Raw genomic sequence first — 282,359 nt, 5'->3', positions numbered from 1 at the left:
CCCCTGAAGAAGGGAGGTTCTTGGAGAGCCCTACCCTGTCATGTGCCATCAATAAAGTATGCAGTACCCAACCAAACAATCAATCAATCAATAAAGGATTCTTGAATCATTGGGAAAAATAGAAGTGTTATAAATTAAAAATATGTTGGAGCACCTGGGTGGCTCAATCATTAAACGTCTGCCTTAGGCTCAGGTCATGATTCCAGGGTCCTGGGATAGAGCCCGCATCAGGCTCCCTGCTCAGCAGGAGAAACATCTGAATGATACGGGTTCCCTGCTCAGCAGGAAGCCTGCTTCTCCCTCTCACACTCCCCCTGCCTATGTTCCCTCTCTCGCTGTCTCTCTCTGTCAAATAAATGAAAAAAATCTTAAAAAAAAAATCTATGAAATGCTTTAAAAAATTAAAAAATAAATAAAAAATATGCATTAATTCTAATACTTTATAGATGATCTGTTTGGTGCATTTTTCACTGAAAATATTTGATCCCAGTGGACATCCCCCATTATCCTGGGTACTTCTTTGCTTCTTTCTGTCACCTGGCAATGTTTGCTCTAAGGAGGAAGGTTAATTTTACCAAGAGATCTTTTTTTTTTTTTTTTTTTAAGGTAATCTCTACATACAACATGAGGCTCAAACCCACAATCCCAAGATCAAGAGTCACTTGCTCCACTGACTAAGCCAACCAGATGCCCTGATTTTACCGAGATCAAAACAAGACACAACTAAAGAGCACTTGGGGTGCCAAAGATAAGATCCTCCCTCCAAGTGTATAATGGCTGTGACATACTTGATGTGTTAACAATCAATTGCAAAGTAAGTCACAATAATAATAATAATAATAATTTGTTAGTAGTAATAAAGTAGCACAATTTGCAAGCAATATATTTAAGAATTAGAGCAGATTCAGGTAGTGCATTTAAATATGTCTTCATATTGTGCATTTCAATATGTGCATAAGTGCATTTCAATATGCCTTCTGGGAGAGGAAAGGGGAGAGTTTATAGGTAGCTACCAGAGACTGACATTATTTTGTGAATGTATCATGAAAATGTCATAGATGTGAACAGCATCTGTCTTCTCTGTAGTGGTGAAGAAAAGTTGAAAATACCTGAGCCAGGGCACCTGGGTGGCTCAGTCAGTTAAACTTCTGCTCTCAGCTCAGGTCACGATCCCGGAGTCCCCAGATGGAGCACTGCCATCAGGCTCCTTACTGAGTGGGGAGTTTGCTTTTCCCTCTGCCCCTTCCCCTGCTCGTGTTCTTGCACACTCTCTTTCAAATAAAGTCTTTAAAAAAAAAAAAGAAAGAAAAAAAAAGAAAATACCCGAGCCAAAGGATTTCTGACAGTGTAAATTATTTTTGCCAATTAGCTTCCATTTTCACTTCTTGTGGCAATAGAAGGGGATTTTAAAATGGGGACCATCCCCCAAAACACACACTCCTGGACTTCAGAAGCAACTTTACTCCTAGTTCCAGGGATGGGTGAATGTTAAGATTAGCCTGTCAAAGGCTGGGAAAAATTTCCCTCTGGCTGGGAAAAGTTTGTGTTTTTTTTTGTTTTTTTATTAGTTGTGGTAACTAGTAGAAGGAACTGAATCGTTTATGGAAACTATGTTGCCCAAGAAACCCAAGCCTAGCAGTCTGTTGCTTGTCTAGGCTTCCAGCTTGTACCACCGCTGAAGTTGAGTAGTTTCCAGAAAGGGTATTTTCCCAATGCCCACCTCTGGCATAGCCGTGAAGAATAAGGACAAGCAAGATCATCTCAGGAAGAACCAGAGGTCATGGTGGAAAATAAGGAAGATCTTTATGGACAACAGACCTAGAGATTCCCAATTGGCTGGCCAAAAAACTCACTCTACCACCAGGCAGAATCTTCCACATTCCTGCCTAGCAGGATATAATATATGGTGTAGGGGTGCCTGGGTGGCTCAGTGGGTTAAACCCTCTGCTTTTGGCTCAGGTCATGATCCCAGGGTCCTGGGATCGAGCCCTGCATCAGGCTCTCTGCTCAGCAGGGAGCCTGCTTCCTCCTCTCTCTCTGCTTACTTGTGATCTCTGTCAAATAAATAAAATATTTAAAAATATATATATATGGTGTAGAACAATGATAGCTTTGTATTATTTTCCATCCATTCTCCCCTTTCCAGAGTTAGACTTTTCATTGTAGTTACCCTGTTCCTTCTTCATCATTTTTTAGATATATTAGATATTAGATAAGTTTTGGGTTGCCAAGCCTCAAGGGGGCATTTCCAAATTGATGAAGACTATATACATCAGCCAAAATATCCTGGTCTTATAGCTGAGCGCAATAACCAGATAAAGCTCTGGGTTTTCTCACTGGGGAGGGGACATTGGTAAGTACTGTTTTATATAGGCATGAACATTTAAAAGAAAATATCTATTAAGTAATCGCTAACCCCCAATGTGGGGCTTAAACTCTTGACCCTGAGATCAAGAGTTCTATGCTCATCTGACTGAGCCAGCCAGGTGTCCCTAGACATGAAAATTTTTTTAACAACCATTTACCCCTTACTTCCTTTTCAACAGAATTCTTATTTTGTTTAGAGAAATACTCTTCACAGGGCCATGGACTGAAACAAAGTTAGAGAGGTGGCCTAAGTCTAGATCATACTTGCAGCCACTTAAGAATTTTGTATTATATTCTAAATTCACTAAAATATAAGCTCTGTGAGGTCATGGATTTTTGTCACTGCTGAATTCCCAGAACAGTGCCTAGCTTCTTAAATGAAAGTGTAGTGGGAGGGCTTTGCATAGGGCAGTGATGTGATCTATTATACATAGAGCAGACTATAGTGTGGGCTACAGTAAAACAGTATTACAATGGGAGTTGGGGGTTAGGGGGTCTACCACAGAAGCCCAGGCAAGAAATGATGGGGGCTTAACCTGGGAGGTCATGGTAGAAGTAAAGGAGTGGCCAGATTCACATATTTTGAAGATGGAGGGAAAGAATCTGCTAATATAGGCCATAAGAAAAGTAGAAAAGACAGGAATAACAACAAACAGTGATAGAGCTATGTTTAGTTCAAAATTATATGGCTAGATAATAAAGTTTTCAGTAGTCACTAGAACTTCTCTGATTCTTTTTAAAAACGTGATAAAATACACATAAAATTTCTCATTTTAATGATTTTTAAGTTTTAAGTCTACAATTTAGTGGCATTAAGAACATTCACAATGTTGTGTAACCATTACCACCATCTATTTCTAAAACTTTTTTAATAGATGATTTTTTAGAGTCCTAAATTCACAGTAAAATTAAGCTGTAAATGTAGAGAATTCCAAAATACTCTTTTTAAAAAAGATTCTATTTATTGAGAGAGAGACAAAGAAAACACAATCGGGAGGAGGGGCACAGGAAGAGGGAGAGGGAGAAGCAGACTTCCTGCTGAGTGGGGAGCCCAATATGGGGCTTGATCCCAAGACCCCAAGATCATAACCTGAGCTGAAGTCAGATGCTTAACGGACTGAGCCACGCCGGCACCCCCCAATACATTCTTTGTCTCCTAAACCCACAACCTCCCCTACTTGGAACCCTTTCATCATTCCAAACAGAAATGTTGCACCCATTAAACAACATCTCACTATTCTACCCCCTCTCTATTCTCTCCAAATAGCTATAGCCCATTCTACTTTGTCTCTAAATTTTCTTATTTTAAATGCCTCATGTAAGTGGAGTAGTTAGTCCTTTTGTGTGTGGCTTATTTCACTTATGTTTTCAGTGTTCTTCCATGCCATAGTATGTATCAGTTATCGTGTTGTAGTATGTAGTATATATCATTTAATTCTTCTTGAAGGCTAAATAATACTCCATGTGGTATGTATATACATTTTCTTTATCCGTTCATCTGTTGCTGGAGACTTGAATTGTTTCTGCTCGTTGGCTACTGTGATTAATGCTGTGAAGAATATTGGTGCACAGATATCTGTTTGAGGCCCCGATTTCAATTCTTTTGGATATATATCTGGAGCGGAATTGCTAGATCATATGATAAATCTGTGTTTGAGAAACCATCATGCTGTTACACAGCAGTTGCACCATTTTACGTTCCCATCAGCAATGTTTCAGAGTTTCAATTTATCAACATGCTTGCGACACTTAGTATTTTGTGTTTGGTAATGGCCATTCTGTTTTGTAATATCCATGTGAAATGACATCTCATGGTTTTTTTTTTTTTTTTTTTTCATCTCATGGTTTTGATTTGCACTTCCCTAATGACTAGTGATGAGCACATTTTCATGTGTTTATCGATCATCTATCTTCTTTTGAGAAATGTCTAGTTAAGTCCTTTGCCTAGTTTTATACTGGGCTATTTTGTTGTTGAGTTGTAGGAATTCTTTATATATTCTGGACATTAATTCTTTATTAGACACCTGATTTGCAAAATTTTCTCCCATTCTGTGGGTTATCTTTCACTCTCTCAAGTGACAATTTGATGCACATTTTTTTTTAAAGATTTTATTTATTTATTTGACAGAGATCACAAGTAGGCAGAGAGGCAGGCCGAGAGAGAGAGGAGAAAGCAGGCTCCCCACTGAGCAGAGAGCCCGATGTGGGGCTCGATCCCGGACGCTGGGATCATGACCTGAGCCGAAGGCAGAGGCTTAAATCCACTGAGTCACCCAGGCGCCCCATGATGCACACTTTTTAATGTTGATGAAATCTATTTATCTGGCTTTTTTGTACCTGCAATTTTGCTGAGCTCATTTATTAGTTCTAATAGTTTTCCCGTAATTCCTTAGAATTTTCTGTATGTACAATCTTGTCATCTGCAAGAGCATAGCATCTTTACCCTGCAAATCTGTACATAGAGTCAGTCTCAGGAAACCAAGCCTTTAGGCTTAGGTTTCACCCAGAAGTGAAAAACTAGGCTCCTGAAGTCCTTGGACAAACTCAGCTTATCAGTATTATGAAGCCTATCAATGATGCATAAAAACTTTTCAAGAGCTGAAGAGCCTGAAGATTCAGTGAAAAGTATATGTACTGTAAAAAGAATAAAACTGCCCAAGATTTCTAGAATATCTGTGCCTCTACAAGTTTAATGGGCTGTCACTTATAAGTTTCCTTTCCTCGTCACGACATCTCTAAAGGACAGTGAGAAACAGGGCATACTGCAGTAATTAAGCACACTAGCCCCTTAGATTCAGAAAGAACAAGCTATCAGCCAAATCTAGAGTATAAGGCATTCTACTGGGCAAATGATCTGCTTTTTCCATGAAATCAATTACAGGAAGATAAAAAAAAGAAAGTATGTGTGTTTGGGGGAGTACATTAGGGATGTGACTATCAAAGACTACAATATGCTTAGTAAGAACCAAGTGCAACATGTAAAACTGTTTGTATACTGATCTGAATAAACTAACAGTAAAAAGATCTTAAAATAACTGGAAAAATTTTTAAATAAACTGAATAGTAAACGATAGTAAGAAACAATTGTTACTTTTGTTTGGCATGCTAATGGAATGGTGATTATTTTTTAAAAATCCTCAGAGATGTAAGGACTATGAGTGAAATGATATCTGGGGTTTGCTTTAAAATACTAAATTTTGTTTTACTTTATTTTATTTTTTAAAGATTTTGTTTATTTATTTGAGAGAGAGAGACAGTGAGAGACAGCATGAGCAAGGAGAAGGTCAGAGGGAGAAGCAGACTCCCCATGGAGCTGGGAGCCTGATGCGGGACTCGATCCTGGGACTCCGGTATCATGACCTGAGCCGAAGGCAGTTGTCCAACCAACTGAGCCACCCAGGCGTCCCTAAAATTCTCAATTTTAAAAAGTGAAAGAGGAATGGATGACATAAGATTGGAAAATGTTGATAATTATTCAAGATGGATAATGGGTACATGAGGCTTTACTCTGCTACTCTCTCTTTTTTTTTTAATTTTAAGATTATTTATTTATTTATTTGACAGAGAGAGATCACAAGTAGGCAGAGAGGCAGGCAGAGAGAGAGGAAGGGAAGCAGGCTCTCTGCTGAGCAGAGAGCCCGACGCGGGACTCGATCCCAGGACCCTGAGATCATGACCTGAGCCGAAGGCAGCGGCCCAACCCACCGAGCCACCCAGGCGCCCCCTCTCTCTCTTTTGTATGTTTAAAATGTTCCATAACATAAAGTTAAAAATAATACTGAAATGTATAAAAGGAGACAGAACAACAAAAGACCTGGGTATGAGTCCTGACTCAGCCATTTAACTAGCTAGCTTATCTTGGGCAAGTTATTTGACATCTATAAAACGCCAATAACAAGGGTACTATGTGTAAGGCATTTAACATAGTATGAGCTGCATAGTAAAGCTCAATAAATGTTAGCTAGTATTGTTTTTATTAAAGGAATAAAAAATTACATAATGACAGATTTAAATGTATGATCACTTTAAAACTTTTTTGTGTTAACATATCAATCATTAATTGCAGTCTTTTTTGTAATTGAGAACACTGGAAATACAAATTCTGACTTATTGGAATTCAGTTAAATTAACTAGAATTTCATGCATCTAAAAAATAATAACATTTTCTAGATAAGGCTCTATCAACTCTAACCATCATTTTGTAAGTTTTACCTAATGCCAGCAGGCTGGAAGAAATTAGAAATAAAAGTCAGAAAGAAAGGTGTAAAATTTACCTCTGTGGGTGATAAACCTGTGTATTCAAAAAAATCCAAAAGCATCAACTATAAAATGTATAAACAAAAAGAGAATTCAAGGTAAGGTATATGGTATAAAAACTAAAATATCAGAAATCAACAGCTTTCAAACGTACATCTAATTAGAAATTATGTTGGGAAAAAAAACCATTTAAACTGCAAACGTTAAAAAAAAAAACCTGCAAAAAAAATAATAATAAAAGGTAAACATCCTGGGTTGCAAAAAAGGTTAGCAAGAAATGAGCAATATCTTTAAGGGCACAAAAGAGTACTTTAAAAAATATAAAGGCATTTCTTATTCTTACATAGGAAGAGTCAGTAGTAAAAGGAGGTCAGTTCTCCCTAATTAAGATATAAATTAAACGTGATCTAAATAAAAATACTAGTGGGATTTTTGAGAGATTGACAAGCTGATTCTATAGAACACATAGAAAAAGTAAAAAGCAAGACTATTCAGGAAGAATTCTGGAAGAGGAGGGTGATAGGGGAAGACTAACCCATTAGATATGAAAACACAGTATAAATGTGTGATACTGGTCAAGTATAGATATATGTATTAACATAGCACAATAGAAAATCTAGGTATATATATTCAAATACATACAGGAACAGAGCACATTTATTGTCTACATATCTGTACAAAGGGAAATTCTGAAGGATGTTCTTTAGGCCTAAGGAAAAAAAAAAATCCCAGATCAAAATAACACAACAGTGTGGATTTGCTCAGTTGGGAGTCAGGTATCTCTCAGGCTCATCTTTAGTACTTTCAAAGCTCAACAAAAACTTCTTGCAGATTGCTGAACGTTCTCTCTCATGCCTACACATTGGAATATGCTATTCTTTGGGCCTGGAAGGGGCCTTTTCCCACCTTCTCATCTGCCAAACTCATACTTAACCTTCAAAGAAGTTCAGGAGTCATTCTTCTGTGCAGTACTTTTTCTTTGAGAAGAAGTAGAATATGTGCAGTGTCTCCTAAATGTTGACTTTTCTTCACAATTTCTTGCATCTCCATTTTGTTCTCCATCTGTTATTTGTTCTTTACACCACTGCCTGCCAGAAGGATATTGCTAGAATACAGATCTGATCATGTCTATCTCCAGCTCAAAAATATTTATTGCCTACTACATGCCTGTGTATTTATATGAAGTTCTTGAGACATGGAAGGCATTCAAGGGCTTCCAGGACTTAACTCCAATCCACTTTGCTCACCTCAGTTCTACTATAGATGCCTTCGCACCTAACTCTTAGGTCACACTAGCCCTCAACATTCCTGCAGCTCTCTAGGCAGCTCTGTTCACCCAAAACTTTCTGCCTGATATTCCCTCCTTCCCTCCACCCTATTCCCCACACCCATCTTTTCTGTCCATTCAGATCTTTCAAAGCTCTGTTCTCATTGAAGCCTTATCTAAAATCCTGTTAACAACTAGTGATTCATTCCTGGGCTTGCATAATTAGTATTTATTTCATTATGGGTGGTGTCAGTTGATTATATGTCTGTTATTAGTCTATAACATTCCTGAGGTCAGAGCCATGTCTTACTAATTTATTTCATCCTCTTACCCTTAAATACACTGCTTACCACAGGGTAATAAATATTTATATACAAAAATAAATAACTTTTGTGTAGAATGGAACAAAATAGTGCCTGACACCTGATAAGTATTGCATAAATGTGCACTCTTTCTAGTGCTGATAATAGGTGCTCAATAAACATTTTGTGAAAAATGGCAAAGCTGGATGCACTGATTTATTATTAGCCACTTTCTCTTAGAGTTAATACTGTTTGGAAACCATTATAAAGAGTTTTAGTTTCTTCTTTTGATGACAGCAAATGTTGAGATTGTAGAACCTCAGAAAAGGCCTTAAGATATTTCTCAAGACCCAGGTTTATATGTCACTTAATCTAGTTCCCCTACAGACAGAACTAAATGCTAAAGTCTCCTTATATCCATGGAATCCCTGAAATTTAGAAAGGTCTTAGTATATAGTAAGCACTTCATAAATGTTGGTTGAAAAAGTGAACAAATAAATGAGTTAGGATGAACTGTTTTTGTGAGAGACTTTCCAAGCAAACTGAGAGCACATCAAATATAAGGAATGTATTTTTTGTTTCGTTTTGTTTTAAAGTTTTATTTATTTAAATAGCCTTTACACCCAACATGGGCTCAAACTCACAACCCCAAGATCAAGAGTTGCATACTCCCCTGAGTCAGCCAGGTGCCTTCGAAATATGTTTTTTTCCCCATCTTTCTGTCTCCAGCACCTAGCAAAGTATCTGACACAAAATGAATGTTTACTAAATAGGTATTTATTAAATTAGAGATAAGAGATAAATACTTGGCTTCCTTTAAAAATGCAAAGAAGGAAAAAGAAAACACATTTCTTTTATCACATAAACTTGTACCAAGGATCTATGAATTGGGGTGGAAAACATAGAAATTTCTATCTTCAGAATATAGAAGAAGTGAACTTGGAGACTGAGAGGTCAGGTCACCTTAGTCTTCTAGGTGGTTAAAGCTAATTACATACTATGAAAGAGAATCTTTCTAGGGAAATTCCTACTGTGGCCACACTGAAAAATAAAGGCCTTGGATGGAGAGAAGGAAAGTAGTAGGGGTGTCCCTTGAAGCACAAATGGAGAAACTGAATGGACAATCTCTATATTGCTACATCTGCTTCAAGAAATGCACACCAACTCCCTTCCAAAGTACATCAGGATGTCGCACCATCGTGGAAGGAACGGGAAAGCAGGATGAGGTTGGCTGGCTGAAGTCACATCTTGGGGAAGCTGGCCAGGTTGGCAATGCCACAAGCGTTGTTCTTATTCCGAGCCATGAGGATATAGCCTTTGTTTCCCCAGTTTTCTCCCCAGCTGTAGGACCAATGAAGGAAAATACTTAGTACCCTCAGTTTATTTATTCATTAAAACACTTATTATTGTGCTAGGTACTGATGGTATAAAAAATGAATAAAACAGTTTTTACCCTTGAAGAGTTTAAAGAAAAGGAATGGAGAGAAGGCATAATGCTATAGGCCTCAAAGGAGAGATTGCTTATAATCAAGAGATCAAAAAAGGCTTAATTCAAGAGGTAGCATTTGAAGTGAGCCCAAAGACTGGGTAGACCTTCACAAATGGGATGCCAGCAGAGGAATATTAAATGAATACTAGAGTCAGGAAAGTATGGGACATGTATTAAGATCATGTGGCTAAAACATAAGGTGTCTGACAGGGTGTAACAGGAGATACATCTGGAAAGGTAGGTTGAGATCGGCCTGAAGAGTTTGGCTCTGTGGCCCATCCTAGTGTAGGAGACACTGGAAGTTTCAGATTGGGAGTATAATATGGTCCAATTTGTGTTTAAGGAAGCGTGATCTTGAAAACACGAGTCTAGAGCATAAGAAAGGGTGATCTTGGTCTTAGTGGGTAAAGCCAATAGGAGAGATGAATGAAACTGTGAGAGTGATTTAGATTGCCAAGGAAAGAAGTGGAGAGAATGGAAGATAAAGGGATGTGGACAGGAGACTGCTCTATGTATCTTCCCAAATTGTTTTCATGAGTTTTCTTTTTCCCCCAACCAGCAAATTCTAGCCCAATACATTTTACTTAAGACCTGTACCCTACTCCTATTCTCTTCTCTAGGGGTCTCCAGTGATGCTGATCCTGCTTAAGTATGTCCCTTCTTCCTCCCAGCAATCTTGGATGAAGGCTCTACCCTTGAAACCGGACCAGGAAAGGACAGAGTAAGTACTTGGGGCTGGGAGTCGAGAAAGAGAGGACATAGGACAGAAGCTGTAGGAGAAGGAGCACCTTCTATCTACACCATCTACCCTGCCAGTCCTCCAGGCAGCACCCCACTTGCTTACAGCACTGTTTTGGCCTATGAACGCCCCAGCATCTAGGACTCTTATCCCCTGGAGGCACCAAGGAAAAAAAGTTTAGTTTGTCGCTGCCGGGCTGGTACTGGCCAGTGAGGAAGCAAAAGTATGATTCTCATTAAGTTTGCCCTCTAAAGTAACAAGTGGCTAAAGAGAAATGGGGAGCTAAAGTATTGTGTAGTTTTATTTATTCCTAATAATAGGAAAGGAAACATTAATTTTTGTTGTTGTTATATCTATTTTCCAAAAAATGTTTCTCTTCACAAACTTCAAAATCTGTGGGCAGATTTATATATATAAACATATAAACACACACACACACACTTATCCTAAGTACACTTGGACAGGCAAAAAATTGCACAAGAAGATACTAAACCTTTACATTGGTTCCCTACTGCTTTCAAACAGACTGAAGATGGAAAGTTTCCTAAGAAATTGATCACATTATAGAAAAAAGAAAGAAAAAAAACTACATAATTCCAAAGCTCCTGCTGGTTTCTTGGTGCTATTGTATGTTCTGCTTAGTTAGGTCTGTCTTTCTTAGGGGGCTGTGAGATCACTGAAAACATTCTGTTCATTTCTGTACAACTAAGCACCCTGCATGTGGAGCAGCCACCCAACACATACTCTAAGTACTACTGTCCAGCCATTAAATGCTAGAATTAATAGCCTCTAACTGGGAAGGGACAACTAAAAAGGCTGAAACAACTTTCTCTTGAAGTGAGAGAAATACTGGGAAGTTGCAGATGAGGTTGAGTGTTATGAGGGTAACTGTGTAACAAACTTAGTATGCCCATCATTACCTGTTTTTAATGATCCAGTGCTTGTTTCCTTTCTGGACGCCATATCCCACTGCCAACACTGCATGGTTTAGGTTATCGCTATTACAGTTTTCATCGTAGTACACACCTAGGAAACAAACTATCAAGGTGAAGCTTTCTGCAGTTCAAGGGCCACCCAGTTGAGTCCTGCCCTGTCAGGAGGACCTGTGACAGAGAGATGTGCTGCACTGTAGCAGCAGTTCCATTTCCCTAGGCCAGACTCAGTCTAAATGTGAAAACCAAGTACTGCAAATGCTCAGTGGCCTTCAAGAAGCTGCCAAGCCACATCATAAGAGAGGGTTGATTGTGCTCTCTAGGAACAGCTCCTTACCTTTGCTGTAAAACTGGAAGGAGGTCAGGCTTGCATCAATGGCCACAGAGATGGGTCCCACTCGGGCCACTGCCCTCTTCAGGGCCTTCTCATTCCCCTCAGGAATCTCTCTGTACCCTTTGCACTTAGCTGCCTTGCCTGTTGGGTTGTACATACAACTTTCATCCTGGAAAAAAATGAGGTTAAAACAGGACTAGGACAAAGCAGCAGGCCAGGAACTGGTGGCTGAGAAACTCCACCAATGCTCTAAGTGATGTCAGTGAACTGACAGCGGTGGCACACCTAGAGTCTTTATAGAAGGTCTGTTCTCTCCTCACCATTTTAGACAGCTATAAAAAAAGAATATGAAGGGACACCTGGGTGGCTCAGTTGGTTAAGCAGCTGCCTTTAACTCAGGTCATGATCCCAGCGTCCTGGATCCCAGCGTCCTTGCTCAAAAGGGAGCCTGCTTCTCCCTCTGCCTCTGCCTGCCACTCTGTCTGCCTTTGCTCACTCTCTCTGACAAATAAATAAAATCTTTAAAAAAAAAAAAAAGAATATGAAAACTGAATACCTTGCACATACACAAAAATTAGCTCTGGGTGGTTTTAAACAAATGTGAAAGGAAACACTGAAAAACTTAATAGAGAGAAAATTTTTATTCCCTCAGGATGGGAGAGGGATTTCTGCAACAAGGTGCTTTTAAAAGCACAGATCATTTTCTGGCCATGTAGTATGTGTAAGCCTCAGATGCGAGGGAGTCAGCAGCTGCTCGGTGGGGAGGAGGCCAAAGCCAAGCTAGAATGAACTTAAATTACTGTATTACCTGACTGTTGCTCTATCAGATCTCTTTTCAAGTTTTATTTTTCTTTACCTCCCCCCATTCATTCATGTGTTCATATGAGAAGTTCTTTTAGTTTTATATAACAACTGCTTTTAAAAAAGTAGATACATGCTATAAAGTAGATAAACACTCAAGATACAGAATATTAAAAAAATAGAATATGGGTGTGCCTGGCTGGCTCAATCAGTAGAACATGTGACTCCTGATCTTGGGGCTGGGAGTTCGAGTCCCATGTTGGGTGTGGAGATTACTTAGAAACAAAATCTTAAATAAATAAATAAATAAATAAATAAAAATGGAATATGTGTCGTATATGGCTCATTCTTCACTTTAATTGATTATGAGACCAAAATCATTCCACATTGCTCTCAAATGCTGAAGAGATCATTTGAAGGGGCAGGAGAATAGAAATTAGAAGTCAGATGCCACTTCTCTTCCAAATTAAGGTTTCAGATATTAAGTAAATTTCATTTAAATTATTCAAACTCTCTGAGCTATTAAACTGTCTCTCAACAGACTGATGAATATAATACCATTTTAATCGATGTAAGCTGTCAATGGATGAGTCATCAACTATTAGTTCTGATGGTGTTTAAATTTTTTTTTCTTTAACATGGTTACATAATCCTTTAAAATGGCTGCCTGGATTAATGAATATGGAAAAAACTATAAATACAGACCTGGTTTGGGGTGGGATTTTTCTGTATATACTATTGGAATTTAATTTTTTTAAAGATTTATTTATTTGAGAGAGAGAGAGCATGAGTGGGATGGGCAGAGGGAGAGAGAGTAAAAGTCTCAAGCAGACTACACGTTAAGTGTGGAGCCTGATACAGGGCTCAATCTCATGACCCTGAGATCATGACCTGAGCCAAAACCAAGAGTTGGACACTCAACTGACTGTGCCACAGGTGCCCTTGGATTTAAATTTTTTATATCAAGTGACAACAAAAAGTTGTCAAAAGAATATTTAATAATTTAAAAAAGAATATTTTGGGGTGCCTGGGTGGCCCAGTGGATTAAAGCCTCTACCTTCGGCTCAGGTCATGATCCCAGAGTCCTGGGATCGAGTCCCGCATCGGGCTCTCTGCTCAGCAGGGAGCCTGCTTCTCCGTCTCTCTCTGCCTGTTTCTCTGCCTACTTGTGATCTCTTGTGATGTCTGTCAAATAAATAAATTTTAAAAAAATAAAAGAATATTTTGGGACACCTATGTGGCTCAGTTGGTTAAGTGTCTGTCTTCACTTCAGGTTATGACCTCAAGGTCCTGGGATTGAGCCCTACATTGAGCTCTCTGTTCTGGAGGAAATCTGCTTCTCCCTCTCCCTCTGTGGTCATGTGTGTGCACTCTTTCTCTCTCAATCTCAAATAAATAAATCTTTAAAAAAAAATAAAATAATAAAAAAGAATATTTTGCCACATTCAGATTATTTCACTGATGTTTGATGTTTGGCCTGATGTTTTCAGAATTTAAAAGCTCATCTGTTAGGGCAGTTTTAGTGTGGTGCCTTATAGTAAGTAGCAGCTCCAGAATTCAAACATGGACTCAGGACCCAGGAGTTCTGAAAATTGTATATGGATTAAAGAAAAAGTTTTTTTAAGGTTCAATCTCCAATTTCTCTGCCTTGTATGCCCAATAGTTAAAAAATCGCAACATGGAATAAAAATGGGATTAAATTTACAAATTAATGTCTGTTTTGGTGTAGCCAATGTCTACAAAAATGTGTTGCAGTAACTTTACTATATAGGTTGTTGAGTATCCAGTGAAATGGATTTGTTCAGTCATTTACATTAATGAGCATTTATTATAACAGACATCATTTGATATGACTAAACATGAATGAATAAAACTTACTGCTCCTGGATTTTTTTAAAGGCACTAATTACAAAGGAAAATAATTTTAGGGTGTCTGGGTGGTTCAGTGCATTAAAGCCTCTGCCTTCAGCTCAGGTCGTGATCCTAGGGTCCTGGGATTGAGTCCTGCATCGGGCTCTCTGCTCAGCAGGGAGTCTGCTTCTCAGTCTCTCTCTGCCTGCCTCTCTGCCTACTTGGGATCTCTGTCAAATAAATGAATAAAATCTTAAAAAAAAAGAAAAGAAAAGAATTTTACTAGCCTGAAATTAAGAACTTTTCTGAGTTGAAAGAATGTTCACCTAAAACACAAACAGTACTTGTATCCAGATATCTTTTTAAAATTCTTAAAAAGTGAGAAAGAGAAAAACAACCTAATTAAAAATGTGCAAAAGATATTAGCGGTCAATTCACTGAAGAAATGCAGATGACCAGATAAACATACTAATGAAGATGGGAATCAGTGGGAATTCTTATATACTCCAGGTGGGAATATAAATGTTTCCAAACACTTGGGTAAAACAGTTAGTTATTATCTAGTAAGGCTGAAGATGCAGGTACCCCAAGACTCAGACAAATTCTGTTCCAAGGTATTATATTTTACTAAAGAAAATTTTGCACATTTACATAGAAGACATGCTAGAAATGTTTGTAGGGGTGAACAGTAGATAAATCTTGGGAGCTATTACATCTTGGAGCTGTTACATAGCAGTGAATTTGCACATGCTATTTTATCTCCTCACCTATAAAGTGAGGATAAGTTTACCTTACATGCCTGTTATGAAAATTAAGTGAGAAAATGAACTAAGCACATGGCTTAGTACATAGGAGCCATCAAACTTTTTTTTTTTTTTTTAAGATTTTTATCTATTTACTTGAGAGAGGGAGAGTGAGTGAGAAGGAATGAGAGGGTGGTAGAAGGACAAGTAGACCCCTCTGAGCACAGAGCCTGACAAAGGCTTGACCCCAGAACCCCAAGATCATGACCTGAGCAGAAGTCAGATGCCTGGGCAACTGAGCCACCCAGGTGCTCCATAACCATCATTCTTATTACTCAAACTTGCTATCTCTGCTTCAAAAACTTCTGTTGCAAAAGCCCTATGTAATCCTATTATCTATCAACCCCATGTATATAAAAGTCCTTAAACCTTCCTTTTAGATAACAAGGATCTCCTTCCTATTACTAAAGGAGGAAGTGAATTTATCTCTAAAGTTAAAAACAAGGGGCACCTCGGTGGTTCAGTGGGTTAAAGCATCTGACTTCACCTCGGGTCAATGATCCCACAGTCCTGGGATGGAGCCCTGCACTGGGCTCTCTGCTCAGCAGGGAGCCTGCTTCCTCCTCTCTGCATGTCTCTCTGCCTACTTGTGATCTCTGTCAAATTTAAAAAAAAAAATCTTTAAAGTTAAAAACAAGTATGAAGCAACTTATGTTTTCTCTCATTTTGTACATGTCAGAATGTTAACTTACATAATTTACGTAACAGTCCCCAAACCCTTGCTGGGATCATGCAAAATAAAAGCACACGATTCAGTGAATTAGTGTGGCAGGTTTGGGATATGTGATAGGAGTGGAGGAGGCATACTCAGATGTCTGTGGGGTCACCTGTGCTCTGTTTTTTCCAGGGAAAAGAGATGGATAGGGTTATGGTGGCCTAAGCCCCCCAAATCTCCTAGGCTGTGACAATCTTCCTGGCCTTCTATGGGAAATTACCCTGTCAAGAAGGCAAGATAGGGGAACAGAAAACAAGGTTTCTGGAATTGTTTCCAGTATAAAATATCATGTTGGGGGAATAAGGAGGCATTACTGAGCTGTGTAACCGTGTGGTACGGTCTCACCTGTCCCACATATGGGTAAGCATCTTCAGAGTCAATGCCTCGGTTCTTCTGCACATACTGGAAGGCATTGGTCATGTAGCCCCCTCCACAGCCATCATTTTCAGAAACACAGTCCACCAGGTTCTGGGGACTCAGATTTAACAGTTTGCCAGTTTTCTTCTTGAGTTGGCCCTCCAGGGCACCCACAGAGCTAAAAGCCCAACAGGAACCACACTGACCCTGAGAGGCATAACAGAACAACCATCAGTCACTGCTGTTCACCTTTTTGGTTCTTCCCTCTAAACTACCTGATGAAATTCCAGCATACATGTCCTCCTTTCTGTTCCTATTTCCCTTTGTTTAGTATTTGCTACATTTTTCTATTGTTTTTATTTGCATTGATAACTGTTGTTACCATTGTTACCATTAGCTGTAGTGGAGCAGGATTCTGCAACCCACAAGATATATGACCTCCGGGAAGTTCTAAACTTCTCTGTGCCTTATCTGTAAAATGTGGATAATTGCTCAATTATGGATTATGGAGATTTAAAAAGTCAATTCATGTAGAGGATTTAGAAATTTCTGACACACAACAATCTCTCAAAAAGTGCTGTTACGATTAGTAATAGTTCAGCTAGATTATATATTTTTCTTCCCTCCCTGTTCTATTTTTTAGGACTGAGGATTTCTTGAGGACACGGGTTATGTCTTAGTCATCTTGAGTCTCCATGCCTAGCACTATATCTGGTAGGTTCTGAAACAGATTTGTTTGTTGGATGAATGTTAAATTAGCTGATGATCTGGTTAATATAATTAGCATTGTTAAGGCTGAGGGAAAAGCAGCATTCTCCTGCTGGTGAGAGTGTGAAGATCATAAAAATTTTTTTTGGAAATGATTGCCTGTGACCTAGCAGCTCCAATGTTAGGGTTTATTTTGCATAAATATTTGCACATGTACATGTAAACATATGCACAAGGGTGCTTACAGCAATACTACTTGTAAAAAAGAAAAAAATAGGAACAACATATATGTACAAAAATAGGTGATGACTTGAACAGGTTATATTCTCTTGGCACTGGGAGAGATCCTTTAATTCCTTGCCTTCTCTTCCTAGTTCCTTCCTACTTAAAGAAGAAAAAAGCAGAAAGAGGTCATGCCAGGAGAAAGGAGGGTACCTGGTTCTTGACAGGAGTAACATATCCTTTCTTTCGATAATCAATGGAGTCTGGAGCTCTGCTTTCCCAGTCTGGGATATAGAGGCTATCATTACTGCGGGAATGAGAGGGAGGTACTTTGAGTCCAGTCATCTTCTGAACCACCTCTTCACTGGTCTGGGACAAAGAACAAAAAGGCAAAGCATTAGCAGAGAACTAAGGCAAACAGGGCAAGTAGTCTGGGAGCTGAGGTTCAACTCACCATGTCCCCCAAGTGGTTCATGGCCAGTTCATATGTATGGACACCAAGAGAGGCCTCAAGATTATGGATGGAAATATGCTTCAAGTTTTTTTCCCAAATTAAACGCCGAGAGATTTCATCCACCTAAACAGAAAATAGTATTTGCACAGACAGTATCTTGTGTATAAAGTTACATAATACTGCAGAGATTTTTAGGAGAAAAGATGAAACTTAGAATCCTGCAGAATTTATAGTCTAGTTGAGGAACTCACCATGGGATTATTAAGAGCATACAGAAAGAAATATGCAAACAAATATAAAAAATAGAATGCAAAGCTCTGGAGAGATGTATAGGAAATTGCTTAAAGGGATACCGGGGTGGCTCAACCAGTTAAGCTTCTGCCTTTGGCTCAGGTCATGATCCTGGGGTCCTGGAATCAAGATCCGTAACTGGGCTTCTTACTCAGCAGAGTCTGCTTCTCCCTCTGCTACTCTCTCTCCCTCCCTCCCTTCCTATCAAATAAATAAATATTTTTAAAAATTGCTTATGGATAAATAGCATTAATCTTAGAAGTCTTCCCCAAAGAGAAATGTGACAGTTATAAAAGCCAGAACTCGAGGGAGGGTGAATCAAGGAGTAGGAATGAAACTATATGTTGAGTTAGAGAACAGGAGCAGGTTTGCTTGGTTGGAGAGGTTAAGGTATTCAGACTGAAAAATGGAGTCTGGAAGCTAAGATTGGAGGTCTCAAGTTCCAGCTCCCGACCATGCTCCCCTCCAGACCCAGAAATCACCTTGTTGTTATACTGCTTGCCATAGGTCTTCTTCCATAGCTCCCACTGGGTGTCCAGTATCTCCTCAGGATATAGAGCAATGCTTGCCATGGGCAGCAGCAGAAGAAACTTGAGCCCCCACATCCTGAGGAAGGGGATAGTTAGGGGAGATTTTGTTTGCCAAGGGGTTCATAGCCTGGCTTGGGATGAGGAAATAGCTGGAGCTATATTCCCAGACAGGTGGTTCTTAACCTTTGGGAGTCACAAACTCTTTTGAGAAGCAAATAAAATTTTGTAATCCATCATAGTCCCACTCATCTGAAAAATGCACACACTCACAGTAATTATGGGGAATTCATGAACCTAAAGATAAGAATGCCTTCCTTGGGACCATGATGCAAAGGAAAACAAGGATTTATAAAGAAGGAATACAAAGAATTGAGGGTGATTTGGATATGATAAAACAACGATAGAAGGATCTGGGTTTGGACTGGGTGCTGATACATCTGGTTCCAAGTATTTTGACCTAGAGAGATCTCTCTCTCTCTCTCTCTCACACACACACACACACAGAAAACCACAAATGGGGTAGAAAATGGATAATCAGAATGGACTCAGCACCTGTCTCCTCTAATGTCCCCTGCAGACTTGAAGGAGAGGTACAAGGTTGGAGGTTAGAGGGGGATTGGAAAATACACAAAGGAGAGACTTCCAGCTAAGTTTTGCTACCTAACCATTTCTTCAATGCATTTACTCCCTACCCCAAATTCTGATACTTCCCAGATCTTGCCAGGAGAGGACTGGGAACAGCTGACAGTATTTCTTATTCTCTAGATGTTTACTGTCTCCTTAGTCTTACGCATTTCTTCCTCCTCTTTCTGCTCGCTCCTCAGGCAGGAAACTGCCCCTAATCTCAACCAGATGCTGTGGGCAGGAAAGTTTTTCTTTCTTTTCCTGACAACAAAAAACCTCTGTAATTGCCTCACGGGATGGAAAGCTTCAGAATTAAAGTTTGTTAGAATGTTAAGATAAAAAAGCAGGTTCTATGATCATTAAATGCACAGCTTTTCAGAAGTTTACTCTAGTTTCACTCATTTCTTACAGCGGCTTGCTTAATTCTGTGTTTTCCATTTTAAGAACAATTTACAGTCTGAAGTAAGTTATACAGCTTGCATTTTTGAATTTACAGTCCCATTTTTGTATAAGCTTTGTAGACTGGCAAAACATTCAACAAGACATTTAATATCTGGAGTTGTTAAGGGCTTTGAGACAGTAGAAAAACACCTCCGGGCACCAGTTCTCCTCCCTGCTAGTAAGTTAACCCTTCAGTAACTTTGGCCAAAACAGAAAACCCTGCAAGGAGAGGCTACTCTGTAAGGGATGGGCAAAGGAATCCCTATATCCTTAGCTTTCACTAACAACTATGTATACATAAATAAAAATCGTAGCAGGAATCCTGAAGATTTCCAGGCAAATTTGGCCAGGAAATGACCTAAGATGGGCATATTGTTTTCACTTACAAAACCTACAAATCTCAACCATATCCCCAAGTCATTACATTCCTAATACCCCTAAAATGGAGAAAGGGAGGGAAGAGAAACTAAATGATCTAGCAAGTAGAAAATGTTACCTGCTGATAGGAATCTGCTCTGGGCTCCGTTCGCTGGGGAGTGTAGTAGATATGTGGGCGGATGACTAGGGGTGCTGGATTTATTCCATCAGGATTGCGGAAGTCAGTTTCAGCTGTGGGCTGGAAAATTTTAATAGAGGAGGGAGGCGGGGAAAGAAATGCTGAGAGGAGCAGGGTTGGGGAGGGAAGGAGGCAGTGGATTTGCAATGTTTCTGTGTCCGTGTAGTGTGAGTGTGCCAGGGTGGAAAGTTGCTAGGTATTTAGTTTTACAGGACTGTCCTTGAGAGCAAACAAAAAAAGACTTCAATATACATTACACAACTTGGGGCTTACCTTCACTTGGATGGTTAATAAGACACAGTCCTGGTCTCCCCCATCCTTCTTTATTATATAGTATTTATTATATTGGGGATTACATCTTCTCCTGTCCTTTTCCTGTTATCACCCATCCCTCCAACTTTGAAACCTTAGTTTTCAAATTTGTGTCTGACCCTCACAGCAAGGATGAGGGAATAAATAAAAAAGACTAGAAAAGAATATGTAGGAAGCCAAAGGCTCCAAAATGACTTGTAGTTTATAAGCTTTTGGCTAAAAATTGTCAGTAGCTTTCCCAGCCTAATATGATGCTGCTGAGGAAGGATATGCCTAAGAAGTCCAGATGAAACTGGTTCTGAAAGTAACAAAAAAACTAGCACTCCTAATGACTTTACTTGAATCAGTGCCATTAAATGCTGACAAACTCACATGTGACTTCTTTGTTGCTAAAATTCTCAGATGGTGGGATGCCTGATGAACATTATCTGTTTCAATTATTAAAATCCCTGATCCAAGACCAGTCATGTGAGCTTCTCCAAATAATTCCCCCAACATCCAAGCATGTGACAGATCATAAGAGTCTAGTTCAGTACCTAAACCACATCCCCAAACTCCCATTTTCTTCCATAAACGGAGATGGGGGAAGAGGAAAAGATAGTCCTTGGAATAGAAAAGATAATACATAGGACAGATTCAGTTTCTAGCTGGACTGCATATACAAACCCTCAAGAACACAGGTTTATGCCTGTAAGTTTTAAGACTTGCTAATGAACCATATGCTCCTGGAGGGAAACCGAGTCCAGACCTGAATAGTTTAAATTTCCCCATCCCTAATTCCTTTTAATCCAGGAGAGCAAGGCATACTGGAGAGAAGGAATCCGATGTGCCAGACAGATCTCAAGTGTGCTCTGGAGGACTTGGGCAATTCCCCAACCCCCATCTCATGGTCAGATGTCCCTGCTGATTTTACTCAGAATGAGTCAGGATCAGGAGGACACTCAAGGAGTGCTGAGTGATCAGAGCCCTATGATTTCTGAATCCTGAAATTACAAACACACTGTGCTTTATGTTTGCATATTTGGAGTTCAAGCTATGGATTCAACTAGTTGTGGGTATTTGTTGTTTATAAGCTGGAAAGGAATAATAAAGCCGCAATCAAGATCACACGACACAAGAAAGTTTACAAAAGGAAAAAATATTTTGTTTTAAAATCTTTGCTACATGTCATTATTTTCGCCACTGTAAAGCTCAGCAGATGCCAGCAGTACAGAAATGGCCAACAAGAAAAAAACAAAACAATCAAAAAATAAAACCCTGAAGGAAAAGCAGAAACAAAACCCCCAGAGCGTCTTCTCCCTCCCCTCTCCTTCCCCAAAAGCCCTATAATAACTGTACAATATCATAGTCCTGATCACATTTAAAAACAGTCAATTATTAAAAAACAAGGATTCCATTGGAAACTCAACTTTTTGGTTTCTTAACTTGTGATATAAATATATATGTATATGGTATGTGTGCACATAGAATAAAAAAATAAACTGTCTCCTTTTCAACTCCACTACCTGGCACCAGACTGGAGACAAAAGGGAGAAAAACCCAGTAATGATGCTTTCTTAGCCTCTCTAAGGCCATCTGTGCTCCTCAGTCTCCTATGGCTATGTTTAATATGTCTTCTTATTTAATTCAGTCTTGCACTTAAGATACTGGCCTGAGCCAATCAAAAAAAAAGGCTGATACACGTAACTGTTACCTGAGGAAGGTAAAGAATGAGAATAATAACTGGTATCTGCATTTTATATGGCTATAGTTAACTCAGTGACCCTGTCTGAATGGGAGTCCAGGCCCCATCTATCCCATGGATTTAATGATAAAGCAAAATCCAATCTTAAGATTGGAGGGAGCAAAAAGGAAGAACGTATATACATCCAGAAAAGACTTAAGTCTCAGTTTCTAGCCAGACTGAATTGAGAATGGGATGAAAGAGGCTACTTTGCAAGAAGGCTTGGTATTTGGTTTGAACTCCAGCAGTGAAGATATCACTGGGACTGCTAATCCAAGAAGTTGAGTTTCCATGCAGAAATAACCTCTACAGAACACACATCATATGTGATTCTGACAGAAAAATGCAGCAAGTATGGCCAAGTATGGGGTTTTTTGAAAGGGGTTTATCTTCCCACCCTAAACACCTGTAATGTTTGCCGATCTTCCATATAAGGTGAGAGCACCAAAAGTCGGAATGACCCAGCTTTATCACTAAATATGTTCGATGAGAGACCAACCATATCAACAGAAAACTTTATATATTTGCTTACAGTTGCATACTGGCTGGGCATAGATATAAGTGCAGCAAAGACATTTATTTAAATACTCTTTGGCTGCAATACTAAGTGGATAATACCTAGGAGATTTAACTCCTTAGGACTCTTTGAAGAATACACAGAAAAACAAAGATAAAATCTGGGACAAATTTTGCATAACTCCCTAATAGGGAGAAACAAACAGAGAAACATATGTGTGCACATACATGCACACACACACACACACACACACACACAAACACTCTTTCTCTCTCTCTCTCCCTCTTTTTCTCCCTCTCTCACTTCATCACTCACCAGGCAGCAGAAAGAGTCTATACTCACTTCCTGAAGCCCTATATATACCTACCATGCTTCATTGTCCTCAAATATGAGGACATTCCTCCTTTCCCCCACCTTATTCAGAATTTCTTTCCAAAAACAAGCCACAGTATTCAAGGCAAATAGTGGATGTCAGGTTCTCTAACCTGCCTCTTGACCCTAGCACAATAATTTCTGCACAAATCTCTGGTCAGGAGACATAAGGAAAGGCATTCTTAACTTCACCCAGCCTCAGTTTTTCGAAGGATCCCCAAAGCCTTCAGGATTCACCCCATTTCTTCTATAAATGTTATCTCAGAGGCAGAAGGTCAAGGAAAGACCAGAAGGGGCAGGGGATACACATTAGGGGTGAGGGAAGGGAAGGGAGAGGGACTTTTATTCTCTTTACAGAAAGATTTGCTTTTTAAAAACAAACAGTGATTTTTCTCCCCAACCCCTTATCCTCACCCCAATAGTTCTATTCTGAAAAGGAGGAAAACATAGTTAGGTCAGGAAATTCTTCATTGTTGTAGCTGTTGCTCTGGTCTCCCAGCATGGACAGCATCTCCTGGTAAGAGAAACAGAGCAAATCTAGTCACAACCTTAATCCCTCACATTTATCAAGCTTCTTCCCAACATTCCCCTAAAGCATCACCCCTGACCCAACAGAGCTTCTGCGGGGCTGAGCTCCCTGAACCTTCCCTACTCTCAGGAACGCTCTGACTCCTTTAGATAACAATATTGGTTTCTAGTCCCTTCTCTGGCTTCCTCCTACAGTTCCACATTTTCACTCCTTTCTAGTTTTCCATTATTTTCAAAAGGAGAAAAACCTGCTTGCCCCTATGAACATGTATGGAGTATCTCTTACCCCATTTGTTTTCCACCAAAACCTGTTTTGCCTTCTTTCAACAAGCTCTTCTTTTGTCCTAAGATTACTCATGTGTTCTTTCAGTCCCCTCAGGACTTAAACAAATGGGCCTTTATAGGTACAAGCAGTATGTTTATACCCAAGCTACTGTGCAGTGCAAATGTGGCTCTCCTTTAATGGGACTGAGTGACTTCCTTTAACTTCTTTGCATGGTGTTTCACATCACTAACAATGGTCTGGTTTCTGATTAAAGACTGTGCGGTGTGCATCACACAGTAAGTTCCAGTTAATGACATCTATCCCTATATATCCCCAATCTGGCTTACTCCCAAATACCTCAGTCCATATGCATACTTCTTTCTCTGTTTCTGCTCCCTGACCCTTTCTCCTCCAGTTTCTGATTTTCTGAAGTCTTTTCACCCTCTCACCTGGAAGACCTCAGGCTGCCCAGGTTGCTGTGCTGATGACTGTTGGACATGTTGTTCATTAGAACTCGATCGATGATGAGGCTGCTGGCCCTGCCACTGTGGCCAGACACCTACACCCTCTGCTGTCCGTGTCTGGAATTGTCCTGTAGTCTGTCCAGTCTCAGGAGCTAGAAATACAGAAAGGACACCCAACCTTAAGCCACTAACTCCACTGGTGAGGACAAACTAGCACATGGATACTTTCTGCTCTTCTGTTAATCAATGCCTCTTCTACTTCAAAACCCAGCCCCGGGGCACCTGGGTGGCTCAGTGGGTTAAGCCGCTGCCTTTGGCTCAGGTCATGATCCCAGGGTCCTGGGATCGAGCCCCACGTTGGGCTCTCTGCTCAGCAGGAGCCTGCTTCCTCCCCTCTCTCTCTGCCTGCCTCTCTGTCTGCTTGTGATCTCTGTCTGTGAAATAAATAAATAAAATCTTAAAAAAAAAAAAACCCAGCCCCCAATTAATTCTTCTCTGAGTAGCCTTTCCAAAAAGAGTCCTTTTATCATTTAGATTAAATTTGCTCATTATTTAATATATAGCTTATATACTTTTACATATGGGCTAAAGTCTTCCTCATGTGGGTACATTTTAAATTCCAAATGGACTGTCACTGCACCCAGGACCCAAGAAAACTGTTTTAACTACCAAATCCTTTCTCTTTAGTGGTGTCATTTTCCAGTTTACCCTCCCTTCTCATCTGAAACTTACCAAAGTTGGATCCACGACTGGTGAGACTAGGGTAGGCAGCAGCACCAGGTGATGCAGTAGAGGCACCAGGAAGGGACATGGAGCTGAAGGAGGACGGAGTCTGAAAGTTGCCCACACCAAACTGGGAAGAACGAGTCTTGGCTGTAGCCTGAGTAGCCACCTGCTGAAAGACAGGAAGGGATAGAGAACAAACGGAACATTAACATTATTGCACATGCCATTCCTATAAGTCAACCTTCTGTCAATGACTGGATTCTTTTGAGCCAAGCTCATCACTTATTTCCTACTCTGTATTTCTTCTAATTAATGCCAATTTCCTTTGACACTACTTTTAGGCAGGTATGACAAAGTGAAAATAGCAAAGAACTATCTCATACACTGAGAGTTGTGAGAATTTTTCCAGTTTTTATTTTCCTATACATTTCTTATGCAACTGAGATCATACTGCATATAACAATTTTGGAGTCTGCTTTTTGGTTTGGGCTTTCTTACTGAAAATATTGCTGTGCAATATAAGCATATATTAATATATGAAAGAATATTAGCTTTAAGCTTATCATATATAATATATATTATATGAGGCTCTTAACCACTTTTTAAAAAGAAATAGACATCACTGTGTATAAATTATAATTAATTTTCTCCTTTATTCCTTTACTTTCTAGTACAAAATGGAAACTCAGAACTGACTCCTAAATAAATCTATAAATAAAATCTGTTTAATATGTTCTGTGTGAGCAATTCTGAATAAAAGTGAGTATGTGAAAACCACAGACTCTGCGATTTGGGGATGATCTATATTTTTAATTATCTAGCTACTTCCAACAAAAAGAAAATTTGGAAGGTAGGGGGTGGGGGTTGGGAAGAAGTTATCTAAGATAGATGACAATAATTTTACATATGGAAAAAAGCCTAACTAACCAAAGAAAAACTAGTACACAGGGGACAGATAGAGGAGATGCTTTTACCTGAGCAGAGAAGCCTGGGCGGGTGCTAGGAGTCCAAGCTGGGGCTGCTCCCTGTGGGGCATTGGAGTGGCGGGAAATCTGAGCCAACATCTGCCCTGCAGAAGCTGATGGCTGGATGATGGTTACAGGAGGGGCCAGACCACTACTTCTAGGAGTGAACAAATAGTGCAGTAAAAGATTAAAAGGATGGGTTTACTACAAAATCTAGGAATCACAGGACAATCTACTGCTATTACTAGGTCCCCTTTATTTCCCTGGGGTTAAGGAAAAGTTGATAACAAAATTTGGAAAAGATGAGAAAAACTGACAGTCACACACCAATCAGGACACACAAAGATGGAACCTATAACATAGCAACAGGACAGGTGCAAAGAAATAGGAGGAAGAAAAGCAGCTTGCCTCATCTTAAGCCCTACAAATTCTACTGCTTTGTCTAAAATAACCAGAGAAAGCTAGGGAAGAATAAAACTTGGATTTAGCAACTGAATGCCTCAGTTGCCCCATAAAGCAGCACATATATAAGGGGCTCACCTGAAATTCTCTGCCGGCCGGGGGGTAGGAGGGAATGTGTTGCCCTGTGAGAATAGCTGTTGGGTGGCAGGGACAGTGCTGGAGGAGATGCCTTTACTCTGATCTGTGGACCAAAAGGAGTAGGGGGAGGGCCAGTCAAGGGGCTGTAGTACATTAGTTCGGCAAGTTCCTATTTACTCATAAGGTATTATGATTAAGTGGGAAGATGTCAGGCAGCAGCAGGCACATCAGTAAGTGATTGGAATGAGAATTTAAAAGGAAAATGAGGAAGAAACATACCCGTATTGATGTTGGAGTAGATTTCGGAAAATCTTGGATCTCTATCCTGGGCAAACAGACCATCTGTCTTCTCGAGGGGCTTGCTGTGTTCTGGCCCTGTGGTTGTCACAGGCTGAACAGAAGTGTGTGGAATACAATGATAAAAATAACCATGAAAGATTTAACATGGCAATTCAATAACCCTAACATTCACATAAAGATGCACATACAATCTAACTGGCACTGGGGGACATTTCTTAAGGAAATGATCATAGTCTTCTTCAAAGACAACGACACCACTTACCTGGGAATGACTGTAGCCAGCTAGTCCATCTCTTGCTGATACCACATCCAGTTCTGTTTGCTGTTGTTGCTGCCTATATATTAAAGGCCAGTAAGGAGAGAAAGAATTTTTTTTTTTTTTTTAATGTGGGCAAAGGGCTTAAACCAACAAATGCGACTGCAGATGCTCACTCTCTGGACCACTGATCATTAACGAGTCTTCTACCATTTCTTACCTGGATGCCAACTGCCCTGAGCCCATCTCCAAGGGTAAATTAGCTGTGGGACCTAGCTGTGGTCTCTGGATTGTGTTTGACAATGTAGGCCTTGGCTCCTGGCTGGAGTTCCTGAGAAAACGGAGAGCAGACAGAGCAGAGAAAAAAAAAAGGATCCGACACTGCACATACACCTGTACAGATTCACTTATAAGTGAGGCAATAACTAATAAATTCCCTTTTGAATTTTAATCCTTTAAGTAACTTCAATTCAGCAGCTATTTCATACCATGGGCGACAAGGTACAAACAAAAACTATGTCCTGTAGCACAAGGGTTTATCCTCTTTGGGTTCTAATTTCTTTTAGGTATTCGATACCTATGAGTTTATCTGTATATTGTGGTTTTTTAAAAGCTAAGTAAAAAAATTGACAGTATATATACAAACATTAACAAAGACTCTTTTTGGATAGTGAAAAGTTTTTTCCTTCTCTTCATAGTTTTTCATACTTTCCAAGTTTCTGAAAAAAGTGTTTATTTAAAAATTTTAAGAATTAAACTGGTAGGGAAAACAGTATGTAAAAATAGGGAACACCATTATTTCCAAAAACAAGTTCTTTTTTTTTTTTTTTAAAGATTTATTTATTTGAGAGAGAGAGTGAGAGAGCGTGAGCATGAGATGGGGGAGGATCAGAGGGAGAAGCAGATTCCCTGTCAAGCAGGAAGCCCGATGCAGGACTCGATTTTGAGACTCCAGGATCATAACCTGAGACAAAGGCAGTTGCTTAACCAACTGAGCCACCCCAGGTGCCCCCAAAACAAGTTCTTAAAAGTACTTAAAATTTCAAAATTTCAACAAAATGGAAACACAATACTAGTTATTCTGTAATATAAAGATGCAAAAACAAAAAGAAACCCTAGGAAACTACAGTGACCACAACCTTATACCTGAGTCCTAAGTAAATACAATTTCTAACTTAATCTACTCTGCTATACTAATCAGATAAGAATTAAACCTTAAAGTCCTAAGAGAAGGAGGACACAGACTCAATGTTGTCACCAGGTATTATTTATACTTGATAATAATTTCTACGCAGATCTTCAAGAGCTAGGCTCAGGGCCAATTCTATATAGATGGATTAAATGGAAAAGAAGTAACCTGACAAATGACATCCACTGGGATTGTATATTAAAAAAAGTAAGAATATGGAGAAACTGGAACCCTCGTTACACTGCTAATGGAAGTGTAAAAGGATACTGAAGCTTTGGAAAATAGTTTGGCAGTTCCTCAAAGTTACCATGTGACCCAGCAATTCCACTCCTAGCTATATCCAACAGAATAAAAACATATCCACATAAAACTAGTACATAAATGTCCATAGCTGCATTCTAAATAGTCAAAAACTAGAAATAACCCAATGTGTATCAACTAATGAATGGATAAAATGTATCCCTGTACAAAGGAATATTATTTGGCAATTAAAAAAAAAGTACAGATAAATGCTACAACACAGATGACCCTTAAAACATTATACTAAGCAAAAGAGGTCAGTTACAAGGAATCATGTATTGCTATGATTCCATTCATATGAAATGTCCAGAACACACAAATTTAAAGAGACAGAAACTAGATTAGTTGTCATACAGGACTTGGGGAATGAGGAGGATGACTGTTAATGAGTACAGAATTTTTTTAGGGGAAATGATCATGTACTGAGATTAGACTGTACAACTCTGTGACATACTAAAAAATTGTACACTTTAAATGGGTGTACTTCATGGCATGTGCAATCTATTGCAAAAACTGGTTTTTACCAAGTTGAGAAAGAAAATCTCAAACAGAAAGGAATCAAGGAATAAAAACTAACAAGAATGGATGTAGGTATGGTCTACAGTAAACTACGGTCCATGAGCAAAATCCAGTCTACTGCCTGTTTTCATAAATAAAAAGTTTGTTGGAACATAGCCATCTTTGTTCATTTCATTTGCTAGGACTGTTTTCACGCTATAATAGCAGAGCTGGATAATTCAGTAGAGATCATATGCCCCACAAAGCTAAGATAATTACTATCTGGCCTTTTACAAAAAAGAGTCTGCAGACACCTGCTCTAGATGAAAATCCTACCAGAAGAGAGCAATAAACTGGTATTTAAATCAATATCGTTTCTAGAAAGGGTTGAAGCATAAACTAGAAACACACACCGTTCACATCTCAGAACTTACTCTCTGAAGTACTATTTGTTAAAACTTTTATTCTAGCTGGATGAACTATCCCAAATCCTATAGTAAGTTGGAAGATGAGGAACTTCAAACTAATGGCTTACTACCACAAAGGTAGGTAAAGCAGAAAAGTAGGAGACAGGCTTAATAAAGCTAAGCAGACTCGGCCCACGAGATGTCCCAACCTTGGAAAAGGCCTTTATGGTACATACTTCACATTGGTGTTGGTACAGATGATGTACTCAATTTCATCTGAGTAAGGGTTCTGGAAAGTAAAGGAGCTGGTTCTCATCCAGAGCCACTCTCGGTTCTTAGACCGGAACCGGAACATGACAGACAGCACCTGGCCTTTTAATTTCACCACCTGAAAAAATTTTCATGCTATCAGTGAAACCCACAAAAAACTTTCTTTAGAATTTTTTTTTAAATTTCCCATTTCTACAAACCTAAGATTTGTGTGATACTGTCCTTGAAGTATCAGTCTCTTTCAAGGTTACTGATGAAACAACATGTAGAATGAAAGCTAAGTGCTAAATAATAAAGAGGTATACTTATTTTTCTTCCCAGATTCCCAAGCAGCTATCTGACCACTCTAGTCAAAGTCAAACAGGAGTAACAAATTTTTTCCAGGAAAATAAAGACTGTTTCCCCACTTCTTGTGGAAAATCCCTCAAAGATAATGTGGCTTTAGCTTTACAGTCTATTGTAGAAATTTGTAGTTTGATACTGAATAGTTTACATGTTGCTCCTCAATCCTAGGTTTTTCCCCCCAAACCTTGAGAATTTGTTTTCACAGCAGCCATGGAGGTTTCTATAAATAAAAATAAGTTAGCTTTAGCCTTGTTTTGTTTCTATTTTTTAAAATAAAGTAATTTTAGATTATTTAAGTTTCTAGTCTTATGAAACAGAAAATTATCTTTTGAACCTCTCTCCCTAACAATAAATAAGGATTAGTAGCTAACATTTTATAGTTATTATATGTCAATCACTGGGCTACGTTGTTTTTTAATTTTTTTTTAAAGAACATCAATATTTATTTAACATAATAAAAAAGATATGAGATATGAACATTTACATTTAAACAATACTAAATAGCCTTTAATTCTTACATGTGCTCACTGTGAAATATATACAGAATGAATACAATTACATTTGTACATAACTAAGTACTGGATTCGAAACCTGCTTACTAAGGTATATATCTATTCCAGTGAAGTATAAGCCCAGTGCTTCAATATACCTAGCCTTTATAAGGTTTTTTTTTTTTTTTTTTTTTAACAAAAAGTGGTAACATTTGTGTTTAAGTGTGGAAATAACTGTGTGGAAATAACTGCTGACATTAAAGCGGGCTGAGAATTACAGAAGAAAATGGGATATACTTCACTTAGCAATAATAAAATGGCACATTTTACACACACACACACACACACACACACACACTTCTCACAAATCAGGTGTGACACACAGCACTGCAGTAACCAAAATGGAGAAAAAAGGAAAACAAGCTTTGTTGGAAATAACTAAATTTATTACTGAAAAAGAAATATAAATCTAACTAGACTTAAGAAATACCAAAATCAGGAAATCAGCAGCTAAGTAAGTAGTTGGAGACCCTCCATTAAAAAGCACCTTTATTTAAGTACCCTAAAATCATAGCAGCAACTAATGTCAAAATAATAACCTCAAGATTATGTAGAATATACAGGAATCATTAAAGCTGTTTTGCAACAAACATTTTCTAGAAGTGATAAAATGATACTCTGTGACCAGAAATTGTAAGGTTAGGAATTTCAAGAATTTAAAATACACAGTACAGTATCTTCTCCCACTGCTGAAGGTCCATGTCCTTAGTTCTGAATGGATTCAACAGAAGTCAGAATAGTTTTTCAGAACGGTTTTTCTGAGCCTACACAAACACAAAATGGGATTCTTCTGCAAGCTGCAGCTGAGTGCATGGAACTGGTAATGCTGAAGTTCTAGGAGACAGAGAGACATCTTACTGCCATCATCTAATTTTCTCCAGATGTTGGGTTATTTGCTTTAAATGCATTATCTTAATCTTCCCAATAACCCTCTGAATTTAAGTACTGTTATTATACCTATTGTGTAAGAACACTACTGAGGCGCAAAGAGAAATCAGTCTACTACAAAGAACTGCTTCCTAAAGCCAAACCTGTACTGAAATTAAATTCACCACTTATTTTTAGAATCTGGGGCCTGAAAATAACAGTGTTAGTTTATTTTTGGCCTTTTGGCTAAAATCAGGTGCAGTATCTGTTCCTATCATTTTAATATATGACACGTCCTCTATCTGAGGACAATATATTAAATGGATTTTTGGAGCAGGGAGATGGAATAGGAGATTTGCTCCCCATCCACGCCATGCATCAACCTGATATTACAATAACTCCAGGAATGGGGCACTCCCTCGGGGAATACTTAGGTGCCTAAAGCCAGCTCGAGCTGCAGGGGCAACCTGTGTGTATTGGAATGTCTCTGCCTCTGAGTGAGTGCCTGAGCAGATGGCTTGTATCTGGCCTCCTGTAGGGGGAGGTGTGTATATATATATATATATAAATATATGTACCATGGGTGTCTTACGCTGTACTAGAAGCATGAATGAAGTATGATTATGCCAATGGTAGAAATAGTTTTTGTTCATTTCTCCTTTCTTTTTGTTTCTGTCTTCAGTAATTTCCTCTCCAAGGTTTTGCTTTCTTGTACTTAAGTTGACTATTTTCTGAGTTTCTTAGGAAGATTTATTAAAAAAAAAAAAAAAAAAAAAAAAGAGTTTACAATTACTAACTCTTGCCTTTTGGCTTCCGGAGCAGTGCCATGCAGAATGGCAAGAACAAGCACCCAACAAAAGGTAGCAAAAAGGAAGCCAAGAAGTAAGCGATCCATTTTCTAAGAAAAACAGGCACAATGTGAAAGCACCAACTTGTTCAACTTGTTCAATATAAGAAAATATTTGAAAAACACTAATCATGAGAATTCAATGAACCAAAATCACATCTGATGGCCTCAGAATCATGTTTTTGAAGTGAGCCTTGCTGATCTGCAGAATGATGAAGCTGCACTTAGAAAACTCAATCTAATTACTGAGGATGTTCAGGGCAAAAACTGCATAATTTCCATGGCATGGATCTTACCTGTGACAAAATGTGCTCTATGGTCAAAAAATGGCAAACAATGACTGAAACTCATAGTAATGTTAAGACTACCAATGGTTACTTGCTTTGCCTATTTTGTTAACAGAATTTTTTTTCAAGATTTATTTATTTGAGAGACAGAGTGCATGCATGCATGCATGCAGGGTGGCAGGGATGGGGAGCAGCAGAGGGAGAGAGAGAATCTCAAGGAGACTCCCAGCTGAGTGAGGAGCCTGACCTGGGGCTCAATTTCACAACCCTGAGATCATGACCTGAGCTGTAATCAAGAGTCAGGCGCTTAACCAAATAAACCACCCAGACGCCCCTATTTTGTGTTGGTTTTACTAAAAAAGGCAACAATCAGATTCAGAAGACCTCCTATGCTCAACATCAACAGGTCTGCCGAATTTGGAAAATGATGATGGAAATCATGACCTAGGAGGTGAAGACAAATGACTTGAAAGAAGTGGTCAATAAGCTGATTCCAGATAGCATCAGAAAAGACACAGAAAAAGCTTACCAATCTGTTTGTCCACTGCACAATGTCTTTGTAACAAAAGGAAAAATGCTGAAGAAGCCCAAGTTTGAACTAGGAAAACTCATGGAGCTTCGCAGTGAAGGTATTAGTTCTGTAAAAGCCACTGGGGATAAGACTAGTACTAAAGTTGAATAAGCTGATTAAGAGCTACTAGCCCAAGAATCTGATTAAAATTCAACATTTAATAAATAAAAATCTTATTCGTTTAGAGTTAACTCTTAATGATCTATAAAAGAACCATGAAAGGCGCCTGCGTGGCTGAGTTGTTAAGTGTCTGCCTTCGGCTCACGTCATGATCCCAGGGTCCTGGGATCCAGCCCTGTGTCAGGCTCCTTGCTCAGCGGGAAGCCTGATTCTCCCTCTCCCATTCCCCCTGCTTGTGTTCCCTCTCTCGATGTCTCTCTGTCAAATAAATAAAATCTTTTAAAAAAACAACAACAACCATGAAATGATTATTCCTACCACCACCCACAGTTCAGTGAGTCCTAGAATACTTTAAGCACTTTAAAGAGTCTCTTGGATACAGCTAGATGGATACAGGACAGTTGAGTAGCCAAAGCCAAAATACCTTGGATATTATCCATAGTTTCAAAACACTAGCCCTTTTCTGTTCCTTAAAAATACAGGTTTTGTTTTAAAGGACATAAGATTATGATGCCTGTCACAGTACTCAATCAGTGGTCAATAAATGTTTGAGGAATTAATATAACAACTATTAGATTTGATTAGATTAAAATATTATTCAGATCCAAACCATGGGGAAAAGTTACCTGTTGAAAGCTATCTCTTAGAAGCTGCTGGTCTTCAGGATGACAGAATTCTACAATATTCTTTCCTAAGAGTTCCTAAAAGTGAAAAAAGAGGAGTAAGATGGACACTTCTATGATTATCTAACTTTCCTGGCCTATCAGCAAAAGACTTAGATTTTATGTCTCCTGTGTTTAGCCTAGGGTTTATAGTAAGTGTGGGGGGAGAGGAAAAAAAGACAAAACAAAAGAATATAGAATCTGCTAAGCAAATGGCTTCTAAAACATTTCTGTTTTTCAGAATATTATATATTTATTTTAGCTGTATTTTTACACATTTGAGGTCTAATGTACACATAAATTCACTCATTCTAAATCTACAATTTGATGGCCTCTAACATATTTATACATTATATTTATACATTATTACCACAAATCCAGTTTCAGAACATGTCCACTGCTCCCAAAGTTCTCTTTTGCCTGTTTATAGTCAACATCTGCTCCCAACCTCCTAGTCAACCAGTGACCTCCCTTCTGCTTTAGTGTTGTCTTTCTAGAAATGTCATATGGAATCATATAATATGTAGTCTACTGGGTCTGATTTCTTACATGTAACTTAAGATTTTTGGAGCTCATCTATGTTGCTGCACATAGTAATAGTATATTCCTTTTATTACTCAGCAGTAGTCTAACATGGTTATTTCACAGTTGTGTATCCATTCACTAGTTAATGGACATTTCCAATTTTCCCACTTTGGGGTTACTGTGAATAATACAACTATGAACACCTGTATATAAAACTTCATGTGAACAAAGGTTTCATTTCCCTTGAGTAAATGCTTAGACGTAGAAGTGCTAGATTATAGGATTATGTATACATTTAACTTCTTACAATTTACAAAACTCTTCCATTTTTCCAAAATGTTTTTCTGAAGTGGCTATACTATCTTACAGGTCTGCCAACAATGTCTAACAGTTACAATTTCTCCCCATTCTTACAACACTTTTTGATAATAGTGGACATATAGTGGTATCTCACTGTGCACATTCTAGTGGGCATACAACAGTATCTCACTGTGGTTTTAATTTGCACTTTCCTACTGACTGATGATGACAAGCATCTTTTTTTTTTTTTTAAAGATTTTAAATAATCTCTACAACCAACATGGGTTTGAACCTACAACCCCCAAGATCAAGGGTCACATGTTCCATCAACTGAGCCAGCCAGGCGCCCCATGATGAGTATCTTTTTATATGCCATTCATGTTTCCTCTTTGGTGAAATATCTATTCAGATCTTGTGCCCTTTTTATTTTATCTTTTATTTTATCTCAATCAGTTGTAAAAGTTCTTTTGTATATTCTGGTTACAAATCCTTTTTCAGATATATGATTTGCAACATTTTTTCCCCATTTGTGGATGATATTCTCACTTTCTTAATGATGTCCTGTTAAGAGGGTAAATTTTAATTCTCATGAAATCCAACTTATGAGTTTTTTCTTTTGTGAACCATGCTTCTGGTGTCACAGAAGAAAACTTTGTCTAACTCAAGATCACAAAGATAATCTTCTATGGTCTTCTGTAAGTTTTATAACTTTAGCTCTTGTGCATTTATGTTTTTGAATTGATCTCTGTCTGTGGTATAAGAAAGAGTCTACGTCCTTTGTGTGTGGGGAAATAACCAACTTTTCCATCACCATTGTTGAAAAGAATCTTTTCTCCACTGAATTGTCCTGACATCTTTGTTGAAAGTCAGTTGACCATAAATATGAAAAGAGACTATATTCTATTCTATTGATCTGTATATCTATCCCTATACAGATATCACACTACCTTGATGACAAAAGCTTTATAACAGGTGTTTAATCAAATCCTGCAAATCCTCCAACTTTGTTCTTTTTCAAGACCTCTTTTTTGCCAACTTCTTCACAGAGCCATAGCCAGAAGTCTCTCCTGGCCATACAGTTTTGAAGGGTTCTATAATGATTTATTGCTCAACTCTGGTATAGCTACCTGCTCTGCTGCATGAGAAATCTCAATAAAATCATAATAACCAGGGCCAAACTTGTGTATTTTGTGGGTTACTATGTACCTAACCTAAGTGATTACAGAAATCATTTAACGATGGTCATACCATTACAATTAATTAAAATGAACTCTCCTGCATTATTATCTGTATTAATATCAACAACAAAAAATAAATACATATCCACGCCCACTGTTCCTATGTGAGAGCTGCCATATTTTTCTAGACTGGATGAATGACATTGGTAAAAACCTGAGAATAAATTAAGCTACAGGAAGAATAGGTTCATCTCTTTTTCTGATCTGGGCCTGATATGTTTTGGCTCTTCTGGAATACACGATTGAATAATCTCAACAAAACCAAGGGAAAACAGGCTTCAGTATCAATGATTTAACAGCTCCAGCTCTTCACCTGTGGTTGGTAGCCAACAGTAGCTACACAGCGATGATCCACAAAAGTGAAGATTCCCTCAATGTTGTGCCGAGAGATGAACTCTGTTGGTTGACAAACATTACTCATATCTGTACAGTTGGGAGAACTAGTTACCTGAAAGTAAGAGATAAAAACAAGATAAAATGACACCATTCTTTTTTTTTTTTTTTTTTAAGATTTTTATTTATTTGACAAAGAGAGAGCATAAGCAGGGGGAGCAGCAGAGGGAGAGGGAGAAGCAGGCTCCTTGCCGAGCTGGGAGCCTGATGCGGGACTTGATCCTAGGACCCTGGGATCATGGCCTGAGCTGAAAGCAGAGGCTTAACCATGTGAGCCACCCAGGCACCCTGATACCATTCTTTACAGATACATTTCCCATCTCCTCATGGTCATATATATAGACACGACACTTCAATTTTAGGAATTTCTGAGCTTCCATCTCATCCAAACAGGAAAAAAATGACAATCACAATCAGAGAGGGTAAGAGGGCTAGTTCCACTCCCACATATGTATCCTATACCAACTTTGTGAAAAGATTAAAATTCATTCAACTCAAAACTCACCTACTTTCATTTAGCTAGGCTATGTTTGATTAGAAAATTAGTCCCCAGTAACCAAGAAACTTATCTAATTTTATGAAAAGAATAATTCCACTTTTCTAGTCATAAAACAATAAAATAAAAAGGGGTGCCTGGGTGCCTCAGTGGGTTAAGCCTCTGCCTTCGGCTCAGGTCATGATCTCACGGTCCTAGGATCAAGTCCTGCATCAGGCTCTCTGCTGCGCAGGGAGCCTGCTTCCTTGCTCTTTCTCTCTCTGCCTACTGGTGATCTCTCTCTGTCGAATAAATAAATAAAATCTTTTTAAAAAAATGCAACAAATTGTTATAAATAAATAAATAAATAAATAAAATAAAAATATCTCCCTTCTCCTACAATGCCTGGGTAGCTCAACAGAGTTAAGCATTTGCCTTTGGCTTGGGTCGCAATCCCAGATTCCTGGGACCAAGTCCCACATCAGGCTCCTTGCTTGGCAGAGAACTTGCTTCTTCCTCTGCCTACTGCTCCCCCTGCTTGTGCTCTCTCTCTCCCTCCCTCTCTCTAATAATAAGCAAAATCTTTAAAAAACAGATCTCTCTTCTTCTGTGTAGAAGCAGAAGAAATTAATTACAAAGAGAAAATTCAGCACTATGAAGTTCACAGTATGAAAGATAAGAGGGAAAGATCTCCCTCCCTCTCTTATCCTTTTCAGCTTCTGCTATCCAAGAAGAGAAGCACTGTGAATGTTATGTTCTTCCCAAAATCTGGGGTTTCACAGAACTCATTTGTATGTAGAGAGTAAAAGAAAAATAACATCAACAAGTCCTGAAGGAGAGTTCTTCTCGCTGAAAAGGAATGATACAGGACTTCCAGGGAAGATGGTGGAGTAGGTAAACCCTAAACTTATCTCGCCCCATAGATACAACCAGATAACAGCCGCATTGGTGTAAATAACCCAGAAAAGGAACCAAAGACTTAGAGAACAAACTCTCCACAGCTAAATGCAGAGAAGAGGCCACACTGAAGAGAGTAGGAAGACTAAATGGATACACTAAAAGGACCCGTGGACTGTCCACAGGAAGGAAGAACTCAGTGGGCACAGGGAAGGGAGAGAAACAGACTATCACACCAGGGAGACCCCACAGGGAAGACAAATCCCAATAACATTTGGTTTGAAACCAGAGGGGCTGAATTTCAAGAACTGCTTATCAACAGCAGGGCTTAAAACCTGGAACACTTAAGTATCAGCAGGCTCATGGGAAAGCTGGGAGGGCAAGAGGAAACCAAGTCCCCACCCTTAAAGCGAGAGCACAACAAACAGCCCCATGGAGATACGGCACAGAAGCAGCACTCTGAAAAACACCTGGGGTATAAAGGAGAGAGATCTGTTTACTGATTTCAGAACATGTGCTGGAGAGGCAAGGATCACTGGAAAATTCCTCTAGTACTAAAGGAGCTGGCTAGTGCCATTTTCCTCCGTTAGCACAAACACACTGACATCTGCAGGAGCCAGTATGATACCAACACTCAGTACTTCACTTGCTAACAGCATGCCCCACTCATGCATACACCTGTGGGCATATCCCCGCTAGCCAGGCTGCAACACCAGGTCTCCTCCCATAGCTGACTCCTGCAAACCTTGCTAACATCATGCACCCCACTCCTATGCATTCAGAGCTACTTATATCTGGAAAATGCCTGGTCTGACTGAACTTAAGCCCATAGCATCCCAAGACTGGCCCACTACAATGATCCAGTACAAGGACCAAACCCTGCCCACACTAGACAGAGAGCCATTGCAGATGACTGGACTAAAGGCAAAAGCTGCTCAGCCACAATAGCAAGGCACGCATAACATACATATGAGACACCCCTGGAGCACAACATTCTGATGAACAGGGGACATGGCACTATAGGTCATTACTCTCAAGAGCAGGAGCTGTACCTGAATTTCCTAACACAAAGAAACAAAAGAGTTAGACAAAATGAGGACACAGAGGAATATGTTCCAAATGAAGTAACAGGACAAAATCACAGCAAGAGATGGAAACAAAACAGAGATAAGTAATATGCCTGATGTAGACTTTAAAGTACAGAGGACTTGAGAAGAGAATGAAGGACCTCAGTGAGATCCTTAAAAGAGACAGGAAAACATAAAAGAACCAATCAGAGATTTAAAAAAAAAAACCCCAAAACAAAAACTCAGTAACTAAAATTAAAAACACAGGGGTGCCTGGGTGGCTTAGTCATTGGGCATCTGCCTTCAGCTCAGGTCATGGTCCCAGGGTCCTGGGATGGAGCTCCACATCATTGGGCTCCCTGCTCAGCAGGAGGCCTGCTTGTCCCTCTCCCACTCCCTCTGCTAGTCTTCCCACTCTTGCCATTTCTCTCTCAAATAAATGGATAAATCTTAAAAAAGCAAATTAAATTCAAAATACACTAGATGGAATGAATAGTAGACTAGAGGAAACAAAAGAACAGATCAGCAAGCTGGAGGACAGAATGATGGGAAGCAATTAAGCATGCCTGAGAGTGAGGGAGAGAAGGAAAGATATAAAAATGAAAACAGACTTAGGGAACTCAGTGATGCCAGCAAGCATAAGAAAATTCAATTATAGGGATCCCAGGAGAAGAGAGGGGAAAAGGGGGCAGAAAATTTATTTGAATAAGGAATAGCCGACAATTTCCCCAATCTGGGGAAGGAAACAGAAATCCAGATCCAGAAGGCACACAGAGTCCCCAACAAAATCAACCTAGGGAGGTCTACTCCAAGACATACAATAATTAAACTGGTAAAAAGAAGAGATAAAGAGAGAATTTTAAGGGGCGCCTGGGTGACTCAGTGGGTTAAAGCCCCTGCCTTCGAGTCAGGTCATGATCCCAGGGTCCTGGGATCGAGCCCCGCATCGGGCTCTCTGCTCAGCGGGGAGCCTGCTTCCTCCTCTCTCTCTCTGCCTGCCTCTCTGCCTACTTGTAATTTCTGTCTGTCAAATAAATAAATAAATCCTAAAAAAAAAAAAAAGAGAGAGAGAATTTTAGAAGCATAAAGAGGGGTGCCTGTGTGGCTCAGTGATTAAGCATCTGCCTTCGGCTCAGGTCATGATCCCGGGGTCCTGGCATCGAACCCCTAACTGGGCTCCATGCTTCTCTCTCCCCCACTCCCCCTACTTGTGTTCCCTCTCATTGTCTCTCTCTCTGTCAAATAAATAAATAAAATCTTTTTAAAAAAAAATAAATGAAAGCAGAAAGTAGAAAAACAGTTACATACAAGGGAAAACCTTAAGGTAATCAGTAGATTTCTCAGAAGAAACTTCCCAGGACAGAAGGAGTAGCATGATATATTCAAAGTGCTGAAAGAAGAAAGCCTGTGGCCAAGCATGCTCTATCCAGCAAGGCTATTATTCACAACAGAAGGACAGATAAAGTTTCCCATACAAGCAAGAGTTATAGAAATTCATGACCACTAAACCAGTCCTGTAAGAAATGTTAAAGGGAACTCTTTGAGACAGTAAGTAGGAGTAAGAAAAGTAGGAAAAACAAAACCAGCAAAATGAAGTATGTTTATAAAAATCAGTCAAGGAATTCACAAAATAAAAGGCTGCAAAGTATGACACCAATATACCTAAAACGTGAAGAGAAGAGGAATAAAGAATGAGTTCAAACGTAAGTGACCATGAATTTAACATAAACTGCCATATGCTTAACACAAACCTAATGGTAACCACAAATTAAACCAGTAAAAAAGTAAAGAGAAAGATGGGACGCCTCAGTGGCTCAGTCAGTTAAGCATCTGCCTTCAGCTCAGGTTATGATCCCAGGGTCCTAGGACTGAGCCCTGCACTGGACTCCCTGTTCCACAGGGAGTTTGCTTCTCCCTCTCCCTCTGCCCCTGCTTATATTCTCTCTCTTGCATATGACACCTGGAGCTCATCACAAACGCCCTCCTTAACACCCATCACTCATTTGACTCAACCCCCCACCTAAGAGTACACTTCTGATGAGCACTGAGTAATGTGTAGTCATCTTGAATCAACAGGCACCTGGATGACTCAGCTGGTTAAGCATCTCTTGATTTCAGCTCAGGTCATCATCTAGGATGTGAGATCAAGCCCCACACTGGGCTCCGTGCTGGGTGTAGAGCACATAGCTTAAGATTCTCTCTCTCGGGTGCCTGGGTGGCTCAGTGGGTTAAGCCACTGCCTTCGGCTCAGGTCATGATCTCAGGGTCCTGGGATCGAGTCCCGCATTGGGTTCTCTGCTCCGCGGGGAGCCTGCTTCCTCCTCTCTCTCTCTCTGCCTGCCTCTCTGCCTACTTGTGATCTCTCTGTGTCAAATGAATAAATAAAATCTTTAAAAAAAAAAAAAGATTCTCTCTCTCCCTCTGCCCTTTCACCCCACATCTGTCTCTCTCTTAAAAAAAATAAATAAATAAAAAGAATTGCTAAATCACTATATTGTACACCTCATATAACTAATATGCTAATAAATCAATATGACACCATATGTTAACTACACTGGAATTAAAATTTTTAAAAATGTGTAAGAAGATTTTTAAAAAGAAAGGAAGAAAAGAAAGTAGATGATATAGATGTGGAAAATTCATACTTACCTGCAGTCTGCCAATGGCCACTAAGCAAAATTTGCTCCCCTGGCCTGCCTCTGGATCATCATCTGGGAGGGAGACACCTTCAGGAAGGTGAAATTAAAAGGTTTAAGAGGGATCTCAAACTCAACTGCCTTCAATTCAGATAGAAAAAGATTTAAAATACATGTAGGTATGAAGAGACTAGGTATAAAATAACAGAGTGCTGAATTACTCTGCACAGAACAACTGCACAGAACTTACCATATATGCCAGATACTGTTTAAAGTATTTTTACATGTATTAATTCATATATTTTAGCCATATTAATTGTAATAAACTATAGAGTACAAGTCCCACTCAAAGTATTCTAAAAAACTGTACTGGTCAAACCAAACATATGGAGACAGTCATTTATTCTAGGACTAATACCGTAGGCAGGCAACAGATGTCTTGCCCACCTTGTGTTTTAAAATAAGCAAACAACTAAAAATGAAATTAAACCAACATCAAAAGCTAGTTACTTATGTCCTTTGGAAAAGAGAGAAGCCAAAGTTTCAATGTTTTTGTGGAAAAGGAAGAAGGCTGCATTTTCTCTCTAGTCTTTGCATATATAGTCTTTTTACCAAGAAAAATATTATTTGAGAGCAATACAGAAGTATAAAAGACCATGTATAATATGGCAAATGTATGGTTTATTCAGTATATAAACTAAAAGGCTCAAATGTCACTACACTTAAAATTAATTTTTCTGAATTACATTTAATTACCATTTATTGAGTGCATATATATGCCAGGCACTGGGCTAAGTGCTTTTCTTACATTAACTCTAATCTTCAAAATAACTCTATGTGGGATATATTACCTCCAAATTATAGATGAGAAAACTGAGGGGTTCTTTTTATACAGGTCAAATGTCTTACCCTAAGTTATACCATTAGTAAGTAACAATGCCAGAATCAAACCCAGGTTTTTTTTATACAAAGTTTGATTTCTTCCCCAAATATACCACCTTGCCTCCTTCTGTCTTAGTTTCCCTCTCCCTACAATCCCATTTCCCCATTACACCCATCTAGCAGCAAAGTAATAAAGTTGCTAAGATCTGGAAATTCTGACAAAACAGTTTAAAAGGCTGATTCCTGCACTCAACCACCCTTCTCACATTTTCTATTTGACTTCAAGTTCTAGCTAAGCTAATGTGCTCACATCTTGATTTGAGGCCTTTAAAGAGAATATCCCACTTATAAGTTACTACTATTAAGTCATTTCCCTCTTCTCCCTCCAAGTAATGCTTCTACTTTAAAAAGCTTTCCCAAATTAACTGCACTCAATGCCAACTGTTTCTTTGCACAAAAAACTTAGAAAATTGGTATTCAGTATATATTATTATAAGTCTGCATGTTGAAAAATTGCATTCTGTGATACCGCCAACACTGAATCATTTTTAAGTCTGAGTAATCCATCTCCCCAGCTGTAATATACAGGAGGGGCAGGAGCCTGCTTTTTCTTTGTTTTTTTCTTACAGTTTATACCACAGTACATTTCGCATACCAGGTACATGATAAATGTTAGCTAACTCAGACTCTGTGACAAACCTGCTGCACCATGGGAGAAATTCAACTTTCCTACCTGCTGGGGGCCAGGCCTTGATGTAGCCTGTGCAGTGGACCACCACAAAGTGAGGTTCCCCATCCTTCACAGAGCCAAGTCCATTCCTAGAAGAAGTACATGTGTGAGGAGAAAACCCTACCCAGTAACATTTAAAAGGCAATGCTGGCTTAGTACCTTTAACTTTAGGCTCTTGGATGTTTAGAAAACTGGTCACTTTTTGACCTCTCCCACCCAAAAGTGACCACCATATTTCTGACCCTTGCCAAAGTAAAGAAACAGAAAGGTAGTGTAGCAGAAAGAAAGTTGGTAAAGTGGTAGGGCAACTTCTTCAAACAAGATAAGCAAAGGAGGCTGTAAAAGTTTAGGAAAATATTGCCCCCTCTCCCCCCAAAAAAAGTAACTGGAAAGTAAAGGATGAAGGTGAGGGCTGTTGAAAGAAGTACTACAGTAAGATGGCTGAAAAGGTGATGATCTCTACAGGTACTTGGCCATCCCTTTGGTTTTTCACTGTTCAGGACCTCACCTGCATCTGTTCCTCACAAAGCTCAATCTATTCATGGAGACTGGGTCCACTGAGCTACTGCCACACCTGTTTCAAAGAACAGAGAGATTAAAAGCAATTAAGCTGTGCTATTAAAGAACTTTCCATCCACTAAGAGCCAGAAAAAGGGGCTCTGGATTAGACACAGAAGGATAAAGAAGTCGGGCTTGATATTTCTACAACTTGTATTTCTAAAACTGTCCAGAATTTGAAGTTCAAAATATTCCACATAATCTTTAAATGCAGACATTCTCTACACTGTGGTCAGTATACTTTTTGTGTAAAGGACCAGACGCTAAATATTTCAGCTTTTGTGGGTCATACAATCTGTTGCAATGAGCCATCAGAGCATGAAAACAGATATAGGCAACACATAAACAAATGCACATTGCTATGTTCCTATAAAGCTTTATTTACAAATACAAATATTTACAACCACAAACAAAGAGTTGTGGTCTGCAGATTCCTGTTCTATACCACAACCCAATCTATTTGCCACACTTCTTTATTATTTATCTTGCTCTTTTCTATGTCTCTACATAGGTCGTGTCCACATATTGGGACATTCTCCCACCCTCTCTACCTTCCTTATCTCATTTCTTTAAAATAATGGCTAAAACTTACCCAGAGTTTAATATATACTGTATACTATTCTAAGCATCTTTACAAATATTTATTACCTCATGGTTTTAACAACTTTGTGAGGTTCTCAATTCCCAATATTAGACAAAACCACAACACAAAGTAGTCATGTAATCAGCTCAAGGTCTCAGAAGATAGTAGGTATTAGTCCAGGTTCAGAAGTTACTCTAAATCAGTAAGCCATATAATATTAAATTCTGTAACTCTCTCAGGAAACCTTTCTTAATGTCCTACTCATCATTTCTAAAAAACATCCTCTCAGTGCAATGTAGGCAATTTCCACTGTACAACCTGAACTTATTTGTGACTTTAAGAGCTATCTTTCCTGCCTGTGTAGAATGTACCACCATACTTTCTTCAGAATACTAAAAAAGTATAATTTACAATTATAACACTAAATATTAAGTGAAAGATGTAAGAAAGTATCAATACTCTGTGAAAAAAAGAAAAATGCAGAAATGTTCTGAGTAGGTGGATGCTGTCTTGTGAAATACTAGGAAAAAATACAGGTTTTGGAATCCAACTACTCTGGATTAAAATAAAATCCTATGCCAGACATTACCTCTGTAATCCTGGGAAGTTAATTTTGAATCTTTTTTTAACAGCAGAATAGTAACCATGAACTCAACCCCAAAGAACAGATGTGGGAAATGTGATGACAGCCAAGTCTCTTATAATATGTGGCATAGGAGTTGTTCATTAAACTTTAGTTCCCTTATCAAACACTTCATTCTGTTATAATTCATGTGGGTCTTGACAGTTAAATTTAATCCAACTAGAGCTCAGATTTAAAAGATTAACTCCCGGGGTGCCTGGGTGGCTCAGTGGGTTAAAGCCTCTGCTTTCAGCTCAGGTCATGATCCCAGGGTCCTGGGATCGAGCCCCACATGGGGCTCTCTGCTCAGCAGGGAGCCTGCTTCCACCTCTCTCTCTCTCTGCCTGTCTTTCTGCCTGTGATCTGTCAAATAAATAAATAAAATCTTAAAAAAAAAAATGTTAACTCCCCTAACCAGAAATCAAACGCCCTGCTCTTAATTTTTCTTAATTCTTAATTTTAAGTTAAATTAAGTCTTAATTTTTCTTAAGTTTCTTAAGTCCTCAGCCTGACACTCACCTCATACGGCAAATAAATGATCTCCTTGAGCCCATACACATCCTCATGGATGACTGTTGACCTTCCTTTTTCACTGTTCCAGTCTTCAGATCAAGTATACGCCCTGAAAAATGATGTGAAAAACAGTCTGGACTGTGTTCTTGTATGTGGTGAAAAGGGGACAGGAGAGACACTGGAGGCCAAGATAAATAAGTATCCTGTTCATGCCCTTCAATCTCCTTGCTTATAAAAGAACAGGCCAAGTAGGGGAAGGATTTTTTTCAAGTCCAAAAATACCTCAAACTCCATCAATGAATGTTATTCTTAAATTCAAAGGCAGCACTGGAGATAACCTTGTGTAAGGAAGAAAGCTGGGAGTGGAAAGTAGTGTTGGCAAGTAAGAGACCAGGCTATATTCTTGGATCTCATTTTTATACACATGCACATACACATGTGTACACACATGCACACTGAGGGAATGTCATTGTTTAAAAACAAATAATTTCATATGCCATACTAACACAATACCTATCTCCAGCCAAAACTGTTCCTCCTTTTATTATATAGAAACTAATGGCAAGGGCATCTGGGTGGCTCTGAAGCATCTGCCTTCAGCTCAGGTCATGATCCCAGGGTCCTAGGATCAAAGTCCTCATCAGGCTCCCTGCTCCCTCCTCTACCTCCCTCCGCTGTTTGCCCTGCTGTGTGCTCTGTCAAAGAAATAAATAAAATCTTTATTAAAAAAAAAGAAAAAAGAAAGAAAGAAACGAATGGCAACTTTTGAGAAAAGGAACTAGAAACATGAAATCCATAAAGACCTAAAAGAAGGGAAAACTAAAACACAATTAACAAAGGCAAAATCTTGCCATTTGCAATGACATGGATGAAATTAGATGGGGTTATGCTAAGCGAAGTAAGTCAGAGAAAGACAATCATCATATGATCTCACTCATATGTGGAATTTAAGAAACAAAACAGGATCACAAGGAAAGATAGGAAAAAAAAATAAAATGACAAAATCAGAGAGGGAGACAAACCATTAAGACACTTAATCACAGGAAACAAACTGAGGGCTGCTGGAGGCGGGGGAGGGGATGGGGTAACTGGGTGATGGACATTAAGAATGGCAGTGAGGGACGTTTGGGTGGCTCAGTTCTTAAGCGTCTGCCTTCGGCTCCGGTTATGATCGCAGGGTCCTGGGATTGAGCCCTGCCATCAGGCTCTCTGCTTGGTGGGAAGCCTGCTTCTCCCTCTCCCACTCCCCCTGCTTGGGTTCCCTCTCTCACTGTGTCTCTCTGTGTCAAATAAATAAATAAAATCTTTAAAAAAAATAAAGAAGGGCAGTGATATGAGCAATGGGCATTGTATAAGACTGATGAATCATTGACCTAGAGGTAGACCTCTGAAACCAGTAATACATCATGTTAATTAACTGAATTTAATTAATGGACTTTCTTATATTTAATTACAAGTTTTTAGAAGATTTAGCTTATTTATTTGAGAGAGAGGGAGAGAAGGCGTGCACACTGAGTGTGTGTGTGTATACACGTGTACACAGGAAGACGCAGAAGAAGGACACAGAGAATCTCAAATAGATTCTAGCTTAGCATGGAGCCTGACATGGAGCTCAATTCCAAAACTCTAAAATCACAACCAGAGTCAAAACCAAGAGTTGAGACACTCAACCAACTGAATCACCCAGGCCCCCCTTAATTACCAGTTTTTAATACAACTTTTTTTTTTTTTAAAGATTTTATTTATTTATTTGACAGAGAGAGATCACAAGTAGGCAGAGAGGCAGGCAGAGAGAGAGAGAGGAGGAAACAGGCTCCCTGCTGAGCAGAGAGCCCGATGCAGGACTCGATCCCAGGACCCTGAGATCATGACCTGAGCCGAAGGCAGCGGCTTAACCCACTGAGCCACCCAGGCGCCCTTAATTACCAGTTTTGATCTGCTTTCACTTTAAATTTTTTTTCCAGAGTTGCTTAAGAAGCAGACGTGTTTCTTCTAGCCAAACTCTGGCAAAAGTACTGAAGAGCATTAAAATAGGGGGAAGGGAAGAAAAAAAGGAAGAAAGAAAGAAAGAAAAATAAGACAAAAAATAGTATAGATACAAAAAAACCCACAATAGTAACAACAACTTATATACTGATAGAGGTGCCTGGGTGGCTCAGTTGTTAAGCGTCTGCCTTGGGCTCAGGTCATGCTCCCAGGTCCTGCCATGGAGCCCCAAATCATCGGGCTCCCCGCTCAGTGGGAAGCCAGCTTCTCCCTCTCTCACTCTCCTGGCTTTGTGTTCCCTCTCTTGCTATGTCTCTGTCAAATAAATAAATAAAATCGTAAAAAAAAAACCCTTATATACTGATAACCACTCCCCTCTAAAATAAATATCTATTAAATAGAATCCAGTATTAAAGCCAAAGATATGCAGAAACAGGTAGGAAAAAATACCAGGTAATTACCCATACAAATTAGACAGAAACATGGATAATTTAATTCTTTTAGAATGGGAAAAAAATTCATTGTAGATTTGGTTTTTACTGTTTTGTTTACAGTAATAAATTTTTATATGCACGCTGTCATAAAAAAATTTTCTAAGAATAACTACAAATTATATTATCTGCATGTGGATAGAAAAAAATGATTATATCCATTATGGGAGAACATTCTAGAGGCCCTGCCAGAGTTAATGAACAAAGTGAAGAGCTAAAACACCTCTTCTGTTTCAGGGAAAAAAGAAAAGGCTTCCCATTCATTTTCCATCCACATAATTCATACCTGTCAGGGCATTTTCCGAGGTGGAAAGCTGCTCACGAAGTTTGTCCACATCATCTGGATGCACCTGATCATAGAGTGTGCTACCAAACCATTCAGACTGTGGCTGGTTCAAAACTGGGGTCACTGAGTCAGAGACATAAACCACCCGGCCTGTCTCACATGAGACAATAAACAGAAAGCCATCTGCTGCCTCCAAGATCAAATGTTTGAGTTCCTGCCCAAGGAAGAAAAATAAGTTAATACTGAACTCTTAAAAGCCAAGTATTATTCATGGAAACAAGTAAGACATTTCAGGCCTTATGCACATCTCCATAAGCAATTGCTGGCTCCTACCTGATCCACAGCCCCAGCTATGCAGGCTAAACGTAACTGCCTTCACGACAGTTTTTTTTAAATAGATATTTCTTCAATCTCTCTATGTCACTATTTACCTCTTCCCCTTCATCTCAGGACTCAAGATGGGGAATAAAGAAGTTTCCCACTAACAAAATTTAGTCCTTGATCTTACACCCTCTGGTCTCTTTTTAGGATCCTGCTCTACAAATACTCCCATTTTCACTCTCTCTCCCCTCAGATCTATAAATATGATCAGGTTTTCTCACTTGTATACAAATCTTCCCTCCATTTTGCCCAACTCATCCCTATTTCAGTGCCAAGTTTATATTAAGAGTAATGTTATATTCACTGGTTCTATTCTCTTACCTTTCACGTATTCCTCAATCCCACTATAATTGTCATTCTAAACCATTCATATTGTTTTTAGCAGGTTAACAATACTCTCCTGACTGCCAATTCAAGTCCCCTTTCCTGGGTCTTTATTATGTTACTCTATCTCTCTCCAGAATCTGGTAATGTTGTCCATTCCATCCTTTTATTTTCCTCTAGCTTCTATGACACCATCCCCCAATTTCTGCTGCCCTTCTAAATGCCCCTTCTCTGCTTCAGGTACCCTTCCCTTTGTTCAAATCTTAAGCATAGATATTTCCAAGGTTCTATCTTAAGTTCTCTTCTCTATTTATACCATACTCTCTGAGAAATTATATCCACTTCTTCCTGCTATGAAATGATGCCGAAGTCTGTATCTCTAGACTCCCCTAATCTCTTTTTTTAACAGACCTAAATTCCAACCAACTCTTAAACATTTCCAATTTAGACATTCTACCAGCAACTCAATTTCAACATCTCAAAACTGGTCATATTTCCCCCTCCAAAAAACAATCCTTTGTGCTCTTCTAGCATTTCCTTCCTTGATTAACAGTATCACCTTCCTCTCAGGCTACAAGACTCAAAATCTAATTACTCTGTCTCATGCTCCAGTGATAACTGTTTTATCAATTCTATTTCCAATACTAGATCATCGTCCTAGTCATCTTGTGCCAAGACAAAGGAAATGCTTTCCTTGCATTCATTCTCCCAAATCCAGGCTTAAAATGCTCTATACCAACTAACACAATTTTGAGGGAGAGAGATGGGAGAGGGGCAGAAGAGAAGGACAATTCCAAACAGACTCAATGCCCAGCGCAGAGCCCAACTTGGGGCTCAATCTTATGACTCAGAGACCCTGACCTGAGCCAAAATCAAGAGTTGGACACTGATTGAGCCACCCAGGTACACTATTGCCTAAAAATTAATATCTAAATTCTATAACATAACACCTAAGTATTCCATGATCAGGTCCCAGCCTACTTCCCTATTATCATCTCCCAAGGCTTGCTAAACTATTTCATTTGCCTTGAATAATCCAATCATTCTCACTAGGTATTTGCTCAAATTATTCACAATATTTATGACACTAATCCCTTACCTTGTTCATGTTTATACTTCTACAGGACTTTAATACTGCACCTCTATGACAGAACTAATTGTGTGCTCATACTTTATTTATTTACGTGTCTCTTTCCACTAGTGACTCTCTCCTATCTCTGTTCTTCTCATAGCACAAAGCACCTGGTTAGCCCACAAAAGGTGCATAAACTAGAGCCTGTTCAATCAGTATTTCTATGTATATTGTTAGATTAACTGATTAACTATTTAAAGTACATACATATAAAATTTATGCTATGTGTGTTTTCATATAGACACTCCTATCTGGAAAATTCTTACTGCTTTTTTCCGAACCACATCCCTTTCCTTCTACTCCTCTGAATAAAAAGGTGACATTATAGGTTAATTTTTTCTTCCTTATATTGCTTGTATCTTCCGAATTTTTCTGCATTAACCATGTGTTATTGTTAATAATCGAAACAGAACATGTCTTTCTTACTCTTAGAAGTCTTTGCTAACCATCCCCACTCAAACCTGGTCATTCTATTCACATTAGCCATCCCTCCACTATATATTTATCTAGTCCCATATAAATTACTAAGTCTTATTTTTTTAAAGATTTTATTTATTTACTTGACAGAGATCACAAGTAGGCAGAGAGGCAGGCAGAGAGAAAGAGAGAGAGAGAGAGAGAGAGAGAGGAGGAAACAGGCTCCCTGCTGAGCAGAGAGCCTGATGTGGGGCTTGATCCCAGGACCCTGGGATCATGACCTGAGCCAAAGGCAGAGGCTTTAACCCACTGAACCACCCAGGTGCCCCTAAAATTAGTAAGTTTTAAAGAAAGGTTATTTCTCAGGGTACCTGCATGGCTCAGTCAGTTGAATGTACAACTATTGGTTTCAGCTCATGTCATGATTTCAAGGGTCAGGAGATCCAGTTCCACACTGGGCTCCAGCTCAATGGTGAGTCTGCTTGAAATTCTCTCCTTCTCCTTCTGCCCCTCCCCCCACTCATATTTTCTCTCTCTCTCTCTAAATTTAAAAAATCATTTTAAAAAGGTTATTTCTTGGGATGCCTGGGTGGCTCAGTTGGTTAAGCAGCTGCCTTCAGCTCAGGTCATGATCCCAGCGTCCTGGGATCGAGTCCCACATCGGGATCCTTGCTCCACAGGGAGCCTGCTTCTCCCTCTGACTCTGCCTTCCACTCTGTCTGCCTGTGCTCGCTCTCACTCGCTCTCTCTCTGACAAATAAATAAATAAAATCTTTAAAAAAAAAAAAAAGGTTATTTCTTCTCTGTATGCATTTTCCTCTAATTTTTCACTTGTATCAGCCACTCAAAAATACATATTCAGACTGATTTCCACTCACATATTCATATTCAGATTAAGTTCTTGAGAAGCTAGAAATGTTTTTGCCTTCCCTGTTTTTCTCATTACATGTAACAGAACACATCTCTAAGGAACGATGACTGCCTAATGTTAGACTCCTTCTATCACTAAAACTGTAAGCTGCTTCAAGAATAAGAAATCTATTTTTTCCATCTTCTAAAACCCTAAAGGCAACAAAGAGAACTGTTTCCATAGGACACAGTCATCTCTTCTTCCTACAAGTCTACTCTTATTTCACCTTATAGGCTACATTCATGAGTGAAGTTTAAAATACATATAAGCTTTGGGACACCTGGGTGGCTCAGTTGGTTAAATGTCTGACTTCAGCTCAGGTAATGATCCCAAGTCCTGGAATTGAACTGCATTGGGGCTGGGGGGTGGGGGAGAGGTGGGGAGGTAGAATCCCTGCTCAGCAGGGAGTCTACTCTTCCTCGTTTGTGCACACATGGTCTCTCCAAATAAATAAAATAAAATACCTATAAGCTTGCTAAATAATTTGCACAAGTATTCTGCAATTCTCACTGTTTGAATACTAATGAATATTATAGCCAGGAATTGAAACTACTTTCCCATGGTGTGAATTTCTCCTTAACAACTGAATTCTTGTACTTTAAGCAATCTACAGACTCAGCTTGGCTCTGTCTTTCAATATAAGGCACTAGTTAGAATTATGGTCATCTAGGGGCCTGGGTGACTCAGTCAGTTGAGTGTCTGCTTTCAGCTCAGGTCATTATCTTGGGGTCCTGGGACTGAGCCCGGCGTCAGGCTCTCTGCCTGGCAGGAGTCTACTTTTTCTCCCTCTCTGCCTGCCTCTCTGCCTATTTGTGATCTCTGTCAAATAAATAAATTAAAAAGAAAAAAGAATTATGGTCATATACCCCCAAAAGATCAAAATTTTTAACAGATTCTAGACTATCTCAGATTGTACATCCCAGAGACCTGATCAGTGAGGAAAGAAGGCTTGTAGGTGCCATCAGTGGATGTATTCCCAGTTCCTCGCAAGGACTTCATATGAGAAACTGCCATGCGTAAGATGGTTAGCTTGTCTGGTTTTCGAGCCAGGGCACTACAGGTGGGCACCATGTCTGACAGTTCTGTGATGTAGGCTGTCATCTTGTTCCGTCGCCGCCGTTCAATTTCACTATGATTTTCCCTGCGTGGAGAGAGAAGCCCCATCCAGTGGTCACAGCTGGCCATTTGGGAGCAGGGAAGAGTGATATAAATACGGAGAAAGCTGCTGAAGAAATGTAGTTGTTTGATTTAGGAGGGCTTAAGTCTCAGAGGGTAGTGTCAAGTTTGCCAACATTCTCATGCAGAACAAGCATGGAATAGAAACCAACAAGGCAGAGAATAACCAGATACCAGCAATTCTCCCTATGTAAACTGGAAACTTCACTTCCTATGTAAATTACCACTCCCCCAAATAAAAGAAAAGAAAAAGTGTTTTAAGAAGTGATAGTCTTAAAAGATGTTGATTTTATTCACTTTAGTTCCCGAGAGACAAATAATCTTGGCTTGGCTGACTCCATGTTTACTAATTCAACTTTTTAAGGCTGAAAATAAAGTGACTAATTTTTTCCAACCCAAGTATAGTGTTCCACAGCTGATAAAATAACTGATAGTACACTTTCCTTTGGTCTATAAAATGTTGCCTGTTCCAAGCTTCTCTCTTACTCTTAACACTGGAAGGAAGAACTGGAAGATTCTGAAGTTTTACTCATCTCATTAATAAAGTCCTACCTTCTCTATTTGGATGTGGTGCTAGTATACTGAGCTCAAGAGATTTTAAGATATCATCTAGCAGAGGTCACTTCTGGGTCCCCCACTGGAGCAAAATGAATTGGAGAATAAAAGTGGAGTGGGGAGGAAAAGTCCTGAAAACACACAATTTGGATCTCAACAGGGTAAGTGGATCACATCTCCAGTGCTGATTTCCTCAATATCAGAACGAAATCTTATCATTGCTAAAAATAATAATCCAGTAGTTTTCAAGCTGGATTTCTGAAAAGCCCCAGAGTTCCTAAGTGTCTTCCACAGGGATGCACCAAAGAGAGAACCAAACAATGTGCTGCATTTCTGCTTCTCCTTGAGCAGCTTTTGCTTTATCCTTTTTATTTGCTTCCATTACCACTTAAGGGTCCTACCAGAATAAAAGTTATTTGTCAAAACAAAAAAGAAAAGTAAAAACAACTGGTCTAACATAAATCTATGAGAAGAGCAAACAAAGGTTAAGAAGTTAACTAAATGACTTTCCCAAAGGCAGCACTCACTCCCAATTAATGAAATGGTTTTCCCACCATACCATACAATATCAGCTTTCTGAAAAGTTAAAGAGTTAGCGGGAAATGACAACAAAATGAGCTTGTGGTCCTGCTGAAAAAGGTAATGAGGTAGGGGAGAAAGTAGTAAAAACACATATTGGTATCAATGATCTATCTCTGAGTGGTCCCAAATCACAGAAGCCAGAAAACAGAAAAATTTAGGTATATCATTACTATCCCAATATTTCTACCTTAGTGATGACAGTCTCCAAAGAGAGCTCTAGAGTCTCCTTTCCAAAGGCAAAAAGGTCTTACCACATAAGTCCGTATTTTAACATTCTACTTTCAAACTTAAAGCACCCATCTTCCTAGTATCTAACAGACTTCTGACACTAAAATCCAGAAGGCTGCTTTTTTAAAAAGCCGTATCATGGGTGCTAAAACTTTTCTGGGAAACCACAAAAGATTCAATCACCAAAGCAAGACCAGTACTGCTATGACACAGTAATCAAGCCTATGAGTCTACACAGGAAGATAAAAGGTATGCTTTCTAGAGAGGTATGGAATAAATGCTAAGGCCTAAATAGTGGGAACCAACTGCAAACATAGATATACTTATTAGTCTTCTGATAAAAAAGTATGCCCCTGTTAAAGCACCAACTGGCACCACTGCCCTGCTTCTAAAGCCTTTTATTCTGTGAAACAGTGCTGAGATAAAGAAAGAAAGAGAAACTATAAAACTAATAGCAATTTCTTAAATTCCTTAGTAAATCCCTCAACTCACCCACTTTCTGATGGGGGAGGCCAAAGTTCCTGTTACACACAAACTTCTAAAAAATCTTGTCCTCTCTTGCCACAGATAAGGAAAAACACAAAGAGAAGGGGGAAGAAAAGAGCAGAGTAAGAAAAAGGAAAAAGCAGTATCATCTGCTTCATCATGCTTAAAGACACTGTTCTCCTACCTGGCGAGTCTCTCTTTATCCGCAGAGCTCTGCTCATCATCCGACCTAAAAATAGAATTAATGAACTAAGCTAAAATTAAAATAAAAAGAAAGAAAAAAATAAAGATGGATGGATGGATAGACTGATGGAAGGAAGTAGAGAGGAGAAAGGAACGAAAAAAGGAGATAGAACAAAACAGATGCAGAGAAGGGAAAATTAAAACATGGACAGAAATCTTGCTTATAACTTTACAAAGCCATTTGTTAGGATAAAGAAAAAGTAACTTACAGGACAAAGGTTGACATAAAAGCAAGGCCAATATTCATTATAAATTAATGTAGTCTGAACACAGAAAGTATTTTGCCAATCAATCTCTGTAGAGACCAACAATAAATAGTTTGAACAAGAACCCAACAAGAGAATATATTCTCACACATTGCTCCCAATCTGGAAATATAGTGATACCCACATATGTTATTCTTTTTTTATTTTTTTAAGATTTATTTATTTGAGGTGGGGGGAAGATGCAGGAGGGAGAAGGAGAATAGCACAGAGCCTGACACAGGGCTCGATCCCATAACCCCGAGATCATGAATGAAGAGTCAGCCATTTAGCCAACTGAACCACCCAGGTGCCCCCACATATGCTATCCTATAATGAAAAAAAAATCAAAGAGTAAATCATGATAAGAATGTCAAATTATCACAAATACAATCTCTCTGTAACATGCAGACACACACATGCACTCACAGACAACATAACTGAAATTACATAAATAAAACTTAAGAATTAGATTTCTGGCACATCCCCTATCATTGGTTTGATACTGAAGTAGTAAATTTCTATTTATTCACTCTCCCATTTCTTTGCAGTAAAGCCCTAAAACTACTGAATCCCCAGTGCCAACTCCCCCTCCCCTGGAGGGGGCTACAAAGGATTACCACTAAATTTTTCTGGAAGACTGAAAATTGTAAGAGTGGGTGGCAACTAAAGAAACATCAAGGTGTTGGTAGGCCAGTATATCAGTATCAATTCCATGAAAAACAATATATATATAGATATAAATATAGATTAAGAAGCCTCAAATGAAACATCTAAGTATGACATATGAACAGCCTAAAACACTAATATAACATCTAAGTATGACATATGAACAGCCTAAACACTAATACTTCATTATTAAAAGTGATATGTACAGGGGCACCCGAGTGGCGCAGTCAGTTAAGGGTCCGAATCTTGGTTTTGGCTCTGGTCACAATCTCAGGATGGTGAGATGGAGCCCAACAACAGGCTCTGTGCTTGATGTGGAGACTGCTTAGAATTCATTCATATTCTCTCTCTCTCTCCACCTCTTTCCCCCCGCCCAGCTACCCTTCATCTCCTACAGGAATAAGTTGTTTAAGAAACTTAAATATCTAAAATTCCTATTATTACTACTCCTACTATTACAAATCCATAATCCTTTAACCATTCTAGTATCTCTAAGTGAAATACGTGAATGTCTAAATATTTATATTAAGTAGGACAAATGAAAACTAAAATAATTCAGGTCATGTCTTCATAGAGACTTTTGGAATTTTAATCAAGAAACTGTTAACCTGCATGACCAGTACTATCTGATGACTTGACTGTCATTCTTTTTTTCATTTTTTAAAAAATTGATTTATTTAAGTAATCTCAAAACCCAATGTGGGGCCTGAATTCAGGACCCTAAGAATAGGAGCTAGATGTTCTACTGACTGAGCCAGCCAGATGCCCATGATGGCTTGACTTTACAGGGCAGCTTGAAAAACTATTCCCCAAATATCTATAATTAACTTCTCATTTTAGAGATGGTATATACCCTAAAGTATTTATAAGTATCTATTTCAATAAATAAATTATTTGAAAATCTCTTAAATCCATTCCTTTCCTATTGCCACTGCCTCCACTCTATCCCAGGCACTCATGATTTGATAGCTATCTTATTATTCACCCTTGCATCTATTTCCCTGACTATAGTGCTTCTCTTTAATCCATCTTATACACTGCTATTAGAGAAGATCCCATATGCATTTTATTTATCAAAATCTGTTATTCAGGGGCACCTTGCTGGCTCAGTCATTGGGCATCTGCCTTTGGCTCAGGTCATGGTCCCAGGGTACTGGGCTCAAGCCCCACATTGGGCTCCCTGCTCTGTGGGAAGCCTGCTTCTCCCTCCCCCACTCCCCTGCTTGTATTCCCTCTCTCGCTGTCTCTCTGTCAAATAAATAAATAAAATCTTTAAAAAATAAAATAAAATAAATCTTTTATTCGAAGCCCATGATGGCTTCAGACAGTTATAAGCTACTATGACTGGAATTTCTTAGCCTTCTACATCAGTGGTTCTCAAGGTATAGTCCCCAGACTAGCAACATCCACAATAAATATAAGTACTCAGTTAAGCTCTGGATTTTTGATTATTCATTTTTCTAAGGTGGCTACAAACTCCATTTTTAAAAAACAAACTAACTTACTATTTAAAATATACAGAATGAACTTTCTAAAAAAAAATACTTTGCTTTTTATTTATAAATCCTCAACTTTGTACATCTGAGTTGAGAAGGACTTATAAATAAAAAGCAAAGCATTTTTCAAAATCTTAATAAAATTTAAATACATTTATTGCAATCAAAATTCATCTCCACAAAAATTGTTCCTGTTGCAATTTTTTTAAAAAGATTTTATTTATTTATTTGACAGAGATCACAAGTAGGCATAGAGACAGGCAGAGAGAGAACATGGCAGGGGGGGCAGGCTCCCTGCAGAGCAGAGAGCCCGATGCGGAGCTCGATCCCAGGACCCTGGGATCATGACCTGAGCTGAAGACAGAGGCTTTAACCCACTGAGCCACCCAGGCGCCCCCCTGTTGCAATTTTTAAAGGAAAACTATTATCTGTACAGAGTTTGTGGAACCATTTAATAATGAATGCAACCATTAAATCTGTAACTTGTGTTCCTGTGGACACCCAGCAAGCGTAATGTATAGCTGCTTATCATATACATAAAAACATTGTGTAAATTGTGCCATTAGTTTGAAGCCATGTTACCTGAACATAAACAGTAACTTTCATACAAAATTTTGTCAGCTTTCAGAGTGTGAGAAAGACTGGACAGAGTAATTAACTCCTAATGAGATCAAATTAAACTCCATACGCCTGAGCTGCCTGGTCCCACAACATGGCCCAAGATGTTCTATTACATTACCTGGCAAACCGCTCCTTATCATTAGACATCTGATCATCGTCACACCTAAAAAGAAAAATAAGGTTAGCCCAAAGCATTATACTTGTTATATCTACTTCATCTGAAATGAAAACTAGAAAGGAGTAAAAATATTCAACAGGGGGGAAAAAAATCCAATGGAAAAGCATCGCAAAGCAAAAGAGATAGTAATACCATACAAAAGAACTTAAGAAACCCATGACTATTATTTGTCAGGATTCTGATATTCTCCTTTACCCTTACTTATCAGACACTCCAAAAAAAAAGATGATGATCTCATGAGGGCACAGCTGACTGCCTGGTCAACACTACTCTGAGGTTAGGGATAGTTGTGTTTTAATTATGGCAAAAAAACATGGAACACAAAATTTACCATCTTAACCAATTTTTAGAGTACTATTCAGTAGTGCTAACTGTATTTACATTGTTGTGCAAGAGATGTATAGAACTTTCTAATCTTGCAAAACTGAAACTCTATATACACTAAACATCATCTTCCCACCTGCTCCCCACCTGACCCTCAGTTGCTAGTAACCATTACTGTACTCTCTAATTTTGACTACTTCAGATATCTCATGTAAGTGAGATTACATATAGTCATTCTGTGACTGGCTTATTTTACTTAGTATAATGTCCTCAACATTCATCCATGTTGTAGCACATGTCAGGATTTCCTTCCTTTTTAAGTCTGAACAATATTCCACTGGACATATATGCCACATTTTCTTTATGCATTCATCTGTCAATAGATATTTGGTTGCTTCCACCTCTTGGCTATTGTGAAAATGGGAAGTGCACATGAGTGTGCAAATATCTAAGACCCTGTTTGAATTATTTTGGGTATTTATAACCAGAAGCGGGGTTGTTGAATCATATGGTGATTCTGTTTTTGATTTTTTGAGGAATCTTCATACTGTTTTCCAGAGTGGTTAAATTTACAATTTACATTCCAACCAATAGTGCACAAGGGTTCCCACTTTTTCACATCCTTACCCAACACTTATCTTCTATTTCTATGATGGTGCCCATCATCATGGATGTGAAGTGGTATCTCATTGTTGTTTCAATTTGCATTTCTCTAATGATTAGTGATGCTGAACATCTTTTCATATGTTTGTTGGCCTTCTGCATATCTTCTTTGAAAAAAATGTTGATTCAAGTGGTTTGCCAATTTTTAATCAGGTTTTTTTTTATTGAGTTGTGGTAGTTCTTAATATTATTATAGAGATTAATCTCTTATCAGATACATGATTTGCAAATATTTTCTCCCTTACATGGGCTATCTTTTCACTGTTTTCTTTGATGCACAGAAAGTTTTAAGAGATAGCTTGAAATTATGACATAAACAATGTTTTTTATCTCTCTGATCAAGGAAACACAATCCATTCATCCCAACAACTTGTACTTAATAAGCCAATAAATCGTATCTGCTAAATACGGAAACTATAGGAATTACTGAGGGAGGAAAATCTTAAAGAAAAAAAAAAACTACTCTCTGGATGATCTAAATTTTCTTCTTACTGCCACAGGATATAGCAAAGATCTATCAACTTTGGGCAGAAAGTGCTTTTGGGAAATAATAAGTCTCACAAAAAGTCTCACAAAATTTGCAGTTAAACCAGATATTACATTAGAGTCAAAATTTATACTGCTCCTTTACCGGCTGTAAATCCTCAACTAATCCAACCCCAAGAATTTTCAGATTTTGAAAATAACAGGAAAGCAGAGAAGAATGGGCAAATCCATGGAAATGTAAATGAATTCCAGCTCAAGAACAAATGGTTTGTTCCTAGGACACGAAATATGCTTTAAATCAGATGCTACTAACTCCTAGTGAAACATGTAACCTAAAGTGAAAAGAGAGACCTTAATTTACATATTAACTTTGAATCTCAAGAATGAGTCTTCTAGATCCTTGGCTGGAAGCAGGTTCCAGAAATCAATCAGAACACAGGGCCCTGGGCCCTATCCCTGGCCTACCGAATTACCTTTTTTTAACATAATCTCTAAACCCAATGTGGGGCCTGAATTCACAACCCCAAGATCAAGAGACACGTGCTTTATCAACTGAGCCAGTCCATACCTACTGAATTGGAATCTTGACCTTAACAAGAAACCCCATATGGCTTTGTATACACATTAAGGTTGAGAAGCACTACTGTGAACACTAGTAACTCTCACAATGCATCTGGAGTTTCTAAGCCTTTATATTATTAAAAATGATTTTTTAGGGGCGCCTGGGTGGCTCAGTGGATTAAGTCTCTGCCTTCAGCTCAGGTCATGATCCCAGGGTCCTGGGATTGAGCCCTGCATCAGGCTCTCTGCTCAGCAGGGAGCCCACTTTCTCCTCTTTCTCTGCCTGCTTCTCTGTCTACTTGTTATCTCTGTCAAATAAATTAAAAAAAATTTTTTTTAAAAATGATTTTGTAGGTGTCTGGAGAATATAACAAAATGACATTTGAACAAATCAATGAAAACATATGATAAATTACAACTTTCAAAAGTAGCATCCACCAAAGAAATTTAGTGCTGACTTATGGACACAGTGCAAATAAGGTTTTCACACACTGACCAGAGAGGAAAAATTCCAACTGTTTAAAAAATAAATAAATTTTAGGGCGCCTGGGTGGCTCAGTGGGTTAAGCCGCTGCCTTCGGCTCAGGTCATGATCTCAGGGTCCTGGGATCGAGTCCCACACCGGGCTCTCTGCTCAGCAGGGAGTCGGCTTCCTCCTCTCTCTCTCTCTGCCAGCCTCTCTGCCTACTTGTGATCTCTCTCTGTCAAATAAATAAATAAAATCTTAAAAATAAATAAATAAATAAATAAATTTTAAAAGAAGATAAATTTTGTGATGTCTCTCTCAGGTATCATGACCCACTAGGTAAAATGATTGTGACAGTCTTTTTTTGTGGCTGGGGAAAGAACAAATGAACTGATCTGTATATAGTTTGTGACTACTAGATTTTGTGGAAATGAAGACAGTGACTCAGGGCCAGAGCTAAGTGAGAAGTATAAATAAGACTAGTGGTGGGGCACCTGGCTGGCTCAGTTAAGCATCTGCCTTTGGCTGAGGTCAGTTAAGCATCTGCCTTTGGCTGAGGTCAGACTCCCAGGGTCCTGGATCCGCAGGGAGCCTGCGTTTCCCTTTCCCACTCCCTCTGCTTATGTTCCCTCTCTCATTGTCTCTCTCTCTCTAATAAATAAAGTCTTCAAAAAAAAAAAAAGGAAAATAAAGACGAGTGGTTACCTATATGCCATGCATATGCACAATTCGGTCCCACCAATAGCATTTATCATTATAATTAGGGATTCCAAATTGGAAGAATTTCCATAACTGTTTTTATTTTATTTTATTTTTTAAAAGATTTTATTTATTTATTTATTTGAGAGAGAGAGAGATCTATCACAAGTAGGCAGAGAGGCAGGCAGAGAGAGAAGAGGAAACAGACTCCCTGCTGAGCAGAGATCCTGATGCAAGCCTCGACCCCAGGACACTGGAATCATGACCTGAGCTGAAGGCAGAGACTTAACCCACAGAGCCACCCATGCGCCCCTCCCAGAACTGTTTTAAAAAGTGGGACACCTGGATGGCTCATTTGGTTGGGTATCTGACTTCAGCTCAGGTCATGATCCCAATATCCTGGGATGGAGTCCAAAATCAGGCTCCGCAGGGAGCCTACTTCTCCTTCTGCCTGATGCTCCCCCTGCTTGGGTGCATTCTCTCTCTCTGACAAATAAAAAAATAAAATCTTAAAAAAATATATCTATCCTTCCTCCCAAATTGAAATATCTTTCCCTCTTCACATTTATTAATACTCACTAAGTCTCAAGAGCTCTCTTGGAGAATTATTTTCTCCAGTGCTCTGCAACTACTTCTTTATGGTAGCCAAGTTACAGTTGTTTTCAAGAGTATCTGGTAGGGTTCAGCAACGAGTTAGTAGTGAGAAATATAAGCCTAAATAAAAATACTAAAATGAGAAAAAACCCAGATGTCCTTGACAGAACTTAAGCATTGTAAAACTAAACAACGGCAAGGAATTTACAATATAGACATCCTCCATGCAAAAACAAAAACCGAGGACATTATGAATGTATGTAACACATATACATTTTAATATACTTATCTATGTACTGAATATTTCTGAAGGATACTCAATAAACTGGAAACTGTAGTTGTCTAAGGGGAAGGGTCTAAAGTAGAAAGGAAAACAGGCCTGAACTACACATAACTTCGCACTATTTAAAAACTTATAAAATATATTACTTTTTTTTTTAAAAAGATATTTATTTATTTGAGAGAGAGGCAGTGAGAAAGAGCATGAGAGGGGAGAAGGTCAGAGGGAGAAGAAGACTCCCCATGGAGCTGGGAGCCTGATGTGGGACTCGATCCCGGGACTCTGGGATCATGACCTGAGCCGAAAGCAGTTGTCCTACCAACTGAGCCACCCAGGCGTCCCAAAATATATTACTTTTTAAGATCTAGTTAATAAGACAAATCAAATCTGGACATTCATATAATAAAATAATGGCTTTTTTTAAATAGGGCTTCTTTATTAAATATTTGTTACTCAACAACGTAGACCCACCTAGGTAATATTTTCAACTTTGCAAAGGAAAAATGGCAGGTTCCAGTCAACATTATCTTCCTTTCTTTGACTCTTACTGTTTTCCTTACTTAGAAACAAAGCCAAATAATGGGTCTTTAACAGGAATAAATATTTCCCTTCTCTGAAAGAACTCCTCCATCAATGTATCAAAAAGTCCATTTTCAGTACTCCAGAAGATTCATCATTCAAGGATACAATTTCTAATTCTTGCTCTGTAGAAGTCAACAGGTATGAGAAAGTATGAAAAGTACATTAATGACCCCCCAATGAATTACACCTTAGCTTCCTAACACAGTGACTCAGGACTTGGACATAAAATTTGCTTTAGCCAATGGAAACTAGCAAATGTCAATACAAAGCAGAGGCTTGATAAGCATTTAGAATGGGACTTGCCCTTCAGATTGTAGACACTGGCATATAAAGAAACTCAGTCTGGGGAGCCTGAGTGGATCAGTGGGTTAAGGCCTCTGCCTTCAGCTCAGGTCATGATCCTGGGGTTCTGGGATCGAGCCTCGCATCGAGCTCTCTGCTCAGCGGGAAGTCGGCTTCCCTTCCTTTCTCTCTGCCTGCCTCTCTGCCTACTTGTGATCTCTGTCAAATAAACAAATAAATAAAATCTTTAAAAAAAAAATAAATAATAAAGAAACTCAGTCTGACCTCCTTAAGGATAAAAGACCACGAAGAAAACAAAATAACCATCCAGTCAATCCACAGCATTTTGAGAAATAATAAATTGTTGTTTTTAAACCACACAGCAATTAACTGTAACAGAGGGTTTTGGAAATTCTCTGCCCTCTCTTCACTAGAACCATTAAAAAAATGTTTGAAAACTTTAGGAAGTATAATATAATAGGAAACTTTAGTTTTGGATAAAGCACTTACCTCAGGCCTAAGGACAAAAATATTGCAAGTCAGAAATATAAAGATCATGAACTAATTCTTAATATCAGAAATCTAGAGAAAAAAATTTAAAATCTTACCTCAAAAATTTACTGTTCCCTTCTCCTTCATCATCAAAATCCAACCTGGGTAAAGCCAACAATAAATATTATAAGCTCATTGACACAGAACAGTAAGACATTAAAAATTCTCAACCCACAAGTTATCTGAACACCCACCCAAATGGAAGAAGGAAAACAGGAAGTGGACAGAAGTCAAATGAAGATATGTGACTTCCCCCTTTTACCAAACTGGGCAATCAAGAGTCTGTGCTACCTAACATTTTCCTAAGTTGGCAGTCCACCTTTGGCAAAATTTTATATCAGAGTACAACCTCTACCAAAGAAACAGGAATCCACTCAAAAATGAAAATAAAAAAATTATTAAGTCAGGTCCATTTTTCAATTCTATAGTCTAAGCTATGTTACTAGACTTCTGAAACATATTCCAAAACAGTGATGTTACAAAAAAGACCAATGTAAGATCTCATAAGGTTACTAATCAATGATTCTTTACATCACACATCTAATAAACATGTAGCATATGCTACATTAAAGACTTGCTAGATGAGAGGAAAAATAAGAGACTTACTCTCGGGACTCTCTACGCAGACAAATACAAAATAAATACAAAACAAATGAGAATAGGAAAGCACCATGTGAGGAGCATAAGCAATATGCTATAAGACATTTAGCATATTCAGGGGATTAGGGAATATTAGGGAAGATTATAGGTAACAAGGTAGGCCAACCTCCTATTAATCTCTACTCTACTGAACCAAAATATTACCACCTCATCCCAGTGATCACTCTTGGCATCTCTACTAGCCTTATAACCTAACATTATGAGTCTCTAAATGGATTACATATGAAGTACACAGCGTCAATCCTGAAAATGTTCATTCCTCTTCCTCCCTGTAGCCCCCTAATTACTAGTCAAAATTCACCTGGTAACTCCATTTCTAAGAAACTACCCTAAAAAAAAAGACTAAAAAGAGAAAAAAAATTTATGTACAAAGATATTCACTGAGCATTACATATAACAGCAAAATCTTTAAAACAACTTAAATATCCCAAAATAGAAACTGAGTACATCCCTTTATGTAACTTAAAAATCATGCTTTTATAAAATATTTAACAATATGAAAAAAAGGTTACAGATGGTTAGGTGGAAAGACCAGGCTATAAAAAACTGTATAATTACAGATTACAACTACTAAGAAGATCTACATATAAAGAATGAAGAAATTATACTAAAAAACGTATAGGAGATGATGGGGTAGTAAGATTATCGCTATTCTTCTTTCTTTCTATTTTCCAGTCTTTATTTAAAAGAATGTGTATTCTTGGGTGCCTGGGTGGCTCAGTGGGTTAAAGCTTCTGCCTTCGGCTCAGGTCCTGATTCTAGTGTCCTGGGATTGAGCCCCACATCAGGCTCTTTGCTTGGCAGGGAGCCTGCTTCCTCCTCTCTCTCTCTCTTTCTCTCTCTGCCTGCCTCTCTGCCTAATTGTGATCTCTGCCTGTCAAATAAATAAATAAATAAATAAAATCTTTTTAAAAAATAAATAAAATAAAAAAATAAAAGAATGTATATTCTTTTAAGGAGCCAATCCCACTTAGAGTTGCACCCAAACTATAAAATACCTGGGAATAAAACTAACCTAAGAGGCAAGTGATCTGTACTCAGAAAACTATAGAACACTCATAAAAGAAACTGAGAAAGACACAAAGAAATGGAAAAATGTTCCATTCTCAGGGACTGGAAGAAAAAAATTGTTAAAATGTCGATGCTACCTAGAGCAATCTATACATTCAATGCAATCCCTATCAAAATACCATCAACTTTCTTCACAGACCTGGAAAAAATAATCCTAAAATTTGTATGGAACCAGAAAAGACCCCAAATAGCCAAAGGAATGTTGAAAAAGAAAATCAAACTGTGGCATCACAATTCTGGACCTCAAGCTCTATTGCAAAACTGTAATCATCAAGACAGTATGGTAGTGGTGCAAAACAGACACATAGATCAATGGAACAGAATAAGAGAGCCCAGAAATGGACCCTCAATTCTATGGTCAACTGATCTCTGACAAAACAGGAAAGAATATCCAATGGAAAAAAGACAGTCTCTTCAAGAAATGGTGCTGGGAAAATTGGACAGCCACATGCAGAATGAAACTGGACCGTTCCGTATACCATACACAAAAATGAACTCAAAACAGATGAAAGAGCTAAACGTGAGACAGGAATCCATCAAAATCCCAGAGAAGAATACAGGCCATAGCAAATTGTGACCTTGGCCATAGCAAATTCTTGCTAGACCCATCTCCAAAGGCAAGGGAAACAAATGCAAAAATGAACTATTGGGACTTCATCAAAATAAAAAGCTTTTGCACAGCAAAGAAACAGTGGACAAAACCAAAAGACAGACAACAAATGGGAGAAAATATCTGCAAATGACATACCAGATAAAGGGATAGTGTTCATAATCTATAAAGAACTTATCAAACTTAACACCCAAAGAACAAATAATCCAATCAAGAAATGGGCAGAAGACATGAACAGATATTTCTTCAAAGACATACAAATGGCCAACTGACACATGAAAAAATGCTCAACACCGCTCAGCATCGGGACAACACAAATCAAAAACCACAATGAGAGAACCACCTCACACCAGTCAGAATGGCTACAATCAATGAGTCAGGAGATGACAGATGTTGGCGAGGACATGGAGAAGAGGGAATCCTCTTAAACTGTTTGTGGGACTGCAAGCTGGTGCAGCCACTCTGGAACACAGTATGGAGGTTCCTCAAAAAGGTGAAAATAGAGCTACCCTACGACTACCCAGCAATTGCATTACTGGGTGCTAAGATACAAATGTAGTGATCCAAAGGGGCACTTGCACCCCAATGTTTATAGCAGCAATGTCCACAACAGCCAAACTATGGAAAGAACCCAGATGTCCGTCGACAGATGAATGAATAAAGATGTGGTATATATGTACAATAGAGTATTATGCAGCCACCAAAAAAAAAAAAAAAAAAAAAGCAAGCATTTGCAATGATGTAAATGGAACTAGACGGTATTAAGCTAAGTCAAATAAGTCAATCAGAAAAAGATAATTATCATATGATCTCACTGATATGTGGAATTTAAGAAACAAAACAGGATCATTGGGGAAGGGAGGAAAAAATAAAACAAGATGAAATCACAGAGGGAGACAAGCCATAAGATACTCTTAAACATAGGAAACAAACTGAGGGTTGCTGGAGGGTTGAGGAGTGGGAGAATGGGGTAACTGGGTGATGGACACTAAGGAGGACATGTGATGTAATGAACACTGGGTATAAGACTGATGAATGACTGACTTCTCCCTCTGAAACCAGTAATACATTACATGTTAATTAACAGGTTTAAATTAAAAAATAAATGAAATTAAAAATAAATAAAAGGGGACGCCTGGGTGGCTCAGTTGGTTAAGCAGCTGCCTTTGGCTCAGGTCATGATCCCAGCGTCCTGGGATCGAGTCCCACATCGGGCTCCTTGCTCCGCAGGGAGCCTGCTTCTCCCTCTGACTCTGCCTTCCACTCTGTCTGCCTGTGCTCGCTCTCACTCTCTCTCTCTTACAAATAAATAAATAAAATCTTTAAAAAATAAATAAATAAATAAATAAATACATATTACTACTTTTAATATATTTTCCTGATTACCAATAATACCTATTCATTTTAGAAAATCTGAAAATAAAAACAAGTTTCCATAATCTCATCATCCAGAAATTTGGTAAGTTAAGTATCCTTTCAGTTTTGCTACACACACATTACACATATTTATTTCTGACAGAGAAGTATGTTACAAAAACTGTAACCTCCCAACATACTGAGAACATTTTTCTGTACTGATATATACTTGTCACTTCCAATAGCTGTATAGAATTCCATTTCAAATAACTATAATTTACTCAACCAATCTTCTAATTTTGAAATTTATAGTGCTTCTAATTGTTTGCTATTATACATAACCATAACATTGTTGTTTAAGAGAGTGAACTCTAAAACCAACCTCCCCAAATTCATATCAAACAATGAATTAAAATGTGTAAAACTCTTGGACACATAGCAAGTCTTAGTATGTTACTCATGTTACCAAATAAACCCAAGGATGGCTCCTGCATTATTATTAGCTGGTGAAATTAAAGATTAGCTATATTAGCTACAGAATTTTTCTTTTTGAGAGAGAGAGAGAAAGCTAGCATGAATGTGTGAGCAGGGGAAGGAGAGAGAGAAAAACAACAGAGAATCTCAAGCAGGCTCAGGCCCATTGCGGAGCCCCATCTCATGACCATAAGATCACGACTCAAGATGAAATCAATCTGGACACTCAACCAACTGAGTCATGCAGGTACCCCTTAACTACGTAATTTTTAAAAAAGAAAACAAAAGGGTGCCTGGGTGTCTCAATGGGTTAAAGCCTCTGCCTTTGGCTCACGTCAGGATCCCAGGGTCCTGGGATCGAGCCCCACTTTGGGGGCTCTGCTCAGCGGGAAGCCTGCTTTCTCCTCTCTCTCAGCCTGCCTCTCTACCTACTTGTGATCTCTGTCTGTCAAATAAGTAAAATCTTAAAAAAAAAAAAAAACAAAAACAAAATGAGAAATTTAACAACAACAAAAAAAGTGGACAAAATACTACCCATTCTCCCAGGCCTTTTTTTTTTTTTTTTTTTAAGATTTATTTATTTACTTGCGGCATCTCAGTGGCTCAATCACTTGGGCGTCCTACTCTTGGTTTCAGCTCAAGCCATGGGTCATGGGATGGAGCCCAGAATCAGGCTCACAGCTCATCAGAGAAGATTCTCTCCCTCTGCTCTGCCCCCCATGCGCACACACTCCCTCTCTCCCCTAAATAAATCAATCTTTATAAACAAATCTCTTTAAAAAAGAGTAATGCACAAATTATACTAATAAAAAAAATCTTAAAAGCAGCAAGACAAAAGAAGTCCTTAACTTACAAGGGAAAACCTGTAAGGCTACAGAGGATTTCTCAACAGAAACTTCGCAAGCCAAAAGAGAGGCATGATATATTCAAAGTGTTGACTGGAAAAATCTACAGCCAAGAATACTCTCTATCCAGCAAGGCTATCATTCAGAAGAGAAGTGATAAAGAAGAGTTCCCCAAACAAAAATTAAAGGAGGTTGTGACCACTAAACCAGGCCTGCAAGAAATATCAAACTGATGAGTGCAGAGCAGAGACCAAAGGTGACAAAGACAAGAAAGGATCAGGGAAAATCTCCAGAAACAACAAAAGAACTATAACAAAATATAAAATAGTTATAAATACATATTTATCAATGATTATTTCGAATGAAAATCGACTTAACATTCCAATCAGATGATACAGGGTATCAGAATGGATTAAAAAACAAGACCCAGGGGCGCCTGGGTGGCTCAGTGAGTTAAGCCGCTGCCTTCGGCTCAGGTTATGATCTCAGGGTTCTGGGATCGAGTCCCGCATCGGACTCTCTGCTCAGCAGGGAGCCTGCTTCCTCCTCTCTCTCTCTCTCTCTGCCTGCCTCTCTGCCTGCTTGTGGTCTCTCTCTGTCAAGTAAATAAGTGAAATCTTTAAAAAAAAAAAAAAAAAAAAAAAAAAAAAAAAAAAAAAAAAACAAGACCCAGGGATGCCTGGGTGGCTCAGTTGGTTAAGCAGCTGCCTTAGGCTCTGGTCATGATCCCAGCGTCCTGGGATTGAGTCCCACATCGGGCTCCTTGCTCAGCAGGGAGCCTGCTTCTCCCTCTGCCTCTGCCTGCCACTCTGTCTGCCTGTGCGCGCTCACTCTGACAAATAAATAAAAAATCTTAAAAAAAAAAAAACAAGACCCAACTATATGCTGCCTACAAGAGCCTTATTTTAGAACTAAAGACACCTGCAGATTGAAAGTGAGAGGGTGGAGAAACATCAAATAGATGTCAAAGAAAGTTGGAGGAACAATACAGAGACAAAGCAGACTCCTAGGTTCTTGCACTCTTTTAGTTCTGCTTTCTTATCAGGGTAGTACTAGCCTCATGGAATGCCTGTGAATGTGATCTCTCTATTCCATTAATTGTAAGATTCTGATAAAGATCGTCATTATTATTTTTTAAATTTTTGTGGGGTTCGCCAATGAAGCCATGTGCCCGGTTTTTTGTGCTGGGAAATTTTTGATACCTAATTCGGCTTTCATTCATGTATTGGTTTAAGGATATTTTCTACTTCTTAGATTCAAGATTCATGATTGAATCTTGGTAACTTGTGCATTTTTAAGAAGTTACTTTTTTATCGGGTTTGTCAGTACATGATTATGGTAATCTGTTATCACACTATGTATTTCTGTGGTTATCTATTGTATTGTTTCCCTTCCATTTTGGTTCTCATTTTGATTTTTGAGTCTCCTTTTTTTCTTAATTAATTTAAAGCACTGCTAATTTTTTTTTTTTTTTGTAAAAACTGGTCACTACTTTCTTTTTTTTAAGACTTTATTTAGTTATTTGATACAGAGAAAGAGAGATCACAAGTAGGCAGAGAGAAAGGGGGAAGCAGACTCTCTGCTGAGCAGGGAGCCCAAAGCAGGGCTCAATCCCAAGACACTGAGAACATGACTTGAGCCAAAGGCAGAGGCTTAACCCACTGAGCCACCCAGGCAGCCCTCGTCACTACTTTCAATGTTATGTTATTGTTTATTCTGGTCTCTTATTTATTTCTGACTTTTCTTTGTCATTTCCCTCCTCTACTAGATGTCAGCTATTTATTCATTTTCTAGTTCCTTATGCTATAATGTTACCTTGTTTATTTGAGTCCTTTTATAGGCATTTATAGCATAAATTTCATTCTATCATCTGTTTTCATTGTATCCCACAGGTTTTAGAATACTGTTTTGTTTTGAGTCATATTTTGACTTGCTGTTTGATTTCTTATTTGGCCCACTGCTTGTGCAGTAATGTGTTATTTAATTTTCACATATTACATTTTTTTTTATTTTTTATTTTTTATAAACATATATTTTTATCCCCAGGGGTACAGGTCTGTGAATCACCAGGTTTACACACTTCACAGCACTCACCAAATCACATACCCTCCCCAATGTCCATAATCCCACCCCCTTCTCCCAAACCCCCTCCCCCCGGCAACCCTCAGTTTGTTTTGTGAGATTAAGAGTCACTTATGGTTTGTCTCCCTCCCAATCCCATCTTGTTTCATTTATTCTTCTTCTACCCACTTAAGCCTCCATGTTGTATCACCACTTCCTCATATCAGGGAGATCATATGATAGTTGTCTTTCTTCACATATTACATTTTTTTTTTTAAGATCTTATTTATTTGATAGAGAGACAGCCAGAGAGGGAACACAAGCAGGGAAGTATGAGAGGGAGAAGCAGGCTTCCTATCAAGTAGGAAGCCCAATGCCGGGCTTTATCCGAGGGTCCTGGGATCACGACCCGAACTGAAGGCATATGCTTAATGACTGAGCCACCGAGGCACTCTACATAATAAATATTTCATATTTACATTGCACATTCTCCACCTTTATTGTTGATCTTTAGTTTTGTACCATTGTGGTTGGAAAATACACTTGGTATGATTTTGGTCTCTTAAATTTGTAGTATTTGTTATGCTACTTTTTATGTGATTTAACCAGGGGTTTGTTCTGTGTGTACTTGAAGAAAACATGTATTCTATTTTTCTTGGATGGATTGTTTTACATATACCTTTTAGAACCATGTATTCTAAAGCATGCTTCAAATAAGAAATGCTCTTATTGGGAGAAGGGGGGTGGGGTTATGGACATTGGGGAGGGTATGTGCTTTTGAGTGCTGTGAAGTGTGTAAACCTGGCGATTCACAGACCTGTACCCCTGGAAATAAAAATATATGTTTATAAAAAATAAAAAATTGTTTTAAAATGCTCTTATTAAAAGAAAAAAAAACTTTAACTGAGGGTATTCATTTAAAATAAAGCACATCAGGGCACCTGGGTGGCTCAGTGGGTTAAGCCGCTGCCTTCGGCTCAGGTCATGATCTCAGGGTCCTGGGATCGAGTCCCGCATCGGGCTCTCTGCTCAGCAGGGAGCCTGCTTCCATCTCTCTCTCTCTCTCTCTGCCTGCCTTTCCATCTACTTGTGATCTCTCTCTATCAAATAAATAAATAAAATCTTTAAATAAATAAATAAATAAAGCACATCAGAGGGAAGGTGGGGGGGAATGGGTTAAATAGGTAAAGGGGATTAAGAGTATATTTGTCATGATGAGCACCTGAGTAGTAATTATGTATAGAATTGCTGAGTCACTGTATTATACACCTGAAACTAATATAACTCTGTATGTTAATTATACAGTAATTAAAGTAAAAATCTTAATAAAAAATAAAATTTAAAAAAAATTTTTTTAAACCTGCATATAAGAAACTTAGATAAAAACAGTAATTCTGTATAAGGAAAAAAATCCAGGGACTAAAGAGCGGTATCTGACAGCACTGTAGTTAGTAAACAGTTTAAATGAGAGGACTGGGCATAGCAAAGAGGATTCAGCCACTAATTAAATCAGGCTGGCTTGTAGGAAAGCCATTCATGATACAATACCCAAACTCACCCTGGTCGCCGCTTAATAGCCCTGTGGACAATGGCTCCTCCACCTTGAATCCCAGGCCCAGGGTTTCCTGAGGCAATGGCTGGACCCAGTGATGGTACATCTGATGTCATTTCTATCAAAGAAAAATAGAAATATACATGTAAGAAAGACAGTCCTTTCTCCTGATAATGATAATCATCATCATCACCGAGTTTGCTAGAAGACTCAAGGTATAGACGAAGTCCCAGCGGCTTGCTAGAAAACCCAAATGCTCATATCCAGATTGCTCTTCTTGAATTCTTACACTGGTGAAAGCATACATTCCCTGTACTTCAGTTTCCCCTGCTTCACAGAGTTTGGAAGAGAGAGTACTATATTCTATCTGCAGCCTTCACTTTTTTTAAGATTTTATTTATTTATTTGACAGAGAGAGATCACAAGTAGGCAGAGAGGCAGGCAGAGAGAGAGAGGAGGAAGCAGGCCCCCCACCAAGCAAAGAGCCCGATGCAGGACTTGATCCCAGAACCCTGAGATCATGACCTGAGCTGAAGGCAGAGGCTTAACCCACTGAGCCACCCAGGCGCCCCTGCAGCCTTCACTTTTAAAAGCTTGTGATAGTGACATAATGCTGATCTAAAACACACACACACAATCAGTTTTATACATTTTACTCATGCAATATAGAACCCAAAATAAATGGAATTCTAACTCCACCTAGCAATAACAAAGCAATATTCTCCTTTCCTCTCCCAAAGAGGCATCAGTGAAAGCCAGCTAAAACAGGTTTAAATAAGATCCAGGCATCTGGGATGCTTGGATGGCTCAGCTAGTTAAGCATCTGCCTTCAGCTCAGCTCATGATCCTAGGGTCCTTGCTCAGCGGGGAGCCTGCCTCTCCCTCTTGTCTGCAGCCTCACCTGCCTGTGTACACACCTGCTCTCACTCCCACTCTCTCACAAATAAATCATTAAAAAAAAAAAAAAGATCCAATATCACACAGTACAAAAATACTCAAATACAAAAATATTCAAACTTTAATTTTAAGAAAGAAAACCACTCATCATACCAAGAACCAAGAAGATCTCAAACTGAATGAAAAATAACAATGATATGACACAGATGTTAGAATTATCTAACAAAGACTTTAAAAGAAGTCATGATAAAAATGCTTCAGTAATTATTAATACAGTTGAAAGCCTCAGCAAAGAAACAGTCTCAACAAAGAAATAGGGTAAAAAGAAGAATCACACAGAAATTTTAGAAGTGAAAAATAACTGAAATAAAAAGTTAAGGAGATTGATTCAATAGCAGAATGGAGAGAACAAAGAGAAGAACCAGTGAAATGGAAGGCAGAACACTAGAAATTACACATTAGAATACTAGGAAAGAAGAGAAAGAGGGCAAAGCTGAAAAATGATGTCTGAAAATTTCTCAAATTTGGCAAGAGATGTAACCTACAGATTGAAGAATTTGAGTAAACTCCAAAAGCATAACCTAAAGAATTGCATTCCAACACAGATCACAAATGTCTAAAAAACTAAAGATAAGTTTTGGAAGTAGCTAGAGAAAAATGACACCTTACCTACAAAAGAAAAATATTTCAAACAGCAGATGTTTTATCTGAAACCATGGAGGCAAAAAGAATGTGGCATGATAGCTTTTAAGTTTTGGGGAAAAAAGTACTGTCAACCCAGAATCCTGCAACCAGTGAAAAGATCACTTAGGAGTGAAGGGGAAATCAACACACTCTGATGACCTAAAACTATGGAGAACTTGCAACCAGCAAACCTATCCTTAAAAAATGGCTAAACAAAATTCTCTAAACAGGGAAGAAATTATAAAACAAGGAATTTTGGAACACATCAATACATATCAAGAAATAAAAACACAGTATGCAAAAATATGGGTAAAATCATAGGCTTTCCTTTTTTTTTTTTTTAATTTTCTAAATTACATTTGCTGGCAGAGGCAAAAAATACAACACTGTCTGACATGTTTCTGAATGTATACAGAGGAGATATTTATGACAATTAAATTACGAATGGGGATTATAAAGGGAGGTAAGATGTTAACACTTAAAGTGGTAAAATGACACCACCCATACACTGTGATATTATGATATATAATGCAATGTCCACTCCAGCAATTACCTGGAAAGCTATACAAGGGGAGCAATAACCTGGAAAACTATACAAGGAGGTACACCAGCAAACATTACAAATAAATCAAAATGCAATTCTTTTTAAGATTTTACTTTTATTTATTTTACTCTTTTAAGGTTTACATAAATATATTGGTGATCCCTACACCCAACGTGGGGCTCAAACCCACAACCCCAATATCAAGAGTCACATACTCTTCCAGCTGAGCCAGCCAAGCACTCCTCAAAATGGAATTCTAAAAAATGTTCAAGGGGCCCCTGGGTGGCTCAATAGGTTGAGCATCTGCCTTGGGCTGAAGTCATGATCTCAGGGTTCTGGGACTGAGCCCCATAATCAGCTCTCTGCTTATCAGGGAGTCTGCTTCCCCCTCTCTCTTTGCCTGTCTCTCTGCCTACTTGTGATCTCTCTCTCTCTGTCAAATAAATAAATAAATAAATAAATAAATAAATAAAATCTTTTTAAAAAGTTCAAATAACCTACAGGAAGGCAGAGAAAAATATAGAGAAGCAAAAACCAAAACAAACAAATGAAAAAGAAAACAGCAGACTTACGCCCTAACATAAAAAAATTTATTAAATGTAAATGGTCTAAATATACCAATTAATATAAAGAGATTAGCAGAACAAACAAAACAATATGGCCCAGTCTACAAGTTGCTTCATATGTAACAGTAGAGACAGGTTGAAAGTTAAAGGATGAAAAGACATACATCATATAAACACTTACCAAACAAAAGCAAGAGTAGCTATATTAATAATAATCAGATAAATTCCAAAGCAAATAAAATGACCAGAAACAAAGCGCATTATATAATGTGCAAGCCACCAAGAAGACACTTGGCAGCTATGCACTAAACAAGAGAGCTGCAAATATCTGTTAAACAAAAACCGATAAAACAGAAACAAGAAAATGATTGTAGCTGAAGACTTTGACATTCCTCATTCAACTAACAGAACAATTAGAAAATCGGCAAAGACAAAAGATCTCAATGACACCCTCAATCAACTAATTAAGATTTACTGACTCTACCCCATAATAGCAGGTATACCTTCTTTTCAGGTGTCCCCAGAATATAAACCAAGATAGATATATCCTGGACCATCAAGCCTAAACAAATTTACAAGAATGAAATCAAAGCTTATATTCTCCAACTAAAAGGGAATAAAACTAGAACTCAGTAACAGGTAACAGAAAAATCACCAACACTTGGACACTAAACGACACATTTCTAAGTAATCAATGAGTCAAAACAGAAGTCTCAAATGAAATTAAGAAAAAACAGAACTACAATGCAAATTAAAATGCAAGATAGTTAAAATTTGTGAAATGCAGCAAAAACTGTACTCAGAGAAAATTTTATAGCACTAAAATGCTAACACTGGAATAAAGGAAAAGTCAAGTCAATCATCTATGGCTGTTTCAAGCACCTAGATAAAGAACAAAATAAACCCAAAGCAAACAAAATGAAGGAATAGACAACATAAATCAATGAATTTGAAAACAGAAAAATACTTAAAAAAAAATAAAATCAAAAGCTAGTTCTTTAAATAGATCCCCAAAATGGCAAGACAAGGAAAAACATAAACAAAAACAAACACACAAAAAACTACCAATATCAGAAATGAAAAGAGAAAAAATAAAACAAAAAACGAAAAGACAGATATCACTACAGACCTCAAAGAAATGAGAGAGAAGTAATAATACTAGGAATGACTTACAAACATAAATTTGACAACTGAGACAAAATAGGCCAGTTCTTTGAAAAAACACAGACCCAATAAAAATCAGATGATGTAAATAGCCCCATAAATATTAGGAAATTGAATCCATATATTTTTTTAAGATTTTATTTATTTTCTTGACAGAGATAGCAAGAGAGGGAACACAAACAGGGGAAGTGGGAGAGGGAGAAGCAGGCTTCCCACCAAGAAGGGAGCCCAATGTGGGGCTTGATCCCAGAACACTGGGATCATGACCTGAGCCTAAGGCAGACGCTTAACAACAGAGCCACCCAGGTGCTGCTGAATCCATAATTTTAAAACTCTCAAAAAAGATATCTCCAGGTCCAGAAGGAGAATTCTACCAAACATTAAAAAAATTATTATCAGTTCTACACAATCTCCTCCAGAAACTGGTTGAGAAAGAAGACACCAATTTTTACAAGGCCAGAATTACCCTGGTACCGAAACAGACAAAATCACTACAAAAACAAAGCAAACGGACAAAAAAAAACTAGAGATCAATATTCGTCATGAAAACAGATAAAAATTCTTAATATTAGCAAATAAAATTGAGCAATATGCAAAAGAATTATATAACATGACCAAATAAAGCCAACTGGTTCAATATCTAATAATCAACATAATCCACCATATTAATAAGTTAAAGAATAAAAATAACATGATCATATCAACTTAAGCAAGAAAGCATTTGATAAAAACCAACAACCATTCCTAACTTAAAAAAAAAAGATCAGAAAAATAAAAATAGAGGGAAATGTCTTCAACCTGAAAAAAGAATCTACCCCTCCAAAAACCCCAAAACAACAAACAACAACAACAAAAAAAAAAAGAGAGAGAGAGAAAGAAAGAAAGAAAAAAGAGAAAAAAAGGCCTCAAGTTAATACTTAATTGTGAAAGACAATCCTTTTATGATTGGGAAGAAAGCAAGAATGTTCCCTCTTATCACTTATTCAAACATATTGTGGGAAATCCTAGCCAGTGCAAAAAATGCAAGAAAAGGAAACAAAAGGCATAAAGATCAAAAAGGAAGAAATAAAACTATCCCCATTCACAGATGGCATAACTATCTTTGTAGATAATTCTAAGTAATCTATCAAAACAACTCACCAGCAAGTAAGTGATTCCAGTAAAACTGAATGATACAAGATTAAACTGCTTCTATATATATTAGCAACTAGTAGACACCAAAATTTAAAATACCAATCTCCCTACAGGGATGCCTGGGTGGCTCAGCCAGATTAAGCCGCCAACTCTTAGTTTTGACTTCAGTTCACCATCTCAGGGTCCTCGGATCAAGCTCTGCATTAGGCTTCGCACTCACTAGGGAATCTATCTGAGGATTCTCTTTCTCCTCCTTCCCCTGCTCCTGCTCACACTTTCTCTAAAATAAATAAATAAATCATGGGGTGCCTGGGTGGCTCAGTTGGTTAGGCATCTACCATCCGCTCAGGTCATGATCCCTGGTTGCTGGGACTGAGCCTCCTATCAGCCTCTCTGCTATGCAGGGAGTCTGCTTTTCCTTCTGCCCCTCCCCAACTCATGCTCTCCCTTGCTCTCTCTCTCAAATGAATAAAATCTTTAAGGAAATATAAATAAAATAAACCTTTTAGGGTCCCCTGGGTGGCTCAGTCGTTAAATGTCTGCCTTCACTTGGGTCATGATCCCAGGATTCTGGGAATGAGCCCCACATCATCATGCTCCCTACTCAGTGGGAAGCCTGCTTCTCCCTCTCCCACTCCCCCTGCTTGTATTCCATCTCTCACTGTCTCTCTGTCAAATAAATAAATAAATAAATAAAATATTTTTAAAAAATAAAAAAGCTATTTGTAATCACTTAAAAAAGAAAAAAATACAACAAACATCACAGGACTTGTATGCTGAAAACACAACACTGATAAAAGAAATCACAGATCTAATAGATACACCATGCTCATGAATTCGAACTCAACATAAAGATGTCAATTTTCTTCAAATTGATACACAGGCTTAATGTGATTCTTATCAAAATTCTACCAAGATGTTTTTATAAACAAGATAATTCTAAAAATTTTTAAGGAAAGGTAAAGAAACTAATAGCTAAAAACAATTTTGATGAAGAAGAGTGGCAGGAATCAGTCTACCCAATTTCAAGGCTTTATGGTAATCAAAAAGATTTATGGTAATCAAAAGTATGGAGTCTTGGCAGAGGGACAGACACAGAGCAATGGAACCCAGAAACAGACCGATACAAATATGCCCAAATGATTTCTGACAAAAGTGCAAAAACAATTCAACAGAGGAAAGATCATCTTTTCAACAAATGGTGCTAGAGCAACAGGACAACTGTAGATGAAAAAACTGAACCTCAACCTAAGTTCTGCCCTTTATATAAAAATTCATCAGAATGGATCACTATGTCAATGTAAAAACTATGTAACATTGTGGGGCGGGGAGGAGAAAATCTTCAGGATCTAGGCCTAGGCAGAGTACTTAGATTTGGCACCAAAAGAATGATCCATTAACAGTAAAACTGATAGATTGGATTTCATTAAAATTAAAAAACTTTTAGTCTGTGAGTGACTGCAAGAAGATGAAAAGACAAGTAACGGAGTGGCAGAAAACACTGAAGGAAAGGACTTATATCCAGAATATAAAAAAGAAACTCAAAACTCAACATTAAAAAAGCAGTCTCGGGTGCGTGGGTGGCTCAGTCATTAAGTGTCTGCCTTTGGCTCAGGTCATGATCCCAGGGTCCTGGGATCCATCCCTGCGTCCGGCTCCCTGCTCATGGGGAGGCCTGCTTCTCCCTCTCCCACTCCCCCTGATTGTGTTCCCTCTCTCACAGTGTCTGTCTGTCAAAAAAAAAAAGCAGTCGGACTAAAACAGGGGCAAGACATGAAGAGACAGTTCACCAAAGATATAAAAATGGTAAATAAGCATATGAAAACATGGTCAACATCATTAGCCATGAGTGAAATGCAACTTCAAGCTACATTGAGATGTACTACATACCTATCAGAATAGCTAACATTTAATTAATTAATTAATTAATTAAAATAACAAATGCTGGGAAGGATGCAGAAAAAGTAGATCACTTAATACATTGCTGGTAGATGTAATACAGCAAAGACACTTCAAAAAACAGTTTGGAAGTTTTTTTAAAAACTCGGGGCACTTGGGCACCTGACTCTGGCTCAGGTCAAGATCTTGGACTTCTGGGATCAAGACCTGCATCATGCTCTGAGCTTAATGGGAGTCTGCTTCTCTCTCTGCCTCTCCACCCACCACTAAATCAGGAATGTACTTTTTATTTTTTTTTTAAAGATTATTTACTTATTTGACAGAGACAGGGAGATCACGAGCAGGCAAAGAGGCAGGCAGAAGGAGAGGGGGGAAGCAGGCTCCCTGCTGAGCAGAGAGCCCAATGCGGGACTCAACCCCAGGACCCTGAGACCATGACCTGAGCCAGAGGCAGAGGCTTTAACCCACTGAGCCACCCAGGCGCTCCTTAAAATCTGAAACAAATATGTTTGTAAAGCATTTATTAATATAATTATTTTTTTCTTTTAGTTTGTTGATGGCATGAATTATAAGTTTTCTCAGCTGGAACCATCTTTGAGTTCCTGGAATAAACCCTACTCTATAACTGCACTAGACTGAATAATATAATATAAAAATACATGTCCACACAGAATCTCATATTGTGATCTTACTTGGAAATAGGGTCACCGAATATATAATCAGCTAAGACTGAAGTCATAATGGGTTAGGGTGGGTTATAAATCCAATGCCTGCTCTTTTTTTTTTTTTCTTTTTTTGAGATTTGAGAGCGATTGGGCACATGCAGATCAAGAGGAAGGGGAAAGGGAGAGGAGAGACAGTCTCAAGCCAGCTAGCACTCAGCACTGAGATCAGGATCTGAGCAGAAACCAAGAGTGGGACACTCAACCCACTGCACCACCCAGGTATCTCTGTCAGCTTTCTTTGTAAGAGGAAGGAGAGACACATTGGATACAGAGACACAGATACTAGAGTGACATGTACAAGCTAAAGAATAGGGAAACATTTTCTCTCTCAGAACCTCCACAAGGAATTAACGCTGCCAACATCTTCATTTCAGATTCTGAGCCTCCAGAACTGTGAAAGAATACATTTCTGTTGTTTTAAATCACCCAGTTTGTTAATTTGTCACAGCAGGCCTGGGAAACTAATATAATAATGATATATGATTCCTTTAATATATTTTGGATATTAATCACTAATATTAGCTCCTTTCAAATGGAAGTACTTAGAGTAGCACAGTTAGGGAGTATTCTTATTGCACTGAAATCAAGTACCTTCTATTAAAATCACAATTGCATGGCCTTGCCTGAGGAAAGCACCCACATCCCAGAGACTGAATGGAAAGCCAGGGATTTGGGTAAATGCACTAACCTCTGCCTCTAGAGTTCTTCCAGCCTGCTCCTACCTCCAGGTCCTGGGTCCGAGCCGTGGCCTCCAGCCCAGCCATCCCTGATGCAGACCGGCTGCCCCCACAGCCCATTTCTCCTGCATAATAGGGTTTTGTGCAATTAGGGAATTTTTCCATAACCTGACCCTTGTATTAATAGAGCCTTCAGGAAATTTCTGTTAGAAACTAAGGACCTCCCTTCAGCTCTGAACAGCTTTTTCGTCAATTCCAACCCAAATATCTACCTTTCTAATTCTCTCAGATTTGTGGGTGGCTTCTCTCCTTTTCCTATTCTACATTCTCTAATTATTTGTTCACTTTACATCTCAGAAATGGAAAAATGTACATCAGTCAAATAAAAGAAATAACAAAAAAAAATTTCACAGAAATTACAGAAAAGCAGTAAATATAACATATTTCAGTTAGTCAACATAATATCCCAGATTTACGAAAAAGCTACCTCTAAATGTAACTTCCTTTCCTGAAATAGGAGAAATCATACAAAATTAAGTCACTGAAAACACAACGAAGGAAAACAGGAATGATAAAGAAAGCATTAAAAGTTGGACGGGAGGCCTGGTTAGCTCAGTGGTTAAGCATCTAGCTGACTCTTGATTTTGGCTCAGGTCATGATCTCAGGGTCGTGAGTCAGAACAAGCCCTGCACTGCTTAAGATTCTTGTCTCCCTCTGCCCCTCCCCTGATTCACACTTATCCTCTCCCTCTCAAATAAATAAATTAATAAAAATCTTTTTTTTTTTAATTTTGGGTAATAAAATGTTCAAAAAGAAACCTTGAGATGAATTATTCATTATATTCTTAATGTCTAAAATATGAACTTTGGATGTGTTTTTTAATTTTTTTAAGATTTTATTTATTTGAGAGAACTCTACAACAAAAAACATAACCTGATTTTAAAATGTCCAAAAGACTTGAATAGACATTTCTTCAAAGATACACAAATAGCCAATTAGCATATGAAAAGATGTTCAACCACCACAAATCACTGAAGAAATGCAAATCAAAACTAAGAGATATTACCTTACACCCACTATGACAGCAACCATCAAAAATTTTTAAAAATTAATTTAAAAATTTTTTAAATAATGAAAAATAAATGAGTGCCTGGCTGGCTCAGTTGGTAGAACATATGACTCTTGATCTTGAAGTTGTGAGTTCTGGCCCCATGCTGGCCATAGAGCACACTTAAAACTTTAATAAATTAAAAAATAACAAGTATTGGCGTACCTGGATGTTTCAGTTGGTTAAGCAGCTGTTTGCCTTTGGTTAAGGTTATGATCCTGGGGTCCTGGAATGGAACCCTGCAGGAAGCCTGCATCTCCCTCTCCCCACCCACCCCCCAGCAGGTGCTATCTCTCTCTCTCAAATAAACAATCTTAAAAAAAAAAAAAAAAGTATCGTGAGGATGTGGGAAAAATGGAACGCTTGTACTCTGTTGGTGGGAAAATGATTTGGCAGAGCCACTATGGAAAACAGTATAGAGAGTCCTAAAAAAATTAGAAACAGAACTATTTTATGATCTAGCAATTCTAATTCTGGATATATACTCAAAAGAATTGAAAGCAGAGTCTCAAAGAGATACTTAGACAACATCCACAGCAGAATTATTCACAATAATCAAGAGGTAGAAGCAAGCCAAGTGTCCACTGACAGATAAATGGATAAAAAATTGGGGAATATACATCCAGTGGAATACCCTTTGGCCTTTTAAAAAAGGGAATTCTGCAGTAACATACAATACAGATGAACCTCAAAGGTACTAGCTAAGCAAAATAAGCTAGTCACAAAAGGAGAAATACTATATGACTCTACTTAAATGAGGTACCTAGAAAAGTCAAATTGATTGAGACAGAGTATAGAATGGTTGTATCCAGGCACTGGGGGATTTGGAGAATGGGGAGTTATTATTTACTGAGTACAGAGTTTCAGTTTTGCAAGATGAAAAGTTTTGGAGATGTGTGGTGATGATGGCTGCACAACACCGTGAATATCCTAAGGCCACTGAACTGTACACTTAAAAATGTTAAAATGGCAAATTTTATGTATTGTGCATTTTGCCACAATGGAAAAAAATGTATCAGAAAAATTTTGAGGTGAATCTATATCATGGAAATGGAAAGTTATCTATCATATATAATTATGGAACAAGCTACAGAAAAAAAATATAAAATACATTTCTTTTTCAAAGCTTGTATGTGGGATGCCTGGGTGGCTCAGGCAGCTGAGCATCTGCCTTCAACTCAGGTCATGATCCCAGGGTTCTGGGACTGAGTCCACATAGGGCTCCCTGCTCAGTGAAGAGCCTGCTTCTCTTTCTGCCTGCCATTCTCCCTGCTTGTGCTCTGTTTCTGACAAATAAATAAATAAGATTTTTTTAAAAATAAATAAAGTTTATATGCATAACCCAAGTCTGGAAGAATTCATTTAGTATTAATTGCATGCCTACTATATGCTGGCACTACCAGATCCTAGAGATAAAGCAATAAATAGAAAAGACAAAGATCCTAACCTTTACAAACTTTACATGCCAGTGGGAGAGAGAGACCAACAAGAAAAATAACTTAAATATAAACTGGAATAACAATATGAAAGTGACATTTTATAGGTAAAAAATGGATATCAAATTTCAAATGATTCAACCTAATAATACGTTATATAGTAATAAATGTGGAGGGAAAAAAAACTACAGGAAGTCAAATCACAAGTATATAATGGTTAGGGGCGGCTGGGTGGCTCAGTAGGTTAAGTGTCCGACTCTTGTTTTCAGCTCAGATCATGATCTCAGGGTTCTGAGATGGAGCCCTGCATCAGGTCCATGCTCGGCTCTGAGTCTGCTTGAGATTCTCTCTCCCGCTCCTTAGGGGGAAAAGAAAGTATATAAAAGTTGAAGGACAGGAGGATAGCAATTTTAGATAGTGAGGAAAGACATCACTGAAAAGGTAAAAGGAGATAGGAATAGGAGACAAGAGATAAGAAAAGGAGATAAGGCAATAAGCCATGCAGGTATCTGGGGGAAACGCATTCTAGGCACAGTGCAAAGATCCAGAGGTGAGAACATGCCTGTTAAGTTCTAGAAATAGTGTGGATGACATCATGGCTAGAATGGAGTGAGCAAATGTAACACAATAAACTGACAGTAGTTATCTCTCAGATGGCATATAGAGACTTCTACATTTGATTTTCTATATATCCTTATTATTTTGTCTTTTACATTAAGCATGTATCACCTTTATACTGGGAAATGCAAGATCCAAATTTTTAAAAAAGAAAATGTGGGGGGTACATACATTGAAAATTTGAGAGAACAAAGCTTAAGCTTTAAAATTAGATAAAACAGGATTCCAATCCTGGGGTTGCCACTTACCATCTATTTGACTTAATCTCTCTGAGTTTACCTGTAAAATGTAGGTAATAATAGTACCAACTTTTTTGGAAGATTATATTAGATATTGCATGTGAAAAGTACTTACCATAGCACCTGAAATACTGTAAGTACTCCTTAAATAGTAGCTTTACAAAAATAAATCACAAACCAAAATGTTAATTGATTTTACTATTAATTTTTTTCATGAAAAAGCAATATATTAAAATATGGATATACAGAAAAACAAAAATAAAAGTCTCTAAAAATATTCAACAATCTTACAGAAGCAAACAATCAAAAGTAAAATCCTCTACACACAAACTCCAATCTCACCTTCCCCCTAGGGTAACTGCTATTAACATTTTGATAGAACCTTTCCATATCTTTTTCTATACACCATATATCAAAGGTTTTCTGGTAATTTTTACATAAGAAAGGTTTTTTGGTAATTTTTACAGAAGGCAATTTTTACATAAGAAAGTGATCATGTTATATTTATTCTGAATGTTTTGTTTTTTCCATATAACAATAAATTTGGAAGGTATGTCATGTCAAATAGAGTTAGTTCAACCTTTTTAATTGTTATATAGTACTCCATAGTACAAATGTATATATTTATGATATTCAAACAATCAGTATCATAAATAATGTTTCAAAGAACAACATTGTGTATTTTTCTGTATGGTACCAGTATTTCTATAGTAATACATTTCTGAAAATGATAAGGGAACATATTTTTTTTTTAAAGATTTTATTTATTTATTTGACAGAGAGAAATCACAAGTACACTGAGAGGCAGGCAGAGAGAGAGAGAAGGAAGCAGGCTCCCTGCTGAGCAGAGAGCCCGATGCGGGACTCGATCCCAGGATCCTGAGATCATGACCTGAGCCGAAGGCAGCGGCTTAACCCACTGAGCCACCCAGGCACCCAAGGGAACATATTTAAAAGTTTGCCCATTATACTCTAAGAAAGCTATGCCAATTAAGAGGCTCATCAACCATATCAAATATGTCCACCAGCACTGAGAAGTAGCAATCCTTCAAATTTTTGCCAATTTTCTAGGTATAAAATTATCATTAATGTTCATTTATCTGTTATTAGTAAGACTGAATATATTTTTGTTATTGTTAATACTTTTTCTATTTTGTCCTATAAAATTTAAATAGTGATTACATGTAACTTCCCTAAAAAAAGCAAAGTCTACAATTAAAAAAGAAGTTCACGCTTTTAGTAATAGGTTTATATAGAATCTATGAATTAGAGGAATTAAGAGAAAGAAAAGTTGATTCTGAGATGGTTTAAATTAAGATGTGGCATAGTCCATAGCACAGAGAAGGTGCTCAATAAGAAGGAAATAGTAAAGAAAACACAGCCACCAGCCAGAAAAGTTTCAAATTAAGCTGAGCCTCAAAAAAAGTAAAGGAGTGGAAAAAGGCATTCCACACAAAGGACATAAGCAAATCCTAAAGGAAGGTATGAAAATATGCGTGAAGAGCTGTCAGGCCTATATAGAGCACAGAGTCTGTATTTGGGGGAAAAAATAAAATGTCAAGTGTGAGAAGGTCTTCGATGACAAGATGAAATCTTAGATTTGATTCAACAAGCAACCAAAAGATAAGATACATTTTTAAATCAGAATGACAAGACGAAAAGGTAAATTAAAAGATTAATACGACAGATTTAAAGTTTGAAGTAATAGAAGTAGGGAGATGAATTATACTAACCAAAAATGAGGTGATAAAGGCATAGTACAACAGCAGGATGAAAAGGTTAAAAGAACCTCTAAAATTTTAAACTATGCCACTTCTGAAGAAAAATAATGGGGTAAATGCATACCTCTACTTTTACTCCCCATCCCCTGAAATTATATAAAGGAGAAAAACAATTTTATTTAAGACATAAAGTCCATTGACACAAAAAAATGGAAGAAAAGAGCAACAAATTTTTGGAAACTGGGACCACTGCCTTGATAGATCCACAAGAACTGAATCCTAAGCCAGCAGGAGAAAAAGCAGAAAACCACCACAATTTATGTCAGAATCCCCCAAAGTCTCAGGAATTGGTAATTCTAGGTGCAGAGGAGGGGGTATGTGTGAATGAAAGCTAAAATAAAAAGAACTGGTTCAACAACTGTTTAAGCAGCAGGTAGGTTTTCAGATCCTCTCCCTAGTCCTTCTAGCAGGGAAATTGCCTCACTCCCCCATTAAAAGACTGCTTTATTCTTTGGAGAATATAAATCTTCTTTTCTATCTATGTTGCCTGGTCTAGGGAACACCAGGCAAAGCTGAAAGTGAGGCTACCATACTGAAAACAGGGAAACTAACAGCAATGAATGCAAAATGGATGCTTTCCTCTTCCTTTGCTGTACTGCTTTGCCTATATTCCATGTTTTCTCTTTCTTGGATTACTGGTGAAGCACATCCTCTACTAAGTTCTTGAAAAAGAGTGTAAGGGAGACCTTGGATATATGAAAATATCTTTCTTATATTTCACTAACCAATAGTTTGCCTACGTCTGCAATTCTAAGTTGGAAATTATTTTCCTTATGAATTCTGAAGGCATTGCTCCATTGCCTTCTACTTTCCAGTGTGACTAGTAAGAAGCATGATCAGTCTGATTCCAGATTCTTCTGAGGAGTGATCAATTTTTTTCTTTGTAGCTTACAGGATACTCCTTGTATCTGATGCTGAAATCTCATGATATTGTGCCTTGATGTGGGTTGTGTTTTCATTCACTAGTCTGTCCCCTTCAATTTGAAAACTCATGTCTTAAACTTCTCGAACATTTTATTCAAACAAGAACAAAAAAGTTAAAAGAGATAAAAATGGTTGTTACCGAGAAGAAACTGAGAGTACAGAGTGGAGGACTATCGTTTTTGTAAGAAATCATGTAAAATTAACTCTTCAAATAAATATATGTATATACAATTTGATTAAAATAACTTTAAATATATATGTTTAAACATATCTATCTTAAATATACACTTTTACATAATCAAAACATTTTTTATGTTTAAATATATATATGGGGGTTTTTTTGAGGGGGGGGCTATCTGATAACCAATCAGATAAATACATGAAAGAATCCAAACACTTCCAGTTGCTTAGCCTGGGGAACTGAAAAAACTGTGATAATCATGGAAGATACAGAAAAGTTAGGAAGGGTAGAAGATTTGAAGGAAATACTGGTGAGCATATATATAAATTGTATGTTAAAGATTATTCAAATAGAGATGTGTTTTAAATAGATGAAAATAGGGGCACCTGGGTGGCTCAGTCATTAAGCTACTGCCTTCAGCTAGGGTCATGGTCCCAGGTTCCTCAGATCTAGCCCCACACCAGCCTCCCCACTGTGGAGGTGGGAGCCTGCTTTCCCTCGCCCACTGTCCCTGCCTGTGTTCATACTGTCGCTGTCTCTCTCTCTCTGTCAAATAAATAAATAAAATCTTAAAAGAAAATAGATGAAAATATAGGAAAGAAGCTATGAGAGAAGTCAGGAACGATAATTTTAGAGAATTTTTTTTTTGAGAATATTTAATACACGTAAGAAAAATAAGGGAATGGGATATAGTAGTTAGCAAACAAATACTTAAGGTAGGAAAGTAGCTGGGCAAATAGAAATGAAGGAAGCTTAATAGTTATAAGCTCTAGCCCCAGCAATGAGACTAGAAAAGAAGTATAATGGGCAAGAAAAAGAAAATGAGCAGGCAAAAGAAACAAAGAAAGAAGAGTCAGTGAAAAAAAATTAAAAATAAGCAGAGCAGCATCTCCATGAGGCTTATCTAAAAGGCACAATTGTGTGGACGCCTCGGTGGCTCAGTTGGTTGAGTGACTGCCTTCGGCTCAGGTCATGATCCTGGAGTCCAAACAGGATCGAGTCCCACACTGGGCTCCCTGCTCCGTGGGGAGTCTGCTTCTCCCCCTGACCTCTCTCCTTTCACGCGCTCTCTCTCTCTCAAATAAACAAATAAAATTTAAAAAAAAAAAAAAAAGGCACAATTATGGAGTATGGAGAACTGAGAGACAAATTTCAATAAGAAGCCTAAAAAGTATTTAACCAGCTGAGAAACAAGGGCAGCCACCTGGGTAGATTGGTCAGTTAAATGTCTGCCTTCCAGCTCAGGTCATGATCCTGGGGTCCTGGGATTGAGTCCCTCACTGGGCAACCTGTTCTGCTGGCCAGGTCGGGGGTGGGTGGATCTGCTTCTCCCTCTCCCTCTGCCCCCACGCCCCCTTCTCCCCCACCCCCGCCGGCTCATTTTCTCTCTCTCTCTCTCTCTCAGATAAATAAAATCTTAAATAAATAAATAACTGAAAACAGAACACCTGGCTGGCGTTGCCAGGTGTTGGAGCTGGTGGAGTATGCAACTCTTGACCTTGGGATTATGAGGTCGAGCCCCACATTGGGTGTAAAGATTACTTAAAAATAAAGTCTTTAAAAAATAAAGAGCTGAAAAACAACTATGAGTAAAAAACACAGTAGGGACGCCTGGGTGGCTCAGTCAGTTAAGCTGCTGCCTTCAGTTCAGGTCATTATCCTAGGGTCCTGGGATCAAGTCCCACATTGGGCTCCTTGATCGGCAGGGAGCCTGCTTCTCTCTCCACCTCTGCCTGCCACTCTACCTGTTCTTGTGCACGCGCGCGAGTTCTCTCTCTCTCTCTCTGACAAATAAATAAATAAAATCTTGAAAAAAATATATTAAAAAAAAACCCCACAGTAACTCAGAGAAAAGCTTTTAGGGACTGCAACACTCTTCCAGTTCTTTTTTCAACACCTTGCACTCACCGCTCCATCTAAGCCTTTATGCCCTCCTGAGCTGCCCAGATATGGTATTTCACCATATCCCACCCTCCTCCTCCTCAAAAGATATTTGTCATCTTTATCATACTACATTGCAGTAGGCAGTGACTCTAAGAGTGGAAAATCTTATACTTTAATGATTAAGAATATTGACTATGGGAGCAGCTGGGTGGCTCAGTCAGTTGAGCATCAGACTCTTGATTTCAGCTCAGGCTGGTCAGGAGATCCAGCCTCAGGATGAGCTCAGTGCAGAGTCTGCTTGAAATTCTCTCTCCCTCTCTCTGCCCTTCCCCCTACACATGCATGTGAGCATGTACACTCTCTCTTTAAAATAAATAAAGAAAACAGGTGCCTCAGTGCATCAGTTGGTTAAACATTCAACTCTTGATTTCAACTCAGGTCACAATCTCAGGGTCCTGAGATGGAGCCCCAAGTCGGGCTCTGTGCACTGGACATGGAGCCTGCTTGGCAGTTTCTCCTTCTCCCTCTGTCCCGTCCCCATTCTCTCTCAAAAATAAAAATAAAATAAAAAATTTAAAAATGTAAAATAAAAAGTTGACTGTGTAGACAGATTGCCAACAATCAAATTGTCTCTACCCCCTACTAGCCTGGGCCACCACACTCTCTAAATCACACTCTATGTACAATTAACATGATCATAAAGCATTATTATTAACACTGAAGATTACCTTAAATGGAGCTTAGAGAGAAAAGTTAAATAATGATTACAAAAATCTTTTGCAGACATTTGTGAAAATAGAATTAGTAAGAACAATAGGAACTCTAAACCAGCAAAAAAAAAAAACCTCAAAGAATTAGGTATGTCTCTAATCCCTAAAATGGCTCTAAGGAAATGTCTGACAATGCAACAAAGAATTCTGACCTGAAAAGCATTTACCTTCTTTTTTTAAGATTTATTTATTTATTTCAGAGAGAGAGTTTGCAAGCATGCAGCTAGCAGGTGGGGGCTGGGGCAAAGGGAGAGAAAGAGAGGGACTCTCAAGCAGACTCCCACTGAGGGCAGACCCTGCTGGGAGCTTTATCCCAGGACCCTGAGATCATGATCTCAGCAAGAGTCCAAGGCTCAACCAACTGCACTACCCAGGCACGCCAAAAACATTTTCTTTCTTTTCACTGAGCACAGTGTATTTCCATCCCATGACCCTCCATTCATAGTCCACATTTCCCAAAACCCAACAGGCTATAAAAGTCCACAATGCATCTGTGATTGCTTCCATTTTCTATAAAGAGGCAAAAGAAAAAAAATTAAGGGAAAAAGCACCTTTTCTAATTTAATAACCAGATAATTAAATGTTGTATCAGTAACTTGGAAGAGATGTGACAATTTTTCAACATCAAAAAGGAGATCTAAAAATTGCAGGCACAGGATGTCGAAGGATAATAAAATCAAATGCTTCATCAGCAAGGATTCTATACAAATAAACACCATTTTCTGGTTCAGATTTCAGCTGATAGGAATCAAGTAATAAAATGTGGTCAAGAAACTGTCATTCTGGTCACTGTTGTTGAAAAAAACAAAATAAAGCAGCCCCACCCACACTGCTGGAAAAAAGCTTCCGAAACATTCACTAATCTTGTTTACCCAGGCCACCTCTTAATAAGAGAAATGCTTTGCAACTTGACTAGGGTTATGTAACTATTTTGCAATGTGTTATCAGTTTAAAATCATGTTTATTTACTCCCCAGTATTAACACATAGATTATTTTACTACAAGGTCCGGTTTGCCGTACTAATAGCATCTTTCCAATTTTATTCCATCATCAGCACTTCCTGCAATAAAACCTGAGCCATTAATTTTATCTTTTCCTCTAAAAAAGTTTGAAAGATTTTATAATATGTTGACATGTGACTAATTAACTTCCTTAAATAGCTCTGTTACCAGAAACAGGGTAGTAAAGACACTAAATTTCATAGGGATTCAACTGTTATAGCAAAACTTGGGTACCTTAAATTATACTCATTTCAGAGACATGGAAAAAAAATCCAATTTCAGCTTCAATATGGGAACCCCAGTGAGTCCCTTTCACTGCCGTATTTTCAAGTAATTCAGCCCCAACCTCTGGGTTCTTTTTTAAGCCTATCAAAGATAGGGATTTCTGGAAAAGATTTTATTTCGCAAGAACGTAAACTAGGATCTCTAAAATGAACTTCCCAGGGAGAAGTAACTGTAATATAGTGGAAAGAGGACTGGGGCTAGGAATTTGGAGACCTGATCTGTTTAGACCTGCCTCAATACACTCCACTCCATTGCTTAGACATGACTGGCTAGATTTTTTAATAACCAAGCTCCCCCTTTTGAAGAGATGTTCACTGAAAAATGACATGAAACTGACTCTTCTTTCAAAAGAACCCTCAACCCTTTAATTTTTTTAAAGATTTTGTTTATTTATTTATTTATTTGACAGAGAGAACGCACAAGCAGGGGGAGTGGCAGGCACAGGGAGAGGGAGAAGCAGGCTCCCCGCTGAGCAGGGAGCCCGACCAGGGCTGGAACCCAGGACCCTGGGATCACGACCTGACAAGACAGACGTTTAACCCCTTAACCGACTGAGCCACCCAGGCGCCCCCTGAACTTTTCTTAAAGAATGGGAACTGCCTCGATCTACACCCAACAAGATTTAAACCTCGGGTTCTGGATGCTAGCTGTTGGTAAGATCTGCCTTGAACACCAACCATTACATAAACTTCTGTCCTCAGCAGCTGAAGACACTATAGGAACTTAATAAAACGCCAGTTTCAAAGGATAGCGGCAGGGGGGGGGGCAGTCTAGAAAAACTAAGTATATACTCAAAGATTTTTATTTACACGTTTAAACGTTTCGAAGTGCAACACTTCAGCTAAAGAGCAACATGGTTCAGTGTTTATAAATCCAAATTACTTTTAAAGTAAGAGGAGCCATTCTGCCCAGTTATTCTGCAACAAGCAGCTCCAGTGGGCAGAGTTGAAAGAGGACCACATCACACATCAGAAAGCCGCCAGTGGAGTGGAGGCAGGCCAAGCCCAGCTTCGGGAGCCGCTCCAACAGAACTCACCCCAAGGAACTCCCTCCAGCCCTCTCCCTCCCTCCACCTCGGGTCTCCCCAGTTCCCTAGGGTCGGCCCCTCCCCCCAACCGTCCCTCCCCTCCCCCACAACCCTCTGGCCACCCCCGTTCGTCCTAGCGCCCTCAGCCCCAACTACTGCCCAGGAGCCCTGGGTCTCCTCAGCTGCCAACCCTCTCAGCCCCTCCTCCTTTAGAGGCGCCCTAGTCCTTAGTCTACTCACCGGGGTTAGCAGCAGTCGCCGCCATGGCCGTAGATGCCACTGCCGTCGCGCCACCCCCCCAGTGGGAGGAGCCGTCGCCACCGAACCGGGGGAGGGGGAGGGGAGAGCCACTCCCCAGATGCGGCGCCCCGCTGCCGCCGCCGCCACTGCGGAATCAAAGATGGCGGCTGTGGCAACCCCCCCCCCACCGGCCCCAGCCCCTACGGAGGGTTGACCCCGCCCATAGAGTGGGTGGAGTCATTCCCCACCCACACCTCAGCCCTCCTGCTCTGAGAAACTGACCAATGAAAATGCCAAGAGGTTGGGCTAGCCACTGTGCCCGCCGGTCCATTGGAGGAGGGCGGGCAAAAAAGAAGTCCAGCTGTCTCTCTAATCCCGCCTCCTGTGCGTCAAAGGTCAGTGATCGAGTGACGTAAGTGAAAAAAATTTTACTAAAAATCTCGGGTAGGTGGTGGATTCCCCGGGCTAACAACTAACTGTGCGGACGAGTAAATCCTCTTTAGGTGCTCTAATGCTTCAACTTTACACAGTGATTTGTAATCCTTTCTAGAATTTGGTCTTCCTTTCAGGACCTTTGTCCCTGGTGAAAAAAAACTCAATAACTAATTTTTGAGTGCCTGGTATGGAATTCAGTCGTGGAAAACAATCTGGGCGCTTAAGGTGAGGGAGATACCGACAGCCAAAACAGAAGGCAATGTATGAAGCAGGTATTTTGATGAAGAGTGGGATGACTTCCTTTGGTCAATGATAGGGACATAATGATGGGTTTTTAGTAGGAAAGTGATAAGATGAGGACTGAACAGATTTTTTAATAATAGGAAGCACTAAGCATTCGAGCCAGACGCTACCCAAACTGTCTTGTGTGTTTACTCATTTAATCTTCACAACACATAATGTAGATTCTATTACTATTTCCATTTTGCAGATAAGAAAACAAAGAGATTAAGCAAGTGATAACTGGTAAGTAATGGCGTGCGATGCAAACTGAAGAACTCTGACTCTAGGAACAAGTTTTAACACTACAAGATACTGCCACCTTTACATGTATTTCTCAAATTATTTAATATAAATTTAAATCAAATTTTAACAAATTCCATTACACTATTGAGCATATTCACATTCTTATAGGTTACATATGGACTACAAAGATTACATTGATCCTTTTCTCTCATTATTTAACAGTACAATTTATCTCTACTGAGGTATTTTAACATAATTTGTATATTATTGTTTACATTGTTAAAATTATTTTGCACTTTGTTGCTATTTTGTTGTGTTGTATTTCCTGTTCATCAAAAAAGAAAAATTATCCACTCAAAAGAAGTTTGCTGGGACACCTGGGTGGCTCAGTGGGTTAAGCCTCTGCCTTTGGCTCAAGTCATAATCTCAGGGTCCTAGGCAGAGAGCCTGCTTCCCTTCCTCTCTGGCTGCCTGCCTGTACCTACTTGTGATCTCTGTCTGTCAGATGAATAAATAAAATCTTAAAAAAAAAAAAAAAGGAGTAAGCTGACACATAAGGAGTAGTGATGTAACAATTTCAATTCAAAATTGTGTGGTAAAGGTAGCTAGCTATTAAACAAGACTACAGTTCAGATATAGACTGCAAGTTTTGTGCCTTTACATAAGTTCATAAATAAATGAATAAATAAAAATGTAAGTAGAGGGGCGCCTGGGTGGCTCAGTGGTTTAAGCCTCTGCCTTCGGCTCAGGTCATGATCTCAGGGTCCTGGGATCGAGTCCCGCATCGGGCTCTCTGCTCAGCGGGGAGCCTGCTTCCTCCTCTCTCTCTGCCTGTCTCTCTGCCTACTTGTGATTTCTCTCTGTCAAATAAATAAATAAAATCTTTAAAAATATATATATAAGTAGAAAATAGAACTATGACTATCTGTGGGACACCTGGATAACTTCATTGGTTAAGCAGTTAAGCGTCTTCCTTTCTGCTCAGGTCATGATCTCAGGGTCCTGGGATCCAGCCTCATGTTAGGCTCCCTGCTCAGTGGAGAGCCTGCATCTCCTTTTCTCTCTGCCTCTCCCTGGTTCATGCTGCTCTCTTTCTATCTCAGGGAAATAAATAAAATCAAAAAAAAAAAAAAAAAAAGGAAGGGAAGAAGAAAAATACAACTATGGACATCTAAAAATTGGATTTTATTGGACCAGTAATCTATCTGTTCACTGCCCACTACACCTTGGCTGTTAGGAACTTTTGCCAAACAGTGACTCAAAAAGCCATCAAAGCTTACAAGTCATTTTTGAACTAAACATAATAACCTCATTGCCTTGTAAAATGTATTTTTCTAGAATGAATGTAAAATAATGTTTTCCAGTATGAAATGAATGAATTTGTGGATTAAAAAAATATCAAGTAACATCCCTGGTTTAAAAAATGGCAAAACTCATTTTTGTTTCAGTGATGCTTGTATAACTAGCTACAGATGTTTTGCTTGGAGAAAGTATAACAAGCTACTGGCAAAAATCCCTGATCAAATACCACATAAAATCATGCATAGTATGCAACACAAAAAGGCAATATTAGCCCTGTACTTCCGAACAGTTGGACACCACTGAGGCACATAATATGAATCATTTCATAGCATATATGCAGTACATAAGGAAAAATGCCCAGAAACTTCTTGTTTGGCTTATCATTCAAAATTGAAGCTACACTAATTCTAAAAGATATATACACTTCTGTGTTTAATGCAGCATTATTTGCAATAGCCAAGATACAGAAGCAACTCAAATATTCAACAACAGATGAATGGATAAAGATGTGGTATACAATGGAATATTACTCACCTTTAAAAAAGAATGAAATCTTGCCATTTGCATAGGTGGATCTAGAGGGTAAAATTCTAAATGAAATAAAATAAGTCAGTCAAAGACAAATACTATATGATTTCACTCATATGTGGAATTTAAGAAACAAATGAACAATGAAAAAAAGAGACAAAAAAATCAGACTCTTAAAATATACAGAACAAACTGGTGGTTGCCAGAAGGGAGGTTGGGGTGGAAGGTAGAGAAATGAGTGAAATAGGTGAAGAGGATTAAAAGTACACTTACTGTGGTGATCATTACCACAGTGAGATACCAACTCACACCAGTCGGAAGGGCTAAAATTAATATGTCAGGAAATTACAGATGTTGACGAGGATGCAGAAAAAGGGGAACCCTCTTAAACTGTTGGTGGGAATACAAGATGGTGCAGCCACTCTGGAAAACAGCATGGAGGTTCCTCAAAAAGTTGAAAATAGAGTTACCCTATGACCTAGCAATTGCACTACTTGGGTATTTACCCCAAAGATACAAATGTAATCCAAAGGGGCACCTTCCACCCCAATGTTTATAGTAGCAAAGTCCACAATAGCCGAACTATGGAAAGAGCCCAGATGTCCATCAACAGATAAATGGATAAAGAAGATATGGGGTATGCATGTGTGTGTGCGCACATGTGCGCGCATATGAGTATTATGCAGCCACCAAGAAAAATGATAATCTTGCATTTACAATGACGTGCATGGAACTAGAGGGTATTATGCTAAGCGAAATAAGTCAATCAGAGAAAGACAATTATCTTATGATCTCACCGATACGTGGAATTTGAGAAACAAGGCGGAGGATCATAGGGGAAGAGAGGAAAAAATGAAACAAGAAGAAACCAGAGAGGGAGACAACCCATAAGAGACTCTTAATCTCAGGAAACAAACTGAGGGTTGCTGCAGTGGAGGGCGATGGGGGGGTTGAAGGGATGGGGTGGCTGGGTGATGGACATTGGGGAGGATATGTTGTTATGGTGAGTGCTGTGTATTTCGTAAGACTGATGAATCACAGACCTATACCCCTGAAACAAATAATACATTATATGTTAATAAAAATAAAGTTGAAAAAAGACTAAAATATTCTATTAATATGTATATACTTTTTAAAAGGACTGCTTTAGAGGAACTCACTATATAAGATATGCAAAAATTGGAAAATTTTAACTCAACTTGTTTTAACAAAAAATGCAGTTGTGACCAATTCAGAATTGTGATTCATTTTTCCTTTCTTGTGTTACTGTTTAATTGTTCTGATTGTCTATGCTACTTAAGTATTTATTCTTATACTCTTTTTTGCTAGAAAATGGTGTACAATAAAATGATGTGTCAAACCTTAAAAAAAAGAATTGTTGAATTACTATCTTATATACCTGAAATATAGTGGAATTCAAAAATAAATAAAAATTTGTTTAAAAATAAAGTAAAAATCTATTGCTATAGTATGATATATGTCATAATAAAGATAAGAAAAAAAACTTTTGGAAGGATACACAGAAAGCCATTACCTACACTTAGTTCTGAGGCAACAAATTGCAGTCTAAATGGGAAAAACACTTACTTTCCACTAAGATTTTTTTGATATTTCAAAAGGTAAAAATTATATGTAGGTTGGGAGAATGCTAAGAGAAATAAAAATATTGGCACAGTAAAAAAAAAAAATTGAAGTTGCAGAACAGGACATTTTCATTCAGAAAAAAATTCATTTAAAAAATAATTATTTTGAGGGGCGCCTGGGTGGCTCAGTGGGTTAAAGCCTCTGCCTTCAGCTCAGGTCATGATCCCAGAGTCCTGGGATCGAGTCCCACATTGGGCTCTCTGCTCTGCGGGGAACCTGCTTCCTCCTCTCTCTCTGCCTGCCTCTCTGCCTATCTCTGTCAAATAAATAAATAAAATATTTAAAAAATAAAAACATAATAATAATAAATAACTCTTTTGGGGAGGTGCCTGTGTGGCTCAGTGGGTTAAGCCTCTGCCTTCGGCTCAGGTCATGATCTCTGGGTCCTGGGATCAAGCCCCACATCAGGCTGTCTGCTCAGCAGGGAGCCGGCCTCTCCCCTCTCTCAGCCTGCCACTCTGCCTATTTGTGGTCTCTCTCTGTCAAATAAATAAATAAAATCTTTAAAAATAAATAAATAAAAATAAAAAAATTATTTTGTGAGGTATGAGAAAGTCTGAAAAAGATATCTTGGGATCAGCACTGAAGGAGTTGTAACCTTCAGTGTAGAAAGGTCATTATTCCTATAATAAACAAAATGTCAGTCCACTTTCTGTTTTATTCAAAGAACAGTTGGTAGCCAAATAGCATTCCTCCTGATTCTGATAAAGCATAGAACAAGTTAATACAAACTGTAAATATAGTAAAATAATAGCCAATAAGCATAATCTCTGAGAAGAAATAGGTAAATATTAGAAGAGAGCTTTTTCTGTAGTGAAGTGAGATAAGTAATGTGGAAGATGTTTTCACAAATTTTTGAATAATGACTGAAGTAAAAGATGCCCTTTCAGGATGCTCAGGTCATGATCCTAGCATCCTAGGATCAAGTCCTGCATGGGACTCCTTGCTCAGTGGGGAGCCTGCTTCTCCCTCTGCCTACCACTCCCCCTGCTTGTGCCCTCTCTCTTTTTCTCTCTGACAAATACATAAATAAAATCTTTTTTTTTTAAAGAAAATCCCTTTTCTCCCATAAGATAATACTAACAAAAACCATTTTTTCAAGTACATTTATCTGAGCCCTGTTTTCATTATTTTTATTAGCTTGAATTTATTACTTCAAGTCCTAAGTGACCTGATTTTTTTTGTTTCCAAATGAATACTTTATCAGATCGTTTGAACATTAAATTTATCCTCCTTTACAATCCAAAATAGTTTCCTGAAGTTTGCTCTATGTGCTTACTTTGCTTATTTGTTTTCTAAACTCTTTGGCACAATTTCTGGGGGTTCAGACCGCCATGATACAGGTCAGGAGAGAACTTTTCTTTTGGGCTGCCAATTCTGATAAATGCCACAATTTTTAATCTTAAGAACAAAGTATCAGGATTTTCTAAGAAAACCAGACTATTATGCAAATGCCTTGACTGTGAAGAGTTTATTATTTCTCAATACACGATAATTTTGTTTCTTCATCAGAAGAAAAAAAAGGCATGACACGTTATTGAACGTATTTTGAACCACATCAAACTGTTACAGTCGAATGGGGAAAAAATACTTTCAGAGTTGAATGCAACCCTTGCAACAGCATACAATGCCTGCTCTCTCCCACGTTGAAACATTCAACTTTAGAGGTTGCTGTATGCCCTCTGCATAAGATCTAACAAACTACTGAAAGCCACCTTCAATTAAAAACTCTCTATAATTCTAGGTCCATGTTAGATCCAGCTCTTCAGAAATTATCTGAATGAGTGGTAGCCATCACCCACTGCAGTACCTGACAAATTCAGATTTTCTAATTTTAATAGAAATGAAAATTTAAAAGCTGGTTAAGAAATGACCTACTGTGGGTCACCTGGGTGGCTCAGTCGGTTGAGCATCTACCTTCAGCATGACCGCAGGTCATGACCTGAGCTGAAGGTAGATGCTCAACCGACTGAGCCACCCAGGTGGCTCCCTACCAAGGACGGAGCCTGACGCAGGGCTCCATCCCAGGATGATGCTGGGATCACAATCTGAGCTAAAGGCAGACACTTGACGACTGAGCCACCCAGGCGCCCCCCACATCAAGCTTCTTGCCCAGCGAGGCACCTGCTTCTCCTTCTGCCTGCCTCTCTCTCACTTTCTCTATCTCTGACAAATAAATAAATCTTAAAAAAACAAAAACAAAAACAAAACAAAAAAAAACCACACACACACAAAAACAGGCTGGCCAGTCAACTTAAACTTCAGATAAATAACAAATGACTTTTTTAGTATAAGTATGCTCTAAATATTGCATAGGAAATATTTATATTTTTTAAAAAGTCATCTTTTGGGACACCTGAATGGCTTAGTTGGTTAAGCATCTGCCTTGGGCTCAGATCATGATGCCAGAACCCTGGGGTAGAGCCCTGCAGTAGGCTCTCTGCTCAATGGAGAGCCTGTTTCTCCCTCTACCTAATGCTCCCCTGCTTTTGCTCTCTCTCTCTCTCTCTCGCTCTATCTCATAAATAAAATATTTAAAAATTTTTAAAAATTAAAAGATCATCCTTTATCCAGAAACCCTATTCCTGGAGGTTAAAATTTTAAGGAAGAGTAATCCAGATTATTTGGGGGGTGGGCAGAGACTAGAAACAGAAAATCCACTTAGGTAAATAACTACTACAGAAATCCAGGGGAGGGGCCCCTGGGTGGCTCAGTGGGCCTCTGCCTTCGGCTCAGGTTGTGATCTCGGGGTCCTGGGATCGAGCCCTGCTCAGCAGGGAGCCTGCTCCCCCCACCGCCCCCTCCCGCCTCTCTGCCTACTTGTGATCTCTTTCAAATAAATAAATAAAATCTTTAAAAAAAAAAATCCAGGGAAACAATTACAAGGATGAGACATAGGTCAGTGAAGCTGAAAAGATAATGATTGCCATAAATACTGTTGTGACAAAATAAGGTTTGCCATGGGATTCTATGCATAGGGAGTGAAAGGAAGTGGTGATGTCAAAGAAAGCTTTTGGATGATCTCAATATCAGAGACTGGTGATGCAGGAAACAGAGGCAGAAGAAAATTTATTAAATTTTCTTATTGCCTACAGCCCATCGACAAGTCCTTGAAATAGTCAGAGTGACTTTATTCTAGGAACTCAGCTGCCTCCATGCTAATACTTTGCTAATACTTTACTAATAGTTTGCTAAGGGTGAAAGGCCATCTTAGCCCAACCCCCAAGATCCTGTAAGTCTACCTTAACATATAAAAATTACTGTGGAAACTTCCTTTATCTCTACCCGCCAAGATACATATTGGCAATCATCCCCCAAGTATATGACCCACCAATATACATCTGAAGGGTCTCATGACTTGGGTTTTACTAGACAGTAAAAAATGACCTTTTCCAAACAATAGCTAGCCCCCTAAAAGTCCTGGAAACCTTCCTTCCAAAATTCTTTAGAGACTCACATTCTCCCTAACCCCCTCCCAGTGTGAAAGTTTATAATAGGCCACTCCTCATGACCCTGGTGTAGATTTTTCTGCCCACAGGTCCTATCCCCATGGTTTAATAAAATCACCTTTTCCACCAAAGACATCTCAAGAATTCTTTCTTAGCCATCGGCTTTGAACCCTAATGTCTTTTCCTAACTGGAAGTTCAGGCTTCTTTGGTTGAAATTTATTTGTTGGATTGGTTGGTTGGGACTTCCAGGTAAAAATGCTTATTAAGCATATGAAATCATAGGGCATCTTCCCAAAAGAGAGATTGGGATCTAGACCTAAAGTTATGCATTAGTGCAAGAGACTGTAGTTGCAGAAAATGACAGCACCTTAGTTAAAAGAGATAAGCAAAAGGACGCAAAGAATGCTTCATGAAATACCTGTTTCAGGCGTCTGAGAAAAGTCAACTATTCAAGATGGAAGCAGAGATCAATAAGATGGAACTTATGTTCAGAAAGCTGACTCTGATCTGGATTATATTCAGTACAGACTGGAATATGAAATCAAGACTAATCATCCTGATACAACAGGCAAGAAAAATCCCTCTATACTCTTAAAAGAATTGTTAGCAATAAAGTCTCAATATCAAGCTTTGCAAGCACACGTTAAACCAATTGCTGTCAAGCAGAAAGAGACTAAGAGCTGTGTTTGTGCTACTGTTCTTAATGACCATAACACAACACTACAAAGCAACCAGACCTGGGGCTATCACCATGGACTAAAGAAGAGAAAACTGCAGCAGAGCAATTAAAGTCTCACACATCAGACTTATGAAGAATAGACTTGCAAAAGAGAACTCTCATGGAGAAGAGATCCACTCCAGAAAAATTTAGGAAGGTGTCTTGTTAGCACTTAATGACTAGAGGTGGGGGGATGGCAAAGGAGAAGGCGATTTGGCTTGAGTGATTAGGTAGTTGATACCTTTCACAAAAGAGAGCCGTATAGAAAGGGAAGATATTAATTAATAAAGTTCAGCCAAAAAGATGGAATGGGAATCAAGGGATTTTTAAAATATATGCACACATACTTAGTCTTATAATTTCAGGCAAGGAAGTTTCTTTTTTTTTTTTTTTAAGATTTTATTTATTTATTTGTAAGAGAGAGAGAGTGAGAGCGAGCACAGGCAGACAGAGTGGAAGGCAGAGTCAGAGGGAGAAGCAGGCTCCCTGCGGAGCAAGGAGCCCAATGTGGGACTCGATCCCAGGACGCTGGGATCATGACCTGAGCCGAAGGCAGCTGCTTAACCAACTGAGCCACCCAGGCGTCCCGGCAAGGAAGTTTCTTAACGCTATTTTGCATCTGTTTTTGTGTAACTGGGATAGCATAGATGTTCTGACCTATTGTAAAAGAATATTTATGTACTATCAGTCAGTCAAATGTGAATGGACATGCTTCAGAAATTAAAGGATAGAAAAGAGAGAGAAAAATATCTGTTTCAGATGATGGAAGAAAGAAAAGAAGACGGAGTCTGGAAAGAGCAGGACAATATAAGCCAATAGAGTTTCAAGATAAAAGAGTTTGGGCAGCAGCACATGTTCAGAGATGAGAAACAAATCTAAGGAGAGTAGATGGAGTGGAAACCATGGTTCAAGTGAGTGAGGAACGTATAGAAAGTGAGTAAATATAGGCAGATAGTTAGCATATGACACTTTTTCAAGAAACATGGCAATGAAGAAAAACTAATCAAATGGTACCTGGGAGGCGAGGTAGGATGGGGTAGGAATAGAAAATTATGTCTTGTGAAAGTGGCAAATTAAAGATGAAGAAAATATATATGCCCAAGAAAACAAGTAAGACTGGTGCTGGGGGAGACAAGGAAACAAGTTAGGGCTGTGTGTGGAAGTATTACTCTCAGAAAAATCAAGGCACCTTTTTAGAGAAAATGTGTATAGACATTTTGAAGTGGAAGAGGGAGAAGCTGACAACTCACGTGCAGTGGCTTTGATTCTCAAAGAATAATAATAAGTCAAACTGCCACGAACAAGAGGTAGAGATGGTGTTGGTTCTAGCTTTAGAGATGTGCGTAATTTGGGGAAGTGTGTGACTAAAATTGTATGAAGAAAAAGGTATAAATGTTCATGAAACTACGGAGCATTTCTCTGCCAACACCCAGAAGCTAGAGGAAAGAAAGTAAGCAGAGGAATTACCCAGAATTGGAGTACTGATTGACAAATTAGATTAGTATCTTGAGATGGAAGATTCTAGAGCCCCAGAAGAAGGAGATGAGACAGGGAAACAAGAGAAGCTAGAAGGAGTTTGTTGGGCTGAGGAGAGAGGTTAAATTCTGGAAGCTGATGTTGACAGCAGCTTCAAAAGTGAAGGAGTGGGAGTAGCAAAGGATGGGAAATGAGAATATGTATCCAAAAAAATTATAAGTAAAAATATATTGTTAGGACGCCTTTGTGGCTCAGTCAGTTAAGTGTCTGCCTTCCACTCAGGACATGATCTTAGAGTCCTAGGATCAAGTCCCACATTGGGCTCCCTGCTCAGCAGGAAGCCTGTTTCTCCCTTTCCCTCTGTCCCTCCCCCGGCTTGTGCTCTCTCTCAAATAACTAAATAAAATCTTTTTTTTTTTAAAGATTTTATTTATTCATCAGAGAGAGAGAGCACAGGCAGACAGAATGGCAGGCAGAGGCAGAGGGAGAAGCAGGCTCCCTGCCGAGCAAGAAGCCCAATGTGGGACTCAATCCCAGGACGCTGGGATCATGACCTGAGCTGAAGGCAGCTGCTTAACCAACTGAGCCACCCAGGCGTCCCCTAAATAAAATCTTTTAAAAACAAACAAACAAATAAAAGATGAATAGCCCTATGAATAGAAGGCATAGTATAGGTATAGGAAATCTGAGTAAGATATACAAACAATAAAAACTCAAATACCATAGCAATTAGGGAAATGCAAGTTCTTAAAAACTGAGATGTTATTTTTACCTACTAACTGGACCAATACTTTAAAGATTGAGAGTAACGTATTGGCGGCACTATGAAAAAACAGGCACTTTCATACCTAGTTTGCACATTGCAGTAACCTTTTTAATGTGTAATTTGGCAGTACCTATTAAAATTCTACCTGTTTATATCCTACAACCCAGCATTTATATTTTTAATATTCTGAGGCATTTATGTCACAAAAACTTTTTCACAAATGCTCAGAGAAATATGTGCAAGGTTAGCCATTGCAATGTTGGTACACTATTAAGAAATTTTAAACAACCCAAATGCAGCCTAATAGTGAAAATAAATCAGGGATATGTACATAATGGAGAACTTGCATACTTAGCAGCCATTAAAATGAATGAAGCGGATCTAAAGGTATTAAAATGGGATGATGTCCAAGGCATACTATTAAATGAAAAAAGCATAAAATAAGTATTGTCTGGAGCACCTGGGTGGCTCAGTGGGTTAAGCCCCTGCCTTTGGCTCAGGTCATGATCTCAGGGTCCTGGGATCGAGCCCCCGCATCGGGCTCTCTCCTCAGCAGGGAGCCTGCTTCCCCCTCTCTTTCTCTCTGCCTGCCTCTCTGCCTACTTGTGATCTCTCTCTCTCTCTGTGTCAAATAAATAAATAAAATATTTTTTAAAAATAAGTATTATCTTATAAATAATAATAATTATACTAAATATATAAATTAGAGTTGGAGAAATCCACCAAACTGTTAATAGTTTATCTCTGAAGAGTGGGATTAATAGGAGATTTCTACCTTTTCATAGTTCTGTAATTTTAATGTGCTATGACTTTATATTACCTCTATAATTATGTAAAACAGAAGTATAAAACACACACAAAAAAAGAAGTATAAAACAATTTTAAGATTCATCACTAAACAAACAGTAGCTGTTATAATGGGCCCCAAAGCCTGGTTTTGCTTCAGACTTTAGTTTTCCCTACCATGGAATTTGTGATTGTATGCTCAGGGGCAAGAGAAATTTAGAAATTAAGAAACTGAAAATATATTTAAATTGCTACATTTCGTATTATTTGGGAAGATGAAAGTGAGAACTGGAACCATACTTCATTCTCCATTCTGTCCCCAGCATCTAGCACAGTGATATATAACAGGCATGAGGAAAAAATTATTAACTATAGAACCTCTTTTAGGAGAGTTACTTTTTTTTTTTTTAAAGCCCCACAGAACTTTTTTTTTTTTTTTTTTTTTTTTTATTTGCCAGTGATAGAGGGAGAGAAAGCGAGCAAGCACAGGCAGACAGAGAGACAGGCAGAGGGAGAAGCAGGCTCCCTGCCGAGCAAGGAGCCCGATGTGAGACTCGATCCCAGGACGCTGGGATCATGACCTGGGCCGAAGGCAGCCGCTTAACCAACTGAGCCACCCAGGAGTCCCTAGGAGAGTTACTTTTTAAAAGTGTGATAATATTTTGAAAATGTATCTAAATTCAAAAAAAATGTTTTGAGTAGTTAATATGTACATGGTATAGTTTGAGACACTCAATTCCCCATCTTAGAGCCCTGGGTTATATCTCTCCAGAACTATTTTGTATATTTATAAAGCATATTGTACATACAGACAGAAAAGAGTGTGTGTGCACCTACCTTGGCATGCAGGTGTCCCATAGAATTTTTTTTTTTTTTTTTTTTGGAACTGCATAAAACCTTAGAGGATGGGCATCTGGTTGGCTCAGTAGTTAAGCTTCTGCGTTTGGCTCGGATCATGATCTTGGGGTCCTGGGATCAAGCCAGGTGCTTGACTTCGAGCTCTTTGCTCACCAGGAGTCTGCTTCTTCTTCCCACTCTCCCTCTATGCTCTCCCAGTGTCTCTCTCATAATAAATAAATGAAATCCTTTAAAAGCAAAAACAAAAAAACCTTAGAGGAAATGGTGATAAGTTTTGCATTCAAGGTATATGTGAGCATGTATAATACCTAATACTAAGTGAAATAGTTTTGACTTTTCTGATTCAAATGTTCTAAGTAAACTCTTTTTTTTAATTTTTTTTATTTTATTTATTTATTTATTTTTAAAGATTTCATTTATTTATTTGACAGACAGAGATCACAAGTAGGCAGAGAGAGGCAGGCAGAGAGAGAGGAAGGAGGAAGCAGGCTCCCTGCTGAGCAGAGAGCCCAACACAGGGCTCCATCCCAGGATCCTGGGATCCGAGCCGAAGGCAGAGGCTTTAACCCACTGACCCACCCAGGTGCCCCTATTTTTTTTTTATTTTTTTTTAAGTTTTTTATTTAGTTAGTTGGAAGGGAGAAAGAAAAAGCAGGAGAGGGGAGAAGGTCAGAGGAAGATGCAAATTCCCCACGGAGCAGGAGCCCGATGCGGGACTCGATTCCAGAACTCAGGGATCATGACCTGAGCCGAAAGCAGTCACTTAACCAACTGAGCCACCCAGGCACCCCTAAATAAATTTATGATTTTTTCCAGGAAAAGAGATTTTAAAGCTTCACTATCTTGTTGACAAATAGTTCTCAAATTTGAGCATAAATCACAGTCCCCTAGAGGGGCTGGTTAAAGCACAGATACGCGAACACCTCCAAAGTTTCAGATTCATTAAGGCAGGAACCCAAGTCCAAGAAATAGCATTTCTAACAATTTTCCATGTGATGCCACTAATCCAGAGAACCACTGCATAGACCAAAAACTGGCTCGTGACCCATCTTCTCCCACTCACGTGATCCACTTACAGGGTATTACTTAAGCCATTAACCTTGGCTGCCCCAGTCCTGGCAGAGCTGTGGAAATATTCTTCTACTGACCTGGGCTCCAATTTAATCTAGTGGGATCATTTTCTCACTCACTATGGGAGTGTCTGAAACTTGATCTTGTTTTAGCTGAAGTATTCATGAAGCTTCTTAGTTCAGCGTGAGAGTGGGGAAGGGACAGAGCTACCAACCACTTGCCTTTTTGTAAGAGTGGGTTGATAAAAAGGGGAGAGGCTGCCAAGAGATGGGCTTGAGTAGGAGGAGACTCGCCTGCCAACAGCCAGCCTTGGATATCACTCTCTCAAAAGGTAAATAACTGTCCGTATTATCTTTCTGGTGAAGTTTTTCTGGGAATAATTCCAACAATTCTTCTGAGTTTCATAACACTTCTCTACAAGCCTGGGGAGTACTTAGGGAAATGACTGGGGGAAGTAAAGAAATTTTTCTTTCCTCAGAGCTTTTTTGGAAAAGTGAAACTTTAGGTAAGAGGCACAGGGTGGTTTTGAGGCAAACTGGGGGAACCTCTGTTGGTCTCATCGCCTAGAGGATGTCTTTGATTTTAGGAATTATAAGAAGGGAGCTTCATTTTTCTATTTCCTCACAATCATCTCTCCTTTTTTTGTCTTTTAAGATTGTATTTATTTTATTTGATACAGAGATAGAGTGAGAGCACAAGCAGAGGGCAGAGGGAGAAGCAGGCTCCCCATTGAGCAGGGAGCCTGATGTGGGGCTCGATCCCGGGACCCTGGGACCATGACCTGAGCTGAAGGCAGACAGTTCACCAACTGAGCCACCTAGGGATCCCAACCTCTCCCTTTAGAGTAAACTTATGTCAATGAGAGAAAAGCTGTGTCTTTTTAGGTAGTTTTGTTGTTGTCTTCTTTTGTTTTTTTGTTTGTTTGTTTGTTTGTCTTTAAGAAATATAGGGCAACAGATGGGGAAAATGAAGTGATTTGGAAAGGAAGGAAGGATTGGCAGGGGCAAAGGAAAGAAGGAAAGGAATAGAAGAGGGACTGATCTTTCCAGGAAGTGTTAAGTGAAAGGTGACAAACTTCTGCTGCAGATTTATAAATGCTGTTATTCTGCTTCCTACTTGAGCAGTTTCAGATTTTATATAAACCCATAAATTCATGCCCTCCTCCTTTTCCCTATTATAGTTCCAAGCAGTACTCCTGCTCATCTCAAACAAAACAGGAACCCTTTTTCTTAAAATATTTATTTATTTATTTATTTATTTATTTGAGAGAGAGAGTACAAGCAGGGGGAGAGGTAAAAGCAGAGGGAGAAGGAGAAGCAGACTCCCTGCTGAGCTGAGAGCGGGAAGCGGGACTGGATTGCAGGACCTGGAGATCACGACCCGAGTGGAAGGCAGACACTTAACCATCTGAGCCACCCAGGGGCCCCAGGAACCTTTTATTTTTTAAGATCTTATTTATGTATTTGTCAGAAAGAGAGGGAGCATAAGCAGATTCCCCTGCTTGTGAAGGGGCTGAGCAAGCACCCCAGCGCAGGACTTAATCCCAGGACCTTGGGATCATGAACTGAGCTGAAGCCAGATGCCTAACCAACTGAGTCACCCAGGTGTTCCTAAAACAGGAACTTTAAGAACAATTTAAAAAATTCTAGGCCCGGTCTTCACTTTAGAAAACATATTTTAGATTTACCATGGTATCTGTCACTTGAATCTGTCAAGAAAAGTGATTTTGCTTAAGAGGTCTTAGAAGAAAGGAAACTGGATATCCAAGGCTACAATAATTTGTGATTTTTGAAAAGATTTTTATTTATTTATTTGACAGACAGAGATCACAAGTAAGCAGAGAGGCAGGCAGAGAGAGAGGAGGAAGCAGGCTCTCTGCTGAGCAGAAGCCCGATGTGGGGCTCAATCCCAGGATCATGATCTGAGCTGAAGGCAGAGGCTTAACCCACTGAGCCACCCAGGCACCTCTATTTTTTTTCAACAAGAATGTATTTTACTTTTTGAGGTGGAGAGAGGAAAGATACCAGCCTAACCATAGCAAAATTAGCTTACTGGAATTTGGCAGTTATGAGTGAGAGGTTTAAATAAGTAAACTAGAGACCTTTCATTCCAAGTTCAGGAATTCAGATTTAATTAGAAAAGGAGAAGAAGAATCACAAATGACCTGATGTTTTCCAATTTCCAGAAGCTGAAGGTTTCCATCTCTCTATAGCATCTGAGACTGTTGACAATACCCCTCCTTGAAATTCTCTCATCTGTTCAATTTCATGACTCTACACTCTTCAGCTTTTCCTACTTATAACTATTCCATCTGTGGTTTCTTGATCTCTTTCCAATGGCGTAAAAGTAGACATTCCCTTGTTTTGAATTCTCCTTTGGCCACCTCATCTACGTCTACGATTTCAACTACCCTGCACTTAGGTGACTCAGCTCTAAAGATCTTGCTTTTCTTTACTTCTAAACTTCAGTCCCACATTTCTGCCTCCTGAGCATATCATACCAGTACCTTTAAATTCCCTTAAAGGTATTTTAAGTCCCTTAAAATATCTGCTAATTCCTAAAATAAATAATTCTATGAATGACAACATTTCAGCCATCCAAATTCAAACCCCAGAGTTTTATCATTTTCTTCTTCCTACCACTATATGTCCATTTAACTTATATATCATGTAAAATCCTCTTTCTCATCCATTCCTTCCTTCTTGTAACTGTCATCCTAGTTTATACTTTTGTTGCCTTTTACCAAGATGGCTACAACTCCTAATTGTTTTTCACATATGGTGTCTATTTCCTGTATCCAATATTTTTTGTATACTGTCGCTAGTTATCTTCCTAAAGTATGGCTTTGATGATTTACCTTTCTTCAATAAACATGAATTGTGATTGCTTAATATGCCAGGTACTGATCTAGATATTAATTTATTTATGTAGGTAGACTGAACACCTCCAATGTGCCAGCCCTGCACTAAGTGCTGAAGCTATGCCTCCATGGGACACAGACTTAAGGTTTAGAGCTCATATTCCAGTTAGAGTCAGTGGAATGTACAGTAAGATATGGCTGCCACTCTCATTTATCTGCTCAGTGGTTCCCCATGCCTGGAAGAATAAAATTCGAATTCTTTTTTTTTTAAGATTTTATTTATTTATTTGACAGAGAGATCACAAGTAGGCAGAGAGGCAGGCAGAGAGAGAGAGAGAGGGAAGCAGGCTCCCTGCCAAGCAGAGAGCCTGATGTGGGGCTCGATCCCAGGACCCATAGATCATGACCTGAGCTGAAGGCAGAGGCTTTTTTTTTTTTTAAAGATTTTTATTTATTTATTTGACAGACAGAGATCACAAGTAGGCTGAGAGGCAGGCAGAGAGAGAGAGCGAGGAGGAAGCAGGCTCCCCACTGAGCAGAGAGCCCGATGTGGGGCTCGATCCCAGGACTCTGGGATCATGACCTGAGCCGAAGGCAGAGGCTTTAACCCACTGAGCCACCCAGGCGCCCCTGAAGGCAGAGGCTTAACCCACTGAGCCACCCAGGCGCCCCATCGAATTCTTTTTTTTTTAAGATTTTATTTATTTTAGAGAGAGAGAAAGAGAGAGAGAGCATGAGTGGGGTGAGGGGCAGAGGGAGAAGCAGACTCCCAGCTGAGCAGGGAGCCCAATGTGGGGCTCGGTCCTGCGAATCATGACCTGAGCTGAAGGGAGTCACTTAACCAACTAGACACCCCTAAAATTCAAATTCTTTATGCTGACTTTCAAGGATCATTATGATTTTTTTTTCTTCATAGTTTTTAGTTAAATTCCAGTTAGTTAAAAATATGGAATGATTCTGGGCGCCTGGGTGGCTCAGTGGGTTAAGCCGCTGCCTTCGGCTCAGGTCATGATCTCAGGGTCCTGGGATCGAGTCCCGCATCGGGCTCTCTGCTCAGCAGGGAGCCTGCTTCCTTCTCTCTCTCTCTGCCTGCCTCTCAGTGTACTTGTAATTTCTCTCTGTCAAATAAATAAATAAAATCTTAAAAAAAAATATGGAATGATTCATAAATTTGTGTGTAATCTTTGTGCAGGGGTCATAGTAATCTTCTATTATTCCAGTTTTAGCACAAGGCTCATTATGATCTTATCTCAAGCAATAGAAGTATAGTACCTAGATGAATAATCTTGAGTTCACGTGGGTCTTCTATTCTGCATTGGGCACCGCATTTTATTTTATTTTAAATATTTTATTTATTTATTTATTTGACAGACAAGATCACAGGTAGGCAGAGAGGCAGGCAGAGAGAAAGGAGAAGCAGGTTCCCCACTGAGCAGAGAGCCCGATATGGGGCTGCATCCCAGGACCCTGAGATCATGACCTGAGCAGAAGGCAGAAGCTTAACCCACTGAGTCACCCAGGCACCCCTGGGCACCGCATTTTAAAGTGGGATATAAACACACGAGATTATTTTCAGTGGAAAAGGGCTAGAGTGATAGATCATGTCCTCTGAGAAATGATTAAATCATGAAATGATTGAAGAAATGAGTTAACAAGTATTTGAAAGGTGTCTCACATCCTGAAAATCCTGTGTGTGGAAGAGATATGTGTTACCCTATATGGTCCTAAATTAAAAGTGGAGCATGCTAAGGAGACCGATTTGGCTCAATGTAAAGAACTATTTTTATTACTGTATCATTATTTACAATATCCAAGATATGGAAGCAACCCAAGTATTGGATAAATAAAGAATATCTATATATTTATATAGATACATTATATAGATATGAAGAATATAAGTATACACAAATATAGATATATAATCAAATATTACTCAACCATGAACAATAATGAAATCTTGCCATTTGCCACAACATAGATAGACTTAAAAGATGCTATGTGGAGTGAAGTAAGTCACAGAAAGACAAACACCATATCATTTTTATATAGGACCTAAAAAACAAAACAAACAAAAAGCAGAAACAGACCCACAAATACAAGAATAAACTGGTAGTTGCCAGAGGAAAGGGAGGTGAGGAGATGGGCAAAATGGGTGAAGGGGAATGGGAGGTCCAGACTTCCAGTTATGAATGAATAAGTCATGGGGATGAAAGGCACAGCACGGGGAATATGGTCAATGGTATTATAATAGTGTTGGATGGTGACAGATGGCAGATACACTCGTGGTGGGCATAGCATACACAGAGAATTGTTGAATCACACTACATTGTCTACCTAAAACTAATAACCTTGTGTGTCAGCTATATTTCAATTTAAGAAAAAGAAAAGAAAAGAAAAATAAGTACTTTTAAAGAATGGGCCACCTTGGAAGATAGGCACTTCTGACCCCTAAAGGCCCAGGAGGAACTTACTCAATAATTAAAGCACAGACTTTGCAGAAATGATTAGAAGGCTAACGCCACAACATGACTTTTAAAGGTTCCTTCCACTATGAGATTCTATGATTTTATACCTTTCATTTTCATGCATTTTGAGCTTTACCATACTGTATTAAGCAGTACTTCCCCAAAAGTTACCATGCTCTTTTGACTCCATCACTCTTCCTTCATTTAAGTGTTCTTTCCTTATCCCAGATTGAGCTCAGGCATCACTTTTAGAAAGAGTCCTATGATTAATATTACCCCATCTGAGTTTGTTCATCAGACGAAGGTCAAGTTGTACATTCTCTACACCCATGAGAAGCAGAGTGTTCCTTCTGACACTGGTCTCCACATCAACAAACATTTCCTACTGAGTGCAAGCACTATGCTAATCTAAGCTGTGAAAAGTTTAAAAAATCAAAACATGTAGATTTTTGCCCTCTAAAAACTGCAGAGAACAAGAATTCCTGTCTCCTCGAAGGTCCTTCCAGCTAGACTAAGAGTCAAAATGACATGAGACAGTATATAACAGGAGAAAATCAAATTTAGTAAGTGTATATAGGGAACTCCCCATAGACATGGATTTCCAAAGGCAGGCAAGATGAGATATATAGGTCATTCTGAACTACAGAGAAGGGGGTAGGGATCTGGGATTTCCGAGGAAAAGAATGCACTTCAAAGGGTGATAAGAAGAGCGGATGACTCTTATTTTGGGAAAGACCCTCAATTTAGATTTTTCTTCGTGGTTGAGAGAGACAAAAGTTTCTCTTGAGCCCACAGAGTCTCAAGTGCCTTCAGCTCTGAATGATCCACTTGCCAAAGTGACACAGTGGGAGGAGGGAGCTGTCCTGAATCCCTTCAAAGCTTGTATTTATGGAAGAATATCAGGTTAGTTGTTGGCTCATGTATCCTCCACATTCCTACCAGTCTGAAGCCTGGTCCCGGGACCCTGGGATCACGACAGGAGCCAAAGGCAAATGCTTAACCGACTGAGCCATTCACCCACCCTACCATCAACATTAGCATATACCTCTGTGCTCTTTCCTTTAGATCATCTTCCTGCCTCTCTCCCAGAAGTAACCATTACCATGAATTTTTTGCATCACACCTTTGTTTCTCAAAAAATAGATTTGTCACATATGTATGTATCTCTAAATAGTTTACATTGTTTTGAGATTTATAAAAATAATGATGTATACAATTTTCTGTAATTTGCTTTTTTCACTTAATGACATATTTCCAAAGTTCACCCATGTTCTCAGATGCAAACTCTAGTTTGTTCATTCTTTTTCTTTTCTTTTCTTTTCTTTTTTTTTTTTGCTGCTTATAATATTCAGCTGTGGACTATGTCACAATTTATATAATAATTCTCCAGAAAGTAGTCATTTGAGTTGTCTGGTTTTTGCTTGCACATACGATGGTACAATAGCATTGTTTCTTTTTAAAGATGTATTTATTTATTTGAGAGAGAGAGGGAGAGAGAATGTGCACGGAGCACGTGCTGGCAGGGAAGAGGGCAGAGAGAAATGGAGAGAAGCAGACTCAGCTAGGTGTAGAGCCCAATGTGGGGCTCCATCTCATGGCCCTAAGATCATGATCTGAGCCAAAATCAAGAGTCTGATGCTAAACTGGCTGAGCCACTACCCAGGTGCCCTCACAATAGCATTGTTTTACATTTCTCCTGGTATATGTACAGAAGTGGAATTCCTGGGTTACGGAGAATATGTAAATTAAACTTTACCAAGTAATGCTAAAGGGTTTTCCACAGGGGATTTTACCAATTTATACTCCTGTATTGCTGGTAGGCTACATGTAAGAGTTTCAAGGGCACTTGGGTGACTCAGTTGGTTAAGCATCTGCCTTTGCCCCAGGTCATGATCTCAGTGTCCTGGGATCTGGCCTGAGTGCGGCTCCCTACTTCGTGGGGAGTCTGCTTCCCCTTCTCCCTCTGTGGCCCCCACTACACATGCTCTCTCCCTCTCTCAAATAAATAAATAAAATCTTTTTAAAATTTTTAAAAGAATTTCAGATGACTCACATTCTTTTTTTTTTAAGATGTTATTTATTTATTTATTTGAGAAAGAGAGAGAGTAAGCTGAGGGGGAGGGAAAGAGAGAGGGAGAACCCTTAGGCAGAATTCCCACTGAGCATGGAGTTGGAGATGGGGCTCAGTTCCCTGGATCCCAAGATCATGACCTGAGCCAAAATCAAGAGTCACCCACCCAACTGGCTAAGCCACCAAGGCACCCCAATACTCAAATTCTTGCCAACATTTTTTGTTATCAGACTTCATAATGGTTAGCAATCTAGTGGATAAAAAATTGATATCTGTATTTTCATGATTACTAGTGAAATTGAACACCTTTTCATGTATTTATGTACCACTTACAATTCTTTTTTTGTGGAATGCCAGTTCATGTATTTTGCTAATTTTCCTGTTGAGTTATTCATGTTTTTAAAATTAAGTTGAATGAGTTTTCGTCTAATTTTGGATACTAATCCTTTCTTAGAAACATGTTTGGCAAATATCTTCTCCAAGTTAGTGATTTGTATTTTTACTTACTTTACAGTGTCTGTGGTGATCAGTGTGGTGGTGATCAGAAGTTCTTAACTATAAAATTGGTCAACTTTTTTTAATATATGTTGTATTATTTGTGTCTTGTTTAAGAAATCTTTTCCTACATTTTCTTCTAAAGGTTTTTAAGTTTGTTTTTGACATATAACTATAAACTCGCTTTTTTATTTTTAAGGATAGCTATTTTCCAGTATTACTTACAAAATAGTCTGTTCTTTTCCTGTAATCAACAGTGCCCTTTCTGTTATGATTCAAATTTCCTCAAATGTGTGATTGTTTCCAGGCTCTTTCTAGTCTGCCAAATGGCTTATTATGTATGTCTACACATAAACTCCACTGTCAAAAATACTATGGCTCTATAATAAACTTTAATAACTGATATGGGAAATGTCCTCACCCTAAACTTTTTTTTCAGAATGTCTTCTTTATTTTTTGGCCTGTGAGTTCCCATACACACTTCAGAAAATTAGTTTGTCAGTTTTCTCAAAAAAACCCTGATGGGATTTTGGTGAAATTGCATTATATCTGAAGATCAACTTGGGGAGAATTAACAATTTTACCATATTGAATCCATAAACATGGTATATCCCTTCATTGATCTAGGTGATCTCTTAATGCCTTTTAGTAAAGTTTGATAATTTCTTCCACACATGCCCTGTTAAAATTTTCTTAGATTTATTTTTAAGCACTTTGTGTATCCTATGTCATTGTAAATAATGGCTTTTCTGAAACTACATTTTCATATTGTTTGTTGTTGGCATTTATAAGTGCAATTGACTTGTGTGTCTTATCCAGATTCTTGTGCTTATTTTTCATATTTTCCTTGGAGTATCTATAGACAATGATAACTGTGTATAATGGGTTATTTTTTCCTTTTAATTATGCTTTTTAAATTTTTTTAAAACTTTTTTAAAGATTTTATTTATTTATTTGACAGAGAGAGAGGACAAACAGAGGGAGTGGCAGGCATAGGGAAGAGAGAGAAGCAGGCTCCCCACTGAGCAGGGAGTCTGATGCAGGGCTTGATCCCAGGAGCCTGGGAATGTGACCTGAGCAGAAGGCAGATGCTTAAAGAAGTGAGCCACCCAGGCACCCCCTAAATCCTTATGCTTAAAAAAAAAAAACCAAAAAAACAAAAAACTTATTTTACTCTGCTGGCTAGAATGATGTTGAATAAAAGTGAAGAATGTTTTTGTCTTATTACTGATTTTTTTTTTTTGTCTTATTCTTGATTTTAAAAGAAATCTTTCAGGGCACCTGGGTGGCTCAGTCCATTAAGCATCTGACTTCAGCTCAGGTCATGATCTCAAGGTCCTGGGATCAGCCCTGAGTTAGGCTCTCTGCTCAGTAGGGATTCAGTCTTCTTTTCCCTTTGCCCCTCCCCTGACTTGTGCTCTTGCTCTCTCTCTCTCTCTCTCTTTCTCTCTTATAAACAAATAAATGATCGCACCCAGGTGTCTCAATTGGTTATGTGTCTGCCTTCGGCTCAGATCATGATCCCAGGATCTTGGGATTGGGTCCCTCATTGGGCTCCCTGCTCACCTGGGAGTCTGCTTCTCCCTCTTCCTCTGCTGTGCTTGTTCATGTTCTCTCTATCTTAACTTGTGTCAAATAAATCAAATTTTTTTTAAAAAGTAAAAAATTACTCTTTAAGATAAAGAAATGAATGAACGAATGAGTGAATAAATAAATAAATGAAATCTTTCAACATTTGGCCGTTAAGTAGAATGATTGCTATACATTTTTGGTTAATACCCTTTATCTGGTTAAAGGTGTTCCATTTTATCCTTGTTTTGCTAATATTAATATGGGCATTTTACATTAGTATTGAATTTTTACTTCTATCCAATGCTTTTTTACAACCACTGAGATATTTATATGGTTCCTCTATCATATATATATGATATATATGATGTCATTTATAGATTTTCTAACATTAATTACACTTGCGCACCTGTGATAACTCAAACTCAACTTGCTATTTGTATCCAGCAAGGTTTATATCAGATAACAGAAACCATTCTAGGTTTTTCAAGTAGAAATAGATTTAATACACAGAATTAGGATGCCTTTAGTATTACATGACCAAAGGCCCAAAAAAACTCAATTCAAATGGGATTAAGCAATACATGCAAAAATACAGTTTTGGGATGCCTGAGTGATTCAGCCAGTTAAGCAGCTGCTTTCAGCTCACATCATGATCATAAGGTCCTGGTATCTGAGTTTCACTTCAGGCTTCTTGCTCAACGGGGAGCCCACTTTTCCCTCTGCCTGCCATTCCCCCTGCTTGTGCTCACTCTATCTCTCTCTCTTTGATTAAAAAATTTTTTAAAAAATAAAAGGGTCAACTTTAAAAAAGTATAGATTTGCTAAGTGTTGGGTGCAGAGTTCTATAGATGTTCAATAAATCAAGTTTATTATTTGTATTATTCAAATATTCCTTATCTTCACCGATTTTTGCCTGGTTAACCTAGTAATAATTGAGAAAGATGTGTTGATTATTGGGGTGCCTGGGTGGCTCAATGGGTTAAAGCCTCTGCCTTCTGCTCAGGTCATAATCCCAGGGTCCTGGAGGGTCCTTCATTGGGCTCTCTGCCCAGCAGGGAGCCTGCTTCCCCCCCCGCCCCTGCCTGCCCATCTGTCTACTTGTGATCTCTGTCTATCAAATAAATAAATAAAATCTTTAAAAAAAAAAAAGATGTGTTCGTTATTCACTATAATGACATTTTTAAAATATTTTATTTATTTATTTGACAGAGATCACAAGTAGGCAGAAAAGCAGGAAGAGAGAGAGGAGGAAGCAGGCTCCCTGCTGAGCAGAGAGCCTGATGTGGAGCTCGATCCCAGGATCCTGGTATCATGATCTGAGCTGGAGGCAGAGGCTTTAACCCACTGAGCCACCCAGGTGCCCCTATAATGACATTTTTAATCAATTTCTCCCTATACTCTTATTTTTTTAATTTATCTTGAGACTATTTTATTAGGTACTCATAATTTAGAATTGTTACATCTTCCTGCTGAATTTTACCCTTTATCATAACCTATTAATCCTCTCTACCTCTATGAATGCTTTCTTTTCTTTAATGATTATTTATTTATTTGAGGGAGAATGTGTGCAGGCAGGCACGGGGCAAGGGGGTGGGGAGAGGCAGAGGGAAAGGGAGAGAGAGAACTTCAAGCAGATTCCCTGCTGAGCACAGAGCCTGACTCCAGATTGTCACTTGACTCCCAGGACCCAAAGATCATGACCTGAGCTGAAACCAAGAGTCAGACACTTAACTGACTGAGCAACACCTCACCCTCAGAATGTTTTCTATCTTAAGGTCTATTTTGTCTTATATTAATACAAGGTCTCAGCTTTCTTTGGGTTATTATTTACCTAGTATACTTTTTTGTATGCCTTTTACCTTCAATATTCCCATGTCTTTAAATTTTAGATGAGTCTCATATGCAGCATATAGCTGGATTGGGGTCACAATCCAAAAATAGATATTTATCATTTTTTTCTCTACCCAAATCAAAAAATGCTCTTATTTGAAGAAAATCTTCCTTTATGTGAGTCAGTAAGAGACAGAACCTTATTCCCACTATAGACCCTCCCGTGGTGCTTAAGGTGCTGGTACATAACTCAGCCTTGACCAGTCAGATGCACCAGCCAAGGGACTGGAATATTGAGTGATGCAAAGGTGACTCAGTTTATAGTTCAAGCAGGGCAGAAGCAGCGACTTCCAATGACACTAGCAGTGGTGCTCAGCAAAATCGTCCAGTACCAGCAGTGCCCTTAACCAGATTTTTCCTGTGCTGACCTTGGCTGTGGTTTCCAATGCCTCCTCTCTCTTGATTTCTGCCGATAAGACCAGTTCTACTTCATTCTGGATGGGACCTGGTCTCTGCAATAAATACTTTTATGCTTAGGTGAGGGAGATTGTCTCTGTTGCTTGCAAACAAGAATCTTGACTAATACAAAAGTATTCTTTCTTCCTTTGGAATCGGGAGGAAGAGATACTGTGAAGAGGGCATATGAGAGGTCGGGATTTGTTGGAGCCATTCTTGCTACCATAGGGAAGTCAGCCTGTATAGAAAACCAGCACAGAAAAAGGTGAAAGTGGTAGACATATAAAATCAGAACCCTGATAACAACTTGAATCTCTGGATCTAATGATAGCTAAAGTTAGCCTTACTCTGGACTTCTGCCTCATAAGTTAATAAATTCTACATATTGTTTACTATCACTTATGTGGACTTTTCTGTCACTTACAACCAGATGCATCCTACCTGATTCCTTTTCATTCTGCCTTTGAAATGGAATCCTTGGGACGTCTGGGTGACTTCACTGGTTAAGTGGCTCCCTTCTGCTCAGGTCATGATCCTAGGTTCTGGGGGGATCGAGTCCGGCATTGGGAGTCTGGTTCTCTACCTGCCGCTCCCCCTGCTTGTGCTCTCTCTATCTCTCTGACAAATACATAAATACAATCTTTAAAAAAAAAAAAAATGGAATGCGGGGCGCCTGGGTGGCTCAGTGTGTTAAGCCGCTGCCTTTGGCTCAGGTCATGATCTCAGAGTCTTGGGATCAAGCGCCACATCGGGCTCTCTGCTCAGCAGGGAGCCTGCTTCCTCCTCTCTCTCTGCCTGCCTCTGTGATCTCCGTCTGTCAAATAAATAAATAAAATCTTTTTTAAAAATTAAAAAATTAAAAAATGGAATCCTTTGCTAGATTCTGCAATAGGCTCTTAACTGCTCTTTGACTTCTCTTCTTTCTTTCCTAGTTGAACTTCTTATAAATGACTTAAAATTTTAGTGTCTTCGTTTTCTCACTGTCCTTTCCTGCTCTATCCACTGAGAGAGAGAGAGCGCACAAGCAGAGGGAGCGGCAGACAGGCAGGCCGAGGGAGAGGGAGAAGGAGGCTCCCTCTGCTTGTGCTCTCTCTCTCTCTCTCACTCTCTCTCTGTGTCAAATAAATAAATAAAATCTTTTTAAAAAGTAATAAAAAAAGAAAAATAATTTTATGTTTATATAGTCTTTATGTTAAGACTCCAGAACAAGTTAATTATAATAAGTACTCAGAATTTGAAAAAATCATAGAGAGGGATTTGGACTTAACACAGAACTGGGATATTTAAAACAGTTTTACCTGGATCTTACAGGGCCAGGAAGTCCCAGCTGATGTCTGAGTTATATATGTTTGCTCATGTTCTGCTTTGGAGTAATTTTCCAACAAGTTTGTGCTTTATGTGTGTATATATTTTGAAAATCACTCATACTAACTTCATCAGTTTCATAAGCGCTTCTTAAATAAATCTTGCTATTTTGTTTTTGTTTTTCTAAGCCCTCTTTGGTTTTAACATAATGTTATTAAGAAAACACATACATACACATGCAAACCAATAAACTTTGTTTTGACCCCTTTTGTCCAGGAATATGACAAACCTGAAGATATACCTGAGGAGGTAGCTACAGCTGAACCAGGGTAAAGAGGCGTGTGTTCCCATGGATGATTCAAACCTGTCTAGCAGTGTTGATGTAGACAAAGGCTTTGCCATTGCCTTTGTTGTCCTTCTATTTCTGTTCCTAATTGTGATGATTTTCCGGTGTGCCAAGTTGGTGAAGAATCCCTACGAGGCCAGCTCCCCAACCACGGAACCATCTCTGAGCTGAACTATGAAAAAGCCTGATAGACTCTCCATCCCAGGAGATTTGAAATCTACTGTACAGATATTTAGGACCCAGACTTCATATTATTTCACCTCTCTATGTGTCAGCCTTCTCATTCTTGCATTCCACAATAGGCACATGAGGGTGAGTTGAAAATCACAGAAAGGATGAAACACGAGCCAATTTATATTGTTCCTTTTCAGGGAAATAGTTACAAAATAGGATCGAGACAGGCTGAACTCATTGATTAAAATAAGGCCATGGGTTTCAACTCTCCAGTATCAAGTGTCCTTAAGATACAATAGTTGGACATAACTGTATGATGTAGTGTAATACAATGATACTTGGTGAGTCCTACCGAAAGCCAGAACTCCTAAAGGCAGTATTAGGAGATGATCCCTTTAGTTTAGCAAATATAAAGCCAGCAGGAACAAAGAGTCTAAAAAGACCTTTTAAAAAAGGACCTTTAAAAGGACCTTTAAAAAACCTTTAAAGGACCTTTAAAAAAATTTTTTTTTTAATTTATGCATTTCTTTGAGAGAGAAAGAGAGAGAGAGAGATGAGTGGGGCAGGAGCAGACGGGGAAGGAGAAAGAATCCCGAGCAAACTCGTGCTGAGCACGCAGCCCTACTCTGGTCTCAGGCTCCATAAGGGGCTCAATTCCACGACCCTGAGATCATGATCCCAGCCGAAACCAAGAGTCAGAGGCCTACCGACTGATCCACCCAGGTGCCCTTAATAGGAGCTTTTTAGTGTGTATGGTTTTGTAAAATCTGCTGCCTTTCTCAAGTGGGTAGAGCTCTGTGACAGAGGGGGAGTCATTTACCTTTAGTGAATCCCTCATTCTTTTTCACCCCACAACACTTCATCTATAAAATAACATCTAGGAGATTGAAAAGGGGCCCTCCAAAAGATACAACCATGTCCTTACCCTTGAACCTATGAAAGTGACCTTATTTGGTAAAAGGATCTTTTTTTAAATTTTATTTATTTGACAGAGAAAGAGACCACAAATAGGCAGAGAGGTAGGCAGAGAGAGAGGGGGAAGCAGGCTCCCCGCTGAGCAGAGAGCCCAATGAGGGGCTCAGTCCCAGGACCCCGAGATCATGACCTGAGCTGAGTGGAGAGGCTTAACCCACTGAGCCACTCAGGTGCCACTGGTAAAAGGATCTTTACAGATATAATTAAGGATCTCAAAATAAACATCCTGGATTATCTGGGTGAGCCTTAAGACCAAAGACAAATGGCTTTTATAAAAGACAGTAGAGATGATACAGAAAGACAGAGGAAAATGCCATGTGAAGATGGAGGCAGAGACTGGAATCACACAACCACAAACAAAAGAACCGTTGGCTGGAACCACCAGATGCTGGAAGAAACAAGGGAATATTTGCCTCAGAGCCTTTGGAGGGAGCTCAGCCCTGCCAACACCTTGATTTTATTTTTCTTTGAGGTTTTATTTATCTATTTGAGAAAGCGTGAGAGAGAGCATGAGAGGGGAGAAGGTCAGAGGGAGAAGCAGACTCTCTCTGGAGTCTGGAGCTGGGAACCTGATGCGGGACTGGATCCTGGGACTCCGGAATCATGACCTGAGCTAAAGGCAGTCACTTAATCAACTGAGCAGGTGCCCAATACCTTGATTTTAGATTGCTAGCCTCCAGAACTGTGAGAGAATAAATTTCTGTTGTTTTAACCAAATGAGTCTGTTGTAATTCATTATGGGAATCGCAGGCAACATGTACATAACACATGGTGATGATGGTAGTGGTTATCATCATCATCCCAGGGATCTTTTAAAAGAAAAGGAAAGGAAATAATAGTCTGTACTCTCCAAAGTCTGAAGTTAGGGAAATTTGGTATAGTAGACTATAGCCAACTGACAGGAAAGTCCATAAGAGAATTCACTGGAAGAAAGAGGGCAGCGAGGCCACGGACCAAGACCCAACACAGGTCTGGCTGAAGAAGATTGAGTCTGGCCCAGTAAGTAATAGGGATAGTGACTGTAAAAGCTCTCAGGCTCAGCCATGCTGGCCAAATGTTCTGGGCAACAGGGACCTAGCACGTGACTGCAAATTCAGAGAGCCATAATCTTGGAATCTAAGTGTGGGGCATCACTGTGTTTGTGCAAGGACTTGGACTAGCATGCAGTCATTTCAGAGGTGACATGTTTCTCATGGACCATGCTGAACCAGGCTTTAACACCCATACCGAATGGTATGGAGACATAAACCTACCATAAGCACTGTTAGTAGAGACTTGATCATTGACTCTGTTTCTGACTCCTGGAAACAGGATTGCCCACTCCTTGGCCTGAGTAAGTCCCCAGGGTTATTTGAAAATGGAGGCAGGGGAACCGCAGGTTGGCAATGTGGTACTAGACTTTGCCTTCACAAGAACTCTCTTCTGGTGCTATACTGGTTAAACAAGGAAAGAGAGAGAGCAAGGGAGGGGGAGAGAGATGATTTGTACACTGTTTCAATAAAAAGAAATTCAGGACAAAATGCAGAACAGAGTCAAAGGCAAGCAGATTAAGATTGATGTCAGTGCATGAAGGCTCCCATGTATCCCCTCCAGGAGCTCAGGGGGAACTCACCTTTCCCCCACCTTCTAAAATAAAATGCAAGCATGATTAATGAGAGCATCAATATGCAGCTGCAAGAGAATCACAGGTTTTAGTTTCTACAGTAACCTAAGAAAAAAAATGCAGCAGCCAGAAGTGAATTATCTGTGGAAGAAAAGAAAGGAGGACTGACCCAAGGCCAACCCACAGGTCTAATGTGCATGCTCTTCAGGGGAAAGGGCAGATTAGCCACTGGTCAATAGAGTGTTTCCAGTCTCTATGGCTAGATCGTCCTTGCTGTGTGGATTCAGGGAGTTGCAATCCACATACTTTTGGTTTCTGTGGTTTTTTTTTTTTTTTTTTAATTGTTGTTGTTGCTGGTTTTGCGCAGGGGTGGGGGGGCAGGGTTTTTATTGCTCATATTATCTCTGTTAATCTGATGTCCTTAAACATTCCTTTCACTCACTTTAAACTGACAGCTTACAGGTGTAATCAGTCTGGGAAATTTTATTGGCCACTTTCCAGTGTTTAAAACCTATAAAGTGTGTGTCTGTGTGTGTTGGGAGTCCCAGGATCATTCAAGACCCAAATCAGACTCCTTACTCAGTAGGGAGTCTGCTTCCCCCTCTGACCTTCACCCTGCTCATGTTCTCTTTCTTGCTCTCTTTCTTTCAAATGAGTAAGTGAAATATTTAAAAACAACAACAATAACAGCAAAAACATTACTGAAGGGTAAAAAATGCAGGAAGTTCCTAGATGCTGTCATGTTTCCCAATCCTTCTATCCTAAGGTAACTGCTATTAAGGTAGCTTGTTTTTGCACACATGAGGGTGTATCTTTCCAGGCATGTTCCTTTCCTTTTAATTTTTAATGTAATAATATTGAATGAACTATCTATTTTCATGCTTCAAAATTCAAAAGGTATAAAACAGTGTACTGTGAAAACCCTTACTCCCATTTTTGTCTGCCACCTTCCATTTGCCTTCTTCTCAATGAGTATTAATCTCTTATGTATCCTTCCAGGGATCTTTCATGTATACGTAAGAAGAAAATGGTTTTAAAAAAAAATTTATTTATTTATTTGAGAGAGAGAGAAAAAGAGAGAGCATGAGCAGGGGGAAGGGCAGAGGGAGAAAGAAAAGCGGCCTCCCCGCTGAGCCGGGAGCCTATCCCAGGACCCTGAGATCCATGACCTGAGCTGAAGGCAGGTGCTTAATGGACTGAGCCACCCAGGTGCCCCAAGAAAAAAATTGTTTGAAATTTATTATTTACACAAATAACAGCAGCTATATACCATTTTCTACATCTGCTCTTCTCACTTAGCAATTTATTTTTTAAGATTTTATTCATTTATTTGATGGAGAGAGTCAGCATGAGTCCGCAGAGCAGCAGGCAGAGAGACGCTGACTTCCCACTGAGCAGGAAGTCAGTGACTTGGGGCTCCATTCCAGAACCTTGGGATCATGACCTGAGCTGAAGGCAGACCCTTAAACAACAGTGCTACACAGGAACCTGACTTATATATTTTAAAACTAGAAGTTCATGCCTCTTTTTTTTTTTAAGTCTACTTATTTAAGTCATCTCTACACCCAATATGGGGCCCAAACTCACAACCCTGAGATGAAGAGTCACACACTCTCCGCTGAGCCAGTTGGGCACACTGTGAAGATCTTACTTCTAAAACCCCTTCACCTGTTTTGCCCACAGCCCCCCAGTGCCTCCCCTCTGGCAACCATCAGTTTGTTCTCTGTACTTACTAGTCTGCTTCTGTTCTTCATTTGATTTTTAGATTGTACATATAGGTGAGTCCATATAATATGTGTTTCTTAAGTTCTGGTCCCCTTACCAGGAGCACAGGCATTACTAGGAAAATGTTAGTCATGCAAATTCTCAGACTCCACCCAAATCTACTCCAAGGGTGGGGTGGGGATGGCAATCTGTGGTTTAACAAAACCTCCAGGCGATTCTGATACACAATAAAATTTGACAAATGCTGGTCTATTAAAACTTCACAGAGGAGACATTTGAGTTGGACCTTAAAGAATTCATATTACAGCAGACAGGAAGAGAAGGGGCAATTCAGAAGACAGACCACAATGAACGAAGGTATGGAGGTGTAAAAGTGAAATGTGTAATGCTGGGGAAATAGCACTTAACCCGGAGTATAAAGGGAAAAATTGGAAATATGGCCAGAGAGCTAAGTCAGTAACAAATTCTGAAGAGCCTCAAATATTGTACTGGGAAGTTTGAACTTTATTTTATAGATGTAAAGAAAACAGTTTTAAAGCAGGGGAGTGACATGATCAGAACTGTATTTTAAAGCTCTGTGTGGGGGCACCTGGGTGGCTCAGTTGGTTAAGCAACTGCCTTCGGCTCAGGTCATGATCCTGAAGTCCCAGAATCAAGTCCTGCATCAGTATCCCCGCTCAGCAGGGAGTCTGCTTCTCCCTCTGCCCCTTACGCTTCACCGCACATTCTCTCTCTCAAATAAATAAATAAAATCTTTTTAAAAATAAATAAAAAAGCTCTATGGGCAGTCCTACAAGAAGGCTACCAATTAAAAGGCTATTCTGTACTGGGAAGATATGAGAACCAAACAAGAACAGTAAAATTAAAAAAAAAAGGAGGAAAAATATACGATAAACATCTCCAAACTAGGATAAGCAAACTGTATTGCATAATGGTTTAAGACCATAAGCTCTAGGGCCAAACTGCCTAGCTCTGAGACTTACTGTAATTATATGTTTCAGTTTTCTCAGTCATAAAAAAGAGGCAATAATAGTTTTTCCCTTATAGGACTGTTGTGAGGATTAAATAAATTAATAATTGTTAAGTGCTTAGAACGGTGCCTGTTTAGGAAGTAAACATTCAATAAATATAGTATGTGTGTGCATGTGTCTTTTTTTTTAAGATTATATTTATTATTTATTTGACAGACAGAGATCATAAGTAGGCAGAGAGGCAGGCAGAGAGAAAGGGAAGCAGGCTCCCTTTTGAGCAGAGAGCCTGCTGTGGGGCTCGATCCTAGGACCACATGACCTGAGCCGAAGGCAAAGGCGTTAACCCACTGAGCCATCCAGGCACCCCATGCATGTGTCTTTTATAGGGAGTGGTTTATCTAAAATTTCTAGCTCACATTAGAAAATAATACAATAAGATGAGTTAGGAACATGCTGAATTTGTAATATCTAGAGGACACTTTCATGTCTCTGTACCTCAATTCCTAGTGTCTTAACAACTGGAAATAGGGACTTAACAGGAAACTGATGGAAAGGTGAAATGAGCACAGATAAAATGTGGTCACAAGGAGAGGATTTCTAGGCTGCCTGGCCCTGTTTCCATTATTACACAGATGGTTCTGGTTTATACCTTTTAAATGAAGTTAGGTGTGGGTAGTATAAAGATAGTGAACAAATTAAAGCAATAGTGAAATTATGTAGTAGTCAATAGTGCTGGTTCATCAAATACACCCCATTCTCTCCCCTTCCAGATATGAGACATGACTGTTCTTCCTGGCTGACCCCCTTGTGGTTGGGTAGGGCCTTATGACTCAGTCAGAACAACTGAGTTATTAACAAAAGTGTCCCGAATCTCTTTAACTGCCAATGTGAGACCGTTAGCGGTCTCTCCCTCTGGCCTGACTTACTCATCAGCCTGAGTTCCTGAGTAGATAATCTAGCAGAGCTCCAATGGCTTACTAGAGATGATTATGCAGTGTGAACAAGAAATACCTGGTTTTTGTTGTAAGCCTTTGGAATTGTTTGTTTCCACAACAGAACTTAGTCTATCCTGATGCAGCTATTATTTTAAGATCTATCAAATGCTTAAAAATTAAATAGTTAACATCCAATCTTAATGAGGGTGTGGGCAAACATACTTTCAGAGATTTGCTAGTGGGAGTAAAAACTATTTCAACCTTTTTGAATAGTAATTTGACATTGTATAATTTGGATTGTATTAAAATGAAAAAAGTATGTGTATGTATGTGTGTGTATATGTATATGCATTCTTTTTATTTATATTCCATTTGGGGGAATCGTCAACAAAAATAAAACTACTACTTCAAATAGTACAACTTGTTGTACAACTTATTGTTGTACTATTTGTAGTAGCTAAAAACTAAGAACATCTTTCTTTTTTTTTAAGACTTTATTCATTTATTTGACAGAGATCACAAGTAGGCAGAAAGGCAGGCAGAGAAGAGAGGGTGGGGGGGGGGAGCAAGCTCCTGGCTGAGCAGAGAGCCCCATGCGGGGTTAATGTGGGGCTCATGTGGGGCTTGATCCCAAGACCCTGGGATCATGATCTGAGCCGAAAGTAGAAGCTTTACCCCACTGAGCCACCCAGGCGCCCCTGAGAACATCTTTCTAAATATGATTTAGCCACACTATAAGGTATTATCCAATTGTCAAGAAGACAAATATTACAGTTTTTATTGACTTCAAGTGATGTCCACATGTGAAATAAAAGCAAAATAAAACAAAATCCACATTCAGGGATGCCTGACTGGCTCAAGCTGGCAGAGGATGCAACTCTTTTTTTAAGGATTTTATTTATTTGTTTGTTTATTTATTTATTTATTTATTTGACAGTGAGAGAGGGAACACAAGCAGGGGGTAGTGGGAGAAAGAGAAGTAGGCCTCCCCATGAGCACGGAGCCCTGGGATCATGACCTGAGCAGGAGGCAGACATTCAACAACTGAGCCACCCAGGCACACTGAACACGCAACTCTTGATCTCAGGGTTGTGAGTTCAAGCCCCACATGGGGTCAATTACTTAAAAATAAAATCTTTAAAAAACAAAAAATCCATATTCATGATCTTGTGCACACAAGCCTAGAAAACTAAACTATTTTACCTCAGAACCAGGAATAAGTGATGGAGGGAGGAGAGGATATTATCACATTTTTCCTATGACATCTTAATATTCCTCCACTTGTTACAATTTGTAGCACCTGTGTAAGAAAACCAATGGGTGAGAAAAAGAAATCTAAACCTAAGTGTTTGCCTACGGAGTCTTGATACAATAAACTTAATATTGCTGCCATTACTTGGGGGTGGCGGAAGAGGCGGAGCTTCTACAATATACTCCATGCCACGCCTACTTTACCGGGCCAGTTGCCTCCCACGTGCGCCCCGGACGGCTCTGCTTTAACGCATGCGTACTTGGCTGAGTTTTCCTGGCCTTGAGGGGCGTCTGAGGCTTTTGGGTTTGACCCCGTTAGGCTACCGTCTTGGCGACCGGAACAGCACCTGAGGTTTGCTTCCGGGCGTCTGTTTCGCTTCCCTTTCCCTCGCTCCCTCACGCTTCTTCCCCTCCCCCTGCTCCCTTTCGTTTACGGTTTCGTACTCTCCCATCGAGGCCGACCCCTGAGTCTCGAGTGTGGGGTTTGGCTGGTGAAAAAGGATTGTTGTAGCTGGAAGCAGGGAGGTGTGGGAAATACTGTTAATTGAGGTATTTGGAGACCAGGGGCCTGTATGGAATGTTTGTTTGTGGGAGGAGGTTGGGCGAGGGTGGAAGGAAGTCTTCCCCGAGAGGCGAGCGGGGGCGGGGTTGCGCTGGGTTTGCGGGGGTGGGTGGGACGCACCCCCAAAAACGATAGCGCGGGGGTGGGGCGCTGTGCGGGCGAAGGAAAAATGGAGGCGGTGAGAAGTGGCCCTGGGGTCGCACGGCATTCTGGCATCAGTTTTGCTTTAACCGTTTGATTTTAAAAAAAAAAAAAAAGGCAGTTAACTCCAGTTATTTGTATTTTTTAGGTAGCCACGTTTTATTCCCAGATTGCTTTAATTTCCCTTTACTTTGGGGAAACCTCTTCGCTTTTGTATGCCTAAAGTGTTAGTAGACTTTAAAAAAAGTAAATTTCCACTTAGAAGCTAAGTAACGTAAGGCGAACAAGTAGTTAAAGAGGAAACAACCAGTTAATGAGTTATAGACCAACCGCTCCCCTCCAGCTGGAGATAAGTGTTCAAACGGGCATAGCCTGCAAACAAGATTGATCTCTTTAGTGAGTTAAGGAATACAGGTAACAGAAATACCTTCCTCAGTAAATTGGTTCTCTTCCGTTTCCTAAAACATTTTCGGTAGCTCCCTGTTGCATAATATGTGTTCTCCATCTCCTCAAACCTTTAAATCTTAGGCCCATAGTCTATAGGATAAGAATGCTGCAAAATTTTAGCGTCAGATACAGGAGAATGGAGAGAACAGAATCAAACTTAACTGTATTTGAATAACTAGTAATGTAGGAATGAGTTTTATTAGGGTACTGAAATTTGGTGATTATGACTCCAAAGGTAATCTTAGTTTTCTGTTCCATTTAGAGGACAACAGCATGTCCTCCCTTCCTGGGTGCATTGGTTTGGATGCAGCAACAGCTGCAGTGGAGTCTGAAGAGATTGCAGAACTGCAGCAAGCAGTGGTGGAGGAGCTGGGTATCTCAATGGAGGAACTTCGGCAGTTCATTGATGAAGAACTAGAAAAGATGGACTGTGTACAGCAGCGTAAGAAGCAACTAGCAGAGTTGGAAACGTGGGTGATACAGAAGGAATCTGAGGTGGCCCATGTTGACCAGCTCTTTGATGATGCATCCAGGTGAGGACTACATGGGAAATAGGAAATCTCCCTTTGGGCAGACATTTTAGAAGTATAATTGTTCATTTTCTACTTTACAAGGTACAAATGTGTAGAACCTTCCCCTTCCTCATAGGTTAGGGTCCAAAATCTGACCTCACAACCACCCATATATAGAATATTCATCTATCAGATGCTAATGTATGGTCAGCAATAGAGGAGTCCAGATCTTGAGTCCCTTCTTCTTCTTTCTCCTCTACTCTGCTTCCAAACAATTGCTTTGTTTTCTTAGTAGGATGATCTAGGGAGTGAGGATTGTAAAGTGTGGCTGTCTTATGTAACAGTGGAGCATGAGCCCTGTATCTGCTCTTAAATACCCAGAAGATTTGTGTCTGGTACCTTAGTTGTCACTTAGGACACATTTTCAGTTAACAAGGTAAATGGTGAGATGTGGTAGACAGAACTATACTAGGGCTTCTTTTGGATTTTTGAGGAACTACTCCAGAAACCACGATACAAACATTTTTCTATGAGAAAAGCATTTTAAATTCTAAATGGACGGTGTCTGGGTGGCTCCATTGGTTAAGCGTCCGACTCTTGACTTTGGTTCAGGTCTTGATCTTAGGGTGGTGAGTTCAAGGTCCGCATTGGGCGTGGAGCCTACTTAAAAAATAAAAATGAATTCTAAACAGAAACACTTGGCCTATTTAAATTGAGGCTTGTGTATGTTTAAATATATATAAATTCTGTTGACTTTTACACCTATTTCTGCTGGCTTTGACCTTTTCTACATGTGTTCCAATATTAGGGCAGTGACTAACTGTGAGTCTTTGGTGAAGGACTTTTATTCCAAACTGGGCCTACAATACCGGGACAGTAGCTCTGAGGATGAAGCTTCCCGGCCTACAGAAATAATTGAGATTCCTGATGAAGATGATGATGTCCTCAGTATTGATTCAGGTAAGAGATAAGGTTCCAGGTAAAAAGTCTCAGATAGAAATTGAAAGACAAGATGTTAGGCAAATAAAAGAAGAAAGGAGAAACCATTGTCACTGACTACATATTCCAAACTGTTGGACTTGTCTGTAACCAAAAGAAATAGAACATTATTAGTATCATAGATGTCCTCTATATACTACTTCCTGATTGAGTGACCTTCCTTTCCCCATTCTGTGTGACCTCTATTCTGAACTCCCTTCCTTTTCTTTATAGGTGGCTTTAGCACCTATGCATGTGGTAGCATCTATGCAAAATGGTAGATTGTTTGGTTTTGTCTATTTTTGAGGGGTTTTTTTTAAGTATAATTTACATACTATAAAATTCACCCACTTTTAAGTGTATAGTTTGAGTTTTAGTACATTTATACAGTAGTGCAGTCTTCATAGTCCAGTTTTAGAATACTTAGCATTATTCCAAAAACAGTCCTCATACCTGTTTGCTTACATTTTCCATTTTCAGCTCCACTGATCTGCTTGCTTTTTGTCTTTTCTAGAAATTTCATATAAATAGAATCACAATTTATTGTCTTTTGTATCTGGTTTCTGTCACTTAGCATAACATTTTTGAGATTAATCTTACTGGATGTGCACAATAGTTTCCTCCCCCTTTTTTTTCTGAATAATATTCCATTTTATAGATAAACCATAGGTTTTTATCCACTTTTTAACTGATAAATATTTGGGTTGTTTGCACTTTGGGGGCTGTTAGGAATAATGCTGCTATGTACATTTCTGTATAACTATATGGGCATTATGTTTCATGTCTCTTGGATATTCTAACTAGGAGTAGAATTGCTAGGTCTTAGGGTAAGTGTATGTTTGTGTTTTTAGGAAACTGCCTCACTGTTTTAAAAGTGGCTATACCATTTTGCATTCCCACTAGCAAAGTATGGGATTCTACTTTCTTTACATCCTTGTCAGTGCTTGATATTGTCAGTGTTTTAGCCATTATGCTGTGTATGTCGTATCAGATTGTGATTGTAGTTTGCTTTTCCCTAAGGAAGTTTAGCATCTATTCACGTACTTATTTGCCATTTATGTATGTTCTTTGGGGAAACATCTACTCAAATCTTTAGTCTTCTCATTTTTTTAATTGGGTTGTCTTTTTATTATTGACTTAAAGAACTTACGTTCTAGATACAATTCATTTATTAGGTATATTTTACACTTTCAGATGTGGTCTTTTCATATTCTTAATGGTGTCTTTTAAGAGTAAAACTTCTCAAGGTAAGGGTTGAGTGTGGTTTGTTTATTTTGCTTATGGCTATCCAGTTGTTCCACCACCATTTGTTGAAAAGACTATGCTTTTGGTACTCTCATCAAAAATCAACCAGCCATGTATATATGAGGGTCTGTTCCGGATTCTTTTTTGCCACATTGATCTGAATATTTCTCTTTATACCAGTACCACATGCTTGTATTACTGTAACTTTATGGTACATTTTAAAATCACTTAACGAGGGGCGCCTGAGTGGCTCAGTGGTTTAAAGCCTCTGCCTCTGCCTTCAGCTCAGGTCATGATCCTGGGATCCAGCCCCACATCTGCTGAGCAGAGAGCCCGCTTCCCCTTCTCTCTCTCTCTGCCTACTTGTAATCTCTGTCTGTCAAACAAATAAAAAATGTTTAAAATCACTTAACGAGAGTACTTCAGACTTACTTGTATTTCATGTAACTTCCAAATAAATTTTGGAATCAACTTGTCAGTATCTATCAAAAACGGTTTTTTAAATCTGTTAGGATTTAAAAAAAAAAAAAAAAACCTGTTAGGATTTTTAACAGGAACTATATTGAATCTAAAGGTCAATTTGGGGAGTATTACCTTTCAACAAATATTCAGTCTTCTAATGCATTAATATGGTACATCTCTCGTAAGTGTTTCTTTTTTTTTTTTTTTTAAGATTTATTTATTTGACAGAGATGGCAAGTAGACAGAGGCAGGCAGAGAGAGAGGAGGAAGCAGGCTCCCCGCTGAGCAGAGAGCCCAGGGCTCAATCCCAGGACCCTGAGATCATGACCCAAGCTGAAGGCAGAGGCTTTAACACACTGAATCACCCAGGCACCTAAAGTGTTTCATTTTTAATGCTAACGTGAATGAGATGATTAACTTCCCTTCAGGATAGTTTGTTGCTAGGATATGAAGATTTAGTTGATTTTTGTGGATTACTTTTGTAGCCAGTGACCTTATTAAGTTTACTATTAGTTCTAGAAGCTTTTTGTGGACCCTTTGGGATTTTCTATATATTACCTCATGCTGTCTGCAAATAAAGTCAGTTTTACTTCTTCCTTTCTAATCTAGATGTCTTTTATTTCTTTTTCTTGCCTTATTGTACTCTCTAGAACCTCCAGTACAATGTTGAATAAATGTTTTGAGAGCAGACATCTTTTCTTTGCTCCTGATCTCAGGGGGAAAGCATTTGGTCTTTAGGCATTAATTGTAATGTGAGCTGTAGGGTCTTTGTTGGGTTGAAGGAAGGTGATTCTGTTCCTAGTTTGCTGAGAGTTTTTTATCATGGCTCAGTGGGATTTTAGGTTTTGTCAGCTACTTTTTCTGTATCATCCTCAGATAAGCTTACAGGTTTTTGGGGGGCACCTGGGTGACTCAGTCGTTAAGCATCTGCCTTCGGCTCTGGTCCTGGTCCCAGGGTCCTGGGATCAAGCCCCACATCTGGCTCCCTGCTCAGCAGGGAGCCTTCTTCTTTTTTTTTTTTTTTTTTTTTTTTTTTACATTTTTTTTTTTTTTTTAATTTTTTATAAACATATATTTTTATCCCCAGGGGTACAGGTCTGTGAATCACCAGGTTTACACACTTCACAGCACACACCAAATCACATACCCTCCCCAATGTCCATAATCCCACCCCCTTCTCCCAAACCCCCTCCCCCCGGCAACCCTCAGTTTGTTTTGTGAGATTAAGAGTCACTTATGGTTTGTCTCCCTCCCAATCCCATCTTGTTTCATTTATTCTTCTACCCACTTAAGCCTCCATGTTGCATCACCACTTCCTCATATCAGGGAGATCATATGATAGTTGTCTTTCTCTGCTTGACTTATTTCGCTAAGCATGATACGCTCTAGTTCCATCCATGTTGTTGCAAATGGCAAGATTTCATTTCTTTTGATGGCTGCATAGTATTCCATTGTGTATATATACCACATCTTCTTGATCCACTCCCCCTGCTTGTATTCCCTCTCTCATGGTCTCTCTCTGTCAAATAAATAAGCAAAATCTTTAAAAAAAAAATCATTGAGAGTGCCTGGGTGGCTCAGTCGTTAAGCTCCTCCTTCAGCTCGGGTCATGATCCAAGGGTCCTGGGATTGAGCTCTGCATCAGGTTCCCTACTTAGCGGGAAGCTTGCTTCTCCCTCTCACACTTCTCCCTCTTGTGTTTCCTCTCTCACTGTGTCTCTCTGTCAAATAAATAAATAAAAATCTTTTTAAAAATCATCGTTTTTTTACTTTTTCTTATTAATAAGGAGCATAACAATAGTGATTTCTTTGGATGTTAATCCATCTTTATATTTCTGGGATAACCACCCCACCCCACCCCTGCCACTTTGTCTTAGTATATAATCTTTTTTATATGTTTCTGGATTAGATTTGCTAACATTTTGTTAAGAATTTTTGCACCTGTGTTCATGAGAGCTGTTGTACTTTTATTGTGATGTGGGTTTTTTGGGGTTTTTTTTTTTTTTTTTTTTTTTTTTTTTTTTTTTGCTTGGCATTAAAGTATTATAGGCCTTAAGGATGAGTTGGTAAATGTTCCCTTCTCTGAGTTTGTATGAAATAGTATTATTTCTTCCTTAAATGTTTGATAAATTGAGCAGTGAGTCCATCTTAACCTGGATTTTTCTTTGTGGATACTTTTTTTTTTAATAAGCTTATTAGTTTGGAATAGTTTTATATTTTTTTTTTTTAAGATTTTATTTATTTATTTGACAGAGAGAAATCACAAGTAGATGGAGAGGCAGGCAGAGAGAGAGAGAGGGGGAAGCAGGCTCCCTGCTGAGCAGAGAGCCCGATGCGGGACTCGATCCCAGGACCCTGAGATCATGACCTGAGCCGAAGGCAGCAGCTTAACCCACTGAGCCACTCAGGTGCCCCCTAGGAATAGTTTTATATTTTTGTATAAATTACAAAGATAATACAGAGAGTTCTTGCATACTTTTCATCAGTTTTTTCTAGTATTAGTATTTTATGTTACCTTGGTACATTGGTCAAAACTAAGAACCAAATATGGATACTTTACTTTTACCTAATCTCTAGACTTTGATTTCTGGGCTTTTTCCATTATAGGATACCACTTTGAATTTATTGTGGGAAAGTTTTTAATTACTGATTACGTTTTTTACCTAAAAAGTCCATTTGGATTTTCTATTCCTTCTCAAGTCCTTGTTGTTAATTTGTATCTTTATAGAAATTTTTCCATTTCATCTAAGTTGTCTGGATTATTGCCATAAAACTCATAGTATTCCCTTAGGATTCTTTTGAATTTCTTTATGTTCTGTAGTAATGTCTCTTCTTCTTTCATTCCTTATATTGGTTATTTGGATCTCCTCTTTTTTTTTGCTTCGTTAATCTAGCTAACAGATTATCTTTTTGTTTGTTTGTTTGTTTGTTTGTTTCAAGGAACCAATTTTTGGGTTCATTAATTTGTTTTTCTCTACTGTTTTCCTGCTTTCAATTAACTGATTTCTACTCTGACCTTTATTCCTTCCATGTACTTGGGTTTGATTTGTTCTTCTTTTTCTAGTTTCTTAAAATTAACATTTTAGATTATTGATTATTGATTTGATTTTAGAACTCTTTTCTTGCTAATGTAAACATTTAAACCTGTAAATGTCCCTTTATCGTTGCTTTACTGGATCTCATATATTTCTGTGTGTTCTATTTTTTTTTTAAGATTTTATTTATTAATTTGACAGAGAGAGATCACAGATAGGCAGAGAGAGTGAAGGAAGCTGGCTCCCCATTGAGCAGAGAGCCCGATGTGGGGCTCGATCCTAGGACCCCGGGATCCTGACCTGAGCCGAAGGCAGCGGCTTAACCAACGGAGCCATCCAGGCGCCCCTGTGTGTTCTATTTTCATTTAATCATAATTTTTAATTTCCTTTGTGATTTTTCTTTGACCAATTGATTACTCCAAATATTTGGAGATTTCTCAGATTTGTTTCTGCTGTGAGTTTTTTATTTAATTTCTTTGTAGTCAGAAAATATACTTTGTATTATTTTTATCCTTTTAAATTTACTTAAAAAATTTTTTTAAGATTTTATTTATTTGACAGAGAGAGATCACAAGTAGGCAGAGAGAGAGGAAGGAAGCAAGCTCCCCGCTGAGCAGAGAGCCTGATGCGGGGCTCAGTCCCAAAACCCTGAGATCTTGACCTGAGCTGAAGGCAGCGGCTTAACCCACTGAGTCACCCAGGCACCCCCTACTTAAATGTTTTTTAATAGGCCTAGTGTATCGTCTATCTTGGAGAATGATCCATATGTGCTTAAAAAGAATTTGTATTCTACTGCTGTTGGGTGGAGTATTTTATAAATGTTGGTTAGGTTACGTTGGCTGAGAAATTGTTAATTTTCTGTCTAGTTTTAACAGTTACTTGGAAAGGAGTTTTGAAATCTTGAACTAAAATTGTTGAATTATTTGTCCTTTCAATTAACTTTAGTTTTTGCTTCCTGTATTCTGGAGTCTGTTATATATACATTTATAGTTGATTTTTTATTATTAAAAGATATTTCTGTGTTTCAAATGATACTCCTTTTCTTGAATTCTGTTTTATCAAATATTAATCATTTTTATAATGGTTACTGTTTGCATGTTGTGTCTTTTCCTGTCCTTATTTCTTAAAATCTGTTTCTGTCTTTGAATTTCGTGTATCTCTTACAGGCAATATATAGTTAGATCTTGTGTTTTTTTAAAATCCAGTCTCACAGTTTTTGGCTTTTAGTTAGTGTTGAGTCCATTCATAGTTCATGTGAATCCATATGGGTGGATTTACATCGATCATTTTGCTCTTCCCCCCATATTTTTTGTATTTATCTGTTTTTTTACTGCCTTCTTTGTGTCAAATAAATATTTCAGTAAATCATTTTAATTCCACTGATTATTTCTTTTTAGATCTTTAGAAAGTGCTTGCATATTTATCTGATTCTTATCTACTACAAGTTAATACTGACTAAATTCTGGTAAAATATAGCAACTTTGTACCGGATTAGCTCCATTGTCACTCTCTTCTTGGGAGATACTGTTGTCAAATAAATTGCATTTACATATATTTAAAGCCAGCAGTTTAGTGTTGTAATTATTGCAAGGACCAATCTTATTTTTAAAGAAGTTACGGGAAGAAAAGAGAAAAATACATATTTACCTAGATGTTTACATTTCCACTGCTCTTCATCACTGCTAAGGATCTGAGTCTTATCCATTGTCCTCTTTTTTCAGCCAGAAAGCTTTCCTTTAATATTTCTTGTAGTTCTGCTAAAAGTGGATTCTCTGCCTTTGTTTACCTGAAATACAGAATTTTTTAAAAGATTTATTTATATTTACTTTTAGAGTTGGGGGGAGAGAGCCAGCATGAGTGAGCACATGCACAAGTTGGGGGGCAGAGGAGGAAGGAGAGTATCTCAAGCAGACTCTGCATCGAGTATAGAGCCTGACGCACAGCTTGATCTCACAACCCTGTGATCATGACTTGAGCCAAAACTAAGAGTCGGACACTTAACTGACTGTGCCATCCAGGCACCCTTGGGATATAGAATTCTTATTTATTTTTCCTTCAAGATTTTATTATTTACTTGACAGAGGGAACACAAGCAGGAGGAGCAGTAGGCAGACGGAGAGGGAGAAGTAGGCTCCTACGGAGCAAGGATCCCAATGTGGGCCTTGATCCCAGGACCCTGGGATCGTGACCTGACCTGAAGGCAGACGCCCAACCAACTAAGCCACCCTGGCATCCCATGGTATATAGAATTCTTGATTGACTGTTTTCTTTTGACACTTCAAATATGCCATTCCAGTGTCTTCTGGTTTCCATGATTTCTGATGGAAAGTCAGATGAAAATGTTTGTATCCTGGATATGAGTCATTTTTGTCTTAACTGCTTTTAAGATTGTCTCTTTTGATTTTAGTAGGATGTGTCTATGTGCAGTTCTCTCTGTATTTGTCCTACTTGAGAGTCACTGAATTTGGACTGTCGGTTGAAGTTTTTCATCAAATTTAGAAGTATTTCAGTCATTATTTCTTTGAAATATATATATGTATTCTTAAGATTTTATTTTTAAGTAATCCCTATGTACATTGTGGGGCTCGAACTTACGACTCCGAGATCGAGTTGCTCACTCTACCAACTGAGCCACCCAGTTGCGCCAGCCAGTAAGTTTTTCAGAGGTGTGGGGAATGCATTCAGAGTACTTCTAGTTCTCAAGTCTCCATTGACTCTCCTGGGTCTTCTTGGCATGTGGATAGTTTAACAGTTACCCAAGAATGTATAGAGAATTTATTTAAGCCTGTCCATGGCTCTCTCATTTTCAGGATCTCCTTGTTGGACTTAAAACTGGTTTGTGGCTCACACTAAACAAGATCTGCAACCTCAGAGTAACAGCGCTGCTCCTTGTCAGGCTAGCGCCTCAGTGATAAAGCTGTAGTTTCCACTCACCCAGCTAGAGGTGGAATAGGTAGGGATGGGAGCTGCCCCAGGCAAGAGGTCCACAAGCTTAACCTTCCTTGCCAGAATTTTAGCAGTTTTTCAAGAACAAATACTTACCAATTTGTTGTTTGTTTTTGGTCAGTTTCCAGTGCCCTGAATTGATTGTTTCTAACAACTTTTTCTGGTTTTAAACTTGTTTTCTGCGTAGGGGAATCATTCTTTTCATATGACTATTACCAGTGCTACAGTTTTGCCTATTTTTTAACTGTATAAATGGATTCTTAGTATATGCATTTTTCAATAATTTCTTTAACGTCATGCCAATGTGTGATGCTTAGTTCAATAACTACTACAGTATACTATTCCATCTTATGAATATGACACAATATATCTATTCTCCTGCCAGTTGACATTTCATTTGTTTTCATTTCAAATAATGCTCTAAATATTCTTACACATAACTCCCGATCCATTTTCTATTAATTTATTTATTATTTTTTAATTTAAATTATTTTTAGTTAACAGTGCAGTACTGATTTCTGGAGTAGAATTCAGTGCTTCATCACAACACCCAGTGCTCATCACAGGTGCCGCCTTTATTTATTTATTTTTTTTTTTTGAAGATTTTATTCATTTATTTGACAGAGAAAGATCACAAGTAGGCATAGAGGCAGGCAGAGAGAGAGAGAGAGGAGGAAGCAGGCTCCCTGCCGAGCAGAGAGCCCGATGCGGGACTCAATCCCAGGACCCTGAGATCATGACCCGAGCCGAAGGCAGCGGCTTAACCCACTGAGCCACCCAGGCGCCCATAGGTGCCTTCTTTAATACCCATCACCCATCTAGCCCATCCCCTACCCATGTCCCTCCATCAGCCCTTGGTTTGTTCTCTGTCAAGAGTGTCTTGTGGTGGGGTGCCTGGGAGGCCAGTCATTAAGCATCTGCCTTTGGCTCGGATCATGATGCCAGGGTCCTGGGATGGAGCTCCACATTGGGCTTCCTGCTTGGCGGGAAGCCTGCTTCTCCCTCTCCCACTCCCCCTGCTTGTGTTCCTTCTCTCGCTGTGTCTCTCTCTGTCAAATGAATAAATAAAATCTTAAAAATAAAAAAATTTTTAAAAAGTGTCTTATGATGTGAAAAAATCTTTCTATTTTGGCAGTCTTACTAAATTTTTAGGATATATATACTTCTAAGAGAGGAGTTGCTAGTTCTTAGGATACGGAAATTCTAATATTACTGGATAAATAACGAATAGCTTCCCAAAGCAATTGTACCATTTTATGTTTGTAACTGCCCATGGAATAATGTGTCCTGTGCTCCACATCCTTGACAACACTTGGTATTGCGGTTTTTAAATTTTATTTTATTTTTTAGGGCCACCTGGGTGGCTCAGTGGGTTAAAGCCTCTGCCTTCAGCTCAGGTCATGATCTCAGGGTCCTGACTGGGATCAAGCCCCACATCGGGCTCTCTACTCAGCAGGGAGCCTGCTTCCTCCTCTCTCTCTGCCTTCTTCTTTGCCTACTTGTGGTCTCTCTCTGTCAAATAAATAAATAATCTTTTTTAAAAATTTATTTTATTTTTTAAAGATTTTATTTATTTATTAGAGCACGCACCAGCAAGGGGAGCAGCAGGCAGAGGGAGAGGGGAGCCATCCAGGTGCCCCTTGTGCCCCTTGTAGTTTTTCTTTGAAATCTGTTCATATTTCTTGTTTGTTTGCTCAATGATCATTTGTCTTTTTCTTGATTCATAGGAAGTCTTTATACGTAACAAATACTAATCCTTTGTAGTTACGAGTTGGAAATACCATTCCCAGCTTATGGTTTATCTTTACTTTTCATGTTCTTCGTTGATAAACAGAAGTTATAATTTTAGCATTTCCTTTTATGGTGATTGGTTTTTATAGCCCTTCTGCTCTGATGCTTTATTATAAATATTTCTTATGTTGCCTTTGAAAGTTTCATAGTTCTGCCTTTAATCCAACTGAAGTTTATTTTTTATGTAATATTTGAGGTAAAGGTCTGAATTTTGTGTGTGTGTGGTTATTAATGTTCCAGTGCCACTTACTGAAATGAGCCCCTTCTTACTGAAATATCTGCTTGTCATAAATTATTTCCATGTATTTGGGATTTATTTCTGGACTTTCTATTATGTTTCATTGCTCTGTCATTTTTTTCTTAATTCTATATTGTGTATAACTGAGCTTTGCAAGTTTCTACATCTGTTAACTCCAGTAACCTCACTTTGGTTTTCTTCAAGAATGTCTTGGCTCTTTTTACCTGTCATGCTTTTATGTATATTTGAGAATCAGCCTGTCATGTTCCTCACTCACCTCTCCCCCAAAAAACTATTGATAATATTAAAAGAACAATATAGGGATAGCTAATAATTTCATACTATTTAGTGCTTCTACACAAAAACAATTTATTTAGGCCTTAACATTTTTCAGTAAAGTTGTTGCTTACACAATGATATCAATATACTTAATACTATGAACTGTTTGCTTAAAAATGGTTAAGGACTATGCAGCCATCAAAAGAAGTGGAATCTTGCCATTTGCGATGACATGGATGGAATAGAGGGTATTATGCTTAGCGAAATATGTCAGTCGGAGAAAGACAACTATCATATGATCTCCCTGATGTGAGGAAGTGGAGATGCAACGTGGGGGGCTTGGGGGGTAGGAAAAGAATAAATAAAACAAGAAGTGATCAGGAGGGAGACAAACCATAAGAGACTCTTAATCTCACAAAACAAACTGAGGGTTGCTAGGGGGAGGGGGAGGGGGATCGGGAGAGGGTGGTGGGGTTATGGACATTGGGGAGGGTATGTGCTATGGTGAGTGCTGTGAAGTATGCAAACCTGGCGATTCACAGACCTGTACCCCTGGGGCTAATAATACATTATATGTTTATTAAAAATATTTTAAAAAATTAGTAATTAAAGGGTGCTCGGCTGGTTCAGTCAGTAGAACATGTGACTCGATCTCATGGTTGTGAGTTTGAGCCCCATGTTGTGTGTAGACCTTCCTAATAAAATAATAAAGAAAAAGGAGTATTTAAAAATTAGTAATTTAGAGTCAAGGGCAAAAATTTGTCCTAATGTCTCAAAAGATCTCAGCTAACCTATATGTAAAATTAAGTTGGTAGTCAACACGATCTTCCTTTTAATAGTCTTTGGAAAGATTAGGGAAATGGGCCCTCAGATATAAAAGTGAATTAAAACATGTAACTATTCTTCTACATAATGAACAAAACAAATAAAATGCTAATTACATTTTAAGTGTATGAGGTAATTTGAGGTTATGATGTCCAGTTCTTTATCAGAAGAGCTGGTGATCTGAATGATGGTAAGTGTAAAAGACCCAAAGCTGTTATATCCTTAATCTGTATATAGTGTTTCTCTCACTTTAAAAATCTCAAATTATATGTTTATAAATCAGTCTCTAGTAAAAACTTTAATATTCAATTTTCTCATTTTTTCTAACTTTTCTTAAATATGCAAAATCTGGCTGAACCTACCATGTAAATTTTTTTTTTTTTAAGATTTTATTTATTTATTTATTTATTTATTTGACAGAGAGAAATCACAAGTAGATGGATAGGCAGGCAGAGAGAGAGAGAGAGAGGGAAGCAGGCTCCCTGCCGAGCAGAGAGCCCGATGCGGGACTCGATCCCAGGACCCTGAGATCATGACCTGAGCCAAAGGCAGCGGCTCAACCCACTGAGCCACCCAGGCACCCCACCATGTCAATTTTTAATAAACTTTGTACATACCTCTCTAACAAAAAAAGGTTAGGAGATCTATTTTATGTTATATGTATTTTACCACAATAAAAAAAAAATGAGGGAAAAGAAAGATTTATAGATACTGAGAGGGAATACTGGGATAAAAAGCAACATTAAAACTGCATGTTGAATATGAGTAAAAGGATTGAGAGGGGCAAGAGTACATATGTACATTTACAGAATATCTGGCTGCAGAAGAAACTGATATATTGGTTGCTTTTAAGGAGAGTAACTAGAGGCAGGAATATGAGGGAGGTCTGTTTTATTTTGTGTCCTTTTATAATGTTTTAGTTTTTTACCACATGAATATTTTTACTTTTTAAAAGGCACTTTCAGGGGCGCCTGGGTGGCTCAGTCATTAAGCATCTGCCTTCTGCTGTGGTCATGATTCCCGGACCCCGCCCCGCATCAGGCTCCCTGCTTGGTGGGAAGGTTGTTTCTCCCTCTCCCATGCCCCCAGCTTGTGTTCCCTCTTTCACTGTGTCTCTCTCTGTCGAATAAATAAATAAAATCTTTAAAAAAAAAAAAAAGATATGTAAATGCCACTAAGTATATGGAAAAAATGCTTGACATCATTAGTCATTAAGGAAATGCAAATCAGAATCACTTTATATTAGGATGGCTGTAATCAAAAGGAGAGACTAACAAGTATTGATGAGCATATCTATCACAACAGGAAGTTCTGTTGGACAGCGCTACTCAAGAATAAACATTTTTGCTTCATTCACTGACCACATTTTTCAAATCATTCAGATAGTGTCTAGGCAAATTTTTGTTATAAATACTTAAATATACAGGGTGCTTGGGTGGCTGAGTCAGTTAAGTGTCTGACTTCAGCTCAGATCATGATCCTGGGGTCCTTGGATCAAGTCCCATGCTGAGCAGGGAGCATTCTCCCTCTTGTCCCCTTCTGGACCGTTTAGTACTTTTACATACATATTTACATGTGGTTGTCAATAGTTATTAGTAATAGTTCCATGATAATATTTTTAAGTAGTTTATAATATAATACATGTATACAATGTAATATATAATACAATACAATATAATATAATACATGGAAATAGAATGTCTCAATGAAAAAAAAAGTAGCTTAGTTATTGATTTCGTGGAAATTCTTATGTGTAAGGATCTTACACTCATTAGAGCTTCTCTCATCCATAGGTGATGCTGGGAGCAGAACTCCCAAAGACCAGAAGGTGAGTTGGGATGGGGAAGGTAAACTGAAAGATAAGAATATGAAGATGTTGGGGCGCCTGGGTGGCTCAGTGTGTTAAAGCCTCTCTGGCTTTGGCTCAGGTCATGATCCCAGGGTCCTAGGATAGAGACCGGCTTTGGGCTCTCTGCTCAGCAGGGAACCTCCTTCCCCCTCTTTCTCTGCCTGCCTCTCTGTCTACTTGTGATCGCTGTCTATGAAATAAATAAATAAAATCTTTAAAAAACAAAAAAAGAATATGAAGATGGGAGAAACTTCTGGCCTGATCATTCGGTCACTTCAGCCATCACGATAATCAGCCCTGGGCACCTGGGTGGCTCAGTGGGTTAAGCCGCTGCCTTCGGCTCAGGTCATGATCTCAGAGTCCTGGGATTGAGTCCCGCATCAGGCTCTCTGCTCAGCAGGGAGCCTGTTTCCTCCTCTCTCTCTCTCTGCCTGCCTCTCTGCCTACTTGTGATCTCTCTCTGTCAAATAAATGAATAAAATATTAAAAAAAAAAAAAAAAGATAATCAGCCCTGTGGGTTCCAGTCCCCTAATAGGTGTTCTGAGGATGCAGCAAAGGTTCCTTAGAGATGCATGCACTAAGTGCTATATAAATGTAGAATCCACTAGGTGAAATTAATCAAGGAAGGTTTCTAAAGCTGATTTCTTTTTCTTTTTCTAAAGCTGATTTCTGAACCAGATTTATAAGGGCAATTTTGCCTAGTAAAGTAACCATACCTTCTCAACCGTAACTCATTCTATTCAGTTTTTTGAAAGACAAAGTTCTGGGGTGTCTGGATGGCTCAGTCAGTTAAGCATCTGCCTTCGGCTTAGGTTGCAATAATGAGGGTCCTGGGATCAAGCCCCACATCAGGCGCCCTGCTTGGCAGGGATCCTGCTTCTCCCTCTCCTGCTCCCCCTGCTTGTGTGCTCTGTCTTCCTCTCTGTCAAATAAAATATTTGGGGGGAGAAAAAGAATTTTGAAAGATGAGTTCTTACTCTCAGGGCTAAGCCATGCTATTTTAAACCTTGTTTCCCTCATCACCTTTCTTACAGCTCCGTGAAGCTATGGCTGCCTTAAGAAAGTCCGCTCAGGATGTCCAGAAGTTCATGGATGCTGTCAACAAGAAGAGCAGTTCCCAGGATCTACATAAAGGTTAGGGTCTGGAGTTATCTCAGCATAGAGAGTGGGGGTGGAGATGGGAAGTGAATTCCTACAGAGATTTCATGAGTAACTGGCTCTGTTTTAGCATTAGAATTCTCTTCCACCTATGTTGGGTTCTTTAAACACCACAGGTTTTCCTTGTCTTGCTTAAGTCTTGTCTGCTGATTTTCTAATGTGTGGTGGCTTTATCCAAATACCTTCTTAGCTCTGTGCTCATGACCACTTCTAGATGGCATTTAGAAGAGAGGAACTCAAACTCTCTTTTTTAAGATTTTATTTATTTGCCAGAGAGAGAGTGCACATGCACAAGAAGGGGGAGTGGCAGGCAGAGAGAAAGGAAGAAGCAGGCTCACCAGTGAGCAAGGAGCCTGATGCAGGACTCAGTCTGAGGACCATGGGATCATGACCTAAACCGAAGGCAGGCATTTAACCAGTTGAGCCACCCAGGCCTCCCGCAACTCAAGATCTTAAAAAGAGATCTAAGGGAAACTTTGTCCAATAGGGCTGTTGATAGCTCTCCATTGGAAAATTGTTTTATAAATACTACTTAGCACTTAGTGAGTGTAATTAATATTGTTAATAAGGAGTTGGAGATACTTGGTTAAAGTGAGATGTTCTTGAATTACATGTGAATTGCAATTATGCAAGTATTTCCTGTTAGCAAAAATAGTTGAGTCAGCTATGCTTTTTGTCTACTCGAGAGAGCAGCAAAAGTGACTAAGGATCAGTGATTACCTCCATTTTCATCAATTACTATATTACACTATCTTAACTTTCCCATTTACTCCCCATATCTATGTCATATTTTTTTTTAGAACATCTTTGCTTTCTTTTGTAGGGACCTTAAGTCAGATGTCTGGCGAACTGAGCAAAGATGGTGACCTTATAGTTAGCATGCGCATCCTGGGCAAGAAGAGAACTAAGACATGGCACAAAGGCACCCTTATCGCTATCCAGACGGTTGGTATGTTCAAGCTAGAAGAAGCGCTAATGAAAAAGGCAACCTGCAGGTCTCCATTGCTGATCATTTCTTTTCCCCACAGCCTTGCCTTTTGTCTCTCATGTAGAAGTCAGGATTTACACAGAAACTGATGGTTTTTAAAAATTTTTGTTCATTTTTTTCCCTTTACTCAGGACCAGGAAAGAAGTACAAGGTGAAATTTGACAACAAAGGGAAGAGTCTCCTGTCGGGGAACCATATTGCCTATGATTACCACCCTCCTGCTGACAAGCTCTTTGTGGGCAGTCGAGTGGTAGCCAAGTACAAGGATGGGAATCAGGTCTGGCTCTATGCTGGCATTGTAGCTGAGACACCAAACGTCAAAAACAAGCTCAGGTACCTGGACAGAGGATTGTAAAGAGAGTGGAGACCAGTAGCAAAGCACCTGCCCTATTCAAACCATAGTCAATATTTCACAATTAGCTTTTGTGACCAGAAGCCCTTGATTTTTTTTTTTTTTTTTTTTTGCAACAGAGGTCATGTGGGTGATTCTTCCTCGTTTTTTTCTTTTTTTTTCCTCAAGAAAAACTTGGAGGTAAAACTAGGAGGAGAGTCATTAAGATTGTTTAATGGTTGTTAGGGGAATAGGAAGGAAGGGGAAACTAAATGGTTTTAGCAAAATAGGAGTCTGATAGTGAAACAAGAATGAGTAGGTTTTAGAAAAGTGGAGGTAAATTGGTTAGATTGAGGGAGAATTCCTAACTCTTGGAAGAGTAATAGGAAGGAAGTAGTACACCAGAACATTTTCCCAGGAGTATGTCCTATTGTGATCAAGAGGAGAAGCTATGAAATTTCTGTAGGTCATGTTAAATATAACCCCTGATCTTTCTGCCATCGCTCTTTACTTACAGGTTTCTCATTTTCTTTGATGATGGTTATGCTTCCTATGTCACACAGTCTGAACTATATCCCATTTGCCGGCCACGTGAGTGTCCCTCCTTCCTTTCTGAGTTTTATCCATTTCCTCTTCTACCTTATATTTCTTGTTAAGATAATCAGTTGAAAAGCCCTGAAAGGAAAAGAAAAGAAAATGGAGGGAGGAAGGCAGGCCCTGATATATGTGGTGCTTCCATCTCAAAGGGCGTAAGTTTGATTAATGTCTTTTGGGAGATAACAGTTCTATTTGCTTGTCTCTAGTGCTGGATCTTTGTAGTTGAAGAGTGGGATACTAGGAAATCATGACTGACCTTGGGTGGATTCTCATATTGTAGTTGTGTTTTGATTTTGTTTCTGAGTGATTTAGGCTTAAGGAGATGTTGTTTCTTTCCTAGTCTTGTCCTTCATCTAACATTTGTATAAATCTGTAGCTGCATAGTGCTCTCTGCAGAAGCTGAGTTAGATGGAGTTTTCATAGTGCCTTCCATACTTGTGTCTCTGGCTTGGGAACAGACTCTACAAAGCAGTTGTTTTTAATTACAAAAGAGTTAACTAACACTGATCCCTTTCCATATAAAAGGACGGTAAATACATTCTGGGTCCCTTAAAAGTAGCCTGATACAGAATGAGAAGGAAGGACAATTTTTTTTTAATCAATTTCATCATGCCACCTGATCTTTTTTATTTATCTCTAGACTTATATCAGGTTAGCAAGAATTTTCACTTGAATTTTCCTAAACAAAACATCCATTTTTATGAAATAAGTGACTCACCTCTATTTGCATATTGCTTAGTTAGTATTGATTTGGTCTATGTGTGCATTTACACAATAGGTTCAATACTTTCAGGTAGTCTTGGTTTTGCTTCTCAGGTTATGTTTTCTTTCTTTATTTTTCTCTCCCTCCCAACTTGAAAAATGGCCAACATCTCCTTGTCAACCATTTGTTTTTTTCCTATCAAGATAAGCCCTGGGGTGCCTGGCTGGCAAAAATGGTAGAGCATGCAACTCTTAACCTTCGGGTCATGAGTTCAAGCCCCACATTAAGCACAGAGATTACTTTTTTTTTTTTTTAAGATTTTATTTATTTATCAGAGAGAGAGGGAGCTGAGCAAGGAGCCCGATGTGGGACTCGATCCCAGGACCCTGGGATCATGACCTGAGCTGAGCAAGGAGCCCGATGTGGGACTCGATCCCAGGACCCTGGGATCATGACCCGAGCCGAAGGCAGCTGCTTAACCAACTGAGCCACCCAGGCGTCCCGCACAGAGATTACTTTAAACAAAAAAAAAAAAAAAGAGAGAGAGAGAGAAAGAGAGACCTGCTCCACTTGCCCTCTCTCAGCCCTCCTTCTTCCTTGGCACAGTGAAAAAGACTTGGGAGGACATAGAAGACATCTCCTGCCGGGACTTCATAGAAGAGTATATCACGGCTTACCCCAACCGCCCCATGGTACTGCTCAAGAGTGGCCAGCTTATCAAGACTGAATGGGAAGGCACGTGGTGGAAGTCCCGCGTCGAGGAGGTGGATGGCAGCCTAGTCAGGATCCTCTTCCTGGTACTGTTCTTCCCGGAGTTTTGGACACAAGGCTCAGAGTGGGATGGGGGAGCATAAGAGGCAGTAATGAGGATGATTTTGTAGTCCTCCATAATTTTCCCTTTTCTTATGCTATCTGTTTTCACTGTTTGGGAGCAAATTTTACTTTATCTTTTTGTTTCTCTCTGGTGGTTATTGAAAATTCCTGGGGCACCTAGGGTGGCTCAGTCGGTTAAGCTCAGGTCATAATCTTGGGGTCCTGGGAGCAAGCCCCACATAAGGTTCCCTGCTTAGCAGAGTCTGCTGCTTGCTCTTCCTGTGCCTCCCCCCAGCTTCCCTACTCGTGTGCACACATGCTTGCTCTCTTTTAAGAAAATATTAAAAAAAAAAATTCCAAATTTAACTGTGAGCTAATTTGCATATTGGTTTGTTTTTCTCTCTCTCAGGATATTTACATTGCATATAGGCATGGAGAAGACAGTTCCAATTGTCCAGGATCAGGGTTTTGGTAGCATAGTGAGACCAAAAGGAGGTATCAAAGAATTAGAGGTCCTGATGATTTTTTTTTTTTTTTTTTTTTTTTTAGGATTTTATTTATTTGAGAGAGAGCGTACAAGCAGGAGTGGGGGAGGAGTGGAGGGAAAGGGAGAAGCAGACTCCACACTGAGCAGGGACCCTCCCCACCACCCATGCAGGGCTCCATCCTGGGACTTTGCGATCATGACCTGATTGAAAGGCAGATGCTTAATTGACAGCCACCCAGGCTCCCCCTGATGATCATTCAAGGCCCAGTTTAACTCTTGGATCTTCTGTACCTGTCCTCTTCTCCCCTTTCATGCCTTTCTTAGAGTTCCAGTCTTTGAGCTATCCTCAGTCTTTTGTTCCTTAAGGCCTTAATGATCTGTGTCACACCACTTATACTCAATATAAACATCTGTCTCTCCTGTAATTTTTTAAGTGAAGAATATGTGATTTTCTTTTTCATTTTCCTGATGGCTGTCATGGAAACTGGAACATAAGTTTATTGAGTAGATAGGGAATTTGGCATTCATCAGGGAGATTTCCTTCAAGGAGCACATGGAGGCATATTCTGCACAGATGGCAGGATATAGTTTCTAACCTTTGCTTCATTTCCCTCCAACCTTCCTTCCTCCCAATCCCCCAGGATGACAAAAGATGTGAATGGATCTATCGAGGCTCTACGCGGCTAGAGCCCATGTTCAGTATGAAGACGTCCTCAGCCTCTGCACTGGAGAAGAAGCAAGGAGGACAGCTCAGGACACGTCCAAATATGGGTATGTCTTGAAAGACACCGAATGGGAGGAAAGAAACAGGCAAAGCAGCAAAGGAGAGTCTGTACAATAGCTATCCTTTGTTTACCAGGATGACACCACTGACTCACTGGAAACAGGAGGTGTGTCCTGAGTAGTTTCCAGTAGTACGTGGTGCCTCCACTTAGTGCAATGGCTCTGATTCATTCTAAACGACCCCATAAAAATCTGAAACAACTGGCTTAGGGGTGGATGTGGTAGTATAGTTACCTCTGTTATCCATATGAGAACTATCTGCTTTGTATGTGATTCATTGTCAATTTTTTTAAACGCCTGGACAGCTTTTGTTTTTATATGTTCCTGGCCTACTTTTTGGTTGATTTTTCCTGATATCATTAGTTGATCAAAGAATGTTTTTTTAAAATTTTTCACCAAAGAATAACCTAATTACCAGCATAAACTGTGTTTAAGGCAGAAAGATAAAGCCTTACTGGGTTGAAGCCAGCCTGTGCCAGTAAGTGTTTTCACTCATTGGTTTAAATAATGGAACGACAGTCTTGACACTTACTCAAAATGTTTCCATTGCTGCTTATGTATATTATGTAAATTGATGATTGGGTATGTGCATGAGTATACATGACACAGCTGTCATCTTCAGTGGTCAGTTTCCTCTTTTCTCTAGGTGCCGTGAGGAGCAAAGGCCCTGTGGTCCAGTACACCCAGGATCTGACCAGTACTGGGACACAGTTCAAGCCAATGGAGCCCCTGCAGCCTACAGCCCCTCCTACCCCCCCTGTCCCTCCTGTCCCACCTGCCCCACCTGCACCCCCTCTGTCCCCACAGGCAGGTGACAATGAGTGAGTGATATTTTTTCTTATTTACTAGTTTCTTTCACATTGCATTTTCTGTATTCTTTACTGTATGATGTTTAATCTCTTAGCAGCTTAGAAAGTCAGCTTGCCCAATCTCGGAAGCAGGTAGCCAAAAAGAGCACATCCTTCCGGCCAGGATCTGTGGGCTCTGGTCATTCCTCCCCTACATCTCCAGCACTCAGTGAAAATGTCCCTGCTGGGAAGCCTGGTAGCAACCAGACATACAGGTGAGAAACTCCTAGGCTTTCTGTGGGGAGGTGGCAGCATGGACTAAATACTCACTGGGGACATTCTTGGTTCCAAGGGGCTTACTTAAGGCTATGATGGTGAGGAGTTGGACTTGAAAGCTTTCTTGTTTTTAGGGTTTTGTTTTAGCTTTTTTTTTTTTTAAAGATTGATTTATTTGAGGGCACCTGGGTGGCTCAGTGGGTTAAGCCTCTGCCTTCAGCTCACGTCATGATCTCAGGGTCCTGGGATCGAGTCCTGCATCAGGCTCACTGCTCTACAGGGAGCCTGCTTCCTTTCTCTCTCTCTCTCTCTCTCTCTGCCTGCCTCTCTGCCTACTTGTGATCTCTCTCTGTCAAATAAATAAATAAAATCTTTAAAAAGAAAAAAAAAAGATTGATTTATTTGAGAGAGTACACCCATGTAAGTGTGGGGAAGGGCAGAGAGAATCTCAAGCACACTCCACACAGTGTGGAGTCTGATACGGGGCTTGATCTCAGGATGCTGAGATCATGACCAGAGCCAAAATAAAGTCAGACATTTAATACTCACTGAGCCACCCAGGTGATCAGAAAAGAAAGCTTTAACTTGGGAAGTTTCCAACAAACAGGGTGTGAAAATAATTAGAAATGAGGTGCCTGTGGGGCACCTGGGTGGCTCAGTGGGTTAAGCCTCTGCCTTCGGCTCAGGTCATATCCCAGGGTCCTGGGATTGAGCTCTCCATCGGACTCTCTGCTCAGCAGAGAGCTGCTTCCTCCTCTCTCTTTCTCTGCCTGCCTCTCTGCCTACTTGTGATCTCTGTCTGTCAAATAAATAAAATCTTAAAAAAAAAAAAAGTGCCTAGAAATACAGAATCACTAGAAGTCATTTGTTTAAAACTTTTCATTGAATGTGGTGTCATAATTGGTACAGTAGAAAGGGATTACTCCTACCTCTTTCCTTGAATCACAGTCTGTAGGACACATAAAAGGGGGAAAATATTGGTAGTAAACTGGACTGTATGTCTGTAACTCACAGGCAAAAAAAATTTTAGGAAGAGGTATACTGTTGTGACGCCTGGGTGCCTTGGTTGGTTGAGTGTCTTCCTTCAATTCGGGTCATGATCCAGGGTCTTGAGATCAAGCCCCACGTCGGGCTCCCTGCTCAGCGGGAAGCCTGCTTCTCCCTCTCCCACTCCCTTTGCTTGTATTCCCTCTCTCACTCTCTCTCTCTCTGTGTCAGATAAATAAATAAAATCTTAAAAAAATAATAATAATAAGGTATACTGGTGAGGTGGAGATATTTTCATTCAGTGAAGAGTAACCAGGACCTCTTAGTGTCCAAGTTTGGTAAAGCAAGGGAAAACGTGACTTCCTTGTGTCATCTGTGGCTTCCCGGGCACAGCTGTTTGAAAGATGAGTGAGCTAGCCAGCAGCAGGGGCCTTCTGCAGCAGAAGGGTCCTGTTGCCCTCTTACCTGATCTCTCACGTGTCTTTTGCAGACCACCGTTAAGCTCAGCAGCCTCTGCCCCAGCAGCACCCCCAGTACCCCCAGCACCTCCCGCCTTCCACGGCATGCTGGAGCGGGCCCCAGCAGAGCCCTCCTACCGAGCCCCCATGGAGAAGCTCTTCTACTTACCTCATGTGTGCAGCTACACCTGTCTGTCCCGAGTCAGACCTATGAGAAGTGCGCAGTACCGGGGCAAGAATCCTCTGCTGGTCCCACTACTCTATGACTTCCGGCGGATGACAGCCCGCCGCCGAGTTAACCGCAAGATGGGCTTTCATGTTATCTATAAGACACCCTGTGGCCTCTGCCTTCGGACAATGCAGGAGATTGAGCGCTATCTTTTTGAGACTGGCTGTGACTTCCTCTTCCTGGAGATGTTCTGTTTGGATCCATATGTTCTTGTGGACCGCAAGTTTCAGCCCTATAAACCTTTTTACTATATATTGGACATCACTTACGGGAAGGAAGATGTTCCCCTATCCTGTGTCAATGAGATTGACACAACCCCCCCACCCCAGGTGGCCTACAGTAAGGAACGAATCCCGGGCAAGGGTGTTTTCATTAACACGGGCCCAGAATTTCTGGTCGGTTGTGACTGCAAGGATGGGTGCCGTGACAAGTGAGTTGGTAGGGTAATTGCTGGCCCTGCCTCCAACTTTGTTATCCTTGTCTTTGCTTTACCTTCTTTCTCCATTTGTTTCCTATTTACATCCTCCCTCAGCTGGAGCTCCTGCCATTAGGCCTCCATGAAGCAGTGAGAGAGGCTTGGGTCTGACATGGCCCCCACTGCATGACCCTGGGTACACATGCCCTGTGTTTGTTTTTCTCTGATTCTCCCCCTTTTTCCTTTGTGTCCCTCCATTGTGCTTTTAGTTGCCACTTGGTTTCATTCTGTCTTCCTTGTGGTCTGTCATGTTCTTACTGTCTTTTCCCTTTTCCCTTCTCATTTACATGTATGACAAGAAAAATTTCACTGTTCTCCCTATTCTTTTGTAGTACTTCCTACCTCTAAAGAAAGTCTCACAGCTCTGGCCGTCATATCCTTCTGTCTTAATTCAGGTCCAAATGTGCCTGTCATCAACTAACTATCCAGGCCACAGCCTGCACCCCGGGCGGCCAGATCAACCCTAACTCTGGCTACCAGTACAAGAGACTAGAAGAGTGTCTGCCCACAGGGTAAGTAGGGGAAAGTGAAGCACTTCACAGACAGAGTTCTAAAAATTGGAACCAAAAATAGAGTAACCGAAACCAAGTGTTTTATCATTTAAATCTTACTGAATTTCCAGCACATGTTTCTTCCTTGGGCTTTCTTTTAAATGAAGACTTCTAATGATTGAATAGGATCTAGCAGTTGCAGTTAAAAGTGTTCTCCATTTCATAGTTGTATGTACATCTTAACAGACTGCAGTTATGGTGGCAAGGGAGATGTGTTCAGAGCGAAGCATGCAGGGACCTGATTATATAGGACTTAGTAAATGAGAATAAAAATTAGAAACAGGGGCGCCTGGGTGGCTCAGTGGGTTAAAGCCTCTGCCTTCAGCTCAGGTCATGATCCCAGGGTCCTGGGATAGAGCCCCGCATTGGGCCCTCTGATTAGCAGGGAGCCTGCTTCCTCCTCTCTCTCTGCCTGCTTCTCTGCCTACTTGTGGTCTCTGTCCGTCAAATAAATAAATAAAATCTTTAAAAAAAAAAATTAGAAACAAATCATGGTGTGATAGGGAACTGTTAGAGAATTTCAAGCAGGCAAATGATGCCATCTACTTTTTGAAGGTTACCATGGCTTTGTGGAGACTGTGTCTTAGGGCAGCAAAAGTAAAACTGGGAAATCCACTTAGGAGATGAATTACAGGGATATAGGCAAGAGGTGGTGGTTGCTGGGCCTTGTTCTAGAATGCACACAGCAAGTAGAGCTGAAAGAGGGTAGAGTTGGGCTTCATTTGGAGTTAGAGCTGCAGAACTTGATTGATGGAGTGGGAGGGAAGCAGCAGAATCAAGGTCAAGTCCTCTAAATTTTATACTTCAGCGATAAAGTGGGTGTTGGTGCTTTTTACTGAGATGGAGGTCTGGAGGAGTTGCAGGTCTGGAAGAAACTCAGCTTTTTCTCTGGCCATATTATGTTTGAGGTCCTTCCTAGACACTCCTAGGAGAAATATCAAGAAGGCAGTGAGACTTCTGGAGAGAAGTATAAGGACTGGACATGAGGAATTAGGAACCCTGAACATAAGTAAGAGGCAGTATTTAAAGCCTGGATGAGTTTACCTAGAGAGAATATTGATACTAGATAAGAAAAGGAGCCCCAGCAGTCATCCCTGGGTTCTCCAATCAGAGACTGAGCAGAGGAGGTGAAACCAGCATATAAGATTGAAAAAGGCAGGCAGACTCAGACAATGAAAGAGGGGGATATAAAACTTGATAAAATGATTATATATGAACATGGAAACAAACCCTGGTACTCAAGATACATAATTAGCAGAGAGAACAGAAGAAGAGAAAAACATCAATGAAATAATGCAGAAATTTTCCTATAATTGAAGAAGGGTCTGTTTCCAAATGGAAAATGCCAGTCATGTCCCAGCATAGCAGATGAAAATAGATCACCACTAAAAAATATTATAAGAAAATGAAATCATTGTGTCCACAGAACACTGAAGACAAACTAGAAATCCTAAAAGCTTCTAGAGAAGAGAAATAGACCACAAAAATAAAGAATCAATGTCTTCGGCCTTCTCAAAATGACATGGGAAGCTAGATGGAAATTAAGTACCCTATTCAGAATTCTGAGGAGAAATTACTTATAACCCAGAGTTCTAAACCCCAGGCAATGAGTTTTAAGTGTTAAACTAAAGACATTTTTTAGACATGAAACACCTCAAAATTGTCAATTTAGTTTCCTTCCCAGAGAAAGTTAATTGGAGGGGGCACCTGGGTGGCTCAGTTGGTTAAGCACCTGCCTTTGGCTCAGTTCATGATCCCAGGGTCCTGGGATGGAGCCCCATGTTGGGCTCTCTGCTCAGCGGGGAGCTTGCTTCTCCCTCTCCCTGCCGCTCCCCCTGCTTATACTCTCCTCTCTGTCAAATACATAAATAAAATATTTTAAAAAAAAAGAAAAGAAAGTTAACTGGAATTATTTGCCATAAGGGGAAAAGTCAAGAGAGGGGAAGACATTTTGACCCAGGAAATAGCAGCTCCAACACAAAAAGAGGATTGAGGGAGAACCCTGGAGGTGGTGGGGTGAAGGGGACTTGGCTGACAGCCACACACCAGATGGGACAGCCAGTGTGCGAGCAGTGCAGATCCAGCTGCAAGAGAAGCTCTGGAAGAACAGGCTTAGTAGAAAACCTGTATGTCTGAGGATCTTCACAAGAGATGAAGGATGCCAGGGAAGTCAGGAGATGAATTTGTGCTGAATGCAAATTGAAAGCTAAGCAAAGGGAAAGACAGTTACTGGCTTCAGCTGCATCACTGTATCATTTATGTTTTAATTATAATAAAACTTGAGTCTGTAACAACATCCAGATTTGCTAATTCTGGGCAGTAGATGAGTGTCCATTATGTCCTTTTTCGTGTTTGAAATGTTTCATAGAAATATTTTCAAAGAATCACAAATAATATGTCACTTCCTTGCCTAAAACTCTAATTTTGGATTTCATTCTAACTCTTAATCTTGGGCAACAAGAAGACACTGCTTATCTGGACCCTTCCTATCTCTCTCCCTCCAAAACTGTTCTAACCACGCTGATATTCTTCAGTTACTGAATCTAGTTTGCCTGGTGTTAGCCAGTCTACCTCAGGGGCCTGCGTACATGCTGTGCCCTCTGCTTGGCGTCCGTCCACTGTTCGTTGCATGGTTATCTTCTTTAACCTTGAGCTCTCAGCTTTAATCTCACCTCCTCAGAGAGACCTTTCCTGACGCTAAAACTAGGTCATTTTCACTCCCTTAATGCTCTCATTGAGCAGTCCTTTTGTGTTTTTTATAGGATCTGGGGCAGCTTGAATTTATATGTTGACTTGCTTTTGTTCTTGCTTTTGTTTTTGCTTTTCCATTAGCACATAAGCTCCATGGGGATGGGAACCTGTCTTGCTCACGGTGGTATGACCGGCATCTAACTGACCCAGTACCTGGCACATAGGAAGCATTGTTGAATGAATGAGTGATACAGTATACCTACTGTGAAAGGTTCCTTTGGTGGTGATTAGACCTAAATTCAAATTCTGACTTCATCCATTCTAAGCTGATCTTGTATTATTAGCTGTAAACAGGAGAATTGAACAGAACAGCCCCACTGAGGCTTTAGGGGACCTAACGAAGTTGCTTCTTGAGATGGTGCTGGTTACATGGTGTGTTCAGTTTGTGAAAATTCATTGAGCTGTAGACATGTATATGTTCTTTCCTCTGTGTATATTATGCTTTCATTGTTTTATTTTTAAGGAATCTCTACATTCAGTGTAGGGCTCCAACTCAGGACCCCTGTGCCTGAGTCACATGCTCTATCTACCCACTTAGCCAGATGGGCCCCCTAGTTTCCATGGTTTTTGAGGTTTAAAAAAAAATCCTTGTAGGGCTGCTCCGAGGATAGAATAGAGAACGTATATGAAGCATATTGGCATAATGCCAAACACAAAATATATGTTCAGCAGGGAGGAGCTGCTAATAATCTTTGTCCAAAAGGATAGGACCAGTGTCATCAACTCTCTAATTATACTGGTGTCCTCTTTCCAGAAGTAGATGTCTCCCAAATCTCCGTGTCAGGAAACTTTAATTGAAATCCCAACACTGAACAAAGTAGATGGAGCAGAAATATTGATGCCTGAGAAGATGACATTTTCTCCGTAAAACTATTTGCTAGATAACTTTGATAGTTTATTTTTTAAATACTTAATCTGTGCAGTCCTTAAACTTAATAGATCTTTGAGCTCCCTGAAAGGAAAGGTTATGAGTTCCAGTATGTAGAAAGCCCTGGGTGGTTAGTAAATGTTCACAGAGTGAAAGAATGAAAGTCTGCTATGCCAGAACTTTTGTTCCAATTCCTCCTCTTTCCATATCTATTATATTGGCTTCTGCCTGTCCCACTCATCTTTATTTTATATATCTCTTTCTATAAATTGATGTAGTCTGTCTACATATTCTAACAGCTCTTAATCTTTATTCACATCAGTTTGCTCGCTTTCCTCCAGGTGTTCGGCGTTCTGCTATTCACTGTTAACTAGTGTGATAAGTACCTCCATGAATCACTTTTCCCCCTTCTGAGTTATTTCCTTGGGCTCTATTTCCAAATGAATCAAAGAGCATGGACAGTTCAGTACATTCACTCGCTTAGATCACTACCTACTAAATGATGATACCTTAAGAATTGTTACAGTTCTGTGGGCAGAACGGATCTAGTAATCATGTTATGATCGAGTTTATTGTCCCTCCTCCCAGAGTCTATGAGTGTAACAAACGCTGCAAATGTGACCCAAACATGTGCACAAACCGGCTGGTGCAGCACGGACTCCAGGTTCGGCTACAGCTGTTCAAGACACAGAACAAGGGCTGGGGTATCCGCTGCTTGGATGACATTGCCAAAGGCTCCTTTGTCTGTATTTATGCAGGTTGGTGATGAAATGAAAGGGTGGCCTCTGAGGTTAGGACATGATAGGGAATTGAATCAGAGAGAAGCTAAACAGAAGAATAAAATGCTTGACATGTGAACTTGGGAGGAAGAGGAGGCCAGGATGTTCTTATGTAAAGAACAGGACAAGTGATGTGCCTGTCTGGGTAGACTAGGAAGGGACAAAGAGCTTTATAAGAACAAGAAGGAAAAGGGTTGAAAGTGGACATGAGGATTTTTTTATTATTATTAACATATAATGTATTATTTGCCCCAGAGGTACAGGTCTGTGAACCATCAGGCTTACACATTGCACAGCACTTGCCATAGCACAAACCCTTCCCAGTTGGACGTGAGGATTTTTCAGATGAGGGACATGGGAGCAGGGCCTGGTGTGTCATTTCCTCCCACGTCTCTCCACCCAGAGGCTTTTAGCATAGCTGCAGACACCCTTTTGGTAAACCAAGTGAAGAAGAAGACAGGATGGCAGAAAGGGCAAGATTTAAAACTAGAGTTAAGGGGCGCCTGGGTGGCTCAGTGGGTTAAGCCTCGGCCTTAGGCTCGGGTCATGATCCCAGGGTCCTGGGTTTGAGCCCCACGTTGGGCTCTCTGCTCAGCGGGGAGCCTGCTTCCTCCTCTCTCTGCCTACCTGTGGTCTCTGTCTGTCAAATAAATAAATAAAATCTTTAACAAAAAACTAGAGTTAAGACACTGAGGTGACAAGGGAGAGCCCATAAGAGAGGTGTCTTGACTGTGTGTCAGTGGCTGGGTATTGCTGGAAGGAGCCCTGTACTTTCTAAAAGATCCTCATAACCATGGAATATGCCTTTAATTCTCTTCATTCCCAGGCAAGATCCTGACAGATGACTTTGCAGACAAGGAGGGCCTGGAGATGGGTGATGAGTACTTTGCCAATCTGGACCACATCGAGAGTGTGGAGAACTTCAAGGAAGGCTATGAGAGTGATGCTCCCTGTTCCTCTGATAGCAGCGGGGTGGACTTGAAAGACCAGGAGGATGGCAACAGTGGTACAGAGGATCCTGAAGAGTCCAATGATGACAGCTCCGATGATAACTTCTGTAAAGATGAGGACTTCAGCACCAGCTCCGTGTGGCGCAGCTATGCTACCCGGCGGCAGACCCGGGGCCAAAAGGAGAACGGACTTTCTGAGACCGCTTCCAAGGACTCCCGCCCCCCAGACCTCGGCCCCCCACATATTCCTGTCCCTCCAGCAATTCCTGTAGGTGGTTGCAATCCGCCTTCCTCTGAAGAGACACCCAAAAACAAGGTGGCCTCGTGGTTGAGCTGCAATAGTGTCAGTGAAGGTGGCTTTGCTGACTCTGATAGCCGTTCATCCTTCAAGACTAGCGAAGGTGGGGAAGGCCGGGCTGGGGGAGGCAAAGGGGAGGCTGAGAAGGCCTCCACCTCAGGGCTGGGCTTCAAGGATGAGGGAGACATCAAGCAGCCCAAGAAAGAGGTAAGTGGTGGCAGGAGACTCAAGAGCAGTGGCTTTTTTGTAACTGGTATAGTAATGTAATGTGGCTTACTTTCACTCTTCATTCATTTTACTGGGTGGAGATTTCTGTGGCAAACTGGATTATCGCCCCAGCCACCTGACCACTCAGCACATTCCTAGTGCTTAAAGAACCAAATTATTTTATTTTATTTTTTTTTTTTTTTAAGATTTTATTTATTAATTTGACAGAGAGAAATCACAAGTAGACGGAGAGGCAGCCAGAGAGAGAGAGAGGGAAGCAGGCTCTCTGCTGAGCAGAGAGCCCGATGCGGGACTCGATCCCAGGACTCTGAGATCATGACCTGAGCCAAAGGCAGTGGCTTAACCCACTGAGCCACCCAGGCGCCCCAGAACCAAATTATTTTAAAAATCAACTTTGGAAAGAAGCATCTGGTTCTTTCCAAAGTAAAGGATTTATAAGATTAAATGTTACATTTCAGGTTATCTGCAGCATTGATTTCAAATTATCTGCAGCATTGCTGTCTTTTGTTATACTTAAAAACCAAGAATCGAGGGGGTTTTGGTGGCTCAATTAGGCATCCAACTCTTGATTTCGGCTCCGGGCGTGATCTCAGGGTCATGAGATTGCGCCCTATGTTGGGCTCAAGTCAGCTTGAGAGTCTCTCCCTCTCTCCCTCTGCTTGCATGCTCTATCTCCATCCTGCCCCCCCCCCACAATAAATAAATCCTTAAAGGGGAAAAAAAATGTTGATTCTAGATGTATTTTTATTGATGTTGAAACTTAGCACATTATGGGCGGTAAATTATGTCCCTGTCCTTGTAAGATTTACCCTTGAGCATCTTACGTCTATCATTGGAAAGTGTTAGAAACCCCCTTTTAGGTGTTGTGATGAGAATATCACTGTTACTGTCAAGCTGCAGAACAGTCTCTAGCTAGCTTACTTTTTTCTCACTAGCTGAGATCTTTGGGATCAAGTCTGATTGCTGGATTTGTTACCTAGGACCACTGAAAACACTTTTTAACCTTTCACTTGCTCTCTTCCAGGACCCTGATGACCGAAACAAGATGTCAATGTAAGAGCCTCTCTTTCTGACCTGTTTCCAGATCTGCCTTGTTTCAAGCCTATAAAAGACACCGTCATCTGACTCCCTCTCATCTCTCATTCCTTTCCCTTCCATTAGAGTTACTGAAACCTCTCGAAATTATGGTTACAATCCTTCTCCCATGAAGCTTGAAGGACTTCGCCGCCCACCTAGTAAGACTAGTATGCATCAGAGCCGACGACTCATGGCCTCTGCTCAGTCCAATGCTGATGTAAGTGGCCTTCTCCCTCAAGCTGTACCTCACCTCTTCAGGGCCTTACTGATAATTACCAATAAATGCCTTGGTTCTTTGGCTGTGACTTCTTGCTTCCTTTTCCTTCAGCAAGCATCTCATCTTTCTCTTGCTGTACTTAGTTTCTTCCTACCTAACTGTAGAAAGAGCAAGAACTTGAATGGGTCCTCTCCATTTATTCGTCTTTCTTCTCACCTTTGTGTTTCCCAGGATGTGTTAACATTGTCTAGCAGCACAGAAAGTGAGGGGGAAAGTGGGACGAGCCGGAAGCCCACCACTGGTCAGACTTCAGCCACAGCAATGGATAGCGATGATATCCAGACCATCTCCTCTGGCTCCGAAGCGGATGACTTTGAGGACAAGAAGAACATGTCTGGTAGTCTGGAAGAATGTTGGGGGTAGTAGGAAGGAATGGTAGGAAAGCTGGGATAGGGGCTTTTTTAGGGAAGCTAAAGAAGTTAGAAAACATTCAGATCTTAAAAGAGTTGATGTATGTATGTCTGGGAGGGTTCTCTGATTCCCAACTCAACTGCTAATGTTCAGCACATCCCCTTCTCTCTCCTTTCCATTTCCCTACTCTTTTGCCTTAGCTCCTTTACCCAGCAGATCTAATCCAGCTTGAAAAAACTGCCAATTAGAATCTTTGCTTTCAGGGTCACGGCTAATCAGTATTCCTACGTGCAATGAGTGGGATGGAAATGCAAGTAGAGGATCCAGTCGTGACGTGGGATGGTGCCTAACCCTGTTCTCCTTCCTGTCCAGGTCCGACAAAGCGCCAGGTGGCAGTAAAATCAACCAGAGGTTTTGCTCTGAAGTCCACTCATGGGATTGCCATTAAGTCCACCAACATGGCATCTGTGGAAAAGGGGGAGAGTGCACCTGTTCGTAAGAACACACGCCAGTTCTATGATGGGGAAGAGTCTTGCTACATCATTGATGCCAAGCTAGAAGGCAACCTCGGCCGCTACCTCAATGTGAGACCCCTCTCCCTCCACTCTAAATGCTGGGTTATCCCACTGTCCTCATATTTCTAGTTCTTTTAACACAACTATGTAAACCTACCTTTACTTGTTAGAAATTCTTGATCTCTAGGATCTTAAAGATGTAGCTTTCTTTTAGAACTTCTCTGTGATGGGGAGGATCAAAGGGCATTGTTTTTTGTCCAGCTTACCCTCACCCCCACAAAGCTGGGTTCTGTTTTCTCTGTTCTTATGGGTCCTGTCCTTAAACCCACAGCATAGCTGCAGCCCCAACCTGTTTGTCCAGAATGTCTTCGTGGATACTCACGATCTTCGCTTCCCTTGGGTGGCCTTCTTTGCCAGCAAGTAAGAGGGGGTCAGGGAGAGGGGGAAGGTTGGGTAAGAGCACCAGCCAGGGTTCAAGAGGGGGAAGGCCCCCACCTTTTGCCCCAGCTCTGCTCACACCTGGTGGCATGCTGCCTTCACCACCCCCATCCCTGTCTTCCTGTCCAGGAGGATCCGGGCTGGGACAGAGCTCACTTGGGACTACAACTACGAGGTGGGCAGCGTGGAAGGCAAGGAGCTGCTCTGCTGCTGCGGGGCCATCGAATGCAGAGGGCGTCTTCTTTAAAGGATAGCCTTCTTCTGAACTTTCCGAACCCTCCCTGAACTATCCTTTCCTCAGGAACCGGGTCTTCCTGACTGTTAAACTCTGACCCCCACGTCTCCAGTCTAGCTCTTCCCCCAGCTCCTAGTAGATAGAAATGGGAACTCTGGATCAGGAGATCCTTTCCCATGTGGTGCTAGCAGGCAGGGTCCCTCCTCCCACCTCCTAAAGCATGGAGGCAGGGAGAGGTTGCCACGCCGACCTGGGCCTGATATCCCTTGGTCCTCCTGTGACCCCTCCCTCCCAGCCTATATTTGTTCAAGTGTTCATGCTTCTGACAGACTGTATTCCTGGAATGAGGGCTGCATATCTACTGTCCTTGATTTGTATGGCTTCTTGAACATCTTTTTAACAAGATGTTAAAACGAAGATTGTGATTTGATTCATCTTCCTCAGCCCCCATTCTCCCAGTTCTGGGTCTTCAGGGACAGAGCTGTTTCCACCCCTCATCTTTCCCAAGAGGCAGCTGTCATTAATCTCACACCTTCTCTACCTTTGCTTTTTCTTAATTGCCATGTGAAATTTTTAAAAAGAAAACATTACATAACCATGAGGAAGACTAACTTAGTTTATTTAGTTGATCTCCCTTCTCAGTTCCTATTAGTCTCAGACACTTATTGCCATGTTTTACTTAATCTTTAATATATTTTAATTAAAAAAAAAACCCATTAACAGTACATTTTGGTCTGAAGTGGTCCCTCTGCTGAAATGCCAGGTGCTAGCTGTAATTCTGGCTTTAACCCAAAACACCGAATGTTTAATAAATAAAAATTAGAACTAGTTGCCATTCTATTCCAAACCAGCTAGCCTAGGGGATGAGGCCAGAGGAAGGAGGCAGTTAAGATCTTGGACCTGTGACGACAGAGAGCTGGCAAATAACACGTAGACCACCTGAGCAGTCCCAGTATGTGCCCCCCCAACCCTTTTTGGCAGAGGTAGGGGTCATATGTACCCTCCTACACTCAATTCATTTGTGTCTTAGGAGGGGAAAAAGTTAAAGCTCAGCTTTGGTTTCTGGCCCAAGTTAGGGAACCTAGAAAGGTGAGCCTTGGTCCATCTTTGGCAGAATGAGGCCCACAGATGGGATAATAAGGCACAACCCTGGCTCTGGAGGTCAGGGAGTCTGAGGCAAACAGCTAGGGCCAAATTCTGAAGAATAAGGAATGTGAGTTGTAATTGCCACCCCCAGAGCTGAGGCAGGCCTCCAAAGCAATAGAAAGGACAACTTAGAATAACAGAGGGAAAATAAGGCCATCCCCCCTCTAACAAAGGATATACCAACCTCCCCTCTCCCTGGGGATAGGCTGGTTAGAGTTTGGTTAAAGGCAACTGGGTGACAAAGAAGCAGGAGGTTGGGCCGTAGAAGAACTCTCTCCTTGCTTGCTTTCTCCCCAGGGTTTAAGTGGTCCTCTGGGGAGGACAGGCTAGTTCCTTGGCTTTATGCGTTAATCTGAGGGGCAGCAGGGACAATGGTTCAGTCATTCTTACGATGGTTGTTACTGAGGACAGGGTGGCCGTTGGCTAGGGGCCGGCTCTTTGCTCCTCCCCCGGCTACAGCCTCCTCCCCCTCTGAGCTCTCCGTTTCTTCCCGGTCACTGCGTTCATCCTCTACCAGCTGTGGAAAGGGAAAAGAAGGGTTACATGCTATCCTCAAATGCTTAAGGAATGCCTCTCTCAGCAGGCTTGTCTTGCTGTACCCAGGGCCCCACAGTAGTTTCTTAGCAGGATGCCTGCTCATATGGGAGGGAGTCTGGGCTGTTTCTAGAGTTCAAGGGTGTAGGGCCTACAGAGCAGTCACCTTTCCAGTTATGAACTTGTGGGCCATGCGCAGAATGAGGTAGGCCCAGAAGATATGCAGCAGCTGTAGCACTCCCATCATGGAATTGAAGAAGTAGTAGCCGAAGAAAGCAGGATAGAGCTCCAAGGGGTAGACCACCGTGCAGTGCAAGATCCTGCATCAGGAAAGGAGGGACAGAACTGGAAACACACAGAGGAGGTGGAGGAGGCAGCGGGGATGAGAACAGATAAGGGGAGAGGCAAGACTCCTGATTCCTTGAGGACAGGAGTATAGACTGGCTTACTCACCAGAAGGGCAGGATGACCAGTCGGGTAATGATGAAGACGATGGCGAAGACGATGAAGATGTTGTTGCAGGTGTTTTTCCATCCCGCATAGTTAAACATCTTGGCTGACTGTACAGATAGCCCCCATCCATCAAAATGTGCTCCTGACTCTCCCGTATACATTTATATATACACTGGCTCTGTGCCCCCACCGCCTTGGTCCCAGGAAGGTCAGCACCCCCCACACCACCACCACCCCCAAAAAAGGGAGAGGGACAGGAGAACCTGCACCGGAGTCTCTTAGGTTTGAAGAAATGCCCAGCGAGCCTGACCTCTAGCAGGTAGTCAGAAGAGTCATGTAGAGCCATGATCAAAGTCCCTGCTCGGATGTAATTGGCAAACCAGGAGAAGCTGATGAGAATGATGGTTGCCACGTGGTGGATGATCTGTTCCTTAAAATCCTGCAAAGAAGATGCAGGCTCCAGGGGACTTTTTCGTGTTCCCCAGCCCCCACTCTAATCCTACTTCTTTCCCCTTCCACCTAGTTCCCCTTAACTCACAGTTCCATCCAAATACCCAGAAATCAAAGAGAAAGGCTCTCCATCCTGGGGCTTTGTTTTGGCTCCTAGGCTTACGGGCACAGCTCCCTGACCTACCTTTCGCTTGACATCAGAGGCAATGCTGAAGAGCAGCGACCAGTAAAAAGAAAGTTCAATCATGTAGTACCAATACTGGGAAGGGATGGTGCTCTGGGAGAGAGGAGAGAAACAGAAAGGTGAGGGACCCTGAACAACAGGACGCGAGGGTCTCGCCTGTCCAACCCAGCCCTTCTAGCCCTTGTTTAGCACCATGACTACAGTGCCTTCTGCCATGTGTCCCAGAGATGATCTCTTCACACAGGTGTACATGTCCTCGTCCTGTCCTACTTTGATTCTCTTAATCATCCCAGATAAGGAGTCAGGACCCCATCTCATACCTGTATGGGATAGCCCTCCCAAACCTTCTTCATGTCATAGAACCAGGGTTTCTGCAGAGAGACGGCGAGAGGTTAAAAGAGGAGGGGCCCACACTCTATGGCTTCACACCACCTTGACAGAAAACCTACTCCCACCTCCCAGGAACCCGGCACTCACATCCACGATGACAGCCATGCCAGCAATGAAGGCAACCAGGTAAAAGGTGAATCTCCAGCTGGAAGAGGAAGCAGAAAGGATGAGGAGAGTGGCTGGGAGAGTGGCACAGCCCTCCAACCACTCCCAAGTGCTCGGAGATCTCCCTCTCAAGAGTATCATTGATATCCAAATTCGCCTCCTCACCAGGGCACAACCTCTCCCTGCACACAGCCGTGGCCCACCCCTCCAAGCAGGACATCAGACCTTCCTCTGCCACCCAGCTTCTCCGGCCCCAACCTCCCCTACCTGGCTTCTCTGAACTTCTTGAGGAGACTGGGCCGATCCTGGTTGCGGCGGCGGCGGAACCAGCGCTCTACCTGGCGGCCAGAGAGCCCACTCTGCCGTGACAGGAGCTCTACCTCCGCCTGGGTGTTGTGAAGAAGCCCAGTATGTTCAACTGTGGAACTCGACAGCACCCCCATCCTCCCGCCACGGCCTCCCACCAAGAACCTGGATCAGTACCACTGCCCTCTCGTCTCGTCGCCTGCCCACATGGCGTTGCAACCTGCGCCCTCCCCCAGCAGCACCCAGCAACTCCCAGAGCAGGGCCTGCGGCTCACACCTGTTTGGGCTGCTTGCCACTGGTTAGGTAGAAGTGCTCCAAGGTGGGGTTGGCTGGTGCCCGCAGCCGAGTTTTCTCCTTTACGTTCAGGAAGGCGGCCAGTGGTGTAGCCACATAACTGAGGAAGGGAGAGCAGTGAAAAGGGTCTGTCTCCTTTAAAGCACCTCAGTTTCTTGGTAGCCCCTAAGCTGGGAGGGGAAAGGGCTGCAAGCTCAGACAACTTTATCCTGGGCCTCAGTTTCCCGGCAACTCCCTCTTTGGCCTGCTTCGGCTGCCGAAAGCTGACAAAGCTGCCTGTGTTCACGAGTGACCAGGCGGAGTGGAGAGGGAGAACAAATAACCATTGAAGGAAAGGGCCTGGGGATGCTGAGCCCTCAGGAAGACAATGCTGCGTTCAGTGGGGGGCACACAGTAGGCAGGGATCTGGGTGGCCATAACAGCGGGGTCTGGGACCAATTAAACAGCAAGAAACAAACTTGAAGTGTGAGAAACTGTGGCTGGCAGCCAAGGCAGGCATGGGGGAAGGTTGGTATGCTCACAGCTCAAAGTAGTATCGAACGATGAGGAAGAGCAAGGCCAGGGGTAGTGTGATGTAGAGGTCTGAGGCTTTGGCGTAGACCCGTCCATCCCGGTCTTCTAGATCAGCCCAAGTTAAGTTCACAGGCAGCCACAGCCGTTCCCACCAGAAGTAGTCATACAAGGTCTGGAGCATCCTGAGTGAGGAGGGGGGAAGTCAGAGGGCATCACAGGGGGCAGCTATGGGGGAAGAGAAAGATGACAGACTGAAACCCTGGAGTCTGGTCCCAGCCACATGGTGTTGGGCAAATCAGTTTCCTTGTCTGTAATATGGTGGCTTTCCAGTCCTAACATTTACCATTTACTGCAACTGAAAATGCTGCTGATGACCCCCAGGAGTCCCAGTTCTCTAGAACTAAAAACCTTGGGGTCTCCCCATCACTTTGCTACCCCAACAGGGAAGACAGGATCTGGCCCTGGAAGATGTAACAATCTGAGTAAAACCAGAGGCACCTTCTCCTCCCCTGCCCCCACGCTCCAACTACCCCTCTATCCCTCAAGCCAACCCACAGTTAAAAGCCTCCATGCGAAGGAAGCCCAAAAACAGATTGCAGGGCTAAAGCAAACCCTACCTCCTTTCCTACAACCCTTCTGGGCCAGAAGGTCCCTGGGGAAAATTAAGAGGCCAGAGTAAAGCAAAATTATGTCCCTAAAAGATGCTGAGCTCCAGGACAATCTGAACATCAAACTATTCCACCTGAGATTAACACCCCATGCCAAGCCATCCAATTCCTGCACATAAGGTAGAAGAACTATCTGAAGCATCTTTTCAAAAACAAAGTGAAGGCAAGGCTGTAAAGTATTAGGGATGGGGGGGGCGGTGCCTCAGTGGCTCAGTCATTAAGCATCTGCCTTCGGCTCATGTCATGATCCCAAGGTCCTGGGACTGAGCCCTGCATGGGGCTCCCCGCTCAGCGGGAAGCCTGTTCTCCCTCTCCCACTCCTCCTGCTTGTGTTCCCTCTCTTGATGTGTCTGTCTCTGTCAAAAAAATAAAATCTAAAAAAAAAAAAAAAGGATTAGGGATTCATGGACAGACAATGGAATCAGAAGACCAAAACATCTGGTGGAAGTAAGAGCTATTTATTAAGGCTCATCCATAAAATAGTAACTAGTCTGCAGGGGAACACCCATCCCAAGGACTCAGGGAAAAGCTGTTCCTTCCCATCTCCCCCCTCCTCCCCAGGGTCCACTGGGAGGCAGTGACCAACCCCTGGCCACTTGGATACTGGAATGAGGGAGGGTACAGACCTCCTTTGAGGTTCCCTCTAAAGGCATTGTCCAGTGCTCCTGAGGGGGAGAGCAGTTGCTGGGAGCTGAGAGCAGCAGCAAGATGGTCCTATGGAGTCAGTGATGCCAATACTAACAGAATGCCTGGCAGTCCTGGGACTCAGAACGCCAGTGGGATGACAAGGGCAGAAGTTTCTAGGCCACCTAGCCCTCATCCTCTCAGGAGGGAAGAGAGGTGCTGGTATTCAGGCTGGCATGGAACTAAAAGCTGACGCAGAAGGTGGTCTCCTCCCACCCGGAGGGAAGAGAGTGGGAAGACTGTTCTCACCAGGAACTGGAGACCAGTTGGTGCCACTGGCTGAAGGCTGATCAGATCCCAGCTGAGCTGGGCTGGTCCACAGCCTGCTCTTCCCATGGCTCCGCCCACACCCACCACAGTACTTGCGAAATCCCTCTCAGAAATCCCTCTCAGCCTGTCACGGGTCAGTATTCCAGCTCAAGGACTTTACCCTCTTGTCCCCACTCCTGGTCACTGCTCTCAGATGAAGTCAGAGGTCAGCACTGACAATAAAGGAGCTTCAGCTCCACCTTCCCCCAGTAACACTCATTCACACACACACACACACACACTCTAGGCTCAGCTCCCAAGGGCACTGCCCCTTCCCCCTCTACCTTGGCCAGAATAAATATTTAATTAGTTAAAGAGATGGAAGCCTTTTGAAAAGAACAAAATTAAATACACTTCTCCACGGTGGAACTTTCCCCACACAACCAAGTGCACAACACACTTTCATAGAGAAAAGATCAAGAAAGTCTAGCAGAGAAGGAAAATACAGAATGCCTCGATGTGCTAGCATGCCTCCTGCCTCTGGCTCGTCCTTCCCACCTTTCTAGCTTAGCTAGATTGGGGGTGGGGAAAGATATCTGATGTGTCTCCTGGGCTCCACATCTCTTGGAGACCACCTTGTCCTCTACTGAGATCTAAAGCAAAAGTATACAGACAGGCCTGGATGTCGGGCCCCATCCCCACCCTGGTCAGTGGAAACGCAGGAAGCTTCTCTGTCAGGGACATTTTCAGGATTAAAGATTCAGAGGGCTGGCTGGGGTCCCAGAGGGTGTGAGTGGGGCCCCTCTCCCTGACTCCTGGAACCCAGGATTGTCTTCTGCCGGTCTAAACCTACAAAGAAGGTGAGGAGCTGGGGAAGTTAGCAGAAAAAGGGTCAGAGAGTGGTCGAGGGCAAGCACCAGGATAGGGCCATTATCTCAACCCCAAGACAAGATGACACCTGTTTACCCTTCCCATCCCAAGCAGGGAGAGCCAGAGAACATGGTGTGTCTACAGCTCAGAAATGCAGATTAATGGGGGCTCTCTCATACCTGGGTTGCAGGCTTTCTGTGACCACAGCCCTCTCTTGCTGCCCAGTACTTCCATTAGCAGAGCAAAGCTACCCCATCCCTGCCCACTGTACCCCACCCCCAGGGCCTAGCCCAGCAGGGAGAGGCACCCGATTCAGCACAGTCAGGGCTTCTGACTCAACATGGGGGGTGGGGGGGACAGGGGCAGGGAGGACAACAGAGGGTCCCAGCAGCCTCACTTACACAGCCCCACAGAACCAACAGGTTTGCTCCTGAAGCAGCTCTGGTGGCTTCTTGGCACCAGCGCACCAAGCCAAGCATGGGATCCCATAAACAAAAGGCCGGGGCAAGAAGAGGAGATGTGAACTGGGCATAGGGAAGACAACCCTGCTTTTCTGGCCAGTTGGCCCTCAGGGTAGGTATTTGATTTTCTGATGGAGAAATCACACCTACAGATATTTTCCCACTCACAGAATGTACTCACCCCACACATGGAGATACAACAGAGTGTGTGTGTCTTTGTATGTCTCTCCCTCCTCTCTCACACACACACCTGCCTCAGAGACACAGACGCCACTCTCTGAGGCACAGGCTGGACAGGGGCCAAGAGAGCAGGGATTTCATGGGCATTGCATTACCAGGAACTTGACTAGGGCTCTGCCCAGCCCCCACCCCCCCCCAACCCTTCAGAGCAGGATGTAAAGGGGGCAGAGCCCTTTACAAGGCTCTGGGGGCTTGTAAACCCAGAATGCTGAGAGGGCAGAGGTCTGAGTCCGTGAGGAAAGGATCTCACAGACTCAACACGAAAATAGTCCTGCGGGTCTCTGATTTACTGAAGAAATAATTGAGGAAACCAGGATCAGCAAAGGAGGAGAGACGGACAAACACAGGGTCCCACAGGCTTCCAGCCGCCACCCGCCACTGAAGCCTGAGAGACTACAAAAAAAGGGGGAGGATCCGAGTAGTCTTCTTGTTGAAAACTTTCTTTTGGCAACAGCACAGAAGCAACTAGAAGGCTGCAGCACGGTTGAGCCAACAGGAGGTGTGTCATTGCTCCAGGCAGCCGTGTAGGTCCCCAAATTTAGCATGTCTGGGCTGCCCCACTAGAGGCCCCAACACACCCAAATACTGAGTGTGACTAGAGCCTCCAGGGGCAGGGAGAGGCCGGCAGGTTAAAGAGGCAGAGCGGGGACAGTGCTGAAGAGCACAGTAAAGTATCCGCAGGCCTGCAGGCTCCTGGCCAGTGACAGGGAGGCGAGGAGGCCCTGCCTCCAGGGGGAAAGCTGGCCAGAGGCCCCAGTGAAGGGAGTGGGCTATGGGGTACCAAGGGAGACAAGGAATTCCCCTTAGAACAGAGAATCTGTGCAGGTCACTTTATGATTAGGGCCAGAGAGACAAGGCTATGACAAGTCCTTATCCCTAGGAGCCCCATTACAAGTGCAGTCAACCACCCACATTTAGACCCAGTCACCTGGACTTTGGTATTGGGCAGAGACCCCTCCAACACAGACGTGGGAGTGACTGCCTGTTGGAGGCCTTTCCAGATTCATTTCCCTGTGAAGGAGGCATCATTCCTTGGGATCCTCAGAACCCCCTGCGTACTGAGTCTAGGAACTCAGGTAACTAAGCCCAGGTTGTGATGCCAGGAGCTTGGCTCCGGGAGACAGAGAAACCCCCAAGCTGAGGCCAAATATTAGTGCCACACACCTGCAATTAACCTACTTGCCAGAGAGCCTCCGGGCCGGTAATTAACAAGCTGTGGCCCAGAAAACCAGTTTCACCAGCAGCTTCCCCCCTCTTCGCCCCAGCCACACACACCCCATAACGGTATAGGAGCCTTAGCCTTGGGGGGCCGGGGCAGACACTCAGAGCCGCTCCTTCCTGTTTCCCGTTAAGCACATGGACGCTCTGACCTCGCTCTCGGAGTGGCCACAGTGGGCCGGTCCGAAGAAAAAGCGGCAGGACCCTCCCCACCATCCTACTCCAGCCATGGGACCCGTGCAGGCCAGGAGCGACGCCGCGGGCCCACTGCCAGGCTGGGGCTCTCGCGCAAATGGTCACCAAGCTCCTCTCCCCAACAAAGGGGGCGCCTGTGGCTCGGGCCCTCCGCGAGCAGCCCCGGGCCCCTACCTGTTGCCAGCAGGGCTTGCCTCGCCGGGCTGGGACGACGCGCCCCACAATGCCGAGGCGCCCGGCCAGCGTGCCCTCGGGCGGCACTGGGGGCCCGGCCGCTCCCGCGAGGCGCTCCGGCCCGCCCTCCCCCAGGCCCGCCGCCATGAGCGCGCCGGGCACAGGCCCCCGAGCCCGCGGCCGCCGCCGCCCCCCGCCCGGCCGCCCCGAGCCCGCGCCCCGCTCTCTCTGCCCTTGTCACCCCCCACTCGCTCCGCAGCCGGGGCCCTCTCCGCGGAGCCGCGTCGGAGCCGCCCCCACTTCTCCCAACTTTTCCGCTGCCGCTCCCCGCCCCACCCCTGCGCGCAGCGCCCGCGGCTCCCAAGCTGGGGTCCCGACTCACTCGGCGGCGGCGGCGTCGCGGACCTGGCCGGGCCGGGAGCCGCTGCTCCGTCTCTCCTGGCGTCCGCGGAGCTCCGGCTCCCCCCCCACTCCGGACTGGCTAGGCTCGCTCCTCTCCTCCCCCTTCCGCCCGCCCGCCCGCCCGCTCCCTCCCTCCTTCCTCCTCCGCCCGCCGAGCCCAGCCGAGCCGCGTCCTAGCCCAGCCCAGGAGAGCAAGGCCGCGAGCGGGCCAGGAACCGGGAGGCTTGGCGTGGGCCTGCGGCCCGGCGACCGCAAGGGAGAGGAGAGAGAGCAGCGGGGCCCGGGCCTCTGCGCGGGGCAGCCGCGCCCAGCCCCCGCTCCCTGCCGCCGCCCCTTTCCCGGCTCTGGGACCCGAGCCCTCGCTGGCCAGCCCCGCGGCCGCGCCCACTGTAATCTCGGCACCTGGAGAAGCCCCAGAGGAGGGAAGGCAGTGCCGGAGCCCCGCGGCCACTCTGGGCTCTCCGCGGCCCTCGGGGACAGACAGACCCTCGAGATGCCCGGCGAAGAGCAGCCGAGCGCCTGCCTCACTCTCCCGCCCCCAACTGCGGTCGGCGACTTCAGCCCTGCTGCGGCCCCCAGTTCCCCCCGCCCGACCGATTGCCACACTTCCCACCTCTAGCCTCACTGAGCGGCGGAGGGAGGACGGCGCCCAGGCTTCGGACGAGCGAAGCCTGCGGGAGACCTTTCCGAGTGCGGTGCGCCCAGGCCAAGCTCCTCTCCCCGCCTGACCCAGGCAGCGGACCCTCGTGATTCCCTTGCCCTTCCCTGCGCAGAGCCTGCGGTCCCTGCGAGGTCTCCCACTCCATCCCCAACACAAAACCCTCGTTTCCACCCAAGTATGTAAAACCTTCCCGCAGCAGCACTTCTAACCCGCCATAGTTCTATGAAAGAGTGGACTGCCAGCTTTTGTTTTGTAAAATGTATCTGAGTTTGCCATCTACACTGTTTTTCCCTCTTCTAATTCATAGTTTTAAGATGTCTTTTGTAAAACTGGCGTTTCAACAAGATGCGACATTCTCCTAGAAAACCCACCTGGAATCCTAGCACGGACGGAATGCGGCTAGGATGTGTTTGAAAGTTTGTTTAGAAAGAGAGCTGGCGTTTATGCCACTTAGGGGTAACTTCGTTTTTTACCTCGATGAAATGTTGGTATTTTTGTCCTGTCACAGTTAGAATCTTGGACAGTAGCTTCTTTCATGGTTTATCTGGTCAAGTTCAGGCGTTTTGATAGCTCTCAGGAAGGAGAGCGACCTCCCCACTATCCCAATTGAGAGCTTGGCCCTCACCTAAGGCTCTTTCTGGAAAGGTAGAGAAGCAGAAGCTGACTGATATCCAAGCTATTTGTTCGTTTGCTCTCTGTAGCAGAACCCTCACCCCATTCATTACTACCAGTAGAGAAATGAGAACTACTGGCCCAACCCCTGGCCCATCTCCACCCAGACCAGCCACCTTTTTTAGCCTGACCTGCCCGATTTTACAATTCTCTGCAAGCCCTCCAGCTCTGTTTTCATTTGCCCCAGGATGAATTCCTCCCTGATTAGCTCTGCTTATGTGTAACCCTCTTCTGCCTTCCAATCCAAAGTTCCCTCTACCTTTCTTGAGAGTCCTCCCCAGATTCCTCTCTGCTATGTACCCACACATCCTTTTCCAGAAGGGTTGTGTCTCTGCTTAGAGCTCTAGCTAACCTTTGGGTCCCTCTCTAATTCCTCATGCCTCTGTACTGTTTGGTTCTTTTCCTTTAGCTTCGGAGACCTTTTCCCAAGAAGTTTTCCTAGACGCCAAGTTTCTCCAAGGTGCCCACAAGACTTTTTAAATAATTCCTTAGAGGACTGAAGACTGTTCAACTTACTTTTAAGATAGTAGTGGGCAGGGGAAGTTTGGGGACAGAAGTCGGATAGTCAAGGCCTGAGAAATAAAGATAAGAGGGGTTACCCCTCCCCCAGGAGACAAAAGAGAAGGTGGCTGGAGAAAGGGAACTGCCTTTAGGCAGCATTAGAATGATGCTACTAGTTCTGTCAACATACTTAGGACAGTAGCTCGGGCCTGCTCGCCACACACACACACACACACACACACACCCCCACACACACACACACACTCCCCACCTCAGCTGGACCAGGGGATTTTGATCACCACCTTTCTGACCCATCCCCCAGTGCCCTGGGCAGGCATGGCCACGCCCACAGTGCCCCAAGCTGCCTGCCTGGCTGTGACTCACTTCCTCTGTAAGGGCTGCTGAGGTGGCCTGAGGCAGAGGACACCATCAGCCTTCAAGCTGGGATTTAAGTATCTGGGCAGGCTTCTAGGACAGCAAAAGACATGGACCCCAGCTGAGGAAAGTCTGGGTGGCTTGTGCAATGCAGAAGCCTGTTTGGGTAAAGGACTAGAGCATGGCTACTACGTGAGCAGAGGAACTCAGGTGCCAGGAGCTCTGGGGAGAAACGGTTTCATTAAAAGAGAAAAATACCCAGGAGGAATTTCTATGCGTTCAGAAAGCATGCAGTGCGAGATTTTGCAGAAGAGCAATATGGAGTTGGAGTTGAAACCTTATTCAGGAGTCAACAGATGAGGCTGTATTTTTTACGCCTGTCCCCTATATCCTCTACTAAGACAGACCCCAAATCAGCTATGCCCTCATCCAAGTAATGAAGAAAACACAGGAGAAGTTAGGAGACCTGAATCTGGTTCACTCCGCTTCCTGAGTCAGTAATAAGAGGGTGGCAGACCAGTCATCTCCAAGAACCCCTCCTACTCTGAAATTCTAAAATACAGAGTATGGGGGTGAAAGGTGATTAGTAAATTGGAAAACAACCTCAATCTGGCCCTGGAGTTGAACAAAACAAAACACCAGGACAAAAGGAGTGAGATTCCACCAAGTTTCAGTGAAGCAGCTGTAAACGCATCTTACATTCTCCCTTCTCACACTCCTGGACCCCAAGGATTACTCTTCTGCCCTGTAGTTGCGGTTCAGCCTGCCGCCTTCAAACTCGGGATTCGGCCCTGCTGATCTGCCAGGAATCCCTCACAGAAGTTCGGACTGAGAAAATAAGAGCCCTCTCTCCCTTCATTTCCCTCTAAACCTACTTGGAACGTGTGCCCAGACTGGACTCTAAAGGGCAGAGAAGGCCAAAGGCATGGGACTGGGGCTGCGAAGACACTCTGTTGGGGTAACCCAGCCTAGGAAGTCTCCTGCAAGTGTCTTGAGGTCTCGGGGGTGGGAGTGGGGGGGACCCTTGAGTAGGTGTCTCCTTGGGGCTCTTCTGCTGACCATGCCTGCCCGCCTAGAACCTGACGTTCTCCGGAGACTGCACTTTCTAACAAGTGCGCAAAAGGAGCCCGGGGCCATCTGTGGGTGGAGCCAGAGCCTTGAAGACTTCAAGTGGCCACTAGGGGGCTCTCGGCTCTCGGTGGCTTCTAATGCCCTCCTGTGGCCAGATTGAAGATTGGCAAGATAGAAGTTGCAGAACAGAGCCAAAACTGGACTCCACAGGGAGACAAGTTAACAGTAACAGTTATCATTATAAAATAACATACATTATATCAATATTTATTGTTACATATAAGTTAACATTTTGAAATATGGACCTGCTAGTCTGTGCAGAGCACTTTTCTAACTGGTTGCCTGGGTGGCTCAGACCATTAACTGGTTGGTTAACTGGTTGGTTTAACCATCTGCTTTTGGCTCAGGTCATGATTCTGGATCCTGGGTCCTGGGTTCCAGCCCCACATCGGACTCCCCGCTTGGAGGGGAGCCTGCCTTTCTCTCTCCCACTCCCTCTGCTTGTGTTCCTTCTATCGCTGTGTCTCTCTCTGTCAAATAAATAAAAATCTTTTAAAAAATAAAAAAAGTGCTCTACATGTATTAATTTATTTAATTCTCACAATAGCTTATAATATAAACACTATTATTACCTCTGCTTTGAAGATGAGGAAATTGAGCACGGAAAGGTTGAGGGAGGGATAACTGGGTAGCTCAATTGGTTAAGTATCTGCCTTTGGCTCAGGTCATGGTCCCAGGGTCCTGGGATCGAGCCCCACATCAGACTCTTCCTACTCAGTGGGGAGTCAGCTTTGCCCTCTGCTGCTCCCCCTGCTTGTTCTCTCTCTCTGTCTGATCGATAAATAAAATATAAAATAATATATATAATATATAAAATATATTTAAAATTTTTTAAAAGAAGAAAGAAAAGTTGAGATAATTGCTAAGGTCACATAGCAGACCAGAATTCTGAGTTCAAGAAGTCTGGCTCCAGAACCTTTGCTTTTAATCACCATGCTGAAACTGAGTCCCATCTTCCAAGTTGCCAGGTAAATTACAGGATGCTCAGTTAAATCACAGTTTCAGATAAACAACAAATGATTGCTATCCTAAGTATATCCCATGAAAAAGTTGGGTCATACTTAATACCAACAAATCATTAGTTGTTTACCTGAAATTCTAATTTAACTGGGTGTCCTGTATTTTTATTTATTAAATCTAGCAGACTTATTTTCAAAGGCATTTTTCTCTGCCAAATGCAGTCACATATATTACATAATTCAGTCCACCCAGGATGCCCTCTCCACACATTTCAGCCTCTTCAGCCTCTCCCAACAGTCCCATTTTTTTCTCAGGTAAAGAAACAGACACAGAGACCTGAAATGACTAGCTGGGATTACAGAACAGAAAAAGCTGCAGAGCTGGGCCTTGAACCCATATTCTCATGGCAAAAATTGGTGGATGTTTTCCACTTTAACAGGACACAAAGTGAGAAGCAGTGACTGCCACCCAGGAAATTTCCCTTCATGCATTCTGAGGTCTAGTCTGCTCTGAGGAAGAGAGGCAGATCCCTCCTCAGGGATGAAAGAGAACCAACAAGGGCCTTCCTTGGCGGGGAGAGGGACAGAGGAGTGGGAACAGCCCTCCAGCTTCTGTGCCCAGTCCCCACCCGACCTCCCTAGGGAAGCAGGAAGGAGACAGCTTCTAGGTCCCAGGGAGCTGGCTGTGGGGATCAAGTGACTGCCTGCTCAGGGGCTCCCCGGGCTCCCCAGGGCTGTTCAGCTGCTACTCTGTGCACCGACAGCCCCAAGCCTAGCTGCTGCGGTTGCGTCGCAGCCAAAAGGCACCAGAAGGAATCTAAGACACAGGAACCCAGGTAGCCTCTCCCATCTCCCTGTCGCCTTTTGGGACCATGATGCTTCTGTCCACAGGGAACACCCTTTGCATTTTTCTCTCGTGACTCTGCTGATCTGCTCCCACTCTCAAATACCTGCTCTCTTTCTTCCTCACAGATCCAAACAGTCCCCCTGCCCTTCCCACCCAGGCTGGCTGGCTCTGATAAGTTAATAGGGAGTTTGGGGGTTAGGACCCCCTCTGGGGTGTGCAGGCTGGGGTGTCCCGCTGGTATGTGCCCCAACAGGTTTTTCTCTATCAGCCTTCTAAATCAGCCTGGAGCCTGTCTGACCTGTCCCCCCAGGGAGCTGGGGCCAGAGGCAGAGCCAGGTCAGAATCTGGACTCGAAGACTGGGCTTCTGTGGTCCCACCTGGCCTGACGGGGAAAGCGACGCACAAAGCCCCTTGTGTCCCGCTGAGCGCCCAAAGGCTTAGGAAAATTCTCTCCAGGGGCTGAGGCCTGGCTCCTGGGAGGAAAGATGCTTGGGAGGGGTTTGCCTGTGGGACCAGGTATGGCCTGGTCCTCTCCCACATTTGGGAGGGGCCGGCAGCGGGAGGTGACAGCTGGGCGGGGCTGCTAGAGAGGTCATCTGACTGGCTGCCCAGCCCAGGCTGCACACGCCCCCTCTCCTCTAGCAGACCACACAGAAGCTGGTGCCCACACTGGCAACTGCCAGGCTGTGACAGCGGCCACCTCTCCCCCAGCACCTCTGGGTAAGCGTTGGCCCTGGGCCCTCGTGGGGGAAGGGAGGAGGGAAAGCTTGTGGATCCCTTGGGAGAGGGAGAAAGGAGTTTTCTTTTTCTAAGGTGAGGGCTTGCTCCCTTGTCAGGCACCTATGCACCCATAGGAACGAGTACATCAGCCCCGGAGTCCCACCTGCTGAGCTGAAGGTCACTGTCAGAGACTCTGAGGGGGAAAGGCCAGCAACAGGTAGGCAGCCTGGTGGGCAGGGGGACAGAAGCTTACTTACTCCTGGGCTGGGGCTGAAGGGGGGTGGGTGTTTTCGGAGTTATTATCTCCTACCCCACACACTTCATCCAGCCACATCACCTCACCTCCCCTACACCGCCTCAGGAATCCCTAGCCAGACCACCAGAAGGAAGGGATGTGGATCTCAGAAGGGGGTCATCCCCCTGAGATCAAAGTTTGGAAGCCTTGGGACCCACCCTGGAGTCAGGGAGGGTTTGTTTGGTGCTTATTCTAGCAGCATTCCTGATCAATCCTCGCTTCCTGAAGGAGGGGTGAGAGGTAGGGAAGATGGGGACTTTCATTTACCCCTCCATTTGGGCTCCCAAACCTGCCAAACTGGTCGATATTTTCTTTCTGCAACATGGGAAAGGAACAGCGTGGGACATGGGCCTCAGGGCTCTGGGGGTCATAAAGAGGCCCAAAGGGCCAGGAAATTCTCCACAGTTCGCTCCTGTTTCCCTCCTTGGGACAGCCAGTCATACCATGTCTGTAACCAGTGGGAAGACAAGACCATCCCTGACCCAGGAGATCCTCAGCCACCTGGGCCTGGCCAACAAGGTAGGGACTGTGATCATCAGAATCACTGTTACTATATCAACTCCAGGGCTGTGAGAGAATAGGGGATGGGAAAAGGGAGAGCGGGCCCTGAGACCAGGCCAAGGGCCCTGCTGAGGCACTGGGGCAGGCGTGTGCAGACATGTGACTCTCCCCCCAACCCCCCACCTCTCATGTTCTTACAGACTGCAGCTTGGGGAACCCTGGGCACCCTCAGGACCTTCTTGAGCTTCAGCGTGGACAAGGACGTGCAAAGGCTGCTGAGGGCCATTGCAGGCCAAGGTGAGCCCTTTTCCCTCTGCCCCTGGGGATCCACCTTTTAGAAACCAGTCTGCAGACCAAGAAGGAAGGAGGAAGTGATGTTGTTCAGTAAATGTTTGTGGAATGCCTTAATTCTTGTATGTCAAGTACCATGGTAGGTATGTCATTCCCATTCTCAGGACACCCTTGTGAGGTAAGTCTTATTTCCATTTTACAGGTGAGGAGACAGGCTTGGTGAGACAAAGAGGCTGGCCCAAGGTCACACAGCTCATAATGGCAGGGCTGGGGTTCTAATCTAAGTCTATGATCAACAAGACATTTCTCCCCCACCACACCAGGTCAGCTTCACCTAATTTTGGATCAGGTTCACATGCCATTTTGGCATCTTATTTGGGTCTTCTTTTTTAATTCTTTTTTTTTTGAGAGAGAGAGAGAATGCTCAGGAGCGGTGAAGTGAGGGGCAGAGGGGGAGAATCTTAAGCAGACTTCTGCTGAGCACAGAGCCTAAGACTGTGACCTGAGCTGAAATCAAGAGTTCTAGCTGAGACCCCCAGGCAGCCCTGCATCTTCTTTTGAGGCCAAATGGAAGTGGAGGTGTCGCAACCCCTGCTGTTCACAGCCCTTTCCTGGATCGCCTTCTCTCCTCCTCAGGAGGCTTCAAGTCTGGGAAGAAGGAGGTCCCTGCCCTGTATAGACTCTGTTGGCTTCTGCCCAGCTGATAGCCCAGCCCTCATCTCTGTTCAGGTGTGGACCACAGTGCCATCGTGGGCGTACTGACCAACAGGAGCAGAGAGCAAAGGCAGCTCATCTCTCGAGTCTTCCAGGAGCGCACCCAACAGGTGAGGCCACTGGCTTCCCAGGAGCAGCAGACTGGGGTGAGCAGCCCCTTAGAAGACATGGAGTACAGCCAACAGCAGCCCACCAGATCTCCCCAGAGATCCCCACACATCCGGGGCCCTCCCCATGGTTTCCACTCCTCTGCTACGGGGACCATTTATTGTAGGACCTACGGAAGTCCCTGCAGGCGGCACTCTCTGGCAGCCTCGAGAGGATCGTGATGGCTTTGCTGCAGCCTGCTGCTCAGTTCGATGCCCAGGAATTGAGGACAGCCTTGAAGGTACCAGGAGTAGAAGCTCACTAGCCATCAAGGAAGTGAGGACACCAATGAGGGGAGGAGAGGGTTGACCAACTTGCCTTTGCCTGCTCCAGAAGGTCGACTTGGCGGGGGTCCCCTTTACACAGCCCACACTGACAGGTGGTCAGCCTCTGCTCTCTACCATCCTCATGGCATGGCCCAGTGTCAAAGTGGTCTCCCAATTTCTTGTAGAGCTCTGGTTCTCCTGAGGATGTGGCTGTGGAAATTTTTGCCACCCGAAGCCCAGCCCAGCTGCAGGAGTGCCTGATGGTCTACAAACATAGTAAGAGCATATGAGGAGGGGGGAAAGGGATGGCAGGACAGCCCCTGCTCTCCCACCCTCCCTACAGGCAAGCCTTCTGGGGACCTGTTTGCCCCAGCGCTATTCCCTTGGGGTGTCTCCCCCAACTCACCCTTGCCAGTATTCAGTCTCCCAGGGGCAAGAGCCAGATGTGATCATTAAAGAAAGAGAAGCAATGATTAGCCATCTTAGTCGGGGGCTCCGGGGCAGATTCCAAGGTAATGACAACGTTGGGCACTGTGACAGTCCTGAGGGTACCCATGTCATCTTCCCAGCCCCTTCCTGATTTTGCCGTCACACCACATCCCAGGCTGAATGGAACCTTGCTGCATCCCGGGGGGAGGGTGGGGGACCTGCTCTCTAAGTTATCGGTACTCCCCCTCAGGCCCCTGCTTGACTGCCACATGCCTCAGCCACTCATTGCTTACTGGCCTTCTCTCCTCCGCATCTGAACACCCCCCCTCTTTTTTGTCTTTCCCCAGTTTTCCTTTGTGCCCATTCTCAGCCTGTCTTAATCTATCTCCTACCTCTCACTTCTTGCTTCTGGTTTTCTTTTCCTTCTTCTTTTTCTTTCACTTCTTCACATCCTTCCACGTCACTTCTCCTTGCCTCAGTGAGGGGGTCAGACCCTAGCCATCTGGCCTCACAATGGAGGTGTCCCCGTCCCCGCTGACTGCCTCCTTCCCCAAGCAGGTTGTCCCCGCTTGATGCATGACCCTACAGCGCTTGCATTACTCGTGGCTTCGGGCTGTTTTCAGGGTGGCCATGATGGTGCTTCTGCCTTCCATCCTGGGAACTGGCAGCCATCAAGCTCCCCCCAGCCAGAGATGACAGTGTAGGCAGTGGGCTGGGCATATGACAGGGAATAGCTACACTGGGAAAAATCAGACTTCAGAGAGCTCCTAACCCTACCCCAGATTTCCAGGTTGAGGCTGAGGAGGACATCAAATCTGAGACCAGCGGCATCTTGCAGGAACTGCTCCTAGCCCTGGCCAAGGTGAAGAGGACTGGCCTGTGGGGGAGCGGGCAGCATTGCTCGGGTGTAATTAGCAAGAGAAGGTTTTGAGGGGAGGAGTGTGGTTGGTTGTCCTGGAGGTAAAAAGCTCCCCCTCAGAAAGTCCTCCTGAGAGAGTTTCTTCTAGGGGGGTCGCGAGAGCTACTCTGGAATCATCGACTATAACCTGGTGGAACAGGATGTCCAGGTGAGCAGGGGCAAGGAGCTTGCCTGGCCGTGCACGTAAGACACCCTCCTCCAGTGGCTCCTAGAGCCAGGGACAGGTGTACCCGCTTGTCCTGCAAACCTCTCTTTGCCTTGGGGAAGGAGTCCTCAGGGACAGGTGAGGACATGAAGTGTCAATTAGTGACCATCTGAAGCCCGTTCACTTACTTAGCCTCTGATTCCTGAACTCACAGGAAGTGAGCTCCTCAACTGACACAGTATCCTCTCAGGGGCATCTGGGTGGGGGAACCCTCCTCAGACCTTTCCTTGGAGATTATTTAATTCATTGAGTGCCAGGATTTCCCCACATTGGGGAATTGGGCTGTGAGGGCAGAGTCCCTATCTTAGCCCTATTCCTTTTTTGTTTGTCTGTTTTAATCATAAATAGAAGCAATAGCTTCACAGGTCCCATTAAGCTTTTCCACTCTGAATCCCGTTTCCACCACCATGATGATGGATTCTGGGAACATCACAACTGTGGCTCCCTTACCCCCAACCAATGATCCCGGATTACTCCTCCTTCCCAGGCATTAAGGCAGGCTGAAGGGCCCAGCACAGAGGGCACATGGGTCCTAATCTTCACCCAGCGAAATCCTGAACACCTCGTCCGAGGTACACACAAGACTTCTTGTCTTCCCAGTTTACTGTAATGATGAGTTTGGGCCAAGGGCTTATCCTTCTCTGTGATTATCAATCTCCGCACCCATTTATCTTTCTAACTACCTCCCACACCTACCACAAGTGTTCGATCAGTACCAGCAGTGTACTGGGCACGAGCTAGAGAAGACCATCCACCACCTCTTCCACGGAGATGCTCAGGCGGCCCTGCTCAGCCTAGGTAGGGCCTGCTGAGCACATGCGGGGTAGGGCTCTCGCCTGGCTCTTTTTAAGCCAGCTCTCTCCATCTCTCCCTCTCTGCTTCTAGTCTCGGTGATCAGGAACACACCGCTGTACTTTGCCGATAAACTTCATCAAGCCGTCCAGGTGAGAGGGAGGTTTCTTTTCCCTCCCCTTGGAACAAAAACTGGGGGGAGACCTCTTCTAGGCAAGAAAGAGGACGTTTCATGCTGTTGATCATGTGACAACCTTCTATTTAGCTTATAAACATAGTGCAGCTCTCTTTTCCTAGGCTTGCTAACGGTCTTGTGAAGAAGAGAGGCAGGTGTGGACTGTGGTTAAAACTAAGTGAGTTTGACTCAAAAGGGCACTGATGCCAAAATTTGGGCCTAATTGATGGCTAGGTGGCCAGCTATAGGTATGAATTTGCTCTGGAGGACAGCACCATGTCCAATTTCACCAATTATCACCAGAGTAATAATGGTGACAATGCTAGCAAGAATTATGACAAGAGCCAGCATTTCTTGGATGCTCATTGTGTCCCAGGGCCTATGCTGTGTATAACAATATACACATTCCAATTAATAGATGAAAAAACTGAGGTACAGAGGTTAAGTTATTTGCCCAAGGTCATATACAGCTAATAAATAATATAGGCCTCCCATAAAACATATAATGGCTATTATAACATGATATGTTATTTATGCTGGAATTTAAAAATAATTAAAAACCACACACACATAATGGTCCTATAGGACATTGAACTGCCATGTGTCAACTCCTGGTCTGTACCATAGGTGTTGGTCTATACTATAAACTATACCATTAGAGTCCTAGCACCCAGGACCGCCTTCCTCCACAATAGTTGGACTTTGTCCCATATTATCCACACTTAAATTGGTGACATTGGTTTTAAGTAATTCCATACACAGAATCTAGTCATTCTATTCATTGGGCGAGGCCTCCTAACATCTGTCCCCCAACATCTATAAATAAAAAAACTCAGCCAAATTGTAAAGATAAAAGTCGTTATCTTTTTGCTAGGTGGCATAGCTTCTTGTGTACTGAGTGAGAAATCACCATGCCTTATTGGCAATTATTCAAAAGATAGTACATATATGTACGTATTTTATCATCAATGGAGATTTCCATTTTGACAGTAGAAAAATATTTTACTTCCCCAATAATGTCTGTACTGTTACACCAGGCCAACACTAAGACTGGTTTGAAGAGTTGTGGTTATCTGTCTAGATTCCTGTCATCAATAAATTTATCCCAGCAGTAAGTGATTATAATATAATTGGATTGTAGGACCCACGCTCTTGGCTATAAATGCCAGGTTTATCCTAGACATAGGAGTCAAAAAATAATATAGGCCTATTTTTCTGAAAACTTCTTTTAAAAAGGAAAAACTCAATAATATGCTTCAGTTTTATCCTCTCATGAGAAATATGTGAAAACATACGTTGTGACAAATATTTATTCAGAAAAATGACCTTCAGTGAAAGCCTATCTAGGAAAATTTGGACCAGTCTGAACCAGAGAATGAATGCTTATTAAAAGTTCCCAGGGAAGTATAAGATGCCAAGGACATTCTCAAGGAACAAGGCAAGAATTATGTTTAATGTAGGCTTGCTAGAAAGGGTACTTATGCATCAGTAAGAATATTCAGTTAGTGGGGCGCCTGGGTGGCTCAGTGGGTTAAAGCCTCTGCCTTCAGCTCAGGTCATGATCCCAGGGTCCTGGGATCCAGCCCCGCATCGGGCTCTCTGCTCAGCAGGGAGCCTACTTCCTCCTTTCTCTCTGCCTGCCTCTCTGCCTACTTGTAATCTCTGTCAAATAAATAAATAAAATCTTAAAAAAAAAAAAAGTCAGTTAGTGAGGACATTGCCCCAATTCTACGACTTTGAAGTAATAAAAGTTGGAAGAAGGGAAAGAATGGAATATTGGGGAGCCATCAATAATCTTTATCACAATTAAAAATTGATAATACATGAAATTTAAGATAAAGCAGACATCAGCGCAGACAATGAGGTAATGATTCCAAATGAAATACAGCATCCTGTTGTTACTTCCTCATTTTTTTTTTAATGGGAATTTATGATCTGTGTGGATGCCAGAAGTGTGGGTATCAGGCAGTTCTGGGAAGGGTCTCGTGAGTCAAGTAACAGGAAACACTGGGAAAGAAGCTATTAGGAAATTGTGACAGCGCCAGCACCCAGCCCATGACATAAATAGAATTTTTGCAACCAACGTTTTTATTTAGAAATCTCTCATGATAACACATTTATTATGATCCATTAGCATTCATGATTTGATCTAATCAATTATAATTCATGATTTATAATTATATTCACATATTATACCTCTATTATTTCTAAGCCAAACCCTGCATTACCTTCTTTAACCAAAAGGCGGGAGGCTTGGTACAGGTTTAGGAGGAAGACAGTGATGTTGGACCCCAGGGGTCAAACCAGGAGAAACTGGTGTATACAGATGGGGCCATGGGGTGGCCCTGGTAGGTCAGGCTCAGAACCATAAGTCACATGACCCTGCACCCTCTCAGAGCTCCATCAGCTCAGTGTGGGGATAGGCTGGGTATATCGTCCCTGGACTTGGACGTTAATAACTTCCTGGCTTTCATGCTGGAAGTCTTTATAGGTAGCAAGTTTCTCCTATCCTTTTTGTGAGTAGCTGACTTTGGAGCCGCCCAAGATCTGGAGGAATGAGGCTCTAAGCTACTTGCATGGCCAGGAAAGACACGAGGCCAGAGGGAGAGCTACCCCAGCTGCTCCCACAGAGACTGGTCTTTCCCACGGAATCACTTTCCATTAGGGTGGACAAGGATAAATTTTCCTCTTACACTTCTCTTTTGCCAGGACTCACCCCTCACTTCCCCTTTCTAGAGTAATTTACCATGCTGCCCTGTCTCCACTCTGTGAGAATCTAACTACCTATCACCCTTTCCCCCTTCTGTTTCTCCCTCTACCAGAACCTCAAGCCCAATTACCAAGTCCTGATGCGTATCCTTATCTCCCGAAGTGAGACTGACCTTCTAAGCATCCGAGCTGAGTTCAAAAAGAAATTTGGCAAGTCCCTCTACTCTTCTCTCCAGGTGAGACTTGGCTAGTTCTTAACCTATAGCCCCAGAGCTTCACCCATCAACTCCACTCTGCCCTCCGTGCACACCACCTAGCATATTCATGCCTTGGAGAACTCATGAGTCTTTGGTTAATTTCATACACAACTCTTGACTTCAGATAGTTGTGTGGACCAGCACAACGGAGGAAACAGAATGCCTGGGCCATGGTGGTAGTGGGATCTAACACTTGACTCTTTTTTCTGCAGGAAGCAGTGAAAGGGGACTGCCGGTCAGCCCTACTAGCCCTGTGCAGGGCCGAAGACCTCTGAGGCCTCCCTGGGCTCCTGCCCTCCCTACCACGCCATGACATCCAAGGATCTGAGAGCCCTGCAGGAAATCAGCTGGACCTCCAAATAGGATAACCCCTCACTGGGCACCACATGCTCCAGCTTTTTGTTGAGGCTAGAATCTGAAGTTTCTTTTGAATCCCTTAGTTTCCTCATCTCAAAGTGATGCCTGCACCAGGGTACCCCATCTCTGTCTTGGGTATAGACAGCTCTTTGATGGTTTCTTCTCTATTCATCCTTCCCATACCCAGACCAGAACATCTCCTGATTTCTTGAATTCTTTTGGCAAACTTCACTGTTGTTTGTGTTCCCTGATTGAAGTTTGGGTGGAGCAGGACATGGGCTGGGAGGAGACCTTGAAGCTGGAGGTGCTTTGATATGCACTTGGATATTCGGCAGGGATCCTGTTTGAGGTTCTAGGGCTGCAATAAGTGCTCCCCTCAAGGTTCCCCCCACCCCTCAATTATTCTCTCTTCCCCAGGAAATTTCTGGCAAAGTAACTGAGAAACAGGAGCCAGAATAAGGTCAGAAATAGAGGTAGCAAAGGACCATCTGATCAATTTGCCCTCCCCTGCCTGGGAAGTCTTAGATTAGCAGGGAGCACAACCCCTAAACTGCATCTGTCCAAAGCAGGGATTTGGAAACTCCCCTCCCAAACCAGATTACCATTTCCAAGACCTACCAAAAACTAGTAAAAAGAGACATAAAAGACAAGAGGCAGGCTTTGGTTCCCCCTGCTGGCCCTATTAGGAATGACACGCAAAGCCCCCCGGCGGGCCTCTGTAACCTCCCCCACTTTTTTGTATTCCTTAATTGGGTCAAATACTTAACCCCAAGAGCCACAGGGCAAGGCAAACAACAGATCTCAGGAACGAAGTTTTATTTCCAAACCCCTAGGAAAGCATTGCAAATAATGGAGATAGAAACCCAAACCAAACCCTGAAACAACTGGAGTCGGGCCAGCAGGATCGGCAGGAGGGCCTGGCCAGGGGAGGTGCATTCTAGACAAGGACCTCGCCCTGGAGCCTGAGTCCATCTGTGGGTGTGACTGTTTTAGGAAAGGTGAGCTGGCAACCAGAAATCCTCACCCCACCAACCCCAGTGTTGCCCTGGATGACGGAGGCAGAGAAGGCAGCAGCATAGGAGGGCAAGATGTCACCAAATCTGACCTTGGCATTGACCACCTGCTTGGATCCCCCACAGTCCATAAATAAGTTACCCTGCATATCTCAGGGGTGGAGCTGGGGGAAGCAAGCAGCACAACCATGGCCTCTGAGAAAGAGGCAGGGCAGCCCCAGCACTGGGCAAAGCTATAGGAGGACACAGTCTGACTCTTGTTTGGGCCTCTGTCGACGCTCCCCGACTGGGCGACCAGATGTGGCTCCTCTCCCCTGTATGAGATTTAACAGTGGGTCACTTGTCAGCCCAGAAGAGTACAAGGACAGAGGTTCTAGTAGGTCCTGGGGGCCGGATCAGGAGGGTTGGTGGGGAGAGAGAAGATGGGACCCTGGGAGGAGGAACCCCTTAAAGAGACAAGTGCAGGATTTGCAAGGACAAGTGTTGGCACTGCGGGAAGGAGCAGAGTGGGGTTCAGGGCCTTTGGGGGCAGCTGCTCACCTGTGGTGAGGCCCGCACCGGCGTGGGCAGCACGGCTGCTTGCTGCTGGTACTCCTCTTGCTGAAGCTGCTGGGCCAGCTCCAAGTCGCTAAGACTCAGCGTGCCCTGCGGCTGCTGCTGCAGGGACAAGGCGATCAGGTAGTCCTAGAAAGAGGCGGAGAGAACAGGAGCAGTGAGGTGGCCGTGGCTTGGGGGACGTTCAACCTGGTTTTAGGTTTCCAAACCCGTCTTGCTTCTCCTTCACATTCACCAGCTCCCCCTCCAGGGCAAGACCCACAGCCAAGTACATCATCTGTGGGGACGGAGGTGGTCTGGAAGTGACTGTAAGTGGGCATGGGTATCGTGGGTCGTGACATCTACAGGAGGAATCGCATCTTACTCGCCTCCAGCAAAGAGCTCGTGAGCAGACTAGCTCTCCGCGCCCCTTCCCAAAGAGCCCACATACCTGGTCTACCTGGCGCTGCTTTTCAGGGGAGCCCCCACCACCCCCTGCTCCAGGCCCCCTGCCGAGGTAGTGATTCAGGTGGAAGTCAGAGTCGCAGAAGCAGCTGTCTCCGTCGACGGTGTGCAGGCTCTCCCACACCACCTGCTCCTCCTGCAGAAAGCCCTGGTCAGTGACCAGTAGGTACAAGTGACTCTGCAGAGAAAAGGACGAACTGGTTGGTGGGAGAGCCAACCCAGAGGCACTTTACTACCAGGAATCAGCTGAGATGCAAAGACCATTTGACTCGTCTGGTGTGCTAGTTAGAGCATGTCGCTGTGAGCACACGTGTGGCTGCGGGGAGAAGGCCCAGATGTCTATGCATGTGCCATCGACTTGTTGGGGGGGGGCGTGGAGTGTGGCAGTCCCTGTGGTCCAAGTGTGAGACCTCGGTGCTGGGGTCCCACACAAGATGCTGCTGTCTACCCTACTTCCAGTGGCTCTCAGGGCTGGCCTGATGGCTCTGAGGAGAAATCCTTTGCGAGCCAAAGACCTCTCCATCTTCCATGTACTTCCATTCCCTTCCGGGGAGAGGACTTTACTTTGCTGTCCTGTCAAGGGCAGGCTGATTTCTTAGGGCTTGCTGTGGCCAGTGAGAAGGTAGCAGAAACGAAACGTGTCGTCTCTAGACAGAAGGGTTAAAAGTGGGTGCACGGTGTCCCTCCCCCTCTCTTCCCTCCCCTATTCCAGATTAAGGCTGTTTTGTCAGCCTAGGTCCCAGAGCGAAGACAATGTGGGACAGAATGGCAGCCAATCCACAATGGCCATCCAGCATGAAGAATAACTTTGGCTGTGGTAAAGCACAGGGATTTTGGGGGTGATTTGTCACCTGAATTTAATCTACCCTATCCTGTCTGACACACTGACCCGGAAGAAGAAACCAAGAGGCAGTGACAGCACTCTACCCCCACCCCCATCTCCAAAGCCTCATCACCTTGTGCTTAGTCATGGTGCTGAAGTGGTTGTTTCGGAAAAAGACACCAAGTTCACCCTCCTTGGCAGCTGCTGTTAGCTCACACAGTCCGTGGTAGGTCAGCTGTGCTGCAGTGGTCTCCAGGAACTGCTCCGCAATCAGGCCTGTCAGAAGGGCATAAGGTTGGGGGACGAGGAGCTTGGCTTCAATTCAAAGTCCCCAGTAGAAAGAAGGATCACCCAGAGAGTCCCTGTCAGAGCTCTGCGGATAGTCCCACTTTCTGAAATCCCTTGAAGCCTGGCTGTATTCATTCATTCAACAAATAGTTACTGAGTGACCACCTTGCGTTACGTCTTGAACGCAACAGACATTTCCCCAACTCTCTCTCTCTCTTTTTTTTTTAGATTTTATTTATTTATTTGGCAGAGAGAGAGAAAACACACAAGCGGGGGGGTGGGGGAAGCAGGCTTCCTGCTGTGCAGGGAGCCCCAGGCAGGGCTCAATCCCATAATCCTGGGATCCTGACCTGAGCTAAAAGGAGACATCTAACCACTGACCACCCAGGTCCCCCTCCCAAACTCTCTCTCATGGGGTTTCCACTCTAGGGTGAGGCGGTGGGGGGAGACAGATGATAAACAATAAACGTAGGCAGCCATAATTCCCTCCACCTAAGACCCACAGAAGAGAGAGCAGGGCCATCACCTTCTGTCACAAGGTTGGTGTCTCTAGAGTGCTTGCAGGTAATGATCTTCTCCACCAGCTGGTTGTAACTCAGTTTCCCAACTGCGCTCACAGCCTCAGGACTCTGCACCAGTGGTGGCATGGGGTGGTACCAAAACAATGAAGATCTTTTTAGGAAGGAAATGAAGCCCGCCCACAGGATTGCAACCCTACAACCAAAGGTTCCTGAAACTTTCCATTTCTGAAGAACTGATCTACTTGCATACGGTTTGCCTGCATTTGAATGTTCACCCCCCACACACACACACACAAAGGTTAAAATTCAAGGAATTCTGCACTGGGTTCAGCCTCTGAAGCCTATTCCATTCCCAAGCCAATCTAACCCCTAACTCCCTAACACCTACCCCGTAAAATTTTGCTTGTCTATCTCGCTTTGAGCTGGATGTGAGTCTCATTTGAGCCATCTCACCCTCACCTGTGGGTCAACAAGCCAGCCATGGTACAGAGGTATGCCCAGGAGGTCAAAGATGCTGCACTCAGGAGTGTACTCAAAGTCAGAGACCCCTGTGAATCGTACGTTGACATCCAGACCCGTGGCCAGTTTAGGCAACACTGTCATTGCATCGTCCACGTTCTGGGGTTAGAAAAGAAAATGATGCCTGTATCACATCAAAACGTTATATGCACCTTCAGCTTCCACAGTCTTATATGCCAGTTATATCCCAATAAAGCTGGGTGGGGGGAATAAAATGATGGCTACTCTAGCCTCCCCTGTCCTGACTCCTAGCTCCACAAATTAAAAAAATTAATCTTTTTTGCCTCTTTTCCCTGGTTCTCTTACAGGCCATGCCATTCCTCCCTTGCCTCAACTCTTCTTTATCTTATATAAGGGAACATATTTTCTAGGACAGAGATACATCCTCCTCCTCCTGCAGAAAGAAATCATAGTTAAGGGGCCTTCTTGAGAAGCAAAAGAAAGGCTTCTCTTTGTAGCCTACGTGTCCCCTTACAAACCTGCAAATTCCTGTGCCCAGAGACCTTTGCCTCACCTGCTGAAAATTAAGCTGAAGTCCCTCTGACTTCTCCTGGGGCTTGATGGACAGGAGGCAGTCTCCTACAAGATAGGATCCCCTCATCAGCTTTCCCCAATTGGCCCAAAAGCTGCTTCCTTTTCTGGAGAATGGTCATGGACCACAGACTTTCAGAGCTGGAAAGAGCCTTAGAATCTAATCCAGACCATTCACTTCTCAGAGGAAGAAATAGACTGACGAAGGTGAAAGGCCCACCCAAGGTCACATCGAAATCTCAGGGCAGAAGTAGGGTTATAATCCCTGACTCCTGATGCCTTGATTTTTGCTTTTCATTCCCCAGCCTTGCACAGAAGCCCTGTAGACCTTCACCCTCCTTGCCACATAAGAACCCCAAATGGGAAGTCCCTCAATGTTCTGGATTTCTGGCTGAGTGGAAAGGGTAAGCTCTTGAACCTTCTGTGTAATTCCTCTCCAAGACCCAATCACTCACCAAGATGGGCCATGAGCTCATCTGACGTGATCACTTCCTTCTGAGGGGGCAGCTTCACCTAGAGGCAGAAGTGGTGACCAAAGGGTTAGGCATGTGTGTGTTTTCTTTCACAGATCACTGGAGGAGAAACACACAGAAGGACAGGGGGAAGGGGAGGGCGTGGTAGAAAAGAAGGCTTGCAACTGCAGTGAGGGAATGAATGTGAAGGATTGCGAGACATTCCCATTTGCGAGACAGTAGAAGATTCGAGAGTAGGACGGAGAATTGTTTTGTTTTGTCTTGTTTTTATGAATTCTTTTTTTTTTTTTAAAGATTTTATTTATTTATTTAACAGACAGGGATCACAAGTAGGCAGAGAGGCAGGTAGAAAGAGAGAGAGGAGGAAGCAGGCTATCCGCGGAGCGGACAGCCCGGTGCGGGGCTCGATCCCAGGACCCTGGGATCATGACCTGAGCCAAAGGCAGAGGCTTTAACCCACTGAGCCACCCAGGCGCCCCGTTTTTATGAATTCTTATCTCACTTGTTCAAGCTAAAGAAATACAGAGAATAATCTGGAAAGTTTTTCCTGGTCTGAGAACAGCAGAATGATCAAGGAGGTGGGTCACAGAAGAGGACTTTCCTCAGCAATTTCTGAGCCCCCCATCCAAATTCTCTCTTACCTTCCACTGAAGAAAGAGGATGTTCATGATGGCAAGGAGAGGGCAAGGGCCGTTAGTGCTCTGCATGATGATAGGTGTCCGTTCCCCCTTCCAGGGGATCCACTTTACACAGTAGAAATCCAGCTCAGGCTGTCGGGCCCTGAGGGGTAGGGGGAGCTCCTGGGGCCTGGAGCAGGCCCCCACTGTTTCTACCTCGGGCTGTATCCCAGGGGCCGGCTCCAGTTGGCTTGAACTCATATCAGGTGGAGGGAACTCAAGGTTACCCTGGCCCTGGGCCAGCAGTGAAGCTTGGCCTACAGGCTCCTGTTCTTCAGCTGTCCCATCAGCATCTCCAGCATCCTTGTCTTGGGGCCGCTCCTCTGGTTGTGAGAGGACCTCCTGGTTCTCAGAGCTGACTGCTTCTGGAATCTTGGCCTCACCAGAGTCTGGAAGCTCAGCTTGATGGTGTTCCATGGTCAGAAGAGGTCAATTGAGGGGCACCAAAGGACTTTCCTGCCCTCGGGGAGGTGCCTAATGTAGGCTTGGTATGGGAAAAAGAGACTGATCCACTAAGAAGGAAGTCATTGGGCTGGAAAGCAAATGAACCCAGAAAAGTCTTATTAAAGGACTATAGTATGGAAGGCTAGATAGCATCTACACAGTCACTCCTGGTTATAGGGAATGCATGTCTTTCTTAGCTGGGTGAACAGAAGGGCCCCAGCCTGACCTCCCCTCACCTCTCACAGGCTGTGACCACATGGGACCGACGAGGGTACAGGGCTTTCAGGTTGGGAGGGAGGATTCTGGTGGGACTGAAGTCATTGGATGGAGTCAGCTTCCCTGAAATGATAAGGACAAGGAATGGAAAAAAGATGGAGAGAAAGAGGGAAATAAAGTAGAAAGACAGAAAGAAAAAAGAGAAAGAAATGTTAAAACAGTACAGTTGATCCTTAAACAACAGGGGTTTGAACCACGCAGGTTCACTCTACATGGATTTTTTTTTTTTTTTCAGTAAATATATGAAATGTTTTCTTTTGTAAATGTAAATGTATTTTCCTTACGATGTTCTTCTTTTTTCTTTGAAGTATAGTTGACATACAATTTACATTAGTTTCAGGTGTATTCCTTGTGATTTTCTTTTTTTTTTAAGATTTTATTTATTTATTTGACAGAGATCACAAGTAGGCAGAGAGGCAGGCAGAGAGAGAGGAGGAAGCAGGCTTCCTGCTAAGCAGAGAGCCCGACCTGAGCTGAAGGCAGAGGCTTTAACCCACTGAGTCACAAAGGCGCCCCTGATTTTCTTAATAACATTTTCTTTTCTCTAGCTTACTTTATTGGAAGAATATATATGATACGTCTAACACACAAAATGTGTATCAATTGACTGTGTTTTGGGTACGGCTTCCAGTCAACAATAGGTGATTAGTTCAGTTTCGGGGGAGTCAAAAGTTATACATGGATTTTCAACTGTGTGAATGGTCAGCGTCCCTAACCCCTGTGTTGTTCAAGGGTTAGCTGTACAAATCGTTATTAACTCAGTGGTCTTTAGCTCACCCTTTAACAGGCGTCATCTACCATCTTAGCCACGATGGTAGTCACTCCAACTACCCTACACCAAACCACACCCCCCAAGCTGTTCAGGGGCCATCCAGAGCTCAAACTGGTATCCTTAGGGTTCACTTTTCTCCACTCTACCCCAAGGATGAAAAGATTAGCAGTCACTGAGTGCTCAGGGTGAAGAGCGGAGATACAGACAAGACAGATAGTATCATGCCCCGAAACATAAAACACCAGTGAGAAAGAAGTCTTTCTCCTCACAGGTCTCTACTGAACTTTACACAATCCCAAACCACAGCAAAAAGGATTTGGGAGGGATTTCCTCTGGGCCCGAGAGGGGAAATGTAGGCCATGGGGACCTGGGTCAGACACTGGCTCTGGTAAATAACTACGGCACAAAATCCAGTCCTCCAACAAATTCTGTCAGTAAACTTTCCACATCTGGAGTTGAGGCAGCAACTTCTCTTCAGTTCCTCTCTGCTCCCCAAATCAACTAAACCCAGAGATACTCTCTTGCCCACTCTTTATATGGAATGTGATAGTGCTGATTACTGATTTACATAAGAAATACTTACTCACAGGGGTCCCTGGGTGGCTCAGTTGGTTGGGCTGCCCAGTTTTGTTTTGTTTTGTTTTTTTAAGATCTTATTTATTTATTTGTCAGAGAGAGAGAAAGAGAGAGCACAAGCAGGCAGAGCGGCAGGCAGAGGCAGAGAGAGAAGCAGGGTCCTCACGGGGCAATGAGCCTGATGTGGGACTTGATTCCGGGATACTACGATCATGACCTGAGCCAAAGGCATCAGCTTAACCCAACTGAGCCACCCAGGTGTCCCTGGGCTGCCCACTCGTGATGGTGGACTTGACTTCGGCTCAGGTCACCGTCTCAGTGTTGTGAGATCGAGCCTGTGTGTGTCTGTTGGGCTCCATGCTCAGGGGGAGTCTCCTTGGGGATTCTCTCTCTCCCTCTCCCTCTGCCCCTTCCCTCCACTCGCGTTCTCTCTTTCTAAAATAAATAAGAAAACCTTGAAAAAAAAAAAAAGAAAGAAAAAAAGGTATAGAAATACTCCCTCATGATGAGCACTGGGTGATGTATGGAAGTGCTGAACTGCTATACAACACAGCTGAAACTAACATAGTACTGTATGTTAACTAACAGGAATCAAAATAAAAACCTAAAAAAATAAATAAATAAATACTCCCTCTACGGTCATCTCCCTACCTCTTCGTATGTTCTTTCTGTCTAGTCCCACCTAGGTCATCTTAGATGTAACCCTGGACCTGTTTAACCTGCTCTCTATCAGCACTAAGCATCGAGTCCAGCACAGACATTTAATTAAGGCTGTAGATAACAAACAGTAAAAAGCCATAAACTCTGTCCCCTGGGAAATATCCTCCTTCAACCTCCTAGCTCCCCTCCCTGCCTTACTCGGGGTGAGAAAAGGGGAGAAATTAGACGTTAGAAATCTTGTCTTTTCCCCAGCATCCTACTAACCTGATACTATGCTTCCTTCTTATAAAGTGGCAGGAATTCAGGACTAGGTTAAGGCCTGGGAGGTGAAGTTGAAAGATAGAAATTTGGGGTGTCTGGGGAACTCAATTATTTGGGCTTTTGCCTTCAGCTCTGGTCATGATCTCAGGGTCCTGGGATTGGGCTCCCTGTTCAGTGGAGTCTGCTTCTTCCTCTCCCTCTGCCCCTCCTCCTGATTGTGCGAACGCACTCTCTCTCTTTCTCTCACTGTCAATAAATAAATAAAATCTTTAAGGAAAAAGAAAGAAAAGTTACCAAAAGAAGGCTGGTCACCCAAATTGATCCTCTTTTTGCTTCAAATATAACTTATGCTAGCTGTGTCTCATTTACATGTTGTTCACTTAGAATCAGACTAGCCAAAATTGCCTGCACACCTTACACTTTTTTTTTCACTCTCTCATCTCCTTTTCCCCGCCGCTCCCAAATGACAGTTAGGCTGAGCCTTCAAGCAGAGCCTGAGAAAGTTAAAAGAGCTTGGAGAAAAGCAGCATTCATTTCTTATCTTTTCTGTCCAATGCTAGAAATGATCAATAATTAAGTGGGGGTTAGGCAGTTAGCTGGTGAGGGGGTGAGTCAAAAGAAACCAGGGGCTAGAAACCAGAGGGAGTTGGGTGTCAGAGAACCTGGGCAAAGCCCAGTGGGCTAAGTCTTAAGAAATGGAATGGAGGATTTCCACTCTACAAGGTGCACTCCTGGTGGGGTGGGCACGAGTGTGTCAGAGCAAGAAAGGATGAGGGGGAGGGCACTCAAACAAATCAGGATTTCATTATCTTCCTCTTTTTTTCTTAAGTCCCACGCATTCTCTCCTGCCCGAATTATCCTCTGGCGGTGGGCGAGGCAGTTAAAATAACCCTCGCCCCTCCCTCGCATGGGCAGTAAATAGCCAAAAGTTGGAAGAAGCATAGAAAATGGGCAGGTACTTCAATAACACATGCACACCCCCACGAACTTTCCCACCCCAATCTCCTTCTCAGTATGACCCAAATCTTCATGCAACTCCTGGTTTAAAATTTTGCCCCCAAATAAGTCCATCACCTCTACCATGCCCTGTCTATTTGCTTGCAAGCGAGAGAGGGAAGTTTTCATTAAATGAAGGAAATGAAGGGACAAGCTAGTCGCTTTTACATATCCCTCCTGCCTTAGCTCCTCTCAAAATCTAGACTTGTAGGCACCAAAAAAGTGGTGATACATTCCATGACATCTCCCCAGAGCTGCAGAGGAAAACGAACAGGGTCGAGGTTGGGGGAGGGGTGGCATAAAGGAAATGGTTAAAACAAAGTTTTTACCTTAAAGAAGTGGGTGCTGTTCCTGGATAGAGCAAGAGGGTCCAGTAGTGGCAATTCGATGAGGAAGGTGGCCCCAAGGAGGAGTATTTCCACAGTCCCAGCTGCCTTCCAAGCTGTCAAGGCCAGAGCTTATCCAGGTCTACACAGGTTTATGAGCGGCTGTCCAGGCTTGGTGGTGGCCACTTCCGGACTCACGCCCACGACTGGGGTCACCAGAGGAGGGTGCGGGCAGGCAGAAGGGCAGCCCAGGTACTCCCAGATTGCTCAGAGCGTCTTCGGGATTCCTGAGTTGCAGAGTCTAGGGCATACGCTCCAGGCCCCGACTACAAGCTGATTTTCAAAGGAAGTTTGTGGTTTTTCTTTTTTATGTCTCTCTCTCTCTTTTTCCCATCGGGACAAAGAAAAATTAGTCAAGGACAAGCTCCCTGGAGGAGCAGGGGCCCGCCCAGCCCTGGAGAATTTCCATCAGGGCTTTCTGACCTGGTCAGCAGCTTGGTGATCGGCCGTGAGGGAGGGAGAAACAACGAGAGAAAAACAACAGACCCTTTCTCTTCCCTCCGCCTGCCGCTGGAAGGGACGGTGCGCTTGTGCCTCTCTGGTGAAAATAGGGAAGAGCAAGTGCCCTTGCGGAGCGTGGGGAGGAGCAGGGCTGGACAGCAGCGGCTGCGTGGATTTGCGCTTTTTCGGTGGCTATGGCAAGCTTTTGCTCTGGATCCAGAGAAACAGGGCCAAAGAGCATGATATTTACATATTCACCCATTTAAAGTTAAAAAAAAAAAAAAATCCTGCTACTTTCCAAGCCCTTATTGTATCTCCTCCTCCTCCTCCTCCTCTTCCTCCTTCTTCTTCTTCTTCTGGTCTAGAAATGGATCTGGTCAGGCAGAACTGCCCCTTGTGGTGCAGAAAGTTTGGAAGACTCCTCAGGCTCTGGGAAGAGAGGCAGCAGGGAGAGAACTAGCTGAATAAGCAGGAGATCCCAAACCCTTGTGCTCTGGTCCTTATTCCCACCAGCACAGGCCTGCTTCCCATCTGTCACCTCCTTCCAGTTCTTGGGGCAGGAGAGAGGGGAGCCAGAAAAGCTGGCAGTAAGAAATAAAGGGATGGATCAATAAGAGAGGGGGCATTTAATGATGACAGCACACTTCTTTTCACTACTGTGCACTACTGTGGGGCTGGAAGCTGGCAGTTAAGGGAGGTTGGAACCCCGCTCTACATTCTGAAGGGCCCTCCTAACTTGACTTACAGGGCTGCGGCAGGATGAAACTTCAAGCAACTCTGAAGGCTGAAAGGGCAGTTTGAGCAAAAAAACCCAGGTTACAATGGTCCGGGGAAAAGGAAAAGAGATTTGCCGGGGCTATAGACAAACAGGCTACTGAGTTGTAAAGGAAGTAGCAGCAATAATTGGCCAGAGACCGTAAGTATTAGGTAAAGAAGAGGAGTCAAAGATTATTCTAATGTTTTTATAACATGGTCAGCAAAAAATTGGGGGCAAATGGTAAAAGAGAGAATTCGAGAAAGGAAGACTAAGAACTGTTTCTGCCTTTTGTAATTTAAGATGCCAACCAGATGCTCGATGTACTATATGGAAAGATGCTATACTTAACCTAACTCGAGAGTGAAAGTTCAGATGCCACAAACACAGGTTACTGTGACATATATTTCTCTGTCAAATGAGTAATCTCAAAAAATTCTCCTTCCCTCCACTCTTGGGGCCTTTTCGGAACTCCTGGACTACGTTTCCCAGGACGCCCTGCGCCAAGCCCCGCTTCGCGCGTCTGGGAAGGGCGTCCCGTGAGTCTTTGGGCGCAGAGCTCCGCCTCCGCCAATGCGGGCGGGGCGACGTCGCACTCCAGGAGTGCCGGATTACGCACTTCCTCCGGGGGGTTGGGGCAGAATAGCTGTGTGACGGGTTCGAGTCCCGCCTCCTGACTTTCGCCCCTAGCCCCTGAGTCCCCGGGCGGGGCGCATTCGCCTGGTAACCTCTCCACGGCCAGGGGCGGTGGCACACCCGGGACTTCACCATGGAGGACTACCTGCAGGGTTGTCGAGCCGCTCTGCAGGTAACGAATCCCAGTCTGTGATCGTAAGGAATGAAGCATGAGGTCTAGAAAGAAAATACGGAATCTGGGGAGCCCCGATGGTGTGTAGGGAGGGAACACGGCATTGTGGGGTGGGGGCTTGGGATCAGATCAGGCTTGGGGCCGGGGTAGTGAGGCAAGAGAACCTAGCTGAGGGGAATGCTGCTCAGTCTCCCGGTTTTTGGCTTCTGCCTTTGGGGTCTCCCCTAGAGCTGGGAGGAGGAATCGTGGATCTGGGACCTGTGTCTGAGCCTCTGCTCGTGGTCGCCTGGTCAGTTCCGTCAAAAGGTGGAGGGCCGTGCCACCGCCTGTCGTGCCGCGCTAGTTTATTTATCCTTTTCTCCCCGCCCCTCTTTCAGTTCACCGCTTACCCGCCCTCTTTGGCCCATTGGCCTCCAGGTGAGACCCGGGGGTGCGAGAGAACCTTTGCCCACGGCCTTACTACCTCAGAAGAGCTGTTTTCGTCCGGCGGGCCGAACTCCTTCTAGATTAGAAAATCATGTTTTACTTTAAATCTATTTTTAAGCTAAACGTGCTCAGTATTGCAGGCATACTTATTGTTGACCCCAAACTTGCATTCCTTTGCCTCCAGTTTTCTTCCTCGGCCTTAACGCACTTAAATTATGTAAGAATCCCCTGCCTGGAAGGGATAAGCGCGAAGTGTGTTTGGAATCAAAACTATAAGCTTGACTTATTTTGGGTACTTATTTTGGCTTATTTTTGGTACTCTAAGCTAGTTGGAATCTCCCAGCCATGCGGACTGATTAGGCAACATTAGGCTCTTTACAGTTAGCAGCAAAAAGCTGACCAGAGCGAGGTTCTAGGAGGTCACCTGGCCCTCTACTTCAAGTGACACTGCCCATGTGGAGACCTAGACAAATGGTTGACTATGCTTTCCTTTTGAAGTGGCTTTTTTTTTTTTTAAGATTTTATTTATTTATTTGACACACAGAGAGAGATCACAAGTAGGCAGAGAGGCGGGCAGAGAGGGGGAAGCAGACTCCCCACTGAGCAGAGAGCCCGATGCAGGACTCCATCTCAGGACCCTGAGATCATGACCTGAACGAGAGGCAGAGGTTTTAACAACTGAGCCACCCAGGTGCTCCTTTTTTTTTTTTTTTTTAAGATTTTATTTATTTATTTGACACACAGAGAGAGATCACAAATAGGCAGAGAGACAGACAGAGAGAGAGAGATGAGGAGAAGCAGGCTCCCTGCTGAGCAGAGAGCCCCATGCGGGACTGGATCCCAGGCCCCTGGGATCATGACCTGAGCCGAAGGTAGAGGCTTAACCCACTGAGCCACCCAGGCGCCCCCAGGTGCTCCCTTTTGAAGTGTCTTAAACCCTGCAAATTCCCCTGGTGGATAAATTCTGGTCTTTAACAAATCCTAGGGGTGCCTGGGTGGGCAAAGGACCATTTTAATATTACCAGTTGCACCGAATTTTTCCTTATGAGATGCAGTTTTGGGAAACATTGATTTAATGCATAGGGCAATTTGTTTTGTTTTTAAAGGTTTTTTAAAATTTATTTGACATAGAGTGACAGTGAGAGAGGGAATACAAGCAGGAGGAGTGGGAGAGGGAGAGCCAGATGCGGGGATGGATCATGACCTGAGCCGAAGGTGGGGGTTTAACGACTGAGCCACCCAGGCACCCCAGCATAGAGCAATTTGGAGCCAATTTGTTTCATTACCTGTGATTTCCACTGTAGGGAGGTCATTGAAGGTCCAGTGTAGAATCTTTGTGGCAGTCTTCTGAGTGCTAAGCAGTGGAATCCCCCCCCCTCCCAACAGTAACCCAAATGATGGGTGTCCTTTCCACCATTTGGTAAAGAGCCCTTGGACCCAAAACCTCACCAAATAGCCTTTCATTGCATGCATCCATCCTGCAGGATCTACGCTTTTGAGTCCCTCCAGGCTAATAGCATATCTCCTACAGCAGTCTGAAGCTGAAAAATACTGGGTTTTTCCAGTATTGGTGGTATCCTGACCCCCCCCTCTTTTTTTTTTTTTTTTTTTTTTTGCCGAATTCATCTCCTAAGGAACAAAATCTAGATATTTTTTTTTTCCAAATTTGTGAAGGTGAAGTTGTATCTTGGAGATCTTTTCACACAGCCTAGCTAGGGCTGGGAGAAATAAGAAAATCGAACTCTAGGACTGTTAGCAGAGGAACTGGTGGCAAGACATACAGGCGATGGCCAACGATTTAGCTAGCTTTTAATTGTAGAAATGGTAAATACACACAGTGAAAAAACTTAAATACAAAGAAGATCCGAAATTAAAAAGAACAAGATCTTTTTTTTTTTTTTTTTAAAGATTTTATTTATTTATTTGACAGACAGAGATCACAAGCAGGCAGAGAGGCAGGCAGAGAGAGAGGAGGAAGCAGGCTCCCTGCTGAGCAGAGAGCCCGATGCGGGGCTCGATCCCAGGACCCTGAGATCACGACCCGAGCCGAAGGCAGCGGCTTAACCCACTGAGCCACCCAGGCGCCCCGAACAAGATCTTTTTTACTTCTCCTCATCCAGTCCCCAGAGGCTGTACTGTTGTTTCTTGTGTAAAGAAAGACACAATTTAGACTGAGACTCTTTTATAAGTTTGAGTGTTTCCATTAAGCTATGTTAAACTTTTCAGGAAATGTGGGTGCTTGACTTTTTTTTTTTTTAAGACTTTATTTGTTTATTTGACAGACAGAGATCACAAGTAGACAGAGAGGCAGGCAGAGAGAGAGGGAAGCAGGCTCCCTGCTGAGCAGAGAGCCCGATGCCCGATGCCGGACTCGATCCCAGGACCCTGAGATCATGACCTGAGCTGAAGGCAGCGGCTTAACCCACTGAGCCACCCAGGGACCCTGGGTGCTTGACTTTTACACAGGGCAGGAGAGTTTCAGTTTGTTCACGCATAACGGATAATTGCACCCCTTTTCATTCTCAGAGTGTCCCTCTTTGAACAGCAGAGTGTTCAGTCACCAGAGTCATAAACTATGTTTAAAGATTAAGACACATGCCCACGAAAAGATAGCGAGTTCCATATGAGAGCCACAAGTGCTGGCAGCTGGAGGTCTGGAGGAAGAGGATTGCTATGGTGTGGGTGGTCATGGAAGGCAACACAGAGTCAGGGGCTTTAGGTGGCATGCATGAACCAGGAGGGACAGGTAGAGAAAGAAGATGGAAGCCAGTTCATCTTTCCAACCACAGAGTAGGCACTTCTCGGTTATCACATTTAATCCTCAGAACAACTTCATGAAATTGGTTACAGTACGACCATTTTTAAAACCAAAAATGATGGGGTGCCTGGGTGGCTCAGTGGGTTAAGCCTCTGCCTTCGGCTCAGGTCATGATCTCAGGGTCCTGGGATCAAGCCCTGCCTCCGGCTCTCTGCTCAGCGCGGAGCCTGCTTCCCCCCACCCCCACCCCCACCTGCCTCTCTGCCTACTTGTGATCTCTCTCTCTCTTTGTCAAATAAATTTAAAAAAATCTTTAAAAAAAATAAAAAGAATAATAAATTTAAAAATAAAACAAAAAAATGAAGCTTAGAGAGGCCCAAATCCCACAGCAAGTAAGAAGCAGAGCTGGACGTGGGGGGAGCAGTGTGGACCTGGGTGGCTCTGTCATTTGGGTGTCTGCACAGGTCATGATCCCAGTGTTCCGGGATCGAGCCCTGAATTGGGCTCCCTGCTCAATGGGGAGTCTGCTTCTCCCTCCCCCTTTGCCACTCCCCCCTGCTTGTGTTTTCTCTCTCTCTCTCTGTCAAATAAATACGTGAAATCTTTAGAAGCAGCAGCAGCAGCAGAGCCAGGATTCAACCCTAGTCTGTGATCTCTTCAAATGACAGTTCTGCTGCTTTCTGACAGAAGAACAAAGAGCTTGAAGGGCACAGCTGGGGATATGCACAACATGTCTTGTGGGTGATGCATAGACTGGACAGACTGGGGTGATGGTGGACCCTGATGGCGAAAGGAAGGCCACCACAGTCACCTGCTCAGTCCTCTTCCAAGATGTGGCAAAAGTGCCAGAGGATTCCTCTTGTATTCATTCCTTTTGGCTGCTCTCTTGGCTTGCCTGAGCAAGGGGTTAGTTGTTCACCTTCCCATGGATTTCCTTTCTCCTCAGAGTTGGTTGTATGTGGTCCCTTCTTTCTGCTTTTCTGCTTAGCCTTCTCTCTGTGCTGCTCATCTGACTTGTCCTGATTCAGCTGAACCAGCCCTAATGGGAGTGAGTTTTGGAAAGTTCCTTGGGGGTCTAGCACTAGGTCTGTCCCGCTTGCTCGGCCTTCCCGCCGTTCCACATCCCTTTCTTCTCCAGAGTCAGAACCGTATGACCACGTGTGTCTATAATACGGTTCCCTTTCTAGGGACCATGGTGCCCGTCTTACCACTTCAGTGAGCTCCTTATCTCTGCAGCCACTCACCTCGACCGCTTTGTTGTCCCTTGGGTCCATAGACATCTGGGCAGTTCTTGATATCCAAGAAATGGGAGGGGGGGCTGCTTTCTCTTGTACCAGGAGGCGGACTTGTGAGTTAGAAGAGTTACCATAGGACTGAATTCTCATATTATATAGGAAAAGAGTTTAATGTTGGGGAAGAACCTCTGCTCTCCCCTCCTGTTCAGTATGAGTGAGTGTGGGCTACCACTTATGAGGTGCCTTGGAGAAATGGGTGCAGGGAAGAACCAAAGGACACACTTTCCCCAGAGGTCCTTTCAGCAAAACCTCAACAGGTAACCTCTGCGTTTTGTACTTCTCTGGGGTGTTGGGAGTCAGAGATGCGCAAAAGGTAGCTTAAAACAAAAAAACTTGGGGTGCGTGGCTGGCTGAGTTGGAAGTGCCTCTGACTCTTGATCTCTGGGTTGTGAGTTTGAGCACCATGTTGGGTATATAAATTACTTAAATAATTAAAGCTTAAAAAAAAAAACCTATCTAGTCACTAGTTAGGGCAATTTATGTCACCAGAGGTCTTGTAAAATTATCCCTTTCTGGCTGTAGCTTTCTGGGGGAGGGAAAGGAGTGGGTAACAGCCAAATAGGCAAAATGATTCTAGGTTCGCTTAGATTCCCTTTCCTCCTATAGCACATTACTTGATAACCATTCATTGCTGTTTTGCTCCCCTGAACCCCTTTCCTACTTTTTGAAACTCTTGCTTCTAGCAAATCTTTCCTGATTGAAGCAGAGTGTTTGGTTTTTCACCTGTCTGTAACCCAGTAGTGTTTAGCTGGTAGTGATTTTTGCCTGCCCTCCCCCTCCACCCCCGGAATATTTGGCAAATATGAAGACATTTTTTATTGTCATGCCTGAGATTGCTCCTGGCATCTAGTGGGTAGAATCAGGATGCTGCCAAACACCCTCGCTTGCACAGGACAGCCCCCACCCACAGCAAAGGATGATCCAGTCCAAAATGCCAATAGTACTAAAATTAGGAGACTCTGCTATAACTGGTATGTCTCATTTTGTCTTTTACCCCTTCTTTTGTCAGAGGGCAGCTGAAATAGAAGTTCAAAAGTAAGAGAGAATTCTTGTGCCCTAAGCTGAGCCATGGACTTTATGTTCTCATTGTATCTGGCAGAACGCTCATTCCTGGAATGAAATAATAATTCCTTTTTTTAAAAAAGATTTGTATTTATTTCTTTGTCAGAGAGAGTTGAGCACAAGCAGAGGAAGCAACAGGCAGAGGGAGAGGCAGACTCATCACTGAGCAGGGAGCCCAATGTGGGTCTCAATCCCTGAGATCAAGACCTGAGCCGAAGGTAGACGGCCAACCGACTGAACCACCCAGGCATCCCTGAAATAATAATTCATATATATATATATATATATATGTATGTATTTATTTATTTATTTATTTTTGACACAGAGAAAGAGATCACAAGTAGGCAGAGAGGCAGGCAGAGAGATAGGGGGAAGCAGGCTCCCTGCTGAGCAGAGAGCCCTATGTGGGGCTCAATCCCAGGAACCAGATATCACGACCTGAGCCAAAGGTAGAGGCTTAACCCACTGACCCAGGCTTAACCCACCCACCCAGGTGCCCCTAAAGAGATTTTTTTTTTTTAAGATTTCATTTATTTATTTGATAGAGAGAGAAAGAGCAAGAGCAGGAGCACAGCAGGGGAGTGCGAGAGGGAGAAGCAGACTTCCCGCTGAAGAGGGGAGCCTGATGTGGAGCTTGATCCCAGTATCCTGGGATCATAACCTGAGCTGAAGGCAGACGCTTAATGACTGAGCCACCCAGCCGCCCCCTGAAATAATAATTCTTAAAAGTATCTACCTTAGGCCTCTGCCTTCAGCTCAGGTCATGATCTCAGGGTCCTGGGATTGAGCCCCACATGGGGCTCTCTGCTCAACAGGGAGCCTGCTTCCTCCTGACTCTCTGCCTGCCTCTCTGCCTACTAGTGATCTCTTTCTCTGTCAAGTGGATAAATAAAATCTTAAAATAAACAAATAAATAAATAAATAAATGCCCTTTAAAAAATAAATAAATACTACTTGTTGATCTCTGTCTGTCAAATAAAGAAATCTTTTAAAAATAAATAAATAAAAGTTCCAGCAGTAGCAAGTGTTCTTGTTCTGTTTTGTTTGTTTTTGAGATTTTATTTAATCATTCGACAGACAGAGATAGCAAGTAGGCAGAGAGGCAGGCAGAGAGAGAGGAAGGGAAGCAGGCTCCCCATTGAGCAGAGAGCCTGACTGCGAGCCTCTCTCCCAGGACCCTGAGATCATAGACCTGAGCCGAAGGTAGAGGCTTTAACCCACTGAACCACCCAGGTGCCCCAGGTGTTCTTATTTTAATCTGAACCTGCTGGGGAAAAGTGTCTGGGTCCTGGGTAGTGAGAGTGTTGGTTGAATCTGGTTATCAGTGTGGCTTCTCTGGTTTGGGGGAGTTTTCATGGGCTAGATGACTGGAGTAGATTTTATTTTTACCTTTATTTTCAAGAGCTCTTCACCTCTTAGGATTCAGAACTATAAGGATGCTTTTCCATATTTTGAAAATGGCGGGGGTTGGGGAACAAAAACCAAATTGGGTTGATAATGGCTTGAATCCGTCAGCTACCTCAACTGCTCTACCTTTGAGTTCTCCAGTGCCCAAAGAAGCATAAGAAGTTAGAGAATTATTTATTGCTGTTCTTTTTTTAAGTTGACAAGGAGACGGTGTAGTAGAAGAAAGGTCACTCTTCTACTTACGGGGTGCAGGTGGAATGCTTAAACTTAGCTGAACTTGGCTGTCCTCTCAGCTAGTCAATATCCTCATCCATGAAATGAGGACCTGTAAGATTATCTGGTCTACTTCCTCTGTGAGGATCAGTGAGAAGAGGTGTGTGGGGCGCCTGGGTGGCTCAGTGGGTTCAGGTCATGATCCCAGGGTCCTGGGATCGAGCCCTACATCAGGCTCTGTGTTCAGCCGGGAGCCTGCTTCCCCTTCTCTCTCTCTGCCTGCCTTTGCCTACTTGTGATCTCTGTCGGTCAAATAAATAAATTAATTAAGAAAAAAAAAAGAGGTGTGTGAAGCCCTGCTCTCATGTAAGGTAAATGGAAATAGAGATGCTTCTAGTGTCCCATTCTCTTTCCTCACCAGGAGTCCCGGCCGCTACACGTTGTGCTGGGAAATGAAGCCTGTGATTTGGACTCCATGGTGTCAGCTCTTGCCCTGGCTTTTTACCTGGCAAAGGTGAGTCCTTAGTGACAGAGTCCCTTAGAATGAAAAGGTCTGGGTGCAAGACCCAACTCTGCGACTTAACACTATTTAGTCTTGGGTCAGTTAAATTCCTTAACTTTGTGGAGTCTCAGGTTACCATCTGTAGAAACTGAAATGATACTATTTTGCAATGTTGCTGGGAGGATCAAATGAATAGAAGTATTTTGAAGAATTTATAAATCATAAAGCAATATTCAGCAGTTGATTATTGAATTCTTCTGGGTACCAGTGATGTCATGCCCAGGTCAGCTCTTGAAGACTGGTAATCCCTTCTCTGCAACATCTAGAACTAGGTCTTTTCCATGAGTTTTCTTGTTGACCTTCATGTTATGCTAAGAAGGAGAGAGGGCAAGAGTTGTCCTTTTATTTTTATCAACTGGGTAATTGTGGCTTTGAAAAAGGCAGTAACTTACCCAAGATCACATCTCCTTTAGTCCCAATAATCTTGATATTTTTCCCATTTACCCCCAAACATTTTTCCTGTTTATCCCCAAACGTGTTCTTTTCACTTTCCTTATCCAGACGACAGAGGCTGAGGAAGTCTTTGTGCCAGTCTTAAATATAAATCGTGCTGAGCTACCTCTACGTGGTGACAATGTCTTCTTCCTTCAGAAGATTAACATTCCAGAGTCCCTCTTGATTTTCCGGGATGAGATTGACCTCCATGCCTTGCACCAAGCTGGCCGACTTACCCTTGTCCTTGTTGACCATCATGTCTTACCCAAGTAAGTAGAAGGAAGTTAAGCCGATATTTATCATGTGCCATGTCGAGTTCTGATGAGTAAGAAATAAAGAGAGGAAGAAAGAATTTCTTCTCTTGGGGATCTCGCAGGCTACTTGTGATTGCTAGGTCATATCAGATACAGAAAATCAACAGGAAATACTGTTAGTTCTTCAGTTATGTAAGTAAACAAAAAGAAATAGAAACATGGAGAGGTCAAACTGAAGGAGAACTCAAATCATTTAAATGTGCCTTTGGTATCATTATTTTGTGGCAGATTTATTGTAGTAGAAGCCTTTGAATAATGCTTGCAACTCTATTTTTAATTTTTAATTTTTTAATTATTTCCTACATAAGGCAATATCTCAGTTGTATTGTGATGGGTATTAGAGGTGTGTGATAACCGACACTATAGAGGACAAGAAGTGCATGAAGGATGGGGTAGTTAAATGTACTCAAGGGGAGTGGAGGGTGTGAGGAAAGGTTTCCTAAGAGAGTTGACCCTTGATCTCATTCTTGAGTGTTTGCTCCTGGAGTGGGGAGGCAAAGTAGTTAGGAAGAGCAATCCAGGCGGAGAAAGGAATTAATATGAGCAAAGCCAGGCAGGCATGAAATAGCATAGTGAATGGGAGAACTGGAATTTGTTTTGCCTGACTGGAGCATAAAATGTGACAGAGAAGTAGGATAGATGAAGAGGTGAGACTAGTGAGGTCAGTGGAGACCAGATGGTGGAGACCCTGCAGGCCCTGCCAAGGAGACTAGACTTGGTGTTAGGGTAGTGGGGGACTATTGTGAGTTATATTTATTCCAGATCCTAACAGAATCAAATCTGCATTTTTCAAATGATCATTCAGCTGCTTTGTCGCCAAGAGCTGGGGGGGCGGGGGGGGCGGGTGTGTCCAAGATTGGGAGTAGGTCTTTGGTTAGGAAAACTATTGGAATGATTTGGGTGAGAGATATTGAGGGTCTAGAATAAGGCAGTAGCAGAGCCATGGTGGGGGGATGGGGATAGAAGCCATAGAATCTGGTGAACTGTATGGAATTTGGGTATTGAGTGGATTGAGATGACAGAAGAGATTTAAATGAGAGATTTGATGTCAAGGGTGTCAGTCAGAAAGAAAACTGCGAAGGGCATCAGATACATGGATAAGATACTTGTGGCTGATACTTCACCAAATTCACTTACACACTATTTAAAGATGACTTCAGTTACAGCATGAAAGAAAAGAATTGAGAACAGTGAGGCAGAGGTGGAAGTGCCCAAAGTTCCCTGTGGTTTGCCCAAGATGTGCATTTTCCTTCATGGGTGAGGTGGAGATTTGGTTAGAACCGGCTGGAGTGCCCCTACCTATCTTTCTTTCTCTTTCCCCCCCCACAGAAGTGATGCAGCCCTAGAGGAGGCAGTGGTAGAGGTGCTAGACCATCGGCCCATCGAGCAGAAACACTGCCCTCCCTGCCACGTTTGCGTTGAGCTGGTGGGGTCCTGCGCTACCCTGGTGACTGAGAGAATCCTGCAGGGGGCACCAGAGATTTTGGATGGGCAAACTGCAGCCCTTCTGCATGGTGAGGGTGGCTTTTGGTTTAGGAGAGTAGAAAGGCCTTTTTTTTTTTTTTTTGTTAAAGTCTGGATCCTCATTCATTCATTCCTTCTTTCTTTTTAAAGATTTTATTTATTTATTTATTTATTTAATCTCTGCTGAGCAAAGAGCCCAATGCGGGGCTCAATCCCAGGACCCTGGGATCATGACTTGAGCTGAAGGCAGAGGCTTTAACCCACTGAGCCACCCAGGTGCCCCCTTTTAAAAGATTTTATTTGTCAGAGAGAGCACAAGCAAGGGGAGAGGGAGAAGGAGACTCTCCATTGAGCAGGGAGCCTGATGTGAGACTCTATCCCAACTTCTAAGTTTCTTTAATGGAATTTGGCCTACAAAAGGGAGGTCATCTCTCTCTGACTTGGTTTCAAGATCTCCAATTATTGGGATGCTCGGGCACCCTTTCTGCCTTTTCACCGTTTTCCTACTTACATTTTAGTTTGGATTTGGGAAGTCTTACTCAAGACATAGTCCCAGTTTCTTGTTTCATTTTCAGTGAGTTTGCCACATGGTCTTCTCTGTATTATGTCCATCTGGTTCGAGGGTTATGTGTGTTCTAGAGGTCATGAATGGAAGGCCATAGGATTTGAGTTCTGTCTTGTCTCTACAGGAACAATCATCCTGGACTGTGTCAACATGGACGTGAAAGTTGGAAAGGCAACCCCAAAAGACAGCAAATATGTGGAGAAACTGGAGGCCCTCTTCCCAGATCTGCCCAAGAGAAATGACATCTTTGACTCTCTACAAAAGGCAAAGTTTGATGTATCAGGTGTGAAACAGTAAACTGACTTCTCTCCCTTCCACGTGAGAAAACAGATGGGCAAGACTTGTTCATTGTACTTTTTTAAAGATTTTATTTATTTATTTGACAGATATCACAAGTAGGCAGAGAGAGAGGAAGGGAAGCAGGTGCCCTGCTGAGCAGAGAGCCAGATGCGGGCCACTGTCCCAGGACCCTGGGATCATGACCTGAGCCAAAGGCAGAGGCTTTAACCCACTGAGCTACCCAGGCACCCCCATTGTACTTTTTTTTTAGAGAGACAGAGAGCATGCAGAGTTGGCAGGGAGCGGCACAGAGGGAGAGAGAAAATCCTGAGCAGGCTCCATGCTCAGCACAGAGCCCAACATGGGCTCAATCTCATGACCCTGAGATCATGACCCAAGCCAGAATCCAGAGACTGCTGCTTAACCAACTGAGCCACCCAGGCACCCTGATTGTTCATTGTACTCTTGAACACCATTGAAACAATTCCAGAGTATGCATAATGATTTAAGCTTTATGGCAGAGAGAACCAAGGTAGTATGTGAGTCTGATCATGAACTTACTAATCATTTACTAGATTGTTCTATGCTGGCTATTGGGTAGGAATAGGAGGAATATATAAGATCGTCAGGTTTTGGGGCTCCTGGGTGGCTTAGTGGGTTAAAACCTCTGCATTCAGCTCAGGTCATGATCCCAAGGTCCTGGGATAGAGCCCCACATCGGGCTCTCTGCTCAGTGGGGAGCCTGCTTCCCCCTCTCTCTCTGCCTGCCTCTCTGCCTACTTGTGATCTCTGTCTGTTAAATAAATAAAATCTTTTTAAAAAAAATTTAAAAAAAGATTGTCAGGTTTCTAGTCTAATCAGGGAATATAGGTATATAAGTAAAATCTGCTGAAAGAATACTAAATTATCTGAATGAGATCTAGATGATTGTTTAGGGAAGTAGAAGAAACATTAAGGGTGAATATACATAGGACAAAGGAGGAGAACAAAAAACTTTTTTTGCCCAGATACCACCTGTTGACATTAAAAAAAAAAAAAAAGTACCACATGTACTTGTAGAAAGTTAAAACTGTGAAGAAAGGGGAAACAGCAACTATTGTGACTTAGTTATTTAAAATAATTTTTTATTATGTAATTTACATTCTTGGTTATCTCCCTATTGCCTCCAAAAAGGGGCTGTGTTTTTCCTCATCCTTGACCCATCTTGGTGTACTCACCTTCCTGGTCAGGGGACCCTGGGCTCTCTTATTTGACCCCTGGTCTCACATCCATTGTCTAGGACTGACCACTGAGCAGATGCTGAGAAAGGACCAGAAGACCATCTTCCGACAAGGCACCAAGGTGGCCATTAGTGCAATATATATGGATTTGGAGGTAAGAGCAAGGTGGAAGTGTGGGTGGGGAGAGACAGCCCTCAGTTATATGTGCAACGTTGCCCCTCACTCCTGGCTCCCCTCCGTAATGTATCTCGTACCTGTGTACCTTTTGTCATGTCTGCTGTCACTCCAACAGTCCATGACCCCTCACTACACCATCGTGATAGGCTGCATACTGGTTTTTCTGCTTTTGCACCCTGCAAACCATGTTCCCCACAGCAGCCAGAGTGATCTCTATAAGATGTAAGTCCAAAAAAAAAAACCACAAAATAAAAAAGATGTAAGTCAGTCAAATCAGCCCTCTCCCTCTGCTGCCTTTTCATTGCATTCTTTTTTTTTTTTTTTAAGATTATTTATTTATTTATTTATTTATGAGAGAGAGAGAGAAAGAGCACACACAGTTGGGGAGCAGCAGGCAGAGAGAGAGGGAGAAGCAGGCTTCCTGCTGAGCAGGGAGCCCGATGTGGGACTCAATCCCAGGACTCTGGGATCATGACCTGAGCTGAAGGCAGACGCTTAACGACTGAGCCACCTCGGCATCCCTCTTTGCATTCCGAATAGAATCTAAAGGCCCTGGTATGGTTTACAGGGCCCTCCTTGTTCTGGCCTTCATCTCTCTCTCTGTCCTCATCTCCTTCCAGCCCCACTCCTGCACTCACAGTGCTGCAGCCACACTAATTTTCTTTCTGTGCCCTGGAACCGTTAAGCTCATTCCCATCTCAGGGCCTTTGCACTGGCTTTTCCCTTTGCAGAGCTGGCTCTTTCTTATCACTCAGATCTTAATTCAGATGTCCCCTCTTTTAAGAAGTTTTTCCTGACTGCTATTACTGACATAATATCCTCTGTGCTCAAAAATCTCTTAATTTTTGAATATTGTTCATAGCACTTAATGGACTGAAATAACCAATTTTGTGGTTTCCTTGTTTATTACTTATATTCCTGGTAGTTTATCAGCTCCACCAGAGGTGGGACCCTATCTCTTTTGTTTCTGCTGTATCTCTAGCACCTTTGACAGTACCTGGCAACAGTGGGTGCTCAGTAAATTTTGTTGAATGGGTGACTGAATATAACTTTGATAATGGTATTTTATTTATTTATTTATTTATTTATTTATTTTTTAAAGATTTTATTTATTTATTTGACAGAGAGAGATCACAGGTAGGTAGAGAGGCTGGCAGAGAGAGAGAGGGAGGGGAGCAGGCTCCCTGCTGAGCAGAGAGCCCGACGTGGGACTCGATCCCAGGACCCTGAGATCATGACCTGAGCCGAAGGCAGTGGCTTAACCCACTGAGCCACCCAGGCACCCGATAATGGTATTTTATTGCTGGTTCTATGTCATATTGATTTAAATCATTTGACAACCTGATCTGAACACATTCCTTCATCATCTATACAGCTTTCTACTAAAAACTATGTAAAAATACTAAATAAATTCAATAAGACAAGAAAGCCAGGTCTCTTCCCTTGCTGCCTCATTTGAGAAACATAAGAACAGAAAAGGCTTGGGACGCCTGGGGGGCTCAGTTGGTTAAGCAGCTGCCTTCGGCTCAGGTCATGGTCCCGGCGTCATGGGATCGAGTCCCACATCGGGCTCCTTGCTTGTCAGGGAGCCTGCTTCTCCCTCTGCCTCTGCCTCTGCCTCTGCCTGCCATTCTGCCTGCCTGTGCTCACTCTCTCTGACAAATAAATGAAATCTTTAAAAAAAAAAAAAAAAGAACAGAAAAGGCTTGCTAAATAAATTGACACAGTACAAATCAACACAAATCAACACATTAGAAATGTGTCAGCAGGGCACCTGGGTGGCTCAGTGGGTTGAGCCGCTGCCTTCGGCTCAGGTCATGATCTCGGGTCTTGGAATCGAGTCCCGCATCGGGCTCTCTGCTCAGCGGAGAGCCTGCTTCCCTCTCTCTCTCTGTCTGCCTGCCTCTCTACCTACTTGTGATCTCTGTCTGTCAAATAAATAAAATCTTTAAAAAAAAAAAAAATGTGTCAGCAGGGGCGCCTGGGTGGCTCAGTGGATTAAGCCTCTGCCTTCGGCTCAGGTCATGATCTCAGGGTCCTGGGATCAAGCCCCACATTCGGCTCTCAGCTTAGCATGGATCCTGCTTCCCCCTCTCTCTCTGCCTGGCCTCTCTGCCTACTTATGATTTCTCTGTGTCAAATAAATAAGTAAAATCTTAAAAAAAAAAATGTATCAGCAAAGCCCTGTCTGAAATAGCTGATGGTAGTATCCAGTAGAGAAAATACTACCTGAGACTTGAAAGAGTTGAGATTGGCAAAGAAGGAAGAGTCAAGGACACAGCTGGCCGGTCTGTTGTTATTTGTATGCCCCATTGTTCTGTCTTAGAATAAAAATACCTCTGAGACAAAGGCCTTGCTTGTTTGATGGCAAGAGCAGGAGAATCTTGTACATGCTAGCCATGTTCCACACGTGATAGTGCTTTAAGTTTTAAAACAATCACTTTTTTTTAATATTTATATAATTTTTTATTTTTTATTAACATATAATGTATTATTAGCCCCAAGGGTACAGGTCTATGAATCTCCAGGTTTACACACTTCACAGCACTCACCATAGCACATACCTTCCCCCATGTCCATAACCCCACCCCCCTCTCCCAACCCCCCTCCCCTTGGCAATCCTCAGTTTATTTTGTGAGATTAAGAGTCTCTTATGGTTTGTCTCCCTCCCGATCCCGTCTTGTTCCAAATGAATATATTTAAATGTGAAAAATTTTAAGTGGTAAAATTATCAACATTGCCTAGTATCCTTTTGCTGTTCCGAGATCCCATCCAGGATACCATATTAGATTTAATCAACATATCTCCTTAGGTTTCTCTTGGCTAGGAGGGCACGGATTGCATAGAGCACTGGGTGTGGTGAAAAAATAATGAATACTGTTACGCTGAAAACAATCACTTTTTAAAAAATAAATAAAACAATCACTTTTAATAACGGTTTAATCCTCATTTTACAAATGAAGAAACTCAAGGCCGAGGTGCTTAAAGAAACTCCTTGAGCATATAGCTAATAGGTCATAGAACTGAGTTTCAAACCAACTCTATCTGAACCTAAAACCTATATTCTCCCTGTCCTACCTATTGCTTCCCAGCACATAGATAACACAGAGTAAATATGAGACGCCTTTCTTAAGGAGTATAAGCCCTAGGTTAACATGGGAAGAAACCCTTTGTGAGCATAATTCGTTGCTGATGACAAGGAGGGTCCTGCTGTAGCCCTTATCGCTGCCCTGTTTGTTCTCTTTCAGGCCTTTCTGCAGAGGTCTGGCCTCATTGCAGATCTCCATGCTTTCTGCCAGGCTCACAGCTGTGATGTCTTGGTCACCATGACTATCTTTTTCAACACTCATAATGAGCCAGTGCGGCAGCTGGCTATTTTCTGTCCCCATGCAGCACTCCGAATGACGGTGAGTCTGTCTCTTCTCCAGCCTGAGGTCTGTATAGAGAGCTCTGCTTGTAAGCACCACCGTGTGCTATAAAAACCTGTCCTTGGGAAGCGCCTCGGTGGCCAGGTCTGTTGAGTGTGTGTATGACTATTGATTTCCACTCAGGTCATGATCTCATGGGTTGTAGGATGGAGCCCCTCATGGGTTGGTGGGGGGGGGGGGTGGGGTGGGTGGGTTGGTCAGCACTCAGTGGGGGGTCTGCTTGAGATTCTCCCTCCTGCCCCCCTCTACATGCATGTGCACTCACGCGCTCACTTGCTCTCTCTCTCTCTCTAATAAATCTTTAAAAAAAAAAAAAAAAGAAGACCTCCTTGGTTCTTTAATATATATATATATATATATATATATATTTTTTTTTTTTTTAAGATTTTAGTTACTCATTTGAGAGAGAGAACACAAACAGTGGGTGAGGCAGAGGGCGAGGGAGAAGCAGACTCCCTGCTGAGCTGGGAGCCGGACATGGGGTTCAACATGGGGCTGGATCCCAGGACGTGGAGATCATGACCTTACCCGAAGGCAGATGCTTAACCATCTGAGCCAACCAGGTGCCCCTTGATTCTTATATTTACATAGGAGTCCCTTGACCTTTTTCCAGAATCCTCCCTCCTTGCTTATTCCCATTCTCTCTAAATGTGAATAGCCTTAATCTTACTATTGTTGAGAAAGAAAGATTCCAAAGAGACTTAGAGACACAGTTCCTGTCTAGAAGGAACTTGAAATCAGATTAAAAAGCCATGTTATAGAGACTCCTGAATGGCTCAGTCATTTCTGGAAGCAAATGTAATTTCATTCAGTGGAAGGTAGTTTGGCATTGTGGGAAGAACTACAGTTTTATTTATTTATGTGAGAGAGAGAGAGCGCGAGCGAGTACACACAAGCAGGGGGAGTGGCAGGCAGAGGGAGAGGGAGAACCAGACCGCCTGCTGAGAGAGAGCTCAATTCCGGGCTGATCCCAGGGTCCCAGGATCATCACCTGAGCTGAAGACAGATGCTTAACTGACTGAGCCACCCAGGTGCCCCCAAAACTATAGTTTTAAAAGGCTAGACATGTTTTCTGTCCCAGATTTGCCACTTACCTGCTCCTTGGGCTCAAGCAAGTCAGTTGACTTCTGAGTCTGTACATAGCTAGTATCATCCACTGATTAGTCTGATGTCATCATTAAACATAAGGTCGCATGGCAAGCGCATTGCTCAGCTCAGAGTAAGCACTCAGCGAATGGTGGCTCTTACTAATCATGTCATGAAGGAAAGGGCCATGGGAAGGGCCTTCCCCACCTTCTGAAATGTCCTTGCCTTCTCACCATCACACCCCCCCTTTGCTGTTCTCTGAAGCTGTGCAGATAGCTGAAGTCTCCCCCAGTGTACCCCTCTTCTCACAGTGTACCCTACCTTTTCTTCTTCCTCCCATGGTAGAAATTATATAAAAGAGTGGTTTAGAACACTGGCTTCGGTGGTAGTTCTGGGTTCAAGTGTTAGCTCTACTTCATTCAAACTATGACCTTAGGCAAGTGACTTAATCCATCTAAGCCTCTGTTTCCCTACCTGTAAATGAGGGTAATACCAATCTTACAAGGTAGTTGTGACGATTCTATGAGATGATAACTGTAAGTGGTCAGACCCCACACGGTGCCTGGCGTACCTTCTGCCCCCACTTTGATCTTTGATCTATTCATTCTTTATGCCTCTGTCTTGCCCCTGACCTCAATCTAGATATTTGTCCCATTGTAGCTAAGGATCAAGATCCATCCAGTTTTTAAGCACTTGAAACAACACTATGTCAGGAGCTTGGGGTCCTGGGTTGCAATTCAGACTTTCCCATCATCTACATGATTTTGCTCAAGATACTTAATCTTTTCAGGCTTGGGTTTACTTATTAATTAAATGAAATATATGATTTCAAATGTGTCTTGTTTCCAAATATTATTAGCTAAAGGGCCTTTTTTCAAAGCAATAATACTGAACACTGGGTGATTTAATTTAAAAAAAAAGAATGCTTTTCTGTCAAAGAAGTCTCTAACTTGGAAACCACAGCTGTTTACTTCCCCACCTTATGCACCATCTACCCACCCTGTCTCCTCTGTAGATCTGCGGAGTTCTGGAACGCTCCCATTCTCCATCCCTGAAGCTGACCCCTGCCCCCAGCGCCCACCCGCACCTCCAAGCCTATCTTCAGGGCAACACCCAGATCTCTCGGAAGAAACTTCTCCCTCTGCTCCAGGAGGCCCTGTCAGCATATTTTGAGTCCATGCGGATCCCTTCCGGGCAGCCGGATACAGAGGGTGTGTGCCGGGAGCAGGCCGACAAGGAACTGGACAGGGCGGGTAACTCCCTGTTTCCTGGACTGAGTCAAGATGAGGAGGAGCCCCCACTACCCCCGACGCCCATGAACAGCCTGGTGGATGAGTGCCCGCTGGATCAGGGGTTACCCAAACTCTCCGCCGAGGCCATCTTTGAGAAGTGCAGTCAGATCTCGCAGTCACAGTCAACCACAGCCTCCATGTCTACGAAGTGATTGCTGGGAGGGCACAGGATGGAGAGAGGTTTCTTGAACCACTTCAAATGCATGTTTTGAGATGTGTCAGTGGTTCTGTCTTTGTGGCTCCGGGATGTGGTGTACTGTGTTCATGAACTGGGGAGAAGAAAGAAGTGAAAGAAAACAGCTGCTTTAGGGATAGCTTCCTGCTTTTCCCCCAGATCTCTACCAATCAGACAAATCATATTATTTAATTGAATTCTTCAAACCTGCGTTGACTCTCCTGTATTTCCTTTGCCGAGGGTACAGTGTGATACCCACACAGTTCCAGCAAGCAGCTCAAGAAGGCGCCCCCTCCGTAAGGCTCTGTGACAGAACCAGTATCTCTCATGGAACCATTCATTGTCTCCGTGTATTCATTTATGCTCTTATTCATTCAGCTATCGATTGAATACCTACTTTCAGCTAGCTAGAAAATAGGAGTGTGCTTTGCAAACTCCTCTTCCAGTTTTCAGCCTTCAACAGAATCCATCTCCATGACCTCTTTCTGTCCCCAGTTAGGTATGATAGCCGAGGCCGAGATGGCTACTTTTGTATTCTGAGCTGATAATGACTTTTCTAAGATCGGTGGGGAGCAATTGAGAGACCATCATCTTCTGTCCCGGTCAGCTGGCCTGGCTCTCAGTTTCTCTGGATCCCTCGGTCCCAGAGCCACGGGGACCCAAGAAAGACCCAGAAGACCCCTGGTGCTTGAGAGTTCAGGAGACATCCAGGAAAGCCTTAAGACCCCATAGGCACTCTTCCCAAAAGGCAGAAGAACTGCAGTGAGAGCCCCGCTCTGGGCTGTGCCTTGGAGGCCTGGCAATTTCTTGTCCATCCCGTTCTGTTTTTGCTCATATTGAAAGGTAGTATGGAGTTCTCATACCGACTGCCGTGAACTGTGTGTCTCTTGGTGAGACATTTCATTTCTCTAGGCCTCATCTGCCCCCATCTGTAAAACTAAGGATCTGAACTGGATATTCTCTGGTATTCTGTGATCTGCCTCTTGTTGCCATCACCTCTCTCCTGGCTTCTCTGTATTTGTTCATTTCTCTCCTCCCTGGGAATGCTCGGGGTGGCCAAATTGTCTATATTTCTGTGTGATTGTATCAAGGGACTCCGCCTCACGTAGCATGTACAGGGGTATAATTCATCCCATCATGACCCAGCAGAGAACTCCCCCACCGACTTGTTCTGCATGTGTAGAGTCTCCCTTTTCCCTTCAGACCAACTGGTCCCATCTTCGTCCTGCCCCACAGCCCAGCTTCTTGTAAGTCGCCTGTGGTTCCACTGGACAGTGGGGTATGTGAGATAGTTTTGGCATGATGTCTTCAGTATGAGGGGGATGGTGTGATTTCACTTTGAGGGGATGATGTCTGTAGCCATTGGAAGGTAAATATAGTGGTGTGATTACTGAACCAAAGGAATTTATGTTTTGTAACTTGGGTACTTTATTTTGCATTTTGTTAAAGTATTAAATACATTTTTTTTCCTGTTTGGGGTCTTATTGTCTCTTTTTACCTCCGATAATGGTTTCAGCCTCCTCAAGATTCATCTCCCTTCTTCCTGCCATATGGAGTGTCTCCCTTCATTAACTTTTTTGGGGAATGGAGAGCAGCAGCCTTTCCATCTCTCCGTATCCTCCGTCTTTCATTCATTTCTTCTTCCAGAGCGCTCTTAATAATGGTGTTCCCAATCTTGTTTATGCTTTATAAGCAGTCTTAAAACCAAAAATTTTTTACCATTGCCTTCCCCCCCTTTTCTTTCTTTCTTTCTTTCCTTTCTTTCTTTCTTTCTTTCTTTCTTTCTTTCTTTTTTTTTAAAAGAGCAGCTTCCACAAGTTATAAGGAGTCTGGAAGAGAAAACAAATTGCCTTCCTCAACTCCCCTAAGACAAGACACTTTAGAAAATGTCCTCTCTTCCCTAAAACCCGCCCCCACATAGGCAGGGTTTTCTTTTGGGCAAACCTGCTGCTTGGGAAGGGAAAAGAAGGGAGGTGGCAAAACCAGTTTGAAGGTAAGGTTACCTCCCTTCCACACCTCGCTCCTCCTTGGAGGCAAGAGCAACAACAGTGAGACAGAGAAAAAGGACACAGAAGTGCTGGGGAGCTGGGACAAGGAGCTCCCAGACAGCTGCAAAGTGGCTGAGGGAGGCAGGAAGACCCTGAAGATGGGAACCACACAAGAAGCGGGAGAAAAGACGTTAGACCTTGGGTAAGTAAGATCTGGCTCACTTGACTGGAAACGAGCTACGAATAGTCTTGAGGGACTTTGCCACCATCGAGCTCTGACCAAGGCAATTCTCTGCTTCCTGGAAGAGACATGACTGCAAGAGGGCAAATCTGCAGGGAAGGGGTAGTTTGCGGCTCTAGGCAGGAAATGGGGAGCTGGGGGGTTTCAGATTAGTTCCCTATTGTTTTGTTTTTAAAGGAAACTTACCTATTTCATGTCTATAAAACTACCCCTTGTTGTCTGCTTTCTCACACCCACTCCCCAGAATGGCCCTCTGGAACGCTGATCTAGAAAGAAATTTTAGGTCCCAGTACTCCTTCCCAGCAAATCACTCTCACTCTTCCTCCTTACCGTCTTCCCCGACCTGTCTGTCTCTGTCGTGGTTTTCCCTGACCACTCCCAAGCTGGTGGAGGAAAAGGCAGGCTTAATGAGGTACTGTCTTCCCCAACTCTGCCTAGTGACAGCTGGGCAGGTCGGTCAGGTTCCAGCCAGGTGAATTGGGGACTGTCTCTACCCACTCTGTGTAGGTGGAGCAATGCCATAGAGGTTAATAGGCTTAGCTCTATGTGTCCCATCTTTCCTCCCATCTTCCCTTGGCTCCTAAACCCCACTGGAGGGTTCATCTGTCTCCAGGTAGTGGTGGGTGTGGTAGGGGTATCTGTCCAGGAGACAAGAGCCCACGTCTTTTTTTGGGCCTATGCTCTGCTCCGTACCTTCATTACTCTTCATTCCAGTGTCTCCTACCTACAAACCAGCTCCCTTAAGACACGGCCTAGTTTGTCTCATGATCATCCCTTCCCCCGGGGGTCTTGTAGGGCCGGGGAGAATGCCGAGGCAGCGCACCCAGCGGCATCCCTGAGACTTGGGGAACTGGAGCTGAAGGAGGAGTGGCAGGATGAAGAATTCCCCAGGTAAGGACTGGAGGGATGCTCCTGAATGGAAGGTGGGAATGATAAATTAGGACTTGAAGGAAGGATGGGTTAAAAGAAGGCAGAGGCAGTAAGATTGGTAAGATTTTATCAGGGCTGGTGCTGGGTGGCTCAGTCAGTGGAGCGTCTGACTCTTGTTTTTGGCTCAGGTGGTGATCTCAGAGTCAGGGGATCAAGCCCTGCCTTGGGCTCTGCACTCAGCAGGGAGTCTGCTTCCCTTCTTTCTCTCCCTCAGTGCTCCCTGCCCTCCCACCCCCAAACCCCAGTCCCCATGGCTTGTGTACTCTCTCTCTCAAATAAACAAATCTTTAAAAAAAAAAAAAAGTCATATCTTGGTGAAAGGATAAATTGATACCTGGCTTGATTCATTTAACCTGCATTTCTGCCCCCCTTGTAATCTTTCCCCTCTAGATTTCTTCCTGAAGAAGCCGACCCTTCTGAAGGTTCTGATGATCCTGAGAGAGTTTCACAGGCAGGTAGGTAAATTTGAATCTAGGCCACAAGTTCTTGATGCTCGGCCAGTGCAGGGCTGTGCTGCCCTCGCCCCGTTGGGGTTCCACTGCTTCTTTCCCAAATAGCCCCCGTGGAAGTTTGTTTGTTTTTGTTTGTTTGTTTGTTGTTTTTTCATTTATTAGACAGAGATTATAAATAGGCAGAGAGGCAGGCAGAGAGAGAGAGAGGGGAAGCAGGTTCCCTGCCAAGCAGAGAGCCCAATGCGAGACTGATCCCAGGACCCTGGGATCATGACCTGAGCTGAAGGCAGAGGCTTTAACCCACGGAGCCACCCAGGTACTCCCTGCCACCACCACCACCACCACCACCACCACCACCACCCCCCCCCCGCAATGGAAGTTCTTTAAAATTCACCCCATATATCACTATCATATGCAGGAATTCCTAACTCCCCTGCCAACACAGACGTTTCTATTCTTTTCTCCCCTATCCCAACCCCAGGTACACCCAGCACTTTAGCCCTGTGTGGCCCACGCCCCATGCGGAAGCGTCTTTCTGCCCCAGAGTTGCAACTGAATCTGACTAAGGGCATTGGAGGCGATGGAACTTCTCCCACAAACTCTGTACCTTCCTCTCCTGATGGTAGTTCTGACCTGGAGGTAGATGAATTGGAGACACCTTCAGACTCCGAGCAGCTGGACAGTGGACATGAATTTGAATGGGAAGGTGGGCAAGAAACCTGAGGCCTGAGCTGGTAAAACTAGAAGCTAGAGTTAAAGAAGCTCAGGGTGGATTTTATGGGACTAAAGTTAGAAACAATTAGGTGGGGACCAAGTGGTAAGGTCAGCAAAATTAATTTCCTCAGAATGGAAAGGTAGAGTCTGTAGATCCAGTGTGAGAGTAGTCAGTAGAGGGGTGGGAAGGGTCCTTGGTTAAGGAAGCTTTCACTGAGTGACTGTGATCTGCTATTACTGATCGAGAACCGAGTTATAAGGAAGATTGTCCTACCCTCAGGGAGTTCTCTGTTTAATAAGAAATTAACACATATACAAGTAAGTGTAGTTGAAGATTATGGTCTACATACCTATAGGGATGTATGCAGGGGTAAGGACAAGGTCAGTTCTGCCTGAGAGGCATTAGGAAAGACTTCACAAAAGAGGTGATTCTGAGCTGGTCTTTAGGTAGCTGGGGAGGCATTCTAGGTAGAAGCATCAACTTGGGTAGAAGTATGGCTTGTTGGACATGTTGGGGAGTTCAAAGTATTAAGCATGACTATTTTAATATTAAGGGAAACTTTGTTTCTTCTCTATTCACAACGCTTCTGACACCAAATGTATGAGTTTTACCCACACCAACCAATTCTCCACTTTTCTAGATGTCAACAGGGTATCCTAGAGTTCACCTGTGATGCGTGACTGGAGTTAGTACAGACCTCCCAGGTTTGCCACAAGATTGCCCTCGACTTCAGACAGCAATCACATGTCCAAGCTGTTACCTGAGCTTCTGAATGAGCTCAAATGGGCTTCTGAATGGTGGTAGGAGTCAAATCATGGGGATTACCACACTGAGTAGTTTAGATTTTATCCTGTAGGCAATGAAAAAAATCACTGAATAGTTTTATTTATTTATTTACTTACTTATTTAATTTGTTTTTTATTGTTAACATATAAGGTGTTATTTGCTTCAGAGGTACAGGTCTCTGATTCATTACACAATTCACAGTGCTTACCACAACACATACCCTCCCCAGTGTCCATCATTTAGCTACCCTATCCCTCCCCACCCCCACCAGCAGCCCTCAGTTTGTTTCCTGAGATTAAGAGTCTCTTATGGTTTGTCTCCCTTTCTAGTTTCATCTTGTTTCATTTTTTCCTCTCTTTTCCTATGATCCTCTGCCTTGTTTCACAAGTTCCACATATCAGTGAGATCATATGATAATTGTCTTTCTCTGATTGACTTATTTTGCTTAGCGTGATACCCTCTAGTTCCATCCACATCATTGCAAATGGCAGGGTTTCTTTTGTTTTGTTTTTTTGGTTTTTGGTGGCTGGTACATATATACCACATCTTCTTTATCCATTCATCTGTTATTGGACATCTGGACACTTTTCATAGTTTGGCTATTGTGGACATTGCTATTAAAAACACTGGGGTGCAGGTGCCCCTTTGGATCACTACATTTATATTTTTGGGGTAAATACCCAGTAGTGCAGTTGTTGAGTCGTAGGGTAGCCACTGAATGGTTTTGATCAAGGGAGTATCATGATCAGATTTAATGGCTCTAAAGAGGTTGGAAACAACCAAAAGGTCTGTCAGTAGAGTATTAATTCTTACATGGTGTATCCATGTTATAGAATAATTTTTTTTAATTTTTTTTTTTTTAAAGATTTTATTTATTTATTTGTCAGAGAGAGAGTGAATGAGAGCGAGCACAGGCAGACAGAGTGGAAGGAAGAGTCAGAGGGAGAAGCAGGCTCCCTGCGGAGCAAGGAGCCCGATGTGGGACTCGATCCCAGGATGCTGGGATCATGACCTGAGCCGAAGGCAGCCGCTTAACCAACTGAGCCACCCAGGCGTCCCTAATTTTTTTTAAAAATATTTTATTCTGGGGCGCCTGGGTGGCTCAGTGGGTTAAAGCCTCTGCCTTCAGCTCAGGTCATGATCCCAGGGTTCTGGGATCGAGCCCCACATCGGGCTCTCTGCTCAGCAGGGAGCCTGCTTCCTCCTCTCTCTCTACCTGCCTCTCTGCCTGCTTGTGATCTCTGTCTGTCAAATAAATAAATAAAATGTAAAAAAAAATAAAATAAAATAAAATATTTTATTTTTTGACAAACAGTAGTAGGCGAGTAGGCAGAGAGGCCGGCAGAGAGAGAGAGGAGGAAGCAGGCTCCCTGCTGAGCAGAGCCCGATGGGGGGCTCAATCCCAGGACCCTGAGATCATGACCTGAGCCAGAGGCAGAGGCTTTAACCCACTGAGCCACCCAGGCGCCCCAGAATACTTTTTTTTCTTTTTTAAGATTTTTCTTTTTTAAGTGATCTCTACACCCAACATGGGGCTTGAACTCACAACCCCACCATCAATGGTCAGTACTGCATGCTCAACCAACTGAGCCAAACAGACAACCATTTTCTAAGATGAGGCAGCTGTTTCCATTGCTATGGAAGGATCATGCAGAATTAGTGAGTATGGTATATTGCCATTTGAGTAGGAAAGGTAGGGTAGAAAACAAAGCTTGCTCTATCTGTAGGATAGAGGGTGAAATGGAGTAAACAGACTAAAGACATGGAAACCAGTCAGGAGGCTAGCACTAAGGCCAGATGAGAAAGGCTAAGAACCTGAATCAGGACGTAGTAGTAGAGAGAATGATAAGAGAATATAGTGGAGATAATATAGAAGAAGATTTGGAGTCCAGTTGGCTGACAGAGAAGAAAATCTTTGATAATATCAGTTTTCTTTCTCAGCCACCTAGATGGATGGAGTCATTCATCCAGAAAGGAAATATGGGAGAGAGGAGGAAGAGAAGGAGTATGAATTACACTTGGGTCTGGTGGCTTGGAGAGGACAGAAAGACACAAACTAAAGGTGTCCACTCTGAGCATTTAGGGACATGGGTTAGAGGGGCAAATTTGGAATCATCACCTTATTGGTGGTTATTGAAGACATGGGAACAGAGGATTTCACCCAAGGAAAGGCACAAGAAATAAGGAAGAATCTAGAAAAAAACTAATACTGGCAAGGGTCATGGACCTACCATAGTGCAGGGTTACCTCAAGGCCGGTGTCTAGCGAAAAAGTGAGGATTGTGAGTCAGAGGAAAGAGAAACCAGCAAGGCACTGGACAAACTAGCGCTGGAATCCTAGAAAAAAAAAAAAACTGAGGAATGAGAGGTTAGAGCAATCCACTCTAGAAACCTGGGGAAGTCAGAAGATACTGAAGGTCTGTACTATGCCTTACTGACCCTTCCCTCTCTTTCAGATGACCTGCCCCGGGCAGAAGGTCTGGGGGCCAGTGAGGCAGTGGAAAGGCTGGGCCGGGGTTGTGTGTGGGATGTGGCTGGAGAAGATGGTCGTCACTGGAGGGTGTTCCGGACAGGAATGCGGGAGCAAAGAGTGGACATGACTGTCATTGAGCTCTATAAGAAAGTCCTCTCTCATGGAGGTAATTGCTCAGATATGTGGCAGGGAAAGACCTGCGACTTCCTGAATAGAACACTGAAGTTGGAAACTCAGTCCCTGGGTTTAAAATCCTCAGAGTCCTTCAAGCTAAACAGATGTACTGTCTGTCATACCTAGTTGTTGACTGAATGAATTTTCCCTCTGTCCTCTCCAGGTTACCATGGTGATGGCCTCAACGCGGTTATCGTCTTCTCTTCCTGTTACCTACCCAGCAGCAGCATCCCCAACTACACCTATGTCATGGAACACTTGTTCAGGTAAGGTGGAAGTCCTGAAGGGCTCCAGGGGGGATGTTAAGGAGGGAAAAGTGAAAAAGAACCCCCTGGGATGCCTGGATGGCTCAGTTGGTTGAGTGTCTGCCTTTGGCTCGGGTCCTGATCTTGGGGCCCTGGGATCAAGCCTCACCTCATTGGGCTCCCTGCTTGGGGGAGATCCTGCTTCTCCCTCTCCCTCTGCTGCTCCCCCTGCTTGTCCCTCTCGCTCCCCAAACCCCAAGCATGTACCTCCCCTGACAGTTGTTGTGCCTCCCCTCCCGGCCCCCCAGGTATATGGTGGGAACTCTGGAGCTACTGGTCGCTGAAAATTACCTGCTTGTTCACTTGAGTGGAGGCACGAGTAGGGCCCAGGTCCCACCTCTGGGCTGGATGCGCCAGTGTTACCGCGTTCTCGACCGGCGGTGAGCCACGAGGGCAAGAGGGCCACAACTACGCCTTCTCTTTCCCTCTTTCCGTTCTTTCCTCTTCCCTTTAGTCCCTTTCTCTTTTCCTTGTCTCTCTCCAACCCTTTCCAGGCCTCTCCTGTCTTCTGTGCTCTCAGAGTTAGGGAAACCTGGTTTCAGATCTTGTCTCTATCATTTACCTGCTGTATCATTTGCCTTGGACCAGTCACTTAACTTCCCTGGGACTCGGTTTTCTTCTCTGCATAATGGCAATGATGATAGCTTTGCCACTGGCCATGTGTGAAAATCCAATAAATCGAGGTGGCATACCCCTTCCTTTTCTCCCCGTCTTGCCAATTAATTTATTGCCCAGGCCGCCATTTTCTGCTTCTGTCCGCCTTCTATACCTGACCCATATGGCTTTGTTCCCCGAGATGTTCCTTTTCCCTTTTTCTTTCCCCCATCTTCCCTTTGCTCACTTTTCTAGCTCATTTCTTTTTTGTTTTTGGTGTCCCGGTCCTGGGAGCCATGGGAAAAGGGGAGTAGCCAAGAATTTCTGCGAGGGTGGGGCACAGGAGGGAGATGGGACAGAAGGATTCTGACAAGAGGAATGCCTAAAAATGAGGAGCACAAAGGGCTAAACACAATGGGTGGAGCTCAGATTACAGGCCAAGGAGGGGGGACTAGACCCCACTGCCGGAGAAATATAGAAACCGCAGATGTGAAGGAAGTTAAAGCATAGAACGTAGCCCCACCTGCTCTTCCAGCAAAAGGTAGAAGAGTAGAATGATCTCTTTCCTATTCTTCAGGCTCCGGAAGAACCTGCGTGCCCTGGTGGTTGTCCATGCCACCTGGTACGTGAAGACATTCCTGGCACTGCTGTGGCCCTTCATCAGGTACCAGCTCTGAGGACAAGGATGTCTTCTCTCCCATTTTCAAAATCAAGATGAAGAAGATTTTTCCCCAGCCTGGCTCTTTCTAGCCTTAACCACGCTCTGCTTGTTACATTGCCCTTTGTAAGGATCTCCAGGAACCCTCTTCCCAGTACAACACACAACCTGGTTTATCCTCCTCTCTTTTCAGCTCCAAGTTTACAAGAAAGATCCGTTTTCTGAACAGCCTGGGAGAGCTGGCCCAACTCATCTCCTTGGATCAGGTTCACATCCCTGAAGCTGTCAGACAGTGAGTCCCGAGCTTGAGGAGAAAAGTTTGGGGTGGGATGTATAAAGCCAGTTCCAGCTTTCTTAATGCCTTGGGGGAGATGCAGAGGAACGAAAAGATAGGGGCCCTGCTTCTAGATGCTTTCTTCTGTGCCCACCCAGAGAAGAAATTAAGGCCTGCATCCAACAAGAACAAAGGAAAAAAAAATACACACAAAACTATACATATAAGTGCTGAGGCATCAGAGAATAAAGGAATATTCACAGCACAGAACTTAGTCGTAGAAGTTAAGAAGTCAAGAAGGGCAGCAAAGCAGAGAAAATACCCAGTGGGGAGGGCCTAAGGGACAAAGGAGCCTGAGGACCACCAGTTCAAGCACCCAATCTTTTGACTCTTCCAATTCCTGGCTTCTGTCCCCAAACCAGTGACTAAAACCCAGGTCCTACTTTTTTTGTTTTTCTCTCCTAGGCTGGATCGGGAGCTCCATGGCTCACGAGGGACCTAGAGGAAGAAAAGAATCAAGGGCCTTAGAACCAAGCAAAGATTAATCTGCCTATGCTCTAACCCTGAAACATCTGGGCTGTTCCCTAAAACACCTCCTCCTCAACCCCAGTACCACAGGACCTTCACATTTCCCTGGGGTCTCATTCTTCTCATGACGGTGCCTTCAAAGCAAGGCTCCAAAGTCTGGAACCTCATTTGCCCAGTGATCATCAGTTCAGCTATAGGGGTGTATGTAGTGGCATCTTGTAGGGGAATGGGGAAGGCTGCGGGGTTTGGTTCTGCTTCGGCTGCAGAACCTTGGGCAAATATAACCGCATTTCTCTGAGTGTCCTTTTCCTCCCCTGTAAGTGGAGGTGCTGAGACCCTTTCCACCCGGGGCATGCTAGCAGTCTGTTAAGCTCTGTAAGAGGTGGAGGGGAGGCCAGGGCTTAACTCACTGCGCAGCCTACTGGGAACCGGGAGTCAGCTCCCTAAACCTGGAAGAACGGCAGCTCCCTTCTTTGTCACAGCTGTTGCCTGTGGGTTGGGGAAGGAGTGCTTTCAAAACTTGTACTTTTGTCCTCTTTAGTAAATTCCGATCCGTAGCGGCTAATAAACTGCGATGCGAGGTTTAAGCCCGGTTCCGAGAAGTGCCCTACTTGCCCAGGCCCGTAGCATCACAATGCGTCGGTCGGTTCTGGCACGGCGTTCTGGCCGCCGTGGTTCCTCGGTTTTTGATCTCAGCCCTGGGGGCTGCTCCGCTAGGGCGGGGGGGGGGGGGGGAGGGGCGTGGCACGCGCATACGAGGCCCCCTCTTCCCTCCCCATCCGCAGGGCGCGGTTCAAACGACCCAGCGTCGCGAGCGGAAGGGAGGGAGAGAAGGTAGGAGTCCCGGCCTCCCTCGCTGGCCTCCCTCTCAGCCGCACACCGGCCGGCCCCATGGTCCCCGCCGCCGGCGCGCTGCTCTGGGCCCTGCTGCTGAGTCTGGGGCCCCGGGCGGCGGGGGCCCAAGGCCTGACTTCCACCGAGACCCAGCGGGTCAGTTTCCGCCTCGGGGTCCCTATGTCCCGCCACTACCGGACCACCCTCCGGACCGGTGGCCCCAGGAGGATGAAGGTAACAATGGAGGATGAGGATGACGTCGGGGCCACTGTCGAGCGCCTAGCAGGCCCGGCTGCTGCGGAGCTCTTGGCCTCCACGGTGGCCACAGGCGTAAGCAAGTCGATTGTGTCGTCGGCTGAGGAGGATGAGTCTTTGGAAGAGGGGGTTGTGATTAACGCCAGAAAGAATAACATCACTGCAGCGTCTTTCAGCAGGGGTTACAATACAGCGAGGGTGCCCAGCTCGAAGTTTAAAGCAAATACCCAGGAGAAGGAGATCAGGATGTCTACAGACGTGCCAGCCAACACCTGGCAGCCTACTGGGGGGGAAATACAGCACCCTGACAGTACCATGAGCCAGTGGTCCACGGCCGGGTCCACCCCAAACCGGTGGCAGCAGCCCTCCCACACGGCCATGCCCCCTCCCGAGGATCTGCGGTTGGTGCTGATGCCCTGGGGCCCGTGGCATTGCCACTGCCGGTCAGGCACCATGAGTCGGACCCGGTCTGGGAAGCTGCAGGGCCTTTCTGGGCGCCTTCGAGTTGGGGCACTAAACCAACTCCGTACAGAGCATCGGCCGTGTACTTATGAGAAGTGTCCATGCAACCGGCTTCGGGAGGAGTGCCCTCTGGACTCCAGTCTCTGCTCTGACACCAGTTGTACCACTCAGACCACCACCACTCCCACAACCCCTCTCAGCTCTAGAATCAGACCTACGCCCTTCCTCTTCTTTGGCCCCAGCCCCAGCCCCAGCCCAGCCCTTGCTTTTTGGAGACGGGTCAGGATCGGGCTGGAGGATATTTGGAACAGTCTGTCTGCAGTGTTCACAGAGATGGAACCAGTAAGTGTTTGCATGAAGTGTTACTTACCTAGTTTCCCTGCTGATGTGTAATATACTGGTTACTCACATCGTTGGCTGCTGATGCCACCTATTTCTTGAGCAACTGTGGGTTGGTTAATGGGCAACATGTACTGTTGGTCATGGGAGGATTATGGCCCAAATTATGAGAATTATAGCTGTATCAACAATTCTTGATGCTGATCATAGATATGGAAGATATTAATAGTTCTCAGCTTATTAATAGTTTAATAGTAACAACATCCAGTATTTGAGGTCTTACTATGTACTCTTTACCTGGATCAATCCTCACAATGCTGTGAGGTGTAATTATCCCCACTTCACAGAAGGAATGGGGTTTTACAAAGCTAGTAAATGACAGTCACAACAGGATTGTTTGACACTAGTGCTGATGTCCCTGACCACCACTATCCCAAAGGACTCCTGGGATTATTTCCAGCAATTTCAGAATTCTTCAGGAAGGATAGTCCTCTGCCTTTCTCAGTTGACAGGATTTCAGGAACTTTGGGGAGAAGGGAAGGACAATAAAATAGTATATGTGGTCTGTCATTTTGCTAGTTTTTATCTTTCTCCTTGGGTATCCAATACCGTTAATTCAGTATAAAAAGGCAGCATAAACGGGGCAGTGGTGTTGAGGGAATGAGGGCTTCTGGGGAGGGAGATGAAGCAAGGAAGGGAAAAGAATATAGATATAGTTGTAATATTTTCCCTTTTTCTCTATTTTGTTTCCTCACCCAGCTAGAGAAAAACCGCAGGTAATGGCCACTTCATCTGCAAGAGGTTTCAGCATCTCAACCTATCCACCCTTTTTGATCCCAGCACCCACTGGATATTTTTAGTACAGAAAAAACTAGAAAAAAAATTGTTTGGTCTTGTGTCTTTTTACAGAGGTATCTGAGGTGGAGACCAGAAATCTCTTGAACCGTAAAACTGAACTGTGTAACGAGCAGCATTGGGCCTGATCCCTCCCCTTGTCCCCCAGCATATTTTATACCCCCCTCCATAATGTTGATGTTCCTCCTCTGCTTCATTTCCAAAGTCATTTTTAAACAAGTGATTGTTTAAAGACTTGAAAAATCTCAGATAAATGCCAAGAGGAGGGAACAGGAAGAATAAGGAGTTGAGCCCTTGGAAGATATTGGTGGTCTTCTCCTTGCCTTCACAATACTCGGCCTTCTGTCCTTGCAAAGGGCGAAGATGGCACAGAATTCCACATCAGCTACTTTTTAGCAGTTACCTTCATCAACTGTATTTATCCTTTGACCCCAAACATGCCTGTAGTGATTACTCTGTGACTACTTTGCTTAAACATTTTTTATTTGAAAAATGTATTTAAAAGTCCAACACATTTTTAATATAAATTATGACTCTCAAACCCTTTGCCATCACTCTTAAATACAGTTCAAGTGATGGTAGCATACACGTTAGAAAAGGTAGCTAAAGGCAAGAAAATACCAAAGACTATGGCCAAAGAAGAGGCATTAGGATAAGGCGGTAGATCGTGGTGACCAGAGTCCATGAGTCCCCCATCCTCCCCCCCTATGACCCCTTCAGATTGAATATAACCCTCAGGTTATTAAGCTACTTTAGGACAACCTATGAGCTACTTTCAGAACAACTAGCTACACTGGAACAGAGTAAATTGGGAATGTATGACTAATCTTAGACCCTGAAAAGTGGCAGGAAATACACTGAAATTGGAACAAAATCAGAACCTGTCACTACAGGTAGGGCAAACTGGATGGATGGTAGACTCAGCAGAGTGGATCCTAGTTCCCACCTTCCTGACACCCTCACCATCAAATAGGATGCTTCTTGTTGCTGAGCTAATGAGAGACCCCCATCCTCTCAGTCAAGAGCCGGCAGGAGCTCACCGGTCTCGTTCTGCCTTTCTAACCACTCCGAGGTAAGGGGCCAGAAGAAAAAAAACACCTGAGAAAACAAACTGCCTAAAGACCCTCCTCCTGCTCTATTTTCCCACCTAACACAGACTCTTCAGCCAGGTGGGGAGTGGGACCTGGTCTTCAGACAAAACTCCCTGAGTCTTAATTTGTGTCTGGTTCTAGGACTAGAGCACAGAAATGGAGCTTAACGTTTGCAGAGGATAAACTTGGGTGTCTATGGCTCTCCTTTTTTCTCCCTCCCTTCCCCAATCTCCCCATGCTCAGTTCATGCCTCCACACTTCAGGAACCCCTCCTCCAGAGAAGAATGGAGAACAGTACAATCCACCAGAGACATGAACCCATGCAAAGCACAAGCAACACATCAAATAAAGGGCTGTTTTCAACATTGTGTGCGGCCCTAGTAAGCCTACTTTGCAAGAGGGCCTGGTTCCTCATGGCTCAGGCTTAGGGTGAATGATGGGATGAGCGTAGGGTGGGGAAGACACTTTGGAGAGAAATACCTGGACTCTCGAGCAGTGGTTCTCACTTAGGGGTGATTTTGCCTCCTAGGAGACATTTGGCAATACCCGGGGACATTTTTGGCTGTCATAACTAGGACAGACACCCTACTGAACGTCCTATAATGCGCAGGACAGTCCCCCATTACAAAGAATTATCCAACCCAAATGTCAAGAAGAGCCGAGGTTGAGAATCCTTGGAATCTGGAGGTTTCTCTGCTCCCATGCGGTGAGGATCTAACATCCCTAACCTCACAGATTGTTTTCAACCTACCACGCCTCTCATCCTCAATGGTTAGGATATACATTCTCAAACATGCCTCTTAGTTTTGCAGCATTCTGAGTTTCTCTCCAGATCCCTCTTCCTCCTCACCTGAGCCAGCAGGGAGATTGGCAGAAGGCAGGCCAGGTCCCCAAGACTTAAATGGGATCCCATCAGGTTAAGACCCACTTCTTACCTTAGCTTTCATTCAGTGGGAAACAATAAGGTTCCTAATGGGGGTAGGGCTGAAGGCAGAGGTAGTAGAAAGAGGGGGGTAATTAAGAGAACTCAAATTAAACTTTTAATCAATTTAAAAAGATGTTGGAGAACTCACAATGCTGCAGAAACAGGGTCAGAGGCCTCCTGGAGAAAGAGCTGGTAGTGGCAGAGAGAAATCGAGCTTAAGTTTTGGGACCTAAAGAGAAAGAATATATAGACTAGGCAGTGGTCACCCTCCTACCCCCTGCTTGATGTCTGTTTCAGTTCATTCCAGGAGGAAAATGGAGAAGGGCAGGGAGGTAAGGAGCTTCTCGGCAAAGCCGGCTTCAGCTTTGGTAATCTCACCCACCTACCCCATTTAAGGAGTTCCAGGTTAAGAGTTTAAAAACAGATGGCACCTAGACCGTCATTCAGGAGAAGGGAATGCCTTCCAGGTTCCCAGAAAACTCCTATCTCAGATCTGAGAGTGTCCAGGGCTTCAGCTGAGCTCCTCTGGCCAACCAGTAGTCATTTGGTCAGTCCTGCTGCCTTGAGCCCATCTCCAGGAGGGGCTAGAGCCAGAGGGAAGAGAGGGAGTCCAGCCCCCAAGCCTTCTGAGGCACTAATAGGCAAAAAGGGAAAACAGGGGCCCTGGGGTCACTGGTTCGAGGAGGGGGCACCATCTCTTCTGGGCTGGACACAGAGCAGAGGCTTCAGACAGCAGAGCCTGATTAAAAAAGAAATTGAAGGAAGATAAGTCTCAAGGAAAACTGAGGCAGTCAGGGAGAAGGCACCACCTAGCACAGACTCTAGACTATTTCCAGGGTGTTCTTCTCTTGATTTCTGTCTGTACCTCCCTCTCTCTCTGCCTTTCTACATCCGAAATTCTTGACCCCTCCATTCTTATTCATTCTTCCTCCTCTCACCTCCCACTCTGGCAGAGATCAGGGTTCCGAGGTAAGGCATCAGGATGCTGACAGGGGCTGGAGGTACTGAACAGGTTTCTCTACTCACCATTTCTATTGGAGCTACAATCCCCTAGAATTGCTCCATGGCCTGTCTCTGTTTCCCTTGGATCTCATCTGCTCCTGAACTGCACCTGTCTGTGAAAAAGCACATGGGAGACCCTCACCCCAAGTCCAGGTATCACACAAGCAATCTCCCCTGTGCCCTCCATGAAGAGGCTCACCCCATCTCCCTGGCAATAAAGTCAATTTGAAAAGGTTAAAACCGGGCGCCTGGGTGGCTCAGTGGGTTAGGCCGCTGCCTTCAGCTCAGGTCATGATCTCAGGGTCCTGGGATCGAGTCCCGCATCGGGCTCTCTGCTCAGCAGGGAGCCTGCTTCCCTCTCTCTCTCTGCCTGCCTCTCCGACTACTTGTGATTTCTCTCTGTCAAATAAATAAATAAAATCTTTAAAAAAAAAAAAAAAAAAAAAAAAAAAAAAGAAAAGGTTAAAACCAACAGCCATTCTTCCAAGGAAGTCTCCAAGTCTCCCTTCATACTGACTCTCATGAGAGTGAGATAAAATGGGTCTTTGAATACTAAGACCTCTCATGAAGGACTCTCATATTTTTCTGAGTTTTGCAATCAGTGAAAAGCCTCCTTCACTATGTCCGGGCCCATTTCCCTTGTGTTGAGAGCAGAAGAGAGTTATCTGGCGTTATTTAGAACAGGAGTATGCAGCCTTCTTCCTGCCTCAACACACCCAGCCATGATATAACTTACTATGGCACTGGAATAGCAGTTCTTTTTTTTTTTAAAGATTTTATTCATTCACTTGACAGAAATCACAAGTAGGCAGAGAGGCAGGCAGAGAGAGCGAGGAGGAAGCAGGCTCCCCGCTGAGCAGAGAGCCCGATGTGGGGCTCGATCCCAGGACCCTGGGACCATGACCTGAGCTGAAGGCAGAGGCTTTAACCCACTGAGCCACCCAGGCGCCCTGGAATAGCAGTTCTTAATTAACAGAAGGGTTTGGGTTGTTGGCAAAAGCCCTCCAAATAACTCCTGGGTCATATATATTCCCCATCCTGATGATGAACAATCTGCTAAGTGTAAAAATAAGGGAGCCTAGGCCAGAGACCTGAAATGCCAGGTCTCAGGTTTGTGCAGCTGGTGGCCAGGACTAGAATCCTAGCTTCTTACTTCCCCACCGGGTATTTACCATGTCCCCAGCCCACACTTCAGCAAAAGGGAAAGGCTCTAGGCCACAATCCCATATCACTCTCTCCTCATTCTCTCATTACCATGGCAAGTCCATCTCCGGCCCCCATCTCCCCAGAGCCAATGTGAGTCAGGTGGACAAAATTCATTGGTTCCCCAATCATGGTCCGGTCAATTCGTCTCCTTTTCTTCTTCTGTTTAGAGAAGACAGGGGGGAGTTAGGTCTACAACTGGAAGAAGGGAATAGAGTCCTGAAAATCACTATAGGGGTAGAGCTAAGGGCCCAACGGGCAAGGGTACGTGGCATCACAACAAAGAAATCACTAGAGTATGAAAGCCAATAACATATAGACAGAAAGGACATAGGGAGGGTGGTGAGGACAGGGGCCTGCAGAGGGAATACTAGACAAAGAAAGGACATATCCAAGTCACCTCTGGCTGATGAGGAAACAATGGGAAAAACTGACAGGTATTAAGCTCCACCTACAACCCCTGCCCAAGTCAGAATGGACAAAAACAGGAAGTGATAGCTAGGACAATTCACTTCCTCCATCACACAGTCCCCCTTGATTCCAAGTACACACCTGCCTGGCCAGAGAGACTATCCTGACGGAGAGGGAAGCAAGCAGCGTGCCTTCTAGGCACCAGATCGTAGGTGGTGTGTCTGCCTCACAGGCCCGGGTAACTAGATTCTTTGTGCACCAGGGTGGGGGTCGGGGCTGGGGGACTCACCGGCTGGGGTTTCTCTACCACACAGCAACCCAATTTATGCCAAAATTCACTCATGTTCCCTGATGGTTCCAGTTTCACTCCTCTGCCTGAGGCCCCAGAGGGCTCTTGCTCTGGTGCCTTGACTGCCCACTCTTCCGTCCCTTCAGGTGTGACAACAGCCTGAGTCTACTCAGCCGCACGGGTCTGGAGACAGCAGTGTCCAAGGTACCCTTGGCTGGGCAGGGAGGGTCAGCGTCTCAGACTGAGGGTCAGCAGGGCCAGGCCAGGCTGAGCAAGCAGGCACAAGGTTATGTCTTCCTCAGACGCAGAACCCTGGATGAGCAGAAAGTGAAGAGAAAAGAAAGTTAGTGAGAAATCCCACCTCTACCATGTCTCCCTCCTTGCCAAGCTTCCTGATGAGGCCAGATCTTCTCATTCTCCCTTGAAGGCCCAAGTCCTGCACCCAACACTAACCCCTCTAAACAGAAGGACCTCCCAGTTTGACTCCCAGAGAAAGAAAAGAATCAGAAGGGCACCAAGGGCTAGAGGCGCTGCAGCTGCTGGAACCAAGGGAGAGGAAGGGGACAGAAGCATTTAGGGTGAGGATGGGAGAGGCCAAAGGCTAGTGGCAGAAATGAGCACAGTTTGGGGGTGCTACAAGCCCCACGTTCCTTCTCCCTGGGTTTAGGGCAGAAAGGGAGGGGCAATTAAGTGACTTTGAAGAGGAAATGGTGGTTTTTCGTTCTCACAAACAAGACCTCCGCCCTTGTCCCTCCCTTTTTCCTTACCTTACCCTGAACATCTAGATTTTCTTTAAGACTGAGACCTTGACTGCCAGGTTGTGGGTGACTAACTGCAGCAGTTTGGACCTCAAAAAAGACTTTTCCTACACTGAGGAATTTCTTCCCTCTACACTGAGGAATTTCTTCCCTCTCGATTCCCTGACCTTGCTCCTTCTCATTTCCCTCAGCTGAGATCCAACCTCTGTCCCAGAAGTCACCGAACAGTTCCTTGAGATCCTTCCTGAAGGCTGTCTGCAGCTTGTTTATCTGTGTCCTGTGTGTGCACTCTGGTGGCACAGCCATTTCTGTGCATGTGTGTCTGGTACAGACCATTTGCACACTGGTTGTAGGTACGTGTACTTGGTGTCACTGTTCCACGAGGAATCTTTTTCCAGCCTCCCCACCCTCTTCACATGTCCTATCGTGCCACTCTGCTCTGCCCCAGGCCCCATAAGGCCCACGCCTCCCCACCTGCCTCCTCCCCTCATGCTGGAACCTGTTCTTTCCTCCCTTCTCACCACTTCCATTCCCAAGCTTCATCAGCCAACCAGACACAAGGAACTTTATAACAGCATTAGTGTCCAAGGAAGAACTTCCTCCCCTTTTCCTCACTGCCAGCCAGGGGAGGGCCCATCTGGGTTTCCTCTGTGCTCACTGCACTTCCCCAGGCCTATGATATAGGCAACCTCAAAGATTCCCAACAGGGCGGGGCGCCTGGGTGGCTCAGTGGGTTAAAGCCTCTGCCTTTGGCCTAAGTCATGATCCCAGGGTCCTGGGATCGAGCCCTGCATCGGGCTCTCTGCTTAGTGGGGAGCCTGCTTCCTCCTCTCTCTCTCTGCCTGCCTCTCTGCCTACTTGTGATCTCTGTCTGTCAAGTAAGTAACTAAAAATCTTACAAAAAAAAAAAAAAAAAATTCCCAACAGGGCAGTTTCACAATTACACTCCAGCATGAACAGAAATCTCGAGGCCTCCTTTCCAGGCCTGGAACCCCAATGCTCTGACATCCTAAACTCATCTAAGAACTGACAGGACTTTTTTTTAATAACCCTGGGATGAGATCACAGGCACACTAAGATAGAGCCTGAAGGGGAGAGAAGAACCCAGAAGCCTCGGCCTCAGCTTACTCCCCTTCCTACCACTGGAGGGGAGGAGTAATGAGACAGGGCGGAAGTCAGAACACAGCTGTCCAGAGAGGGGAGCTGTGGTCAGTGGGGAAGTCAGTCAGTCAGTCACAGGGTTTGTCGCAAACCCTGTGGCAGCTGGTAAGGGTTGCAGGCAGGGGAATGAAGAAAACAATGAAGAATCAGAGGAAACCCCCAATACCACCAGACAGACTGTACAGACTATGGACTCTCTCCTAACAGCCGTTCTGAACAAAGCTCAGTGGACAGAAGTGGAGGGTGGGAGGGGAGAGGAGAGAAAAGAGGAGAGGAGAGGGGAGAGGAGAGGGAAGGAAAGGGGCAGTGGAGGGAACAAGGACGTTTCTGTTCCCTTTCCAGGGACCTAGCCAGAGCTGGGTGGAGGGAAAGTCTATGTGGGACTTGGCACGAAAGGGCCAGTGATGATGAGAAGTGACCAAGAAATTCCATTCCCTATGACATAGAACATAAGGGTCTCTGAAACTTGGCAGTGGGGTCAGAGCTGGAGAAGACTGGGCAGGGTGAATGTGGGCGGTGGGGGGGAGACAGGGCCAGAAAAGGAAGTAAGAGCCACTCTCCTCTTTACAAATATCTAGAGAAGAGCGGGTTGAGGAAAAATGAAGTCCTGAGCTGGTAAGCGCAGGAAGAAGAGGCACCCAAATTCAATGCCCACTATTTTAGGGCCCCCCACCCCCAGGGGAGGGGAAGGGGCTGCGAAAATAGCAGGAGGAATCAGGATTGGACTACATAAGGCCTTATCCTGACAGACAAGTAGCACTGAGAACTGGGCCAGAGTCCCAAACAGGAAGGGTGAAATAGGGAGCTAGGAGACACCAAGGTCACACTGGGGCTTAGGGAGTGAGCAGGAGGAGGGATGGGAGAAAGGTTCCAGAGAGGAAGGATGTACAGAGGTAGTTCCCGGGTCCTGTCCTAGCCTGAAACCGGTTTTCCCGGTCCCGCTGCCTTCAGCCTCAAGGCCTCCAACCCGCTGCCCGACAAGCCTTCACAAGAAGCAGCTGGAGAAAGAGAAAGAGAAAGAGAAAGAGAATTGAGAGAACAGAGTGGGCAACTCTGGCTCCAAGCCCGGGGCTGCAGCTGGTTCCTTGTAGAGACCTCCAGACGTGGAGGGGTGCTGAGGGGCAACAGAGAAGTAGGCGGAGACGCACTTTTCAGTCAACTGACAGGCATCTGCCCCAGCACCAACTCTGTCCTCCCCCGACAAGAAAGGTCTTGCGGGGTTGGGGGGGGGGGGAGGCACATACGAGCAAACAGGTAGGCCCTAAGCTCCCTCCCCAGCAGATTCAGTCCCACAGACTCCATTTCTACCCACTCCCCAACTCTACCCAGAAATCCTCCGCTCCTCCCAAAGCTGAATCAGGACTGGGATCTCGCTGTGAATTTTTCGGATTCTGTCACAGTCTTCCGTGGTTGCTTCGGGCTCAGACTCAGCCCTTCCAGGACCCAACTGGGCTTGCTCTGTCCGGCCCACGCCACCACGGAGTTCGGTGAGTCTCGAGGAGAACTTCTCCCCCTCTCGCCTCCCCGCGCCCCCCCCCCAGCACCCCGACACCCCAGTCCCTTCCTGCCCTCGACTCTACAGCGGCCTGGGCCTGAGCAGCACACGAACGGTGGAGGGGACGGAGACTGTGTCTCGGGGAGCGCACCCCTTCTCCCACCGACCCAGCATCTCGGCGGCCCCGGCCTCCTTCCTCCCCCACCCCCAGCATCCGGTGCGCCTCCGCCCCGAAGCACAGGCCGGGCACCAGGGCCCGAGTCTCACCTGCGGCGGTCTCACCAGCAGCGCTCCGGCATCGAGGCGTGCAGCTGCGGCGGGTGGGGGGGCTCCGGCGTCGGGCCCTCCAGTGTGGGCTTCCCGGCCTGGCTCCGCAGCGCGGCGGGGGAGCCCAGGGCGGGCCGGCAGAGGTGGGGCTGGCTCAGGGCGGAAACGGCGGCGACGCGATTACGAAACCCGTCCGGACCGGAGCTGGGCGCACTGCTCCCCGCTGGACTGGTGAGGCATTGCACCGCGCGGGGCAGTGGGAGGGCCTGGCAGCCCCCGACGGCCGCCACCCCTGCTGCACGGACTGGGGACTTGGAGCCTACGAGGGGGCTTTCTCCTGAGCCGGACCCCGGAGTTGCGCGGTCCGCAGTAGCACGTCCCCTTTGCGCGCCAGGCCTTGCGGGGCAAAACCAATAGAAGCCCCCCTCCGACCCCCCGGAGCCAGCCAAGTTGAGAGATTCGCGGGGGCACCCCCCAACATACACATACACACACACACACACACACCACCCACCCCACCCCCCCTCCACCCGCCCAGTTCTCTCGTGCTCTACCCAAAGTGGAACGGGGCTAGGTTTACTCATTGTGAGGGTGCGGAGGCGAGCCGCCAGAGGAGGGTAGGGATTGGAGGAAGGGGTGGAGGGTTTTTCTGATTCTCAAAAATAAAACACTTCGTAACTTGAAATCCTTAAATTGGGGAATAAGGGGACACTCCTTTATTGTTATCTAGAGCTAAGCTTTTTAATCCATAATCCTAAAATTAGGGGACAATTAACTGCTCATTCATTGCACCCCAGTCAGCATGGGGATGCTGTAAGAGCTCGGGAATAATTGTGCCGACCAATAAGCCTACGGAGATGCTTTAATCCTTTCTCCCTCCCTAAAGTGTTCTGGAACCTATCATTTGAATTAGCCGAGTCAGGCAAGGAGGGGGCGGGGAGTCCTTCCGCCCTTCTGAGGAGGGGCTGCATTGCAGGGGGAGACTGAACAGATAGACTCAGCCACGGAAGAGGGAGAGGGAGTGAGAAGACAAAGCCGTCAAAGCCCCAACAGCTTTCTTTTTCTCCAGCCCAGAGCAGACGCCGGAGCCCCCCCCCCCGAGGTACTCCGTCCATCTTTGGAACACACTAGTAATTCACTGATAACAGGTAAATTAATTGAGGGAATGGGGGCAAGGGGTTGCAAAGATAGAAGAGTAGCTGCTTCTGGTTAGGTTGAAGACCCTAAATAAGGATAAGGTTGGGACAACTCAAGAGGAGAGAAGGGGGCGCTATGAACAATAAATGGTTTTTTGGTCCCCTTGTTATATCTCTTTGCTAAGATCTCCATCCTTGCCTTCTAATCCACAGACATTAATTTCTAACAATATACATGTAGCTATCATTTCTCAGCATTTATTTCAAGTATCTATTTTCCTATAATCTGTCTTATGTATTTTATTATCCTCGGTTGTTATCTGTATCTTTTTCAAGCTATAATTTTTTGATTGTTTAACGTTTTTTGTGTTTTTTGATGAATCCCTAGTCTTCTGTTTTGCTCTAACCTGTACTTCCCCATATTTACTTTTTTTTTCCCCATCGTGTTCCATTGTGTGTCTACCTTCACCCCAAACTGATTTGTCTCCATAGGAGGGAATTTGCGAGAAGGGATGAGATAATATTGAAAGTAATCCCCACCTCTCTTTTAAGTCTCCCGCTCCCTGTAACAAACCTTTGCTCCAAAGAAAGAGGCAGCTTGAAGTAGGAAGGTGGGGGCCTTTGTGTTGTGTTGGAGAATTGCCTGATCCCATTTTGAAAACAGTACATCCCACAAAAGGTGCATATGGTCCCAGATTCTGGAAAGGATTATTTGCAGCTCATTGGGAGTAGATGAGGGAAGGACATGACCAACAGGAAAATCCAAGACCAGAATGAGGCAAATATAATGAGATGCCAGAGAGCTTCCATCCCCTCCAACCACCATCCCTTGTCCTCCTCCCTACCCCCCCTTAAGGTGGCAGCATGACACAGCAAGGCCCTGTTGGGCAGGCCTTGGATTCCCACAGAGGGTCTAGACAAAGGGTATTTGGGTGTGTCTGTGTGGCTCAGAGTGTGTCTTTTTATACTATACATTTGCTAATCATGTATCTCTAAGAATAGATGGTGATATTTAGAAATCACCTTTGCCTAAAATATCTGGCTAATTTAAAATGAAGGACAGTTAGACGTATTTATTGAGTGTATATTGTGGTCCAAGCCCTTTAAGGGATGTAAAGAAAGATGAGGTATGTATGGGTGGAGAACATTTGGGGAGGGGAAGAGAAAGCTTACTGGAAAGGGACCTCTTGCAAAATTTGGAAATTAAATCCATACTATATTAAATACCAAAAGTTCATTACTAATGAATGTAATGTAATGTAGATGGTGCTTTGTTTAAATTTTCTGTGTAGTCAGTGTTCTTGACTTGATTTTAAATGCCATACATGCTTGTGTGAGTGTCTTTCTAGAATGCATTTGTACCCTCTGTACAGTCTCTGAGTCAAGGCATAGCCAGAGATTTTAGGTCTTGTGACTTAATGCTTCATAGAATTTCCTTTAGCATTTTTAATTTGCAAGATACACTCTGCCAGACATTCAGGGATTGTTCGGACACTTTTTATATATACTCTGTTTTAAGAAAAGGAGTTAGTTTGTCAAAGAGCTTTTTCCCTGTCTCAGATTCTAGCTTGCTCTCTACTGCCTTTTTTGCATTTTCATCATTCAGATCAGAGTCACAGGGAACATTCGACACCTAATCCACTAAATATCTGTTTTTCAGGAACCAAAACAATTCTTGCAAGTTTTGACAATATTGGTATAGGATTATATAAAACTGTGGGTAACTATCTATTCACAGTACAGCAAAAAAAGACCAGATTGGGAATGAGACCTGGGTCCAACTGCCTAGAAGGCTTCAGAAGTCCTACTAGATGATTTCTCACATTCTTTCTTTCTTTCTAAATATACACTATGTTATAGCACAGAATATATTTATTTTATTTATTCCTTTTTGAAAGTAATCTCTACATCCAACATGGGGCTCAAACTCATAACCCCAAGATCAAGAGTCACACAGTTCAACGACTGAGCCAGCCAGGCACTCCTAACACGTTTCCTAGTTTTAAAATTGTATGTTCTTTCCCACCTCCATGATTCTATTTTTTAAAGAATGTACATGCGGGGGCACCTGGGTGGCTCAGTGGGTTAAAGCCTCTGCCTTTGGCTCAGGTCATGATCCCAGGGTCTTGCTCAGCAGGGAGCCTGCTTCTCTTCAGGCCTCTCTGCCTGCTTGTGATCTCTGTCTGTCCAATAAATAAATAAAATCTTTAAAAAAAAAAGAAAAAGAATGTACATGTACCCAGCATTTATACTGAGCTTGCTCTGGAGGGGACTGGTAAGGGAGGGGATATTAAAAAAAAAGCCAGCAAGGTAGGCAAATAACTGGTAATCTTGGGGAGGGGGGAAGAAAGGAAGGAACGAAAGAAAGGAGGGAGGGAAGAAGGAAGGAAAGAAAGAAAAGAAAAAGGAAAAGAAAAGAAATCAGAAAAAACAAGGGGAAAAAAATCCCTGTGGTCAGTCTGTAGTCAGTAACACTGACGATTCCTGAGGTTTGCATCTTGGAATCTCCGTAGTCCCAGACTGAAGCCTGGAGTTGGTAGGCTGAGAGATACAACCATTTTTTGTAGCTCCCTTTCTGTACATGTCTCTGCAAATTACTGTGGAGATGATCAGAGCTGAATAGCATAGAATGATGACCTCACCTTTCTAACATGCTCCCCCACCCTGTTCCAGTCCCCATATAACCCTCCTTCTAAGCAGCTTCTCTGCTGAGTAATGCTCAGTTCCCAGGGTTTATTTTGGAGCCTAAACGTCAGAAGAGAAAGAGCAATTGACAATTGACTTTTAACATTAAAAACATCCTAGTCTGCCTACTCTCCAGTCCTGAAGCCCCTATAATCACACATAACCATGCTCTAGATTAAGGCTTTCTTTTTTGGCCCTAGTTGAGATGGTTCACATTATCTGGGGTTATAGAATTTCTGTAGTATAGTGGTTATCATGTTCACCTAACATTTTATGGAGGCAGTTGGGAACCTATTTAAGGCCACTATTTTTGAGCCTCAAGGTCTGGTAGGAGCCAATGGAGTGCGTTGGGAGGAAGGCCTTTTCAAACGGGGGTTCTATTTTTGGAGGCAATGGAATGTTCTTTCTATTTCTTTGGGAACATTTCAGCTAAGGCTTTGGCCCTTTCCCTTGTAACCAGTAACCAGCAGGGGGAAGGAGATATAATAGTCATATAACACCAGGGTGTGGGTGGAATGAGCAGAAAAGGTGATAGGAGCACTCCTTAAAACACGGAAAAGTATCTAATTCTGAAGAGGGACTTTTCTCCTTCCAATCTAAGCTCTTACTCTCCTCACCTGAGATTTCCAATCCATTTGCTCTCAGGTATAATCTAGCATTGGGATCAGAGAAAAAAAGGTCTTGTTAGAGCATGGGAAAATTCTTTTAGTACCTGGGTTTTGTTTTGAAGGAGAGGTAGGCTAGAGAGAAATAGAGACTATTAGGGCTTATCTGTGGGCTAATAGGTGGGGGGTGGCAAGGTATGGATTGTATAAAATGGAGAAAATTAATCAGCAGCCTTGAATGTCTTATTGTGTGCAAAGCCCAGCACTTGTGAAGAAGGTGTAAAGTCGACTGGTTTTTACGTTTAGGGAAACTCTGTTTCTTGAAGGAGAGAGACTATCCCTATTCAAGACACATAACAGTGATCTGTAGCCCCCAAACTGGTAATAGGTAAAACTATACAGGGTGTTGGTGGAGATGCTGGAAGATACAGAATAGAGAGAGCTGAGTAAGTTTAAGGATGTTCTCCTGGAAAAGTTGAGTTTATAGCAGGGTTTAGAAGGCAGGGAGGAAAACAGAAAGCAGAAATATCATGGAAGCCCTTTTTAGAGGTACCTATTAAGCCAAAATCAGGAAAAAGTCAAGGATTTACTAATATAAGGATTTGGGGGAAAGATTCCTCTAAGGACTTGAATTCCTAGGGAATTCTAGGGACTCTTCCAGTAGTCTTGAAACTTGGGTACTTATTTTAAGACGGAGAGTAGAGGAGCTTCTAAGTTGGTGAAAACATGTGGAGACGTGGGAGAGCAGTGCACCTGGGGAGGGCATGGAAGCTCTGCACCCTTTCCCTATACCCCTGGCCTTGTGCATCTCTTCCATCTGCTGTTCTTGGTTATAGTCTTTTATAATAAATTGGGAATCTAGTAAATTAAAACAACAACAACAAAAAAATGGGAGAATAGAGTAAAAAAGCAGAGAGTAGAGAAAGTTAAGCAAGACAGGAATGAGCATAACTAGTAGAGAATGTGCTACTGCTAGGAAGATTGGGACCAGATTCTAGAAGGCCTTGAGAACCAGACCCAAATTGACTTGAAGAAGTAGGCAGTCTGGGACGCCTGGGTGGCTCAGTTGGTTAAGCAGCTGCCTTCAGCTCAGGTCATGATCCCAGCGTCCTGGGATCGAGTCCCACATCGGGCTCCTTGCTCCGCAGGGAGCCTGCTTCTCCCTCTGACTCTGCCTTCCACTCTGTCTGCCTGTGCTCGCTCTCTCTCTCTCTCTGACAAATAAATAAATAAATAAATAATCTTTAAAAAAAAAAAAAAAAAAAAGAAGTAGGCAGTGAAGCAAGTCATTCCAAGATGGGGAGAAGTTAGGAAATGGTAGAAAATGGTAATAAAGGTAGGGGGTCCCAAAGCTTGTTCTGGGGAACTTGGATCATGTACAGAGGGAATTAGGATGTGAAGTTTTTAATAAGGAAAGGCCATGGAACATGAAGAGGTTGCTGTAGCATGAACACTAACAAGTGGTTTCTTTCTAGGAAGTTATGAGGGATCCTGTGAGTAGCCAGTACAGCTCCTTTCTTTTCTGGAGGATGCCCATTCCAGAATTGGATCTGTCGGAGCTGGAAGGCCTGGGTCTGTCAGATACATCCATCTACAAGATCAAAGACGGCAGCGCTGGCAAAATGACCGGGCAAGCAACTGGAGAACAGGAGAAAAACTCCGAAGGCGATTCCCTCCTTGAATACAGCACCTTCAACTTCTGGAGAGCTCCCATTGCTAGCATCCACTCCTTTGATTTGGACTTGCTTTAAGCCCAAGACTTCTCTTTCCCACCACCTGCTGTCACTGTCTTCCCTTTCAAGCCCCTTCCTTTCTACCCTTTTCTCCTATTAATCTTGCTCTCTCCCCTCTATTGTGTTGAGGTGGTGCTGATTAATCTGCCAGAGTTGTGTTGTATTTATTTATTTAATTAATTATTTATCTATTTATTTATCTATCTCTCTATTTTATCAGTTTCTCTCAAAAGCCCTTAAGCCACAAAGAAAAGGGTTTGAGCAATGGAGTATTGTATCACAGGGATTCCTCCTCCCTCCACCAGGGCCCCAACTAATTCCAGAAAACAAGCCTTGTTCTAGGGAACCAGAGAGGGCACCAGAGAGTAGTACAATGGTACAAAATGGAGGGTGGATTTTTTTTACTTCATTTTAATCAGCTTTAGAGATTGCTTAAACCTAATTTCCTGCTCCAGATCAGTAAACATAAATCTTTCTTCCACCGTTGTTGAAAACCTTAGAAGTTTTCATTTGAGATTATCTGCGATAAGACAGTAGGATTTCTAAATGGCTAAGGTGATAAGTCTCTTGCTATTTGATCCTGCTCCTTGTAATATATGTTTTCTCAGAGAAATTGGGGATAGTTAAAAGTATAAAACAAAGGAAGTAATACATCATGGAAAATTAAAATAGGGGAAAGCACTGAATCATTTCAAAAATAACTACATTCTCATAAGGGTGTTCCTCCTTCAAGCCTACTCACTTTGTAGCTTTGCTCCTAACTGAAAACTCTGAGGAAAATGACTCCAATTTCAATTCTTAAGATGCAATCTTACTGACTACTGTGATAATCTGTAAGGTTTTGATTCGGCTTCTGAAAGGCATAGGGTTTGGCCTTTAGTGTTTTAGTCTTGCCTTGCATCTGCAATGTGTAATACCGATCAGTGGGCCTCAGGCACACTTCTTCAGCTACCTTGAGACCATGAAATAATCACATTTATGACCATACACCTTGTCCCCTCATTCCTTCCAAAATTATTGCTGCTGATTTGTGCTGCCATTTACTCATTTCTTTAATAAAGACATTCAATCCCAGGACTGGATTCTAGTTTTCTCTCACTTCAAAGAAAAGCAGTATAGACCCCCGAAATTAGCCTCTCTTTCCCCTTCCGCTAGGAAGAAAGGGGGCAACCAACCACTTTTCTACTTGCACACTGGCTACCAACATACTGAGGTGGTAAGTCTAGTTGCCTAAGAAACCAATTCACCCAAATGTGTTATCTGTCTCATCTCATTAACAAATAATAAAAAAAAAAAAACCTACTATTTGAACTTTTACAGAGGATGTAAACAGGAATGAAACAAGATTTTGACTCTCAAAAAGGGAAGCCGTAAATATCAAAATGGATCTTAGATGGGGAGTATACCGTAAATACTTGAAAGATGACACTAGCAAGTTAAAAAAAAAAAAAAAAAAAAAAACACGAAAATCTTGGGCTTTGAAAGGCCCACCATAGAACACAAAAGCCAAAATTTAATACAGAGTGGAGCCGTGACATGTCCTTTCCTATGTTCACTTATTTTTGAAGGGCTTCTTTCCCGATTTCTCGCAGCCCTTAGGTAGTGACCATGGGTGGGGTGAAGAGAATCGTTTGGTATGTAAAATCTAAGTGGACCTGCAAACTCAAACGGTATCCCCTTCCAAGCCTCTAAAAAGAAATGAATCTATTATCTGGTCCACTGCTCTGAGGAGACAGATTAGTTCGGGGCTCCCTATATTCATGCTGTAAATTTGGAAATAGGACCGTCAGGGTACTAGCGTTCAATTCGCGCGCAAAGCCGGGGACGTCCCAGGTGCTTCACCTGAGGCTGAAACAGGGAAACAAGGTTTTCCCGTCAACCTTAGGGCCCCCCAGTCAGGGTACCAAAAAAGCTCGGGACCCACACTGGCCCCGAACCATCATCGACACGTCCCCCCGTTCTTGGCGCCAAAAGGAACCATCAGGTCCGTCCCCTACCGGAACTATACGACACGTAAGACACGTAATCAACAATCCTCCGCCTCGTTAAATAGTCCCGCCTGGGTTATCTCGGATACACCCTTTTCCACCTCAGAAACCCTTCGATGGATAGACTATGATCCTCGAGTTGCATTGCTCTTCGGTTCGAATGTAAATTTGGTTTTTCTGATCATTTTCTCTTCATAGATCCCTCCGCCAAAGATTGTATTCGCTTAGTCTTCACTTCCGGGTCCGCCATTTTGTTGCCTCCATTTCTCCACGAGGGGGGGTTAAAGGCCCCCAAAATATACATATATGAAAAGGCCAAAAAGTAACTGTCAGTGACAGGGAGTGTTAACTAGAGAAAGAAACGGGACCAAACTGGCGGGCTCGGTGAAAGCGCGGCCGGCAGCGTCCCGGACGAGGAGGTGAGGGGGAAGAAGACGACGTCTGGACTCTGGGGGGCCTCGGGGCTGGAATGGAGACTGCTGTGAGAAGTTGCAACTATTCCCAGCCCAGCCCCAGACTTCTGGGTGCAGACAGAGCGGCGCCCCTCACGGGAGCGGGGGCAGCTCGGGGAGGGGGGGATGAAGAGGAAGGGGATGTTGCTGGGAGGAAGGGGAGGGGACTGGGAGGTGAAGAAGGGGGTGGGTGTAAGACCTGGGACTGGGGAGCTGGACCCAGGGAAGCGAAGGCCATGGAGGTGACCGCCAGGGGGCAGCCCGGAGTCCGGGTTTGGGGCTGCGGCCTTGGCTCTTTGCCGCCGTTGACTCTTCCAGAAAGACAACGTTGCTGTTTGGAACTGGAAGATTTGTAATGAAGGAAAAAACGGGGACTCTCAATTCTCTGACCTCAGTAGTAGCCTAAAGATTTTGAGTGAGCTCGGTAATCGGAGCAAGAGTAGTACGGGCTCCGCCCCCAGTTGATGCACAGTTGTTTGTACAGCTGGCGGCCGGTGGAGACGTATGCAATAGAAACATGGTGGGGGGGGGGGTATTCGTCAGAACATGGACTCTTCAATTCCATTTCTCCTTCTCGTTAGGTTTCACCTGTCCTCACAGATTTCCTCGAGCCAGCAGAGATTATCCCATTCTTTTTTTTTTTTTTTTTTTAAGATTTTATTTATTTATTTGACAGAGAGAGATCACAAGCAGGCAGAGAGAGAGAGGGGGAAGCAGGCTCCCTGCTGAGCAGAGAGCCCGATGCGGGCCTTGATCCTAGGACCCTGAGATCATGACCTGAGCTGAAGGCAGCGGCTTAACCCACTGAGCCACCCAGGCGCCCAAGATTATCCCATTCTTTTCTCTCTTCCCAAAAGTACTTCTTTCTCTTAAACATATGTAGAAAAAGACATTCTGTGGCTTACCCCCAGCAATTTTAACATTTTTGGCTGTCGGGACCACATCTTCATCGTGCCATTTGACCCACCCATTCCAGTTGACATGCTCTTAAGCATCTATTTTCACACACGCTTTGAAACTGTGAAACAGAACTGCCCCACCCAAATTCTCTGTAATTACTCTGTGATAATAGAGTACTTTGTTGTCGAGAGCTCAAGCACTTCATTAGTTATTAAGACACAGTTATTCAGAGTTCTAGTATGTTTGTTTGGGAAGGGGAGTGGGTGCTTTGTTACTTTATTAATCTCCAAAATCCTAAGAGACAAGTTGAATCAGATTTTGTCTTTTCACCTTATGTATAGGGAAAGTAGAGGTACATCCAGTAAGGGAGAATGTTTTCCCCGTGTTTTTAATAATCAATAATTAAGGTGCCTAGACTGTCCTTCATCTCTTTTCTGGTGTATATTGTCAGTGTTTAGGTAGGCTATGGGAGAATGGCACATAATACCCCCTCCCCCAAATGCTGTTATTTTAAAAATACATTTTGCTTTTACTTTGGAGAGATGCTTCAGGTAAACTCAAAAGAGGGTAGAGGAGAAAAGAGCCTTGAACACAATTCTAGGAGACCTCTTTTATATCAGTTGATAAATACAACACCCTGCTTCTTTTCTTTTCTTTTCTTTTCTTTTCCTTTCTTTTTCTTTCTTTCTTTCCTTCTTTCTTTCTTTTTTTAAGATTTTATTTATTTGACAGAGAGAGAGAGATCACAAGTAGGCAGAGAGGCAGGCAGAGAGAGAGGAGGGGAGGAAGCAGGCTCCCTGCGAGCCCAATGCGATGCAGGGCTTGATCCCAGGACCCTGGGATCATGACCTGAGCCCAAGGCAGAGGATTTAACCCGATGAGCCACCCAGGCGCCCCTCACCCTGCTTATTTTCTAATCCCAGAGTTTAACTGTATCTTTGTATAGTAAGAAATAAGACTTTTCATGGCCTATTTAAAGAATGGGGTTACAAATCTGGGTCAGCTGCCATTTAATGATACTGATACATGGGCTCACAAATATGGTTAAAAGTGGGGGCCCCTGGATGGTTTAGTGGGTTGAGCATCAGACCCTTGATTTTGTCTCAGGTCATGATCTTGGGGTCATGGGATCAAGCACAGTGTCAGGCTCCACACTCAGTGCCGAGTGTATCTGTCCCTCTTCCTCTGCCCCAGCCCACACTTGCTGTCTCTCTCTCTCTCTCTCTCTCAAATAAATAGAATCTTTAAAAAAAAAAAAAAAAAAAGATAAGTGGGATTCCTGGGTGGCTCAGTTGGTTAAACATCTGACTCTTGATTTTGGCTTAAGTCATGATCTCCGGGTTGTGCAATTGACCCAGCCTCAATCTCTGTACTGAGCACAAAGCCTGATTAAGATTCTTCCGCTCAAAAAAAAAAAAAAAAAATTCTTCCACTCTCTCAGGACACCTGGGTGGCTCAGTTGGTTAAGCAGCTGCCTTTGGCTCAGGTCATGATTCCAGCATCCTGGGATCCTTGCTCGGCAGGGAGCCTGCTTCTCCCTCTGCCTCTGCCTGCCATTCTGTCTGCCTGTGTTCGCTCTCTCTCCCTCTCTCACTCTGACAAATAAATAAAATCTTTAAAAAAAAAAAAAATTCTTTCTCTCACTCTCTCTCTGCACCTCCCCTCCCCTGCTCATGTACTCAAGCTCTCTCTTAAATAAATAAATAAATAAATAAATAAATAAATAGTGATACGATTAATGTATGTTTGAAGGCAGACTATGGTGAGACAAATTGACCTCAGAAATACTTGGGTGACTCAGTCTTAAGTGTCTACCTTTGGCTCAAATCATGATCCCAGAATTCTGGGATTGAGGACCGCATTGGGCTCCCTGCTTGGCGGGAAGCCTGCTTCCCCCACTTCCCCTTTCTGTGTTCCCTCTCTCGCTGTGTCTCTCTCTGTCAAATAAATAAATAAAATATTGTTTTTTCTTAAAGAAGTACCTGGCAAGAGTTCAGGTGCTGAAGACAACAGTTGCAATGGGTTTAAAATAAACTTATTTAAAGGCTCTGTTTTGGGTGCCTGAGTGGCTCAGTGGGTTAAAGCCTCTGCCTTGGGCTCAGGTCATGATCCCAGGGTCCTGGGATCGATCCCCACATCAGGCTCTCTGCTCCTCGGGGGATCTGCTTCTTCCTCTCTCTCTGCCTACTTGTGATCTCTGTCTGTCAAATAAATAAATAAAATCTTTAAAATAAATAAACAAAGTCCAAAAAAGTTTAAAAAAAAATAAATGAAGGATCTGTTTTCTGGATGTATCAGCTTCCCCAGAATGTGAAGCAAACCAGATTTCTCCTTAAGCAGATACCTCAACCTTCAACTGACTATTTTTTTACCATAGAGAATAGCTGAAATTTCACTATTAGAATACTTCTGCTTTTTGCCAGCATTTCTAAACATTCCTTTGTAGGGAATTCTTCCCCTTTGTGATCAGTTATGTTGAAAGTGTTTGAGACTTGGTGATACAACTTTTATATATAGTGTAATCTGAGAAAATGTGAGGGAGCCATTTATGACTAATAAACCACAAAAAAATTTGCTCTTTTTTTTTTTAAGATTTTATTTATTTATTTGAGAGACAGTAAGAGAGATCATGAGATGGGAGAAGGTCAGAGGGAGAAGCAGGCTCCCCATGGCTAGGAACCTGATGTGGGACTCAATCCCGGGACTCCAGGATCATGACCTGAGCCGAAGGCAGTCACTCAACCAACTGCCAGGCACCCTTTGCTCTTGTTTTTAACTGTTAGTCAAAAAACAAACAAACAAACAAAAAAACTAGATTGAAATTTTAATTTGATATTTTAAAAGGAAGGCAATCATGGAGAAATGCAAAGTGTCGGTTTTCTGTAATAAGGCTTTACCATCATTTTTTTCTCCAGCATTTTCTTGAGTTGTAAAGCCTGACATAGAGGTTCATACTATTAAAGTCCATCCTCTTCTCTTGAACATACTTATTCAAAGGGTCTGGATTGGAGCCTGACGTGTACTCATTTTGAACAAGCTCTTGGTGTTCTCCCAGACACCCATGTTTGAGGACAATGCTCAATGATATAGACTGGGAAATTAAATCCCATAGTACCTGAATGATTTGCCTAAGCCAGTGATTCTCAAATTTTGTGGTTTCAGTATGTGTGTGTGTGTATCTATCTGTCTATCTATATACACACATTTATATGTATATGTGTATATATATATTATTTTAAGATTTTTTTTTTTTTTTTACGAGAGAGACAGCAAGAGAGGGAACACAAGCAGGGAGAGTGGGAGAGGGAGAAACAGGCTTTCCACTGAGCTGGGAACCCAGTGCGGGGCTGGATCCCAGGACCCTGGGATCCTGACCTGAGCCAAAGGCAAGTGCCTAATAACTGAGCCACCCAGGTGCCCCAGGACTCATTTATATTTCTAAAAATTATTGAGGATTCCAATGTGTTATATCTGTTGGGATTTACTGTTTTAGAAATTAATTTTTAAATGCTTATTAGTTAAAGTACAATTGTAAATCCTGTACCTGTTAACATAAATAACACATGTTTTTTAAAGATTTTATTTATATATTTGACAGAGAGATCACAAGTAGACAGAGAGGCTGGCAGAGAGGAAGGGGGGCAGGAAGGGCTCCCTGATGAGCAGAAAGCCCAATGTGGGGCTCGGTCCCAGGACCCTGAGACCATGACCTGAGCTGAAGGCAGAGGCTCAACCCACTGAGCCACCCAGGTGCCCCTAAATAACACATTTTTATGAAAAATACATCTTCCAAGTTAAATAATAAGAGGAATAGCATTGTTTATTATTTTTGCAAATCTCCAACTTCTAGCTTAATAGAAAACAGCTGCATTCTCATATTTACTATTTCATTTAATCTGTTGCAATATGTACTTGGAGAAAGAAGGAGTAAGTTAAATGGCTTTTTCAGGTAATTATGGGTGTTCTTTGGTGCTACACAAACACTGGACAAAGTGGCAGTTTATTTATTTATTTATTTGACAGAGAGAGAGACATAGTGAGAGAGGAAATACAAGCAGGGGGAGTGGGAGAAGGAGAAGCAGGCTTCCCATGGAGCAAGGAGCCCGGTGCGGGGCTTAATCCCAGAACCCTGGGATCACTACCTAAGCTGAAGGCAGACACTTAACGACTGAGCCACCCAAGCGCCCCAAAGTGGCAGTTTGTTTGTTTGCTTGCTTCTTTCTTACTTACTTTTTTAAGATTTTATTTATGTAGGGACGCCTGGGTGGCTCAGTTGGTTAAGCAGCTGCCTTCGGCTCAGGTCATGATCCCAGCGTCCTGGGATCCAGTCCCACATGGGGCTCCTTGCTCGGCGGGGAGCCTGCTTCTCCCTCTGCCTCTGCCTGCCATTCTGTCTGCCTGTGCTCGCTCTCTCCCTCTCTCTCTCTGATAAATAAAATCTTAAAAAAAAAAAAAAAGATTTTATTTATTTATTTGACAGATCACAAGTAGGCAGAGAGACAGGCAGAGAGAGAGGGGAAAGCAGGCTCCTTGCTGAGCAGAGAGCCCTCGGGGCTTGACCCAGGACCCTGAGATCATGACCTGAGCTGAAGGCAGACTTAACTCACTGAGCCACCCAGGCGCCCCAAAAGTGGCAATTTCTTAAAAGTTAGTTGCAGTGAGGAATCTGAAACCATATCAATGAAATTATTACACTCTGTTACCTTAAAACACCCTGATCTTTCACTTCATTTGTACTTACACATGATTTTATAACATGCATTGGTCATTTGAAAAATATTGGTTAAGCAAATTATGCAGGTGATCCAAATGTTGATGCATTTTATTATACAATATTTAAAAATCATATTCATTAGTATTACCACTAATTTCATCAGAAAAGTCTGTAGTAAGCTGTCAAGTCATAGTGGTAGATTTAAGTTTCCCAAAATTCTACTTTTGCTTGAAAATTCAAATTATAAAAATTAAAATTAATAATTGTTAGTAAACACTGTCAGTTGTTTTCCTTGAAATGGCAGCTCACTCTGTTCATTTTTTTATAAGTATCTGCCATATCCGAGTCTGCATAGCCTCGGTGTTTGTTCATCATTCTTTCATGTGCCGTAACATTTCTAATCACAGTTGTTTCAAAGGGATGAAATGCTGTTTTATTGCTTCCTTAAGCTAGAGAGGTGGTAATGTGTTGCACAGATTTCCAAAGTATTTTTCTGAATATTGAACATTAAAGACCTATTTAGGGCCTGAAACTTTGCCAAGTATCTGATTGTGTTAGGTGAGGTAGAAAGGAAACGCCTTACTGGATAGTCAGCTTGAGAAGTGTCTTGCATATGTTTAAGTACAAGAGGTCTTCTAAAAACATTTACAGGCAGCTTTCCTTATGTTTGAGTTACAGCTTCCCGAAAACATTTGTTCCTATGCATAAAGATGTCTTTGGTGGATTTGGGGAAGAGGTTGCTAGAAGCAGCAAGAAAAGGCCAAGATGATGAAGTGAGAACATTGATGGCAAATGGCGCCCCATTCACCACAGACTGGGTAAGTTCTTTTAACTATTCCCAATGTGCACTGTTATCAATTTCTTCCTTTTTTTTTCCCAAAGATTTTATTTATTTATTTATTTATTTTTTAAAGATTTTATTTATTTGACAGACAGAGATCACAAGTAGGCAGAGAGGCAGGCAGAGAGCGAGGAGGAAGCAGGCTCCCTGCTGAGCAGAGAGCCCGATGCGGGGCTCGATCCCAGGACCCTGGGATCATGACCTGAGCCGAAGGCAGAGGCTTTAACCCACTGAGCCACCCAGGCGCCCCCAAAGATTTTATTTTTAAGTAATCTCTACACCCAGTGTGGGGCTTGAACTTACAACCCTGAGATCAAGAGTTGCACACTCTACTGACTAAACCAGCCAGGCATCCCTCCAACCTTTTCCTTAAAGGCTAAACAGACTTTATTGATTTTTCTTCATTCCCTTTCTGCCTCACTCTCCCTATAAGAGTTTTATTTTCTTTGTTTTATCTAAATATGTAGTCGTCTTCTAGTTTCCTAAATTGCAGGCGTCTCCTGTGGATATATAGGTAGTAATTGTAAGGTATTACAAACTTGTGATTTTCTATAATGCTTTTTAGAGTATTTTCTGAAGGTTTAATTCTCCCTGGAATGTACTTAGGTTCTAGGTTTCTGTAATTAGCTAGAAATTAAACAAAGTCAGTATAATAAGAGTGCATTTCTAAACTAAATGAATTACGTGTTTCATTTTCTCTAAAGTGTCCTGGTTAATCAGAAATAGTCTAGGCATTTTGTTTCCTTTTTACCACTGCTAAAAAAACATTAAGAGGAAGGTATAATTTCACGAGCCCAGGCAGCCATCTTGAAGAGATAGATTTTAAAAGGGTTGCCTAATTTAATTATTTTTATTTTTTTAAGTAATCTCTGCACCACAGACTGGTAAACTCTTTTAATTATTCCTAATGCTTGCCTTACCATTTTTTTCCTTTTTTTTCAAAGATTTTATTTTTAAATTTTATTATTATTATTTTTAAAGATATTATTTATTTATTTGACAGAGAGAGAGAGAGAGATCACAAGCAGGCAGAGAGGCAGGCATAGAGGGGGTAGGGAAAGCAGGCTCCCCTAGAAGAGAGCCCGATGTGGGGCTCTGGGACTCGATCCCAGACCTGGGCTGAAGGCAGAGGCTTAACCCACTGAGCCACCCAGGTGCCCCTCAAAGACTTTATTTTTAAGTAATCTCTACACCCATTGTGGGGCTCAGATTCACAACCCTGAGATCAAGAGTCATGTGCTCTACTGACTGAGCCAGTCAGTTAGCATTGCCTAATTTTAACAATTCAATGAGCTGGTATCCTCTATCCTGGGGTGATTAATTCATAACTTTAGAGGCCAGCAGGTACTTAGCACTTCACAAAAAGGAAGAAAAGGAAACCTATGAGATTAGCATTTCTATTAATAGACCTGAAAAGTGCAATGTGAATTAAAGTCAGTCAGACAGAGAGGCTGAACGTATATGGAATGCAAAATATAAACAGCATAGGCTTAAAATAAAGGACCTAACACAAAGAAAGGAATAAATCTCTGGGTAAGTGGCCAAAGATAGAGAATTCTTACAGATTTACTTTGAGACAATCCAGGCTTCTTATTGCTATTGACACGCCATTGCTAAAATTTTATTGCCTCTTCATCTCTCCAGTCTTTTTGCTTTGCTTTACTGTGTCAACAGACTTCTGTTCAGTCAGTTAAATTTGCACACCAAATCTCAGTGACTTTCTAGTCTCTGCCGTTTTCCTAAGAATTGTTTTGAACCCACCTACCCCTTTCCACTACTCAATGCAGAATATTCTTGTTTATCCATTTTTTTTAACCTTCTTCTAAGCTTTGCTTTAACATCATGTCCTTTAGAGAATCTTTCCTGATATATATGGAATCTTTCCATCTGACTTAAATCCATTATACTTAGCACTCATGTAATTGGTGGTATATTTATTTGCCTTAATTAATATTCTTTATGCCTGTTGCACAACCAGATTGTCACTCCAAGGACAAGAACCATAGACTGTACCTCTTGTTCATTTGTGTCCCTCCGGCAATGATTTAGGACTCTGCATACAGTTGATATTCAATGAGTATTATTTTCCCGCAGCTTGGAACATCACCCCTCCACCTTGCAGCCCAGTATGGTCATTATTCCACAGCAGAAGTGCTCCTTCGAGCAGGCGTTAGCAGGGATGCCCGGACCAAAGTGGACAGGACCCCTTTGCACATGGCTGCAGCTGATGGACATGCACACATCGTGGAACTGCTTGTTAGGGTAATAGTGGCAGATCTGTATTGTAAAAAAGACACTCACCTCCCTGTTTTCTTACTTAAACGGGTGGTAGGAAACTAGGCTGGGAAAGATTAAGTTTAGGACAGTTCATAGCATAGATTTGTGTATCTTTTAAGAGACATCATGGCTATAAGGATTTTGTTTTCTAATCTTTTACCAGCTAAGCAGACTTTATTGATTTTTCTTCATTCTCTTTCTGCAGGTGTTTTCTGTACTTAAGCCTTTTTTTGTAGGCTCTCAGCTCTCTGTTAATAAATGCAGCAAAAATCTGTTCTTTTCCCCTTCCTTTCCCATCTGTTGTAATTTCCCAGTTGTCCTTAAAAGACCCACTCATTGAAGATATTATGTCTGTCATCATTCAGGAGAATTTGAAGAATGTTTTTCCATTTGATATTTCTATGTGATCTAAATTTGAATATGTGTAATCTCCATTGAAATTCTTTTTATTTGACTGATGGGATCTTGCACCTGTGCTACTATAACCAGTGTCTCTTTGAAAAAAATTACATCTCTGTGATAGAATGGTGCAGATGTGAATGCCAAGGACATGCTGAAGATGACAGCTTTACATTGGGCTACAGAACACCACCATCGAGATGTTGTAGAGCTACTTATCAAATATGGAGCTGATGTCCATGCTTTCAGCAAGTTTGATAAATCTGCCTTTGACATAGCCCTGGAGAAAAAGAATGCTGAAATTCTGCTCATCCTTCAGGTCTGTTTCGTTTTATACCCCCAGAATACATTTCAATTGAAGTTGAGAAATTTTTTTTTTATAGGATCTGAATCAAAATTAAATTTGCTCCGTTTATCAAGGTAGTACTTCTAAACTTCTGATATGTCTCAATCTTGTGACTCAGTGTCATTGGTATCTTTAAAAAAAAAAATAGCATTCTAGGGTGCCTGGGTGGCTCAATCAGGTAAGCATTTGCCTTGGGCTCAGGTCATGATCCCAGGGTGCTGGGATCAAGTCCCACATTGGGCTCCTTGCTCAGCTGGGAGCCTGCTGCTCCCTCTGCCTGCCACTCCCCCTGTTTGTACTCTCTCTCTGTCAAATAAATAAATTATTTTTTTTTAAAAAGCACTCCAGGGGTGCCTGGGTGGCTCAGATGATTGGCATTTTCCTTGGGCTCAGGTCATGATCCCAGGGTCTTTGAAGAGCCTGCTTTCTCCTTCTCCTTCTGCTGTTCCCCCTGCTTATGCGCACGCTCTCTCTGTGTCGAATAAATAAATAAAATATTTTTTTTAAAAAACCAAAAAACAGTAACCAGTACATGGATAATCTGTTTCAACTGAGGCTCTTAATCAAAGGGATAATTATATGTAAAAAATGGGTATCCATTTCTGCTGCATTTTCAGGAGTTTGTTTGTTTATTCCTTTTTTTCTGACTGATGGTTCTCCATAGACCAGTTGTCCTCTTTAGCTTTCAATTTCCTTAATTAGAGCTCTTTTGTAATTGGACTTCATAAGTAGATATCATGTTTGTAGAAAACTGCTTCTGAAAGTCAGAAAATAAAAATAAGTATCTTTACACCTAAATTGTACAGAGAGCCCTGGAAGCAAAATGCAGCATATGGAACTAGACTTTAAAATCTGGCACTCATTTATTTGCTTGTTATATATTCTCTTAGGAATTTCTTCAATGGCAAAATGGAACAAGTAGTTGGACAAAACTCTGGAGAATATTGTTCTCTGCAGATTTGCTGCAGGGATCTTCGGCTAGCACATTGACCTGTATATAATTGATAGAATGTTCATGCTGGAAATTACTTCTTAGGCTCCCCCCCCCCATTTTCCAAATAAGAAAAAAACAAGTTCCAGACAGGTTAAGTGAATTGTCTAGAAGTTTTTGCAAATGATACACTTTTTTGGAAATGATAATACTTTTTTTCTTTAAATTAGAAATAAACTTGGGAAAGCAACCTAACATCTCTGTCGCCCTGATCTGGAAAACAAACAATCAAACAAAACAAAAAAGAAAATCAGTAGTCTTGGGGCGCCTGGGTGGCTCAGTGGGTTAAGCCGCTGCCTTCAGCTCAGGTCATGATCTCAGGGTCCTGGGATCGAGTCCCATATCGGGCTCTCTGCTCAGCAGGGAGCCTGCTTCCCTCTCTCTCTCTGCCTGCCTTTCTACCTACTTGTGGTCTCTCTCTGTCAAATAAATAAATAAAATCTTTAAAAAAAAAAAAAAGAAAAAAAAAAGAAAATCAGTAGTCTTTTTTCTTTTTTTTTAAGATTTTTAATTTATGTATTTGACAGAGAGATCACAAGTAGGCAGAGAGGCAGGCAGAGAGAGGGGAAAGCAGGCTTCCCGCTGAGCAGAGAGTCCAATGTGGGGTTAGATCCCAGGACCCTGAGACCATGACCTGAGCAGAGGCTTAACCCACTGAGCCACCCAGGCGCCCTAGAAAAACAGTAGTCTTAATGAGAACTCTGAGCATCCTGGGACATTGTGTTCCACCACTAGTTCTGCTCAACAGAGCATTGGGGTGGGAGTTGCTGTTCAGTAACTGTATAACTAAGGCTAACAAGTTCTGACTTTGAAATATCCTGCCTTGTTTGGTAGGAAGCGATGCAGAATCAGGTGAATGCTAATCCCGAGAGAGCCAACCCCGTGACTGTGGCTGCCCCATTCATCTTCACATCTGGAGAAATTGTCAACCTCGCTAGCCTTGTTTCTTCAACCAACACCAAAACAACCTCAGGTAATAATCTGATAACGTGGCATTTATTTTAGACTTAAAATGAACAGAACCCCAGTTTTTCCTATGAGATGAATTGATACTCTATCTGATACCTACTCGTTTATTAAAATATTCCCCAAATAGAAGATTTATAATAGATTTTATTTTTTTTTATTTTTTTTATTTTTTAAAGATTTTATTTATTTATTTGACAGACAGAGATCACAAGTAGGCAGAGAGGCAGGCAGAGAGAGAGAGAGAGAGGAGGAAGCAGGCTTCCTGTGGAGCAGAGAGCCCGATGCGGGGCTCGATCCCAGGACCCTGAGGTCATGACCCGAGCCAAAGGCAGCAGCCCAAACCACTGAGCCACCCAGGGGCCCCTATAATAGATTTTAAAGCCAATGTATTTATTCTTCCTGGGGGAAGAGGAGATCATACACAGGGATTACACATCAGTGCTTACTGTATTAAAAGTAAAATATTCTACAGATTGATCTGTGGAAGGGTTATATATGACTGCAAAATGAAAACACAAGGGTGCTTCAGTATGGTTACCACTAAAGAAAATAGTTAAATACTCATAATCTAAAACAGTGACAAATAAACCAGAATAAATGTAAATGGATATTGGAGTGCCGATATAAAAGAGATACATATGATCTTTTGAATAAAGTATAAGAGCTTTGATTTATTCTTCGAAACATAAGTAAACAACAAAATGGCAAAGAAAAGCTCATTTTGAGACTTGTATGTTTTTAACAAAAACATCTATCTAAAAAGGAGCAAACTGAGCTATTTTCAACATTTCTTTACAAATATTTGTTTTAGGGGCACCTGGGTGGTTCAGTGGGTTAAGTCTCTGGCTCAGGTCATAATCTCAGGGTCCTGGGATTGAGCCCTATGGTGGGCTCCCTGCTCAGCGGGGTGCCTGCTTTCCCCTCTCTCTCTGCCTGCCTCTCTGCCTACTTGTGATCTCTCTCCCTGTCAAATAAATAAAATCTTTTAAAAAAACACAAATATTTGTTTTACAATGAGGGAGTTTGTGTCCTAATTTACATCAATTTTCTTACTGACTCGGTTTCTTTTTCTGTTTCTAACTTTCACTTAAAAATAAGACACTGTATTCTAGTTAAGTTTGTATAATATCGGGATGCCTGGGTGGCTCAGTTGGTTAAGCGTCGCCTTCAGCTCAGGTCATGATCCTGGGTTTCTGGGATCAAGTCCCGCATCAGGCTTTGCTCAGCAGGGGGCCTGCTTCTCCCTCTCCTCCTGCCCCTGCTCATGTGTGTGCTCGTACTCTCTCTCTCTCTGTCAAATAAATAAACAAAATCTTAAAAAAAAAAAAAAAGGTTTGTGCAATATCAAAGAAAGATCTTGAATGAGGTGTTATAATTGAGGGGCAGTGTGGTTAAATAGAAAGAACATACACAATATACATAGAATTTTACATTCAGAACTGCATTCAAATACTGATTTATTAATTGACTACATGCTTGACCTTGGAAAACTCTTACTTCTCTAAGCCTTCTTTACTTATCTACAAAATTGGGATATAATAATACCTACTTTATGAGGTTATGAAACTTTGTGTTTCCATTTTATAGCAGGACTTCAATAATAGGGTTAAATGTAAATATAACTCCTTAATGAAAGTTCATTCTGTTATGCCCTCAAGGGGGCAGTAGTGACCTTCATTTTTATAAGCCATCAACTATCATTTAAAAATCACTGTGCTTTGCTTTCAGCTTGATAATTCAAAAAAATTAGGTTAAATATACATATACATGTAATCAGAACATTCACAGACTTTTGGATTTCTTGTAGTACATGCCACAGTGATTAGAACAAGTACCTTTAGGATCCAAAATTCTTTAGAAGCCAGTATAGTTATATGTTCATAAACATGTAAAAGGAGCTAGAGTTGGTCATGTAACTATTGAAATTCTTCAGACCAGATCTGAAATGATAATCAAAGCTGAAGATATTTAGGATATAGCTTCGTAGCCTTGGTTCCCATGGGCCTATATCATATTTGTCATGTTCCTTTTGGCAAACCTTTTGTTTCTCTCTTCTGTATGTTGCCACTATGAATTAAGATTGCTAAACCATCACATAATAGAGCTGATCTCTCCAGTGTTGTCTTACCCATGAAACCATTCTACCTGCCTCTCCCACTTCAGGGGAGATAATTAATGCAGATAAAAGAAAGGAGAAAAGTTATAAGAAAAATTCAGGTTGTATTATTCAACTAGGCTCAAGGATTTTCTTTTCCTGAATGGTTGGGAGGGTGGGTGGCTTGCTTTTTTCCCTGTTACCCAATTTTTTTTCCTTTTTTTTTGAGAGAGAGAGAGAATGTGTGCAGTTGCGTGTGCAAGGGGAGGAGAAGAGGGTCAGAGGGAGAGAGAAAATCCCAAGCAGGCTCCATGCCAAGTGCAGAGCCAGACACGGGGCTTGATCTCACCACCCTGAGATCATGACCTAAGCTGAAATCAAGAGTTGGATGCACAACCAACCAAGCCACCCTTCTTTTTTCCCTCCATCATCCAGTAATATTTTTTTGTAATTTTTTAAAAAGATTTTATTTATTGACGGAGAGAGCCAGAGAACACAAGGTGGGGGAATGGCAGAAGGTGAGGGAGAGGCAGGCTCCCTGCCAAGCAGGGAGCCCAATGAGGAGCTCAATCCTAGGGCCCTGGAATCGTGACCTGAGCTGAAGGGAGACACTCAACCGACTAAGTCATCCAGGTGCCTCCATCCAGGAATAGTTTTAAGTATCCTAGGATAATCATTTTGATGGATTTTTTTTTTTTTTTTAGATTTTATTTATTTATTTGACAGACAGAAATCACAAGTAGGCAGAGTGCCTAGAAGAGTGAGAGGGGCAAGCAGGCTCCCTGCCAAGCAGAGAGCCTTATGCGGGGCTCAATCCCAAGACCCTGGGGTCATGACCTGAGCCGAAAGCAGAGGCTTTAACCCACTGAGCCACCCAGGCGCCCTGGTGGATATTTTTTTTGTTGTTAAGATTTTTTTTTTTTTTAAAGATTTTATTTATTTATTTGACAGAGAGACATCACAAGCAGGCAGAGAGACAGGCAGAGAGAGAGAGAGAGAGGAGGAAGCAGGCTCCCTGCAGAGCAGAGAGTCCGATGCGGGGCTCGATCCCAGGACCTTGAGATCATGACCTGAGCCGAAGGCAGCGGCTTAACCCACTGAGCCACCCAGGCGCCCCTGTTGTTAAGATTTTTATTTATTTATTTATCTGACAACAGAGATCACAAGTAGGCAGAGAGGCAGGCAGAGAGAGAGAGAGAGAGGGAAGCTGGCTCCCTGCTTAGCAGAGAGCCTGATGAGGGGCTCGATCCCAGGACCCTGGGATCGTGACCTGAGCTGAAGGCAGAGGCTTTAACCCACTGAGCCATTCAGGCACCCCCGATGGATATTTTTGATAACAAAATTTGTATTATAAAGTTTGCTTTCAGTTTTCCATTTGTGACTAAAGATATCACTGGTCGTCAGTGCTACCATCACAATGCAGCAGTTCAGAAAGGCAGACTAAATTAAACATTAATCAGGGCAAGAAAAGAGTTACAAAGATGAATTTTCTATGTCTGTAGGATCTACAAAGATGAATTTGCTATTTCTGTAGGATCATAAGATGCACTCCGAAGTAAAATATAAATAGCTTTGTATTGGTTCATAAAGAGTACAGGCTTTGAGAAATCTAATGAAGTGCATTCTAGTCTGGCCTCTGACATTTACTACCTATGTGACCTGGGCAAGTTACTTAGTTTTTCACCAACTCACTGAGATTGCCTATCCTACCATAGCACACTCCCCTTAATCCTGATATGATGAGTTTCTCTAAGCCACATTCTGAATAGATACATTATATATATATGCATATACATATGTATATAATAGAGTATATACTCTATTATATATATTATATGTAGAAATAATAGAGTCATCCCTGATAATGCCATTTTAAAATAACACCATCCATGTGCATTTTACTTTGATTGATGTTGGGTCTTATACTGAGAAGAAGGAAAAAATTAATATTGTTTAGCAATAAAGTACCTAATTTTCCTAAAATTCATAGGGATAAGTCTATGGAGGTAATTTGGATCATTGCTTTTTAGTTTCAACTGTGTATATCAGGGTATTAAATCCAATTTTCCACAAATGTTCTTTCTTCCTTTTGCTGTTAAGGGGAAGTTGAGTGAGTCATGTCTGAATCAAAGGGAGAACAGCCTTAGCTTGGTATCATTATGTGCTAAAAAGTATACAATGCCTTTTCAAGAAGCATTACCCAGCTATTCTACTTTAGCTGAGTGACCTACCTGATACCTGGCCTACTTGAACTTTAATTACAACAGCCCTGGTGTGTGCGAGTGTTTTAAGTATGGTAAAATAATAGCAACCTTGTTTTTAGATTGCTAGTGACTTACTGTCAGATATATTCCAACCTCCTCAAGGGCTATATATACAAATATATTTAAAAATTGCTTATTCCTTGTTTGTTTCATTTGTGAGTTCTTATGCCAGTGTTTGGTGTAATAAGCTGTGTGGTGGGAAAATCATGAATTTAGTGGGAACATTAGGGAATAGGCTATAGTTGGATCTTGCTCTGTGTGAAGTTGTTGGATAGACATAGGTTCCTTTCTGGAGGACAGGCACTGTGTTCCACTCAGACTGTTTGGTTTCCTGAGTATTATGTGAGAGAATGAAAGAATAAAACAGAGTTATCATCACTGTCTCCATGGTAATCCCCCACTGCTACCATCATCATCCGGAAGCTAGATTAAGATCATTTGTAGCTGGGGCACCTGGCTGGCTGAGATGGTAGGGCACGTGACTCTTGATATCAGAGTTGTGAGTTCATGCCCCATATTGAGTGTAGAAATTACTAAAAAAAGAATAATAAACGTAAGAGAAGATAGTTCATAGCTATTAGGAATACTATGTAAGTAATCTGCTTTTTGAAATTTAAATTTATAAAGCAGTTAAATTACCTACATTAATCATATCAGAAAAGGATTCTTTGCTCTGTGGATGTATTTATTATAAAGAGTGTTAAAAAGGAATTTCCTTAAGTATTTTAAAGTGTTTTACAGATAGCTGACTTTTTGATAGACGAAACGCTGGAAAGAATCTTTAAGCATAGTGGGAAAACAAAAATTGAGAGTACATTGGGGCACCTAGCTGGCTTAGTCAGTAGAACATGTGACTCTTGATCCTGGGATTATAAATTCAAGTCCCACATTGGGTACAGAGATTAGAATATAATCTTGAAAACATATTTTAAATATAAAAACCTTAAAAATAAAATCTTTAAAAAAAATTAAGGGGCACCTGGGTGGGTCAGTCGGTTAAGCATCCAGCTCCTGCTTTTGGCTCAGTCTCATGGATTGTGGGATTGAGCCCCACATCAGGCTTGTGCTCAGTGTGGAATCTGCTTGAGACTGTCTTTCTCCCTCTGCCCTTCATGTAGGTGTTCATGCTTGCTCTCTCTCAAATGAATAAGTAAATCTTTAAAAAAACTGAGGGACTCCTGGCTGGCTCGGCCAGTGGAGTGTGCAACTCTCAATATTCAGGTTGTGAGTTTGAGCCCCACATTGGGTGTAGAGCTTACTTTAAAAAAATAGAATCTTGGGGGGACGCCTGGGTGGCTCAGTTGGTTAAGCAGCTGCCTTCGGCTCGGGTCATGATCCCAGCGTCCTGGGATCGAGTCCCACATCGGGCTCCTTGCTCCGCAGGGAGCCTGCTTCTCCCTCTGACTCTTCCTTCCACTCTGTCTGCCTGTGCTCGCTCTCACTCACTCTCTCTCTGACAAATAAATAAATAAAATCTTAAAAAAAAAAAAAAATAAATAAAATAAAATAAAATTTAAAAAAAAAAAAAAATAGAATCTTGGGCACCTGGGTGGTTCAGTGGGTTAAGCCTCTGCCTTCAGCTCTGGTCATGATCTCAGGGTCCTGGGATGGAGTCCTGCATCAGGCTCTCTGCTCAGCAGAGAGCCTGCTTCCCCCTCTCTCTCTGCCTACTTGTGATTTCTCTCTCTGTGTGTCAAATAAATAAATAAAATATTTTTTAAAAAATAGAATCTTTTTAAAAAATTAAGAATACACTTAAAAAGAAGGTAAGTGTATTAGTCAGAGTCCAGTCAGGCGACAAAACTACATGGTGATTTGTATAATTTTATTGTAATATATAATATGTATGATTTCTAAAATATCTAAACTTACATGTACAATTCATGAAAAATTACCAGTAATAGTGGATTAACTACTATTAGGAGTTATGAGGAGAACCCTAGAGAATACAGGAATAACCAATATAGGAGCAGCCACGAATTTTGTATGACAAAACTTAATTTCATGCTAACTGTCAAGAAATATTGTTAGGGTCCATGTTAGGGTTTCAGTATGACAAGGCAAGGCAAAGAAGGGTAGATTTGGAATAAATTCACAACTGGCACAAAAGTATCTTTGAAATTATAATGAAAGACATAGGGAAATACAATTCATTTTATAGGGGCACCTGGGTGGCTCAGTGGGTTAAGCCGCTGCCTTCGGCTCAGGTCATGATCTCAGGTCCCGGGATCAAGTCCCGCATCGGGCTCTCTGCTCAGCAGGGAGCCTGCTTCCTCCTCTCTCTCTGCCTGCCTCTCTGCCTACTTGTGATCTCTCTCTGTCAAATAAATAAATAAAATCTTTAAAAAAAAAACAATTCATTTTATAAAAGTTATATTTATGCAAAACTGTCGAGTAATACTTTTGGTTCATAAAGTTAGGCGTGTGCCTGTTGCCAGATCAAATGTATTTTCCTCCTGGAACTTAGCTGTAAGGATAGCACACAGATATAAGAAGAAAAGGTTGTAAACAAAGTTTTTTTTTTTTTTTTTAAAGGATATCATGACAAAATTAAAGTAGATAATTATTTTTTACCATGAATCAGTTGTACTACCCTTTGACATTCAATAAATGAAATGTCCAGGTTTTACTGGTCCTTATGTTAGAGGTCATCCCGAGTCTTCTCACCTGTCTGGCTTATGGATAGATGCAGTATCTGCAGGCCCTCTTCCCTCAGCACCATCTAGTTTAGGGTAAGCCTGCTGCCAGGGAGAGCTCTGTACAGCCAGCCTAGGGAGTAGGCGGCCCTCTGGGTCTATTGGCTCTGAATGCTCAGCACTGGCAGTGCCAAGAAAATGAGCAAATGTGGGCAATGTAGTGGCCCTCTACTAAGCATATTACTTTAATCCACTTTAAAGGAAAACCTTTCTAAACCTTCCAAGAATGTTAACACCATGATCATTGGTTAATACCAGTTTGTAATGGAGAGCAAGAGGAAGACATTAGAATGCAAAGCTGAGGTTTTGATTTAATAAGAGCCATTTTTAGTTAATCTCCCATTTATTCTCTCTGCCAGACCTCATTTGCCTTTTTTACCAAAGTAGGTGACCCCCATGCCTCCTCAGCACCACACTTGTCACATTCCACCACCTCAGTGCTGGCCACCCTTGCAGCTCTTGCTGAGGCATCAGCCCCCTTGTCGAACTCTCACAGAGCCGCAGGTAGGTAAGGGATATCTGCTGGGTGAATCAGCATTTCTTTTGTTTTTACATTTCCAGCAGATTTAGTCTGCATGAAATATTAAAGAATTATGGTTAATTAGAGACATCTAAGAAAGAGGACTGTAGAGTCACTGAACTTCAGAAAGAAAAATCACTTAAGCAATATAATCAGATGGCTGAATAATATTAGAGAATGACTCAGTCATTTCTTTGTATTTTTGCAGTTTCAAGTTTGTTTGCTCCAGTTTCTTCAGATTGAAATGTTTAGTCTTCTATTAGCAGATTATTTGGGAAATACTCTATATTATGTTTTGACTGGTGCTATCATAGAATGATTCAAAATAGCAGCTTAGATATGTTGTATTTAAAGCGTCAAAATAGGGGCACCTGGGTGGCTCAGTGGGTTAAAGCCTCTGCCTTTGGCTCAGGTCATGATCCTAGGATTCTGGGATCAAGCCCCGCATCAGGCTCTCTGATCAGCGGGGCGCCTGCTTCCCCTTCTATCTCTGCCTGCTTGTGATTTCTCTCCCTCTGTCAAATAAATAAATAAAATCTTTAAAAAAAAATAATTTTGACAATATGTAACACTGCTACGTCTCTCATTGTCATATTCTGTGTACTTTAGGGTGGCTTGCTTTTATTTTCACTGGAAATGATATTTTGACATTTCCAGTGGAGTTGGGCAGATATATGCTGTATAGTGGCCTTCTGATATACAGAACAAAAGAGGGTCAAGTGTCTTAGCTAGAGCTGGTAGCCTGTGGGGAGAAGGCTTAGGGCTTCATATAAGTAGGGCCAAATAGTATTAGGTAGAGCTAAGTAGTCATCTAGGAATCTTTCTGGAGCCTTCTGACAGTCTGCTCCATCATAAATGAAAGCAGATTGTTCTGATTTCTTTCTGCCATTGACATTTGGGTGGTGAGAACATTCTGCCAATTCTGTTTTTCCAACTGTCAGCAATCATAAAGATCTCTATCCAGACATGTATGAGTGAGCAGCATGGCAGAGGGAAAAGCAATGTATTAAACTTGTGATTGTTAATTTGATTTGCTTTTGGATTTTGGATAAATTACTTATCCTCTCCAGGTCTCAGTCTCCTCATCTCTGGCTGAGGTTGGATCAGATTATCTTTCGAGGTCTTTTCTGCTAGAACATTTAACTGTTCTTTGTTTTTAAGAGATGTAAATGCTCTGTTTCCATTAAATCACCTGAATGTGTCTCCTATGGATAGTCCATATCACACTTAGTACAAAGTCCTACCTGTGTCTCTTTAGAGAGAGAAATTCTGTAGTGGAATAGTAGGAACTCGTTTTCCTAACAGTTATTGGGGATATTGACTAATCAAACTGAAAATCTTTTTTTTTTTTTAAGTTTTATTTATTTACATAATCTCTACACCCAATGTGGGGCTTGAAGATCAAGAGTCTCATCCTCTTCTGACTGAGCCAGTCAGGCACCTCCCTCCCCTTTTTTGATTTCTAAACTGAAAATTTTGATTCAACATTATATATATATATATATAATATTATTGTTTGTCAGATGGGAGAAGCCACCTACCATTTGTGTCTGTCAGACTTCATCAGTGTTTTGACTCTTAACATGTTATTTTGTTAATACATTTTCTTATAGAAATAGATCTACTCTGTAATTATTTTTCTTTTCTTTCTTTTTTTTTTTTTTAAAGATTTTATTTATTTATTTGACGAGAGAAATCACAAGTAGACGGAGAGGCAGGCAGAGAGAGAGAGAGGGAAGCAGGCTCCCTGCTGAGCAGAGAGCCCGATTCGGGACTCGATCATGACCTGAGCCGAAGGCAGCGGCTTAACCCACTGAGCCACCCAGGCGCCCTGTAATTATTTTTCTAACTCCATAGATTTATTTAGACTTTCAAGATGCTTCTTGAAAAAAGAACTCCAAGATCAAATATGCTAGGGAAACTCAGCATATCTTCTCTCCTTTTGGAGAATCACAGTGCTCATTAGCCTGTTGGGGTTTCTGATACTTTTTAAAAAACAAACAAAAAATTTAAGCATATATAAACTGGCATTTTGGAAGTGTATTTGTGCATAGAACCCATTCTTAGTGAACCCATCTCAGTGAAGACATTTTTGAAAATACTATTTATTGCATTTACTATTTTCTTTTCTCCTCCAACTTAGCATTGTTCGCTAGAACTTGCATTAGAAACTTTAATCTAACTTTTTTTCTCAAGTTTTCCTATCCCTGATACAATCAATTTCAAGAAGGTTGAAATTGTTATACTCCTATTTTTTGAGAAAGCTGAAATTTCCAATTCATTTTCGTCATCCTTAGCTAATTCAGAGGAAGTCATAGAGGGAAATTCTGTTGACTCATCAGTCCAGCAAGTGGTGGGGAGCGGAGGCCAAAGGGTCATCACTATAGTGACTGATGGAGTCCCTCTGGGTAATATTCAAACTGCGATCCCTACTGGAAGCATTGGCCAGCCATTTATTGTAACTATGCAAGATGGACAGCAAGGTAAGTTATCCCATTCAGACAAGTGTGTATGAAAAGATATTTATTTTTATTTTTATTTTTTAAATATTGTATTTATTTATTTGACAGAGAGAGAGATCACAAGTAGGCAGAGAGGCAGGCAGAGATAGAGGGGGAAGCAGGCTTTCTGCTGAGCAGAGAATCCAATGCAGCTCGATCCCAGGACCCTGAGATAATGACCTGAGCCTAAGGCAGAGGCTTAACCCACTGAGCAAACCAGGTGCCCTGAAAAGATATTTTAGACATTCCACAGTCCTCTAAATATGAAGCATTAAAGTAAGTGGGACTAAAGTGGGACTAAAAGAATGCCAGATACCAGGTTGGCTCCAAGAAAAAAAGAAATGGAAACTAGGCTGGCAAAACCTGATTTCCCTAATATATATAAAACGTGTGGGTAAAAGCCAATAGTCTGGTAGATAAAAGAGAAAATAGTATGAACTAGTAGTTCACATAAAATACTGATGCGTTTTGAAAACATGGAAATATGGGGGCGCCTGGGTGGCTCAGTGGGTTAAAGCCTCTGCCTTCGGCTTGGGTCATGATGGCGGGGTCCTGGGAACGAGCCCCGCATCAGGCTCTCTGCTTGGCAGGGAGCCTACTTCCTCCTCTCTCTCTGCCTGCCTCTCTGCCTGTGATCTCTGTCAAATAAATAAATAAAATCTTTAAAAAAATATATATATATATTTAAAAAACAGTGAAATGTGTTCAACCTACTTCATACATAGCAAGAGAAATGCAAGTCAGTTCTGCAGTGAGATACCATTATAACACTGTGTTGTCAGAGGTGTGGGGAAATAGGCACTCATAAATCACTGGCTGGCTCAGTCAGTATAGCTTGTGATCCTTGATGTCAGAATTGTAAGTTCTAGTCCCATGTTGGGTGTAGAGAGTATTTAAAAATAAAATGTAAAAAAAAAAAAAAAATCACTGCTGAGAGTGTAAATTAATGTATCCTCTAAAGAATTGATTGCAATTATCTATCAGCATTTAAAAAAAAAATTTATTTATGGGAGACAGAGTACTTATGTGCTCTCAAGCAGGGAGGAGGGGCAGAGGGAGAAGCAGATTCCCCAGTGAGCAGGGAGCCTGAATTGGGGCTTATTCCCAGAACCTGGAGATCATGACCTGAGCCAAAGGCAGATGCTTAACCGACTGAGCCACCCAGGAGCTCCCAGTACCTATCAGTATTAAAGATACACATACCGTTTGACTAAAAAGTTCTTTTCTAAGAATTTATATTCACACAGAAATGAAATATATACTGAGTTATTCATTATAGCACTATTTATAGTCGTCCAAGATTTAAAATAACCTAAGTAGATGGTAGCTGTATGTGGTGAACATAACATAATGTATAGAGAGCTTGAGTCACTGTGTTGTACACCTGAAACTAGTGTAACACTGTGGATTAACTATACTCCAATAAAAAATGAAAAAAAGAACATAAGTATATGTCAGTAGGGAACTAGATAAAGAAATTATGGTACACCCATACATTGGAGTGCTGTGCAGCTGCTGAAAACAATGAAGAAGTACTTTATATACTAGCATGATATCATCCCAAAACCATATTGTTACGTGACAAAAGTAAGATGCAGAACAGTGTGTAGAATATGTTACACTTGTATTTTTTAAAAGGGGGAAATATATGTATATTTGCTAATATATTCATTGACTTAAACCATTTCTGAAGGAATATTCAAGAATAACATCGATAACATTGGTTACCTCCTTGCTTGTGCTCTCTCTGTCAAATAAATAAATAAAATCTTAAAAAAAAAAAAAGTGGGGCGCCTGGGTGGCTCAGTGGGTTAAGCCGCTGCCTTCGGCTCAGGTCATGATCTCAGGGTCCTGGGATCGAGTCCCGCATCGGGCTCTCTGCTCAGCAGGGAGCCTGCTTCCTCCTCTCTCTCTGCCTGCCTCTCTGCCTACTTGTGATCTCTCTCTGTCAAAGAAATAAATAAAAAATCTTAAAAAAAAAAAAAAAGAATTACTTATTTAAAAAAAAAAAAAAAAAAAAAAAAAGTGGGGGGATGCCTGGGTGGCTCAGCTAAGCATCTGCCTTCGGCTCAGGTCATGATCCCACGTCCAGCATCCTGGTCAGTGGGGAGCCTCCATCTCCCTCTCCTGCTCCCTCTGCTTGTGCCCTTTCTCTGCGTCTTTCTCTGCAAAACAAATAAATAAAATCTTAAAAAACAAAAAAAAATTGGTTGCCTCCTGAGAAGGTACCTGAGTAGCTGGGGATGCTTGGGAGACTTTTCACTACATATGTTTTTATAACTTTTAATATATTTTTAAAGATTTTATTTTTTTGAGAGAGAGAGAGAGAAACTGAAAGCAAAAGAGACAGAGCACGAGCGGGGAAGGAGGCAGAGAGAGAGGGAGAAGCAGACTCCTCTCTGAGCAGGGAGCCTGACTTGGGGGCTTTATTCTGGAACTATAAGTTCATGACCTAAGCTGAAGGCAGGCAGTCAACCAACTGAGCCACTCAGACGCCCCATAACTTTTAATTTTTGAACCATGTGAATGTATTACTTCTTCAAGAAATACATCAATAGTTTCGTTTTTGTTTTTTCAAGAGCAACTAATCATTATAACTTCATTACTTAAAAATACTGGAGTTTGAGGTACTTGGGTGGCTCACTTGGTTAAGTGTCTGACTCTTGATTTTGGCTCAGGTCATGATCTTAGGTTGGTGAGATTGAGGCCCGCTTTGGGCTCCATGCTAGGAATGGAGCCTGCTTAAGTTTCTCTCTCTCCCTCTCCTTCTGTGCTGCCCCTCCTTTGCTTGCACTCTCTCTGTCTCTGTCTTAAAAAAAAAAAAAAATTGGAGTTTGAAAGAGGAGGATTGGTTTATTGCATTTGAGTCACCAAAATTTTGACTTGGCCTCAATAATGATGGGGATTTTATAATTTTCAAACTATTTAACTTGGTGGATCTTTGTAGCATAGAAAGAAAAAACAGATATTAGACCTATATAATTGGGGTGCCTGGGTGGCTCAGTCAGTTAAGCTTCTGCCTTGAGCCCCTTATCTGACTCCCTGCTTGGTGGGGAGTCTGCTTCTCCCTCTGCACCTCCCCCCACTCAGCTCTTATATTCTTGCTTTCTCTCTCTGTCAAAGAAATAAAATCTTAAAAAAAAACCAAACCCTGAATAATTCAAGTTTTAGTATCATAAATTCCTATTTTGGGGGGGGGAATATACTATTGATGTTTTTGTGAACATGGTTTAAAGCTTTGGGGCTTCCTTGGGTAGGTGAGAAACTCTGCTTATAATGGAGTCAAATAAATGAGAGTGGAGTTGTTTTGAGGGGACAAAATATTTGAAGTTTTGCCCGGATGAACTATACCACCTTTTACAAATGTATTTAACCAGGCACAAAGAAGGAAAGCTGAGATTTTATGAATTATCTTCAGGATGTTTTAAAATCCCAACTAAACTGCCTTTTCCACCTAGCAGATATCTAAGCTGCTTTCTATTGCCATCAGTTGATGAGTAACCAAGGAATACAAGCTAAATTTTAAATCAGCCAAACCAAGTAACTAGGTAAATTTTCTGTTTTAAAGAAAAATCATGGGGCGCCTGGGTGGCTCAGTGGGTTAAGCCGCTGCCTTCGGCTCAGGTCATGATCTCAGAGTCCTGGGATCGAGTCCCGCATCGGGCTCTCTGCTCAGCAGAGAGCCTGCTTCCCTCTCTCTCTCTGCCTGCCTCTCCATCTACTTGTGATTTCTCTCTGTCAAATAAATAAATAAAATCTTTAAAAAAAAAAAAAAAAAAAAAAAAAAAGAAAAATCATAATGTAACCTAAAACCTAAATAGAATTTTAAAGTTTTTAATTTTGTGATCATTGTAGATATGTGTATAGTTTGGGTTTTTTTAAAAACTATTTTATTTATTTACTTGATAGAAAGAGGGAGAGTACAAAGGAAGAGTGAGAGAAAGAAGCAGACTCCCCACTTAGCAGAGAGCCCCACAGAGGGCTTGATCCCAGGACCCTGAGATCATGACCCGAGCCAAAGGCAGATGCTTAGCCAACTAAACCACTCAGGCAGCACCCCTCTAGTGTGTTTTTTACATAGGCTCCACATCCAGTATGGAGTCCAGTGTGGGGCTTGAATTCATGACCTATGATCAAGACCTGAGCTGAGATCAAGAGTCAGACATTTAACTGACTGAGGCACCCAGGTGCCCCAGTGTGTACAGTTGTGAGAAATAATACAGAGAGATACAGTGTCCCTATCACCCAGTTTCCCCCATTGGTAACATTTTGCAGTAATACAATATCACAGACAGGAAATTGACATTGATACAATTCGCCAACCTTATTGAAAATTTTCCAATTTTATATGTATTCATGTATGTGCTTGTGTATGCACTTAGTTCTCTGCAGTGAATACAAGTGTAGATTTGTGTGAGCACCACCACAGTTGAGACAGAGAACAGTTCCAAAGCACCTGGATGACTCACATGGTTAAGTATCCAACTCTCGGATTCAGCTCAGGTTATAATCTTAGGATGATTAAATTGAGCCCCATGTGGGCTCCAAAGAGTGTGGAGTCTGCTTGAGATTCTCTCCTCTGGCACACTGCCTCCCTGCCTACTTCCTGTTCACACGTGCTCAGGCGCTCTCTTGCTTGCTCTCTCTAAAAAAAAAGAGAGAGAGAGAGAGAGAGAAAAGTTCCATCTCACTTCCCAACCCATTCCTGACCCCTGGCAACCACTAACTCATTTGTTTTCTAACTCTATACTTTTGTCATTCCAAGAATATTATAATAAATGGAATCATGTAATATGGAACCTTTTGAGATTGGCTTTTCTTCTCTCAGCATAATTCCCTTAAAATCTATCCAAGTTGTTGTTTGTATCAATAGTTCACTCCTTTTTATTGCTGAATAGTATCCATGGTATGGATTACCACAGTTTGTTTAACCATTCATTGAAGGACATTTAACTTGTTTCTAGTTTTTTGCTATCTGTGAATAAAGCTGTTATGTCCAATAGTGTACATGTTTTATGGGAATATAGATTTTGAGTTCTCTGGGATAAATGCCCCAAGGTGCAATTGCTGGGTTGCATGCTAAGTACATGTTTAGTTTTGTAAACATGTCTAATTTTATAAATACTTTGACAGAGCGTGAACTATTTCCTAGAGTGACTGTACCATTTTATAGTCCCACTAACAATTTATGAGTAATCCAGTGTTGCCACATCCATGTCAGTGTCTGGTGTTATCGCCATTTTTTAAAATTTTAGCCATTCTGATAGATGTGCAGTGCATTGAACTGTTTGTTGACCTTTTTCTCATTTATCTACAAAAGAGAAATTTATTAAATTGGATATAGTGAGTGGTAAACTGCTTTCATGTGAAGTTCCTCAAAAATGTTATGTAAAGGGGCGCCTGGGTGGCTCAGTGGGTTAAGCCGCTGCCTTCGGCTCAGGTCATGATCTCAGGGTCCTGGGATCGAGTCCCGCATCGGGCTCTCTACTCGGCGGGGAGCCTGCTTCCCTCTCTCTCTCTCTCTGCCTGCCTCTCCATCTGCTTGTGATTTCTCTCTGTCAAATAAATAAATAAAATCTTTAAAAAAAAAAATGTTATGTAAAGACATTAGGCCTTCATTAGACAGGTTACTCCCAAGGAATTGTAAGCTTATTGGCCAAAGTTAGACTTCTTTATTTTAGAGAGAGAGAGAGAGAGAGAGCAAGCAGGGGTGGGGGTGGGCAGAGAGAGAAACTTAGGCAACCTCCACGCTCAGTGCAGAGCCCAGTGCAGGGCTGGATCTCATGACCCTGAGATCATGACCTGAGCTGAAATCAAGAGTTGGACGCTTAACCGGCTGAGCTACCCAGGTGCTCCTAGAGTTAGTTAGACATTTTTTTTAAAGGTTTTATTTGTTTATTTGAGAGAAAGCACAAGCAGGGGAGTGGCAGAGGGAGAGGGAAAAGCAAACTTCCTGCTGAACAGGGAGCCTGATGTGGAGCTCAATCCCAGGACCCTGGGACCATGACCTGAGCCAAAGACAGATGCTTAACTGACTGAGCCACCCATGTGCCCCCTGAGTTAGACATCTTTATATAAGAGCATCAGACCCGATGTTAACTGCATGGCTTCCAAATTTGATACTCTAATCTTTCCTGTTTCTTTCTGTAGGCCATGATTTACCTGTTGATTTTAAGATCCAAAGAGATATGAATAATAAGATTTCAGCTAATATATTTCAGTTTATGTTCTAATTTAAAGCAAGCAGGGGTACCTGCCTGGCTCAGTTGGCAGAGCTTGTAATTCTTGATTTCAGGATTGTAAATTTGAGCTCCACCTTGGGTGTAGAGGTTACATAAAAATAAAATCTTAAATAATAAAGTAGGTGGGCACCTGGGTGGCTCAGTCGGTTAAGCATCTGCCTTCAGCTCAGTTCATGATCCCAGTGTCCTGGGATCGAGTCCCAGGTTAGGCTTCCCATCCACAGGGAGCCTGCTTCTCTCTCTCCCACTCCCCCTGCTTGTGTTCCCTCTCTCACTATCTCTCTCTGGGTCAAATAAGTAAATATAATCTTAAAAAAAATAATAAAGTAGGCAAAACCTCTTTGTTTCACTATGTATTCATTACCTCCAATTGGTGTCCTTTGGCTTTTAGTTCTAACTGTACCTGCTGGTCAGGTTACAGAGGAAACTGTAATTGAAGAGGAGGAAGAAGCAGAGAAGCTGCCTCTGACTAAGAAACCAAGAATAGAAGAGAGGACAAACAGTGTGGAGGAGAGCAAGGTAATGTTCTTAGCAGCAGTAGATAGAAGAGAAAGGAAAGAATCAAAAGCCAAAAACTTTTAAGGCCTGAACCCTCCTTTACGCTTTTTGTCTACTCTGCGGATAATCTGGGATCAAGAATTCTTAACCTGGTGGTGACATTGTTTACCTTTACAGGAGGGCACTGAAAGAGAGCTACTCCAACAGCAGCTCCAAGAGGCCAATCGAAGAGCCCAGGAATACCGACACCAGCTCCTAAAGAAAGAACAGGAAGCAGAGCAGTACCGCCTCAAGCTAGAGGCTATGGCCAGACAACAGCCCAATGGAGTTGATTTCACCATGGTTGAAGAGGTGGCCGAAGTAGATGCTGTAGTAGTGACAGAGGGGGAGATGGAAGAGAGAGACACGGAAGAGAATGGGGCAGGAGGAACCATAGAGCCTCATTCTGGAGTTCCCTTGGAAACTGTTTCATCTTAATGTGCGAGGGCCACAACTTGTACTATGTCCATCTATTTCCTCTTTCCTCTTTTTAAAAGAAAATACAGAGGACAGACATTGTATAAAAATTAAGAATGTCCTTAAGAAGAAAACTATAGCAGGGTAACAGTGCTTGGGCTCAGGAAGGCTTGCTATGCAACTGGAAAATTCAAAGCCAAATTTAGGAAATACTTCTTTTGAAGGACCAAAAGAATAAGGACCAATTTTCTTAGCTCACATCCCCACTTTAAACTTAGAGGTAAAAGAATGTTGGATGTTGTGGGTTGATTGTTTTTTAAATAACTGACTTTGTATCAGAAGATTTTAAGATAACATTCCTAGTATAGACATGCACAGAGCTTTTTATAATTGCATCGTCAAGTGACCTTAAATTTTGCCTTATATTTATGACATGTACCTGGTAGAGAAGAAAACTAATTAGGAGGTGGGTGAGAAGCAAGGTTTTGGGAAGAGAAAATATATGTTCTGCTTCCAAAGGAGCAGGCATTCCCCCTATCCTGATTTAATTTCACCAAAAAGAAATTGGTAATTGCCATTATGTGTCCATAATTCAGATGCCAGTTTAAGAAACTGAAGTGGAATATTTAAAAACTGGAAAGGAAAGAAACTTGTTTATGTGGGAGAAGTGTATGTAAATCCAAAATCCTCCAGGCTGTGCTTCACAATGCTGGAAAGTGGCCAGGAAGAGGCTTGTGGGGTTATAAAACAATCTGGTCCCGAAATACAAACTTTGCTCTGGCTGGATTTTATAAAATTGAAATCAGGAAGATAGTCTGTTGCTAGAACAACTTGCTTCCACACATTTATTTATATAATATCAAGCTTTAATATCAACTTTTTAATTTTATAAAATTTTATTGAGTTTTCTAAGTGTGCCTTTGTGTGGAGCTTAAAGGGTATCCTTCTCATTGCAAAAAAAGAAGTCGGGGGAGAGGCAATTGCTGAGGGTGTTGGTGGAGTTCTGTTTCCATTTGACCTGGGATGAGCAGATTGTTCTGTTCCTTAAGATCGGCTTTTTTGCAGAGCTTTTGTGCCTTGTAGGTGCTCGGTGTGTGTTGGCAAAAGAATGAAAAACTAGGGGCGCCTGGGTGGCTCAGTGGGTTAAGCCGCTGCCTTCGGCTCAGGTCATGATCCCAGGGTCCTGGGATCGAGTCCCGCATCGGACTCTCTGCTCAGCGGGGAGCCTGCTTCCTCCTCTCTCTCTCTGCCTGCCTCTCAGCCTACTTGTAATCTCTCTCTGTCAAATAAATAAATAAAATCTTTAAAAAAAAAAAAAAAGAAAAAAGAAAAACTAGAAGTGCCATAAAGTAAGGAACCAAAAATTCTGGCTCAATAACTTCATCTGCCTGACTCCGTTCTCTACCACTGTGCCTGCTCCCTTTTCTTAGATGCTTTTGTAAAGTATTTCATTACTGGATTTTCTTTGTGCACCAGTTTGGTGTTTTTTCAGAAGGAGAGGTTATGGATGGAAAGAGAGAGGTTGTGGAGAAGTTACATTACAGAAGTTACTGCCTTTGACATTGAGCCCCCATCATTCTAGACCTGCTCTCTTGCTTTATTGTAAATGAGAAGAAGAAACCAGAGGATGTGCCAAGTAAACATTTGAATGACTGTTTAGAATACGGTTTTCTTAATTAGCAATCATGGGGAAAACATATATTTTTAATTTGGAATAAAACTTGACAGTTCACATGGTTCTATTTATCTTGATTAGTGAAGTAATTTGCTGCAGTTTTCCAGAGGTGCAGAATCACTTGGGGCTCAAAATAGACCTAAAAGATAACTCGCCAAACCAAATTTGACAAACAAAATTGGTTATTAGAGGCTTATAGGCAAAAAATACCAGTTTGAAATTAATCCTGGCCATTGGCCACCACTAGGAGAAAACCACCACTAGGTTTTCTCCGTAGGCTTGAGAGATTTCTCCTGGTTTGGGGGGAAGATGAGAAGCCCAGATAAGGGCTAGGGTGAAATTGTGCCATTTTCTGTCAAGTTGTCCTTTTTCGGCTTGCAATGTTTTTCTTTTTTCTGACCCCCTTTGTGAACCAGATGCTAACAATAAGATGCTATTGTGTGCCATTTCGAAGCTTTAGCCTAACCATAGAGACAGGTGGACCAAGTGTCATTTTAGATGTGTTTGGTTTATTTTCTTTGTTTATATATTGAATTTAATTCCTTTTTTTCCCCTCTTTCCTGCAGAGGATAGCCAGGCCCAGCTACCTGTCTCTCTGGGATAGCTTCTGACTGGGCCCATGAGTTGCCATCCAATACTCCCTGCTGAGCATACAGAGTTCCTACTGTTTGGGCGAACTTCAGAAATACTTATCATTCTCTTTCTGTAGGAGGCTGTTACCCTCACCTAGAAAAATCTCTAATACAGCCCAAGTCATTTTTGATGATGGGGTCTCTGAGATAGGGAGTTGGGACAGGGAAAGAGAAAAGAGAAATGTCTGGAAAGGGAAGAGTAGCAAAAAGGTATTTGTTGTTATTTACTTGAAATACACCTTTTATCATCCCAGAGAAGGGAAATAGGATTTGATCTCCAGTTGTATTGCCATGGAGAAAATGGCAGGTCCAGATCCCTTGAAGTAGGAAGAAATTAAAGATGAAATGCATTAATGGCAAAAACATTTTATGATTTGCATCTTTCAGGATCAGCAATGGAAGTTGGGAAAATGTTGCTAGATCCCAACTGTTGTGTTGGCAAGATTGGATTACAGAGAATCAATTAACAGACAGGTGGTTCAGACTTGGTACTTAAGCAGAAAAAACTTGGAACCTAGGATGATTGCCTACTTTAAAGCTGCTTTAACAATATCAGTATTAATTTATGAATTTTAGATTCTACATTTGCATTTTGGTTTTAAGCCTTCCCTGAGAAAAGAAAAAGAAAGAAGTCTTAATATTTCTGTTCTTATTCCTAGCTTCAGGGAAATTCTTATAAATATATAAATGTACAATTCCCTTCCTATCACTACCTCTGTGGGATCTCTTAATTGTAATGCCAGAGTTGAGGTTTCTTAATGGAGATATGGGAGAACTTGACTTTAGGTTTTTCTATGTTTTGAACTCAGTGCCTTAAAAGATGTTCTTCTTTTCCTGTCAGATCCATGTATAGTTATTTTTGGCTGTGTCTTTCCCCCTTCTTCAGCCTTACCATTGCATTATTAAAATTTTTGTATCTGCTCAGTAATGTTAGAAATATATGGCATACCAAATTTCTTTCTTTCTTTATATTGATATAAAAGAAATGAATTTACCAGAGGGCTCTACAGTCAAAGCTAGGTATTGTGTGACCAGGGCATTTTTAGTACCCATTTGCTGGGTGCATATTGGTTTGTACATTTATAAATACATATGGATCTTCCCACTTTTTGTTTATTTGAGGTTCAGCTTTAAAATACTTGGTATAACCTGGAAATATTTTCATTCGATTAAACACATTGAAGAGGGTTCCTGTAGCTTCACTAAGGGGGCAAAGGAAGAAAAAGCTCTACTCCGGCCCTTCTCTGAGGGGTATGCTTGAACCTGGTGTAATGAGAAACCTGAGGAGTAAACCTCGGGGAGAACCAGTGTCTGGCTTTCTAGAGACTTGTTTAGCATATGGTGTGATGACACCATGTAAGCTGAACAGTTCAGAGCAGGGTCAGGGGTGAAGACAGAGCTGCCCTTCCACAGAGCAAGCCTCCTTTCCACTCCCATGGCAGCTGTTTTCACTGGCACTTGGAAGATCTCTTACACCTCTGAACAGGAAAGAAATCTTAGATAAAAGGGTCATGGCACAAGAAGCGGGCATTCTGTACATCTGCTTTCCCAGTTTAGAAATCTTATACTTTTGAGAAATCATTTTGAAAACGCTTTTATGGCTCTCTCCTAACAAACATCATATGGACTTCCAGAGCTAGAAGATTTCAGGCATATAGTAAACTCTTCCCAGAAGTTGAATATTGAGTAGAAGTCAGTTTTTAATCCAAATTTATTGGAGAATGGCCTCCTTGTGCAGACATCTCTGTATGGCCAGGAAAGGAGCTTTTAAAATGAACTATATGTCAGCACTGCCTGTATCCTGTTCCGGGCTCTTATCTATCTCCATTTTATGTGATGAATATTTTCCGAGTTAGTACTCTATTTCCTATCCCAATATATTTAATATGAGAACAGGAGTAAGAAGGATATGAATTTGAACTAAATAGCTTTGAGCCTCTGGTGCTGCCCTTTTTTTTTTTTTTGGAAACTCTCTAGGCTTAGTGGGTGGGGTGACATTCCTAGACTCCACAGTAGCAATTTGGCTGGCTAATGGCAGGAAATTGTGATTCCCTATCTCTCTCCCTTACTTTCCCATCTAAACTACTTCTGCTTCTGTGACCCCATTGTTCTTATCTCATTGTGTCTTTCCCAGGCACTAGAACTTAATTAGTAGGTCATTTCTAATCTATGGGCCTTGTCTTTCCTCTTTCCACTCCCCTCCTTCCCTATTATATGTATTTTCTGTTTATTCTGAAGTGGTTTGTTTCTGAGAATTAATCTAGGTCATACCCCATATCCTGTGCTTCCTAGTTGGTTTTAGCCATCTCAGCTGACCAACAATAATGACTGCAGCTCCCTTCTCTGGCTTTGCCCTATAGCCTGTCCTCCTACCAAGGCCATTTATGTTGGCGGAGAAAAAGAGGGTGGGTGGGGGTGCCTAGATTCTTCTCAAAATGTCCTCAGTTTTTCAGGTTTTCTGACAGCTTTATGTACAGTATGTTTTAGGAAAACAAATGTACTTCTCTTTTTTTATTTAGGATTTTAATAAGATTTGAGTTTGATGAGGAAGTGTGTGTGTATATGTGTGTGGGGGTGATCATTTGTGTGTATATACACTTAAACAGATCTATATTATATATACAGTTTTTGTACTATCATTTAAAATAAAGATATTTCTTAATAAAAATGTCAAAGTCATACCATTTCAGAATGTCATTGAAAGTTTTTTCCATCTCCTGGGCAAAAATTGTTACCTAGTCCCTGATCACAGGTAAATCTCAATAGGAAGTTTTCTGTCTGGCTGAGTTAATTATGGTGGAGCAGGGGTAGGGTTGCATGTGTGTGGGGGGGTCTTCTTTCCCCTGTTGTGGTCTCTTCTAACCCATTCCCACCCTCTGCATTTTCCTTATCCTAGCTCCTCCTTAGGTAGTATTCATAATAGGCAGAGCAAGTGGAGATAAGGACTGAAGGGAGAATGGAAAGATCTTTTGACTGGTTTGGTAGATTGACATCTTCCTCCCTTTTGTCATCCCCCCACTCCCTTCCCTAAAAGCCGACAATCAGGAGAAGAGCCCAGTAGCTGAAGGAAATGATTCTGTGCCTTGTGTGGGAGTAAAATCAATGCTAAGATATGGGTTGGGGAGAGGGGACGGGATATCAGGCTCAGGGAGGGCTGGAAATTGATTTGCTTTGCGGGCTTCTCAACTATTCTTAGTTAATAAGGTGCCCGTTGCTATCTCAGTCCAATGCAGCATACATTTATTAAGTAAATACGAATAGCAGTGTGGTGGTAGCACAAACACCATTGATACCCAGGACTGAAGAGACCTATCTAGCTGACTAGACGGGATCCCCATCCAAGGTATAGAGTTCTCAAAAACTGCTCCACTGGCAATATGGATGCCTTTCTTAAGTAAAGGACGGTATTACCAAAGTCAAAGACATATAAGCATCTGTGTTCAGCAACTACAATCTCCCAACTCAGTATTTAGGAAATAGAATGCTTACCATGTACCAGGCTGTATATAGATAATTGCTTTTTGGTAAATACATATAATAAAAAAAAATCCAGTATACATATTAATTTTAAGGTACATCTGACAGAGTACCTCATAAATGCATATATGGTCTTTTTGTTCTCCTGAGAGAAAAAGAGCAGGCAAAGAAAAGAGAAAAAGAGGGACACCTGGGTGGCTCAGTGGGTTAAACAACTGCCTTCGGCTGTGGTCATGATCCCAGCGTCCTGGGATTGAGTCCCACATCGGGCTCCTTGCTTGGCAGGGAGCCTACTTCTCCCTCTGCCTCTGCCTGCCATTCTGTCTGCCTGTGCTCTCTCTCTCTGACAAATAAATAAATAAAATCTTTTTAAAAAAAGAAAAAGAAAAGAGAAAAAGAGCAAGGACTTGAGGAGGCTTGAGAAACAACTAAAAGTCTTACTGAATAAAAATCCTAGTGAGGGAAATCATTAGGAATGTGGGGAAGTTGGAAGGGAATGGGGAGATAGGAACTTAGAGTTCTCTGAAGGGTGATCTTCTTAAATGATGGGAAAGAAACATGAATGAGGGCAACTTTCCTAAGATTTCCTCTGTGAAAATGAGCCCTTTACTCCAAAGAAATCAGTAGGTAGAAAATACAAGAGAAGGTTGAAATGGGAGCAACTTAGTGATAACCACAGACTTGTCTAAGGTTTATGTAAGATATCTGATAGGTTATAGATTAAGTCTGTTAAGACTATAGGGGATACTTAAAAAATATGGAAATAGGTAACTGCTAAATTAATAGTAATGTTCAGTAGACACTTTATTTTTTTTTTACAGAGAGATAGAGAGCACAAGTAGACAGAGTGGCAGGCAGAAGGAGAGGGAGAAGCAGGCTCTCTGCTGAGCAGGGAGCCCGATGCAGGGCTCGATCCCAGGACCCTGGGATCATGACCTGACCCGAAGGTAGCCGCTTAACCGACTGAGCCACCCAGGTGCCCCTCCCGTAGACACTTATATGTGTTATAAAAATGTTTTGGAGGAGTACTTGGGTGGCTCAGTCTGTTAAAAGTCTGCCTTCAGCTCAGGTCATGATCCCAGGGTCCTGGGATTGAGCCCCACAACAGGCTGTCCACTCAGCGGTGAGTCTGCTTCTCCATCTCCCTCTATGATCTTTCTCACTTTTGCTCTCTCTCAAATAAATAAAATCTTTTTTTTTAAATGTTTTTTTTTTTAAGATTTTATTTATTTATTTGACAGAGAGAAATTACAAGTACACTGAGAGGCAGGCAGAGAGAGAGAGAGAGAAGGAAGCAGGCTCCCTGCTGAGCAGAGAGCTCGATGTGGGACTCGATCCCTGGACCCTGAGATCATGACCTGAGCCGAAGGCAGCGGCTTAACCCACTGAGCCACCCAGGCGCCCCTAAATGTTTTTTTAAGAAGAAGACTGTAAAGGACCCCTGAACAAGGTATGGAGCTGCACTCTGCTAACATAACCAGTCCTAAAGTTTGAAGAAGTTCTTACTGTAAAGGAAAGTGATATTTGAGAAGCCAATATTATAAATAATAACAGTAGCTTCTATGCCTAAAAGGGTATTTTTGTTTGCTTAAGTAAGCTTTTCACCTAATGTGGGACTTGAACTCATGACCTGAGATCAAGAGTCACATGCTCTACTGACTGAGCCAGCCAGGTACCTCTCTATGCAGTAAAGTTTTGTTACATGTCTGGCATTGAGCTAGGCATTTCAAATATACACTAACATACCTATCTTGCAAGGTATGTATTATCTTCAGACTATAGATTAAAAACAAAAACAAAAACAAAAAACAGGTTGTGACTACCCAGAGCCCCTCATCTTTAAAAAAAAAAAAATTTTTTTTTCTTTCTAAAACTACAGTTTCTACATAGTTTTTGCTGTTCTGCTGTAGTTTGTCCTTTCATTGGAATATGATCTTACTTGACTTTGGGCAGGTTAAGAAACTGCAGTGATGTAACTTCAAGCAGCTTTTTTGCAAACTCCTTAAAGTCAGTTTTGCTCCAAAACTGATTCAGGAGGCATCTCTACAAAGTTGCTGAACAGCAATACTTGAGCAAGGAGAGTCAAAGATAAGCCCTCTTGCAGAAAATGGATGCAGTCTTCAGCTCTAGGTATGTTGGATAGCTTCTGTCTTTCCTTCCAGATCATACTCCTCCCTTTATATCTTTTTCTCTATCCTGGGAACTAACATGCATGAAGTTCATCAATGGGCTCCCTGCACTTTGGCTTCTACTTTGATTCCACCAACAGGGGCCTCTGGAAGGAGAGGAGGGAGAGAAAAAACTGGAATCAGTATATGGATTTCTCAGGTATCCTTTGATTAAAGGTCACTGCTCCTCTCAGGGCAGCCTTTCCTTCCAGTTCCAAATACCCGCTAACTCCCTTTGTCTTTTCAGGCCTAAGGCTCTTACTCGCCTCCAGTTACTGACCTGTCCTTTGCCCACACTTTTTAAAATCAGCCCTTCATTATTTTGAGCATGTTGTCTGTTTTCCTCTTGGGACCTTAATACATGTGGTAAAGTAGGCAGTCTTTTGGATTCCTAGGCTTTTTACTTTATCCATGTATTTCAACCTTACTCTCATATATGTAACCTTAAATTCTTATGAGTCAACATTTCTGAAGGTCAGCTACTGGATTAAGTAGCAGAAAGTGACTCATACCTGTGTGGTTCCCAAGTGTTGGGTAGTGGCATCAAGGAGACATAAATCTGAGAGACAATAATAGCTCTGGCCCCTGTGACTTACCTCCCAAAGAACCCAAGATGCTAAACAGCTTTTCAAGCTTTGTGACTGTGGAACCTTCTGTGTTTCAGATCCCTAAAGTCTTACACAAGCTGATGGACTCTGCCCACTGGGGCCCTGGTTTCTCCATAACCTCCCAGGATGCCTCTGAGAAATCAGCTTAGAAATCCCTAAGGGTGAGGACTTTATCCTCTTGTTGGCACACGCAGGTTTTTCTAAAGACAAAGTTTGAGCTAATACCCTAATTTAAAAAAAAAAAAAAGTATCGACAGTATCCTTAACTATTTAAGTATCCTTAAATTAAGGAGTCATGTTTATCCCTCTGTTGTCAGGGACAATAATTTCTTTGAATTCATTCCCTTAGTTTATTATTCACTACTCTCTACCAGGATGAGATATTTCATGAGTATTATTGAATTGCGTACTTCATAGCAGTCTACTTTATTTTGGGCAAATAACCTTTTCCTACAAAGCGCTTAATTTAAACCTATATATTTATATGGTGCTTTATGACCTCCTGTTGGCATAGATCCTTTACATGCTTTACAAAAGAAATCGAGGCACAGAGAAGTTAGTCCCACACAGAACTATTAAGTGGCAGAGTCCAAGGACTGTTGTTCTCACTGCAACATAGCTGCGTTCACTAGAACTGAGAAGGTTCTGAGTCCAGCTTAGGCTCCCTTGGCTAGAGAAGTCACTATACTTTGTAAATAATCACCCTTCTTGATTAAAATGAAACAAGGACTTTACCCTGTAAATTGCTGTTGCCTGCACCAAGTTAAAAGATTAACTTCTCTTTTGAGTCTATATTTAAACGTAAAGATGGGGCGCCTGGATGGCTCAGTCATTAGGCGTCTGCCTTCCGCTCAGGTCAGGATCCATCAGGATCCCGAGAGTCCTGGCCTGGGATCAAGCCCCACATTGGGCTCCCTGCTCAGCGGGAAGCCTGCTTCTCCCTCGCCCACTCCCCCTGCTTTGTTCCCTTTCTGGCTGTCTCTCTCTGTAAAAAAAAATAAATAAAATCTTTAAAACAACAACAAAACAACGTAAAGATCATTTACCCCTTTGTTGTGACCACCTTCAGGGCAAGAACTGAAGTATTTGTGAGACTTGTCCCTCAGAAGGCCGAGAACAGCAGCAGCCCTAACATTTTTCTTTGTTCTGACTTCAACACCTTGGTTTGAAGAGGATAATGAAATTAGGTGATTGGAGAGTTGCTCCACTCCTTCCCTGCTCTCCTTCACTATCTAGGAAACTAGCGAC

General features: G+C 42.3%; 13 protein-coding genes, 1 non-coding gene and 2 pseudogenes across 40 annotated transcripts; 10 read left to right on the top strand and 6 right to left on the bottom strand.

Annotated features, from left to right (window-relative positions):
- Positions 1–8,948: 8,948 nt before the first annotated feature.
- On the bottom strand, positions 8,949–21,322 carry CTSK (cathepsin K). Its single transcript, XM_004776777.3, has 8 exons — positions 19,981–21,322; positions 18,372–18,495; positions 17,599–17,721; positions 17,358–17,513; positions 16,203–16,421; positions 11,691–11,856; positions 11,342–11,447; positions 8,949–9,534 (listed from the first exon to the last, which is right to left on the bottom strand). Exons 2-8 carry the CDS (start codon positions 18,492–18,494, stop codon positions 9,435–9,437), a joined length of 993 nt encoding a protein of 330 aa, XP_004776834.1. The 5' UTR covers position 18,495; positions 19,981–21,322; the 3' UTR covers positions 8,949–9,434.
- Positions 21,323–21,474: 152 nt separating this feature from the next.
- On the bottom strand, positions 21,475–91,838 carry ARNT (aryl hydrocarbon receptor nuclear translocator). 6 transcript variants are annotated; one of them, XM_045083112.1, is made up of 23 exons: positions 91,649–91,837; positions 80,164–80,277; positions 71,869–71,980; positions 63,290–63,334; positions 57,685–57,729; positions 54,480–54,524; positions 52,196–52,409; positions 48,105–48,318; positions 45,348–45,450; positions 43,574–43,639; positions 43,069–43,154; positions 41,467–41,543; positions 36,299–36,433; positions 33,887–33,961; positions 29,639–29,790; positions 27,229–27,339; positions 27,015–27,087; positions 26,732–26,843; positions 26,453–26,555; positions 25,922–26,069; positions 24,954–25,116; positions 24,207–24,373; positions 21,475–23,478 (listed from the first exon to the last, which is right to left on the bottom strand). In XM_045083112.1, exons 1-23 carry the CDS (start codon positions 91,671–91,673, stop codon positions 23,389–23,391), a joined length of 2,475 nt encoding a protein of 824 aa, XP_044939047.1. In that variant the 5' UTR covers positions 91,674–91,837; the 3' UTR covers positions 21,475–23,388. The 6 variants fall into 6 exon arrangements, with proteins under 6 accessions (XP_044939047.1, XP_044939048.1, XP_044939049.1 ...); XM_045083113.1 differs by having other exon boundaries at positions 24,954–25,113; XM_045083114.1 differs by having other exon boundaries at positions 25,922–26,066.
- LOC123392955 lies at positions 31,662–31,855 on the top strand. The gene has a single exon (XR_006607679.1). It is a non-coding gene; the product is annotated as a U2 spliceosomal RNA (small nuclear RNA).
- An 8,148-nt stretch (positions 91,839–99,986) lies between the features above and the next one.
- On the top strand, positions 99,987–100,344 carry LOC101677378 (annotated as a pseudogene).
- A 4,920-nt stretch (positions 100,345–105,264) lies between these two features.
- On the top strand, positions 105,265–120,286 carry CTXND2 (cortexin domain containing 2). The gene is made up of 2 exons (XM_045083111.1): positions 105,265–105,538; positions 118,538–120,286. The coding sequence occupies exon 2, from the start codon at positions 118,611–118,613 to the stop codon at positions 118,776–118,778; it is 168 nt and encodes a 55-aa protein (XP_044939046.1). The 5' UTR covers positions 105,265–105,538; positions 118,538–118,610; the 3' UTR covers positions 118,779–120,286.
- On the bottom strand, positions 109,215–109,313 carry LOC123392964 (annotated as a pseudogene).
- Positions 120,287–126,442: 6,156 nt separating the features above from the next.
- Positions 126,443–160,360, top strand: SETDB1 (SET domain bifurcated histone lysine methyltransferase 1). 5 transcript variants are annotated; one of them, XM_045083106.1, is made up of 22 exons: positions 126,443–126,593; positions 127,654–127,924; positions 128,712–128,863; positions 141,496–141,530; positions 142,587–142,686; positions 143,534–143,659; positions 143,830–144,031; positions 144,547–144,620; positions 145,936–146,126; positions 147,271–147,400; positions 148,059–148,233; positions 148,317–148,475; positions 149,954–150,580; positions 151,021–151,137; positions 155,384–155,553; positions 156,401–157,029; positions 158,075–158,103; positions 158,212–158,344; positions 158,576–158,741; positions 159,128–159,339; positions 159,602–159,690; positions 159,838–160,360. In XM_045083106.1, the coding sequence occupies exons 2-22, from the start codon at positions 127,665–127,667 to the stop codon at positions 159,953–159,955; spliced, it is 3,894 nt and encodes a 1,297-aa protein (XP_044939041.1). In that variant the 5' UTR covers positions 126,443–126,593; positions 127,654–127,664; the 3' UTR covers positions 159,956–160,360. The 5 variants fall into 5 exon arrangements, with proteins under 5 accessions (XP_044939041.1, XP_044939043.1, XP_044939040.1 ...); XM_045083108.1 differs by lacking the exon at positions 126,443–126,593 and adding an exon at positions 126,601–126,790 and having other exon boundaries at positions 148,320–148,475; XM_045083105.1 differs by lacking the exon at positions 126,443–126,593 and adding an exon at positions 126,601–126,790.
- Positions 160,361–160,541: 181 nt separating this feature from the next.
- CERS2 (ceramide synthase 2) lies at positions 160,542–169,602 on the bottom strand. Of its 2 annotated transcripts, none has more exons than XM_045083110.1 (11): positions 169,461–169,602; positions 164,328–164,501; positions 163,789–163,906; positions 163,473–163,591; positions 163,188–163,245; positions 163,031–163,081; positions 162,711–162,803; positions 162,387–162,515; positions 162,077–162,183; positions 161,790–161,943; positions 160,542–161,606 (listed from the first exon to the last, which is right to left on the bottom strand). In XM_045083110.1, the coding sequence occupies exons 2-11, from the start codon at positions 164,498–164,500 to the stop codon at positions 161,466–161,468; spliced, it is 1,143 nt and encodes a 380-aa protein (XP_044939045.1). In that variant the 5' UTR covers position 164,501; positions 169,461–169,602; the 3' UTR covers positions 160,542–161,465. The 2 variants fall into 2 exon arrangements, with proteins under 2 accessions (XP_044939045.1, XP_004776832.1); XM_004776775.3 differs by lacking the exon at positions 169,461–169,602 and adding an exon at positions 167,433–167,451.
- Positions 169,603–175,242: 5,640 nt separating this feature from the next.
- Positions 175,243–183,634, top strand: ANXA9 (annexin A9). 3 transcript variants are annotated; one of them, XM_004776769.3, is made up of 14 exons: positions 175,243–175,346; positions 175,463–175,563; positions 176,075–176,160; positions 176,343–176,439; positions 177,163–177,257; positions 177,422–177,535; positions 177,746–177,836; positions 178,772–178,851; positions 178,997–179,056; positions 179,601–179,685; positions 179,816–179,911; positions 179,999–180,057; positions 182,903–183,025; positions 183,259–183,634. In XM_004776769.3, the coding sequence occupies exons 3-14, from the start codon at positions 176,086–176,088 to the stop codon at positions 183,319–183,321; spliced, it is 1,038 nt and encodes a 345-aa protein (XP_004776826.1). In that variant the 5' UTR covers positions 175,243–175,346; positions 175,463–175,563; positions 176,075–176,085; the 3' UTR covers positions 183,322–183,634. The 3 variants fall into 3 exon arrangements, with proteins under 3 accessions (XP_004776826.1, XP_044939034.1, XP_044939032.1); XM_045083099.1 differs by having other exon boundaries at positions 176,027–176,160; XM_045083097.1 differs by having other exon boundaries at positions 175,291–175,346; positions 175,440–175,563.
- A 570-nt stretch (positions 183,635–184,204) lies between these two features.
- MINDY1 (MINDY lysine 48 deubiquitinase 1) lies at positions 184,205–195,301 on the bottom strand. 3 transcript variants are annotated; one of them, XM_013047945.2, is made up of 12 exons: positions 194,805–195,301; positions 193,562–194,488; positions 189,928–190,030; positions 189,212–189,779; positions 188,553–188,610; positions 188,081–188,145; positions 187,507–187,665; positions 187,053–187,155; positions 186,372–186,514; positions 185,402–185,593; positions 184,957–185,100; positions 184,205–184,730 (listed from the first exon to the last, which is right to left on the bottom strand). In XM_013047945.2, the coding sequence occupies exons 4-12, from the start codon at positions 189,662–189,664 to the stop codon at positions 184,650–184,652; spliced, it is 1,398 nt and encodes a 465-aa protein (XP_012903399.1). In that variant the 5' UTR covers positions 189,665–189,779; positions 189,928–190,030; positions 193,562–194,488; positions 194,805–195,301; the 3' UTR covers positions 184,205–184,649. The 3 variants fall into 3 exon arrangements, with proteins under 3 accessions (XP_012903399.1, XP_012903398.1, XP_012903400.1); XM_013047944.2 differs by lacking the exon at positions 194,805–195,301 and having other exon boundaries at positions 193,562–194,786; XM_013047946.2 differs by lacking the exons at positions 189,928–190,030; positions 194,805–195,301 and having other exon boundaries at positions 193,562–194,787.
- An 89-nt stretch (positions 195,302–195,390) lies between these two features.
- On the top strand, positions 195,391–215,253 carry PRUNE1 (prune exopolyphosphatase 1). 2 transcript variants are annotated; one of them, XM_004776774.2, is made up of 8 exons: positions 195,391–195,621; positions 203,204–203,296; positions 203,846–204,048; positions 205,423–205,607; positions 206,247–206,405; positions 207,681–207,775; positions 211,047–211,205; positions 213,328–215,253. In XM_004776774.2, the coding sequence occupies exons 1-8, from the start codon at positions 195,583–195,585 to the stop codon at positions 213,754–213,756; spliced, it is 1,362 nt and encodes a 453-aa protein (XP_004776831.1). In that variant the 5' UTR covers positions 195,391–195,582; the 3' UTR covers positions 213,757–215,253. The 2 variants fall into 2 exon arrangements, with proteins under 2 accessions (XP_004776831.1, XP_012903401.1); XM_013047947.2 differs by lacking the exons at positions 195,391–195,621; positions 203,204–203,296; positions 205,423–205,607 and having other exon boundaries at positions 203,912–204,048.
- A 512-nt stretch (positions 215,254–215,765) lies between these two features.
- BNIPL (BCL2 interacting protein like) lies at positions 215,766–224,483 on the top strand. Its single transcript, XM_004776768.3, has 10 exons — positions 215,766–215,969; positions 216,804–216,899; positions 217,329–217,393; positions 217,872–218,096; positions 221,347–221,529; positions 221,701–221,803; positions 222,091–222,222; positions 223,014–223,100; positions 223,288–223,386; positions 223,834–224,483. Exons 1-10 carry the CDS (start codon positions 215,926–215,928, stop codon positions 223,868–223,870), a joined length of 1,071 nt encoding a protein of 356 aa, XP_004776825.1. The 5' UTR covers positions 215,766–215,925; the 3' UTR covers positions 223,871–224,483.
- A 130-nt stretch (positions 224,484–224,613) lies between these two features.
- CUNH1orf56 (chromosome unknown C1orf56 homolog) lies at positions 224,614–226,660 on the top strand. The gene is made up of 2 exons (XM_004776764.3): positions 224,614–225,789; positions 226,546–226,660. The coding sequence occupies exons 1-2, from the start codon at positions 224,788–224,790 to the stop codon at positions 226,564–226,566; spliced, it is 1,023 nt and encodes a 340-aa protein (XP_004776821.1). The 5' UTR covers positions 224,614–224,787; the 3' UTR covers positions 226,567–226,660.
- A 443-nt stretch (positions 226,661–227,103) lies between these two features.
- CDC42SE1 (CDC42 small effector 1) lies at positions 227,104–235,382 on the bottom strand. Its single transcript, XM_004776765.3, has 5 exons — positions 235,244–235,382; positions 231,563–231,874; positions 230,914–231,024; positions 229,684–229,772; positions 227,104–229,396 (listed from the first exon to the last, which is right to left on the bottom strand). The coding sequence occupies exons 2-4, from the start codon at positions 231,614–231,616 to the stop codon at positions 229,698–229,700; spliced, it is 240 nt and encodes a 79-aa protein (XP_004776822.1). The 5' UTR covers positions 231,617–231,874; positions 235,244–235,382; the 3' UTR covers positions 227,104–229,396; positions 229,684–229,697.
- Positions 233,801–242,476, top strand: MLLT11 (MLLT11 transcription factor 7 cofactor). 5 transcript variants are annotated; one of them, XM_045083103.1, is made up of 4 exons: positions 233,801–234,096; positions 234,811–234,968; positions 236,313–236,391; positions 241,145–242,476. In XM_045083103.1, the coding sequence occupies exon 4, from the start codon at positions 241,151–241,153 to the stop codon at positions 241,418–241,420; it is 270 nt and encodes an 89-aa protein (XP_044939038.1). In that variant the 5' UTR covers positions 233,801–234,096; positions 234,811–234,968; positions 236,313–236,391; positions 241,145–241,150; the 3' UTR covers positions 241,421–242,476. The 5 variants fall into 5 exon arrangements, with proteins under 5 accessions (XP_044939038.1, XP_044939037.1, XP_044939036.1 ...); XM_045083102.1 differs by having other exon boundaries at positions 233,801–234,690; XM_045083101.1 differs by having other exon boundaries at positions 233,801–234,968.
- Positions 242,477–243,492: 1,016 nt separating this feature from the next.
- GABPB2 (GA binding protein transcription factor subunit beta 2) lies at positions 243,493–273,459 on the top strand. 8 transcript variants are annotated; one of them, XM_004776761.3, is made up of 9 exons: positions 243,494–243,809; positions 250,135–250,274; positions 252,392–252,559; positions 253,098–253,292; positions 255,145–255,283; positions 262,722–262,838; positions 265,152–265,337; positions 271,989–272,116; positions 272,273–273,459. In XM_004776761.3, the coding sequence occupies exons 2-9, from the start codon at positions 250,167–250,169 to the stop codon at positions 272,570–272,572; spliced, it is 1,341 nt and encodes a 446-aa protein (XP_004776818.1). In that variant the 5' UTR covers positions 243,494–243,809; positions 250,135–250,166; the 3' UTR covers positions 272,573–273,459. The 8 variants fall into 8 exon arrangements, with proteins under 8 accessions (XP_044939029.1, XP_044939028.1, XP_004776818.1 ...); XM_004776760.3 differs by having other exon boundaries at positions 262,719–262,838; XM_045083094.1 differs by lacking the exon at positions 252,392–252,559 and having other exon boundaries at positions 243,493–243,809.
- Positions 273,460–282,359: the final 8,900 nt, after the last annotated feature.

Source organism: Mustela putorius, unplaced genomic scaffold (assembly GCF_011764305.1).
Source record: "Mustela putorius furo isolate JIRA1106 unplaced genomic scaffold, ASM1176430v1.1 tig00000695_pilon_pilon_pilon, whole genome shotgun sequence".
Lineage (NCBI taxonomy): Eukaryota > Metazoa > Chordata > Mammalia > Carnivora > Mustelidae > Mustela > Mustela putorius.
The sequence above is the reverse complement of the archived record's forward strand: the minus strand, read 5'-3'. Positions and strand labels throughout refer to the sequence as shown.

What these genes read in the sequence shown, in the direction of transcription:
- BNIPL (XM_004776768.3), top strand. Translation starts at nt 215,926, where the DNA reads ATGGGAACCACACAAGAAGCGGGAGAAAAGACGTTAGACCTTGG. An exon ending in ACATGAATTTGAATGGGAAG is followed by an intron (nt 218,097 to 221,346) that starts GTGGGCAAGAAA and finishes CCTCTCTTTCAG; the next exon opens with ATGACCTGCCCCGGGCAGAA. An exon ending in TACCGCGTTCTCGACCGGCG is followed by an intron (nt 222,223 to 223,013) that starts GTGAGCCACGAG and finishes CCTATTCTTCAG; the next exon opens with GCTCCGGAAGAACCTGCGTG.
- CDC42SE1 (XM_004776765.3), bottom strand. Translation starts at nt 231,616, where the DNA reads ATGAGTGAATTTTGGCATAAATTGGGTTGCTGTGTGGTAGAGAAACCC. An exon ending in TGGTAGAGAAACCCCAGCCG is followed by an intron (nt 231,025 to 231,562) that starts GTGAGTCCCCCA and finishes TTCTCTAAACAG; the next exon opens with AAGAAGAAAAGGAGACGAAT. An exon ending in CCGGAGATGGACTTGCCATG is followed by an intron (nt 229,773 to 230,913) that starts GTAATGAGAGAA and finishes GCTTTTTCACAG; the next exon opens with ACAGGTGCAGTTCAGGAGCA.
- MLLT11 (XM_045083103.1), top strand. Translation starts at nt 241,151, where the DNA reads ATGAGGGATCCTGTGAGTAGCCAGTACAGCTCCTTTCTTTTCTGGAGG.
- CTXND2 (XM_045083111.1), top strand. Translation starts at nt 118,611, where the DNA reads ATGGATGATTCAAACCTGTCTAGCAGTGTTGATGTAGACAAAGGCTTT.
- SETDB1 (XM_045083106.1), top strand. Translation starts at nt 127,665, where the DNA reads ATGTCCTCCCTTCCTGGGTGCATTGGTTTGGATGCAGCAACAGCTGCA. An exon ending in TTCCCAGGATCTACATAAAG is followed by an intron (nt 142,687 to 143,533) that starts GTTAGGGTCTGG and finishes TTTCTTTTGTAG; the next exon opens with GGACCTTAAGTCAGATGTCT. An exon ending in TCAAGCAGCCCAAGAAAGAG is followed by an intron (nt 157,030 to 158,074) that starts GTAAGTGGTGGC and finishes GCTCTCTTCCAG; the next exon opens with GACCCTGATGACCGAAACAA.
- ANXA9 (XM_004776769.3), top strand. Translation starts at nt 176,086, where the DNA reads ATGTCTGTAACCAGTGGGAAGACAAGACCATCCCTGACCCAGGAGATC. An exon ending in GGCGGCCCTGCTCAGCCTAG is followed by an intron (nt 179,912 to 179,998) that starts GTAGGGCCTGCT and finishes CTCTGCTTCTAG; the next exon opens with TCTCGGTGATCAGGAACACA. An exon ending in CCCTCTACTCTTCTCTCCAG is followed by an intron (nt 183,026 to 183,258) that starts GTGAGACTTGGC and finishes TTTTTTCTGCAG; the next exon opens with GAAGCAGTGAAAGGGGACTG.
- CTSK (XM_004776777.3), bottom strand. Translation starts at nt 18,494, where the DNA reads ATGTGGGGGCTCAAGTTTCTTCTGCTGCTGCCCATGGCAAGCATTGCT. An exon ending in CTTACCCATATGTGGGACAG is followed by an intron (nt 11,857 to 16,202) that starts GTGAGACCGTAC and finishes ATTTTTTTCCAG; the next exon opens with GATGAAAGTTGTATGTACAA. An exon ending in CACTGGATCATTAAAAACAG is followed by an intron (nt 9,535 to 11,341) that starts GTAATGATGGGC and finishes TTGGTCCTACAG; the next exon opens with CTGGGGAGAAAACTGGGGAA.
- CERS2 (XM_045083110.1), bottom strand. Translation starts at nt 164,500, where the DNA reads ATGCTCCAGACCTTGTATGACTACTTCTGGTGGGAACGGCTGTGGCTG. An exon ending in GTTCGATACTACTTTGAGCT is followed by an intron (nt 163,907 to 164,327) that starts GTGAGCATACCA and finishes TCCCTTCCTCAG; the next exon opens with TTATGTGGCTACACCACTGG. An exon ending in CTGGTCATCCTGCCCTTCTG is followed by an intron (nt 161,944 to 162,076) that starts GTGAGTAAGCCA and finishes TTCCTGATGCAG; the next exon opens with GATCTTGCACTGCACGGTGG.
- CUNH1orf56 (XM_004776764.3), top strand. Translation starts at nt 224,788, where the DNA reads ATGGTCCCCGCCGCCGGCGCGCTGCTCTGGGCCCTGCTGCTGAGTCTG. An exon ending in TGTTCACAGAGATGGAACCA is followed by an intron (nt 225,790 to 226,545) that starts GTAAGTGTTTGC and finishes TTCCTCACCCAG; the next exon opens with CTAGAGAAAAACCGCAGGTA.
- ARNT (XM_045083112.1), bottom strand. Translation starts at nt 91,673, where the DNA reads ATGGCGGCGACTGCTGCTAACCCCG. An exon ending in GAAGAACTCTAGAGGCAGAG is followed by an intron (nt 71,981 to 80,163) that starts GTTAGTGCATTT and finishes TTTCTTTGATAG; the next exon opens with AAATGACATCAGATGTACCA. An exon ending in CAGTCGTGGATCCAACTTTG is followed by an intron (nt 24,374 to 24,953) that starts GTAAGTTTCAGA and finishes CTGTATTTCTAG; the next exon opens with CTCCTGAGACTGGACAGACT.
- GABPB2 (XM_004776760.3), top strand. Translation starts at nt 250,167, where the DNA reads ATGTCTTTGGTGGATTTGGGGAAGAGGTTGCTAGAAGCAGCAAGAAAA. An exon ending in CAACACCAAAACAACCTCAG is followed by an intron (nt 255,284 to 262,718) that starts GTAATAATCTGA and finishes TTTTTACCAAAG; the next exon opens with TAGGTGACCCCCATGCCTCC. An exon ending in ACAGTGTGGAGGAGAGCAAG is followed by an intron (nt 272,117 to 272,272) that starts GTAATGTTCTTA and finishes TTACCTTTACAG; the next exon opens with GAGGGCACTGAAAGAGAGCT.
- PRUNE1 (XM_004776774.2), top strand. Translation starts at nt 195,583, where the DNA reads ATGGAGGACTACCTGCAGGGTTGTCGAGCCGCTCTGCAG. An exon ending in GTTGTCGAGCCGCTCTGCAG is followed by an intron (nt 195,622 to 203,203) that starts GTAACGAATCCC and finishes TTTCCTCACCAG; the next exon opens with GAGTCCCGGCCGCTACACGT. An exon ending in GACCATCATGTCTTACCCAA is followed by an intron (nt 204,049 to 205,422) that starts GTAAGTAGAAGG and finishes CCCCCCCCACAG; the next exon opens with AAGTGATGCAGCCCTAGAGG.
- MINDY1 (XM_013047945.2), bottom strand. Translation starts at nt 189,664, where the DNA reads ATGGAACACCATCAAGCTGAGCTTCCAGACTCTGGTGAGGCCAAGATT. An exon ending in TCCTCTTTCTTCAGTGGAAG is followed by an intron (nt 188,611 to 189,211) that starts GTAAGAGAGAAT and finishes TTCTGCCTCTAG; the next exon opens with GTGAAGCTGCCCCCTCAGAA. An exon ending in TTCAGCTTAATTTTCAGCAG is followed by an intron (nt 187,666 to 188,080) that starts GTGAGGCAAAGG and finishes TTCTAACCCCAG; the next exon opens with AACGTGGACGATGCAATGAC.